Source organism: Salmo salar, chromosome ssa21 (genome assembly GCF_905237065.1).
Source record: "Salmo salar chromosome ssa21, Ssal_v3.1, whole genome shotgun sequence".
Taxonomy (NCBI): domain Eukaryota; kingdom Metazoa; phylum Chordata; class Actinopteri; order Salmoniformes; family Salmonidae; genus Salmo; species Salmo salar.
The window spans coordinates 49,924,467-50,212,824 of NC_059462.1; the positions used below are offsets into that span (position 1 = coordinate 49,924,467).

General features: G+C 43.6%; 8 protein-coding genes across 34 annotated transcripts in view; 5 read left to right on the forward strand and 3 right to left on the reverse strand.

Moving 5' to 3' along the window:
• LOC106582455 (dedicator of cytokinesis protein 9) overlaps positions 1-71,997 on the forward strand; it is a 268,403-nt gene extending 196,406 nt beyond the window's left edge. For 2 of the 10 annotated variants that reach the window (XM_014165579.2, XM_045704858.1), the window contains exons 15-55: positions 2,210-2,332; positions 2,694-2,773; positions 2,903-3,090; positions 3,572-3,637; positions 3,975-4,067; positions 4,236-4,359; positions 4,576-4,694; positions 5,654-5,737; positions 5,859-5,948; positions 6,851-6,966; positions 7,146-7,215; positions 11,067-11,192; positions 11,298-11,369; positions 13,650-13,796; positions 13,886-13,969; positions 14,075-14,186; positions 30,720-30,898; positions 30,999-31,115; positions 31,602-31,716; positions 31,832-31,965; positions 43,224-43,338; positions 43,579-43,645; positions 43,789-43,836; positions 45,570-45,709; positions 46,609-46,724; positions 47,026-47,163; positions 47,269-47,451; positions 48,949-49,062; positions 49,165-49,380; positions 50,551-50,608; positions 51,381-51,487; positions 55,390-55,512; positions 62,866-62,979; positions 63,322-63,327; positions 64,497-64,526; positions 65,169-65,315; positions 65,406-65,616; positions 66,704-66,894; positions 67,963-68,063; positions 68,554-68,692; positions 69,091-71,997. In XM_014165579.2, coding sequence (XP_014021054.2) covers positions 2,210-2,332; positions 2,694-2,773; positions 2,903-3,090; positions 3,572-3,637; positions 3,975-4,067; positions 4,236-4,359; positions 4,576-4,694; positions 5,654-5,737; positions 5,859-5,948; positions 6,851-6,966; positions 7,146-7,215; positions 11,067-11,192; positions 11,298-11,369; positions 13,650-13,796; positions 13,886-13,969; positions 14,075-14,186; positions 30,720-30,898; positions 30,999-31,115; positions 31,602-31,716; positions 31,832-31,965; positions 43,224-43,338; positions 43,579-43,645; positions 43,789-43,836; positions 45,570-45,709; positions 46,609-46,724; positions 47,026-47,163; positions 47,269-47,451; positions 48,949-49,062; positions 49,165-49,380; positions 50,551-50,608; positions 51,381-51,487; positions 55,390-55,512; positions 62,866-62,979; positions 63,322-63,327; positions 64,497-64,526; positions 65,169-65,315; positions 65,406-65,616; positions 66,704-66,894; positions 67,963-68,063; positions 68,554-68,692; positions 69,091-69,216 — 4,729 coding nt within the window. In that variant the 3' untranslated portion in view covers positions 69,217-71,997. Of the gene's footprint in view, positions 1-2,209; positions 2,333-2,693; positions 2,774-2,902; positions 3,091-3,571; positions 3,638-3,974; positions 4,068-4,235; positions 4,360-4,575; positions 4,695-5,653; positions 5,738-5,858; positions 5,949-6,850; positions 6,967-7,145; positions 7,216-11,066; positions 11,193-11,297; positions 11,370-13,649; positions 13,797-13,885; positions 13,970-14,074; positions 14,187-30,719; positions 30,899-30,998; positions 31,116-31,601; positions 31,717-31,831; positions 31,966-43,223; positions 43,339-43,578; positions 43,646-43,788; positions 43,837-45,569; positions 45,710-46,068; positions 46,113-46,608; positions 46,725-47,025; positions 47,164-47,268; positions 47,452-48,948; positions 49,063-49,164; positions 49,381-50,550; positions 50,609-51,380; positions 51,488-55,389; positions 55,513-62,865; positions 62,980-63,321; positions 63,328-64,496; positions 64,527-65,168; positions 65,316-65,405; positions 65,617-66,703; positions 66,895-67,962; positions 68,064-68,553; positions 68,693-68,967; positions 68,976-69,090 lie in introns of those variants that run through there. The other 8 variants (XM_014165586.2, XM_014165583.2, XM_014165584.2 and 5 more) reach the window with 8 other exon arrangements.
• Positions 71,998-73,549: 1,552 nt separating this feature from the next.
• LOC106582457 (serine/threonine-protein kinase 24) lies at positions 73,550-106,852 on the forward strand. Its single transcript, XM_014165588.2, has 11 exons — positions 73,550-74,105; positions 82,394-82,624; positions 93,093-93,149; positions 93,284-93,392; positions 93,814-93,971; positions 94,684-94,869; positions 95,154-95,299; positions 95,486-95,618; positions 105,847-105,915; positions 106,367-106,506; positions 106,666-106,852. The coding sequence occupies exons 1-11, from the start codon at positions 74,064-74,066 to the stop codon at positions 106,697-106,699; spliced, it is 1,305 nt and encodes a 434-aa protein (XP_014021063.1). The 5' UTR covers positions 73,550-74,063; the 3' UTR covers positions 106,700-106,852.
• Positions 106,853-111,225: 4,373 nt separating this feature from the next.
• LOC106582458 (INO80 complex subunit D) lies at positions 111,226-158,691 on the reverse strand. 7 transcript variants are annotated; one of them, XM_045704861.1, is made up of 22 exons: positions 158,400-158,649; positions 149,606-149,707; positions 149,390-149,480; positions 147,437-147,550; positions 147,124-147,304; positions 139,385-139,524; positions 139,020-139,288; positions 138,099-138,916; positions 137,807-137,958; positions 137,553-137,709; positions 137,067-137,238; positions 136,609-136,681; positions 123,070-123,316; positions 122,455-122,954; positions 121,867-122,340; positions 121,616-121,721; positions 121,309-121,530; positions 120,530-120,627; positions 120,209-120,342; positions 119,891-120,117; positions 116,880-117,037; positions 111,226-116,546 (listed from the first exon to the last, which is right to left on the reverse strand). In XM_045704861.1, the coding sequence occupies exons 12-22, from the start codon at positions 136,613-136,615 to the stop codon at positions 115,582-115,584; spliced, it is 3,138 nt and encodes a 1,045-aa protein (XP_045560817.1). In that variant the 5' UTR covers positions 136,616-136,681; positions 137,067-137,238; positions 137,553-137,709; positions 137,807-137,958; positions 138,099-138,916; positions 139,020-139,288; positions 139,385-139,524; positions 147,124-147,304; positions 147,437-147,550; positions 149,390-149,480; positions 149,606-149,707; positions 158,400-158,649; the 3' UTR covers positions 111,226-115,581. The 7 variants fall into 7 exon arrangements, with proteins under 7 accessions (XP_045560817.1, XP_014021068.1, XP_014021064.1 ...); XM_014165593.2 differs by having other exon boundaries at positions 121,867-122,954; positions 137,807-137,936; XM_014165589.2 differs by having other exon boundaries at positions 121,867-122,954.
• Positions 158,692-163,869: 5,178 nt separating this feature from the next.
• LOC106582459 (chemerin-like receptor 2) lies at positions 163,870-167,665 on the reverse strand. The gene is made up of 3 exons (XM_014165596.2): positions 167,203-167,665; positions 166,332-166,443; positions 163,870-166,089 (listed from the first exon to the last, which is right to left on the reverse strand). Exon 3 carries the CDS (start codon positions 166,072-166,074, stop codon positions 164,965-164,967), a length of 1,110 nt encoding a protein of 369 aa, XP_014021071.1. The 5' UTR covers positions 166,075-166,089; positions 166,332-166,443; positions 167,203-167,665; the 3' UTR covers positions 163,870-164,964.
• A 1,504-nt stretch (positions 167,666-169,169) lies between these two features.
• On the forward strand, positions 169,170-218,409 carry LOC106582460 (disintegrin and metalloproteinase domain-containing protein 23). 4 transcript variants are annotated; one of them, XR_006761236.1, is made up of 27 exons: positions 169,170-169,543; positions 170,963-171,180; positions 171,715-171,791; positions 186,199-186,262; positions 188,844-188,926; positions 189,298-189,361; positions 191,886-191,958; positions 192,349-192,416; positions 194,172-194,237; positions 194,656-194,724; positions 195,882-196,048; positions 196,363-196,447; positions 196,525-196,612; positions 196,783-196,834; positions 199,070-199,169; positions 199,282-199,353; positions 199,442-199,528; positions 201,160-201,240; positions 201,330-201,380; positions 201,617-201,680; positions 201,853-201,958; positions 202,113-202,232; positions 202,337-202,505; positions 203,413-203,524; positions 206,236-206,326; positions 208,264-208,444; positions 218,089-218,407. XR_006761236.1 is itself a non-coding variant. In XM_014165597.2 (26 exons), the coding sequence occupies exons 1-26, from the start codon at positions 169,468-169,470 to the stop codon at positions 218,132-218,134; spliced, it is 2,349 nt and encodes a 782-aa protein (XP_014021072.2). In that variant the 5' UTR covers positions 169,170-169,467; the 3' UTR covers positions 218,135-218,409. The 4 variants fall into 4 exon arrangements, 2 of the variants coding, with proteins under 2 accessions (XP_014021072.2, XP_014021075.2); XR_006761235.1 differs by having other exon boundaries at positions 208,264-208,525; positions 218,089-218,217; XM_014165597.2 differs by lacking the exon at positions 208,264-208,444 and having other exon boundaries at positions 218,089-218,409.
• A 21,348-nt stretch (positions 218,410-239,757) lies between these two features.
• Positions 239,758-255,097, forward strand: LOC106582462 (caspase-8). Of its 5 annotated transcripts, none has more exons than XR_006761237.1 (13): positions 239,758-240,662; positions 242,492-242,775; positions 245,588-245,693; positions 245,837-245,972; positions 246,134-246,207; positions 246,325-246,370; positions 246,507-246,583; positions 248,250-248,283; positions 248,394-248,489; positions 249,399-249,487; positions 249,670-249,790; positions 251,523-254,113; positions 254,420-255,097. XR_006761237.1 is itself a non-coding variant. In XM_045704864.1 (13 exons), exons 1-13 carry the CDS (start codon positions 240,660-240,662, stop codon positions 254,584-254,586), a joined length of 1,449 nt encoding a protein of 482 aa, XP_045560820.1. In that variant the 5' UTR covers positions 239,758-240,659; the 3' UTR covers positions 254,587-255,089. The 5 variants fall into 5 exon arrangements, 4 of the variants coding, with proteins under 4 accessions (XP_045560820.1, XP_045560818.1, XP_014021077.2 ...); XM_045704864.1 differs by having other exon boundaries at positions 251,523-251,896; positions 254,578-255,089; XM_045704862.1 differs by having other exon boundaries at positions 242,495-242,775; positions 251,523-252,039; positions 254,578-255,085.
• A 10,708-nt stretch (positions 255,098-265,805) lies between these two features.
• Positions 265,806-270,242, forward strand: LOC106582463 (interferon-inducible double-stranded RNA-dependent protein kinase activator A homolog). The gene is made up of 8 exons (XM_014165605.2): positions 265,806-265,970; positions 266,189-266,364; positions 266,523-266,604; positions 266,701-266,776; positions 266,932-267,049; positions 267,220-267,314; positions 267,431-267,593; positions 267,725-270,242. The coding sequence occupies exons 1-8, from the start codon at positions 265,912-265,914 to the stop codon at positions 267,880-267,882; spliced, it is 927 nt and encodes a 308-aa protein (XP_014021080.1). The 5' UTR covers positions 265,806-265,911; the 3' UTR covers positions 267,883-270,242.
• Positions 270,243-276,556: 6,314 nt separating this feature from the next.
• LOC106582464 (oxysterol-binding protein-related protein 6) overlaps positions 276,557-288,358 on the reverse strand; it is a 90,968-nt gene continuing 79,166 nt past the window's right edge. For 4 of the 5 annotated variants that reach the window (XM_045704867.1, XM_045704866.1, XM_045704869.1 and 1 more), the window contains 8 exons: positions 285,434-285,571; positions 284,538-284,601; positions 284,344-284,422; positions 283,686-283,830; positions 283,314-283,458; positions 280,620-280,746; positions 279,864-279,986; positions 276,557-277,981 (listed from right to left, as the gene is read on the reverse strand). In XM_045704867.1, the coding sequence (XP_045560823.1) occupies positions 277,873-277,981; positions 279,864-279,986; positions 280,620-280,746; positions 283,314-283,458; positions 283,686-283,830; positions 284,344-284,422; positions 284,538-284,601; positions 285,434-285,571 (930 nt within the window). In that variant the 3' untranslated portion in view covers positions 276,557-277,872. The remainder of the gene's footprint in view (positions 277,982-279,863; positions 279,987-280,619; positions 280,747-283,313; positions 283,459-283,685; positions 283,831-284,343; positions 284,423-284,537; positions 284,602-285,433; positions 285,572-288,358) is intronic. The other variant, XM_045704868.1, reaches the window with a different exon arrangement.

Below are 288,358 nucleotides of genomic sequence, written 5' to 3' on the forward strand. Positions count from 1 at the left end.
GCCCCTGTTCCTGTTCCTGCCCCTGTTCCTGTTCCTGCCCCTGTTCCTGCCCCTGTTCCTGTTCCTGCCCCTGCCCCTGTTCCTGTTCCTGCCCCTGTCCCTGTTCCTGCCCCTGCCCCTGCCCCTGTCCCTGTTCCTGTTCCTGCCCCTGCCCCTGTTCCTGCCGCTGCCCCTGTTCCTGCCCCTGCCCCTGTTCCTGTTCCTGCCCCTGTTCTTGTTCCTGCCCCTGGTCCTGCCCCTGCCCTTGTTCCTGTTCCTGCCCCTGTTCCTGCCGCTGCCCCTGTTCCTGCCCCTGTTGCCCCTGTTCCTGCCGCTGCCCCTGTTCCTGCCCCTGCCCCTGTTCCTGCCCCTGCCCCTGCCCCTGTTCCTGTTCCTGCCCCTGTTCTTGCCCTGTTCCTGCCCCTGCCCCTGTTCCTGCCCCTGCCCCTGTTCCTGTTCCTGCCCCTGTTCTTGTTCCTGCCCCTGTTCCTGCCCCTGCCCCTGCCCCTGTTCCTGCCCCTGTTCTTGTTCCTGTTCCTGCCCATTTGATAATGGGCCATTCTAAATCAAAACTAATTTGACGTATTAGTAAAGACAAGATTGAGAAAATTGAGAATAGTCTGATGGGTGAAAATAGGATCACTTGATGAGAGAACAGCTGTGCAGCCTGAGGCAAGGGACAGAGCACAAACTTTTTTTTTGTGACTCATCAATAGTCTATAGTCGTATCATGCAGCCCATATATGTTTTGATTTCTAAGGCATTCTAAGATTTGTATCATTCACAACTAAAGTTGCCAAATAACTCTAAATAACCCCCTCTGAGATCAAGCCCAGACCAGTGAAACCCCCTCTGAGATCAAGCCCAGACCAGTGAAACCCCCTCTGAGATCTAGCCCAGACCAGTGGAAACCCCCTCTGAGATCTAGCCCAGACCAGTGGAAACCCCCTCTGAGATCTAGCCCAGACCAGTGAAAACCCCCTCTGAGATCAAGCCCAGACCAGTGAAACCCCCCTCTGAGATCTAGCCCAGACCAGTGGAAAACCCCTCTGAGATCTAGCCCAGACCAGTGAAAACCCACTCTGAGATCTAGCCCAGACCAGTGGAAACCCCCTCTGAGATCTAGCCCAGACCAGTGGAAACCCCCTCTGAGATCTAGCCCAGACCAGTGGAAAACCCCTCTGAGATCTAGCCCAGACCAGTGGAAACCCCCTCTGAGATCAAGCCCAGACCAGTGGAAACCCCCTCTGAGATCAAGCCCAGACCAGTGAAACCCCCCTCTGAGATCAAGCCCAGACCAGTGAAACCCCCCTCTGAGATCAAGCCCAGACCAGTGAAACCCCCCTCTGAGATCAAGCCCAGACCAGTGAAACCCCCTCTGAGATCAAGCCCAGACCAGTGAAAACCCCCTCTGAGATCTAGCCCAGACCAGTGGAAACCCCCTCTGAGATCTAGCCCAGACCAGTGGAAACCCCCTCTGAGATCAAGCCCAGACCAGTGAAAACCCCCTCTGAGATCTAGCCCAGACCAGTGGAAACCCCCTCTGAGATCTAGCCCAGACCAGTGGAAAACCCCTCTGAGATCTAGCCCAGACCAGTGAAAACCCACTCTGAGATCTAGCCCAGACCAGTGGAAACCCCCTCTGAGATCTAGCCCAGACACCAGTGAAACCCCCCTCTGAGATCTAGCCCAGACCAGTGGAAACCCCCTCTGAGATCTAGCCCAGACCAGTGGAAACCCCCTCTGAGATCTAGCCCAGACCAGTGGAAACCCCCTCTGAGATCAAGCCCAGACCAGTGGAAACCCCCTCTGAGATCAAGCCCAGACCAGTGGAAACCCCCTCTGAGATCTAGCCCAGACCAGTGGAAACCCCCTCTGAGATCTAGCCCAGACCAGTGGAAACCACCTCTGAGATCTAGCCCAGACCAGTGAAAACCCCCTCTGAGATCTAGCCCAGACCAGTGGAAACCCCCTCTGAGATCTAGCCCAGACCAGTGAAAACCCCCTCTGAGATCTAGCCCAGACCAGTGGAAACCCCCTCTGAGATCTAGCCCAGACCAGTGGAAACCCCCTCTGAGATCTAGCCCAGACCAGGGGAAACCCCCTCTGAGATCTAGCCCAGACCAGTGGAAACCCCCTCTGAGATCTAGCCCAGACCAGCAGAGCTTTGTCCAGAGAACTACTGGAAACAGACCTGTCATTTTTGATTCTCATTTCTCCTTCCCTGCAGGCCTCTGTTCAAAGATGCATCGGGGACGTTGGACAAAAGTGGTCGTTTCTCTGCCATCTACAGACAGGACAGTAACAAGTTGTCCAACGACGACATGTTTAAACTGCTGGCTGACTTCAGAAAGTTAGTAACCTCCTACTGTCTGCATTCTTTGCTGACTTTGGTTCATCGTACAAGTACATCGCATCACATTGAGAATATAGAATTTATTCTTGTTTAGTCTGAATGATTAAAGTGTTATAACAGTGGGTATTTCGTAAGCTGATTCCCATAGGCAGGTTTTTTTTGGCTGAAGAGATTCTCTTTCACAATGAAAGCCTGTACCGCAGATGTTTTCTCACCTTTACAAACGTTTGGTTTCTCCTCTTGGGCTCTGTCTGTTCACAGGGTAGTTTCCAGGCAGTTTGCCTGTTTTCCATCAGATCCTCCTAGGTAGATGATAACAAAGGCATTAACCAGTACTTATTATGCTTCTTCTCCCTAGGCCAGAGAAGATGGCCAAGCTCCCTGTAATCTTAGGAAACCTAGATGTTACCATTGATGATGTTGCCCCTGACTTGACAAGTAAGCCCTCCAAATTCAACATACACTGGGAACGTGAAAGATGGAAGCTGTTTCTCTTCAACTCAGATTGGTCTGATTGTCTGTCGGCTATTTATTTGTCTCCCCCCCCGTCTCTGTCGCTGTGTGTAGATTGTATTAGCTCATCCTATATTCCTGTGAAGACTTTTGATAGCAGTGAGAAGACGAACATCTACTTTGAGGTGGAGGAGTTTGTTCCCTACATAGCCAAGTGCTCCCAGCCGTTCACCATCTACAACAATCACCTCTATGTCTACCCCAAGCACCTGAAGTACGACAGCCAAAAATCCTTCGCGAAGGTATAGTCACAAAGGCACAAACTGCTCAGTTTGATCAGGATACACAGATCTCATGTGGCTAGATGTTTTTTTTGTTTTTTTATTAAAATTTAACCTTTACTTAACTAGGCAAGTCAGTTAATAACAAATTCTTATTTACAATGGCGGCCTACCTCGGCCAAACCCGGACGACGCTGGGCCAATTGTGAGGCACCCTATGGTGACTCCCAATTACGGCCGGATGTGATACAGCCAGGATTCAAACCAGTGTGTCTGTAGTGACGCCTCTTGCACTGACATTCAGTGCCTTAAACCACTGCTCCACTTGGGAGCCTAAAAAGATACTTGATTACATGTAACAATCTGTCACGAGAGACTACTAAATATCATGATATTACTTTTCCAACTTTACTATAAATGTGTCCAGCAGAAATGTGTTTCCCTCCAGCATCTCCACGTGGGTCAGCTTTTATTCTGTTTATTCTGTCTGCGCTCTCCTCAGGCTAGAAACATAGCTGTCTGCATTGAGTTCAAGGACTCTGATGAAGAGGAGGCTGTTTCGCTCAAGGTAAGCTACTACTCATATGACTCCTTCTCAGCAGAGTTCATCGGACGCCACAGTGTCGTTTGGTACAAGAGGAACAGTATACCACTTAGGGGAATAACATGTTATTTTTCCTTTATTTAACTAGGCAAGTCAGTTAAGAATAAATTCTTATTTTCAATGACGACCTAGGAACAGTGGGTTAACTGCCTTGTTCAGGGGCAGAATGACAGATCTTTACCTTGTCAGCTCGGGGATTCAATCTTTCAACCTTTCGGTTACTGGTCCAACGCTCTAACCACTAGGCTACCTGCCACCCCAGGTAGCCTAATAACAAAATGATTGTTATTATTACCCACAGTGCATCTATGGTCGACCAGGAGGACCCCTGTTTACAGAGAATGCCTCTGCTGCAGTATTACATCACCAGCACAGCCCAGAGTTTTATGATGAGGTACTGATGGGATTTTCTATTTGATTTAATTCACGCTCTCAGTCGACCAGGCTGAATCATGCAGAATGCACAGTTCCATTTGAAACAATACTTTAGAGTAAGTAGTGAGTAGACGAAGCAGTGGCAGCGTGTATTCTAACCCTGAGCGTTCCTCTTCCTGTTCCTCAGTTTAAGATTGAGCTACCCACTCAGCTCAATGAGAAGCACCATCTGCTGTTCACCTTCTTCCACGTCAGCTGTGACAGCAACAGCAAGGCCAGCACCAAGAAGAGAGACGTGGTGGAGACACAAGGTAGACACCAGACCCAGGATACAGACCCATGTAACTCAGGCCCACATCCAGTCTTAAGCCATCCAAATGAATTCTCCCCAGTATAATGATGGATGATTTGTGCCTGTGCCAGTTTCCATTCTTCCCTATTCTCCCAGTGCTGGGTCACTGTTATGTATGACACTGTCTGTAAGCTGACTGCCAGTCCTGTCTCTCATTGTCCTTGTCTGTCCTCAGTGGGTTACGCCTGGCTCCCTCTGCTGAAGGATGGCAGGGTGATCATGAATGAGAGTCACGTCCCCGTGGCTGCCAACCTGCCCACTGGCTACCTCAGCTGTCAAGAGGTTGTCAGCAAGGTAGCTCTCCCTTCAGACACACACACAAGACACACACACACACACACAAGACACACATACACACACACAGTCTTGCACAGCTAACCTTGTGGGGACATACAATTCAGTCCCATTCAAAATCCTATTTTTCCTAACCCCTAAACCTAACCTTAACCCTAACCTTAACCTTAACCCAAAAACCTAACCTTAACCCTAAACCTAACCCTAGCTCCTAACCCTAAACCTAATTCTAACACTAATTCTAACCTTAACCCTAAACCCCCTAGAAAGAGTATTTGACCTCGGGGGGACTAACAAAATGTCCCCAGTTGGTCAAATTTTTTGTTCTGGTTCCCACAAGTATAGTTAAACACGCCCACACAAGACACACACACACACACACACACACACACACACACACACACACACACACACACACACACACACACACACACACACACACACTATTGCTTCCTTTCCCTTTTCCGTGGCTCCTTTACTTTATCACCACACATCTGAAAGAACATAAGTTTTAAAGAAAACGGATTTAAACCAATCCAGTCATTTTCTATCACTAAAATGTAACCTGTAAGTGTCTGTGAAAGAAAGTTCTGGAGGAAAGAGAGAGCCACAGAACCTTTCTGAGTGGTACGCTGCCTTACAAGGGGCTTGTTGTCTGCCTCAAGGTTGTGTGAGATATCATTATCTCAGCCAATCAGGGGAAGTGAAAGCACACAGCAGTGAGACTTAACAATGTTCAGCTAATTGCGTGAGAATACATGGCTGAGTTAATGACTGGTGTTTAGTTGTTTCAACTTGAGCTTTAATTCTCTTCTTTGTATTGTATTGTATCCACCTAGAGTACACTAAATGCCTTTACTTTACTATACTGTAGGTTGATCCAAAACACCACCTTTGTAGTATGATAACCAGTGACTTTGTTTTTAGTATTGATAAAATATGTCCTATGTCACATGCAGCAGCATCCTGAAATCAAATGGGTGGATGGAGGCAAGCCTTTGTTCAAGGTGTCCACTCACCTCGTCTCCACTGTGTACACTCAGGTTAGTTTCATTTCTCAGATTAGTTGTGACGTAGCTGATACAGGGTTTTTAAATGCATGATCTCCACCGTCTCTTCTGGACATCTTGTTTTCTCTAACTTCTATACTTCTCCTCTCTGTAGGATCAACATTTGCACAATTTCTTTGGTCACTGTCAGAGCACAGAGTCTGCAGCCCAGGTGGCAGGAGGAGAGCTGGTCAAGTATCTGAAGGTAAAGCATTGTCAGTGACGGTGGCACCTCCGTGGGCATGACCAGGATGTGTGGAGACATGTCTGACTGGGGTCTGAAAGACATGACACCTGTTGTTGTACGCTGAATAGGGTGGCTTGAGAGAAAACACGTTAATATATCCATTCTGTCTCTCAATCTCTCTCGATCTCCCTCCCTCCCTCACCTGTCACCCATCACTCTCTCTCTCTGCCATCCAGGCTGTCTGATTTACCCAGGATGTTTATATATCAGTGCTTGTTTACTCAGACCTGGGTGGGACAATGCTAGCATTACCCTCGGCTCCAGTCCACAGGTGCTCTCTCCATTTCCCCCCCCTGAACACTGACATGAGCAGAGACACATATTCAGATGAATCTCTGGGGTGCTCGTGGAAACACACTATTCCACACAAACAATGGTCACCCAAGGCCAGGTCTAGCAGAGAGAGTTTCCCTGGCAGGTTGTCAGATAACTTGGCAGGCCTTGGCCCGTACGGAGTGATGCACCAATGGGCCGCTCAGGAACTAACTCGTAGGTGTGTGTGATTAACATGCTTGTTCTCAGGTGTGTCCTGTTATTCTTTGCTGTTTCCGTTTCCTCTTACGCAACTGTGTGTTTGGTTTCCGCCCCTCTTGGTGAGACGTAACTTTCACCTCCTCATCAGAGACTGATTAGAGCCGGCTTTGGAGTGCATGTTTACTGTACGCCACCAAGCACTTAGATTGAAGCTGTTTCTAATTTCATCTCTCTTTGCGAATAATTTTAACATAAGTCAGTTCTGTTAATGCAGTTAAGCCTGTCTTTGATGTGCTTCTGGATGACATTCTGCAGGATCAGCATTTTGACTCAGGGAAATACAAGGCCTTCAGCGTGTTAGTAACCCTATTCTCTTCCCTCCTCAGAGTCTACACGCTATGGAGAGTTCTGTGATGATACACTTCCTGCCCACCACTCTCAACCAGCTCTTCCGTGTGTTGACCAGTGCCACCCATGAGGAGGTGGCTGTCAACGTCACCAAGTCAGTAGTGTTAGTCTGTGTCCCAAAATGGCACCCTATTCCTCCACAGGCCTCTGGTCAAAAGTAGTGCACTATATAGGGAATAGAGTGCCACTTGGGAGACTCCCATAGACATATGTTCTAATTGGATTCTCTGTGAGTATTGACCTGCTCTTACATATGCTTTCTGGCCCTTTCAGAGTCATGATTCACATTGTTTCCCAGTGCCACGAAGAGGGGCTGGAACACTACCTGCGATCATATGTCAAGGTAAGCATGGTACTGGTCCATTTATAGTATGTCAAGGTAAGCTTGGTACTGGTCCATTTGTAATATCTATTTTGGTATTTGGTATTTTATTAGGATCCCCATTAGCTCTTGCAAAAGCAGCAGACAAGAAGATAAGAACAGCTCAAGGACAGAACTACATATTTTTTTAAAGGCACATGTAGCCTACATATCAAAGCATACACACAAACTATATAGGTCAAGTAGGGGAGAGGCATTGTGCCGCGAGGTGTTGCTTTATCTGTTTTTTTTTAACCAGGTTTGCTGTTTATTTGAGCATGAGATGGAAGGAAGTTCCATGCAATAAGGGCTCGATATAATAATATACGCTTTCTTGAATTTGTTCTGGATCTGGGGACTATGAAAAGACCCCTGGTGGCATGTCTGGTGGGATAAGTGTGTGTGTCAGAGCTGTGTGTAAATTGACTATGCAAACAATTTGGGATTTTCAACACATTAATGTTTCTTATAAAAAGAAGAAGTGATGCAGTCAGTCTCTCCTCAACTCTTAGCCAAGAGAGACTGGCATGCATAGTATTTATATCAGCCCTCTGATTACATTTAAGAGCAAAACGTGCCACTCTGTTCTGGGCTAGCTGCAGCTTAACTACAGTGGCTTGCGAAAGTATTCACCCCCCTTGGCATTTTGGGGTATGTCTCTATAAACATCTAGCCACTGGGATTTTTGCCCATTCTTCAAGACAAAACTGCTCCAGCTCCTTCAAGTTGGACGGGTTCTGCTGGTGTACAGTAATCTTTAAGTCATACCACAGATTCTCAATTGGATTGAGGTCTGGGCTTTGTCTAGGCCATTCCAAGACTTTTAAATGTTTCCCCTTAAACCACTCGAGTGTTGCTTTAGCAGTACGCTTCGGGTCATTGTCCTGCTGTTTGTCTTATCTGGAAGAGACTGACTGCATCACTTCTTCTTTTTATAAGAAACATTAATGTGTTGAAAATCCCAAATTGTTTGCATAGTCAACTTACACACACACGCTCTGACAGACACACTTATTATGCTTCACTGTGGGGATGGTGTTCTCGGGGTGATGAGAGGTGTTGGGTTTGCGCCAGACATAGCGTTTTCCTTGATGGCCAAAAAGCTACATTTTAGTCTCATCTGACCAGAGCACCTTCTTCCATATGTTTGGGGAGTCTCCGACATGCCTTTTGGCGAACACCAAACGTGTTTGCTTATTTTTTTCTTTAAGGAATGGCTTTTTTTCTGGCCACTCTTCCGTAAAGCCCAGCTCTGTGGAGTGTACGGCTTAAAATGGTCCTATGGACAGATACTCCAAGGTCCGCTGTGGAGCTTTGCAGCTCCTTCAGGGTTATCTTTGGTCTCTTTGTTGCATCTCTGATTAATACCCTCCTTGCCTGGTCCGTGAGTTTTGGTGGGCGGCCCTCTCTTGGCAGGTTTGTTGTGGTGCCATATTCTTTCCATTTTTTAATAATGGATTTAATGGTGCTCCGTGGGATGTTCAAAGTTTCGGATATTTTTTTACAACCCAATCCTGATCTGTACTTCTCCACAACTTTGTCCCTGACCTGTTTGGAGAGCACCTTGATCTTCATGGTGCCACTTGCTTGGTGGTGCCCCTTGCTTAGTGGTGTTGTAGACTCTGGGGCTTTTCAGAACAGGTGTATATATACTGAGATCATGTGACAGATCATGTGACACTTAGGTGGACTTTATTTAACTAACTGTGTGACTTCTGAGGGTAATTGGTTGCACTAGATCTTATTTAGGGGCTTCATAGCAAAGGGGGTGAATACATATGCACGCACCACTTTTCAGTTACATTTTTTTTTGTTGCATTTTTTGAAACAAGGAATTTTTTTTTTTCACTTCACCAATTTGGACTATTTTGTGTATGTCCCTTACATGAAATCCAAATAAAAATCAATTTAAATTACAGGTTGTAATGCAGCAAATAGGAAAAACGCCGAGGGGGATGAATACTTTTTCAAGGCCCTGTAGGTCTTTCCTTGCCGCACTGGACCACACGACTAGACAATAATCAAGATTAGACAAAACTGGAGCCTACAGAACTTGCTTTTTGGAGTGTGGTGTCAAAAAAGCAGAGCATCTCTTTATTACGGCCAGACCTCTCCCCATCTTTACAACCATTGAATCTAAATGTTTTGACCATGACAGTTTGCAATCTAAGGTAACACCAAGTCATTTAGTCTCCTCAACTTTTTCAACAGCCACACCATTCATTACCAGATTCAGCTGAGGTCTAGAACTATGGGAGTGATTGGTACCAAATACAATGCTGTTAGTTTTAGAGATGTTCAGGACCAGTTTATTACTGGCCACCCATTCCAAAACAGACTGCAACTCTTTGTTAAGGGTTTCAGTGACTCCATTAGCTGTGGTTGCTGATGCGTATATGGTTGAATCATAAGCATACATGGACACACATGCTTTGTTTAATGCCAGTGGCAGGTCATTGATAAAAATAGAAAAGAGTAGAGGGCCTAGAGAGCTGCCCTGCGGTACACCACACTTTACATGTTTGACATTAGAGAAGCTTCCATTAAACATAACCCTCTGAGTTCTACATTTACATTACATTTTACATTTTAGTCATTTAGCAGACACTCTTATCCAGAGCGACTTACAGTAGTGAATGCATACATTTCATCCCGTACTGGTCCCCCGTGGGAATCAAACCCACAACCCTGGCATTGCAAACACCATGCTCTACCAACTGAGAGATAAGAGATAGCTCTGAATCCACGATATGGCAGAGGTTGAAAAGCCATAACACCATTTTTTTTTAACAACAGGTTATGGTCAATAATATCAAAGGCTGCACTGAAATCTAACAGTACAGCTCCCACAATCTTATTATTATGAATTTCTTTCAACCAATCATCAGTCATTTGTGTCAGTGCAGTACATGTTGAGTGCCCTTCTCTATAAGCATGCTGAAAGTCTGTTGTTCATTTGTTTACAGAGAAACAGCATTGTATTTGGTCAAACACCATTTTTTCCAACCGTTTGCTAAGAGCTGGCAGCAAGCTTATAGGTCTGCTGTTAGAGCCAGTAAAGGCCGCTTTACCACTCTTGGCTTCCCTCCAGGCCTGATGACAAAGACTTTCCTCTAGGCTCAGATTAAAAATATGACAGATAGGCGTGGCTATAGAGTCAGCTACCATCCTCAGTAGCTTTCGATGGAAAGCTGTCAATGTTAGGAGTTTTGTCATTATTGATCGATAACAATAATCTTTCCACCTCTCCCACACTAACTTTACAAAATTCTGGCTTGCAATGCTTTTCTTTAATTATTAGTTTTTTTTATGCATGAATACAATTGCTCACTGTTCGTTGTTGGCATTTCCTGCCTAAGTTTGCCCACTTTGCCAATTAAATAATCATTATAATAATTGGCAACATCAAATGGTTTTGTGATGAATAAGCCATCTGATTTGAATAAAGATGGAGTTGAATTTGTCTTTCTGCCCAAAGTCTTTTTCCATCATTCTTTTGTTTTGCATTTTAGTCATTTAGCAGACGCTCTTATCCAGAGCAACTTACAGTAGTGAATGCATACATTTCATACATTTTTTTCCGTACTGGTCCCCCGTGGGAATCGAACCAACAACCCTGGTGTTGCAAACACCATGCTCTACCAACTGAGCCACATTGATCTTGGCTTCATAATACAGTTTCTTCTTCTTTTTGTTGAGTTTAGTCACATAATTTCTCAATTTGCAGTAAGTAAGCCAGGTAAGCATGGTACTGGTCCATTTATCATAGGGCACAATTACCTACTGTGTAGTTGTAGAACATGATGTTGTTTTTTTCTCCCTCCCTGGTTCAGTATGTGTTTAAGACCGAGCCATACACATCCTCTACCACGAGAACAGTTCACGAGGAGCTGGCCAAAGCCATGACTGCAATTCTAAAGCCTTCCACAGACTTCCTCACCAGCAACAAATTGCTCAAGGTAATGAACAGCACAGCAATAGAGTGAAGAAGGGTTTTCTGGACATTTACATCAAGTTTCATGTTTGCATTGATTTGTATTTGTTTCTGTATCTCTGTTTCGTAGTACTCGTGGTATTTCTTCGAAGCCTTAGTGAAGTCCATGGCACAGTACTTGATTGAGAGCAGTAAAGTGAGGGTAAGTCTGTTGTGACACTTGACTAAGCCAAGTCTTCATTTTTACTATGATATAAATGTCAGCTTATCAGTCTGAGCTCCGAACATGCGCAGCAATGTGGGCTGCCACAGTCCTCACACAGAATAAAGCACAGCCATGTCTCATAACTAACCATCACTTCAATGCTATCCACAGCAGTCTCCCCTAACCAAGCATAGCCCTGAGTTTCCTCCCTGGCATGGCCATGTATAATCAGGAACCATTACTCTCCCTCAGGAGTTTGCCACACTGAACAGAGGAAACAGGACATTTCCATTAAGGGTTGCTCCCTCTACTGTGGTTCTGTGGTGGCTCACTGGGATGGCCTCTCTCTAGGAATAGCTGTGGTGGGGTCAGAAACACAACCTGGGATGGCCTCTCTCTAGGAATAGCTGTGGTGGGGTCAGAAACACAACCTGGGATGGCCTCTCTCTAGGAATAGCTGTGGTGGGGTCAGAAACACAACCTGGGATGGCCTCTCTCTAGGAATAGCTGTGGTGGGGTCAGAAACACAACCTGGGATGGCCTCTCTCTAGGAATAGCTGTGGTGGGGTCAGAAACACAACCTGGGATGGCCTCTCTCTAGGAATAGCTGTGGTGGGGTCAGAAACACAACCTGGGATGGCCTCTCTCTAGGAATAGCTGTGGTGGGGTCAGAAACACAACCTGGGATGGCCTCTCTCTAGGAATAGCTGTGGTGGGGTCAGAAACACAACCTGGGATGGCCTCTCTCTAGGAATAGCTGTGGTGGGGTCAGAAACACAACCTGGGATGGCCTCTCTCTAGGAATAGCTGTGGTGGGGTCAGAAACACAACCTGGGATGGCCTCTCTCTGGGAATAGCTGTGGTGGGGTCAGAAACACAACCTGGGATGGCCTCTCTCTAGGAATAGCTGTGGTGGGGTCAGAAACACAACATCAATGTGTTGTTGGAAGTGTGTAGCTCCTCGAGGACCAAATTGAAGTGTTGCATAGTACTTTCGTATGTTACCTTCTGGGCACTTCTGGAATCCTAACGCAAAATCAATATCACAGTAACAGCTGTGACAGTAACAACAGTAACAGCTGTGACAGTAACAACTCTGATAGTAACAGCTGTGACAGTAACAGGTGACAGTAACAGCTGTGACAGTAACAACTCTGATAGTAACAACTGTGACAGTAACAACTCTGATAGTAACTTCTGTGACAGTAACAGCTGTGACAGTAACAACAGTAACAACTCTGACAGTAACAGCTGTGACAGTAACAGCACTGACAGTACAACTCTGATAGTAACAGCTGTGACAGTAACAACTCTGATAGTAACAGCTGTGACAATGACAGCTGTGACAGTAACAACAGTAACAACTCTGATAGTAACAACTGTGACAGTAACAGCTGTGACAGTAACAACTGTGATAGTAACAGCTGTGACAGTAACAACTGTGACAGTAACAGCTGTGACAGTAACAGCGCTGACAGTAACAGCTCTGACAGTAACAGCTGTGACAGTAACAACTGTGATAGTAACAGCTGTGACAGTAACAACTGTGACAGTAACAGCTGTGACAGTAACAGCTGTGACAGTAACAGCTCTGATAGTACCAGTGCTGACAGTAACAACTCTGACAGTAACAGCTGTGACTGTAACAGCTGTGATAGTAACAACTGTGACAGTAACAGCTGTGATAGTAACAACTGTGACAGTAACAGCTGTGACAGTAACAGCTGTGACAGTAACAGCTCTGATAGTAACAGTGCTGACAGTCACAACTCTGACAGTAACAGCGCTGACAGTAACAGCTCTGATAGTAACAGTGCTGACAGTAACAACTCTGACAGTAACAGCGCTGACAGTAACAGCTGTGATAGTAACAACTGTGACAGTAACAGCTGTGACAGTAACAGCGCTGACAGTAACAGCTCTGATAGTACCAGTGCTGACAGTAACAGCTCTGACAGTAACAGCGCTGACAGTAACAGCTGTGATAGTAACAACTGCTGACAGTAACAGCTGTGACAGTAACAGCGCTGACAGTAACAGCTCTGATAGTAACAGTGCTAACAGTAACAGCTCTGACAGTAACAGCTCTGATAGTAACAGTGCTGACAGTAACAACTCTGACAGTAACAGCGCTGACAGTAACAGCTGTGACAGTAACAGCTGTGACAGTAACAGTGCTGACAGTAACAACTCTGACAGTAACAGCTGTGACAGTAACAGCTGTGACAGTAACAGCTGTGACAGTAACAGCGCTGACAGTAACAACTCGTTTCTCAGCTGTCCAGGAACCAGCGTTTCTCGGCCGGTTTCCACTACACGGTGGAGACCCTGGTCAACATGATGATGCCCCACATCACCCAGAAGTACAAGGACAACTTGGACGCAGCCCGCAACGCCAACCACAGCCTGGCTGTCTTCATCAAGGTCAGCTGGCTCCATCTGATTGGCTAGACGGGCACACTTGGTCATCCTTGTACTCTACTGAAATAATCATTTTCTTCCTGTGTCCACAGCGCTGTTTGACCCTCATGGACAGAGGCTTTGTCTTCAAGCAGATCAACCACTACATCCACTGCTTTGTGCCTGGAGACCCCAGGGTAGTTCTCATGATGATATGATTATGTTGAGTTATTACAATACCATTCATATTTCCACCACTATACTTTAGGAGTAACACTTATGTACATGTATCTTGTTTTCAGACTCTGTTTGAGTTCAAGTTTGAGTTCCTGCGTGTCATATGTAACCACGAGCACTACATCCCCTTGAATCTGCCCATGCCTTTTGGAAATGGGAGGATACAGAGATTTCAAGGTGAGCAAAATAAAATATACAGTATGAAGGTATACCAGGGATGTATGAGATACTTCTATTGTACTAACCTAAAACCACAATGCTTTTATACAGTAATATGATGTTGGGAAAGCTGTCTGCCATGTGTTGTCTGCCATCCTGTCCATTTTAGTGTTCAAACAATCAAATGTATTTATAAAGCCCCTTTTACATCAGCCGATGTCACAGAGTGTTATACAGAAACCCAGCCTAAAACCCCAAACAGCAGGCAGTGCAGGTGTAGAAGCACGGTGGCTAGGATAAACTCCCTAGAAAGGCACGAACCTAGGAAGAAACCTAGAGAGGAACCAGGCTCTGAGGGGTGGCCAGTCCTCTTCTGGCTGTGCCCCGTGGAGATTATAACAGAACATGGCCAAGATGTTCAAATGTCCATAAATGACCAGCAGGATCAAATAATATAAATCACAGTGGTTGTAGTGTTCCGAGTGTTTTAAATTGCTTTTCCATCTCATCAAACTCAAGTACACTACCTACAGTGCATTCAGGAAGTATTCAGACCCAGCTTGTCATAATGGGGTATTGTGTGTAGATTGCTGAGGAAATGTTTAATTTGATCCATTTCAGAATAAGACTGTAACGTAACAAAATGTGGAAAAAGTGAAGGGGTGTGAATTCATTCCTATTGCACTATATGCTGTCAAAGTTCTGATAGACCACTACCTATACTGTCCTGATAGACCCCTACCTATACTGTCCTGATAGACCCCTACCTATACTGTCCTGATAGACCTATACTGTCCTGATAGACCCCTACCTATACTGTCCTGATAGACCCCTACCTATACTGTCCTGATAGACCTATACTGTCCTGATAGACCCCTACCTATACTGTCCTGATAGACCCCTACCTATACTGTCCTGATAGACCACTACCTATACTGTCCTGATAGACCTATACTGTCCTGATAGACCCCTACCTATACTGTCCTGATAGACCCCTACCTATACTGTCCTGATAGACCTATACTGTCCTGATAGACCCCTACCTATACTGTCCTGATAGACCCCTACCTATACTGTCCTGATAGACCTATACTGTCCTGATAGACCCCTACCTATACTGTCCTGATAGACCCCTACCTATACTGTCCTGATAGACCTATACTGTCCTGATAGACCACTACCTATACTGTCCTGATAGACCTATACTGTCCTGATAGACCCCTACCTATGCTGTCCTGATAGACCCCTACCTATACTGTCCTGATAGACCCCTACCTATACTGTCCTGATAGACCTATACTGTCCTGATAGACCCCTACCTATACTGTCCTGATAGACCCCTACCTATGCTGTCCTGATAGACCACTACCTATGCTGTCCTGATAGACCTATACTGTCCTGATAGACCCCTACCTATACTGTCCTGATAGACCTATACTGTCCTGATAGACCCCTACCTATACTGTCCTGATAGACCCCTACCTATACTGTCCTGATAGACCCCTACCTATACTGTCCTGATAGACCCCTACCTATACTGTCCTGATATACCTATACTGTCCTGATAGACCCCTACCTATACTGTCCTGATAGACCACTACCTATACTGTCCTGATAGACCTATACTGTCCTGATAGACCCCTACCTATACTGTCCTGATAGACCCCTACCTATACTGTCCTGATAGACCTATACTGTCCTGATAGACCCCTACCTATACTGTCCTGATAGACCCTACCTATACTGTCCTAATAGACCCCTACCTATACTGTCCTGATAGACCCATACCTGTACTGTCCTGATAGACCTATACTGTCCTGATAGACCTATACTGTCCTGATAGACCTATACTGTCCTGATAGACCCCTACCTATACTGTCCTGATAGACCCCTACCTATACTGTCCTGATAGACCCCTACCTATACTGTCCTGATAGACCTATACTGTCCTGATAGACCTATACTGTCCTGATAGACCACTACCAATACTGTCCTAATGGACCTATACTGTCCTGATAGACCACTACCTATACTGTCCTGATAGACCCCTACCTATACTGTCCTGATAGACCTATACTGTCCTGATAGACCTATACTGTCCTGATAGACCTATACTGTCCTGATAGACCCCTACCTATACTGTCCTGATAGACCCCTACCTATACTGTCCTGATAGACCCCTACCTATACTGTCCTAATGGACCTATACTGTCCTGATAGACCCCTACCTATACTGTCCTGATAGACCTATACTGTCCTGAAAGACCTATACTGTCCTGATAGACCCCTACCTATACCGTCCTGATAGACCACTACCTATACTGTCCTGATAGACCTATACTGTCCTGATAGACCCCTACCTATACTGTCCTGATAGACCCCTACCTATACTGTCCTGATAGACCTATACTGTCCTGATAGACCACTACCTATACTGTCCTGATAGACCCCTACCTATACTGTCCTGATAGACCTATACTGTCCTGATAGACCCCTACCTATACTGTCCTGATAGACCCCTACCTATACTGTCCTGATAGACCCCTACCTATACTGTCCTGATAGACCTATACTGTCCTGATAGACCCCTACCTATACTGTCCTGATAGACCTATACTGTCCTGATAGACCCCTACCTATACTGTCCTGATAGACCTATACTGTCCTGATAGACCCCTACCTATACTGTCCTGATAGACCCCTACCTATACTGTCCTGATAGACCTATACTGTCCTGATAGACCACTACCTATACTGTCCTGATAGACCTATACTGTCCTGATAGACCCCTACCTATACTGTCCTGATAGACCTATACTGTCCTGATAGACCTATACTGTCCTGATAGACCTATACTGTCCTGATAGACCCCTACCTATGCTGTCCTGATAGACCCCTACCTATACTGTCCTGATAGACCCCTACCTATACTGTCCTGATAGACCTATACTGTCCTGATAGACCCCTACCTATACTGTCCTGATAGACCCCTACCTATGCTGTCCTGATAGACCACTACCTATACTGTCCTGATACTACCTATACTGTCCTGATAGACCCCTACCTATACTGTCCTGATAGACCCTATACTGTCCTGATAGACCCCTACCTATACTGTCCTGATAGACCCCTACCTATACTGTCCTGATAGACCCCTACCTATACTGTCCTGATAGACCCCTACCTATACTGTCCTGATAGACCTATACTGTCCTGATAGACCCCTACCAATACTGTCCTGATAGACCCCTACCTATACTGTCCTGATAGACCCCTACCTATACTGTCCTGATAGACCACTACCTATACTGTCCTGATAGACCCATACTGTCCTGATAGACCCCTACCTATACTGTCCTGATAGACCCCTACCTATACTGTCCTGATAGACCTATACTGTCCTGATAGACCCCTACCTATACTGTCCTGATAGACCCCTACCTATACTGTCCTGATAGACCCCTACCTATACTGTCCTGATAGACCCATACCTATACTGTCCTGATAGACCTATACTGTCCTGATAGACCCTATACTGTCCTGATAGACCCCTACCTATACTGTCCTGATAGACCCCTACCTATACTGTCCTGATAGACCACTACCTATACTGTCCTGATAGACCTATACTGTCCTGATAGACCCCTACCTATACTGTCCTGATAGACCTATACTGTCCTGATAGACCCCTACCTATACTGTCCTGATAGACCCCTACCTATACTGTCCTGATAGACCCCTACCTATACTGTCCTGATAGACCCCTACCTATACTGTCCTGATATACCTATACTGTCCTGATAGACCCCTACCTATACTGTCCTGATAGACCACTACCTATACTGTCCTGATAGACCCATACTGTCCTGATAGACCCCTACCTATACTGTCCTGATAGACCCCTACCTATACTGTCCTGATAGACCTATACTGTCCTGATAGACCCCTACCTATACTGTCCTGATAGACCCTACCTATACTGTCCTAATAGACCCCTACCTATACTGTCCTGATAGACCCATACCTGTACTGTCCTGATAGACCTATACTGTCCTGATAGACCCTATACTGTCCTGATAGACCTATACTGTCCTGATAGACCCCTACCTATACTGTCCTGATAGACCCCTACCTATACTGTCCTGATAGACCCCTACCTATACTGTCCTGATAGACCCTATACTGTCCTGATAGACCCCTACCTATACTGTCCTGATAGACCCATACTGTCCTGATAGACCCCTACCTATACTGTCCTGATAGACCTATACTGTCCTGATAGACCCTATACTGTCCTGATAGACCCCTACCTATACTGTCCTGATAGACCCTATACTGTCCTGATAGACCCCTACCTATACTGTCCTGATAGACCCCTACCTATACTGTCCTGATAGACCTATACTGTCCTGATAGACCCCTACCTATACTGTCCTGATAGACCCCTACCTATACTGTCCTGATAGACCTATACTGTCCTGATAGACCCCTACCTATACTGTCCTGATAGACCCCTACCTAGACTGTCCTGATAGACCCCTACCTATACTGTCCTGATAGACCCATACTGTCCTGATAGACCCCTACCTATACTGTCCTGATAGACCTATACTGTCCTGATAGACCCCTACCTATACTGTCCTGATAGACCCATACTGTCCTGATAGACCCCTACCTATACTGTCCTGATAGACCCCTACCTATACTGTCCTGATAGACCTATACTGTCCTGATAGACCCCTACCTATACTGTCCTGATAGACCTATACTGTCCTGATAGACCCCTACCTATACTGTCCTGATAGACCCCTACCTATACTGTCCTGATAGACCCCTACCTATACTGTCCTGATAGACCCCTACCTATACTGTCCTGATAGACCTATACTGTCCTGATAGACCCCTACCTATACTGTCCTGATAGACCTCATACTGTCCTGATAGACCCCTACCTATACTGTCCTGATAGACCCCTACCTATACTGTCCTGATAGACCCCTACCTATACTGTCCTGATAGACCTATACTGTCCTGATAGACCCCTACCTATACTGTCCTGATAGACCCTATACTGTCCTGATAGACCCCTACCTATACTGTCCTGATAGACCCCTACCTATACTGTCCTGATAGACCCCTACCTATACTGTCCTGATAGACCACTACCTATACTGTCCTGATAGACCTATACTGTCCTGATAGACCCCTACCTATACTGTCCTGATAGACCCCTACCTATACTGTCCTGATAGACCCTATACTGTCCTGATAGACCCCTACCTATACTGTCCTGATAGACCCCTACCTATACTGTCCTGATAGACCCCTACCTATACTGTCCTGATAGACCCCTACCTATACTGTCCTGATAGACCTATACTGTCCTGATAGACCCTATACTGTCCTGATAGACCCCTACCTATACTGTCCTGATAGACCCCTACCTATACTGTCCTGATAGACCCCTACCTATACTGTCCTGATAGACCCCTATACTGTCCTGATAGACCCCTACCTATACTGTCCTGATAGACCCCCATACTGTCCTGATAGACCCCTACCTATACTGTCCTGATAGACCCTATACTGTCCTGATAGACCCTATACTGTCCTGATAGACCCCTACCTATACTGTCCTGATAGACCCTACCTATACTGTCCTGATAGACCCCTACCTATACTGTCCTGATAGACCCCTACCTATACTGTCCTGATAGACCTATACTGTCCTGATAGACCCCTACCTACTGTCCTGATAGACCTATACTGTCCTGATAGACCCCTACCTATACTGTCCTGATAGACCCCTACCTATACTGTCCTGATAGACCCCTACCTATACTGTCCTGATAGACCCATACTGTCCTGATAGACCCCTACCTATACTGTCCTGATAGACCCCATACTGTCCTGATAGACCCCTACCTACTGTCCTGATAGACCCTATACTGTCCTGATAGACCCCTACCTATACTGTCCTGATAGACCCCTACCTATACTGTCCTGATAGACCCCTACCTATACTGTCCTGATAGACCTATACTGTCCTGATAGACCCCTACCATACTGTCCTGATAGACCCTATACTGTCCTGATAGACCCCTACCTATACTGTCCTGATAGACCCACCTATACTGTCCTGATAGACCCCTACCTATACTGTCCTGATAGACCTATACTGTCCTGATAGACCCCTACCTATACTGTCCTGATAGACCCCTACCTATCTGTCCTGATAGACCCATACTGTCCTGATAGACCCCTACCTATACTGTCCTGATAGACCCATACTGTCCTGATAGACCCCTACCTATACTGTCCTGATAGACCCTACCTATACTGTCCTGATAGACCCCATACTGTCCTGATAGACCTATACTGTCCTGATAGACCCCTACCTATACTGTCCTGATAGACCCCTATACTGTCCTGATAGACCCCTACCTATACTGTCCTGATAGACCCCTACCTATACTGTCCTGATAGACCTATACTGTCCTGATAGACCTATACTGTCCTGATAGACCCATACTGTCCTGATAGACCCCTACCTATACTGTCCTGATAGACCCCTACCTATACTGTCCTGATAGACCTATACTGTCCTGATAGACCCCTACCTATACTGTCCTGATAGACCCCTACCTATACTGTCCTGATAGACCCTATACTGTCCTGATAGACCCCTACCTATACTGTCCTGATAGACCCATACTGTCCTGATAGACCCCTACCAATACTGTCCTGATAGACCCCTACCTATACTGTCCTGATAGACCCCTACCTATACTGTCCTGATAGACCCTATACTGTCCTGATAGACCCCTACCTATACTGTCCTGATAGACCCCTACCTATACTGTCCTGATAGACCTATACTGTCCTGATAGACCCCTACCTATACTGTCCTGATAGACCCTATACTGTCCTGATAGACCCCTACCAATACTGTCCTGATAGACCCCTACCTATACTGTCCTGATAGACCCCTACCTATACTGTCCTGATAGACCCCTACCTATACTGTCCTGATAGACCACTACCTATACTGTCCTGATAGACCCCTATACTGTCCTGATAGACCCCTACCTATACTGTCCTGATAGACCCCTACCTATACTGTCCTGATAGACCCCTACCTATACTGTCCTGATAGACCTATACTGTCCTGATAGACCCCTACCTATACTGTCCTGATAGACCCCTACCTATACTGTCCTGATAGACCCTATACTGTCCTGATAGACCCCTACCTATACTGTCCTGATAGACCCCTACCTATACTGTCCTGATAGACCCTATATACTGTCCTGATAGACCCCTACCTATACTGTCCTGATAGACCCCTACCTATACTGTCCTGATAGACCCATACTGTCCTGATAGACCCCTACCTATACTGTCCTGATAGACCTCATACTGTCCTGATAGACCCCTACCTATACTGTCCTGATAGACCCCTACCTATACTGTCCTGATAGACCCCTACCTATACTGTCCTGATAGACCCATACTGTCCTGATAGACCCCTACCTATACTGTCCTGATAGACCCCTACCTATACTGTCCTGATAGACCCCTACCTATACTGTCCTGATAGACCCCTACCTATACTGTCCTGATAGACCCATACTGTCCTGATAGACCCCTACCTATACTGTCCTGATAGACCCCTACCTATACTGTCCTGATAGACCACTACCTATACTGTCCTGATAGACCCATACTGTCCTGATAGACCCCTACCTATACTGTCCTGATAGACCCTATACTGTCCTGATAGACCCCTACCTATACTGTCCTGATAGACCCCTACCTATACTGTCCTGATAGACCCCTACCTATACTGTCCTGATAGACCCCTACCTATACTGTCCTGATAGACCTATACTGTCCTGATAGACCCCTACCTATACTGTCCTGATAGACCACTACCTATACTGTCCTGATAGACCCCTATACTGTCCTGATAGACCCCTACCTATACTGTCCTGATAGACCCCTACCTATACTGTCCTGATAGACCTATACTGTCCTGATAGACCCCTACCTATACTGTCCTGATAGACCCTACCTATACTGTCCTGATAGACCCCTACCTATACTGTCCTGATAGACCCCTACCTATACTGTCCTGATAGACCTATACTGTCCTGATAGACCCCTATACTGTCCTGATAGACCCTATACTGTCCTGATAGACCCCTACCTATACTGTCCTGATAGACCCCTACCTATACTGTCCTGATAGACCCCTACCTATACTGTCCTGATAGACCTATACTGTCCTGATAGACCCCTACCTATACTGTCCTGATAGACCCCATACTGTCCTGATAGACCCCTACCTATACTGTCCTGATAGACCCTATACTGTCCTGATAGACCCTATACTGTCCTGATAGACCCCTACCTATACCGTCCTGATAGACCACTACCTATACTGTCCTGATAGACCTATACTGTCCTGATAGACCCCTACCTATACTGTCCTGATAGACCCCTACCTATACTGTCCTGATAGACCTATACTGTCCTGATAGACCACTACCTATACTGTCCTGATAGACCCCTACCTATACTGTCCTGATAGACCTATACTGTCCTGATAGACCCCTACCTATACTGTCCTGATAGACCCCTACCTATACTGTCCTGATAGACCCCTACCTATACTGTCCTGATAGACCTATACTGTCCTGATAGACCCCTACCTATACTGTCCTGATAGACCTATACTGTCCTGATAGACCCCTACCTATACTGTCCTGATAGACCCCTACCTATACTGTCCTGATAGACCTATACTGTCCTGATAGACCCCTACCTATACTGTCCTGATAGACCCCTACCTATACTGTCCTGATAGACCTATACTGTCCTGATAGACCACTACCTATACTGTCCTGATAGACCTATACTGTCCTGATAGACCCCTACCTATGCTGTCCTGATAGACCCCTACCTATACTGTCCTGATAGACCCCTACCTATACTGTCCTGATAGACCTATACTGTCCTGATAGACCCCTACCTATACTGTCCTGATAGACCCCTACCTATGCTGTCCTGATAGACCACTACCTATGCTGTCCTGATATACCTATACTGTCCTGATAGACCCCTACCTATACTGTCCTGATAGACCTATACTGTCCTGATAGACCCCTACCTATACTGTCCTGATAGACCCCTACCTATACTGTCCTGATAGACCCCTACCTATACTGTCCTGATAGACCTATACTGTCCTGATAGACCCCTACCTATACTGTCCTGATAGACCTATGCTGTCCTGATAGACCCCTACCAATACTGTCCTGATAGACCCCTACCTATACTGTCCTGATAGACCCCTACCTATACTGTCCTGATAGACCACTACCTATACTGTCCTGATAGACCTATACTGTCCTGATAGACCCCTACCTATACTGTCCTGATAGACCCCTACCTATACTGTCCTGATAGACCTATACTGTCCTGATAGACCCCTACCTATACTGTCCTGATAGACCCCTACCTATACTGTCCTGATAGACCCCTACCTATACTGTCCTGATAGACCCATACCTATACTGTCCTGATAGACCTATACTGTCCTGATAGACCTATACTGTCCTGATAGACCCCTACCTATACTGTCCTGATAGACCCCTACCTATACTGTCCTGATAGACCTATACTGTCCTGATAGACCCCTACCTATACTGTCCTGATAGACCTATACTGTCCTGATAGACCCCTACCTATACTGTCCTGATAGACCTATACTGTCCTGATAGACCTATACTGTCCTGATAGACCTATACTGTCCTGATAGACCACTACCTATACTGTCCTAATGGACCTATACTGTCCTGATAGACCCCTACCTATACTGTCCTGATAGACCCCTACCTATACTGTCCTGATAGACCTATACTGTCCTGATAGACCTATACTGTCCTGATAGACCCCTACCTATACTGTCCTGATAGACCCCTACCTATACTGTCCTGATAGACCCCTACCTATACTGTCCTAATGGACCTATACTGTCCTGATAGACCCCTACCTATACTGTCCTGATAGACCTATACTGTCCTGATAGACCTATACTGTCCTGATAGACCCCTACCTATACTGTCCTGATAGACCTATGCTGTCCTGATAGACCCCTACCAATACTGTCCTGATAGACCCCTACCTATACTGTCCTGATAGACCCCTACCTATACTGTCCTGATAGACCTATACTGTCCTGATAGACCTATACTGTCCTGATAGACCCCTACCTATACTGTCCTGATAGACCTATGCTGTCCTGATAGACCCCTACCTATACTGTCCTGATAGACCTATACTGTCCTGATAGACCCCTACCTATACTGTCCTGATAGACCCCTACCTATACTGTCCTGATAGACCCCTACCTATACTGTCCTGATAGACCTATACTGTCCTGATAGACCCCTACCTATACTGTCCTGATAGACCTATGCTGTCCTGATAGACCCCTACCAATACTGTCCTGATAGACCCCTACCTATACTGTCCTGATAGACCCCTACCTATACTGTCCTGATAGACCACTACCTATACTGTCCTGATAGACCTATACTGTCCTGATAGACCCCTACCTATACTGTCCTGATAGACCCCTACCTATACTGTCCTGATAGACCTATACTGTCCTGATAGACCCCTACCTATACTGTCCTGATAGACCCCTACCTATACTGTCCTGATAGACCCCTACCTATACTGTCCTGATAGACCCATACCTATACTGTCCTGATAGACCTATACTGTCCTGATAGACCTATACTGTCCTGATAGACCCCTACCTATACTGTCCTGATAGACCCCTACCTATACTGTCCTGATAGACCCCTACCTATACTGTCCTGATAGACCTATACTGTCCTGATAGACCCCTACCTATACTGTCCTGATAGACCCTATACTGTCCTGATAGACCTATACTGTCCTGATAGACCCTATACTGTCCTGATAGACCACTACCTATACTGTCCTAATGGACCTATACTGTCCTGATAGACCCCTACCTATACTGTCCTGATAGACCCCTACCTATACTGTCCTGATAGACCTATACTGTCCTGATAGACCCTATACTGTCCTGATAGACCCCTACCTATACTGTCCTGATAGACCCCTACCTATACTGTCCTGATAGACCCCTACCTATACTGTCCTGATGGACGTATACTGTCCTGATAGACCCCTACCTATACTGTCCTGATAGACCTATACTGTCCTGATAGACCCCTATACTGTCCTGATAGACCCCTACCTATACTGTCCTGATAGACCTATGCTGTCCTGATAGACCCCTACCAATACTGTCCTGATAGACCCCTACCTATACTGTCCTGATAGACCCCTACCTATACTGTCCTGATAGACCTATACTGTCCTGATAGACCTATACTGTCCTGATAGACCCCTACCTATACTGTCCTGATAGACCTATACTGTCCTGATAGACCCCTACCTATACTGTCCTGATAGACCCCTACCTATACTGTCCTGATAGACCCCTACCTATACTGTCCTGATAGACCCCTACCTATACTGTCCTGATAGACCACTACCTATACTGTCCTGATAGACCTATACTGTCCTGATAGACCCCTACCTATACTGTCCTGATAGACCCCTACCTATACTGTCCTGATAGACCCCTACCTATACTGTCCTGATAGACCTATACTGTCCTGATAGACCCCTACCTATACTGTCCTGATAGACCCCTACCTATACTGTCCTGATAGACCCTATACTGTCCTGATAGACCCCTACCTATACTGTCCTGATAGACCCCTACCTATACTGTCCTGATAGACCTATACTGTCCTGATAGACCCCTACCTATACTGTCCTGATAGACCCCTACCTATACTGTCCTGATAGACCTATACTGTCCTGATAGACCCCTACCTATACTGTCCTGATAGACCTATACTGTCCTGATAGACCCCTACCTATACTGTCCTGATAGACCCCTACCTATACTGTCCTGATAGACCCCTACCTATACTGTCCTGATAGACCTATACTGTCCTGATAGACCCCTACCTATACTGTCCTGATAGACCCCTACCTATGCTGTCCTGATAGACCACTACCTATACTGTCCTGATATACCTATACTGTCCTGATTTACCCCTACCTATACTGTCCTGATAGACCCTATACTGTCCTGATAGACCCCTACCTATACTGTCCTGATAGACCCCTACCTATACTGTCCTGATAGACCCCTACCTATACTGTCCTGATAGACCCCTACCTATACTGTCCTGATATACCTATACTGTCCTGATAGACCCCTACCTATACTGTCCTGATAGACCCCTACCTATACTGTCCTGATAGACCTATACTGTCCTGATAGACCCCTACCTATACTGTCCTGATAGACCCCTACCTATACTGTCCTGATAGACCTATACTGTCCTGATAGACCCCTACCTATACTGTCCTGATAGACCCTACCTATACTGTCCTAATAGACCCCTACCTATACTGTCCTGATAGACCCATACCTGTACTGTCCTGATAGACCTATACTGTCCTGGTAGACCTATACTGTCCTGATAGACCTATACTGTCCTGATAGACCCCTACCTATACTGTCCTGATAGACCCCTACCTATACTGTCCTGATAGACCCCTACCTATACTGTCCTGATAGACCTATACTGTCCTGATAGACCCCTACCTATACTGTCCTGATAGACCTATACTGTCCTGATAGACCCCTACCTATACTGTCCTGATAGACCTATACTGTCCTGATAGACCTATACTGTCCTGATAGACCACTACCTATACTGTCCTAATGGACCTATACTGTCCTGATAGACCACTACCTATACTGTCCTGATAGACCCCTACCTATACTGTCCTGATAGACCTATACTGTCCTGATAGACCTATACTGTCCTGATAGACCTATACTGTCCTGATAGACCCCTACCTATACTGTCCTGATAGACCCCTACCTATACTGTCCTGATAGACCCCTACCTATACTGTCCTAATGGACCTATACTGTCCTGATAGACCCCTACCTATACTGTCCTTATAGACCTATACTGTCCTGATAGACCTATACTGTCCTGATAGACCCCTACCTATACCGTCCTGATAGACCACTACCTATACTGTCCTGATAGACCTATACTGTCCTGATAGACCCCTACCTATACTGTCCTGATAGACCCCTACCTATACTGTCCTGATAGACCCCTACCTATACTGTCCTGATAGACCTATACTGTCCTGATAGACCCCTACCTATACTGTCCTGATAGACCTATACTGTCCTGATAGACCCCTACCTATACTGTCCTGATAGACCCCTACCTATACTGTCCTTATAGACCCCTACCTATACTGTCCTGATAGACCCCTACCTATACTGTCCTGATAGACCTATACTGTCCTGATAGACCCCTACCTATACTGTCCTGATAGACCTATGCTGTCCTGATAGACCCCTACCAATACTGTCCTGATAGACCCCTACCTATACTGTCCTGATAGACCCCTACCTATACTGTCCTGATAGACCCCTACCTTTACTGTCCTGATAGACCACTACCTATACTGTCCTGATAGACCTATACTGTCCTGATAGACCCCTACCTATACTGTCCTGATAGACCCCTACCTATACTGTCCTAACAGACCTATACTGTCCTGATAGACCCCTACCTATACTGTCCTGATAGACCCCTACCTATACTGTCCTGATAGACCCCTACCTATACTGTCCTGATAGACCCATACCTATACTGTCCTGATAGACCTATACTGTCCTGATAGACCTATACTGTCCTGATAGACCCCTACCTATACTGTCCTGATAGACCCCTACCTATACTGTCCTGATAGACCTATACTGTCCTGATAGACCCCTACCTATACTGTCCTGATAGACCTATACTGTCCTGATAGACCCCTACCTATACTGTCCTGATAGACCTATACTGTCCTGATAGACCTATACTGTCCTGATAGACCACTACCTATACTGTCCTAATGGACCTATACTGTCCTGATAGACCCCTACCTATACTGTCCTGATAGACCCCTACCTATACTGTCCTGATAGACCTATACTGTCCTGATAGACCTATACTGTCCTGATAGACCCCTACCTATACTGTCCTGATAGACCCCTACCTATACTGTCCTGATAGACCCCTACCTATACTGTCCTAATGGACCTATACTGTCCTGATAGACCCCTACCTATACTGTCCTGATAGACCTATACTGTCCTGATAGACCTATACTGTCCTGATAGACCCCTACCTATACTGTCCTGATAGACCTATGCTGTCCTGATAGACCCCTACCAATACTGTCCTGATAGACCCCTACCTATACTGTCCTGATAGACCCCTACCTATTCTGTCCTGATAGATCTATACTGTCCTGATAGACCCCTACCTATACTGTCCTGATAGACCCCTACCTATACTGTCCTGATAGACCTATGCTGTCCTGATAGACCCCTACCAATACTGTCCTGATAGACCCCTACCTATACTGTCCTGATAGACCCCTACCTATACTTTCCTGATAGACCCCTACCTATACTGTCCTGATAGACCACTACCTATACTGTCCTGATAGACCTATACTGTCCTGATAGACCCCTACCTATACTGTCCTGATATACCCCTACCTATACTGTCCTGATAGACCTATACTGTCCTGATAGACCCCTACCTATACTGTCCTGATAGACCCCTACCTATACTGTCCTGATAGACCCCTACCTATACTGTCCTGATAGACCCATACCTGTACTATCCTGATAGACCTATACTGTCCTGATAGACCTATACTGTCCTGATAGACCTATACTGTCCTGATATACCCCTACCTATACTGTCCTGATAGACCCCTACCTATACTGTCCTGATAGACCCCTACCTATACTGTCCTGATAGACCTATACTGTCCTGATAGACCCCTACCTATACTGTCCTGATAGACCTATACTGTCCTGATAGACCTATACTGTCCTGATAGACCACTACCTATACTGTCCTGATAGACCCCTACCTATACTGTCCTGATAGACCTATACTGTCCTGATAGACCTATACTGTCCTGATAGACCCCTACCTATACTGTCCTGATAGACCCCTACCTATACTGTCCTGATAGACCCCTACCTATACTGTCCTGATAGACCTATACTGTCCTGATAGACCCCTACCTATACTGTCCTGATAGACCCCTACCTATACTGTCCTGATAGACCTATACTGTCCTGATAGACCACTACCTATACTGTCCTGATAGACCCCTACCTATACTGTCCTGATAGACCTATACTGTCCTGATAGACCCCTACCTATACTGTCCTGATAGACCCCTACCTATACTGTCCTAATGGACCTATACTGTCCTGATAGACCACTACCTATACTGTCCTGATAGAACCCTACCTATACTGTTCTGATAGACCTATACTGTCCTGATAGACCCCTACCTATACTGTCCTGATAGACCCCTACCTATACTGTCCTGATAGACCCCTACCTATACTGTCCTGATAGACCCCTACCCATACTGTCCTGATAGACCTATGCTGTCCTGATAGACCCCTACCTATACTGTCCTGATAGACCTATACTGTCCTAATAGACCCCTACCTATACTGTCCTGATAGACCCCTACCTATACTGTCCTGATAGACCTATACTGTCCTGATAGACCCCTACCGATACTGTCCTGATAGACCTATACTGTCCTGATAGACCTATACTGTCCTGATAGACCCCTACCTATACTGTCCTGATAGACCTATGCTGTCCTGATAGACCCCTACCTATACTGTCCTGATAGACCTATACTGTCCTAATAGACCCCTACCTATACTGTCCTAATAGACCCCTACCTATACTGTCCTGATAGACCCCTACCTATACTGTCCTGATAGACCTATACTGTCCTGATAGACCCCTACCTATACTGTCATGATAGACCTATACTGTCCTGATAGACCTATACTGTCCTGATAGACCCCTACCTATACTGTCCTGATAGACCTATACTGTCCTGATAGACCCCTACCTATACTGTCCTGATAGACCTATACTGTCCTGATAGACCACTACCTATCAGGGAGGGAGGGAGGGAGAGGGAGAGAGAATTATTTGGGCCTCAAATAGTTCTTATTTCTTAGGAATGCGTCACTATAGCAATAGGATTGTCCCTGAGGCAATGGAACCAGTCTATTTAAGGTCAAACGTTGGCTCTGGCAAACATCAACTCAGTGCTGCGGTTCAAACATCAACTCAGTGCTGCAGTTCAAACATCAACTCAGTGCTGCAGTTCAAACATCAACTCAGTGCTGCAGTTCAAACATCAACTCAGTGCTGCAGTTCAAACATCAACTCAGTGCTGCAGTTCAAACATCAACTCAGTGCTGCTGTTGTGTTGTTGTTTACATCATAGCATATAGTTCACATTTGGGACGTTCTCCTAACGTCTGTCTCCTGTTTGTCCACCTCCCAGACCTCCAGTTGGACTACTCGCTGACAGACGACTTCTGTAAGAACCACTTCCTGGTTGGGCTGCTCCTGCGGGAGGTTGGCGGGGCCTTGCAGGAGTTCCGGGAGATCCGTCAGATATCCATCCACGTGCTCAAGAACCTGATGGTCAAGCACACTTTTGACGAGCGCTACACCTCCAAGGTAAGCAGCCCAGTCATCCCTGTCTCTTTCCTCTCTAGTCATTTAGAAATTCCTCATAAGGGAAAAGGAAGTTGATTTAATCAGATTATCTTTATTTCAGAGCCAGCAGGCTAGGTTGGCCACCCTTTACCTGCCCCTGTTTGGTCTGCTCCAGGAGAACGTCCACAGGCTCAACGTGAAGGAAGTTTCCCCATTCACCATCAACTACTCCAACAACGTAAGGCTTCTATCTAGTGGCTGGCTTCGACAACAACTCAAATCAACAGCGTAAGGGTTCTATCTAGTGGCTGGCTTCGACAACAACTCAAATCAACAGCGTAAGGGTTCTATCTAGTGGCTGGCTTCGACAACAACTCAAATCAACAACGTAAGGGTTCTATCTAGTGGCTGGCTACGACCACAACTCAAATCATCAACGTAAGGGTTCTATCTAGTGGCTGCCTACGACAACAACTCAAATCAACAACGTAAGGGTTCTATCTAGTGGCTGGCTACGACCACAACTCAAATCAACAACGTAAGGGTTCTATCTAGTGGCTGGCTATGACCACAACTCAAATCATCAACGTAAGGGTTCTATCTAGTGGCTGCCTACGACAACAACTCAAATCAACAGCGTAAGGCTTCTATCTAGTGGCTGGCTATGACCACAACTCAAATCCCTAACTGCATAGACTTGACTAATGGTTCATTTTCCTTTCAGAATGGAAGAGATGATTCACTCTTGGGCAACACCGTGATGATGACGCCTCCAAGGTCCAGTACTTTTTTCGACAACAGTTTGCACAAGGATTTGTTTGGAGTCATCTCTGGCACCGGTGAGATTCAGTCTCCTTTTGGCACCGACGTGAGATTTAACTCATGTTGTCCAGTGGTGATTGAGGGACATGAGGGTCATATATTTAACCGTGCTGACGTTTCTATGTTCTTCAGCCTCCCCTCATGCATCCTCTACCCCCAACGTTAACTCTGTCCGCCACGCTGACTCCCGAGGCTCCCTAATCAGCACTGACTCTGGAAACAGCCTTCATGAGAAGAGCAACGATAAGAACAACTCTCTGGACAAGGTACCATTACTTAAAGATGATCATGTTACTTATTATTGGTCAAATCACTGCAGGCTGAGATCTGCTTGACATCAGTTACTGAGGGTGTAGCCAATGCCTGAGGACTGTAGCACATGGCTACTGCTGTGATGTTAGTCTGTTAGTGTTAGTCTGTTAGTCTGTTAGTGTTAGTCTGTTAGTGTTAGTCTGTTAGTGTTAGTCTGTTAGTCTGTTAGTGTTAGTGTTAGTCTGTTAGTGTTAGTCTGTTAGTCTGTTAGTGTTAGTCTGTTAGTGTTAGTCTGTTAGTGTTAGTCTGTTAGTCTGTTAGTGTTAGTGTTTGTCTGTTAGTGTTAGTCTGTTAGTCTGTTAGTGTTAGTGTTAGTCTGTTAGTCTGTTAGTGTTAGTGTTAGTCTGTTAGTGTTAGTCTGTTAGTGTTAGTCTGTTAGTCTGTTAGTGTTAGTCTGTTAGTGTTAGTCTGTTAGTGTTAGTGTTAGTCTGTTTGTGTTAGTGTTAGTCTGTTAGTCTGTTAGTGTTAGTCTACTTAGTGTTAGTCGGTTAGTGTTAGTCTGTTAGTCTGTTAGTGTTGGTCTGTTAGTGTTAGTGTGTTAGTGTTAGTCTGTTAGTGTTAGTGTGTTAGTCTGTTAGTGTTAGTCTGTTAGTGTTAGTGTGTTAGTCTGTTAGTGTTGGTCTGTTAGTCTGTTAGTGTTAGTCTGTTAGTGTTAGTGTGTTAGTCTGTTAGTGTTAGTGTGTTAGTGTTAGTCTGTTAGTGTTAGTCTGTTAGTCTGTTAGTGTTAGTCTGTTAGTGTGTTAGTGTTAGTCTGTTAGTCTGTTAGTGTTAGTCTGTTAGTGTTAGTCTGTTAGTGTTAGTCTGTTTGCCTGTTAGTGTTAGTCTGTTAGTGTTAGTCTGTTAGTGTTAGTCTGTTGGTCTGTTAGTGTTAGTCTGTTAGTGTTAGTGTTAGTCGGTTAGTGTTAGTCTGTTAGTGTTGGTCTGTTGGTCTGTTAGTGTTAGTCTGTTAGTGTTAGTCTGTTGGTCTGTTAGTGTTAGTCTGTTAGTGTTAGTCTGTTAGTGTTAGTCTGTTAGTGTTAGTCTGTTAGTGTTAGTCTGTTGGTCTGTTAGTGTTAGTCTGTTAGTGTTAGTGTTAGTCGGTTAGTGTTAGTCTGTTGGTCTGTTAGTGTTAGTCTGTTAGTGTTAGTCTGTTGGTCTGTTAGTGTTAGTCTGTTAGTGTTAGTCTGTTGGTCTGTTAGTGTTAGTCTGTTAGTGTTAGTCTGTTAGTGTTAGTCTGTTAGTGTTAGTGTTAGTCTGTTAGTGTTAGTCTGTTAGTGTTAGTCTGTTAGTGTTAGTGTTAGTCTGTTAGTGTTAGTCTGTTAGTGTTAGTCTGTTAGTGTTAGTCTGTTAGTGTTAGTGTTAGTCTGTTAGTCTGTTAGTGTTAGTGTGTTAGTCTGTTAGTGTTAGTCTGTTAGTGTTAGTCTGTTGGTCTGTTAGTGTTAGTCTGTTAGTGTAAGTCTGTTGGTCTGTTAGTGTTAGTCTGTTAGTGTTAGTCTGTTTGCCTGTTAGTGTTAGTCTGTTTGCCTGTTAGTGTTAGTCTGTTAGTGTTAGTCTGTTAGTGTTAGTCTGTTGGTCTGTTAGTGTTAGTCTGTTAGTGTTAGTGTTAGTCGGTTAGTGTTAGTCTGTTAGTGTTGGTCTGTTGGTCTGTTAGTGTTAGTCTGTTAGTGTTAGTCTGTTGGTCTGTTAGTGTTAGTCTGTTAGTGTTAGTGTTAGTCTGTTAGTCTGTTAGTGTTAGTCTGTTAGTGTTAGTCTGTTAGTGTTAGTCTGTTGGTCTGTTAGTGTTAGTCTGTTAGTGTTAGTCTGTTGGTCTGTTAGTGTTAGTCTGTTAGTGTTAGTCTGTTAGTCTGTTAGTGTTAGTGTGTTAGTCTGTTAGTGTTAGTCTGTTAGTGTTAGTCTGTTAGTGTTAGTCTGTTGGTCTGTTAGTGTTAGTCTGTTAGTGTTAGTCTGTTGGTCTGTTAGTGTTAGTCTGTTAGTGTTAGTCTGTTAGTGTTAGTCTGTTAGTGTTAGTGTTAGTCTGTTAGTGTTAGTCTGTTAGTGTTAGTCTGTTAGTGTTAGTGTTAGTCTGTTAGTCTGTTAGTGTTAGTGTGTTAGTCTGTTAGTGTTAGTCTGTTAGTGTTAGTCTGTTGGTCTGTTAGTGTTAGTCTGTTAGTGTTAGTCTGTTGGTCTGTTAGTGTTAGTCTGTTAGTGTTAGTCTGTTAGTCTGTTAGTCTGTTAGGTTAGTGTGTTAGTGTTAGTCTGTTAGTCTGTTAGTGTTAGTCTGTTGGTCTGTTAGTGTTAGTGTGTTAGTGTTAGTCTGTTAGTGTTGGTCTGTTAGTGTTAGTCTGTTAGTCTGTTAGTGTTAGTCTGTTAGTCTGTTAGTGTTAGTGTGTTAGTGTTAGTCTGTTAGTGTTGGTCTGTTAGTGTTAGTCTGTTAGTCTGTTAGTGTTAGTCTGTTAGTGTTAGTGTGTTAGTGTTAGTCTGTTAGTGTTAGTCGGTTAGTGTTAGTCTGTTAGTCTGTTAGTGTTAGTCTGTTAGTATTAGTCTGTTAGTATTAGTCTGTTAGTGTTAGTCTGTTAGTCTGTTGGTGTTAGTGTTAGTCTGTTAGTGTTAGTCTGTTAGTGTTAGTGTTAGTCTGTTAGTGTTAGTGTTAGTCTGTTAGTGTTAGTCGGTTAGTCTTGTTAGTGTTAGTCTGTTGGTATGTTTGTGTTTGTGTTAGTCTATTAGTGTTAGTCTGTTGGTCTGTTAGTGTTAGTCTGTTAGTGTTAGTCTGTTGGTCTGTTAGTGTTTGTCTGTTAGTGTTAGTCTGTTAGTGTTAGTCTGTTAGTGTTAGTCTGTTGGTCTGTTAGTGTTAGTGTGTTAGTCTGTTAGTGTTAGTCTGTTAGTGTTAGTCTGTTAGTGTTAGTCTGTTAGTGTTAGTGTGTTAGTCTGTTAGTGTTGGTCTGTTAGTGTTAGTGTGTTAGTGTTAGTCTGTTAGTCTGTTAGTGTTAGTCTGTTAGTCTGTTAGTGTTTGTCTGTTAGTGTGTTAGTGTTAGTCTGTTAGTGTTAGTCTGTTAGTGTTAGTCTGTTAGTGTTAGTCTGTTGGTCTGTTAGTGTTAGTCTGTTAGTGTTAGTCTGTTGGTCTGTTAGTGTTAGTCTGTTAGTGTTAGTCTGTTAGTGTTGGTCTGTTAGTGTTGGTCTGTTAGTGTTTGTCTGTTAGTCTGTTAGTGTTAGTCTGTTAGTGTGTGTGTTAGTCTGTTAGTGTTAGTCTGTTAGTGTTAGTCTGTTAGTCTGTTAGTGTTAGTCTGTTAGTGTTAGTGTTAGTCTGTTAGTGTTAGTCTGTTAGTGTTAGTGTTAGTGTTAGTCTGTTAGTGTGTTAGTGTTAGTCTGTTAGTGTTAGTCTGTTAGTGTTAGTCTGTTAGTCTGTTAGTGTTAGTCTGTTAGTGTGTTAGTGTTAGTCTGTTAGTCTGTTAGTGTTAGTCTGTTAGTGTTAGTCTGTTAGTGTTAGTCTGTTTGTCTGTTAGTGTTAGTCTGTTAGTGTTAGTCTGTTAGTGTTAGTCTGTTGGTCTGTTAGTGTTAGTCTGTTAGTGTTAGTGTTAGTCTGTTAGTGTTAGTCTGTTAGTGTTGGTCTGTTGGTCTGTTAGTGTTAGTCTGTTAGTGTTAGTGTTAGTCTGTTAGTGTTAGTCTGTTAGTGTTAGTGTTAGTCTGTTAGTGTTAGTCTGTTAGTCTGTTAGTGTTAGTCTGTTAGTGTTAGTCTGTTAGTGTTAGTCTGTTTGCCTGTTAGTGTTAGTCTGTTAGTGTTAGTCTGTTAGTGTTAGTCTGTTGGTCTGTTAGTGTTAGTCTGTTAGTGTTAGTCTGTTAGTGTTGGTCTGTTGGTCTGTTAGTGTTAGTCTGTTAGTGTTAGTGTTAGTCTGTTAGTGTTAGTCTGTTAGTGTTAGTCTGTTAGTGTTAGTGTTAGTCTGTTAGTGTTAGTCCTTTAGTGTTAGTCTGTTAGTGTTAGTCTGTTAGTGTTGGTCTGTTAGTGTTAGTCTGTTAGTGTTAGTCTGTTAGTGTTGGTCTGTTAGTGTTAGTGTTAGTCTGTTAGTGTTAGTCTGTTAGTGTTAGTCTGTTAGTGTTAGTGTTAGTCTGTTAGTCTGTTAGTGTTAGTGTGTTAGTCTGTTAGTGTTAGTCTGTTAGTGTTAGTCTGTTGGTCTGTTAGTGTTAGTCTGTTAGTGTTAGTCTGTTGGTCTGTTAGTGTTAGTCTGTTAGTGTTAGTCTGTTAGTGTTGGTCTGTTAGTGTTAGTCTGTTAGTGTTAGTCTGTTAGTCTGTTAGTCTGTTAGTGTTAGTGTGTTAGTGTTAGTCTGTTAGTCTGTTAGTGTTAGTCTGTTAGTCTGTTAGTGTTAGTGTGTTAGTGTTAGTCTGTTAGTGTTGGTCTGTTAGTGTTAGTCTGTTAGTCTGTTAGTGTTAGTCTGTTAGTATTAGTCTGTTAGTGTTAGTCTGTTAGTCTGTTGGTGTTAGTGTTAGTCTGTTAGTGTTAGTCTGTTAGTGTTAGTGTTAGTCTGTTAGTGTTAGTGTTAGTCTGTTAGTGTTAGTCGGTTAGTCTTGTTAGTGTTAGTCTGTTGGTATGTTTGTGTTAGTGTTAGTCTATTAGTGTTAGTCTGTTGGTCTGTTAGTGTTAGTCTGTTAGTGTTAGTCTGTTGGTCTGTTAGTGTTTGTCTGTTAGTGTTAGTCTGTTAGTGTTAGTCTGTTAGTGTTAGTCTGTTAGTGTTAGTCTGTTGGTCTGTTAGTGTTAGTGTGTTAGTCTGTTAGTGTTAGTCTGTTAGTGTTAGTCTGTTAGTGTTAGTGTGTTAGTCTGTTAGTGTTGGTCTCTTAGTGTTAGTGTGTTAGTGTTAGTCTGTTAGTCTGTTAGTGTTAGTCTGTTAGTCTGTTAGTGTTCGTCTGTTAGTGTGTTAGTGTTAGTCTGTTAGTCTGTTAGTGTTAGTCTGTTAGTGTTAGTCTGTTAGTGTTAGTCTGTTGGTCTGTTAGTGTTAGTCTGTTAGTGTTAGTCTGTTGGTCTGTTAGTGTTAGTCTGTTAGTGTTAGTCTGTTAGTGTTGGTCTGTTAGTGTTAGTCTGTTAGTCTGTTAGTGTTAGTCTGTTAGTGTGTGTGTTAGTCTGTTAGTGTTAGTCTGTTAGTGTTAGTGTGTTAGTGTTAGTCTGTTAGTGTTAGTGTTAGTCTGTTAGTGTTAGTCTGTTAGTGTTAGTGTTAGTGTTAGTCTGTTAGTGTGTTAGTGTTAGTCTGTTAGTGTTAGTCTGTTAGTGTTAGTCTGTTAGTCTGTTAGTGTTAGTCGGTTAGTGTTAGTCTGTTAGTGTTAGTCTGTTAGTCTGTTAGTGTTAGTCTGTTAGTGTTAGTGTGTTAGTCTGTTAGTGTTAGTCTGTTGGTCTGTTAGTGTTAGTCTGTTAGTGTTAGTCTGTTAGTCTGTTAGTGTTAGTCTGTTAGTGTTAGTGTGTTAGTGTTAGTCTGTTAGTCTGTAAGTGTTAGTCGGTTAGTGTTAGTCTGTTAGTCTGTTAGTGTTAGTCTGTTAGTGTTAGTGTGTTAGTGTTAGTCTGTTAGTCTGTTAGTGTTAGTCTGTTGGTCTGTTAGTGTTAGTCTGTTAGTGTTAGTCTGTTAGTGTTAGTCTGTTGGTCTGTTAGTGTTAGTCTGTTAGTCTGTTAGTGTTAGTGTGTGTGTTAGTCTGTTAGTGTTAGTCTGTTAGTGTTAGTCTGTTAGTCTGTTAGTGTTAGTCGGTTAGTGTTAGTCTGTTGGTCTGTTAGTGTTAGTCTGTTAGTGTTCGTCTGTTGGTCTGTTAGTTTTAGTCTGTTAGTGTTAGTGTTAGTCGGTTAGTGTTAGTCTGTTAGTGTTGGTCTGTTAGTGTTAGTCTGTTAGTGTTAGTGTTAGTGTTCGTCTGTTAGTGTGTTAGTGTTAGTCTGTTAGTGTTAGTCTGTTAGTGTTAGTCTGTTAGTCTGTTAGTGTTAGTCTGTTAGTGTTAGTCTGTTAGTCTGTTAGTGTTAGTCTGTTAGTGTTAGTGTGTTAGTGTTAGTCTGTTAGTCTGTTAGTGTTAGTCTGTTAGTGTTAGTGTGTTAGTGTTAGTCTGTTAGTCTGTTGGTGTTAGTGTTAGTCTGTTAGTCTGTTAGTGTTAGTCTGTTAGTATTAGTCTGTTAGTATTAGTCTGTTAGTGTTAGTCTGTTAGTCTGTTGGTGTTAGTGTTAGTCTGTTAGTGTTAGTCTGTTGTGTTAGTTGTTAGTGTTAGTCGTTAGTGTTAGTCTGTTAGTGTTAGTCTGTTGGTCTGTTAGTGTTAGTCTGTTGGTTGTTTGTGTGTTTGTGTTAGTCTGTTAGTGTTAGTCTGTTGGTCTGTTAGTGTTAGTCTGTTAGTGTTAGTCTGTTAGTGTTTGTCTGTTAGTGTTAGTCTGTTAGTGTTAGTCTGTTGGTCTGTTAGTGTTAGTGTGTTAGTTGTTAGTCTGTTAGTCTGTTAGTGTTAGTCTGTTGGTCTGTTAGTGTTAGTCTGTTAGTGTTAGTCTGTTAGTCTGTTAGTGTTAGTCTGTTAGTGTTAGTCTGTTAGTGTTAGTCTGTTAGTCTGTTAGTGTTAGTCGGTTAGTGTTAGTCTGTTAGTCTGTTAGTGTTAGTCTGTTAGTGTTAGTCTGTTAGTGTTAGTCTGTTAGTCTGTTAGTGTTAGTCTGTTGGTCTGTTAGTGTTAGTCTGTTAGTGTTAGTCTGTTAGTGTTAGTCTGTTGGTCTGTTAGTGTTAGTCTGTTAGTCTGTTAGTGTTAGTGTGTGTGTTAGTCTGTTAGTGTTAGTCTGTTAGTGTTAGTCTGTTAGTCTGTTAGTGTTAGTCTGTTAGTGTTCGTCTGTTGGTCTGTTAGTTTTAGTCTGTTAGTGTTAGTGTTAGTCGGTTAGTGTTAGTCTGTTAGTGTTGGTCTGTTAGTGTTAGTCTGTTAGTGTTAGTGTGTTAGTGTTCGTCTGTTAGTCTGTTAGTGTTAGTCTGTTAGTGTTAGTCTGTTAGTTTTAGTCTGTTAGTCTGTTAGTGTTAGTCTGTTAGTGTTAGTCTGTTAGTCTGTTAGTGTTAGTCTGTTAGTGTTAGTCTGTTAGTGTTAGTCTGTTAGTCTGTTAGTGTTAGTCTGTTAGTGTTAGTGTTAGTCTGTTAGTCGGTTACTGTTAGTCTGTTAGTCTGTTAGTGTTAGTCTGTTAGTGTTAGTGTCTGTTAGTGTTGTCTGTTAGTGTTAGTCTGTTAGTCTGTTAGTGTTAGTCTGTTAGTGTTAGTCTGTTAGTGTTAGTCTGTTAGTGTTGGTCTGTTAGTGTTAGTGTTAGTCTGTTGGTCTGTTAGTGTTAGTCTGTTAGTGTTAGTGTGTGTGTTAGTCTGTTAGTGTTAGTCTGTTAGTGTTAGTCTGTTAGTGTAAGTCTGTTAGTGTTAGTCGGTTAGTCTGTTAGTGTTAGTCTGTTAGTGTTAGTCTGTTAGTGTTAGTCGGTTAGTCTGTTAGTGTTAGTCTGTTAGTGTTAGTGTTAGTCTGTTAGTGTTAGTCTGTTAGTTTTAGTCTGTTAGTGTTAGTCTGTTAGTGTTAGTCGGTTAGTCTGTTAGTGTTAATCTGTTAGTTTTAGTCTGTTAGTGTTAGTCTGTTAGTCTGTTAGTCTGTTAGTCGGTTAGTCTGTTAGTGTTAGTCTGTTAGTGTTAGTCTGTTAGTCTGTTAGTGTTAGTCGGTTAGTGTTAGTCTGTTAGTGTTAGTCTGTTAGTCTGTTAGTGTTAGTCTGTTAGTGTTAGTCTGTTAGTGTTAGTCTGTTAGTCTGTTAGTGTTAGTCTGTTAGTGTTAGTCGGTTAGTGTTAGTCGGTTAGTCTGTTAGTGTTAGTCTGTTAGTGTTAGTCGGTTAGTGTTAGTCGGTTAGTCTGTTAGTGTTAGTCTGTTAGTGTTAGTCGGTTAGTGTTAGTCGGTTAGTCTGTTAGTGTTAGTCTGTTAGTGTTAGTCGGTTAGTGTTAGTCGGTTAGTCTGTTAGTGTTAGTCTGTTAGTCTAGTTAGGCTAGAATTAAATCTGGGTATGATCAATGTGAGTTTCAGCAGCTATTTAGTTGGTCAGATTTAGGCCATAGATTTAGTTGAGGATGTTCCATGCATCGTTTTCAGTATTTTCTCAGACAGACACATGAGAGGTCCACCTGTTATACCAATGACAGTTATGAGGTTAGTGCCTGTTAACTTGTCATTGTACTATTGACTCCTCCATCCACCTACCCACTACTGCTGCTGGCAGAGGGAGAATTTCAGGCGGAGACACTGCTAATATGCTACGCTTATTTTCCGAACCCGAGGACTCCATTCGCTCCAAACGCGCCACCATGGACTTTATCCTGCTCACTGTCCACAGTGTTTCAGAGAATCATGATCCCCACCACTCCAAGTACAGAATTAGAATAAACATCCCTCACCCTTACCTTCTCCCCTTCCTCCCAAGAGTGTCCTGTGTGTGAGTGGTGTGTTTTAGTCTTTGCCGAGGTCCTTTCTTTGCCAGGAGGATGATACACAGTTTAATCTCTGGTGCCATGAAGCACAGCTACTGCTTTCTGGTTTTCTGTAGGAGTGACACTGAAGCATGCAACCCGGCTGGAGTCTCTTCATTTCTGATCTCCCTCGTGTGTGCCGTGTGACTCTTTTAGCTGTAAGAGTTTTAGAGGATTGTTCTCAGAACTCTAGAACTTAGGGCTGGCACAGTTACCGTTTATGGATTCTCAACAACACAATGAAACTTTGTTGCTCCTTGCTGAAACAAGACAGGTGTTGTAGCGAACGAGTATTCGGTTGCCTAGGCAACGCCCTCCTCCTCCCTGCGGAAGCACACATCGACATATGCCGTCAGGAGCTGTGGAAAAGGAGAACATTTGATTGGTTATAACGGTGACCACGGTCATTTTGGCTGACCAATAACCGTCATCCAAAATTTCATGACCGTCACAAGCCCTCTACAGTATGTACTGATGAGGAGGTCCTCTTTCTTTGTGTTATGTTTCTGTCTGTTCTTTTCACAGTTTTCTTTATGAATGATAGTCTGAGGAGACAGTCAGTCAGAAAGGGAAAGAAAGACAATGTAATATTTGCTTCATTTTTAAGCCATGAATGACATCCATCTACGATATATAGTCTCTCTTTGATAAAGAATTCATGAAAATGATCGCCTACTGTGTTTAGTCAAGTTTTCAGACTGAGTGTACAAAACATTAAGGACACATGCAATTTCATGGCATAGACTGACCAGGTGAATCCAGGGGAAAGCTATGATCTCTTATTGATGTCACTTATTAAATCCTCTTCAATCAATGTAGATGAAGGGGAGGAGGCAGGTTGAAGGTGGATTTTTAAGCCTCAAGACAATTGTAGACATGGATTGTGTATGTGTGCCATTCAGGGGATGAATGGGCAAGACAAAATATTTAAGTGCATTTGAATGGGATATGGTAGTAGGTGCCAGGCGCATGACTTTATGTCAAGAATTGCAACGCTGCTGGGTTTTTCATGCTCAAAAGTTTCCTGTGTGTATCAAGAATGGTCCACCACCCAAAGGACATCCAACCAACTTGACACAACTGTGGGAAGCATTGGAGTCAACATGGGCCAGTGTCCCTGTGGAAATATTTTGACACATTGTAAAGTCCATGCGCCAACGAATTAAGGCTGTTCTGAGGGCAAAAGGGTGGAGGTATAACTCAATATTTGGAAGGTGTTCCTAATGTTTGGTATAATCTGTGTATATGGCAGCTACGTTTAGCCGCTAACTATCTCTGTCAACAAGATATGGCTTCAGTCTGTTAGCTCTGATCTACACTAACTCACCACTGGTAAAGGAAGACGCTGTATTTTCCTACGCTATGGTAGATCTGCTACTCCACTGCTTTGTCGGTTCCTGCTTCCTGCTCTCTGTCCCGGCTTGGAGAGTGTTTTGTTGATTCCTGCTTCCTGCTCTCTGTCCTGGCTTGGAGAGTGTTTTGTTGATTCCTGCTTCCTGCTCTCTGTCCTGGCTTGGAGAGTGTTTTGTTGATTCCTGCTTCCTGCTCTCTGTCCCGGCTTGTAGAGTGCTTTGTTGATTCCTGCTTCCTGCTCTCTGTCCCGGCTTGGAGAGTGTTTTGTTGATTCCTGCTTCCTGCTCTCTGTCCTGGCTTGTAGAGTGCTTTGTTGATTCCTGCTTCCTGCTCTCTGTCCTGGCTTGTAGAGTGTTTCCCGGCTTTTGTTGATTCCTGCTTCCTGCTCTCTGTCCTGGCTTGGAGAGTGTTTTGTTGATTCCTGCTTCCTGCTCTCTGTCCTGGCTTGTAGAGTGCTTTGTTGATTCCTGCTTCCCGCTCTCTGTCCTGGCTTGTAGAGTGTTTTGTTGATTCCTGCTTCCTGCTCTCTGTCCTGGCTTGGAGAGTGTTTTGTTGATTCCTGCTTCCTGCTCTCTGTCCTGGCTTGGAGAGTGTTTTGATGATTCCTGCTTCCTGCTCTCTGTCCCGGCTTGGAGAGTGTTTTGTTGATTCCTGCTTCCTGCTCTCTGTCCTGGCTTGGAGAGTGTTTTGTTGATTCCTGCTTCCTGCTCTCTGTCCTGGCTTGGAGAGTGTTTTGTTGATTCCTGCTTCCTGCTCTCTGTCCTGGCTTGTAGAGTGTTTTGTTGATTCCTGCTTCCTGCTCTCTGTCCTGGCTTGGAGAGTGTTTTGTTGATTCCTGCTTCCTGCTCTCTGTCCTGGCTTGGAGAGTGTTTTGATGATTCCTGCTTCCTGCTCTCTGTCCTGGCTTGGAGATTTCTAGTGATTAAGCCCTGCACGTACAACTGATCTGGCAGTCTCCCCCGCATCTAGACCCCAAAGGGGCCTGAGTGACTGACTCCATTAGTGTAGTCATACGGCACCAAGAGTACCCTGTGCTTGCTGCCAGCCATTACAGTAGGCTTACCTGCTAATGAGTGCATCATATGCATGTAAATGTATAGGAGATAGATGTACTGAAAGATACTTTAGTATTATATCATCAGAAATCAGAAACAGATGTACTGAAAGGTACTTGAGTCTATCATTGAACTGATGATGTAATACTAACGTTTAAAATACAGAAATCAGCATTCAATATTCTTCAGTATCTTATTTTTCCTACCCTTTTTGCCTTATAAAACATGTACAGATTACCATACATTAAGAACAACAACATGGCAAATAGAACAACGAGCACAAATCTCCCAATAGCATTACTGTGTGAATAGAGCAGTGCAACAGGGTGTCAGTAGCGTGTGTTGTAGTGTATTTTAGCTGATCTCTGACCAGCGTGACTGTCCCTCAGAGCCAGCCAGCGTCAACTCTGAGCGGCAGCCTGCTGCGTTGTGACAAGCTGGACCAGGCTGAGATCAAGAGCCTGCTCATGTGCTTCCTCCACATCCTCAAGAGCATGTCTGAGGGTAAGACTTTACCGCTCTCTACTCAAGCACATCATTTGATTTTGATTTTGGGGGGGGCTGGGTATCCTTAGTGAACTGTGTATTCCTACAGCCAGTAGTTTTCCTCAGGACTACGTCCTAAATGACACCCTATTCCCTATTTCGTGCACTACTTTTTTTTAACAAGGGCCCATAGAGTACTATAGGATACAGGGTACCATGTAGGACACACATATAACCCTTCACCTCTCCTTCATTCAGATGCTCTGTTTACCTACTGGAATAAGGCCTCGTCTACTGAGCTCATGGACTTCTTCACTCTAGTAGAGTAAGCATCGGCCTGTCAGCTTAACCTTGTTATTGTCCCCATGCTACTTTATACCATTTTACTGTATAGATTGAGTATGTTTAAGCATCTTTTTATTAGTCCCAATGAGTAACAATGAGTCTAATGCTTTTTTTTGTCTCCAGAGTGTGTCTCCATCAATTCAGATATATAGGAAAGAGATGCATCGCAAGGTAATGCTGTTCTCCAAATGGTTCAATTGAACCTTTTATGGTAAAACCTGTAGATGAGACTAAATTACTTAATGTGTTACACCTTTTGTTGATAGTATCGTGTTGAAAATGTTGCTGTTTTAATGTCAACGTGAATATTGTCCAAGCCATTTTAAGGTGATAGTACACCACAAGCTGTTCCATATCTACTGACGATGCTATGAATGTTTTCTAGTAGCATCTGAGATCGTTTGAATGACACAACCATTGCCTGATGTCGCTAGCGATAGTTCTAAAACAGTGCTCATGTGTGGCTTGGTTTGTTGAGTTGTATTACCGTTGTGTGTAAAGTAAAGGCCCTCGAACGCTACAGAACACACACTATAACCACACATCACCCAGTACGCTCATATTTACCTTTGGACTGGACTCTGGCACACACTTTCTCTGTGAGAGCTCTGTCCGTGTGGCTCTCCTATCTCTCTGACCACCACCACTGTCTGTTTATCTGTTCACTTTAATGCTGGCAAGTTTAATATAGTAAATAAAACAAACATGGCTCCTGCCCCCTCCTGCTTGGGTAAGACTACAAATGGAATTAACTCTCCTATACTAAAAGCATGTTTTCTTCTCTCTTTTCTGATTGGCCATCTTATAACGCCACACCACTTTGATTGGCCATGTAATTGCACCACACAACAATAACCTGCCATGAGCTTCACCGTCTACTGTGTCTCTTTCATAGTCACATGCATGCGTTGGCTTCTGCTGTTACTAACTGCTATAGTGCTGCTCTAGCAATGTCTGCTTCTCTGAATCGCCTCACAACCTGACTTATCAACACTGAATCAAGATTGTATAGATGATCACAAATACACTGAGTGCACAAAACATTATGAACACCTGCTCTTTCCATGACAGACTGACCAGGTGAATCCAGGTGAAAGCTATGATCCCTTATTGATGTCTCTTGTTAAATCCACTTCAATCAGTGTAGATGAAAGGGAGGAGACAGGTTAAAGGAGGATTTTTAAGGCTTCTGACAATTGTAGATATGGATTCTGTATGTGTGCCATTCAGAGGGTGAATTGGCAAGACAAAAGTTTTAACTGCCTTTGAACGGGGTATGGTAGTAGGTGCCAGCCACACCAGTTTGTGTCAAGAACGGCAACGCTGCTGGGTTTTTCACGCTCAACAGTTTCCCGTGTCTATCAAGAAAGGTCCACCACCTAAAGGACATCAAGACAACTTGACAACTGTGGGAAGCATTGGAGTCAACATGGGCCAGCATCCCTGTGGAACACTTTCTAAACCTTGTAGATTCCGTGTCCCAACGAATTGAGGCTGTTCTGAGGGCAAAAGGGGGTGCAACTCAATATTAAGAAGGTGTTCCTAATGTTTTGTACACTCAGTGTAGAAAGAATAGTCGTGTGTCATATTAGCCTCAAAATGCTCCTAACATACATAAAGCAGACATTCCTATGGATTTTATTTTCTCTTTGGCCCTATTTCTAGCCTGGGAGCCAGTTTATGATTTAGACAACCTTAAACAGGAACTGATCTGGCTACCAGGCTATACAGTATTTCCTTCTATTTTGTGATCAATAGAATAGTTAGGTATGTGTAATATCTATTTTAACCTGCTTGACTAACCCTGGCCCTGGTATGTGTGATATCCATTCTAACCTGCTTGACTAACCCTGGTCCTGCTGGTAGTGGGCCAGTTGTCTAACAGTTTCCTGTTTCCTCATCAGGAGCCAGGAAGGGGTGGGACTCATAGCAGCACATGAGCGGAAGTCTCAGACTCTGCCTGTGTCCCGTAACAGGGCAGGAATGATGCATGCCCGCTTACAGCAACTCAGCAGCCTGGATAACTCATACACATTTAACCACAGTAAGTGTCCCCAATCACCCGCCTCTTAACCATAGGCCCCTCCCTCTGTAGTCAGTCACCTCATCATCATCATCATCATCATCATTATGTGTGCCACACCCAAGTCCAAAGTCAGCCGTTCCTGAGCCATTCCTCCATGGATGTGGTGGTTTTGAGTGAACAAAAGTGAAGGGTTTTATCCTAGAGAGTATATGACCCCTTGGGGGTCAACACATATCCAGTGGCGACTGAAGGGATGGTTTTAATCAGGACCAAGTTCACTGTTGTAACCGTTGTATTGACTTCACCAAAAGCAAAAGAGATTCAGCTCTATAGTAAGTTGATTCCCTTTAATGAAGTGAATTTCTTTGTGTTTTCAGTGTAAGAAAGATTTCAAGTGTTCTTGGAATATCTGTAGACAATGGTAAGAATGTATCAGGTCAACGACAGGCAGCTTACAGACTATTAGCTCTGTTCATCTGGTTGAAGTAAGAGCATGCCATTTTAGCTGAGAATGAGCCCTTTTAAACCCTCTGTTCCCTCTGACCTGTTCATTTCTGTTCCCTTCGTAACTCATTTCATTGTATTCAAACCTCTGAAGTTGAATGCATTTGTTTTCAACTCAACATTATTACCTCCTCTCAAGCAATGTTTTTTTTTTTGCCTTGATACTAATAATAGCTATTCTTTCAGACTGTATTGTAATGATGACTTTACAAGAGGGTATCTAGTCATCCCAAATGGCACCCTATTCCCTATATGGTGGACTACTTTTGACCAAAGCCCTATGTGCCCTGGTAAAAAAGTAGTGCACTAAACAGAGATGATGGTGCCATTTGAGATGCAACCAGAGCAGTACAGGAGTGTATTGTAGGGCTGATGTGAGAGAGCTCCAGCAGTGTGGTGTGTGTCCTCTGCAGCCTATAGCCACTCTGATGCTGACGTGCTGAACCAATCGGTTCTGGAGGCTAACATCGCCACGGAGGTCTGCCTCACCGTGCTGGACACTCTCAGCATCTTCATCATGGGATTCAAGGTACACTCCTAACTGCTGGTTCTGTGGCTTATAATAAGTGATCCTCAACATGTAAAACACATCACCTTCCTTGCTTGTTATGTGATTATGTTATCTAAGAAACTTGAAACTCCCTCTTCAGCTTTGCCTTACCAATCACTGACAAGAACCCCCTCCTGCTTGTCTACATACATGCACATCTATGTTGATGCTGATGTTATTTGATATTTCACCCTTTTTCTACTTCTTACTTGATGTTGTCTGTTAGTGTCAATCCCTGGCTTTTTGAAGTTGCTAACTGTCTGTCCTTGTATGTGGTCAGACCCAGCTCTGTTCGGACCATGGCCACAACCCGCTCATGAAGAAGGTGTTTGAGGTGCACCTCTGCTTCCTACAAATCAACCAATCAGAGACGGCCCTGAAGCAGGTCTTCACCTCGCTGCGCACCTTCATCTACAAGGTGACGAGGTCATCGGTTCTTAACAGTTCACAGTTAGTCAAGTGTTTTTCTCTCCCTGTCCTAAACTTGCCGACTATCTAATCATCGCTGTGCGTCTGTTTCCAGTTCCCCTGCACCTTCTTCGAGGGTCGTGCTGACATGTGTGCTTCGTTCTGCTACGAGATCCTGAAGTGCTGCAACTCCAAACTGAGCTCCATCCGCAGCGACGCCGCCCGCCTCCTCTACTTCCTCATGAAGAGTAACTTTGACTACACAGGACGCAAGTCCTTCGTCCGCACTCACCTACAGGTGAGAGAGAGGGAGAGAGAGAGAGCGAGAGAGAGATGGTGGGGGGAGGTTACCCTCTACATGCCGATCCATTTGTCTCCTCAGAACGTCTCTATGTAGAAGAACAGTCTAGGGAACTCTCCTAAAGAGTGGTTTGTCTGATGGTTATGGGAGTAGTGTGTTATCGACGTGATGGTTATGGGAGTAGTGTGTTATCGATGTGATGGTTATGGGAGTAGTGTGTTATTGACGTGATGGTTATGGGAGTAGTTTGTTATTGACGTGATTGTTATGGGAGTAGTGTGTTATCGATGTGATGGTTATGGGAGTAGTTTGTTATCGATGTGATTGTTATGGGAGTAGTTTGTTATCGACGTGATTGTTATGGGAGTAGTTTGTTATCGATGTGATGGTTATGGGAGTAGTTTGTTATCGACGTGATTGTTATGGGAGTAGTTTGTTATCGATGTGATGGTTATGGGAGTAGTTTGTTATCGATGTGATGGTTATGGGAGTAGTTTGTTATCGATGTGATGGTTATGGGAGTAGTGTGTTATCGACGTGATGGTTATGGGAGTAGTTTGTTATTGACGTGATGGTTATGGGAGTAGTTTGTTATCGATGTGATGGTTATGGGAGTAGTTTGTTATCGATGTGATGGTTATGGGAGTAGTTTGTTATCGACGTGATGGTTATGGGAGTCGTTTGTTATTGGCGTGATGGTTATGGGAGTAGTTTGTTATTGACGTGATGGTTATGGGAGTAGTTTGTTATCGATGTGATGGTTATGGGAGTAGTTTGTTATCGATGTGATGGTTATGGGAGTAGTTTGTTATCGATGTGATGGTTATGGGAGTCGTTTGTTATCGATGTGATGGTTATGGGAGTAGTGTGTTATCGATGTGATGGTTATGGGAGTAGTTTGTTATCGATGTGATGGTTATGGGAGTCGTTTGTTATCGATGTGATGGTTATGGGAGTAGTGTGTTATCGATGTGATGGTTATGGGAGTAGTTTGTTATTGACGTGATGGTTATGGGAGTAGTTTGTTATCGATGTGATGGTTATGGGAGTAGTGTGTTATCGATGTGATGGTTATGGGAGTAGTTTGTTATCGATGTGATGGTTATGGGAGTAGTTTGTTATCGATGTGATGGTTATGGGAGTAGTTTGTTATCGATGTGATGGTTATGGGAGTAGTTTGTTATCGATGTGATGGTTATGGGAGTAGTTTGTTATCGATGTGATGGTTATGGGAGTAGTTTGTTATCGATGTGATGGTTATGGGAGTAGTTTGTTATCGATGTGATGGTTATGGGAGTAGTTTGTTATCGATGTGATGGTTATGGGAGTCGTTTGTTATCGATGTGATGGTTATGGGAGTAGTTTGTTATCGATGTGATGGTTATGGGAGTAGTTTGTTATCGATGTGATGGTTATGGGAGTAGTGTGTTATCGATGTGATGGTTATGGGAGTAGTTTGTTATTGACGTGTGCAACTTCTGCCATCTCGCTCAGGTGGTGATCGCCGTCAGTCAGCTGATCGCTGACGTCATCGGTATCGGAGGAACCCGCTTCCAGCAGTCCCTGTCCATCATCAACAACTGTGCCAACAGTGATAAGACAATCAAGGTCAGAACCCGATGGATGCTCTATTCTCATTCAAACTCTATGTTACCATTGGACCACATGAATAATCTGGTCTTTACTCTTCCTGTTTATTGTCCTGTACAGAACACAGCCTTCCCATCAGATGTGAAGGACCTGACCAAGCGGATCCGGACGGTCCTGATGGCCACGGCTCAGATGAAGGAGCATGAGAGGGACCCGGAGATGCTGGTGGATCTGCAGTACAGCCTAGCAAAGTCCTACGCCAGCACGCCTGAGCTCCGCAAGACCTGGCTGGACAGCATGGCCCGCATCCATGTGAAGAATGGAGACCTGTCCGAGGTCTGTACCAGGCTAGGGGTCAGAGTTTGAAGAATGGAGAACTGTCTGAGATCTGTACCAGACTAGGGGTCAGAGTGTGAAGAATGGAGACCTGTCCGAGGTCTGTACCAGGCTAGGTTCAGGCTAGGGGTCAGAGTGTGAAGAATGGAGACCTGTCCGAGGTCTGTACCAGGCTAGGGGTCAGAGTGTGAAGAATGGAGACCTGTCCGAGGTCGGGAACAAGGCTAGGATTCGGGCTAGGGGTCAGAGTGTGAAGAATGGAGACCTGTCCGAGGTCGGTACCAGGCTAGGGGTCAGAGTGTGAAGAATGGAGACCTGTCCGAGGTCGGTACCAGGCTAGGGGTCAGAGTGTGAAGAATGGAGACCTGTCCGAGGTCGGGAACAAGGCTAGGGTTCAGGCTAGGGGTCAGAGTGTGAAGAATGGAGCCCTGTCAGAGGGCGATACCAGGCTAGGATTCGGGCTAGGGATCAGAGTGTGAAGAATGGAGACCTGTCCGAGGTCTGTACCAGGCTAGGATTCGGGCTAGGGGTCAGAGTGTGAAGAATGGAGACCTGTCCGAGGTCGGTACCAGGCTAGGGGTCAGAGTGGGAAGAATGGAGACCTGTCCGAGGTCTGTACCAGGCTAGGTTCAGGCTAGGGGTCAGAGTGTGAAGAATGGAGACCTGTCCGAGGTCTGTACCAGGCTAGGGGTCAGGCTAGGGGTCAGAGTGGGAAGAATGGAGACCTGTCCGAGGTCTGTACCAGGCTAGGGGTCAGGCTAGGGGTCAGAGTGGGAAGAATGGAGACCTGTCCGAGGTCTGTACCAGGCTAGGTTCAGGCTAGGGGTCAGAGTGTGAAGAATGGAGACCTGTCCGAGGTCTGTACCAGGCTAGGGGTCAGAGTGTGAAGAATGGAGACCTGTCCGAGGTCGGTACCAGGCTAGGGGTCAGAGTGTGAAGAATGGAGACCTGTCCCGAGATCAGAACCAGGGGTCAGGCTAGGGGTCACAGTGTATAAGTATAAGAGGATGGGCCAGAGGGATAGATGTTATTTTGAGGTGTAGTTATTTAAGGAGTGGATTATGGTAGAATCTCTATATGGAATATGACTATGGGATATGATGAATTCAAGTCATGTGGCTGGCTAGTAAAACATGCTGATGTATCTGTGATGTTCTCTGTTGTTCACAGGCAGCCATGTGTTATGTGCACGTGGCAGCACTGGTGGCCGAGTATCTCCGGAGGAAAGGTGCAGTATGTTGCTCATTATTGCCACTTGATGGTGCCATTTTCGCTTTTTTTTACAGACTTCACAAGGGGTTAATTAAATGGTCAGCGCGATGTGATTTTAATGAAATGATTGGTAGTTATTAGTTTGTTATTAATAAGTAGTCCAATACTATACTGTGCATATTGTACATATTTCTATGTAATCTGTCGTTCTGGCGTCTCAGAGTAGGAGTGCTGATCTAGGATCAGGTTCTCCCAGTCCATTTGATCTTATTCAATGTGATCTAAAAAGGCAAAACTATCAGTACTCTAACATTTTACATTTTAGTCATTTAGCAGACACTCTTATCTAGAGCAACTTACAGTGTTGAATACAGACATTCCCTACATTTTTCCCCCGTTCTGGTCCCCCGTGGGAATCGAACCCACAACCCTGGCGTTGCAAACACCATGCTCTACCAACTGAGCCACACGGGACCCTAATGCTTGATTCAGGCAATCCCAGATTTGTGATTTGGTTATGTAATCTGTGTTTCAGTGTTAGTTCACACGTGTTCTTTACTTCTTAACACCAGAGGGTTAATCACCTCAGCAGGTCCAATCATAGCACACTATATGAGAAAGCAATTCTCAAACGTTGACCTTTTGCATGTTTGTACATGACTGCATGTTCTGAGTGAAATCATATTTTCCCCTTTAATGTAGAACCTGTCTAATAGGCCACAGAAATAAGAAAACATCTGTCTTTTTTGGTTTATTGATGATGTTCCCATCTCCTTAACGGTCCGTAGGCATGTTCAAGCAGGGCTGCTCAGCCTTCCGAGTGGTCACCCCCAACATTGATGAGGAGGTATCCATGATGGAGGATGTGGGCATGCAGGATGTCCACTTCAACGAGGTGAAAGACTAAAAGCCAGCTGCCCTCTGTTGCTAGGCCAACTAATGAGTTCTGGTGCTTGTTCCTTTCTGGGCAGGCATTCACAAGTCTTATATCCATTTCACACTAAGACGTTTTTCCGCCAACTTTATCATACCGCCAACTTTTATCATACCGCCAACTTTATCATACCGCCAACTTTTATCATACCGCCAACTTTATCATACCGCCAACTTTATCATACCGCCAACTTTATCATACCACCAACTTTATCATACCGCCAACTTTATTCTGCCTTTTCTTTATATCTGAACGGTATTGCCGGTATCAAAGCCAAAACTTTTATTTCCACCTAACGACCAGACTTGGAACACACACCGACTCCACTCAATAGCAGGCTAGTGATTGCTTTGCAACACTTGCAGTTAGTCACTGATTCCTTCCAAACCCCTCATTGTTGAATTTGCAATTTCCGACTTGTTGTGTAATGTTTATGTCCAATGGCCGATGAGCACCGATACATTTAATCTATAATTTCTCTTCATATGACAAGGAATGAAAAGGATTTTCCAGTAGATTATCGACTTGATTCATGATTACTGCTTGTCTAGCTTGCTAGCTAAAATGTTGACATGATCAGTCCAATCAAAGCTACGGTAGATATAACGTGATTTGACGTCATTTTATCTGTGGCCAATGACCTTGAGCTTTCTTGGATGGGCACTTCTAATGTAAATGTATGGCAGCAGCCAGGGGGCTTGAACTGACTAACTTTCCCTGTAGATTCTGCGATGACATAGTGTCCCCATAAGTGACAGAACACTGAGCCAATCACGGCGCAACTAAAGAGTATTTTCCGCTGGCTGCCCCTCCACCACAGAAAGCACTGAGCTAGGCTGAAACACCTGCATTTTGGAGCTGCAATACTCAAGAAAGCAAGAAAGAGATAATGCTTGTATGCAGCTTTATTCACTCAATACATTTGTTTTTACATTGTTTGAAAACTGATATGTAACACAAATAAATGCCAAAATAACATTCAAAACAGGCAACAAACCCTAAACAGGTGGGTTCTGCCCCACCTGCCCTGAATGACAGGTCGCCACTGTGTCTAGTTGACTCATTTATTAAAACATTTTGCCATGTTATGTAGTTTAACAAGTGGATTATTTAGCTTTTCACTTGCAGTCCCTACAAAGCCTGTGACTTCACTGACTTGGCTGATAACCAATCAAAGTAGTTTTGTTTCACTGAATCTCCGTCTTTATAGGCTATTTGGTTCAATTGGTTTCTGTCTGGGCAAATAAGTGAAGATGGTATCTCATCTATTCATTTTTTCATCTATCACTGATTAGAAACATTTAGTATGCTATAATGTAGTCTAAATCACTGATCAGAAACATTTAGCGTGCTATAATGTAGTCTAAATCACTGATCAGAAACATTTAGCGTGCTATAATGTAGTCTAAATCACTGATCAGAAACATTTAGCGTGCTATAATGTAGTCTAAATCACTGATCAGAAACATTTAGCGTGCTATAATGTAGTCTAAATCACTGATCAGAAACATTTAGCGTGCTATAATGTAGTCTAAATCACTGATCAGAAACATTTAGCATGCTATAATGTAGTCTAAATCACTGGTCAGGAACATTTAGCGTGCTATAATGTAGTCTAAATCACTGGTCAGAAACATTTAGCGTGCTATAATGTAGTCTAAATCACTGATCAGAAACATTTAGCGTGCTATAATGTAGTCTAAATCACTGATCAGAAACATTTAGCATGCTATAATGTAGTCTAAATCACTGGTCAGAAACATTTAGCGTGCTATAATGTAGTCTAAATCACTGATCAGAAACATTTAGCGTGCTATAATGTAGTCTAAATCACTGATCAGAAACATTTAGCGTGCTATAATGTAGTCTAAATCACTGATCAGAAACATTTAGCATGCTATAATGTAGTCTAAATCACTGATCAGAAACATTTAGCGTGCTATAGTGTAGTCTAAATCACTGATCAGAAACATTTAGCGTGCTATAATGTAGTCTAAATCACTGATCAGAAACATTTAGCGTGCTATAATGTAGTCTAAATCACTGATCAGAAACATTTAGCGTGCTATAATGTAGTCTAAATCACTGATCAGAAACATTTAGCATGCTATAATGTAGTCTAAATCACTGATCAGAAACATTTAGCGTGCTATAATGTAGTCTAAATCAAGTGCAGGCCTATTATTTTGCTCGATCGTATATAGACAACTCCAAATGCCCGCGGAGGTTGTGAAATATGAACAGGAGACTCACATGCTTCTGAAAATAGGATTGCTATTATTTTCTATCAGTATCATGATGAATGTAAGACCCAAAGCCTGCTCTCTAATGAAGCGGAGTCAGGGTAGGACAGAGATGAAAGGTGGCTTGCCTTGGTTTCAAAATATCACTTTTTTTATAGATTATATGACAGCCGTTCCACACGTTGCCTTGAAACAAATTGTGTGAGAAAAATAGTGTTATTAATACTGTTATTTTTCATTATATTCTTACTATAAAATATATGTGTGTTGACTGTGATCGGGTAGATGTGTCTTATCTGTTTTAATGAACAAAACATCTAACTAGTGATTTCATTTGCACACAGACCTGTAACATAGGCCTAATTAAACTCAAAATATGCTATTCCGTTCTTTTGAAAATGAATTATATTTGTCTTATAATGCTTCTTAGGACCTGCCTAAACAAATAAATAATGGATTTATTTTTGATGGCGTATATTCCCAATGGATTTATTCAAATGGACGCCCACCCATATCTGCACACCACTACTACCGCTCTTCTTCGGCATGGGAGGTATAAAAGGTGTACGCAGGCAAGAATGTGGTGAAAATGGTTCTGTTTGTAAAGGGGTCATTTAAACATTGCCCAATTGTTTTTTTTTACAGGCAAAATACTGTAAATCCTTAGCAGGATTAGCTTCTTTTATGCTCCGTTTATCTCCTTGGCTTCTCTCCAGCACTGCTGAACCGCTAATCAAAGGGCTACCCAGACTATTTATATTGCCCCCCCCCCTCTCCCCGTCTTTAGCGCTGCTGCTACTCTCTGTTTATTATCTACGCATAGTCGCTTTAACTCTACCTACATGTACATATTACCTCGACTGGCTGGTGCCTCCGCACATTGACTCTGTACCGGTACCTCCTGTATATAGCCTCGCTATTGTTATTTTACTGTTGCTCTTTAATTATTTATTAATTATTAATTATTTGGTACTTTTATTTCTTTTTTGGGGGTATTTTTCATAAAACTGCATTGTTGGTTAAGGGCTTGTAAGTAAGCATTTCAGGTCTTGTAAGTAAGGTCTACACCTGTTGTATTGGATGCATGTGACAAATACAATTTGATTTGATTTGAAATAGTGGAGTTTTCAGTCTCTTCGAGATTACTAGGCGTCTACCTTGTAGAGATGTTATCAGTGAATCAGCTCTGCTCCACACTATCCAACAACGTGTAAAGCAAAAAACGCTCACAGAACAACATGTAACCAATTCCACGTCTAATTATATGCTTGAATTTAGTACAAAGAAATGGCACAGCATAGCTCAATAGCTTTTAAGAGGCCATGTGGAACACATTTGCTTTTAAATCCCATTTTCATCTCTTGTTCACCCATATCCTCATTTTACACAATGTCAGTGGAGTTATACAACTCTTCATGTTGTGTTGCATCAAGGACACTAGCTTGTGTTGCATCAAGGACAATTAGGTCTTTAGTATTCATAACTCTTCTAGTACTTTTGCACTAACCTTCATAAAAGCTTTGAAATGAAGCCCTGGTGTGTGTGTCATCCATAGCCAGATCATCTTCGTGTGGACACGGTACGACAGCAGTGTTTTATCTGTCCCTCTCTCCCATACAGGATGTCCTGATGGAGCTGTTGGAAGAGTGTGCTGATGGCCTGTGGAAGGCTGAGCGCTATGAGCTCATCTCAGACGTCTACAAGCTCATCATCCCCATCTACGAACAGGGGAGGGATTTTGAGGTACAGCAGCAGACCTGCAGCCTCTGATGTCACTCTCTATGTCATGGGGCTCAACTCTATCTGATGTCACTGTCTATATCATCGGGCTCAACTCCCTCTGATGTCACTCTCTATGTCATTTAAAAAATATATATATATTTTTTATTTCATCTTTATTTAACCAGGTAGGCTTGGTGAGAACAAGTTCTCATTTACAACTGCGACCTGGCCAAGATAAAGCGAAGCAGTGCAACAAACAACAACACAGAGTTACACATGGAATACAGTCATTAACAAAATAGAAAAAAATAAAATCTATACACAGTGTGTGCAAATGGTGTGAGGAGGTAAGGCAATAAATAGTAGAAAATAAAGGAAAGCCGCACACTCTAAGAGCTCAGATGCAAAAATGTAATAACCAACGTTTCGACAGCGAAGCTGTCTTCATCAGGGTATCATCAAACACTGCGAGATGAGTCATTTATATAGTGTCAAGAGACACACAGGTGTTTGTAATCATGGCCAAGTATGGCCTAATATCATTGGTTAACTCAAATATTTAAAAAAATGGCATACAAAGAACATACAAAAAGACAAACAAATGGATAGCATACAATCATAGCATTTGTAGTCTAAAATGTATCTAACAAACAATTACAATGGCAAAATCACAATTATCACAAGAATGGCTTCAGATCAAAGTCTATGTTGAGACCGAAGGGAGCAAGGGTCTTTAAATTAAAGATCCAGGCAGCCTCTCGTTTCAACAATAAATTATCAAGGTCACCCCCTCTCCTAGGGAGGGTGACATGTTCGATACCAATATAACGCAGAGACGAAATCGGATGGTTTGCTTCCAAAAAGTGGGCCGCAACTGGGTAAGTTAAGTTTTTGCACCTAATGGTGCTACGATGCTCTGAGATACGTACTTTTAATTCACGCTTTGTTTTACCCACATAATTTTTACCACAAGGACAAGTTATAAGATAAATAACTGCCTTAGTGGAACACGTAATAACACCTTTAATTGGGATAGATTTCCCTGTTTGGGGGTGTTTGAAGGATCTACATTTATAAGTGCCATTGCATTGAGCACAGCCATTACACTTGTAATTTCCATCCAGTATGGGCGCAAATAGACGTTGTTCAGGAATATCTTGGGGTGGTAAATCAGAGTGTACCAATTGGTCTCTGAGATTTCTTCCCGCTAGAATACGACCAGGGGAAGATCAGAAAACACATTAACGAGACTATCATCATATTTCAGAATGTGCCAATGTTTGTGAACGATTCCTTTAATTTGTTCAGAGCACTTTGAATAGCGGGTAGTGAGAACGCAAGAATGCGTCTTTTTGCGAGACTGACCTTGAAAAAGGTCATGTCTCGTTTTGTTTTGAATTTTCTCAATGGCAATATTAATCTGATCATTGTTGTACCCCCTCTCCTTGAATTTATCCTGAGTCTCAGCCATATTTCTGTCGAAATCTGATTGTTTAATACAAATTCTTTTGATTCGACAGAATTGGCTGTAGGGCAAACTATTTTTCAAGGAAAGTGGGTGACAACTATCAGCCCTCAACAAACTGTTACGATCAGTAGGTTTCCTGTAAAGATCAGTGTATAAAACATTATTTTCACACAAGATCAGAAGATCAAGAAAACTGATTTGACGTGTATCAGATTGCATAGTAAATCTCAAATGTTCAGAACAGGAGTTAAGAAAAGCATGGAATGCCTGGAGCAGTTCTGCATCACCCCTCCATAGAACAAAAATATCATCAATATACCGTTTCCAAATAATGATGTTAGGCAAGAAAACATTTTTGAGAGGGTTGAAAATGGATTGTTTCTCCATGTAACCCACATACAAATTAGCATAGTTAGGAGCCATGGGGGATCCCATAGCAGTACCCTTCGTCTGAATAAAGAAATCATTTAGAAACATGAAATAGTTATGTGTGAGTACTATTTCAGCCAATGTTACAATGCAGGCACTGGAAGGTAGCTCATTAGGGTCACGTTGCAGAAGAAAATGTTCCATGGCTTCAATACCGCCCTCATGTGGAATATTTGTGTATAACGACTCAACATCAAAAGTAACTAACAAGGTGTTCTCAGGCAGAGGATCAAGAGATTCAATGATAGAGATCATACTGCTGGTGTCCTTTACAAAGGAGGGGAGCTGTTCTGCGAATGGTCTAATAAAAAAGTCAACAAAAGTAGATAGAGGGGCCGTTACTGCATCAATGCCCGCTACAATAGGGCGCCCTGGAGGGTTTGTAACATTCTTGTGTAATTTCGGCAAAGTATAGAAAGTGGCAATTTTAGGGTGTTGAATGGCCAGAAAGTCATATTCTTTTTTAGTTATCTGACCAGAATTTAAATAACCATCTAGGACAGTAAAGATAGTATTCTGAAATTGGGAAGTAGGGTCACTTCTGAGTTTCTTGTAAAAGGTGTTGTCAAGCAGTTGTCTATGACACTCATTTACATAAGCTGTCCTATCCATGAGTACAACCGACCCACCCTTATCAGCAGGACGAATAAGGACTGACGTATCGGATTGTAAATCAAGCAAAGCTTGTTTTTCATCCTTAGATAAATTATGGAAAGATTTGAAGTCCTGTTTATTCTTAAGGAGATGAGCAACATCTTTTTCAACAAGTCTGCAATATGTCTCGATAGAGTGATTGCGATTGGCTGGAGGTACAAAATAACTCTTGCTTCTAAAAGAAGTCGGAGTATGTACAGGTAAGTAACCTACTGGTTCAATAGAAGTGTCAGGATTGGGGGAGCTAAAGTATTCCCTTAAACGGATGTTTCTAAAAAACTTGAACATGTCTACCTTAACGTCAAAATCGTTACACTGGGTTGTAGGCACAAAAGTTAACCCTTTATTAAGCAAAGAGACATGGGCAGGGCTCAATATCTTGCTTGATAAATTAAAGACACTCAGTCCCGTGGGTTCTGGGACCGTGTGAACGGTCTCCTCTGCCTCTGATAGTCGTTTCTTCTTACCCCGTCGGATGCGGCATCTCGTCGATGCGCGTGCCTGCGGCCACCTGCGCCCTTCCGTTGGCCCAGTCTCTCGTTGAATAAAAAACTGCCACTGGAAGCCGATGAGGCGCTGGTTGTAGAGTGTTGGTCAGACGGGTGTGGATCAAAGTAAGTGTCATCCCTCCTGCGTCTGCCATGGAGAGGAGCAGGACCTCCTTTGTCAGGGTTTCTCCAAAAGTAGACTTTATCCTCGGCCTTATCTTTTTTGTCTTGGTTGAATTTCTTGATTTTAAGTTCCTTTATTTCTGTAGACAACTTGTCCTGGAGCGCTTGGTTAGTTTTCATCAGTTCATTGAATATGCCATCATCATTAACAGCTATTTGTAGAGCTGTGCGTTTGTCTTTAATCGTATTATCCATTTCACTAAAATCATTTTTCAACTGGTCAACAATTAATGTCATTAAATCAATAGAGCACTTGTTCAGGATGGCACACCAGCGCTCCCAGAAATCATCTGTGCGCTGTCCCAATGATGGCTCTTTTTGCCACCTGAGTCCCCGTGGAATAATGCCTTGACGCACGGAATCACTAAGAGTGACTATATGTAGATGCGTTCTCGTCTGGCGCTTAGATAAATATAACAGTTCTTTCGAGAGGTCAGAATTACCTCCCGGCATGTCAAAAAGGGACTCCGAAACAATGATTTTATCACGCTCTTTTAGGCTATATTCAAAGTAATCTTGTTTGGGTCTGTGACCAGTGTCAGGAAAAGAATTATCATTCGGCATCGTATTAGAGCTTTTTAGTCGATAGGGTGCTGTTAACTGGGTAACAGAACAATCTAGAAAAAAGAAACGCACACCTTTAAAGGCGAGGTGCTGGCTAGCGGAGTAGAACAGGGATTTTGAGGTACAGCAGCAGACCTGCAGCCTCTGATGTCACTCTCTATGTCATGGGGCTCAACTCTATCTGATGTCACTGGCTATATCATCGGGCTCAACTCCCTCTGATGTCACTCTCTATGTCATTTAAAAAATATATATATATATTTTTATTTCATCTTTATTTAACCAGGTAGGCTTGGTGAGAACAAGTTCTCATTTACAACTGCGACCTGGCCAAGATAAAGCGAAGCAGTGCAACAAACAACAACACAGAGTTACACATGGAATACAGTCATTAACAAAATAGAAAAAAATTAAATCTATACACAGTGTGTGCAAATGGTGTGAGGAGGTAAGGCAATAAATAGGCCATAGTAGCGAAGTAATTACAATTTAGCAAATTAACACTGGAGTGATAGATGAGCAGATGGAGATGTGCAAGTAGAAATACTGGTGTGCAAAAGAGCAGAAAAGTAAATAAAAACAATATGGGGATGAGGTAGGTAGATTGGGTGGGCTATTTACAGATGGGCTATGTACAGGTGCAGCGATCGGTTAGCTGCTCAGATAGCTGATGTTTAAAGTTAGTGAGGGAAATATAGGTCTCCAGCTTCAGCGATTTTTGCAGTTCGTTCCAGTCATTGGCAGCAGAGAACTGGAAGGAATGGCGGCCAAAAGAGGTGTTGGCTTTGGGGATGACCAGTGAGATATACCTGCTGGAGCGCGTGCTGCGGGTGGGTGTTGTTATCGTGACCAGTGAGCTGAGATAAGGTGGAGCTTTACCTAGCAGAGACTTATAGATGACCTGGAGCCAGTGGGTCTGGCGACGAATATGTAGCGATGGCCAGCTGACTAGAGCATACAGGTCGCAGTGGTGGGTGGTATATGGGGCTTTGGTGACAAAATGGATGGCACTGTGATAGACTGCATCCAGTTTGCTGAGTAGAGTATTGGAGGCTATTTTGTAAATGACATCGCCAAAGTCAAGGATTGGTAGGATAGTCAGTTTTACGAGGGTATGTTTGGCGGCGTGAGGGAAGGAGGCTTTGTTGCGAAATAGGAAGCCAATTCTAGATTTAATTTTGGATTGGAGATGTTTAATATGAGTCTGGAAGGAGAGTTTACAGTCTAACCAGACACCAAGGTATTTGTAGTTGTCCACATATTCTAAGTCAGAACCGTCCAGAGTAGTGATGCTAGTCGGGTTGGGCGGGTGCGGGCAGCGAACGGTTGAAAAGCATGCATTTGGTTTTACTAGTGTTTAAGAGCAGTTGGAGGCCACGGAAGGAGTGTTGCATGGCATTGAAGCTCGTTTGGAGGTTTGTTAACACAGTGTCCAAAGAAGGGCCAGATGTATACAGAATGGTGTTGTCTACGTAGAGGTGGATCAGGGAATCACCCGCAGCAAGAGCGACATCGTTGATATATACAGAGAAAAGAGTCAGCCTGAGAATTTAACCCTGTGGTACCCCCATAGAGACTGCCAGAGGTCTGATTTGACACACTGAACTCTGTCTGAGAAGTAGTTGGTGAACCAGGCGAGGCAGTAATTTGAGAAACCAAGGCTGTTGAGTCTGCCAGATTGACAGAGTCGAAAGCCTTGGCCAGGTCGATGAAGACGGCTGCACAGTACTGTCTTTTATCGATGACGGTTATGATATCGTTTAGTACCTTGAGCGTGGCTGAGGTGCACCCGTGACCAGCTCGGAAACCGGATTTCACAGTGGAGAAGGTACGGTGGGATTTGAAATGGTCAGTGATCTGTTTATTAACTTGGCTTTCGAAGACTTTAGAAAGGCAGGGCAGGATGGATATTGGTCTATAACAGTTTGGGTCTAGAGTGTCACCCCCTTTGAAGAGGGGGATGACCGTGGCAGCTTTCCAATCTTTAGGGATCTCGGACGATACTAAAGTAAGGTTGAACAGACTGGTAATAGGGGTTGCAACAATGGCAGCGGATAATTTTAGAAAGAGAGGGTCCAGATTGTCTAGCCCAGCTGATTTGTACGGGTCCAGGTTTTGCAGCTCTTTCAGAACATCTTCTAACTGGATTTGGGTGAAAGAGAAGCTGGGGAGGCTTGGGCAAGTAGCTGCAGGGGGATGCGGGGCTGTTGGCCGGGGTTGGAGTAGCCAGGAGGAAAGCATGGCCAGCCGTAGAGAAATGCTTATTGAAATTCTCGATTATCGTGGATTTATCGGTGGTGACAGTGTTACCTTGCCTCAGTGCAGTTGGCAACTGGGAGGAGGTGCTCTTATTCTCCATGGACTTTACAGTGTCCCAACATTTTTTGGAGTTAGAGCTACAGGATGCAAATTTCTGTTTGAAAAAGCTAGCCTTTGCTTTCCTGACTGACTGCGTGTATTGGTTCCTGACTTCCCTGAAAAGTTGCAAAATCGCGGGGACTATTCGATGCTATTGCAGTCCGCCACAGGATGTTTTTGTGCTGGTCGAGGGCAGTCAGGTCTGGAGTGAACCAAGGGCTATATCTGTTCTTAGTTCTACATTTTTTGAAAGGGGGCTCAACTCCCGCAGATGTCACTGTCTATGTCATGGGGCCCAACTCCCTCTGATGTCACTCTCTATGTCATGGGGCCCAACTCCTGCTGATGTCTCTGTCTATGTCATGGGGCCCAACTCCCTCTGATGTCACTGTCTATATCATCAGGCTCAAGTCCCTCTGATGTCACTGTCTATGTCATGGGGCCCAACTCCCTCTGATGTCACTGTCTATGTCATGGGGCCCAACTCCCGCTGATGTCACTGTCTATGTCATGGGGCCCAACTCCCTCTGATGTCACTGTCTATGTCATGGTGCTCAACTCCCGCTGATGTCACTGTCTATGTCATGGGGCTCAACTCCCTCTGATGTCACTGTCTATGTCATGGTGCTCAACTCCCTCTGATGTCACTGTCTATGTCATGGGGCTCAACTCCTTCTGATGTCACTGTCTATGTCATGGGGCTCAACTCCCTCTGATGTCACTCTCTATGTCATGGGGCTCAACTCCTTCTGATGTCACTGTCTATGTCATGGGGCCCAACTCCCTCTGATGTCACTGTCTATATCATCAGGCTCAAGTCCCTCTGATGTCACTGTCTATGTCATGGGGCCCAACTCCCTCTGATGTCACTGTCTATGTCATGGGGCTCAACTCCTTCTGATGTCACCGTCTATGTCATGGGGCTCAACTCCCTCTGATGTCACTGTCTATGTCATGGGGCTCAACTCCTTCTGATGTCACTGTCTATGTCATGGGGCTCAACTCCCTCTGATGTCACTGTCTATGTCATGGGGCTCAACTCCCTCTGATGTCACTGTCTATGTCATGGGGCTCAACTCCCTCTGATGTCACTGTCTATGTCATGGGGCTCAACTCCCTCTGATGTCACTGTCTATGTCATGGGGCTCATCAATAATGTCTCAAGGCCCCCAAACATGGATAAAGACACAGATTCTTATCAATGTATTTGTGTGTTTCTCAATTCCATAGAAACTGTCTCACCTGTATGACACACTGCATCGTGCCTACATCAAAGTGACAGAGGTCATGCACACGGGCAAGAGGCTGCTGGGAACCTACTTCAGAGTGGCTTTCTTTGGCCAGGTAAGATAATGATTGAAATCTGATGGTAGGCTGTCGTACAACAAAAAACAATGCAATGGAGATCAAACAAGTTGTTTCCCTTTCCCACTATACTATTGCTTTGCTCTTTCCAGTATGTTATACAGGTATTAGATATTGTAGATATTATATTTTTTGTTTTATTTAAAGATTAATTCAGACATTTAGAATACGTCTCCCAGTGCCCTATATCAAAACGGTGATCATCTTGATGGGAGCATGGGAGCTGCTGGAAGCGTTTTGATTGATAAAAGCATGACCACATCACGTGGTCTTTTGTTACTCATTCTAATGCTTTTTTTCTGCTTTTCATCCTCTTTAAAGGCAGCGGTAAGTTCTGCCGTAGGCTCTGCTCACTTTCCTGAGCAGCCTAAATCTATGTGGTGTGCTGCTGCTGTAATCCATGACATGTTTCAGCCACTAGTGTGCTGCTGCTGTAATCCATGACATGTTTCAGCCACTAGTGTGATGCTGCTGTAATCCATGACATGTTTCAGCCACTAGTGTGATGCTGCTGTAATCCATTACATGTTTCAGCCACTAGTGTGATGCTGCTGTAATCCATGACATGTTTCAGCCACTAGTGTGCTGCTGCTGTAATCCATGACATGTTTCAGCCACTAGTGTGCAGCTGCTGTAATCCATGACATGTTTCAGCCACTAGTGTGCTGCTGCTGTAATCCATGACATGTTTCAGTCACAAGTGTGCTGCTGCTGTAATCCATGACATGTTTCTGCCACTAGTGTGCTGCTGCTGTAATCCATGACATGTTTCAGCCACTAGTGTGCTGCTGCTGTAATCCATGACATGTTTCAGCCACTAGTGTGATGCTGCTGTAATCCATGACATGTTTCAGCCACTAGTGTGCTGCTGCTGTAATCCATGACATGTTTCAGCCACTAGTGTGATGCTGCTGTAATCCATGACATGTTTCAGCCACTAGTGTGATGCTGCTGTAATCCATGACATGTTTCAGCCACTAGTGTGCTGCTGCTGTAATCCATGACATGTTTCAGCCACTAGTGTGCTGCTGCTGTAATCCATGACATGTTTCAGCCACTAGTGTGCTGCTGCTGTAATCCATGACATGTTTCAACCACTTGTGTGCTGCTTAAAGCTCTTAGCGGTTACATTAACTCACCACTACCTTCCACCTACTTGCTTTACTCTTTTTTACAACAGTAATGCATGTTGCTGATCCAATGGAATAATCCACTGAATTTGGCTTTTTATGCTTCCATTTTTAGATGTCATTTTCACCTAAATCTTCTTACACCTGGTTTTTCCTCGTCTTTCAGTGTGTTAACTAGTTGCTTTTGACAGTTTGCTTTGTTGGAGTGGATAAGCTTCCCAGAGCCTTGTTCCTTCTGACTTGTTCCTTCTGTTATTTCTGTATGTGGTGTTATGGTGTGAATGCTTATCTGCTATAGTTGTAGTCTGGGTAGTGTTGGAATAACTATGATTTTGTTTTCTGTTGCTCTACCTTACAACTCCGTAGCAGTACCAGTTTACTGACTCTGAGACTGAGGTAAATGAATGAGAAAGTGATGAATCTGGTGAATGCACTGCGTTGAAGCTTAAGGCGTATGATTGTGGTCTGGGTTAGTACAGTCAGTGGTATTACTGGTATGTGTCCATCACCGCTTCATTACCTCCTCCTAGCTTATCTTATCCATCTCAGCACTCTCTACTACTGCCTGGCTCAGTGTTGCCCTGACAACAGGAGGCTATATTAGTCAAGGTTTAATGGTAGGATTTCATGTCTTACTGGGTAAATGTATCCTCATCTAGTTGGTGGCTACTACCCCATTAATCTACAGTGTTAAGGTACTTTTTATTGTTGTTTGTTGGGGTATAAATACTGTAGACCCTTTGATAAAGTGAAATTCAATCCTCTGCATTCATCATTTTTATTGGTCCCATAGCACTGTTCCTAGACCAGTTTTGTTGTTTGTTTCTGTGCTTTTGGGAATATTTCTTGCTCTTAGGTTCAGGATTATAGTGCCTTAGCTCCTCGCTTGTGTTGTTGTGCTCATTGTTTTAGGTGTTCATACTACTTTTGATGTCTTTGTTACCTAAATACCTTCACATTTGTGTTTTCATGTTGTTTTCCTATTCTCTAGTACTGTATGTACTATAACCATAGTGTGTAATGTTGGCTTCCTCCTAGGGATTCTTTGAGGATGAAGATGGTAAGGAGTACATCTACAAAGAACCCAAATTCACCCCACTGTCAGAGATATCTCAGAGGCTACTCAAGCTCTACTCTGACAAGTTCGGCCCAGAGAATGTCAAGATGATTCAGGACTCTGGGAGGGTAAGAGTCAAACTTTACTCTTAGTATTTTACCATTTATTTTGGGTTTCCATGGTTCTGATTGGTCCTTCATGTTATGCGTCCCATCCAGATCAACCCTAAAGATCTGGACTCTAGGTACGCCTACATCCAGGTGACCCACGTTACTCCGTTCCTGGAAGAGAAGGAGCTGATGGACAGGAAGACAGACTTTGAGAAGAGCCACAACATCCGGCGCTTCGTCTTCGAGATGCCCTTCACCGTGTCGGGGAAGAAGCAGGGAGGGGTGGAGGAGCAGTACAAACGCAGGACCATCCTGACCAGTAGGTTCTACAGTACTTCATGTGAATCATAGGGTCAACATGTTCACAGTAGAGACCCATAGCTAGACCTCTCCTTCCGATGTGCTGGTCATGGATGTAGAGAAGTTCTGACAAAATCTGTGAATTTAAGATATGATTTCCGCTTTAGAGACACAGATTGGGACACACCTCTAGATGACTCGTCTCACTGAAAACAACGAGACACAAATATCAGACAGGTTCCTTATCACTCAAACTAACATGATCCTCACATACTGCTTAGAACATTCCCTACGAGTAGCTGGAAAAAGGGGGAGGGACTCCAGACAATCTACAGATATGTGTAGTCCATGGGACCCAGCAGACAACCGTATCAAAACCCATCAGTCCACACAGATCCACTCACATGGGAATACTGATGTTAAACATGTCATAGTATCTATAGTATTTACTCAGGCAAGCACCTCATTACCATAGAATACCTTAGCTAGTGCCGGCATACCTGTATCTTTCTCGCTGTCATATTAGGAAGGGTCGTGTGTAATTATGGAAATATTGGATTAGGTTCTGAGTATGTCAGCTCTTTGTTTAGAATCCTTCTTCATCCTAATTGGTTGTGTTTTATTTAGTTTAACAGTGTGAAAGATCCCGTAGTGCAACCTTTATCTTCATTAACTGATAGGGCTGCCTTACCTCAAAGGTCTTTAGTGAGTGAATGAGTCTCACACTATAATGCTGCTTGGAACACACATCTGTCTGATCACCTAAGAAATGCACGTGTTGGTAAGGAGTTGTTGTGGGCCAAATAGGGTGACGTAAGCGAAACCACGTTAATCTATCTATCTATCTATCTATCTATCTATCTATCTATCTATCTATCTATCTATCTATCTATCTATCTATCTATCTATCTATCTATCTATCTATCTATCTATCTATCTATCTATCTATCTATCTATCTATCTATCTATCTATCTATCTATCTATCTCTCTCTCTCTCTCTCTCTCTCTCTCTCTCTCTCTCTCTCTCTCTCTCTCTCTCTCTCTCTCTCTCTCTCTCTCTCTCTCTCTCTCTCTCTCTCTCTCTCTCTCTCTCTCTCTCTCTCAGCAACCCACTGTTTCCCCTATGTGAAGAAGCGAATTGCGGTGATGTACCAACACCACACAGACCTGAACCCCATAGAGGTGGCTATAGACGAGATGAGCAAGAGGTTGACCGAGCTAAGACAGCTAGTTGCCACCAGCGAGGTGGACATGATCCGCCTGCAGCTGAAACTACAGGGCAGCATCAGTGTCCAGGTACAGACATCCGTCCTCACAAACCACATCCTCTGTCCTCACAAACCACATCCTCTGTCCTCACAAACCACATCCTCTGTCCTCACAAACCACATCCTCTGTCCTCACAAACCACATCCGCTGTCCTCACAAACCACATCCGCTGTCCTCACAAACCACATCCGCTGTCCTCACAAACCACATCTTCCGTCCTCACAAACCACATCCGCTGTCCTCACAAACCACATCTTCCGTCCTCACAAACCACATCCGCTGTCCTCACAAACCACAGACACTTTCTCATTTTACCCATTCAACTATTTTATTCAATAGATGTTCTGTATGGTAAAGATATCCCTCAACTTGTTCTGTATGGTAAAGATATCCCTCAACTTGTTCTACATGGTAAAGATATCCCTCAACTTGTTCTGTATGGTAAAGATATCCCTCAACTTGTTCTACATGGTAAAGATATCCCTCAACTTGTTCTGTATGGTAAAGATATCCCTCAACTTGTTCTACATGGTAAAGATATCCCTCAACTTGTTCTACATGGTAAAGATATCCCTCTACTTGTTCTATATGGTAAAGATATCCCTCAACTTGTTCTGTATGGTAAAGATATCCCTCAACTTGTTCTGTATGGTAAAGACATCCCTCAACTTGTTCTACATGGTAAAGATATCCCTCAACTTGTTCTATATGGTAAAGATATCCCTCAACTTGTTCTGCATGGTAAAGATATCCCTCAACTTGTTCTGTATGGTAAAGATATCCCTCAACTTGTTCTATGTGGTAAAGATATCCCTCAACTTGTTCTATGTGGTAAAGATATCCCTCAACTTGTTCTATATGGTAAAGACATCCCTCAACTTGTTCTGTATGGTAAAGATATCCCTCAACTTGTTCTACATGGTAAAGATATCCCTCAACTTGTTCTATATGGTAAAGATATCCCTCAACTTGTTCTATATGGTAAAGATATCCCTCAACTTGTTCTACATGGTAAAGATATCCCTCAACTTGTTCTATATGGTAAAGATATCCCTCAACTTGTGAATCTAAAATACATTTTCCTTTAATCTATAGGTAAATGCTGGTCCCCTCGCATATGCCCGAGCTTTCCTGGATGATGCCAGCACCAAGAAGTACCCTGACAACAGTGTCAAACAACTTAAAGAGGTCTTCAGGTGAGTTGTTAAAGTACACATTGTAAAATAGGATAGGTCTTGACAGGAATATACATATGAAGTGGGTAAAACAGTATGTAATCATTATTAAAGTGACAGGTGTTCAATGACTAGAATACAGTATATACATATGAAGTGGGTAAAACACTATGTAAACATTATTAAAGGGGCCAGTGATCCATTTTTAAAGTGACCAGTGTTCCATGACTATGTACAGTACATAGGGCAGCAGGCTCTAAGGTGCAAGGTAGGGTAACCTGGTAGTTGCCGTCTAGTGACCGTGACTAAAGTTCAGGGCAGGGTACTGGGCAGGGGCCGGCTAATGGTGACTATTTAACAGTCTGATGGCCGTGAGATAGAAGCTGTTTTTCAGTCTCTCGGTCCCAACTTTGATGCACCTGTACTGACCTCGCCTTCTGGAATGTAGCGGGGTGAACAGGCCGTGGCTCAGGTGGCTGACTATGTATGACACTGGTCTTTTGTGGAGCAGGCAGTTTGTGGAGGCGTGTGGCCATGGCCTGGGCATCAACGAGCGGCTGATTAAAGAGGACCAGCAGGAGTACCATGACGAGATGAAGGCCAACTACAGAGACCTGGCCAGAGAGCTGTCCGCCATCATGCACGAGCCAGTAAGCATGAGTTATCTACTAGCGTAACAAACATTGGGATCCATCATTGTTTGTTCATCAGCCGTTTTTGATTATTTGTACATTTTGGAAGAATCTGTTGTGTTTGTTTTGATTGCAATACTGGTAAAACAGTTTAATTGGAGTATTATTATGAAAGTAACAGTTATTATTAGTAGGGCATTGGGATTTCATAGTAATTTTATAATATTTCATGCTATTGTGATATTTGATAACCCCCTTTTCCCTCTGTTTTTCCTTTGTGCTGACATGAGCAGATTGGATGGTAAAACATCTTTGGCATGGGCTTTATTACATGTGATTTATTCTTACTAAGTTGTCTGAAAGAATAATTTGTACCTTTAACATAATCTTGAACACCCTCCATCGCTCCCTTCCAGATCATTCCAGTGGAGGATGGCATGAAGAGCGTTCTTCCAGACTCACTGCACATCTTCAACGTCATCAGTGGTACCCCCAGCGGTGCCACCATCGTGGGCATGCCCAACTCCTCCTCTGTGGTGTGAGACCCACAGGGATTGGCTGACTCCTGACCTCAATGCTCTGTGCCAGCGCTGCCATGAGTGGCCATTCCTGCTTTTCTGTTCTCCTTATCATCAAGTTTGCTTCTGGCTAAACTTAGACAATATTGATGTTCTGTTAATTTTCTCTCACACCTTCTCTGGCTTGTCCGATGGGCCAGGTCAAAGGACCGTGTTACACTGTTGTATAGAGTACAGTCACTCTGTTGAGGATGGGACCAGGGGCATTCATCCATGAGGTTGGATGAACTAAAAGAATGCCACATGAACAGAGAGAAGGGGGGGGGGTGACTTGAGGCATGGTGGGCTTATTCATCATGTCTTTATTGAACACACCGTGTAAACATTCACAGTGCAGGTTGGAAAAAGTATGTGAACCCTTGGATTTAATAACAGGTTAACCCTTCTTTGGCAGCAATAACCTCAACCAAACGTTTTCTGTAGTTGTGGATCAGACCTGCACAACGGTCAGGAGGAATTTTGGACCATTCCTCTTTATAAAACTGTTTCAGTTCCACAATATTCTTGGGATGTCTGGTGCGAACCACTCTCTTGAGGTCATGCCACAGCATCAGGACTGACTGGGCCACTCCAGAAGGCATATTTTCTTCTGTTCAAGCCATTCTGTTCATGATTTACTTCTGTCTATTGGGTTGTTGTCCTGTTGCATCACCTAACTTCTGTTGAGCTTCAATTGGCGGACAGCTAGCCTTACATTCTCCTGCAAAATGTCTTGATAAACTTGGGAATTCATTTTTCCTTCGATGATAGCAGGCTGTCCAGGCCATGAGGCAACAAAGCAGCCCCAAACTATGATGCTCCCTTCACCATAGTTTACAGTTGGGATGAGGTTTTGGTGTTGGTGTGCTGTGCCTTTTTTTCTCCACACATAGTGCTGTGTGTTCCTTCCTTCCAAACAACACAACTTTATTTTCATCTGTCCACAGAATATTTTGCCAGTAGTGCTGTGGAACATCCAGGTGCTCTTTTGCGAACTTCAGACGTGCAGCAATGTTTTTTTTTTGGACAGCAGTGGCTTCTTCCATGGTGTCCTCCCATGAACACCATTCTTGTTTAGTGGTTTACGTATTGTAGACTCGTCAACAGAGATGTTAGCATCTTTCAGAGATTTCTGTAAGTCTTTCGCTGACACTCTAGGATTCTTCTTAACCTCATTGAGCATTCTGCACTGTGCTCTTGCCGTCATCTTTGTAGGACGGCCACTCCCAGGGAGAGTAGCAACAGTGCTGAACTTTCTCCATTTATAGACAATTCATGAACATCAAGGCCTTTAGAGATACTTTTGTAACCCTTTCCAGCTTTATGCAAGTTGACAAATCTTAATCTTAGGTCTTCTGCGATCTCTTTTGTTCAAGGCATGGGACATATCAGGCAATGCTTCTTGTGAATAGAAAATGCAAATTTTGTGAGTGTTTTTTATAGGGCAAGGCAGCTCTAGTCAACATCTCCAATCTCGTCTCATTGATTGGACTCCAGGTTAGCTGACTCCTGACTCTAATTAGCTTTTGGAGAAGTCATTAGCTTAGGGGTTCACATACTTTTTCCAACCTACACTGTGAATGTTTAAATTATGTATTCAATATAGACAAGAAAAATACAATAATTTGGGGGTTATTAGTTTAAGCACACTGTGTTTGTGTATTGTTGTGACTTAGATGAAAATCAGATCAAATTTGATGTCAAATTTATGCAGAAATCCAGGTAATTCCAAAGGGTTCACATACTTTTTCTTGCCACTGTATATGACATCACTGGTAGTGTTTCCTGTGGAGCTGTCCCCATAGGGATCCTTAAAGCGACAGAAATGTGCATGTGATGTCACTAGCCCTCATCAGCTTTCTGTCGTCTCATTTTGATCTCTGTTTGTTTCGATCATTTGTCTTCTGCTCTGAACTCTTCAAGTGATTTTCTATGTATTGATGTCTTGACGAACATTATAAACCAGGTGGTTTGAGCCCTGAATGCTGATTGGCTGAAAGCTGTGGTATATCAGACCATTTACCACGGGTATGACAAAAACACATATTTTTACTTTTTTAATTACGTTAGTAACCAGTTTATAATAGCAATAAGCCACCTCAGGGGTTCGTGGTATATGGCCAATATAGCACGGCTAATGGCTGTATCCAGGCACTCCGTGTTGCGTCGTACATAAGAACAGCCCTTAGCCGAGGGAATATTGGCCATATACTAGACCCCTGAGGTGCCTTATTGCTTAAATATATGCTGCATACATTGGCATTCATCTCTCTGTACATGTACACGAAGACTTGTTATATTTCTACAAAGCTGCAATTTATTGGAAAAAGAGCCTCCTATGAAAAAGTTAGCATTCAACCTTAATCACTTAAATGTCTTAGAATGGGATTTAAAAAAAATTATTTAAAGCCATTGCATATAAGTATATTCCAAGCTGTTTATTCATGTATATAAAAAAAGGAGTGCAATATTTGTATTTTGCCAGGTACAGTGTCTTGCTGTGTTGGGTTCAATTATACATTGTAAAGATTATGTTCATCCTTCTTTTCAAAGCACTTCTAGTGTTTATTCAGAGACCTACTGTGGAAGTTATATGAAGCTTTTACCATTTGAGTGTTTATTCAAATGTTAAAGAAATCATTTTATATTTGGGAAGCAATGGGTTTTTAATTTTTATTTAACAGAAAGTCACTTTTCTGCTGTAAACAGAAATGTTCTCTAATGCTTTTCTTTTCAATAAAATTCACTCATTCCTCTTCACTTCTACTTGGGATTTCCTAATAAACTTTGTTTGTTTATTGTCCAATAATTGTACAACCGCCCTAGATATGGAATGTTTGGTTCTAAACCATATTGATGGGTGTATAGGTCAAACACATAAATGTAATCCTAATCTTATTTTATCTGCAGGACGTGGAACCAGCACAGAAGACTTCCTTTATGTCCCCCACCTCCTTCAATCATGAGGCCCTAAATGGAACAATAAGACAGAAGAGGTATAACATGTTACATTGCGAGTTTACAGCTGTTTGCCCTGGTGTCATGTGGCTGCCGTGTTGACTTTCCTCTGGCCTTGTGTCGTTCACAACTTTTGCAGACATTATGACCAACCCATCAAGGTCACGCATGTAGCTTTCGATGAACTCCTCAGCCTCAACCACCTCTACCTCTGCCCCACGACTTCTTTTGATAGTGCTCTCTCTTAATTAATTTTAAAAGATACTTGTCAAGAATTCCATTCTGGAAGAATATAACAAATACAGCATATCATTTCACTCCTCTACCTTTACCTCACCCATGTCCTTTACCTTATAAACCGCCTCTACCTCCCCCACAATCATATTTTTCTTCTTGTTAGTGGGGCCCCTCAACAGTCTTTGTTTGAAACGGGCCACCAAATCGCTAAGTCCCCTCCAGTAGGCCTATCGAGAGCACTCTCTCTGAGGTGAATTAACTCAGACTGCTGAAGTGATGTATAGCAAGCGCTCTCAGACTTGTCTGTCAACCAAAAGCTTTTGTAATGTTTTACAATACATACAAGTCCATTGTAATGTTTTACAATACATACAAGTCCATTGTAATGACGGGTCATAAATCCTAGACAAATATATATATATTTTTTTACTTTTTTCATCAGTCACTGGGACTTAACCTAGCTCTCTCTCTCTCTCTCTCTCTCTCTCCAATATGTTTCTTCTCACAACAAGTGTATTTCTGAGGGGAAGACACAGGGGCAGCTGATTGGCAGATAATTAAGGTATTCATATATTCAAAACCCATACCAGGAAGTTTAGTAATAAGAGACAACTCAAGTCATATCAATCAACAATTCAGCATTTATTAAACATAGATAGACATATTTATTAAAGTTTTATTAAACATAGTACATCATTGTTGTCAACCCCTTGCCTTGTGGGACATCATGGTAACGGGACACAATGCAACTATACAGACTGAAAGTTGGGAGTGAGAGAGAGATGCAATCCATTACCAGCATAACTGTAGTTTGTGTATCTAAAAACCTGAAATTCTACAAGTAATCCTTTCTAATTCGTTAGCTACTTGGCTCAGTTTACATAGCATGGTATATACGTCAATGTTTGTCAGTCATATCGGAGTTGGCTGAATTTCTACAGGGTCTCACATCAGTACCTAGCTCGCTACTTTTGCCGCTTTGGTACGCGGTATGCAGTCTTTTCGGACGCGGTATGCAGTCTTTTCAGACGCGGCGGTGGAAGTGTTGCTGAGGGCCCATTGGCTATCGAACGGCCAATGGCGTGGGTGTTGATTTGCTTGGGAGCTTCCCTGTAGGAGTATTCCGGTTCGCTGCGCACGGCTGTAGTTTTTCTGAAGGGTTCCCCCTAATGTGAGAATGACAGCTATCAAAATGGCGGAGGGCAATAGAGAAAAGTGATGAGGACAGCGCAACAAATGAGACAACTATCCTAAATTTATTATATTATTCTCACTGTTCATCGGATATTCTCGAAAACATTTAAGGTTTTGGTGAGACTTGTGTAGAGCCTAGTTTGTTCTTCTGTTGAAGATTTAGCTAGCTAACGTTAGCTAGTTTGCTATCTGCGGAAGAGGCACAACTTCCAAGACATTGCAGCTAAAAAAAAAAAGCAATGTTTTTGAGCTGATTCCATGATAGCTAGAGACTTTGAGTAAATCCGGCATTATAATTCCTATAACGCAAGGTATCATTAGCTGGACATAAACAGCTTTGCACTCTCCTCCGATTTGGGCTAGCTACAGTAACTCATTTAGCTAGCAAACGAAAGTGGCGTCAACTGAGTACGAATTTTGCTGATTGTTTATTTTATGACGACATGGCTCATTCCCCGGTTCAGAGTGGCATTCCAGGGATGCAGGTAAGATTTTTGTCTTAGTTCATCAAGTAGTCGGTCTCCCTCAATTTCTTTGCAATACTTTAGCAAACTTGTTAGCCAGCTAACCTTACTAACGATACTGACTCGATTACGTGATCAGTAACTCGACTTTATTTATGATCACATCCTCACTAGCTGTGTTAGTTTATTAGTTAACGTTAACTAGCCACTTAGCTAGCCAGCTATGGAAAGACACAAAGTATTGGATTCTTTGCACCATAAAAAGGCCCACTGATGAGGCCAATCTATTGAGCCATATTTATGTTGAGCAGAGATGTGGCCAGATTGGCCCCATGTGGTGCAGTCTGTTTCTGACAGTCCTGTAGACTGGATGTCAAAGTTAAGCATCTGTTTTACAATATATAAACTATTGAGCATGTTGCTAGAACAATAAGTGTTTGCCATTTAAGCCAAATCCTGAGCTACAACTGAAATGCTTTCCCTGTAGTGGTACACTAATGCACATTAATTGTTTATCAAATCAAATGTATTTGTCACATACACATGGTTAGCAGGTTTTAATGCAAGTGTAGCGAAATGCTTGTGCTTCTAGTTCCGACCATGCAGTAATATCTAACAAGTAATATAACCTAACAATTTCACAACAACTACCTTATACACACAAGTGTAAAGGAATGAATACGAAAATGTACATACAAATATATAAATGACTGATGGCCGAACGACATGGGCAAGATGCAGTAGATGGTATAGAGTACAGTATATACATATGAGATGAGTAATGTAGAGTATGAAAACATCATATGAAGTGACATTGTTTAAAGTGGCTAGTGATACATTACATCAAGATGGCAAGATCTGGTAGATGGTATAGCGTACAGTATATACATATGAGATGAGCAATGTAGGGTATGAGAACATTATATAAAGTGGCATTGTTTAAAGTGGCTAGTGATACATTTAATTACATCAGATGGCAAGATGCAGTAGATGGTATAGCGTACAGTATATACATAAGAGATGAGTAATGTAGGGTAAGTAAACATTATATAATATAAAGTGGCTAGTGATAAATTGTGATTACTCAGAAAGGCAATACATTTTAAGCACGACTCAATGGCGCAACCACTAAACACCTTTTATTCAACAAGGAAACATGAAAGCAAAACAGCAACATGTGACTGAGGTGCCTGCCAGTTTTGAGGCAGTGGAAAGTAAATCTTTCCTCTTAAACATTCTTGACATTTTTCAGTGCAGGCAGTCAACAAGAAAGCTGCCAGGACATGGCTTATCTTGTAAGACAACTAGGTCTCTAGGTCATTCCCCATTCCGACAATGGACATATGACTGTCATTCTCATGGGGCACCACCGCGAGATAGCCTTGAGCTGCATGAATAGAGCCATGTTTCACTACTGTACTGTCCTCTCCTGAATGGTGGTAACCTGGTTCATTCAGGCTTGGCCTGGGTAGAGCTGACCCAGAGGGAGAAGTGGAGTGTGTGTATATGGGGCGGGGGGGGGGATGAGCCTCAGGGTGCAGACTGACTGCAGTGGACCACGCAATCTGGTGTTGCAGCTGGGAGAGGATCAAACTCATGCTTTTTATAGGGATGTTTTAGCAGTGGTGATAAACCTGACTGTGGAGGTTCCCAGCATGTGGAGCCTGTAGTCACAGTGCCCAGTGTTGTTTTTCCCATCGAGGTCAGACTCAATAGGATGATTTTTCACCTAGATGACCGCTCTGCGGTTGTGACAGGCTTTATTCTTCTACATCCCTCTTTCAACTCATGTCAAGATATTAGTAGTCTCTTTGCCTCTTTTTTTTTTTTTTATGGAGCAGATTTACAACGTTCTCCAGGGGTTGTTATGAGAACAATAGGCTAGCTGTTCAGCATTGTTTTTATGGTAAATTAAACTATAATTCTAGTGCAAGCAAATCAAGTTATGCTCTCTTTCCAGAATGTCAAATAATGGGTATCAAATTGCGATTAGTGTATAGGGATATGATGTCTTTATGCCTGTAGTGAAATTAATTGGGCGTCGTTCGCCTATAAAACAAAGTATTGTCACTGGGAAATGTTCTTTCGCACTATTTCTGTCATGCAGCATAATATGCCGTTCCATAATTTGCAACAAAGGTGCTTCAGGCAGTTAATCGTTGCAGTGCAGGAAGTGAATTGTAATGTCAAGCGTGAAGAGGACCATCCCCTCCTTTGTAGACCACAGGGGGGGAAAAGAGGGCTTGTCTGAGGGGAGGGGGTGTTGTGTTCCTGCTCCAAGCTATTCACCATCTTTATGGAGGAAGCCTTGGTTCTATTCTTTCACTGTCCGTATTGATATTTAGATTTTTTTTACTCCAAGAGATTTTCTCACTATTTATCATATTGGGATTTTCTTGTTAGGTTGAGCTGCTTCACAATTTCCCACTTCACTGGCCTTGGAGCGTTGGGCCAGTAACCGAAAGGTTGCTGGATCCAATCCTTGAGCTGACAAGGTAAAAATATGTTGTTCTGCACCTAAGCAAGGCAGTTAACCCAGTGTTCCCCTGGCGCCGATGACGTGGATGTATATTAAGGCAACCCCCCGCACCTCTTTGATTGATGGTTGGGTTAAATGTGGAAGACTCTTTTCAGTTGAATGCATTCAGGTGTAAAACTGACTAGGTATCCCCCTTTCCCTAGATAGTAGGTACAGTGAGGGCAGAAAGTATTTGATCCCCTGCTGATTTTGTACGTTTGCCCACTGACAAAGAAATGATCAGCCTATAATTTTAATTGTAGGTTTATTTGAACAGTGAGAGACAGAATAACAACAAAAAAATCCAGAAAAATGCATGTCAAAAATTTTATAAAATGATTTGCATTTTAATGCGGGAAATAAGTATTTGACCCCTCTGCAAAACATGACTTAGTACTTGGTGGAAAAACCCTTGTTGGCAATCACAGAGGTCAGACGTTTCTTGTAGTTGGCCACCAGGTTTGCACACATCTCAGGAGGGATTTTGTCCCACTCCTCTTTGCAGATCTTCTCCAAGTCATTAAGGTTTCAAGGCTGACGTTTGGCAACTCGAACCTTCAGCTCCCTCCACAGATTTTCTATGGGATTAAGGTCTGGAGACTGGCTAGGCCACTCCAGGACCTTAATGTGCTTCTTCTTGAGCCCCTCCTTTGTTGCCTTGGCCGTGTGTTTTGGGTCATTGTCATGCTGGAATACCCATCCATGACCCATTTTCAATGCTCTGGCTGAGGGAAGGAGGTTCTCACGCAAGATTTGACGGTACATGGCCCCGTCCATCGTCCCTTTGATGCGGTGAAGTTGTCCTGTCCCCTTAGCAGAAAAACACCCCCAAAGCATAATGTTTCCACCTCCATGTTTGACGGTGGAGATGGTGTTCTTGGGGTCATAGGCAGCATTCCTCCTCCTCCAAACACGGCGAGTTGAGTTGATGCCAAAGAGCTCCATTTTGGTCTCATCTGACCACAACACTTTCACCCAGTTGTCCTCTGAATCATTCCGATGTTCATTGGCAAACTTCAGACAGGCATGTATATGTGCTTTCTTGAGCAGGGGGACCTTGTGGGTGCTGCAGGATTTCAGTCCTTCACGGCGTAGTGTGTTACCAATTGTTTTCTTGGTGACTATGGTCCCAGCTGCCTTGATCATTGACAAGATCCTCCCGTGTAGTTCTGGGCTGATTCCTCACCGTTCTCATGATCATTGCAACTCCACGAGGTGAGATCTTGCATGGAGCACCAGGCCGAGGGAGATTGACAGTTCTTTTGTGTTTCTTCCATTTGCAAATAATCGCTCCAACTGTTGCCACCTTCTCACCAAGCTGCTTGGCGATGGTCTTGTAGCCCATTCCAGCCTTGTATAGGTCTACAATCTTGTCCCTGACATTCTTGGAGAGCTCTTTGGTCTTGGCCATGGTGGAGAGTTTGGAATCTGATTGATTGATTGCTTCTGTGGACAGGTGTCTTTTATACAGGTAACAAACTGAGATTAGGAGCACTCCCTTTAAGAGTGTGCTCCTAATCTCAGCTCATTACGTGTATAAAAGACACCTGGGAGCCAGAAATATTTCTGATTGAGAGGGGCTCAAATACTTATTTCCCTCATTAAAATGCAAATCAATTTATAACATTTTTGACATGCGTTTTTCAGGATTTTTTTGTTGTTGTTCTATTCTGTCTAAAATTATAGACTGATCATTTCTTTGTCAGTGGGCAAACGTACAAAATCAGCAGGGGATCAAATACTTTTTTCCCCTCACTGTATCCCCTCCAGCCCGCCACCACTGCTGAAAAACATCCTAAGGGAAACACTGATAGGCTTATGTTTCTGTAAGTTAGGCTATTTGACAAAAATGGATAAAGGCAAGTGACCAAAGAGTCACTATTGCAGGGCAGAAAGTGTGAAAGACTGCTTTGTTTTTCAAGGCCAAACTAAAGCCATAGGATTAGTGGTGCTGTTCACCTATTGGTTGTTACGGGTGTTTAGAATGAATTCCTCAAGCTGCTTGAGTTTCTCAGGGGTATAATGATGATATTATTGGTTCCGCCCCCCCAGAATCCTTTGTATTATAGCTCTCTGTGATTGGCCCAGTGAAGCATTAGTAACTGAACAGAGCCTTAATAGTCTTATCATGTAGCAGAGTATGTAACCCTTCATCCATTGAGAATTTACAATAGTTCCTCAATGTTTTTGAAAAATCTTTCCAGCTCACTTCCTTTTGATAACCACTCAGCGTGAAAGCGAAAAATGTCATGCTCTGATCCAGTGGAAACGTCATAAAATAGGCCTACCTGATAACTTCTTATCAGTGCTTGACTTGGGCTGAAATAGGTTCCGGTACTCGTTTTGGGTGCTGGTACTGTTTACAGTGCATTCTGAAAGTATTCAGACCCCTTGAGTTTTTCCACATTTTGTTACATTACAGCCTTATTCTAAAATGGATTTTTTTAAAAATCCCCCTCAATCTACAAACAATACCCCATAATGACATAGCCAAAACTGTTTTCTTTATACAAAATAAAAAAATCGGAAATATCACATTTACATAAGTATTCAGACCCTTTACTCAGTACTTTGTTGAAGCACCTTTGGCAGCAATTACAGCCTCGAGTTTTCTTGTGTATGACGCTACAAGCTTGGCACACCTGTATTTGGGGAGTTTCTCCCATTCTTCTCTGCAGATCCTCTCAAGCTCTGTCAGATTGGTGGGAGAAACAACACTGGACACTGTGACTACAGGCTCCACATGCTGGGAACCTCCACAGTCAGGTTTATCACCACTGCTAAAACATCCCTATAAAAAGCATGAGTTTGATCCTCTCCCAGCTGCAACACCAGATTGCGTGGTCCACTGCAGTCAGTCTACACCCTGAGGCTCATCGCTCCCTGAACACATGTGGAAGACTCATTTCAGTTGAATGCATTCAGTTGTACAACTGACGAGGTATCCCCCTTTCCCTAGATAGTAGGTATCCCCCCCAGCCCGCCACCACAGCTGAAAAATGGGGAGCGTGGCTGCACAGCTATTTTCAGGTCTCTCGAGATATTAGATCAGGTTCAAGTCTGGGCTCTGACTGGGCCACTCAAGGACATTTGGAAACTTGTCCTGAAGCCACTCCTGCATTGTCTTGGCTGTGTGCTTAAGGTAGTTGTCCTGTTGGAAGGTGAACCGTCGCCCCAGTCTGAGGTCCTGAGCGCTCTGGAGCAGGTTTTCATCAAGGATCTCTGTACTTTGCTCTGTTCATCTTTCCCTCGATCCTGACTAGTCTCCCTGCAGCTGAAAAACATCCCCACAGCATGATGCTGCCACCACCATGCTTCACCGTAGGGATGGTGGCAGGTTTCCTCCCGACATGACGCTTGGCATTCTGGCCAAAGAGTTCAATCTTGGTTTCATCAGACCAGATAATCTTGGTTCTCATGGTCTGAGAGTCTTTAGGTGCCTTTTGACAAACTCCAAGCGGGCTGTCATGTGCCTTTTACTGAGGAGTGGCTTGCGTGCCACTACCATAAAGGCCTGATTGGTGGAGTCCTACAGAAATGGTTGTCCTTCTGGAAGTTTCTTCACAGAGGAACTCTGGAGCTCTGTCAAAGTGACCATCGGGTTCTTGGTCACCTCCCTGACCAAGGCCCTTCTCCGCCGATTGCTCAGTTTGACCGGGCAGCCAGCTCTAGGAAGAGTCTTGTTGGTTCCAAACGTCTTCCACTTAAGAATGATGGAGGCCACTGTGTTCTTAGGGACCTTCAATGCTGCAGAACATTTCTGTTACCCTTCCCCAGATCTGTGCCGCGACACAATCCTGTCTCTGAGCTCTACAGACAATTCCTTCGACCTCATGGCTTAGTTTTTGATCTGACATGTACTGTCAACTGTGGGACCTTGTATAGACAGGTGTGTGCCTTTCCAAATCATGTCCAATCAATTGAATTGACCACGGGTGGACTCCAAGTTGTAGAAACATCTCAAGGATGATCAATGGAAACAGGATGCACCTGACCTCAATTTTGAGTCTCATAGCAAAGGTTCTGAATACTTATGTAAATAAGGTATTTCTGTTTTTTTATTTTTAGTAAATATGCAAACATTTCTAAAAACCTGTTTTCTCTTTGGCATTGTGTGTAGATTGATGGGGGAAAAATAGTTGAAACCATTTTAGAATAAGGCTGTAAAGTCCCCAATTTCGTGATATCCAATTGGTAGTTAGTCTTGTCCTGTGGGAGAGGCGTAAATCGAGAGTCATGCGTCCTTCGAAACACGACCCTGCCAAGCCACACTGCTTTTTGACACACTGCTCGCTTAACCCGGATGCCAGCCGCACCAATGTCAGAGGAAACCCACAACTGCCGACCATGTTAGTGTGCATGCGCTCAGCCTGCAACAGGAGTCACTAGAGCGCGATGGGACAAGGACATCCCGGCCGGCCAAACCTTCCCCTAACCCGGATGATGCTGGGCCAATTGTACGCCGCCTCATGGGTCACCAGACTACAATGTTTTGTTATTGTTGTTTTTGCTTTATGTAGCCTGTTTTTACATAGTTGGCAATAAAGTTACTTTTTAGGTTTGTCATTTTGATTTAGCTTTGGATCAAATTTTGATTAACCACATGACAATGATTTTAAGATATGAAGACGTTATTATACATTTAAATGAAACGGTTTCACGAAAATGTACATATGAAAACCATAACTGGCATGCATATCAGTAAAAACGGTAAGATAAATTGGCATTCGACATGAGTGGTTGCCGACTCCTCGTGTAGGCTATTACCGGCAACTTCAGGAGGGTAATGGCAGAATCTGCGAAAGCCAGCAGGAGTGGGAGGAGAATAGTTGGGTCAGGTTAAGGTTTTTTTCTTCTAGATCTCAGGCGCCCTCTTGAGGCATATTTCATCAAACCGTATGTTTTTAAAGTATCAAACTCTGCCTATAGTAGATGTTATTAAAACACATAAGGTGTGTCTATATATGGAAAAATACACCCCCCAAAAATTCTACCAATAGACTAGTCGAAAGTACAGATGACTTTCGGTTGACCAAGATTTTTGTTGTTGTTGGGGACAGCCCTAGTCTGAACACTTTTACATTTTTTTTTTTTTATTGTGGATTTGGTAGTCTGGATTTTGTACTGAGGAAGGTGAGCTGTTGTGTGAACATTATATCTAGCACAAGGGGAAGTTCATTTGGTTATACAGGAAGCAGATGTTCATAGGATATATAAAACAAATATCAGTCTACAAAGCCACTGGCCCAGATAACATCAGCAACCATGTTCTGAAATCCTGTCACAAGGAATTGCTGGCTGTTCAATCGCTCACTGAGGGAACACACAGTACCAGCTCTGTGGAAATCATCCTTCGTATGCCCAGCCTGTTAAGTTTCATTTTTAAATTTCTCACCGCCCTAATAACTATGACACACCTCTCACTATTGTCATTGGTTGCACTAATTGCGCTGTTTGTCTACATAACCTGGTTCAAAGCATTCATGACATCACCCTGAAGAATGCACAGTGATGCTGCAACATTGGTGGTTTACCAAATAAAACTGGGTGCTTGTATATAAAGGGTTCAACTGTCTTTTCTAGCGTACAGTTTACGCACCGTTAGTCAGCACCTTTAACTTTTTATGCCAGCTCATGCTTTTTATTAGACTATTATTTAAACCCAGACATGGGCTACAATCTTAAAATAAAAACCTATGCTTAATCTCTTGATTGCACGGTCCTTCTTTACCTGTGATATGAATGTTGCTCTGCTGTCCTTACCACAGCCCTGTTTCTCTCCTTCCCTCAGAACTTTAAAGCTGATCCAGAGGAGCTGTTCACCAAGCTGGAGAGGATAGGGAAAGGCTCTTTTGGAGAGGTGTTCAAAGGCGTTGACAATCGGACTCAGAAAGTAGTGGCCATTAAGATAATTGACCTGGAGGAGGCTGAGGATGAAATCGAAGACATTCAACAGGAAATAACAGTCCTCAGCCAGTGTGACAGTCCCTTTGTAACCAAGTATTATGGATCATATCTGAAGGTAAGTTGACCAAACCTCGTGTTATTTCAACATGCTGTGAAAAAAAGGATTTTGGCTGAATAGTCCATCCACAAATTGTGGCGAAGCGTTGTTCTCTCTCTTTTCTACATTTTTTTCTTTTTTTTTTCTGTATTTGTGTGACCATTGTGGTGTTGCTGCCAGTGGTGGTATGTGTGACAATTGCAGGCAACTGTATGTGGGTCAATAAATCATTCATATGGGTAAAGGTTCCCATGAATTGTGCCTGAGCATTAGGCCTATGGCATGGATTGGCACTGGTGATGGTGAGCAGAACACACAGGTGTGCATTACTTCATTATCCTATATGTCCTACAATGAACTGCATGTCATGTGAGGGCAGTAATACTATGAAAAACCAATTAAGCATTCATGAGGATCCCGTGTTGACTTGAACGTGAGGGATTTCATCATTTCCTGGCCCTTGGTTGCTGTCAACTGTAAGTTTGAAATGAATCTGGAGTAGGCAGAGTACTCCAGGTCTACACGTGATAGGGCTTAAGTGGCTCTTAGAGAGCATGTAGTCTGTTAGTGGCAGTACTTAAGTAAAAATACTTTAAAGTACTACTTAAGTCCTTTTTTGGGGTATCTGTACTTTACTATTTATATTTTTGCCTGCTTTTGGTTCACTATATTCATAAAGAAAATAATGTACTTTTTACTCCATACATTTTCCCTGACACCCAAAAGTACTTGTTATATTTTGAATGCTTAGCAGGACAGGACAATGGTTCAATTCACACATTTATCAAGAGAACATGCCTGATCAGCCCTACTGCCTCTGATCTGGTGGGCTCACTAAACACATGCTTCGTTTGTAAATGATGTCTGAGTGTTGGAGCGTGCCCCTGGCTATCCATAAATAAATACAACTTCTGTCTGGTTTGATTAATATAAGCATATATGAAATTAATTTATACTTTTAATACTTAAATATATTTTTGCAATTACATTTAATTTTGATACTTAAGTATATTAATACTTTTAGACTTTTACTCAAGTACTATTTTACTGGGTGACTTGCACTTTTACTCAAGTCATTTTCTATTAAGGTATCATTACTTTTACTCAAGTATGAGAATTGGGTACTTTTTCAATTACTGGTTAAGGGTTTACCTGAAGCCAGTGGGGAGAGTGCCAGCTAGCTGTTGGCCTCAGTTGTACTGCAATTTTTTTTACGCTCTCTGTGTGTGGAGTAAAGGTGGTCTAGAGTGTTTTATTTATTTATTTTATTTTTTTAAATAAATAAAAAAAATAATTGTAAAATAAATTCTCTGGTTGCACATTTTAACATGCTGGTAGAAATGCGGTAAACTGGATTTAAGTTTCCCTGCATTAAAGTCCCCGGCCACTAGGAGTGCCGCCTCTGGATAAATGTTTTCCTGTTTGCTTATGGCAGTATACAGCTCATTGAATGCGGTCTTCGTGCCAGCATCGGTTAACACCTTTATTTAACTAGGCAAGTCAGTTAAGAACACATTCTTATTTTCAATGAGGGCCTAGGAACGGTGGGTTAACTGCCTTGTTCAGGGGCAGAACGACAGATTTTTACCTTGTCAGCTCGGCGATTCAATCTTGCAACCTTACGGTTAACTAGTCCAACGCTCTAACCACCTGCTTTACATTGCACTCCACGAGGAGCCAGCCTGTTACGCGAATGCAGTAAGAAGCCAAGGTAAGTTGCTAGCTAGCATTAAACTTATCTTATAAAAAACAATCAATCAATCAATCAATCATAATCACTAGTTAACTACACATGGTTGATGATATTACTAGTTTATCTAGCCTGTCCTGCGTTGCATATAATCGCTTAGGTACACGTTGCTCCAACGTGTACCTAACCATAAACATCATCACCTTTCTTAAAATCAATACACAAGTATATATTTTTAACCTGCATATTTAGTTAATATTGCCTGCTAACATGAATTTATTTTAACTAGGGAATAAGTGTCATTTCTCTTGCAACAGAGTCAGGGTATATGCAGCAGTTTGGGCCGCCTGGCTCGTTGCGAACTGTGAAGACTATTTCTTCCTAACAAAGACAGCCGACTTCGCCAAACGGGGGATGATTTAACAAAAGCGCATTTGCGAAAAAAGCACAATCGTTACACGACTGTACCTAACCATAAACATCAATGCCTTTCTTAAAATCAATACACAGAAGTATATATTTTTAAACCTGCATATTTAGCTAAAAGAAATCCAGGTTAGCAGGCAATATTAAGCAGGTGAATTGTGTCACTTCTCTTGCGTTCATTGCACGCAGAGTTAGGGTATATGCAACAGTTTGGGCCGCCTGGCTCGTTGCCAACTAATTTGCCAGAATTTTACGTAATTATGACATAACATTGAAGGTTGTGCAATGTAACAGGAATATTTAGACTTAGGGATGCCACCCGTTAGATAAAATATGGAACGGTTCCGTATTTCACTGAAAGGAAAAATGTTTTGTTTTCGAGATGATAGTTTCCGGATTCGACCATATTAATGACCTAAGGCTCATATTTCTGTGTGTTTTTATTATATTATAATTAAGTCTATGATTTGATAGAGCAGTCTGACTGAGCGGTGGTAGGCAGCAGCACGCTCGTAAGCATTCATTCAAACAGCACTTTTGTGCGTTTTGCCAGCAGCTCTTCGCTGTGCTTCAAGCATTGCACTGTTTATGACTTCAAGCCTATCAACTCCCAAGATTAGGCTGGTGTAACCGATGTGAAATGGCTAGCTAGTTAGCGGGGTGCGCGCTAATAGCGTTTCAAACGCCACTCGCTCTGAGACTTGGAGTAGTTGTTCCCCTTGCTCTGCATGGGTAACGCTGCTTCGAGGGTGGCTGTTGTCGATGTGTTCCTGGTTCGAGCCCAGGTAGGAGCGAGGAGAGGGACGGAAGCTATACTGTTACACTGGCAATACTAAAGTGCCTATAAGAACATCCAATAGTCAAAGGTATATGAAATACAAATCGTATCGAGAGAAATAGTCCTATAATTCCTATAATAACTACAACCTAAAACTTCTTACCTGGGAATATTGAAGACTCATGTTAAAAGGAACCACCAGCTTTCATATGTTCTCATGTTCTGAGCAAGGAACTTAAACGTTAGCTTTCTTACATGGCACATATTGCACTTTTACTTTCTTCTCCAACACTTTGTTTTTGCATTATTTAAACCAAATTGAACATGTTTCATTATTTATTTCAGGCTAAATTGATAGTATTTATGTATTATATTAAGTTAAAATATGTGTTCATTCAGTATTGTTTTAATTGTTTTTATTTATTTGTAATAATGACAATCGGCCCATTAATCGGTATCGGCTTTTTTTGGTCCTCCGATAATCCGTATCGGAGTTGAAAAATCATCGGTCGACCTCTAATAGACAACTACGAAAAATACGGATAAACTCTCTTGGTAAATAGTGTGGTCAATATACCACACTATTTACCAAGAGAGTTTAGACCGCCACCCCCTGACTTACCAGAGGCCATTGTTCTATCCTGCCGAAAAAGCTTAAAACCCCCAAGATCTATGTTATTCATGTCGTCGTTCAGCCATGACTCAGTTTCAACAAAAGATAATTACAGTTTAATGTCCCGTTGGTAGGATATTCGTGATCGTAGTTCATCTATTTTATTATCGATTGATTGTATGTTGGCTAATAGGACCGATGGTAAAGGTTGATTAGCCTCTCGGCGACTTATCCTTACAAGGCACCTGGACCTTCATCCCGATACCTCCGTCTCTTTCTCCTGCGAATGACGGGGATGAGGGCCTTGTCGGGTGTCTGAAGTAAATCCTTCCCATCCACCTCGTTAAAGAAAAAAGTATTCCTCCAGTACGGGGTGAGTAATCTCTGTCCTGATATCAAGAAGCTCTTTTCGATCATAGGACACGGTAGCAGAAACATTATGTACAAAATAAGTTATAAATAACGCAACGAAAAACACACGATAGCACAATTGGTTACGTGATCGTAAAACGGCAGCCATCTCCTTCGGTGCCATCGGCAGCCACTCGATCATCATCCAGTTTGCTTTCCGCACAGCGAGAGATGCAGTTTAGAAGAAAGCAAAGGAAAGCGCCTTTCTGAAAGAGAGACAATGTAGATCCGGTCAGGACCGGCAAAGTTGTGGCCTCACGTCCAACAGGCCCGTAATCAAGGAAAGGGTGGATTCTACAGGGGAATCTGAGCCTTTTTCGCCAACAGAAAATACATTTGACCGGGGTGATTTGCTCCCTCGGGTAGGCTTACAAGGTAGTCCCTTCCCCACAACAAACTGAACATTCTAGTTTTGAATTGCGGTGTTATGGTTTAAAAGTTAAGACTTTTGTTAATACATGTATGATGCACCTTTTTATAGAGATTGTAGAGTTGAGATTCCGTAGGATTTTCCTTTCTATATTGTATATATGGACTTGTATATATGGAAGTTTGTCAATCAATGCCAGGGGGATATGAAACCTGTTGAAGAGGAAAGCTTTTTTATGTTTTCTAAGGACTGCAACGCAGATCTTCTATTCGTTCAAGAAACGCATTCATGTGAAGAGGACTGTAATTTTTTGGTAAAATCAGTGGGGCAGTGACATTTTCTTGGCCTACGGGACTGATCATTCAGCTGGGGTTGCAATTTTAGAACACAATTTCAAAGGGAAATGTTTGTTTACTCAAATGGACACCAATTGACATTGCTTAGTAGCAGTCATCAACCACATGGACAGATTATTTGTGTAATGTATATGGATACTGTTCTAGTCCTCCAAATGACTTACTTATTGAGGAAATTCTTAAGTCTTCTGAGAATATCCTTCCAGTCAGATTATAGTTGGTGGGGATTTAAAATATGGTTTATTATAATGAGACTGATAGATTGCCCCATAGGCCTAACATTGGTGTGAACAAATTGGTGAATTTCTGCCAAAGCCTGGACTTAATTGACATATGGAGAGTTAATTACCCTGGGGTAATAGAGATCTTGATCTTAATGAGAGCTAAATTGAATGATTTACAGAATCAACTAGATATATTTTATCAGGAAAAGGCTAGAGGAGCCTTCATAAGATTCAGAAAACAACGGCTTGAAAAAAGGTAAAAAGAACAGTGGATACTTTTTAATTTGGAAAGAGGAGAGGGGAACTCGACACACTTCGGAAACTTAAGATTCATGGGGAAACCTCTGAGGATAGAGTTATCAGATTTTACCTCTTTTAAGTTTTATGAGAATCTTTACTCCTTAGATAACAGTTTGAGTGACTCTAAGGGTCTCCTTGATTCTATAGATAATGTGGTTGGTGAAGAATTCAATTGGTCTTGTTAAGATTTATCCATTATGGACAGCAAATATGGGGTTGCTCAATAAAAGGCCATCCTCCAAAAGTCTTCGCCTCACTGTGCGTGCAGATGCACTCACACCTGCCTGCTGCCATTCCTGAGCAAGCTCTGTACTGGTGGTTCCCCGATCCCGCAGCTGAATCAACTTTAGGAGACGGTCCTGGCGCTTGCTGGACTTTCTTGGGCGCCCTGAAGCCGCCTTCACAACAATTCAACCGCTCTCCTTAAAGTTCTTGATGATCCGATAAATGGTTGATTTAGGTGCAATCTTACTGGCAGCAATATCCTTGCCTGTGAAGCCCTTTTTGTGCAAAGCAATGATGGCACGTGTTTCCTTACAGGTAACCATGGTTGTCAGAGGAAGAACAATGATTCGAAGCACCACCCTCCTTTTGAAGCTTCCAGTCTGTTATTCGAACTCAATCAGCATGACAGAGTGATCTCCAGCCTTGTCCTCGTCAACACTCACACCTGTGTTAACGAGAGAATCACTGACATGATGTCAGCTGGTCTTTTGTGGCAGGGCTGAAATGCAGTGGAAATGTTTTTGGGGGGATTCAGTTCATTTGCATGGCAAAGAGGGACTTTGCAATTAATTGCAATTCATCTGATCACTTTTCATAACATTCTGGAGTATATGCAAATTACCATCATACAAACTGAGGCAGCAGACTTTGTGAAAATTAATATTTGTGTCATTCTCAACTTTTGGCCACGACTGTATGTATTCCATTCTCTGCTTCATTGGTTCATGTTCTATAATCTGCATCCCACTGCTGGCTTGCTTCTGAAGCTAAGCAGGGTTGGTCCCAGGGTGGGAGACCAGATGCTGCTGGAAGTGGTGTTAGAGGGCCAGAAGGAGGCACCTTTTCATCTGATCTAAAAAAAAATATCCCAATGCCCCAGGGCAGTGATTGGGGACATTGCCCTGTGTAGGGTGCCGTCTTTCGGATGGGACCTTAAATGGGTGTCCTGACTCTCTGTGGTCACTAAAGATTCCATGGCACTTATTGTAAGAGTAGGGGTGTTAACACTGATGTCCTGGCTAAATTCGATCACGGTCACCTAATCATCCCCAGCTTACAATTGGCTCATTCATCCCCCTACTGTCCCTTGTAATTATTCCCCAGGTCGTTGCTGTAAATGAGAATGTGTTCTCAGTCAACTTACTTGGTAAAATAAAAATAAATGATAGACTCGCTATTGTCGCATGTTTTTTAAGCTCTCTGTTGGTCACATCATTTTACCGTTTGAAACGAATTTAACCTTTTTGTTAACCAGTGAATTTGCTAAATTGCAATTTGTGGGAAAACACTAAAGTTAGAAGCACAGTCGATAACACAATTTACTGAAATTTACATCCCAAGTCAAGGCCATATCAAAATTGGTTGCACAGACTGATTTTAAATCTATCAATGATTCCTGGTAAAACCGTTATACAATAAGAACCATTAGAGAGAGGAGAAGATATTAGTGTCAGTCAGTCTGATGAATTAGGAAGTTGTATTCGGTTGGGCAAGTTCTATGTAATTACTCAGTCATAGGCCTAGTCTTTCTAAAAAAAATAAAAGGGAAAAAAAGGGTGAAATGTGCTCTTTTACACATGACACCGGCACCTCAGGCAGGTTTATCTAGTCTGTCTGGCCACAGGCCTCAGTCTGCAGCTCATACTTACTCATCCACACACCACTGGCCTACATGATTACCTGTCTACAAGGGGAAATCCACAGCCGCAGCAGACAGTCATGCACAACCATTAAGAACAGAAAATGCTCACTCAGGCAGATTTGCCTTGTGTTGCAGTCAACAGAGGTTGCAATTTGGTTCATTTGATATATCTTTGATACACTACATGATCAAATGTACAGTGAGGGGGAAAAGTATTTGATCCCCTGCTGATTTTGTAAGTTTGCCCACTGACAAAGAAATGATCAGTCTATAATTTTAATGGTAGGTTTATTTGAACAGTCAGAGACAGAATAACAACAACAAAAAATCCAGAAAAACGCTATAAAATGATTTGCATTTTAATGAGGGAAATAAGTATTTGACCCCTCTGCAAAACATGACTTAGTACTTGGTGGCTCAGTTGTGGCTCAGTTGGTAGAGCATGGTGTTTGCAATGCCAGGGTTGTGGGTTTGATTCCCACGGGGGACCGGTACGGAGAAAAAAATGTATGAAATGTATGCATTCACTACTGTAAGTCGCTCTGGATAAGAGCGTCTGCTAAATGACTAAAATGTTTTTTTTAAAAACATAAAATGTTGTTGGCAATCACAGAGGTCAGACGTTTCTTGTAGTTGGCCACCAGGTTTGCACACATCTCAGGAGGGATTTTGTCCCACTCCTCTTTGCAGATCTTCTCCAAGTCATTAAGGCTTCGAGGCTGACGTTTGGCAACTCGAACCTTCAGCTCCCTCCACAGATTTTCTATGGGATTAAGGTCAGGAGACTGGCTAGGCCACTCCAGGACCTTAATGTGCTTCTTCTTGAGCCACTCCTTTGTTGCCTTGGCCGCGTGTGTTTTGGGTCATTGTCATGCTGGAATACCCATCCACGACCCATTTTCAATGCCCTGGCTGAGGGAAGGAGGTTCTCACCCAAGATTTGACGGTACATGGCCCCGTCCATCGTCCCTTTGATGCGGTGAAGTTGTCCTGTCCCCTTAGCAGAAAAACACCCTCAAAGCCTAATGTTTCCACCTCCATGTTTGACGGTGTGGACGGTGTGGATGGTGTTCTTGGGGTCATAGGCAGCATTCCTCCTCCAAACACGGCGAGTTGATGCCAAGGAACTCCATTTTGGTCTCATCTGACCACAACACTTTCACCCAGTTGTCCTCTGAATCATTCAGATGTTCATTGTTGTTATTCTGTCTCTCACTGTTCAAATAAACCTACCATTAAAGTTATAGACTGATCATTTCTTTGTCAGTGGGCAAACGTACAAAATCAGCAGGGGATCAAATACTTTTTTCCCTGACTGTATTTGGACACCTGCTTATCGAACATCTCATTCCAAAATCATGGGAATTAATTTGGAGTTCGTCCCCTCCTTTGCTGCTAGAACAGCCCCTACTCTTCTGTGAAGGCTTTCCACGAGATGTTGAAACATTGCTGAGGGAACTTGCTTCCATTCAGCCACAAGAGCATTAGTGAGGTCGGGCAATGATGTTGGGCGATTAGATCTGGTTTGCAGTTGGCGTTCCAATTCATCCCATAGGTATTCGATGGGATTGAGGTCATGCCTCTGTGCAGGCCAGTCAAGTTCTTCCACACCGATCTTGGAAAACCATTTCTGTATGGACCTCAATTTGTGCGTGGGGGCATTGTCATTCTGAAACTGGTGGGGAAGGCCCTTTCCTAACTTTACAGTTGGCACTATGCATTCGGGCAGGTAGCGTTTACCTGGCATCCACCAAACCCAGATTCGGCCGTCGGGACTGCCAGATGTTTAAGCGTGATTCATCACTCCAGAGAACACGTTTCCACTGCTCCAGAGTCCAATGGCGGCGTGCTTTACACCACTCGAGCCGACACTTGGCATTGCGCATGGTGATCTTAGGCTTGTCTGTGGCAGCTCGGCCATGGAAACCCATTTCATTTAGCTCCAAACAGTTATTGTGCTGACTTTGCTTCCAGAGTCAGTTTGGAACTCTGTAGTGAGTGTTGCAACTGAGGACAGACGATTTTTACACGCTATGTGCTTCAGCACTCGGCGGTCCCGTTCTGTGAGCTTATGTGGCCTACCACTTCGCGGCTGAGCCGTTGTTGCTCCTAGACCATTTCCACTTCATAATAACAGCACTTACAGTTAACCGGGGGCTGCTCCAGCAGGGCAGAGCTGACTTATTGGACAGGTGGAATTCTATGACTGTGCCACATTGAAAGTCACTGAGCTCTTCAGTAAGGCCATTCTACTGCCAATGTTTGTCTATGGAGATTGCATGGCTATGTGGTCGATTTTTGTACTCCTGTCAGCAACGGGTGTGGCTGAAATGACCAAATCCACAAATTTGAAGGCGTTTCCACATACTTTTCTATATATAGTGTATTTCCCCCCCTGACTTCCAAGTTTCCTTTTGCGGAGTTGGTCATGTAGTATTTGTATTTGTTCCTGATCATAGCTGTTCCTTATAACCCTTATTTGACTGCATAGGCTACTTTATAAACTCTTGGGTATTGTTCGCCACATTGCCTAGTGTAAGTCTACACGCCTTGCACAGTCTTCACATTTTTCTGCCTTAAAATGAAATTTAAAAAGGGAGTAAATTTAGATTTGTTTTACTGATCTACACAATCTACTCCACGTTATAAAAGTGAGGAAAAAAGTATGTAACATTTTCCAAATCAATGAAAATGAAAGATTAAGATGTATTGATTGTGAATGTCTTCACACCTTAGTTAATACACATTTGGCAGCCATCACAGCTGTGAATCATTTTTAATAAGTGTCTACCACCAACCTTGCACAACACATATCCATTGATTTTTGTCAAATTTGCTCAAGTTCAGTCAATTTGGTTGGGCAGAAATATTCAAAACTTGTCTCTGATTTTCAAGCAGATTTAAGTCAGAACTGAGACTGAATCATTCAGAAACACTCAGCATCTCTTGAAAAGCCTTTCTTTGGCATTAAAATGTGTGTAATTACCCCAGGGTGAAAAGAGGAGTTTTCTCCCATGTTAACAGTACCGTGCAGGGCCCATTACTTCTGCTCCACATACTGTTGAATTATGGTTTACATATGAAATGCTCTGTCTGATCCCATACTGAGGATAAGAGCTGGTTAGTAGGCTATGGCAAGCTGCTGAAGAGATTCAGGCCAGGGAGGCTGGGAAGGAGAGATTCAGGCCAGGGAGGCTGGGAAGGAAACCAACTGGTTTATGGATCATAACGAGGAAGAAAGTCTGGCCTTTTTTTGTATTTAGTGTGTGCTACATAACACACTAGACTCTTATAGCTAAACATCCTAGTTGTATTTCTTTAACCTGAGGCTATTCTGCTTTACAAAGTGTTGTATTATGCCATCTCTCTCTCTCTCAAGATAACAGTACATGTTGATCTGTTTTAATAAAGACCATGATTTATGATTAAAACATTCTCTCTTTAATTTCAGGATGCAAAATTATGGATTATTATGGAATATTTAGGAGGAGGATCAGCTCTGGATTTAGTAAGTTTCTCTACAGTATAGTAAACTCCTCAGTAAGATTGCATTGATGTAACACAGGCCTAACCCAAAAGGCGCCTTCACATTTCCGTCAAGGTTCAGTAGGACGCTTTATTCCAGCCTGCTTTCTCTTTTAGTTGGAGCCCGGTGCCTTGGACGAAACCCAGATTGCCACAATTCTCAGAGAGATCCTGAGGGGACTTGAGTACCTGCACTCTGAAAAGAAAATCCACCGAGATATTAAAGGTACTGTTCAGAACACACTATGGCCACACAGTGCAACATGAATATCCAACTGACTGGCCACCATGGTAAATCTGTTCAGTAAATCTGTTCAGAACACACTATGGCCACACAGTGCAACATGAATATCCAACTGACTGGCCACCATGGTAAATCTGTTCAGTAAATCTGTTCAGAACACACTATGGCCACACAGTGCAACATGAATATCCAACTGACTGGCCACCATGGTAAATCTGTTCAGTAAATCTGTTCAGAACACACTATGGCCACACAGTGCAACATGAATATCCAACTGACTGGCCACCATGGTAAATCTGTTCAGTAAATCTGTTCAGAACACACTATGGCCACACAGTGCAACATGAATATCCAACTGACTGGCCACCATGGTAAATCTTATCATTCGTGTTATTGCCCCCAGCCGCTAACGTGTTGCTATCGGAGCAAGGAGACGTGAAGCTGGCAGACTTTGGAGTGGCGGGTCAGTTAACGGACACCCAGATCAAGAGGAACACGTTCGTGGGCACTCCCTTCTGGATGGCTCCTGAAGTCATAAAACAGTCTGCGTATGACTCCAAGGTCAGAAATACCACAAGCTCTCTTTCAGGTTCTAGGTTAAGATGACATATCTGTTCATAGGTTCGTGCAAGTGTTATAATGTGTCATAGGCAATGTGTGGGATTGTCAACAAAATGTTTAATGCAAACTTTGTTTTCATAGTGGGGATCCTAAAAAATCTAATCATAGTGTCCAGTAACCCCTTTTTTTCTTCTGGCTGAATTCCACTGTTCTGTTGAGTAGAGGCATTGCAGAGGGAGCTTCAGCTCTGTAACCTGCTGTGATCACACTACAGCCAGTGCACAGCACTGCACACAGATAGAAAATATCACCAGACACATTAGGAACGACCACAACATATGAATCACCATGCGGCAAACCAGAGCCACCACAGTCTCACCCTGGGTTGACGGTAGTTCCTTTAAATGGCTATCTCACACCCACTAGAAAGGCCCCACTTAGTAGGCATATATATATTCTAGCGGGTGTGAAGTTTGTTACTAGCTAATATGTGAAATATAAAATGGCTCCCTGCATCTTTTGAATAGAAATCTCTAATGAAGTCTCAAGTGTTATCACTTTCATTCTGTGAATCATGCTGTCTGGATATATTTTGCATCACAAACCATCCCTATTGATATTTGCTATGAGGTTTTGAAGTCCCTTGTGGAAGTGTGATGAATTTGTTCTAAAAATCTTTCTCAAAAGTATTTTTTTTATCGTTGTGTCGCAGGCGGATATATGGTCGCTAGGTATAACAGCCATAGAGCTAGCCAAAGGAGAGCCACCCTACTCAGAGCTTCACCCTATGAAGGTCTTATTCGTCATCCCAAAGAACAACCCGCCCACCCTGGAAGGAAACTACTGCAAACCCCTCAAAGAATTCATAGAAGCATGTTTGAACAAAGAGCCCAGCTTTGTAAGTGGTGTTTGGGGAGCAATTGAGCTCAAATGAGCATTTTGTTAATTAGTGGTTAAGAGCGTTTGGGCCAGTAACCGAAAGGTCGCTGGTTCGAATCCGCAAACCCGACTAGGTGAAAAATCTGTCTGTGCCCTTGAGCAAGGCACCTAACCCTTATTTCTCCTGTATGTTGCTCTGGATAAGAGCATCTGCTAAATGACAAAAATGTAGAAAGTCAACCCTCTGTACATTAGGAAACACATCCAATATTTACACTTGTTTGACTCTGTGCTCCTCCTCAGAGGCCAACTGCCAAGGAGCTGCTAAAACACAAGCTGATCATCCGGCACGCCAAGAAGACGTCCTACCTTTCAGAGCTGGTGGAGAAGTACAAGAAGTGGAAAGCAGAGCAGTCTCGGGACGACTCCAGCGACGACGAGTCGGACTCGTAAGTCATTATCATTTGATCCATTAAAGTCCTTTAATGTTATTTAGCCGATCGTGGTCATTCGTTCCTCGGCAATTCACACACAAGTGGTTGTTAACCAGATTGTTTATTGGGACAGTTTACTAATATACTTCAGACTGTGTTTCCATGTGAGGTTGTCTAAAGGTTGTCTTTATGTCTTGTCAGTGAGCAGGATGGCCAGGCATCTGGAGTGAACGACTCTGGGAACGATGACTGGATCTTCAACACCATCAGGGAGAAGGACCCCAAGAAGTTCCTGAATGGTGCCGCCCAGTTTGATGAGCTGGAGAGGAACAAGGTAAGATGGCAGAGAAACATGCAACTTAGTTTATCATGGTTATCCTCACCCCAAATTCTAATTTAAGCTGAGTGTATATTCATACCATTGTGTATGTTTATACCATTGTGTATATTTATACCATATTATAAACTGGGTGGTTTGAGCCCTGAATGATGATTGGCTGAAAGCTGTGTTATATCAGACCGTATACCATGGGTATGACAATTTGTGTTTTACTGTTCTAATTACGTTGGTAACCATTTTATAATTGCAATAAGGCGCCTCCGGGGTTTGTGGTATATGGCCAATATACCACGGCTATGGGCTGTGTCCAGGCACTCTGCATTGCGTCTTGCCTAAGAACATCATGGGTGCACCTCAGCCACGCTCAAGGTCCTAAACGATATCTTAACCGCCATCGATAAGAAACAATACTGTGCAGCCGTATTCATTGACCTGGCCAAGGCTTTCGCCTCAATCACCACATCCTCATCAGCAGACTCAATAGTCTTGGTTTCTCAAATGATTGCCTCGCCTGGTTCACCAACTACTTCTCTGATAGAGTTCAGTGTGTCAAATCGGAGGGCCTGTTGTCCGGGCCTCTGGCAGTCTCTATGGGGGTGCCACAGGGTTAAATTCTTGGGCCAACTCTTTTCTCTGTATACATTAATGATGTCGCTCTTGCTGCTGGTGAGTCTCTGATCCACCTCTACGCAGACGACACCATTCTGTATACTTCTGGCCCTTCTTTGGACACTGTGTTAACAACCCTCCAGGCCAGCTTCAATGCCATACAACTCTCCTTCCGTGGCCTCCAACTGCTCTTAAATACAAGTAAAACTAAATGCATGCTCTTCAACCGATCGCTGCCTGCTCCTGCCCACCCATCCAGCATCACTACTCTGGACGGTTCTGACTTAGAATATGTGGACAACTACAAATACCTAGGTGTCTGGTTAGACTGTAAACTCTCCTTCCAGACTCACATCAAACATCTCCAATCCAAAGTTAAATCGAGAATTGGCTTCCTATTTCGCAACAAAGCATCCTTCACTCATGCTGCCAAACATACCCTCGTAAAACTGACCATCCTACCGATCCTCGACTTCGGCGATGTCATTTACAAACTAGCCTCCAACACTCTACTCAGCAAATTGGATGCAGTCTATCACAGTGCCTTCCGTTTTGTCACCAAAGCCCCATATACTACCCACCACTGCGACCTGTACGCTCTCGTTGGCTGGCCCTCGCTTCATACTCGTCGCCAAACACACTGGCTCCAGGTCATCTACAAGACCCTGCTAGGTAAAGTCCCCCCTCATCTCAGCTCGCTGGTCACCATAGCAGCACCCACCTGTAGCACGCGCTCCAGCAGGTATATCTCACTGGTCACCCCCAAAGCCAATTCCTCCTTCGGCCGCCTCTCCTTCAGTTCTCTGCTGCCAATGACTGGAACGAACTACAAAAATCTGAAACTGGAAACACTTATCTCCCTCACTAGCTTTAAGCACCAGCTGTCAGAGCAGCTCACAGATTATTGCACCTGTACATAGCCCATCTATAATTTAGCCCAAACAACTACCTCTTCCCCTACTGTATTTATTTATTTATTTATTTATTTTGCTCCTTTGCACCCCATTATTTATATTTCTACTTTGCCCTTTCTTCCACTGCAAATCTACCATTCCAGTGTTTTACTTGCTATATTTTATGTACTTCGCCACCATGGCCTTTTTTGCCTTTACCTCACTTATCTCACCTCATTTGCTCACATTGTATATAGACTTATTTTTCTACTGTATTATTGACTGTATGTTTGTTTTACTCCATGTGTAACTCTGTGTTGTTGTATGTGTCAAACTACTTTGCTTTATCTTGGCCAGGTCGCAATTGTAAATGAGAACTTGTTCTCAACTTGCCTACCTGGTTAAATAAAGGTGAAATAAAAAGTAAAAACAGCCCTTAGCCGTGGTATATTGGCCATAAACCACACCTCCTCTGGCCTTAGTGCGTAAGTATACCAGGGCATTCTAGAGCACTCATTATTTCCCTATAACGCACGGTAGAATTCAATGGCTATAGTTAATTTTTACATGTTTTGTTTGAGCTGCTTTTGAAAGCAAAAGTCAAATTTAAAACATTGGCATTGTTGGAATTTTATTTTCATAATGGCAAGCTAGGACTGATGGGTTTGGTTAGCTCAACTAGCAAGTCTGTTTGTTTGGTTACCACGGCAACTAATCTAGCTATCTAGTAAAACTTGCTAGCTACTTCAGTGGATGTTGAACACATTTCTACCGGCAAATATGTTAAATTATTGCCATGGTATAAAAGGGATAATCAACTTGGGGCTCTATGCGTTATCTGGAAAATAATGCAACTCCATGGAAGGAACACACCACGTCGTTCATTATTTTCCTCCTTGATTATCCCTTACGTATTTTCTATTTATTATGGAACCCCATTCAGCAGCTACTCTACCTGGGTTCCAGCAAAATTAAGGCAGTTTATACAATTCTAGAAACATTACAATAGATTCACAGATTTCACAACATGCTGTGTGCCCTCAGGCCCCTATTCCACCACTACCACATATCTACAGTACTAAATCCATGTGTATTTGTGTGTATGGTGTGTGTGTATGTATGCATGTGCCTTTGTTTGTGTTGCTTCACAGTCCCCGCTGTTCCATAAGGTGTTTTTATTCATCTGTTTTTTTAAATCTAGTTTTACTGCTTGCATCAGTTACTTCAAATTAAATCACATTTATTTATAAAGCCCTTCTTACATCAGCTGATATCTCAAAGTGCTGTACAGAAACCTGGCCTAAAACAGCAAGCAATGCAGGTGTAGAAGCATGGTGGCTAGGAAGAACAGAACCTAGGAAGAAACCTGGAGAGGAACCAGGCTATGAGGGGTGGCCAGTCCTCTTCTGGCTGTGCCGGGTGGAGATTATAACAGAACATGGCCAAGATGTTCAAATGTTCATAGGTGACCAGCAGGGTCAAATAATAAATAATCACAGTGGATGTCGAGGGTGCAACAGGTCAGCACCTCAGGAGTAAATGTCAGTTGGCTTTTCATAGCCGATCATTGAGAGTATCTCTACCGCTCCTGCTGTCTCTAGAGAGTTGAAAACAGCAGATCTGGGACAGGTAGCACGTCCGGTGAACAGGTCAGGATTCCATAGCCGCATGCAGAACAGTTGAAACTGGAGCAGCAGCACGGCCAGGTGGACTGGGGACAGCAAGGAGTCATCAGGCCAGATAGTCCTGAGGCATGGTCCTCTAAGAGAGAGAGAGAGATTTAGAGAGAGCATACTTAAATTCACACAGGACACCAGATAAGACAGGAGAAATACTCCAGATATAACAGACTGGCCCTAGCCCCCCGACGCATAAACTATTGCAGCATAAATACTGGAGGCTGAGACAGGAGTGTTCAGGAGACACTGTGGCCCCATCCGACGATACCCCCGGACAGGGCCAAACAGGCAGGCTATAACCCCACCCACTTTGCCAAACCACAGCCCCCGCACCATTAGCGGGATATCTTCAACCACCAACTTACCATCCTGAGACAAGGCCGAGTATAACCCACAAAGATCTCCGCCACGGCACAACCCAAGGGGGGGCGTCAACCCAGACAGGAAGATCACGTCAATGACTCAACCCACTCAAGTGACGCACCCCTCCCAGGGACGGCATGGAAGAGCACCAGTAAGCCAGTGACTCAGCCCCTGTAACAGGGTTAGAGGCAGAGAATCCCAGTGGAGAGAGGGGAACCGGCCAGGCAGAGACAGCAAGGGCGGTTCGTTGCTCCAGTGCCTTTCCGTTCACCTTCACACTCCTGGGCCAGACTACACTCAATCATAGGACCTACTGAAGAGATGAGTCTTCAATAAAGACTTAAATGTTGAGACCGAGTCTGCGTCTCTCACATGGGTAGGCAGACCATTCCATAAAAATGGAGCTCTATAGGAGAAAGCCCTGCCTCTAGCTGTTTGTTTAGACATTCTAGGGACAGTAAGGAGGCCTGCGTCTTGTGACCATAGTGTACGTGTAGGTATGTACGGCAAGACCAAATCGGAAAGATGCGTAGGAGCAAGCCCATGTAATGCTTTGTAGGTTAGCAGTAAAACCTTGAAATCAGCACTTGCCTTAACAGGAAGCCAGTGTAGAGAGGCTAGCACTGGAGTAATATGATCACATTTTTTGGTTCTAGTCAAGATTCTAGCAGCCGTGTTTAGCACTAACTGAAGTTTATTTAGTGCTTTATCCGGGTAGCCGGAAAGTAGAGCATTGCAGTAGTCTAACCTAGAAGTGACAAAAGCATGGATACATTTTTCTGCATTTTTGGACAGAAAGTTTCTGATTTTTGCAATGTTACGTAGATGGAAAAAAAAGCTGTCCTTGAAACAGTCTTGATATGTTTGTCAAAAGAGAAATCAGGCTCCAGAGTAACACCAAGGTCCTTCACAGTTTTATTTGAGATGACTGTACAACTATCAAGATTAATTGTCAGATTCAACAGAAGATCTCTTTGTTTCTTGGGACCTAGAACTAGCATCTCTGTTTTGTCCGAGTTTAAAAGTAGAACATTTGCAGCCATCCACTTCCTTATGTCTGAAACACAGGCTTCCAGCAAGGGCAATTTTGGGACTTCACCATGTTTCATCGAAATGTACAGCTGTGTGTCATCCGCATAGCAGTGAAAGTTAACATTATGTTTCCGAATTACATCACCAAGAGGTAAAATATATAGTGAAAACAATAGTGGTCCTAAAACGGAACCTTCAGGAACACTGAAATTTACAGTTGATTTGTCAGAGGACAAACCATCCACGGAGACAAACTGATATCTTTCCGACAGATAAGATCTAAACCAGGCCAGAAGTTGTCCGTGTAGACCAATTTGGGTTTCAAATCTCTCCAAAAGAATGTGATGATCGATGGTATCAAAGCGGGACTAAGGCTAGGAGCACGAGGACAGATGCAGAGCCTTGGTCTGACGCCATTAAAAGGTCATTTACCACCTTCACAAGTGCAGTCTCAGTGCTATGATGGGGTCTAAAACCAGACTGAAGCGTTTCGTATACATTGTTTGTTTTCAGGAAGGGATTGAGTTGCTGCGCAACAGCTTTTTCAAAAAGTTTTGAGAGGAATGGGAGATTCGATATAGGCCGATAGTTCTTTATATTTTCTGGGTCAAGGTTCGGCTTTTTCAAGAGAGGCTTTATTACTGCCACTTTTAGTGAGTTTGGTACACATCCGGTGGATAGACAGCCGTTTATTATGTTCAACATAGGAGGGCCAAGCACAGGAAGCAGCTCTTTCAGTAGTTTAGTTGGAATAGGGTCCAGTATGCAGCTTGAATGTTTAGAGGCCATGATTATTTTCATCATTGTGTAAAGAGAGATAGTACTAAAACACTTTAGTGTCTCCCTTGATCCTAGGTCCTGGCAGAGTTGTGCAGACTCAGGACAACGGAGCTTTGGAGGAATACGCAGATTTAAAGAGGAGTCCGTAATTTGCTTTCTAATGATCATGATCTTTTCCTCAAAGAAGTTCATGAATTTATTACTGCTGAAGTGAAAGCCATCCTCTCTTGGGGAATGCTGCTTTTTAGTTAGCTTTGCGACAGTATCAAAAACAAATTTGGGATTGTTCTTATTTTCCTCAATTAAGTTGGAAAAATAGGATGATCGAGCAGCAGTGAGGGCTCTTCGGTACTGTCTTTCCAAGCTAGTCAGAAGACGCCATTTCTGTTCCAATTTTCTGGAAGCTAGCTTCAGAGCTCGGGTATTTTCTGTATACCAGGGAGCTAGTTATGACAAATGTTTTTAGGGGTGCGAATGCATCTAGGGTATTGCGCAAGGTTAAATTGAGTTCCTCAGTTAGGTGGTTAACTGATTTTTGTACTTTGACGTCCTTGGGTAGGCGGAGGGAGTCTGGAAGGGCATCTAGGAATCTTTGGGTTGTCCGAGAATTTAAAGCACGACTTTTGATGATCCTTGGTTTGAGTAAGAGCAGATTATTTGTTGCGATTGCAAAGGTAATAAAATGGTGGTCCGATAGTCCAGGATTATGAGGAAAAACATTAAGCTCCACAACATTTATTCCACGGGACAAAACTAGGTCCAGAGTATGACTGTGGCAGTGAGTAGGTCTGGAGACATGTTGGACAAAACCCACTGAGTCGACGATGGCTCCGAAAGCCTTTTGGAGTGGGTCTGGACTTTTCCATGTGAATATTAAAGTCACCAAAAATTAGAATATTATCTGCCGTGACTACAAGGTCCGATAGGAATTCTGGGAACTCCGTGAGAAAAGCTGTATATGGCCCAGGAGGCCAGTAAACAGTAGCTATAAAAAGTGATTGAGTAGGCTGCATAGATTTCATGACTAGAAGCTCAAAAGACAAAAACGTCATTTTCTTTTTTGGAAAATTGAAATTTGCTATCATAAATGTTAGCAACACCTATGCCTTTGCGGGATGCGCGGGGGATATGGTCACTAGTGTAACCAGGAGGTGAGGCTTCATTTAACACAGTAAATTCATCAGGCTTAAGCCATGTTTCAGTCAGGCCAATCACATCAAGATTATGATCAGTGATTAGTTCATTGACCATACCTGCCTTGGAAGTGAGGGATCTAACATTCAGTAGCCCTATTTTGAGATGTGAGGTATCACAATCTCTTTCAATAATGACAGGAATGGAGGAGGTCTTTATTCCAGTGAGATTGCTAAAACGAACACCGTCATGTTTAGTTTTGCCCAACCTAGGTCGAGGCACAGACACGGTCTCAATGGGGATAGCTGAGCTGACTACACTGACTGTGCTAATGGCAGACTCCACTGAGCTGGCAGGCTGGCTAATAGCCTGCTGCCTGGCCTGCACCCTATTTCATTGTGGAGCTAGGGGAGTTAAAGCCCTGTCTTTGTTCGTAGATAAGATGAGAGCACCCCTCTAGCTAGGATGGAGTCCGTCACTCCTCAACAGGCCAGGCTTGGTCCTGTTTATGGGTGAGTCCCAGAAAGAGGGCCAATTGTCTACAAATTCTATCTTTTGGGAGGGGCAGAAAACAGTTTTCAACCAGCGATTGAGTTGTGAAACTCTGCTGTAGAGCTCATCACTCCCCCTAACTGGGAGGGGGCCAGAGACAATTACTCGATGCCGACACATCTTTCTAGCTGATTTACACGCTGAAGCTATGTTGCGCTTGGTGACGTCTGACTGTTTCGTCCTAACATCGTTGATGCCGACGGATAACAATATCCCTATACTCTCTACACTCGCCAGTTTTAGCTTTAGCCAGCACCATCTTCAGATTAGCCTTAATGTCGGTAGCCCTGCCCCTGGTAAACATTGTATGATCGCTGGATGATTCGTTTTAAGTCTAATACTACGGGTAATGGAGTTGCCAATGACTAGGGTTTTCAATTTGTCAGAGCTAATGATGGGAGGCTTCGGCGTCTCAGACCCCATAACGGGAGGAGTAGAGACCAGAGAAGGCTCGGATTCTGACTCCGACTCGCTGCTTAATGGGGAGAACCGGTTGAAAGTTTCTGTCGGCTGAATGAGCGACAACGGTTGAGCATTCCTACAGCGTTTCCCTCCAGAAGCCATGAGGAAGTTGTCCGGCTGCGTGGACTGTGCGAGGGGATTTATACTGCTATCTGTACTTACTGGTGGCACAGACACTGTTTCATCCTTTCCTACACTGAAATTACCCTTGCCTAACGATTGCGTCTGAAGCTGGGCTTGCAGCACAGCTATCCTCGCATTAAGGCGATCGTTCTCCTGTATATTATGAGTACAGCGACTACAATTAGAAGGCATCGTGTTAATGTTACTACTTAGCTTCGGCTGGTGGAGGTCCTGACGAACCACGTCCAGAGTGAAAAGTTGAATGAAAAAAAAGTTGAGCGAGGGAAAAACTAAAAATATAAACGGTAATTTAAAAGTAAAAACCGTCAAGTTGTCAGGTAGCAACAAAATACACAGCAGCACCTAAACAAGTCTGCAAGTTGTGACCGGAAGTTGTCACTAGCACTATCAGGTTTGGTCACTTGATGTGGAATAGAGTTTCATTTAGTCATGGCTCTATGTAGTATTGTGCGCCACCCATAGTCTGTTCTGGACTTGAGCACTGTGAAGAGACCTCTTGTGGCATGTCTTGTGGGGTATGCATGGGTGTCCGAGCTGTGTGCCAGTAGTTTAGAGTAGACATACAGCTCGGTGCATTCAACATGTCAATATCTCTCATAAATAAAAGTAGTGATGAAGTCAATCTCTCCTCCACTTTGAACCAGGAGAGATTGACATGCATATTATTAATATTAGCTCTCTGTGTACATTAAGTCCTTTTTTGTGGCACCTGACCACATGACTGAACAGTAGTCAAAGTGTGACAAAACTAGAGCCTTCAGGACCTGCTTTGTTGATAGTTTTGTTAAGGCAGAGCATCGCTTTATTATGGACAGACTTCTCCACATCTTAGCTACTACTGCATCAATATGTTTTGACCATGACAGTTTACAATCTAGGGTTACTCCAAGCAGTTTAATCATTTCAACTTGCTCAATTTCCACATTATGTATTACAAGATTTAGTTGAGGTTTAGTGAATGTTTTGTCCCAAATACAATGCTTTTAGTTTTAGAAATATTTAGGGCTAACCTAGTCCTTGCCACCCACTCTGAAATGAACTGCAGCTCTTTAAGTGTTGCAGTCATTTCAGTTGCTGTACTAGCTGACTTGTATAGTGTTGAGTCATCCGCATACATAGACACTCTGGCTTTACTCAAAGTCAGTGGTATGTTGTTAGTAAAAATTGAAAAAAGCAAGGGGCCTAAACAGCTACCCTGAGGAATTCCTGATTCTAACTGGATTATGTTTGAGAGGCTTCCATTAAAGAACACCCGTGTTCTGTTAGACAAGTAACTCTTTATCCACATTATAGCAGGGGACGTGAAGCCATAACACACATTTTTCCAGCAGCAGACAATGATCGATAATGTCAAGCTGCACGTATACAGTACCAGTCAAAAGTTTGGACACTGGGGAAGTGTACCAAAACATTTCTGCAGCATTGAAGGACCCCAAGAACACAGTGGCATCATTCTTGGTTTTAAAAAATACAATTTTATTTAGTAAATGTGTTTATTTGTTTCTTTTCATTTTGATAACAGATGAAAATGTCATGAATTCAATGTTATTTGTTAATGTAAAAAATCTAAATGTATTGATTTTCAGGTTGTCATTGGATTTGGGGTGAAAATAATGGGGTCCCCAGAAATTCTGCGGGGAAAAATGGCTACCACGCGGGAAAGTTTGAATACCACTGCCATAGTGTATTTATACCATAGTGTATATTCGTACCATGGTGTATGTTCGTACCATGGTGTATGTTCGTACCATGGTGTATACTCGTACCATGGTGTATATTCGTACCATGGTGTATACTCGTACCATGGTGTATACTCGTACCATGGTGTATACCGTAGTGTACACTGAGTGTACAAAACACCTTCCTAATACTGAGTTTGCCCTCAGACTAGCCTTAATTCGTCGGGCATGGACTCTACAAGGTGTCAAAAGCATTCCACAGGGATGCTTGCCCATGTTGACTCCAATGCTTCCCACAGTTGTCAAGTTGTCTGGATGTCCTTTGGGTGGTGGCCCATTCTTGATACGCACGAGGAAACTGTTGAGTGTGAAAAACCAAGCAGCATTGCAGTTTTTGACACAAACCGGTGCACCTGGCACCTACTACCATACCCAGGTCAAATGCACTTAAATCTTTTGTCTTGCCCATTCATCCTCTGAATCCTTCTCTCAAGCCTTAAAAATCCTTATTTAAGCTGTCTCCGCTTCATCTACACTGATTTGAAGTGTATTTAACAAGTCACATCAATAAGGGATTATAGCTTTCACCTGGTCAGTCTGTCATGGAAGAGCAGGTGTTTTTTTGTTTTGTATATACTTAGTATATTTTTATACCATAGTCTATATATTTATACCATAGTCTATATATTCGTGCCGCCATAGTGTGTATATTCATACCACATGCTTTCTCCCGTCAGTTTTCATATACATCATGATCTAACCAAACACAGAGTTGTTCAGGAGGTGGTTTCTGGGCATTCTCTGTTTTAATAAGCTGACTTTCACTCTTCAGCTGTTTTTCAGCTCTTGCACAGAGCCATCAGTATGATTTTTAATTTTATACTTTCTTCATCAGGTGCAAGACAATCCAAAAAGGCCTCTGTCACAGAGCTGGTACACTATCATTTCACCTTTGTTTGCTGAGGTAAGAATGTATTTGGGCTCATTTTAACTATATCTTCTGACATCTTGTGATGTTACTATTTCTCTTTTTATCTAAAGATAATAACGGTGAATCTCAGTCAAGTTAAATGATTCCGGGTCAAACTGTTCTGATATATCTGTTTACCTTATTGAAGTTACAGCTGCACACTTTAAGATTTTATTTATTTATTTATTTAACCATTATTTAACTATGCAAGTCAGTTTAGAAGAAATTCTTATTTACAATGACGGCCTACACCGGCCAAACCCGGATGACGTTGGGCCAATTGTGCACCGCCCTATGGGACTCCCAATCACGGCCGGTTGTGATACAGCCTGGATTCGAACTATGGTATCTGTAGTGATGCCTCTAGCACTGAGATGCAGTGCCTTAAACCACAGCGCCACTTGGGAGCCAAAATGATCCAGTAAACTCTCTCTCCTTCCCTTAGTTAAAAGAGAACCAGGTTGAGGCAACCAATGGCAAGCCAGAGGCTGTGGACGAGCTGAGGGAGGCCGTTTTCCGGTCAGAGGAGTCCTATCCTGGTATCTCTGACGCCCTGGTGTCTGAACTAGTGCACAGACTACGGAGGTAATGGCAATAGCATCAACACCTCCCATGATTTGATTTACAGCTCATAGTATTTTCATTTTATTCCAACATTAGGGTGCAGACCTATAAGTCTAGTGTTGTTTCTCACACCTCCATCCCAACCTAAATCTTCCCATTGTTCATCCTCTGCTCCTGCAGGTTTTCTCTACCCAGGGCCTCATCCTCCCAGTGACACCCCCACCCACCCCCCTCCCACCCCTACAGTAGCAGCAGTCCGTCAGTCCATGGCCTCTGACATCAACAGCCAAGATGAAGTCTCCCAGGAAGTTCTCCATCACTCATTCATTCATTCACCTAAAGAAAAGCCTCAGCCCTGTTTTTTTTATCTCTACTTAACATAGATTGTCACTTTGCGGCCAGTCACTGGCCTGTTGGTCAGCTGCCACCTTGACTGACAACTGCTGTAAGACCTTTTTGGGCTCAATACCTCCAATATGAATGCAGGACCATTGATTCAAATATTTGGTGTGGCTTATTCCTAAAAGGTTCTGTAGCCTTTCAGGGAGGATCTAACTTTCGTGTGTGTGTGTGTGTGTGTGTGTGTGTGTGTGTGTGTGTGTGTGTGTGTGTGTGTGTGTGTGTGTGTGTGTGTGTGTGTGTGTGTGTGTGTGCGCGTGCATGCGAGCATCTCCCTTGAGATCCTGTGAAATGTGCGGTGGAGATTGAAGCATTCTTTTCAAAACTCAGGTATCCTGCTTTTAAGTGGATGGGGTCCTCTGGGAGATTTAGAGATCTGTTGGGTGGCTGTACAAACTTGTAAATAGGCACATTTTTACAAATATTGAGAAATAATGGAGTGTACGCAAAGGAATCTCTGTGTACAAATGGCCAAATGCTTCTGTAGATATATTCTGTTAGAAAGGGTCAATGTTTAAAGAGACCTGTAAATGGTCATAACTGAGATTTCCTTGCCTTTATTACTTGTTCTTTTGTATTTGTCTTGGATTTCCACTTGTTTTAATACATTATCTTGGATTCCCTCTTGTTTTAATAATACATTTTCAAGGACACATCCATTCAATGACAATTGCTTCCCTCTGTTGTGTTTTTATGTTAATAGATACTTTGGCCACCTTTTTTTTGTTTCTTTAAATGCTCTTTGACCTTTTTGATGTCACACTCCATGACATGGCTGTAGTTGCCATGCAGACCACAGAAACAGAATCTTTCCAGCTGGACCACTTCTAACCCTCTCTAGTCTTGACACTGGGTTCTATGTTGCCAGAGCATGGAACTTCATGAGACCACATGGTTTCATGACAAGATGTCTGTTGGATTGTTCCTCAGTCCCATCACCTGTGTAAGATGAGTGCTTTAGTTCTATTGATGGTTCACCTTTCCTCTTCTTCTTTTACATAGCAGTAAATTCAACTACATCATCCCACTACAGACACATCTTCTTTGGAACTGCAGTGGTACAATCTATTACCAACAGCTTGAATTGCACTTTGAAAATAAAAGCCTATTTTTCTTTTATTTTTGTAGCCGTAAGCATGATCATTATTATACAGGAATGTGTCAATGCTACATAAGACAACTGTCCACCCGAAGCAACACAGCTTGGTGCACAGTATAACAGAACACTGTAAATGTGAATTCCACACTAAGTTTAGTTGAAAAGGATTGCAGAAGTGCATTATGGAGTATTAATTGATGTAAAGTAGCAGAAAGCCAGCAGCCATTAGGAAGCATACCCCCCCCCCATGTAGTTTTAAATGAATGTGCGTTAATGTACAAGCATTTCGCTACACCCACAATAACATCTGCTAAACACGTGTTTCCATAAAGTTTAATTTGATGAAAAATAACTCCTGTGACTTGGCCTGCACAGTATTTATTTAACTAGGCAAATCAGTTAAAAACAAATTCTTATTTACAATGTTGGTCTAGGAACAGTGGGTTAACTGCCTTGTTCAGGGGAAGAGCGACAGATTTTTTTTAACCTTGTCAGCTCGTGGATTCAACCTAGCAACCTTTCAGTTACTGGCCCAACGCTCTAACTACTAGGCTACCTGCCGCCCCTAATATGCATTGTAGCATGCATGCTACAGGACTCTTAACCTGATGTCCTGGACCTTGAGTGTTAAAATCAGCCTTAGTAACTTTGTCGTAAGTGGGGTGCAGCTTTAAAAAATCATTTGAGCCAAGTGTTACATTTTTGGGGGGCCAGGTCGACTTTTTTGTAATTGGTAGAAATCCTGCCGCTATCAAGACATATATGCAGTAATAATGTTTCAAATAAATGAATCTTGGCAAGGTGATTAACTTTTAATCCCACGCTATGGCAGCATGGACAAATTTAACAGTTGATTTCCATCAGCTTTTCTTATTTTTTAAGTTAATGGTTTTTGCTCTTTACATGGGGTTAGATACTATAGCTTCATAAAGCACACAGAAGTATGAACACTGGGTCTCCTATGGGATTTCAACAGCTACTGGAAACCTTTGTATTAGCTGTGTTCAGACCAATGTGAGATGTCCAGTATTGAACTGTTTTTCTTCTGAGTTTTGTGCATTTGGTACCCCCTGTTTGGTCCCTTGTTTGATTCCACTTCTGTTGACCTGTTTGCCAACATTTGAGTGGACCCCTTTTAATCTAGTTCCATTATCCCCCTTATGTCACACATGAAAGTGCCATGTATGTACGCCCATCTTTTTTTTGGTTTTGTAATTTGCACCTTGTGGAGACAACTGTCCGGTTTTATTCTTTCAGTGTTGCACTTTTGTAAGCGTTTTCTTCAGGATTCAAGTAAGAAAAATGGTACTTGAGGCCATAGTTTTTTCGTTGTCATATCTTACATGATTACTAGTAAAACTTTTGAGTTTGGCAATAAAGCAGTGGGGTTGTCAGGACACATTTGTCAGCACAGGTATATTCTACGGAACACGGATATTTTTATAACTCAAACGAGCAGTATGTATAGAATAAAAAAGATTGTCATCTGTTTGATTTTTTTTTAATGTGATGATCATTAATAACAATGGTGTTTTCTCTAACATTGCAGACAGTTTATAGTCCTGTATATAATCATTGCTTATGTCACTCAAATTCCAAGGTATTGGGAGTCTTTGTAAGCTTTCAAGTGATTAAAATCGAATGCAAATTTAAATGGATATTTCTTTGTGTGGAGCAATATTGTTTTTACCAGCATTACAATGCAATACCAGAGGGCATTTTTAATCTCTACAGGATCGGTGTCTCCCCCCCCTTGTTCATGCGGAAGAGCATGATGTAGGCTAATGTGATTAGCATGAGGTTGTAAGTGGGCAGAATGCTTAAATTCTTCTTAATCTAACTGCACTGTCCAATTTACAGTAGCTATTACAGTGAAAGAATATCATGTTATTGTTTGAGGAGAGTGCACAGTTATGAACTTGAAAATGTGTCAATAAACCAATTAGGCACATTTGGTCAACATTTTGAACAGAAATTAAATGGTTCATTGGATCAGTCTAAAACGTTGCACACACACTGCTGCCATCTGGCCAAAATCGAAATTGCGCCTAACCTGGAATAATACCTTGTGACATTTCTCTTGCATTTAAAAAAGATGGAACAAAAAAATGCATGTTTTTCTTATTTGGATTATCTTTTACCATATCTAATGTGTTATATACACCTAGGGATAAATGAAAGGAAGCTGGTAGATTTCAAATAGTCAGATTTTATGCATTATTTTTGGCAAATTTCAGGGTTAGGAAATTGTGTGAATCACAAAGGTATGGGGGGAAATAATGGGAGGAAACGTGTACAATGGGGGTGCCCTAATTCTCACTAATCATGCTCCAGATTTAACCGGAGTGCCATAATGATTAGATGGTGGATTTATAGGACATGTCCCGAAGTTTTTACACGTTAGCCTAACATGATCCACTAACACTAACGAGCCTCAGGAACAATTTACACGGACGTGATAGAGGAAAGAAAGGTAAACGGAATGGAATGAAATTAGCTACAAATTGAACAAAACTAACACTAAAGTGACAGTTATAAATGTATGTGAGTATTACTGACGGTGGCTAATATTTATCATGATACACATTGTAAAATAAAACGTAGAAAAGCCTAGAATATTGAACATTTTAAAGCGCATACACCAACTCGGCAGGTTCAGACCTACAGAAACCTATAGTTTGGTTGTCAAAATGTCATGAACGGAAATCGAGGGCATAGCTCTGTATATTGTATTTCACTATGGAAATGGGGTCCCAATACAAGTCATATATGATTTTCAGTTTGATTCTATATGGCTGGCTTCACTTTCATCTCCAGGGATCACAACGTAAAATAATGCTATGTGTATTTACAATCCCCTTCTCCAAACGGATTACTAATTTACATAGTTCTTATCCATTTCTAAATTACAGTGCCTGGAGAATGCTGTTATTTCTATTGGGGGGAAAATATAACTTTTTTCCACTTGTACTGGCAGGTTTGCTAGACCTTTATCCTCTTGCGTCAAGGTGGTGGAATTATTCGCTTTTTATGCACTTTTCTCTATTCTGACCTTGAATTTCAGCACGAGAATAGCATGCTATTTTTTTTCCGGGGTGGAGATGTAAGAAATTAAGGTGTGGAGGGTGTGTCTACGGATACGGTGTATTCTGACTTGATTTGTTCCCTCAAAACGTACCATTTACGTACGTACGGCTGTTATTGTCAGAACTGTGGATCTATAAATAAAAACCGACAATCCATGACAGCAAATACCTCACAGCAAGTTTTATTTATACATCCAAAAACAAAAGATCACATTTATCACACTATATACACATTCCATACAGTGTTTATACACATATTACATAATTTGTACACAAGAAAAATATACATAAAAATGTAAACCTTTGTATACAAAAAAATACCTTAGACAAATTATACAAGGACCGATAACAAAAGGTGACTAGATTATTATTAGCTCATCCTATCATCTTTAAAAACAGTAATACAGTACATTCAATGAGTATAGGAATTTGTCAGCCATCTCTCAGATTTCAAGCAGTTACAAGTGCCTACAGAGCCCTGCTTAATTTGTTCTATATGGTTGGTGAGGAGTCTAACTGCAATGAATCTAATCTCATGCTTTGTGAATACAGCAGTATCGCCTTGCTTGCGCAAATTCAAGAAAACATTCCAGCCCACCTAATTCCTAGGGGCTGTACATCTAGGAACAATGCTGTGGTCAAGCAAAAAAATAAACTGAAACTTGAAGCATCTGCTCTGGTAATGTCTGTTTCTTTGAAATAACTAGGCCTTCTCACAGTTGGAAGTGGGGCCTGCTCGATTCTAAGCAGTGTGTGTGCAGTTAATGGCAGCTGTTAGTTTTTCGTATCATGACAAAAGGCAAGATGCTTACTGAGAGCATCTGGCCTCCCACAGTGCTGTTTAGAGCAGGTCAGCTGTGTGTTCCAAATCCAAAATGAATACGGGTGCTGTTATGTGCACTATATCCTTAGTACTTGCAAAAAAAAAAAAAAAAGTACGCTATGGCTGGATTTACTGCTACCAAGAGATCTGCTAATCACAATAAGGGAGAAATGTTGTGGCCTTGCACACAGCTGTAAAGTTGTCTCTCCATGCAACACCAGTCTTTCAGCAGCAACTACTTGCCGGAGTTTAATAGCTATCAAAAATACTGTCTTACATTAGACATTTTGCCAGTTTGGTTAGCTAAATGACAATGTACACAAACATCGATCATTTCATTTTGAAGAGAAATTACAAGTGTTTTGATAGCCTTTAAAACAAGGGGTGTTCCACAAAAAGTTCCCATCAAGCACATCGCAAAAGACTATTTGACTTCATTTTTCAATCCATTGCCACTCATTAACTCACAATAAAACCTCAACTGTAGAGACCTCTACCCTATAAATATATCTAATACTTAACAATGAGTAATCTTTCCGTTTCTAAAAAAATAAATAAAAAAAATACCGAACCCATGGTTTACTACTGTAGAGTTTAAAACCAGACAGGGCAGAGTTGTCCGGTTAATTCCATCCTCATTCCTTAACAGTTAACATTGAGATCCATGCTTCATTAACCTTAATGCACCTGAGAATATGTATTTATTTAGTACAACAGACAGTGCTATCTATACCTCAGAAATGCTCATTGCACCAGTTTACACCAATGGTGTCACACAAACAGATAAGATACTAAAACAAGGGGGCATCATTTCACATGTCCATATACACTGATAGACTAGTGAAAGATGACTTTCTGGTCCTTTACTGGGAGTTACACAGCGTGGACAAAACATTAAGAACACCGGCTCTTTCCATGACAGACTGACCAGGGGAAAGCTATGATCCCTTTAATGATGTCACTTGTTAAATCCACTTCAAAATCAGTGTAGATGAAGGGGTGGAGACAGGTTACGGGATTTTTAAGCCTCAAACAATTGCGACATTGAATGGCACACGTACACAATCCGAGGGTGAATGGGCAAGACAAAAGATGTAAGTGCATTTGAACGGGGTTATGGTAGTAGGTACCAGGCGCACCGGTTTGAGTCAATTGAAACACTGCTGGGTTCACGCTCAGTTTCTCATGTATCAAGAATGGTCCACCATCGAAAGGACATCCAGTCAACTATGGGAGGCATCAAACAAGGGCCAGCATCCCTGTGGAACGCTTGACACCTTGTAGAGTCCACGCCCCGACGAATTGAGGCCATTCTGAGGGTAAAGGGGGGGTGCAACTCAATATTAGGAAGGTGTCCTAATGTTTTGTATACTCACTGTAGTTATATCATCACCCCCATCATAGAAGGGACCATATGCATGAATGTCCTTTTAAAATGCCATTATATAGCAAGACCAGAGAGCACCATGGAGAGTTGTGGACACCCGAGCCCATGGATTTGGCCATTACCCTTTGCAATAACTACTCAGTATGACCTAAGAGAAGCTTCCTGTTCAATGGTCAGTTACAGTCTCTCTCTACTCAAAACAGTTAAGACTTGATTTAGAACAAACGGTTTATGTCAGAGTTACACAGGCCCAAACATATCTGGTCCACATCGGTTTGGATTACATAGTGAAGATACATAAAGTGGAGACCAATACAATACTGTGACAAGAGTGTGTGCCAATGTGTTTATTGCTTAAAGTAACACAATTTACCTTCAAGTGGCTAATAGGTCACCCATAAGGAGTCCCACAATGGTGAGGTCAAAAGATATTTTATGTTTATGAGTGACCCGATAATAGAGCAAATATATACACAATATATTTTTTTTAAAAACACTGTTTAAAAGTGGTTTGGCCAAATTCTCTGTTAAGTGGTGGACAGGACTCTACATCAAGGTAAGATGACGGAACAATTTCCTCTGTTGCTTCACAATGGTTCACCCGCATACAAGGACCTACCTTAGAATCTCTTTCAAAAGGTGAATGGAACAGGGAATAAGGAACAGATGAACCCATGCAATGACCATAGCAAGGCAGGATATACTACCCTACATATTTATTTGGACAGTGAAGCGAAAACGTTTCATTTAGCTCTATACTCCAGAATTTTGGATTTGAGATCAACTGTTTCATATGAGGCAACAGAAAGTCACCTTTAATTTGAGGATATTTTCATACACATCCGTTTTACTGTTTAGAAATGAAAACACTTCATGTATCTAGTGCCTCTCATAAGTATATGGAAAAATTCCCTTGTGTATTAAAGTAGTCAAAAGGTGTAACCTAGCACGCAATGATTACATCAAGCTTGTCACTCTACAAACTTGTTGGATGCATTTTCAGTTTGCGTTTCAGATTATTTTGTGCCCCATTAAAATTAAATGGTAAATAATGTAGTGTCATTTTGGAGTCACTTGTGTTTCTGAACACTTCTACTACATTAAATGTGGAGGCTACCATGATTACAGTTAATCATGAATAATGAGTGAGAAAGTTAGAGGCATAAATATCATACCCCCCCCAAAAATGCTACCATCCCGTTATTGGTAATGGAGAGGGGTTATCATGTCTTGGGAGTATGAACTTTGTGCCTCGAACTTTCTCACCCACGACTCATTCATGATTATCCGTAATCATGGTAGCATCCACATTATTGTAGAAGTGTTTAGAAACATTCTATTTTTATTTCAAATAAGTGATTTACCTTTCATTTCTATGGGGGCACAACATAATCTGAAACATCAACAAAACAAACTAAATGCAGCCAATAAGTTTCAAGAGCCACAAGCTTGATGTGTGCTAGGAAACTGGGACCAAATACTAAACTTGACTACTTTAATACACAAGTGAATTTGTCCAAATACTTATGACACATTCAAATGGGGGTCTAGATACATAAAGTACTTTTGTTTCTAAACAGTAAAACTGATATGAATGAAAATACCCTCAAATAAGAAGGTAACATTATGAAATATTTCATCTCAAACCCAAAATGCTGGAATATAGAGCCAAATTAAAAGGTCTAGCTTCACTGTCCAAATAATACACAGGGGAGTGTTGTTGATGGATGTTAGACACGACTAAACTGGCAATATTTAAAAAAAAATGTTTAATTGACCACTGATTGACGCTTTGTCACTGTACTCTCTAGCACTGTTGTCACTATGATATAAATAATCTCTCCTTAAGGTCCGTCCTCCAATGTTCCTCCACATCAATCCATGTATTCCTCGTGTCACTATTTCTATTGTATCTTGAACTCTGCATTGTTGGATAAGGACTCGTAAGCAAGCATTTCACTGTTAATCTACACCTGTTGTTTACCAAGCATGTGACAAATAACATTTGATGTTTCTACTGAACCACCTCCCTCCACACACTCTGCCCCCTGCTGGCGAAACTCTGGAGCTGCGTTTACGTCAAACCACTGGACCCTTTCAGGTGGCCAACTGGCTATATCACCACCAAATCATTACAGTTAAGGAATATCTGAGGTTGTGCAAATTCCAATAGAATAGTGAAGCGTTAGGTCCGTTACCACATTGCACACTTGAAGCAGAAGGGAAATGAATGGACACTGGGTGAATATATTTCTTGAGTCCACGGTTTGACCTACAGCCATTGTACTGTGCACGGCTTGCTCTAGTTACTGTGTGGAAAGGGGGGCGTTGCACTGTTGGCACTTGCAGCGGTGGCACTAGCTATGGAGAAGCCAGTGGGAGGCGCTGTGGAGCTGTGACTGGGCTGCACATCCTTGGGGATGCCACTGTGGGAGGCCAGCTGGTGGCCGAAGGCAGCGCTGAACTGAGGAAGCTGCTGCTTGGGAAGGGTGGAAATCAAGAGGTCGTGTGGTGGCGAGGGGGCGGGGAGCGCAGTCAAGCCTGTCAAGCCGCTCTGGGGCAACGCTGAGAGGGCAGCCATGGGCTGTAGGGTCACAGAGTGGGAGGAGGGGGGAGTGGACAGAGAGGTGGATACGAGGTGGCCCTCTGGTCTGATGAGGTTGCCGAACTGTGTGGGGTCAGTGAGGGGCAGGGGGAGGTTGTTCCAGGAGGAGCGTGGGGTACTTGGTACCTCCAGCAGGAGAGGAGAGTCAGTCTGGAAGGAGGTGGCGTGGGGAGATGACATGTGGTCGTTGTAGGGGGATGGTACATGCTCGCTGCAGTAATGGCTTCCCTGCGGAGACGATGTGGGCGCCTCCGGCTTGGCCAAGATGTGGGGCGGGTGTGTCCGGGGGACTGTGCGGGTGGAGGTGGTGAGGCTAGGTCCCGAGGGAGGAGTCTGGCCCTGGGCAGGGGGCTGCTGAGGTGACACCGAGGGGGAGAAGTGGCCACCAGCAGAGTGCAGCAGGTTGTCCTCCAGCTCCAGATTGGAGAAGTTCTCTACGGGGATGCGGCCGTTGAGCAGGTCCCCCATCCCCCCCGGCTGGACCCCTGGCCCAGGGAACACTGCTGCCATGGCCCGGTGGTCCACTCCATCTGCCTGCGCCAGCTCCGCCATGGAGGTCAGGCACACCAGGGAGTCTGGGTAGGAGCCCATCAGCCCAGCCTGCAGTGCTCGCACCAGCTCCTCAGCCTCCTCTGTGGTGGGAAGCAGCTCCCCATTCTTACCTGAGGATATATACAATATCTCTTACCTACACCGTAGGAATCTACCAACCATCCCCCTTTCTCAGAGAGCAGGAAGAAATGTTTGAATAAATACTTGAGCCTTCAGCTTATTCAATAATATTCAGACAAATTTGTTCAAATAAAACCATTTTTTGTAAAGATAAAAATAGCTGATGTCACACACACACACACAGCTAAAAATGACCCCCTTTTGGAAAGTCTTGCTGTGAGAGCTTATCTGGAAAGTTTCAACGAGAAAAATAAAAAAAACATGAATAGGCGCTAGTGGTGAAATTCATGACAACAACGAACAAATTAATAAAAAAAATGTACCTTCAAACAAGTCAAAGTCCTGAAGGTCATCGGGGAGCCTGGGTAACACGTCCGAGAAATCCTCCTGGTTCAGCTCGAGGTCGTTTGGAATGTCTGACATGTCATTGGTGATGTCATCGGGAAGTTCATCGGTGCTCAGTTCAGGCGTCGAGGGACTCCTGCCATCAAGGGAGAAAGAAAATTCAGCAAGTACATAAGGACTGTTCATACACAACACACTCCTAGTGTCTGGAACAATATGTTCATAGCAGTGGAGGCTCCTCAGAGGAAGGGGAGGACCATCCTTCAGAAAAATAAGTGAAATGTTAAAAAGTTATCCTTTTTAGATGAAACTATAATAAATATAATCACGTCACCAAATCATTTATTAAAACACTGTTTTGCAAAGGTTTACAGTAGCCCAACACCCTCAAGGGTAGCACCATGGTGTAGCCGGAGGACAGCTAGTTTCCGTCCTCCTCTGGGTACATAGACTTCAATACAAAACCTAGGAGGCTCATGGTTCTCACCCCCTTCCATAACCTTACACAGTAATTATGATAACTTCCGGAGGATGTCCTCCAGTCTGAGCTCTTGCAGCCTGAACTGACAAGTACACCCAATCTGAAAGAATAAGCTACAGCTAGCTAGCACTGCAGTGTATAACATGTGGTGAGTAGTTGACTCAAAAGAGAAAGATAATAGTTTAACAGTTTTGAAAAAATGTATTTTTCAAAATGAAGGAGAAGCGAGAGAGCTATATTTCATTTTTTTTCCACTTTCACAGCTGGCTAGTTTAGCCAACTCAAACAGAGAGGGATGTTATGTTAGCTAGCTGGCCATGGCTATCCAACACTGGAACTCTTTCAAGTCAAGGTAAGCTTTTGGTTTTATAAAATGTATTGCCACCGGGGCCCGCCGGTGTAATTTCTAAACTGCTTGCTGTACACTGTACTGCATGATTGTAGCGGGTTAACTAACACGTTAGCTACTAGAACTATGTTAATGGCGCTGGAGGAGATGGCTGATGTTTTACAGGCTCCTTACCAATTGTGCTATTTTGTGTTTTTTCGCTTTATTTGTAACTTATTTATTTGTAACTTACTTTTCATGACCGAAAAGAGCATCTGGATATCAGAGCAGCGATTACGCACCTCGAATTGGACAAATATTTTTTCTTTAACGAGTCGGACGCAAATTATTTACTCCAGATACCTGACCAGGCCCAAATCCCCGTCATTCGCGTGAAGAGAAGACGCAGATACGGGGGGGCAGGTCTGGATGCCTCATGAGAATTAGTTGGCGAGTGGGTAACCCGCCTCTACCATCAGTCTTATTGGCCAACGTGCAATCATTGGAGAATAAACTGGATGAGCTCCGTTCAAAACTATCCTACCAACAGGACATTAAAAACAGTATTAGCTTATGTTTCACAGAGTCGTGGCTGAACAACATAAACAGCTGGCTGGTTTTTCGTGCGTCGGCAAGACAGAACAGCTGCCTCTGGTAAGACAAGGGGTAAAGGTCTGTGTCTATTTGTCAATAACAGCTGGTCTCAAGGTTTTGCTCGCCTGAGGTAGAGTATTTCATAAGCTGTAGACAACACTATTTCCCAAGAGAGTTTATCTATATTTTTCGTAGCTGTCTATTTACCACCACAAACCGATGCACTAAGACCGCACTCAATGAGCTGTATAAGGCCATAAGCAAACAGGAAAATGCTCATCCAGAGGCGGCACTCCTAGTGGCCAGTGTCTTAATTGCAGGGAAACTTAAATCTGTTTTACCTAATTTCTACATGTGCAACAAGAGGGAGAAAAAAATAAAAAACTCTAGACCAAAAGCCTTCTGAACAGCTTTTACCCCCAAGCCATAAGACTGCTGAACAGGTAATCAAATGGCTACCCGGACTATTTGCATTGACCCCCCTCCCTTTTTTTTGTTTTTACATTGCTGCTACTCTCTGTTTATTATCTATGCATGTCACTTTACCCCTTCCTACATGTACATATTATCTCAATTACCTTGACTAACCTGTACCCCCGCACATTGACTCGGTACCGGTACCCCCTGTATATAGCCTCGTTATTGTCATTTTATTTTTCACTTTATTTAGTCATTTTCTTAACTGCATTGTTCATTAAGGGCTTTTAAGTAAGCATTTCACGGTTGTACACCTGTTGTATTTGACGCATGTGACAAATAACATTTCATTTGATTTGACTATGACGTTAGCTAATATGGTGAAAACGATGTAGGCTGTGTGTAGCAGTTAATGGTATGAAGGTTTGGCTTGGAAAGGTTTTTCTCCATCTGGTCACAGACAGCTGTGCTCTTAAGTCCACAAGCGAAGGGAAAAGGTGAGATGAGGAGAGCGCGTAGAAGCGAGGAGGAGTATACAATGAGCAAAGTGATCATGCTGTTTGTATGTGGCTGCTATGAATGTGAACTGTGATTCTGTTGAAAAACGTTTCAGAAACAGAATGGGGATAAACATACCTGAATTTGTCTAATAGAAACACTTGTTTAGAATTGTTGGACTAACGATTACAACATAGATCAGCTAGAGGCAGGCAAGCGCGTGCAAGGCGGTATTGAATGTGTGTCACCGTCACCTTGATTACTCAAATCTGTCTCTCCGTCCTGTGCACACCTACGTTGTAAACTTGAATTCATAGGTTAGATTGTAGCAACCTCGTGATGGGTACAGGGAAAATTCTAGTATCATTGTAGTAGCCTAAACCTATATAGTGCACTACCTTATAATCAAAAGTAGTGCATTATATAGGGACTAGGGTGCCATAGGCCTCTGGTCTAAAGTAGTGCACTATATAGTGCACTACTTTAGACCAGAGCCCTATGGAACCCTAGTCCCTATATATAGTGCACTACTTTAGACCAGAGCCCTATGGAACCCTAGTTCCTATATAGTGCACTACTTTAGACCAGAGCCCTATGGCACCCTAGTCCCGATATAGGGACTAGGGTGCCATTTCAGACCCAATGAGAGACCAGATGGTTCTGGGACAGACCTGATGTTGGCCTGGTTGGGCATGGTCAGGCTGGAGGAGGAAGGCATTCCCAGGTTCCCCTGGGGCAGCGCCGGCGGGATGGGCTTCTGGGGCCGCCACGGCCCTCTCCTCCTCTTCTTCTTGTGTTTCTTGGTGAGTGCAGGCGGTTTGGTCTTCTTACGCGGCTTTCGCTGCTGCTGCTGGTGGTGCTGCACTCTTCGGTTACCGTCTCCACGCAGGAAATTGTCCTATAGGAAAAAAAACACATGTCCGTAAGTATAGTGTTACAGAGCAGATACTGTGGCATATGTATAACAATGGTACTCCCAATGTACTGACCATCTTTTTGGCATGCTCCTCACAGAGCGGTGTCTGATGCGTGATGTCAAACACAGGAATGGAGCACTGTTGTCCATCGGCAAATTTGGCTGTGCAACTGGAGAAGAGCTGCTGGGAGCGATTCAACAGAATGTCTGCAGAAAAACCGTGAAGGAAGCACTCCAGTGGAAAAGAGGACAACTGTCATGTCTCAAAAACAGAAGCCATACTTTTGAGTCTGTTAAGTTCTATTAGGACAAGTTGTAAAGCCATATTTTGCAATAATGACAGTTTTGTCCCAACAGTCCAGTGTGCCATGTAAGAGGTTGGTGAAAAGGATACGCTGGAAGCAGTGTCGGGTGAAGGGTAGAGCTCGGCTGCTACATGCCTGGCCCTTGGTGCTTCCAGTGCAGATTCCCATCTCCTGCTGCCCTGGCTCACTGAGCAGAGAGACAGATAGACCCACGCTCAGGACACAGCCATATCTCAGGACACAACCATACCAACACACTCTCAGCTCTTCACAACACAACTATCATTACTGACCACATGCCCATGTGTGAGAGGGCTGGCCGATGCCCGTCACATAAAAAAAGGGTTTTACTAAAAGAACTGGAACGGTTTCTTCCAAATTTTAATAAATATATAAAATACAAAAAAAATACAAAAAAGGCTTAAAAATGGCAAAGAGTTAAAATTGTAAAAACAAGGACTAAAAAGATTAAGACCAAGAATAAAATAATAATCTTAGCTGGTCTATCCCTGCTTACCTCTCAAATTCAGACACTCAATTTACAAGACACTTTTAAAAATGGTTCTGGTGAAATGAGATCTCAACTATGGCATGATATGAATAATGTAAGTTAAGCAGGAACCTGCAATACAATACACATAGAAATAAATTTAAAAAACGCACAAATACAATTTAAATAAGGAACTGTGCTGATATGAGGATGTACTCACATCACAACCAGGAAAAGCTTTAGTATCTAAGTCATTTAAAAAAATCAAATAAAAATTACATTTTCCCATTGACATGGTATTGGAGGAGACTAATAAGGTTAGTCAGGCTCAATTGCATAAATGGGAGTGTTGCGCACAGTGTTGAGTATTTAGTTTACCTTGAGGTCTGGGAGACCTTGCGCAACTTCTGAATCAACTGGCCAGCACAGTCGGGGTCTTTACTGGCAGCGTGCAGCAGGGCTTTGCGGAAGGCATAGTGGTATTTCTTCTGGCGCATGGTAGCCCTCTCCTGCCTGCACAGGTGCTTGTATTTCTCCTGGAGGTATGAGCACAGCCGAACTAGCCGCGTTCTCCGCGAGCTGCCAGCATCTTCATCTGAGCTGGAATAAAGAAATAAATAAATAAGTCAAAAACAAATCCATGTTTGATTTCATGATAGTCTAACTATGTACGTAAGAAACTTACACATCCTGCAGGTGTCCTTCCTGTAGTCTCCAGGCATTGTGATAGGGTGGAACTCTCTCTGCCTCTACTTCATCATCCTCTGAACTGTCTTCAGACCAGTCCAACCCTGAAAGAAGATAACCTGTTAGTACAGCTGGTCTCAGCAGTATAATGTAAAATGATCTTTATTTATCTCGTCTTACACAGACCCAATACGACATTGAACTAATAAGCCCAATACAGTATGTCATGTGAATAGGGAGGAGAGGTACCTAGATGATGGAAGAGGTCTCCGTGCTCCTGATGTCTTTGGGTGCAGAGCTGCACCAGATGCTGTAACCTTGCCATGCAGGCAAGGGGAGGTGAGAAGGCAGCCGGGCGCATGGCCACCAAATGGCGCTGAGTGCTGTCCCAGCTACTGGATGGCAAGTGCGTGGCAGTGAACAGAGCTTTCCTGCTGAGGGGGGGACAGGAGGACTGCAGCGGACTGGGAGCTGTGTTGGGGGGCAGTCCGACAGGCAGAAAGGCGGGAATCTGAGGTGGAGCTAGCTTACATAATAAACCCTGCAGCTGTCCTGGGAGGACAAACGAGGGCATGGTGGAGGGCTGGAGGAGTCCTGTCTGCTGCTGTCCTGGGAGGACAAACGAGGGCATGGTGGAAGGCTGGAGGAGTCCTGTCTGCTGCTGTCCTGGGAGGACAAACGAGGGCATGGTGGAAGGCTGGAGGAGTCCTGTCTGCTGCTGTCCTGGAAGGACAAACGAGGGCATGGTGGAGGGCTGGAGGAGTCCTGTCTGCTGCTGTCCTGGGAGGACAAACGAGGGCATGGTGGAAGGCTGGAGGAGTCCTGTCTGCTGCTGTCCTGGGAGGACAAACGAGGGCATGGTAGAGGGCTGGAGGAGTCCTGTCTGCTGCTGACGGGGAAGATGAGGATGGAGGGGCGAAGAGCGGTGCACACAGGTAAGAGGAGAGGGGCTAAAGTGCTCTGGAGGTGGTTGGAGGAGGGAATTGTCGTGATGGGGGAGCTGGAGTTTCTGGCTGAGCACCAGTCGACTGTGTTGTTTCTTCCTGACGGTGGAGCCCTTCCGAGGAGGGCCCTCTTCCCCATCAGTGTCCTCCTCGTAGAAGGCAAAAGGGTCCAGGAGCTCCCCGTCTGGGAGGGGTAGCAGACGGGAGCAGGGTGGAGAGGGTGACAGCTCGTCCAGGCCATTGGATGCCTTCAGAGCGAGCGAGGGCACAGTTATGTTAAGAGCCACTGACTCCAGGTGAGGTCTTGAGCGCATCTCCTCCAATGCATCGTGTTTCTTCTTCCGCTCCTTCTTGGGGATAAACCCAAGGACTTGGAGGTGGCTGTTACAGTATCTGTGGAACAAACACACCTTTAACATGCTGTTTCACAACTATGACAGATAAATCAATCACAAAGACCTGACGTCTTCTGTGGCGAGGACAGCTTCTACTGGAACGCCACACCCACCTGCGGTCCTCAGACTTGGGGATGGGGTTGGTGCATCGTTGGCTGTTGTACTTGGCCACATATTCACATTGCTTGAAGGGAGCGGTCTTATCCTCCAGGACATGACGGATACAGAAGGCATAGCCATTGAGTCTGCGCTGCTTGCAGAGCTTTGGGCTGTATGAGCACAATGGCTTATTGTCCACCTCCGAGAAGTGGATGTGTTTGCCCTCATACATCACGTGACTCTGGTCCTTGAGAACATCAGCTGATGGGAGAGGGAGAAAGCAAGGAAAACCATGAGTCTTACATTATGCACAGTAATCACTGAGACTGCCCTGAATATGCAAACAAGACAAACACAGACCAAGGGTACGGATTGAAATAAGCATTTACAGCTCCTCTGACTCTATAGTTTGACTGTTGCAAGCAAGAACATTAACATGCACAATTCAGGCAACTAATTAAGAATGTGTTCATGTGGTAAAGAAAATAGTCTACTAGTGTAAAACAAAAAACATCTAACAAACATGCATACATGACCAAAATATTAGGAAGATGTTCTAAGAAATCAAGGGTGAGATTGGAAATGTCAAGATACACCTCTGTGGCATATGACTTAATCTTAAATGTGTTTTTGAACCAATGATGTAAGGGACATTTTTGGCAGGGCGCAGGCAGGTTTAGAATTTATACTGTATGCTTTCCCATACCTGTGGCTACTGTCAATTCAAGCGCACGGGATGAAGCGTCAGACCGAAGTTTTCCTTTACATGCAAATGCAGGATATGGACTGTACTGTATTGTCACAATGTCATTTGCGCGACAGAAACGTCACCAGTTCCAAACTGAGGGTAATACAGTACAATGTGTCTACATAACATTGAATTAAATGTGTCTATTAGCTAGCTATATTGCTAACGTTATGATTAAATCTGGAGGAATTGCATAGCAAGCTAGCTAAACTACATGCATGAAAACGTGCACACTTGAGCAAATTTAGATTACGAGTTAGCTGTGCAAGTTAGTATTTGTTTAGCAAATAATTAGCTAACTACACAGAACAATGAACTTTGCATAACTAGGTACCTACTAGTTATCAAAACAAATAGTTAGCTAACGTTAGGATATTTTCCTACTTGCTACCTAACGTTAGCTAGCATAGCTAACAACCTAGTTCGGTAAAGTTAACAAACCGAGCTAGTTAACGTTAGCTACCTAGATTTTGTGTGGTAGTTCGCTAACTAACTAGCTACATTCTGGCAAATTTGCAATAATCCGAAAACAGAGTATAGGCATTGGACAACAAGTACACATGTAGATATGTGGTTAACGTATACATTATCATACAATAAAACGACCTTATACAATTGCAATTTTAGCCTGCTACGGTCTTGTGATAGGTAGCTAACTAGCTAGCACATTAGGCAGCTAACTAGCTAGCACATTAGCTAGCTACGCTAAAAACACAAGTAGCGGTAGCCAGGAAACGGAAACATCAATACATAGAAGACTTCTATGAAATATGATGGGGAATTTACAATACATTGAAGTGCATTTGGAAATAGTTTAAAATATAAAAAGTACTTAAGATTAGGATTTCACGACAATCAAACCGCCTAATTTGTGGCAAATAGAAAACAAAGGCAAGGGGAGGCACAGAGGCTCGTTCAAAAAGGCCTTAAACTAAATATTGCCCGCAAGTCATCTGGACATTTTCTGTTTAAGAAAATTAATACATTTAGGTGAATAACGAAACGTTGTGAATATATGTATATAATAAAACAACTCCGTAACTATCATAATCATATGTTGTGTGATACAGATAACGATCAAAAGTTAAACATTTAACATGAAACGATAAGGCCTATCAGACCTAGTAACCCTAGGGCCTCGAGTAGACAAGTCGTCCCGACTACTCCTGCGCCATAAGCGGCCTCTCCAGAAATCGAAGTCGAGGCTTCACTTACCTTCAATTTGTATAGGCTGTGTAAGGTATTCGCTCCTGATAGAGTAGAAGTGCCTATTACAACCAGCTCGCCTATTTGTGCATCGATATTCGATATTTTAGGTAACTAATAATGCTCCTATCTGAATACAATATCATTGAAAATACTGATGCATGTAAATGTAGATTATCCACAGCAAACATTAGCAGGTGGGAGCTGCTGAGGATTTTAGATTAGTCCACAGCAGACTCCTCACAGCACCACTACAGGCACTGCGGGGACATGACAACAGTCCACAGTCCAACAACAACCTCTCTACCATATTGGAAATTCAACTTTGTATAAGCTACAGCAGGGAAGAAATGCAATGTTATGTCTTGCCGACTGCATGCATGGCAATGCTAATTGAAGGGTAGAGTAGCTATAGTTATGTGCTTTTAAATAAATTACATTTCCCTGCTTATATCAACATGGTTTAGAAACTCTGTTATATAACACATGTCAAATTCCTATCTGGCAACGGGCTGATGTCACATTCTTTATGAATGCGTTCTCTACTCTGGCTGCAACACTGTTGCCCAATGCTGATGCAGCACGTGCCCATCATCTACTAAACACTTGGAACGCTAAAATATTATAGGATCACAGTTTAAGGCCCTATACTCCTAAGGCCCTACAGCCCACATGTGTCGTCTTCTTTCCCCAGGAAAGTATTTAAAAGTTATTGTTTTTTTTAACTTTCTTGCCTGATTGATTTGAAAGGCACATGTTACCAGCTCAATTTGACCATACTACATGCATTTGTGGGGGTGTGATTGTAAAGAAGTATTTAATGAAGGTATTACAATTTTGTAAATTTGATCGATTTCAACAGTGTAATACAAATATTTGTGATCACTGGTATAAACTGCTATAATAATAGTGGCACATAAGATATTCCACTGTGATAGATTGTGCTGACCAATGGCTCTATACAGGCTTTATCTAAAGATTATGTTGTGCTTTACCATTGATTACTACTGAAGAAAAATAGATTTCTTAAATAGTTTCTTGTATACATTATCTACAAAGCAGCATATTCTCAATAGTAATTGGGGAAAATACAATCTTTACACAATTCACAGCTGTAATATACATACAGGAAATAAACTATGTATGCAGCTGGAAGACTAAAAAGGTGCTTGTACTGCATTTGGTCAATAAGGGTATGAGGAAGTTGGTTCTCAAACCTCCTCAGGGACCCCCAGACGTTTTACAATTTTGTTGTAGCTCTGAACTAGCTCACCTGATTCAACTAGTCAAGGGCTTGATGATTAGTTGACAAGTTATATCAGGTGTACTAGCTCTGGAATAGATAAAATGGATGGAACAGCTGTGGGTCCGGAGGCTAGGTTTGAGAACCACTGCTGTAAAGGGTTGGAAGTTGTGCGTATAGCGTACAGGAAGTTGTGCGTAGAGGAAGTTGTGCATATAAAGTGAGAGAGGAATAGGCATCTATTAGAATGACTACTGAATAATAAATATGTGTCTATGGATGTTTAACGGCTATTTTAATAAGTGAGGATTGGATAGGTACTGTATCTATCGCATTGACTTTACAGAATACATAAAAAAGTAACTGTCCAGTGAAATTCTCACTTTTAAAAGTTCATATTTTGTTAACTCATACCCAAATAATGTTGTTGAATCATGTGGCCAAAGCATAAATTGGATTTAAAAAAAACACATAGAAACCCCCACCTCAAACTTGTATTTTATTGAACGTTTAACTAGGCAAGTCAAACCGACCGTTTCAAAAATGCTTGTTATTTCCTGATAGAGCATGATGTTATCCTCCTGAAGAGGATGAGCTGGCCAATCAGCGGTCTACTCTAATGAATATTTGTATGACTGGTATACGACCAGACCCTTCTGTTGTTGGGGTATGTCCACACCATTCCAACACAGAAACACTGCTTTTTAACATAATTAATTACACTTTTTTGGAAGGTAAACTATTTCACTTATATGGTACAGAAAAGGGAGGACCCCCCTATCCACATCGATGGGACAGCAGTGAGAAGGTGGAACGATTTATGTTCCTCGGTGTACATATGACCGACAAACTGAAACGGTCCACGCACACAGACAGTGTGGTGAAGAACTTCAACCTCAGGAGGCTGAAAAAATGTGGCTTGTCTCCAAAAACCCTCACTAACTTCTACAGGTGCACAACTGAGAGCATCCTGTCGGGCTGTATCACCATCTGGTACGGCAACTGCACCGCCCTCAACCGCAGGGCTCTCCAGAGGGTGGTGCAGGCTGCGCAGCGCAATACCGGGGGCAAACTACCTGCCCTCCAGGACACCTACACCACCCGATGTCACAGGAAGGCAAAAAAGATCATCAAGGACAATAACCACCCGAGCAACTACCTGTTCACCCCGCTTCCATTCAGAAGGCAAGGTCAGTACAGGTGCATCAAAGCTGGGACATAGAAGCAGTTTTTCAATCTCTATCTCAAGGCCATCAGATTGTTAAAACAGCCACCACTAGCACAGAGAGGCGGCTGCCTACCTACAGACTTGATATCATTGGCCACTTTAATAAATGGAACACTAGTCACTTTAATAATGGCACTTTAAGAATGTTTACATATCTCGCATTACTCATCTCATATGTTTATACTGTATACTGTATCCTACACTAGCTATTCTTTACTATCTAGTGCATATTAGCCACTCTGTCACTGCTCATCCATATATTTTTTACTTACAGTTGGAGTCGGAAGTTTACATACTGTGGCAGACCAGGGGGTTTGGTCAAGACGTTTACCCCTATCAGACACGGACAGAGAAGGATTAGCTCAGTTTCAAGGGTGTTTATTTAAATAATAGATCAAATAGAAAATAATAGGTCTCCTCCATGGGACCCTCTCCGGGACACCGTCTTCTGGGTTCCGGGTCTGGCTGTATCCTGTCGGGCACAAATCTCCCTCTTCTTACCTCTGCTATTGTCAACAATAACACGGGAGTCCTTTCTTCCCCCCCACTCTCTCTGTGTGCTGTCTTTCTGGCAGCTTTATGGGCCTTGCACAGCTGGTGAGCAAGCCGCCCTTGATTACACACCAGCTCCCAATCAGCCCCAATTAGTCCTGGCTGGAGAGCAGATGGAGCCATCGCCTCGTGATGTATACTTCATCTGTTACCAGGCCTCGACGAGTCTCCCCCTGGTGGCTGACCTGCTGTACGCCCCCCCCCCTTAGCTCTGTCGGGAGGGGACTGTCATCAGTGCAACGTAGGTCTCCCTTCTCGATAGGGCATCCGCGTTTCTATGCTTCGCTCCTGACCTGTGCACAACAGAAAAAGAGAAGCGTTGAAGGGACAAGAACCACCTGGTGACCCGATCGTTCGTGTCCTTTCCCCTGGCCATCCAGACCTGGGGAGCATGGTCCATGACCAGGGTGAAGTGGGTACCTAGCAGGTAATACTTGAATGTCTAGCACCCACTTCACCGCTAGACACTCTTTCTCAACAATAGAGTATTTTTTCTCTCTGGGTATCAGCTTACGGCTGATGTACATGATGGGGTGCTCCTCTCCCTCGTGTACCTGAGACAGAACGGCCCCTAGTCCCATATCACATGCGTCCGTCTGGACCATCATCGGCACCTGGAAATCGGGCGTTACGAGAATCAGATGGGAGCACAGCGCTTCCTTCAGACTGTTGAATGCCGCTTCTGTCTCGTCCGTCCATTTCACTGTTTTCGGGAGGCGGGCCCTGGTTAGATCGGTGAGGGGGGAAGCTATAGCCGCAAAGTTGGGGATAAACCGGCTATAGTATCCTGCCAGTCCCAGGAAGGACTTGACCTGTGTTTGGTGCGTGGAACGGGCCAGTCACGCACCGCGTGAACCTTCCTCTCCTGGGGCTTGACGTTCCCCCGTCCGATCAAATACCTCAGGTACTCCACCTCCTCGAACACTAGCTTGCACTTCTTGGGGTTTGCGATCAACCCGGCTTGTCTGAGCGCGTCCAGCACCGCCTGGAGGCGCGTCAGGTGCTCTTCCCAACCTTGGCTGTGGATGATGATATCATCCAGATATGCCGCTGCGTACTGCTGGTGGGGTCGAAGCACTCTGTTCATCAGCCGTTGGAATGTGGGCGGGGCACCGTGGAGACCGAAGGGGAGCACCCGGTACTGATACAACCCGTCTGGTGTCGAAAACGCCGTGTTCTCCCGGGAGGAGGCTGCCAATGGTACCTGCCAATATCCTTTGGTCAGGTCAAGGGTGCTGATGTACCGGGCCTTTCCCAATTGGTCGATGAGCTTGTCCACCCTCGGCATGGGGTAGGCGTCGAATACGCTTATGTCGTTCACACCCCGGAAATCATTACAGAAACGGAGGCTACCGTCCGGTTTGGGCACCAACACGATGGGGCTGCACCATGCGCTGTGGGACTCTTCAATGACCCCCATCCTCAGCATAGCCTCCACTTCTTGTTTCACGGCCTTCCGTCGGGCCTCCGGAATCCGATACGGCCTCTTTCTTACCGTTTCCCCGGGCCGGGTACGGATGTGGTGTTCAATAAGGGTCGTGCGGCCCGGCTTCTCGGAGAACACCGCCATGTTCTGATCGACAAGCTCCCTGAGCTCGTGCTTCTGGGCCAGGTCGAGGTCCTCATTGCTCTGGACCACCACTGGTACCGTTGGCGTCCTGGGTCCCGACCATAACACGGCCAAGGCTGTCCGCTCGTGCCACTTCTTCAACAGGTTCACGTGGTAAATCTGTTGAGGTTTCCGTCTCCCCGGTTGTCGTACGTGGTAATTGACAGGTCCCAGCTTCTCGACCACCTCGTATGGTCCGTGCCATGTTGCCAGGAACTTACTTTCGGCCGTGGGGATCAATACCAACACCCTGTCCCCCACCTGGAATTCTCGGGGCTGGGCTCCCTGATTGTAGACCTGGGCTTGGGCGCGTTGGGCCTTCTCCATATGTTCCCTCACTACTGGCCATGTGGCTGTCATCCACTCCCGCATCGTCTCCACGTGCTCTACCACGCTGCGTAAGGGGGTCGGTTGGGCTTCCCACACCTCCGTGGCGAGGTCCAGTAGGCTACGTGGCCTCCTCCCGTAGAGGAGTTCGAACGGGGAAAACCCAGTGGAGGATTGGGGTACTTCTCGGATTGAGAACGTTAGGTGGGGTAGTAGCTGGTCCCAGTTCTTCCCGTCCTGCTCGATGACCTACCGCAGCATCTGTTTCAACGTTTTGTTAAAGCGCTCGACGAGCCCATCCCTCTGCGGGTGAAAAACAGAAGTCCGGATCTGCTTGATCTGCAGGAGGGCACAAGACTCTTTCATGAGGTGGGACATAAACTCTGTACCTTGGTCTGTCAGGATCTCGTTCGGGATGCCCACCCGGCTAAAGAGGTGGACCAACTCCCGGGCGATTCCCTTGGATACCGCCGCCCGTAGGGGAATGGCCTCGGGATACCAGGTGGCATAGTCTACTATTACCAAGATGTACCTGTGTCCTCATGCAGTCTTTACCAGGGGTCCAACTATGTTCATGGCGATGCGTTCAAAGGGCACCCCGATGATAGGCAGGGGGACCAGAGGGTTTCGGAAGTGTGCTTCGGGGCAGTGAGTTGACACTCCTGGCAGCTGCGACAGTCGTCTTCCACGGCCCTCCTCATCCCGGGCGGCGATCCGTTCCCGGGTCTTCTCCATTCCCAGGTGCGCCCCCAACAGGTGGGTGTGGGCCAGCTGAAGAACGGTTCCTACTTACCGTCGGGGCAGCAACAATACCTCTTGAAGAACTCGACTGTTGGCGCGACACCTGTCTTCTGGGTTCCGGGTCTGGCTGTATCCTGTCGGGCACAAAACTCCCTCTTCTTACCACTGCAATTGTCAACAATAACACGGGAGTCCTTTCTTCCCCCCCACTCTCTCTGTGTGCTGTCTTTCTGGCAGCTTTATGGGCCTTGCACAGCAATCCGCCCTTGATTACTCACCAGCTCCCAATCAGCCCCAAATAGTCCTGGCTGGAGAGCCCGTCGAGACCTGGCACGTCCAGCAGATGGAGCCATCGCCTCGTGATGTATACTCCATCTGTTACCAGGCCTCGACGAGTCTCCCCCTGGTGGCTGACCTGCTGTACGCCACAATACACTTAGGTTGGAGTCATTAAAACTAATTTTTCAACCACTCCACAAATTTCTTGTTAACAAACTATAGTTTTGGCAAGTCGGTTAGGACATCTACTTTGTGCATGACACAAGTCATTTTTCAAACAATTGTTTACAGACAGATTATTTCACTTATATTCACTGTATCACAATTCCAGTGGGTCAGAAGTTTACATACACTAAGTTGACTGTGCCTTTAAACAGAAAATTATGTCATGGCTTTAGAAGCTTCTGATAGGCTAATTGACATCATTTGAGTCAATTGGAGGTGTACCTATGTATGTATTTCAAGGCCTAACTTCAAACTCAGTGCCTCTTTGCTTGACATCATGCAAAAATCAAAAGAAATCAGCCAAGACCTCAGAAAAAAAAATTGTAGACCACAAGTCTGGTTCATCCTTGGGAGCAATTTCCAAATGCCTGAAGGTACCGCGTTCATCTGTACAAACAATAGTACGCATGTATAAACACCATGGGACCACACAGCTGTCATGCCGCTCAGGAAGGAGACGCATTTTGTCTCCTAGAGATGAATGTACTTTGGTGCGAAAACTGCAAATCAATCCCAGAACAACAGCAAAGGACCTTGTGAAGATGCTGGAGGAAACAGGTACAAAAGTATCTATATCCACAGTAAAACGAGTACTATATCAACATAACCTGAAAGGCCACTCAGCAAGGAAGAAGCCACTGCTCCAAAACCACCATAAAAAATCCAGACTACGGTTTGCAACTGCACATGGGGACAACGATCGTACTTTGATCACGGGGGTGGCAGCATCATGTTGTGGGGGTGCTTTGCTGCAGGAGGGACTGGTGCACTTCACAAAATAGATGGCATCACGAGGAAGTTAAATTGTGTGGATATATTGAAGCAACATCTGAAGACATAAGTCAGAAAGTTAAAGCTTGGTCGCAAATGGGTCTTCCAAATGAACAATGACCCCAAGCATACTTCCAAAGTTGTGGCAAAATGGCTTAAGGACAAGAAAGTCAAGGTATTGGAGTGGCCATCACAAAGCCCTGACCTCAATCCTATAGACATTTTGTGGGGAAAACTGGAAAAAAAGCATGTGCAAGCAAGGAGGCCTACAAACCTGACTCAGTTACACCAGCTCTGTCAGGAGGAATGGGCCAAAATTCACCCAACTTATTGTGGGAAGCTTGTGGAAGGCTATCCGAAACGTTTAACCCAAGTTAAACAATTTAAAGGCAATGCTACCAAATACTAATTGAGTGTATGTAAACTTCTGACCCACTGGGAATGTGATGAAAGAAATAAAAGCTGAAATAAATCACTCTCTCTACTATTATTCTAACATTTCACATTCTTAAAATAAAGTGGTGATCCTAACTGACCTAGGACAGGGATTAAATGTCAGGAGTTGTGAAAACTGAGTTTAAATGTATTTGGCTAAGGTGTATGTAAACTTCCGACTTCAACTGTATTCTCATCCCATTCCTTTACTAGATTGTGTGTATTAGGTTTTGTTGTGGAATGTGTTAGATATTACCTATTAGATACTGCTGCACCGTCAGATCTAGAAGCATAAGCATTTCACTACACTCGCAATAACATCTGCTAACCATGTGTATGTGACCAATAAAATGTTATTTGATGGTAATTAATTATCAGTCCTATTTTATAGAAATCTGGAAACACTGGACAGTTACTTTAATATATTTCTGTAGATGTGCAGGTTATTTCTAAATCAAATCAAATTTAAATCAATTTAAATAAATTTTATTTGTCACATACACATGGTTAGCAGACGTAAATGCAAGCGTAGCGAAATGCTTGTGCTTCTAGTTCCGACAGTGCAGTAATATCTAACAAGTAATTTAACAATTCCCCAACAACTACCTAATACACACAATCTAAAAGCGGTGAATGAGAATATGTACATATAAATATATGGATGAGCGATGGCCGAGCGGCATAGGCAAGGTGCAGTAGATGGTACAAAATACAGTATTATACATGTGATATGAGTAATGTAAGATATGTAAACACTAATAAAGTGGCAGTGTTTAAAGTCGCCAGTGATTGGGTCTCAATGTAGGCAGCAGCCTCTCTGAGTTAGTGATTGCTGTTTAGCAGTCTGATGGCCTTGAGGTTGAAAAACAGCTTCTATCTCTCGGTCGCAGCTTTGATGCACCTGTACTGACCTCGCCTTCTGGATAATAGCGAGGTGAACAGGCAGTGGCTCGGGTGGTTGTTGTCCTTGACTTTCTTTTTGGCCTTCCTGTGACATCGGGTGCTGTAGGTGTCAGGGAGGTCAGGTAGTTTGCCCCCAGTGATGCGTTGTGCAGACTGCACCACCCTCTGGAGAGCTTTGCGGTTGAGGGCGGTGCTGTTGCGCCTTCTTCACCACACTGTCTGTGTGGGTGGACCATTTCAGTTTGTCTGTGATGTGTACTCCCAGGAACTTAAAACTGTCCACCTTCTCCACTGCTGTCACTTCGATGTGGATAGGGGGCTGCTCCCTCTGCTGTTTCCTGAAGTCCACGATCATCTCCTGTGTTTTGTTGACATTGAGTGGCAGTTGAACAGGCTGGGATCTATTACAATGACACTGTACGGCATATTAATAACATTTCTAAGGATGTATGTAGGCCTAAGAGTTATTTCTGTCTTGTGTGAGAGTTGGATAGACAGCTTGTACATGTAGAGAGGAATGACCTGGAAAACAGATCTTTACCATATGGATGGCTCATCTATAGCTTGGGCTACTTCGGTCACAGCCTACACACACTTAGCCATAGTCTGCCTGATTGGATCTGTAGACAAGAGGGATATTTTAACACAACCAGTGCTTGACTTGGGCAGGAGCTCACCGGAGCCGAGTACCAGTACCTGAAATGTTCTACCGCTTGAGCTCCTGTTCTTCTTATAGAGTATTATCTCAAAAGTATTGTGGATCTCCTATACCTAAATGTAAACAGTACCGGCACCCAAAATGAGTACCGGCGCTTATTTCAGTCCAAGTCAAGCAATGAACACAACATTCACATACAGTAGTAAAGACACAGAGTCAGATGATGTTGGTTCAATTATAAGAATTCACCAACGCACAGCTTCTCTAAAGATAAATTAGGTCCAGACTGAACTGTGCAATGTAGTAAGGAGTTGTAGTTTCCAACATGCCAATATTCTACGTAGTATTGTGCATAAAACGTGGTAATTAACTACAATGACTAGGGTTGCACATTTTGGGCAATATTCAGAGGTGGAAACTTTCCGTGGGAATTAGCGGGAATATATGCAAATTAATATTAATACCATTTAAATGTAGATGTTTTTTGCGTTGGATATATTTACCATATCATATGGAGACAGAAACATAAACCTTTTACCTTATCATAAGTAGACATAATTGCAAATGATTAAATCCTTCCAATAGAAGAAAAACTAAAAAACATTTAGTTACAAATGTAACTTTAATTAAATGAGTTGACTCTTCACATGGGATGATTTCACTGAACAACAAAAGAAAGGGAATATTGAATGATCCCCAATGATCCATTGCATCTCCCAAAATTGTTTTTAACATACATCTGTAAAATGATAGTCTTGAAACTAAAGCTTTGGTTGTCTTCCTGTCAGGCTTCCATGTCTTTTCCCTGGACCTCCTCAATGTCACCTCTTGAACATCAGACTCTGAGGCCTCATCTTCACTGTCACTTTCCAACCTTGTTGAGGATGGCTCTTGTCAGGCTCAAAAAGCCTCACATTTTCCCAGAATGCCACCAATTTTTCAACCCTTGTATTGGTCAGCGAGTTGAGTGCTTTGGTGTGTGTTCCCAAACAAGGACCAGTTGCGCTCTGAGGTGACTGATGTTGGTGGGATTTGGAGGATGATGGAGGCAACAGGGGAAAGAGTCTCAAATCCACAAAGTCCCTTCCACCAGGTGGCTGATGAGATATGTTGACACGGCTGCCATATTGCATCTCGGCTCCGAGAACGTAGGAGAGAGAAGAGGTCTGATTGCCGTCCCCATTGCTCACTCAAGGATCCCACCGTGCATCTGATGAACTCCGGAAGTCCCTAGGCGTCTTCGTCCCCAAGAGGATCCGGGTTTACCCGAGTTCCTCCAAGACCCTCCGAAGACTGCCGATTTGCCTTTTCCCGAGCCGATGCAGCTCGGCAGGGCTAGGCTGTCTCCAGCTGAACGCGGATGCAGACTTAACACCCAGAGTTGTCTGTATTGCGGTACTGCCAGTCATTATGTGTCTACCTGTCCCTTCAAGAAACCTAGCTCATTGGTAGGAATGAGTACTCTGGTGAGTCTTAAGGATAATGTTGCTTCTCCCCCTACTCGCCCCCCTCTCCATGCCACCCTGCTGTGGGGTGACCAGTCCAAGTCTCTCCAGATACTCATCGACTCGTGGGTCGATATGAGTCTTATGGACGTTGCCCTGGCATCCGAGCTGGGCATCCCCACTCAACCCCTCTCCATTCCCATGGATGTTAGAGCGCTGCACGGGCGCTCTATAGGCCGGGTTACCCACCATACCACTCCCATCAACCGATGAGTGTCGGGGAACCACAGCAAGACGATCCAATTCCTGCTAATTGAGTCTCCGCAGGTACCTGTGGTATTGGGATTCTCTTGGCTCCAGCGACACAATCCCTCGATTGACTGGTCTACTGATGCCATCGTGGGCTGGAACCCGTTCTGCCACGCCCACTGCCTGAAATCATCTCTGCCTGCCCCGGGATGGCTTCCTGGGGGCTTGGAAATTGACCCGAACCTCTCCGCCATTCCCGCGGAGTACCAGGACCTCCGGGAGGGGTTCAGTAAGGCCCGGGCCACTTCGCTTCCAGAACACCGACTGGTACCCAAGGAGGTTAAGCCAGATGCGATGGCACGCCGCTATAGCCCCGCGCCTACACCCCCAGAAGCCGAGACCTTTTCCCCCTGCTCCAAAATCAATAGCCCCTCTGCTGTTCGTCCTCTGTTGCCCCGTGCCCTCCGTATACTTCCTACTTTTCATGTGTCTAGATGTAAACCCATATCTCACAGCCCTTTGTCTCCTGTTTCCAGGCCCACCTCTCTCCCCCGTCTCATCGACGTCCAACAGGCATACAGGGTGTTTGTTTTATTCTGTGTTACAGCATTCAATTTTGGGGTGGCAGGTAGCCTAGTGGTTAGAGCGTTGGACTAGTAACCGAAAGGTTGCTGGATCGAATCCCCTGAGCTGAGGTATAAATCTGTCGTTCTGCCCCTGAACAAGGAAGTTAACCCACTGTTCCTCGGTAGGCCGTCAGTGTAAATAAGAATTAGTTCTTAACTGACTTGCCTAGTTAAATTAAGAAAATTCAAGCCACATAATGCATAGTTAATTTAATGTTTAAAAATACATAATCGAAATCCGTGATTATCTTTTAATAATCAAACTGAAACCGACCTCAAAAAAGCACTAATCGCTCAGCACTACTCACCTGTCATGTAAAAGTTTCGAACAGTGAGCTGTGGAGGGACCAGAGGCTCTGTGAGGACAGTCTGATTCACATCCTGCGGTAGAAGACAGACATTATTAGTTAACAACCTCACTAACCATAGGCATGAGAGAATAAATGTCAAAATAACAGTAACATGTTTATAGGAGGGCTTTTCCTTAGGCCAACTATGTCCATCATTAGAGGACCCCTAACTATATTCTTTATGGAGCTCCAGGGAGGAGAGAGGGGTTTGTGTGGGTGTACTATCATCATAGCGCACCAGGTTGGGTGAAACCTCCGCCAATCTGTCACGCACCTCATCCATGGTGTCGTACAGCAATGTCACTCCAGCAAGCTTTAGGGTAACCCCCCCCCCACCACACCCACAACAATGATACTAACTCATGAAATTACTACTGAACACATTCACTGATTAGTGTTGTGAAACATTAGTTTACCTCAGATATGGCAGAATGATCTTCCAATCCTGCCTGGCCATGCCTGGAGCAGTCACAGCCAGCCTGGTCTGCTGGTCGCGCCCCTCAGTGTTCACATAGATGCTACATTCCTCTGTATGCTGCTCCAGGGAGGATGATGTCAGCCATCGCCGCCCCAGCGCCTCCATGGTGCCTTGTGTAGAGTTATGAAACTAAAAATACATTCAGTCTGACACAAGACTCACTTAAAGATCATGGATATTATTCTAAGTGCTGCACATCTGAAAATGTATTTTTTGTGTATCTGTTGTGGAAGAGCGTTGCAGCCAGCATCTGTCCCAAGGAGGAACAGGAAATGGGGTAAATGACAGATAAACAAAGAGGGAGTTGGCTGTGAAAACTGATCAATAGTATTTAATAGCGGTTTAATATAGGTAGTATTTAATAGCATTTAAAAAAATTCACCATCAATCTAAATGTGAGATCAGGTACAGTAGTAGATATTACCTGTGAAGCACATTGAGAACCTTCCAGCATTCTCCTACTCCACTGCTGGCATTCTGAGCAATGGTGGACATGGCTGCGTTTATAGCGGCTTCATTCCTCTCTCTGCAGGAAACCACTGCCCACCACCACTACAGGATGCTTTGACCTCGGCAAAAACCTAGGAACAAGATTTTTTATAATTGTTGACATAGTGAATTCTCTATGACTACACTTAGTGACCAACCATCAGAGATCTGTAAATAATACATGATTACCTTAGAGAAGGGCTGGGTCCCAGGAACTATTTCCTGCAGGACCTTAGCAGACTCCTCCAGCTGATCGTACGTGTAGGTCAGGTCCACCTCCCGCCCCACCAAGGCCATCTACAGCTCGTTGTGAAGCCAACTACCAGGGGTACATGAAGTATCTATAAAATACCACCAGTCACGTTTCAGATTTATAGTTTCCACTTAAAGAGAGAGTGCTGGAAGCAGTTATTTACATGCAAATTGAGATGCCAGTGATTTTTGACAGCACTTAAATCCCATCCCGACCTCCCAGCTATACCTCTTTCTGATGCGTGCGTTAAAAAGTGGTGCCTCAGTGTGGGTTGGTGCCAACTAGGAGCAGCAAATCAGCCTCTTCAATGCCAGCGATGCAGGAATTCAGAAGGTAGTTTGAGCGCAGGTCAAATCTATAGGAAATAGAACCCAGATCAGGAATGTTCCACTGTTCCCCTCAGGCTCAGCCAGTGTTTCCCCTATATTCATTTAGCAATTGCGCTAGCATGCTAGTTGTTCCTGTAGACTTCCAGTCATTGCGCTAACGCTAGTTGGCAATGGCTTGCGAAACTACCTTCAACATCCTTCAAACTGCAGACAGAGATATAAAATGGTATCCATGAGTTCATCTGACTCTGGGGAAGTAAAAAATGGGCTTAATTGCCAAAATCTCGCATTATCCATTTAAGATCAGAGTGACAAGTTACAACATATATTTGTAGCAAACAGAGCAAGCAGTGGCGTGAATGAGAGCCAGGAGCCCACAGCCACTGCTTGCTCAATACAGTGCAGTTTCCCATGGTGTCAACATCATTGAATTTTCATGCATTTTTGAGTAGAATGTCTTTTTGAAACGTCACCAGAAGTGACCTTGTCACAGGCGTTCTACCAACAAAAATATCCTGGGAGGCAAGCAGGCATTGCAACCGCTGCTGAAGCACTGGCAGCTCTGCTTTGGCCAGCCCCTGCCATGGGGAGGATCTCCTCAGTACATAGGCTGTCACTACACAAGCGGTTCAGCATATCTTTCAGGGCGATCAGAGCCTCTGCTTCCATCATCCCTCCTACAACGGCCTTGACATTGGTGCCTTGAGCTCTTTGCAACTGCAAACGAAAACACTGATGTCATAGACTACTGGTGTCTACAGAGAGTTTATAAAGGACAACAGACAAACACAAAATCAACAAGGAACATGCTACAACTCACTGTGGATTGACTGTTCTCTTTGTTGATACACATAATATATGGGGGAGGGAGGTCTGAAAATAAAACAGAAGCACTCAAGGCTGTATCACAACCGGCCGTGATTGGGAGTTCCATAGGTCGGCGCACAATTGGCGTTCGCCTTCCGGGTTTGGCCGGTATGGGCCGTCATTGTCAACACGTCCTCCCAGGAAGTGGCCACCAGCTGGCCAGATGCATCCTTCACATTGGGCTGATTGAGGCGCTGTCGCTTCAACACACCATACGCAGACCTGCCATCAGGGGAGAGAATGAGTTCAGTGTGAATTTCAGACCGATAAGGTCAGTCAAGACCGTATGGACGTGAAATGAGCTGGACCTCAGTTTACCTGGTCTAATCTGAGATCCACTCCTCATTGATGACCTTGTGGAGATGGGGGGGCAAACTCCTCATGACCTCACCACCCCCTGGGTGCTCACCACAATATTGCTAACCACCGCATCCAGCACGTCAATGGATTCAGTCTTCCTGTGAGGAGAGAAAGATTAGTTGATAACCACCAAGGTCATTTATTTTATTTTTATTTCACCTTTATTTAACCAGGTAGGCTAGTTGAGAACAAGTTGTCATTTACAACTGCAACCTGGCCAAGATAAAGCAAAGCAGTGTGACACATACAACAACACAGAGTTACACATGAGATAAACAAACATACAGTCAATAATACAGTAGGAAAAAGAAATCTATATACAGTGAGCGCAAATGAGGTAAGATAAGGGAGGTAAGGCAATAAATAGGCCATGGTGGCGAAGTAATTACAATATAGCAATTAGACACTGGATTGGTAGATGTGCAGAAGATGAATGTGCAAGTTGAGATACTGGGGTGCAAAGGAGCAAGATAAATAAATAAATACAGTATGGGGATGAGGTAGTTGGATGGGCTGTTTACAGATGGGCTATGTACAGACGCAGTGATCTGTGAGCTGCTCTGACAGCTGGTGCTTAAAGCTAGTGAGGGAGATATGGGTCTCCAGCTTCAGTGATTTTTGCAGTTCGTTCCAGTCATTGGCAATAGAGAACTGGAAGGAAAGGCCAAAGGAGGAATTGGCTTTGGGGGTGACCAGTGAGATATAACTGCTGGAGCGCGTGCTGCGAGTGGGTGCTGCTATGGTGACCAGTGAGGTGAGATAAGGCCGGGCTTTACCTAGCATAGACTTGTAGATGACCTGGAGCCAGTGGGTTTGGCGACGAGTATGAAGCGATGGCCAGCCAACGAGAGCATACAGGTCGCAGTGATGGGTGATATATGGGCCTTAGGTGACAAAACGGATGGCACTGTGATAGACTGCATCCAATTTGTTGAGTAGAGTTTTGGAGGCTATTTTATAGAGGACATCGCCAAAGTCGAGGATCGGTAGTATGGTCAGTTTTACGAGGGTATGTTTGGCAGCATGAGTGAAGGATGTTTTGTTGCGAAATAGGAAGCCGATTCTAGATTTAAATTTGGATTGGAGATGCTTAATGTGAGTCTGGAAGGAGAGTTTACAGTCTAGCCAGACACCTAGGTATTTGTAGTTGTCCACATATTCTAAGTCAGTGCCGTCCAGAGTAGTGATGCTGGACAGGCGGGCAGGTGCTGGCAGTGGTGATTTCATTTTACTTGCATTTAAGAGCAGTTGGAGGCCACGGAAGGAGAGTTGTATGGCATTGAAGCTCGTCTGGAGGTTAGTTAACACAGTGTCCAAAGAAGGGACAGAAGTATACAGAATGGTGTCATCTGCGTAGAGGTGTATCAGAGAATCACCAGCAGCGAGAGCGACATCATTGATGTATACAGAGAAGAGAGTCGGCCCAAGAATTGAACCCTGTGACACCCCCATAGAGACTACAAGAGGTTCGGACAACAGGCCCTCCGATTTGACACACTGAACTCTATCAGAGAAGTAGTTGGTGAACCAGGCGAGGCAATCATTTGAGAAACTAAGGCTGTTGAGTCTGCCAATAAGAATGTGGTGATTGACAGAGTCGAAAGCCTTGGCCAGGTCGATGAATATGGCTGCACAGTAATGTCTCTTATCGATGGCGGTTATGATATCGTTTAGGACCTTGAGCGTGGCTGAGGTGCACTCATGACCAGCTCTGAAACCAGATTGCATAGCGGATAAGGTACGGTGGGATTCGAAATGGTCGGTAATCTGTTTGTTAGCTTGGCTTTCGAAGACCTTAGAAAGGCAGGGTAGGATGGATATAGGTCTATAACAGTTTGGGTCTAGAGTGTCTCCCCCTTTGAAGAGGGGGATGACCGCGGCAGCTTTCCAATCTTTGGGAATCTCAGACGATACGAAAGAGAGGTTGAACAGGCTAGTAATAGGGGTTGCAACAATTTCGGCAGATCATTTTAAAAAGAGAGGATCCAGATTGTCTAACCCGGCTCATTTGTTGGGGTCCAGGTTTTGCAGTTCATTAAGAACATCAGCTATCTGGATTTGGGTGAAGGAGAAATGGGGGAGGCTTGGGCAAGTTGCTGTGGGGAGTGAAGGGCTGTTGACTGGGGTAGGGGTAGCCAGGTGGAAAGCATGGCCAGCCGTAGAAAAATGCTTATTGAAATTCTCAATTATAGTGGGTTTATCGGTGGTGACAGTGTTTCCTAGCCTCAGTGCAGTGGGCAGCTGGGAGGAGGTGCTCTTATTCCCTATGGACTTTACAGTGTCCCAGAAATTTTGGGAGTTTGTGCTACAGGATGCAAATTTCTTCTTGAAAAAGCTAGCCTTAGCTTTCCTAACTGCCTGTGTATATTTGTTCCTAACGTCCCTGAAAAGTTGCATATCACGGGGGCTATTCGATGCTAATGCAGAACGCCACAGGATGTTTTTGTGCTAGTCAAGGGCAGTCAGGTCTGGAGAGAACCAAGGGCTATATCTGTTCCTGGTTCTACATTTTTTGAAAGGGGCATGCTTATTTAAGATGGTGAGGAAGGCACTTTTAAAGAATGACCAGGCATCCTCTACTGACGGGATGAGGTCAATATCCTTCCAGGATACCCGGGCCAGGTCGTTTAGGAAGGCCTGCTCGCTGAAGTGTTTTAGGGTGTATTTGATAGTGATGAGGGGTGGTCGTTTGACCGCAGACCCGTTACGGATGCAGGCAATGAGGCAGTGATCGCTGAGATCTTGGTTGAAAACAGCAGAGTTATATTTGGAGGGCAAGTTGGTTAGGATGATATCTATGAGGGTGCCCGTGTTTACAGATTTGGGGTTGTACCTGGTGTGTTCATTGATAATTTGTGAGAGATTGAGGGCATCAAGCTTAGATTGTAGGATGGCTGGGGTGTCAAGCATGTTCCAGTTTAGGTCACCTAGCAGCACGAGCTCTGAATTCCATGCTCCTTCCAATTCCATGCTCCTTTGAATTCCATGCTGTCACAGTTACCAGCCCTTTCAAGCTTAATTAACATCCTTATCATTTATCGCCCTCCAGGTTCCCTTGGAGAGTTCATCAATGAGCTTGACGCCTTGATAAGTTCCTTTCCTGAGGATGGCTCACCTCTCACAGTTCTGGGTGACTTTAACCTCCCCACGTCTACCTTTGACTCATTCCTCTCTGCCTCCTTCTTTCCACTCCTCTCCTCTTTTGACCTCACCCTCTCACCTTCCCCCCCTACTCACAAGGCAGGCAATACGCTTGACCTCATCTTTACTAGATGCTGTTCTTCCACTAATCTCATTGCAACTCCCCTCCAAGTCTCCGACCACTACCTTGTATCCTTTTCCCTCTCGCTCTCCTCCAACACTTCTCACTCTGCCCCCACTCGAATGGTATTGCGCCGTCGCAACCTTCGCTCTCTCTCTCCCGCTACTCTCTCCTCTTCCATCCTATCATCTCTTCCCTCTGCTCAAACCTTCTCCAACCTATCTCCTGATTCTGCCTCCTCAACCCTCCTCTCCTCCCTTTCTGCATCCTTTGACTCTCTATGTCCCCTATCCTCTAGGCCGGCTCGGTCCTCCCCTCCTCATTGCGAGCTCACAGAACAGGGCTCCGGGCAGCCGAGCGGAAATGGAGGAAAACTCGCCTCCCTGCGGACCTGGCATCCTTTCACTCCCTCTTCTCTACATTTTCCTCTTCTGTTTCTGCTGCCTCTAACCCTAGGAAGCTCTTTGCCACCTTCTCCTCCCTCCTGAATCCTCTTCCCCCCCCCTCCCTCTCTGCGGATGACTTCGTCAACCATTTTGAAAAGAAGGTCGACGACATCCGATCCTCGTTTGTTAAGTCAAACGACACCGCTGGTCCTGCTCACACTGCCCTACCCTGTGCTTTGACCTCTTTCTCCCCTCTCTCTCCAGATGAAATCTCGCGTCTTGTGACGGCCAGCCACCCAACAACCTGCCCGCTTGACCCTATCCCCTCCTCTCTTCTCCAGACCATTTCCAGAGACCTTCTCCCTTACCTCACCTCGCTCATCCTTGACCGCTGGCTACATCCCTTCCGTCTTCAAGAGAGCGAGAGTTGCACCCCTTGTGAAAAAACCTACACTCGATCCCTCCGATGTCAACAACTACAGACCAGTATCCCTTCTTTCTTTTCTCTCCAAAACTCTTGAACGTGCCGTCCTTGGCCAGCTCTCTTGCTATCTCTCTCAGAATGACCTTCTTGATCCAAATCAGTCAGGTTTCAAGACTGGTCATTCAACTGAGACTGCTCTTCTCTGTGTCACGGAGGCTCTCCGCACTGCTAAAGCTAACTCTCTCTCCTCTGCTCTCATCCTTCTAGACCTATCTGCTGCCTTTGATATTGTGAACCACCAGATCCTCCTCTCTACCCTCTCTGAGTTGGGCATCTCCGGCGCGGCCCACGCTTGGATTGCGTCCTACCTGACAGGTCGCTCCTACCAGGTGGCGTGGCGAGAATCTGTCTCCGCACCACGTGCTCTCACCACTGGTGTCCCCCAGGGCTCTGTTCTAGGCCCTCTCCTATTCTCGCTATACACCAAGTCACTTGGCTCTGTCATATCCTCACATGGTCTCTCCTATCATTGCTATGCAGACGACACACAATTAATCTTCTCCTTTCCCCCTTCTGATAACCAGGTGGCGAATCGCATCTCTGCATGTCTGGCAGACATATCAGTGTGGATGACGGATCACCACCTCAAGCTGAACCTCAGCAAGACGGAGCTGCTTTTCCTCCCGGGGAAGGACTGTCCGTTCCATGATCTCGCCATCACGGTTGACAACTCCATTGTGTCCTCCTCCCAGAGTGCTAAGAACCTTGGCGTGACCTTGGACAACACCCTGTCGTTCTCCACTAACATCAAGGGGGTGACCCGATCCTGTAGGTTCATGTTCTACAACATTCGCAGAGTACGACCCTGCCTCACACAGGAAGCGGCGCAGGTCCTAATCCAGGCACTTGTCATCTCCCGTCTGGATTACTGCAACTCGCTGTTGGCTGGGCTCCCTGCCTGTGCCATTAAACCCCTACAACTCATCCAGAACGCCGCAGCCCGTCTGGTGTTCAACCTTCCCAAGTTCTCTCACGTCACCCCGCTCCTCCGCTCTCTCCACTGGCTTCCAGTTGAAGCTCGCATCCGCTACAAGACCATGGTGCTTGCCTACGGAGCCGTGAGGGGAATGGCACCTCCGTACCTTCAGGCTCTGATCAGTCCCTACACCCAAACGAGGGCACTGCGCTCATCCACCTCTGGCCTGCTGGCCCCCCTACCTCTGAGGAAGCACAGTTCCCGCTCAGCCCAGTCAAAACTGTTCGCTGCTCTGGCACCCCTATGGTGGAACAAGCTCCCTCACGACGCCAGGACAGCGGAGTCAATCACCACCTTCCGGAGACACCTGAAACCCCACCTCTTTAAGGAATACCTAGGATAGGATAAAGTAATCCTTCTAACCCCCCCCTAAAAGATTTAGATGCACTATTGTAAAGTGGTTGTTCCACTGGATATCATAAGGTGAATGCACCAATTTGTAAGTCGCTCTGGATAAAAGCGTCTGCTAAATGACTTAAATGTAAATGTAAATGAAGCTGGATGGGGGGCAATCCGTTCACATATGGTGTCCAGGGCACAGCTGGGGGCAGAGGGTGGTCTATAGCAAGCGGCAACTGTGAGAGAATTGTTTCTGGAAAGGTGGATTTTTTAAAGTAGAAGCTCAAACTGTTTGGGTACAGACCTGGATAGTAAGACAGAACTCTGCAGGCTATCTGTGCAGTAGATTGCAACACCGCCCCCTTTGGCAGTTCTATCTTGGCGGAAAATGTTATAGTTAGAGATGGAAATTTCAGGGTTTTTGGTGGTCTTCCTGAGCCAGGATTCAGACACGGCTAGGACATTCGGGTTGGCAGAGTGTGCTAGGGCAGTGAATAAAACAAACTTAGGGAGGAGGCTTCTAATGTTAACATGCATGAAACCAAGGCTTTTACGGTTACAGAAGTCAACAAATGATAGCGCCTGGGGAATGGGAGTGGAGCTAGGCACTGCAGGGCCTGGATTAACCTCCACATCACCAGAGGAACAGAGGAGGAGTAGGATAAGGGTACGGCTAAAGGCTAAAATAACTGGTCGTCTAGTACGTTCTGAATAGAGAGTAAAAGAAGCAGATTTCTGGGCACGGTAGAATAGATTCAAGGCATAACGTATCGACAACAGTATGGTAGGATGTGGATACAGTGAGGGTAAACCTCTGCATAGAGTGACGATGAAAGAGATATTGTCCCTTGAAATATTATTTAAACCAGGTGATGTCACCGCATGTGTGGTAGGTGGAACTAAAGTGTTAAATAAGGCGTATTGAGCAGGGCTAGAGGCTCTACAGTGAAATAAGGCAATAAATATTAACCAAAACAGCAATGGACAAGGCATATTGACGTTAGCGAGAGGCATGTGTAGCCGAGTGATCATAGGAGTCCAGTGAGTGGCTTCAGGCAGCTTGCGGGTCGGGGCTAGCAAGCTAACAGAAGGGCCATGGAGGGACGTCGCGACGGAAGAAAGTCTGTTGTGCTTCTACACCGGCATTGCTCGCTGTTTGGGGTTTTAGGTTGGGTTTCTGTACAGCACTTTGAGATATCAGCTGATGTAAGAAGGGCTATATAAATAAATGTGATTTGATTTGGCCCCCTCGTGCTGTTACATCGGCAGATGGATCAGCAGGGCTCCGTGTGGTAAACCAGGCCAATTGGCAGAATAGGTATAGCGGCCAGAGAATTTGTCCGGTGTGCTAACAGCCCGATGTGCTCTGGACATGGTAGCGGATGGGATTTCAGGGGATGAAGCGATAGCGGAGCCAGTTGAGAAAAACCCCATCGGGCGAATCATCACATCGGTGGTCCAGTCATGATGAGTCGTCGTGGGTCCAAGCCAGTTGGCAAAAAGAGGTATTGTAGCCCAAGTAGTGGCTGATGGACCTCTTTGGCTAGCCGGGAGATGGGCCTAGCAAGGCTAGCTCCAGGCTAAACGGTTATTGCTTTGGGACAGTGACGTTAGCCAGGAGTGGCCACTCGAATAGCAGCTAGCGATGATCCAGGTGAAGGAAAAAAAAAAAAAAAAAAAGGTTCAGAGTTTGCGGTAGGAGTCCGGAGATATGGGGAAAAATAAGTCCGATTTGCTCTGGTTTGAGTCGCACAGTGCAGGCATGCGAGAGTTGTCCGTGCTAGTTAGCTGGCTAGCTTCTGTTGGGGTTCCGGTTCAGGCGACGGTTCAGACGACGGATCAGCAGGGCTCCATATGGTGGGTATAGTGGCCAAAGAATTTGTTCGATGGGCCTCTTAAGCTAACAGTCCGTTGTACTTTAGACAGCTAGCGGGCCGTGGCTCACTAGTAGCCAGTTAGGTGGCAAGCTTTTGATGAGTTGATGAGTTCTTAAGTATAAAAATAGCAGATCCGTACCACATTGGGTGAGGCGGATTGCAGGAGAGTATATTCAGTCCGTATATAGAACGTGATATTAAAATATTAAATATATATATGAAAAAAAAACAAGCAAAAACATTGTTTACAAGGGACAAGACAAAAACACACATCCGACTGCTATGCCATCTTGGAGAAAGTCTATATACTACTACTTGGACTCTATTCCAAGAGCCGGCTTGTACTGTATACACAACAGTGTAAAGCACATACCTGGTCTCCCAGGGACAGGAAGTGAGGGCATACGGCTTGGAAGTCAATGCTCCCACAGGGCATACGTCAATCACATTCCCAGACAGCGCCGACATGAACAACTTCTCCACATGAATGCCAATCTGCAGGTCCCCTGACAGTGGTCCCCAGATCCTCCACACCTGTAATCTCACTGGCAAAGCTACAAAGGGGGAAAACCTTATTTGGCACATAGGTGTCTGTCCCCTTTGAAATTCTTGGTAATAATAAGGTGTTGCCCTCTATAATGAATGCTTCCAAGGTGGACCATACTATGATTACTAGCCTGACTCACCGGACACAGTGGGTGGACTGGATACAGCAGGTCATGACGGTCTTGATGAAGGGACCAATGTTCTTGTCCTCCACAGCTCTCTTGCTCTCTAAGAAGCGGCTCTGGTCACTGGTCCTGCACAGTCAGCACACAATGGCAACATGTTCCTTTAAGAAGTCCAATGCCAAAAACCTTGTTACCAGTCCCCCCCCCCACAGGCTGAACCATCATCATGACTAACCAGTCCCTCCCCACAGGCTGAACCATCATCATGACTAACCAGTCCCCCCCCACAGGCTGAACCATCATCATGACTAACCAGTCCCCCCCCCACAGGCTGAACCATCATCATGACTAACCAGTCCCCCCCCCACAGGCTGAACCATCATCATGACTAACCAGTCCCTCCCCACAGGCTGAACCATCATCATGACTAACCAGTCCCCCCCACAGGCTGAACCATCATCATGACTAACCAGTCCCCCCCACAGGCTGAACCATCATCATGACTAACCAGTCCCTCCCCACAGGCTGAACCATCATCATGACTAACCAGTCCCCCCCCACAGGCTGAACCATCATCATGACTAACCAGTCCCCCCCCACAGGCTGAACCATCATCATGACTAACCAGTCCCTCCCCACAGGCTGAACCATCATCATGACTAACCAGTCCCCCCCCACAGGCTGAACCATCATCATGACTAACCAGTCCCTCCCCACAGGCTGAACCATCATCATGACTAACCAGTCCCTCCCCACAGGCTGAACCATCATCATGACTAACCAGTCCCTCCCCCACAGGCTGAACCATCATCATGACTAACCAGTCCCTCCCCACAGGCTGAACCATCATCATGACTAACCAGTCCCTCCCCACAGGCTGAACCATCATCATGACTAACCAGTCCCCCCCCACAGGCTGAACCATCATCATGACTAACCAGTCCCCCCCCACAGGCTGAACCATCATCATGACTAACCAGTCCCTCCCCACAGGCTGAACCATCATCATGACTAACCAGTCCCTCCCCACAGGCTGAACCATCATCATGACTAACCAGTCCCTCCCCACAGGCTGAACCATCATCATGACTAACCAGTCCCTCCCCACAGGCTGAACCATCATCATGACTAACCAGTCCTCCCCACAGGCTGAACCATCATCATGACTAACCAGTCCTCCCCACAGGCTGAACCATCATCATGACTAACCAGTCCTCCCCACAGGCTGAACCATCATCATGACTAACCAGTCCCCCCCCACAGGCTGAACCATCATCATGACTAACCAGTCCCTCCCCACAGGCTGAACCATCATCATGACTAACCTCTAAATGAGGCTTAGAAGCTTTAGGAAACAATGATGTTATGATTTTACATGAAGGTCACATTTTCCCCCCAGGTCACAGTTTGGGCAGTCTAAAGGGTGATTGGCCAACAGAAACTCCATCACACCCTGGCTACCGGAAGACATAGGTAAAAGTAATAAAAAAAACACTATAATACTGGTGATTATCACCAAATAAAAAGGTAATGCAAACATCACTATAGAGAAACAGACTATGAAAGGGATTTGCGTTTGCAGTTGATTCTACCTGCCTAGCTTTCCTTGTCTTGTCAGAGTCGGTTCAAATGTTCCAACCCTTCAGGGCTATCGAGTGGTGCAACGGTCTAAGGCACTGCATCTCAGTGATAGAGGCGTCACTACAGACCCTGGTTCGATCACGGGCTGTATCACAACCGGCCGTGATTGAGAGTCCCATAGGGCGGTGCGCAATTGGCCCAGCATCGTTAGGGTTTAGCCAGGGGGTAGACCGTCATTGTAAATAAGAATTTGTTCTTAACTGACTTGCCTAGTTAAATAAAGGTTAAATAAAATAAAGACTGGCATGGTGCATGCTGCCACTGGTACCAGAACATGCCAGACATTTAGAAACCTTTAATAAGAGAACACATAAACACATACCATACCTTTGGAGATTACTCAATCTCCTTGCGACACAACTGACAGGCGCTCATGGTAACAGAAGCGAGGAATATGCACTCCCACCTTTTCACATGCCTAAAAAACAAAATACCAACAAACTTTAAGAAGCCCGATTTCATTGCCGAAGCAGTTACTATCTACAAAAATGAGACAAGATGTTCTATTCTACAGTCAGATACAGTGAGTAGAGCCCCTGCTACCTGCAGCACTGTCGTTTCTGATTCCACTATGAGTGGCTTCCCATCCGCACACACCTCCGCCAGGTTACTTCCTGCTTGCTGCTGCTGTAGCTGTGGTGCGGACTGCAAGCACAGATGACAAACCCCACATCGTCTACAACCTTGTATCAGAAATCCCACTGTTGGGGCTACAGGTTAGCAATGAACCCCGAGTCGGGATTGCTAACAAGGCTGGAAATTCAAAACATCAAAAATCTAATAATTTCAATTTCTCAAACAATCAACTATTTTACACAATTTAAAAGATAAACATCACCTTAATCTAACCACATTGTTCGATTTTCAAAGAGGCTTTACGGCAAAAGCATAAAGTTAGATTATGTTAGGACAGTACATAGCCACAAAAGTACAAACATCCATTTTCAATTCAAGGTCAGGCGTCACCAAAAGCAGAAACCAGCTAGAATTATGCACTAACCTTTGTCAATCTCCATCAGATGACACTCCTAGGACATTATGTTATACAATACATGCATTTTTTGTTCCATCAAGTTCATATTTATATCCAAAAACAGCATTTTACAGTAGCGTGAAATTCAGATTTTTTTCTTCTCTGAAATGCTTCCGGTGAACATAACAAAATTACTATTCGAAAACATTGGTAAATTATAATATTGTCATTCAAAGAATAATATATTATCATCTCGTAGTTGCTACCGAATGGCCAGATCTCAAAATAACTTTACTGGGAAATCACATTTTGCAATAAACGGGGTGCTAAGAACAATAAGCTATGCTATACAGTTAGCATCATCTAATATCGATAATAACATTGTAAATATCCCCTTACCTTTGATTATCTCCATCAGAAGGCACTGCCAGGAATCCCAGGTCCGGAACAAATGTGGTTTCTTTTGACAAAGTTCATAATTTATGTCCAAATAACACCAAGTAGTTAGCGTTCATTATGCTCCCACAAAACGTGGTGGGGGGGTTGTAAAATCACGCCGAAAAGCTAAAAAAACCTAGTAAATAATCTATTTACGTTCGTTCAAACATGTCAAACGTTGTTTAGCATTAATCTTTTGGTCCATTTTTAACGTTAAACATCAGTAATATTTTCACACAACCTATCCTATGTCTAGATAAACAATAATGACAAACTCACACTTCTCAGATTTATGCGCAGGCGCAAAAAAATGAAGTGACGACATGTCAACTTCCTTGCATTCTAATTTGCTCTCTGTTTATCATAGACGCTTCAAACAACTTTATAAAGATCGTTGACATCTAGTGGAAGCCGTAGGTGTTGCGAAATGAATCCTTTCTCACTATGGTATCTATAAAACAATGACACTAAATAGTACAGTCACAAAATTCACATTTTTTTTAAATCTATTTTTCACAGGTTTTTGCCTGCAATATGAGTTTTGTTATACTTACAGACACCATTCAAACTGTTTTAGAAAATTCAGAGTTTTCTATCCGAATGTGTTAATAATATGCATATCCTAGCTTCTGAGTTGGTGTAGGAGGCAGTTAAAAATGGACACATATTTTTTTCAAAATTTCTCAATACTGCCCCCGAGCCCCAACAGGTTAAGTCACAGTTTATTGAGATGCATGAATACACCACACCAGGCTTACATTAGGTTAAAAGCCTACAAATAGCTATAGTTGAAGTCGGAAGTTTACATACACGTTAGCCGAATACATTTAAACTCTGTTTTTCACAATTCCTGACATTTAATCCTAGTAAAAATTCCCTCTCTTAGGTCAGTTAGGATCACCACTTTATTTTAAGAATGTGAAATGTCAGAATAATAGTAGAGAGAATTATTTATTTCAGCTATTATTTCTTTCATCACATTCCCAGTGGGTCAGAAGTTTACATACACTCAATTAATATATTTGGTAGCATTGCCTTTAAATTGTTTAACTTGGGTCAAACGTTTCGGGTAGCCTTCCACAAGCTTCCCACAATAAATTGGGTGAATTTTGGTCCATTCCTCCTGACAGAGCTGGTGTAACTGAGTCAGGTTTGTAGGCCTCCTTGCTCACACACACTTTTCAATTCTGCCCACAAATGTTCTATGGGATTGAGGTCAGGGCTTTGTGATGGCCACTCCAATACCTCGACTTTGTTGTCCTTAAGCCATTTTGCCACAACTTTGGAAGTATGCTTGGGGTCATTGTCCATTTGGAAGACCCATTTGCGACCAAGCTTTAACTTCCCGATTGTTGTCTTATGATATTTCTTCAATACATCCACATAATTTTCCATCCTCATGATGCCATCTATTTTGTGAAGTGCACCAGTCCCTCCTGTTGCAAAGCACCCCCACAACATCATGCTGCAACCCCCGTACTTCATGGTTGAGATGGTGTTCTTCGGCTTGCAAGCCTCCTGCTTTTTCCTCCAAACATAATGATGGTCATTATGGCCAATGAGTTCTTTTGACATTTCAGATGACATTTCTCCAGAAAGTACGATCTTTGTCCCCATCTGCAGTTGCAAACCGTAGTCTGGCTTTTTTATGGCGGTTTTGGAGCAGTGGCTTCTTCCTTGCTAAGTGGCCTTTCAGGTTATGTCGATATAGTACTCGTTTTACTGTGGATATAGATACTTTTGTACCGTTTCCTCCAGCATCTTCACAGGGTCCTTTGCTGTTGTTCTGGGATTGATTTGCACTTTTCGCACCAAAGTACACTCATCTTTAGGAGACAGAACGCGTCTCCTTCCTGAGCGGTATGATGGCTGCATGGTCCCATGGTGTTTATACTTCGTACTATTGCTTGTACAGATGAATGTGGTACCTTCAGACTCCCAAGGATGAACCAGACTTGTGGAGGTCTACAAGTTCTTGGCTGATTTCTTCTGATTTTCTCATGATGTCAAGCAAGGAGGCATTGAGTTTGAAGGTAGGCATTGAAATACATCTACAGGTACACCTCCAATTGACTAAATTTATGTCAATTAGCCTATCAGAAGCATCTAAATCCATGACATCATTTTCTGGAATTTTCCAAGCTGTTTAAAGGCGCAGTCAACTTAGTGTATGTAAACTTCTGACCCACTGGAATTGTGATACAGTGAATTATAAGTGAAATAATCTGTCTGTAAACAATTGTTGGAAAAATGACTTGTGTCATGCACAAAGTAGATGTCCTAACCGACTTGCCAAAACTATAGTTTGTTAACAAGATATTTGTGGAAGGGTTGAAAAACAAGTTTTAATGACTCCAATCTAAGTGTATGTAAACTTCCGACTTCAACTGTTTGCTATGTAGTTGTAGGCCTATTAGGCTAAAGCCTACTGCAAATTATTGTTGTTTCTTCCTGAAATGGCCGAATGCACAGAGCTATCCTTCAGCACCAAAAGCTGGGTCAACTTCATTGTGTGATCCTGACGCTGTCCTTTCAGAACCACGAAGAGTGCATCTGTCGCTTAAAATGACACTCATCAAGATATGTTGCCTAATAGTCCTACTCATCACTTATTATTATTAGAATTACAGATAGAAGATGATCACTTCTCACAATGGTGCTCTTTAGTAAAGTTAGATCAAAGATCAATGTCTCGCAAGATCATATAAAGATGTATTTCTATTTTACATAACGAACAGCATAGCAGGTCTATAACATTACCGTAACCTCAAAAACACCTCATTTATAATGAGATTTTAGGATGGTTAGCTGAAGCTGAATAGTAAAAAACCTATATCATTATGCACCAAAACTCAGAGCCACTGTGCAGGTTATGCTTTGATTGAAACAAAATACAAGGCTAATAGTTTATTAACATCATCTGCTCTAATTCACTCAGGAAACAGTCATTCAAGAAGAGTGAAATGCTGATTCCCATGAAACTGATTGACATCAAATGATTGGAAGGGAGATGCAGTTTGGACTTTCACAGGTAAAACGTGAAGAATTATTATTCATGATTAACAGGGATGATGGATTATTGTAAATTGGTAGCATATGCCTAACTTGGTGTTTGAGGGTATTAAAAATATAACATTTTCTTGAGAAAACCTTTATTTAACTAGGAAGTCAGTTAAGAACACATTCTTATTTTCAATGACAGCCTAGGAACGGTGGGTTAACTGCCTTGTTCAGGGGCAGAACAAAATATTTTATACCTTGTCAGCTCGGGGATTCGATCTTGGAACCTTTCGGTTACTAGTCCTACGCTCTAACCACTAGTCTACCCTGCCGCCCCAGCGTAGCCTAGTTTGCATAGGCAAACGTTGCAATTGGAGGATGCATTTTATGCATATTCTATAATGATAGGCTATTCAGTTGGCTATGTCTGTCGGTAAAAAACTTTGATTGAAGAAATGTTCATAAAAAATAAAAAAAAGTGCACTCCCTCATCTAAAATAAATTACACTACATCACTGTACACTAGTGTATACACATTTATGTTATTCTAGGGAAATTGGGAGATGACGACAATGGGCAAAGAGATTTATTTGTAGACTAATACAAAAATCAGTGGTGGATTTAGGTACGTGCGACATGTGTAGGGCGGCATCTTGCTGGTGGCAGCACGGGGGGAGATGTGCCGAAAATAGGGGGAGATTTTCAAGCCCCTGCCAGAATTCCCCCCCCCCCCCCTTCTTCATTGCTGCCACTTGCTTGCTAGTTGAGATTTCTGTTCTTCACTCCTTTGTCAGTTTAGCCTACATTTCACTGATCTTAGTAGCAGAAAGCATTTTTGTCTGCAGTTTTCAGTTTGGCTATTTGTTTCAAGTGTATGTGGCAGTTCTAGCTTGTATGGCGCCCTAGGCGAACCCCCCTCTTCAGTGCCCTAAATCCGCTACTGATTTTGTATTAGTCTATAAATAAATCTCTTTGCCAAAATTCATCATCTCTCCAATGTCTTATTCGACTAGTATTTTTATTTTTTGTGTAATGATAATAATTCAGCCATAATTGTTCTAAAATGTTGATTGCTTGCCAACATTTTACTCCCTCCTCTATGTTTAAATAACACACATACATTAATTATTAATTTTGGTTGCCTATCCTGACGTGAAGTTTGTTCTACAGAAAGTATTTGACTAGCCACAAAATGAAGGAAATTAGAAGGGGGGGATTATGGCAGGGGGAGATTTTCGGCAAGACACTGGCTTGAGTAGATGGAAACACTCAAGTAAATCCTGCATGGATTGGTAAATTGGTAAATGCACTAACTTTGTTGGACCGAGGTAAAGACAGTTTGAAGTTGGATATTCAACGGATATTCGCGCTTTCAAACCTCAATAGCTTTCAAACCACTTGAGCCACAGACTACAAATAAGTGTCATGATGTTGGAAAAATTTCACAGGTCTTATTTTCACGATTTGGACATTCATTCGCTTTCCAATGCTAATAAACATGTGGAAATCTGAGCAGCATTTTGTATTCCTAGTTGAATTAGTTAGGGAGCATAAACAATGAACAAACTTTTTTTTACATTAGAAATTCGATAGATCCTTGGTCATGTGACCTACTTGACTCAAACAAGGTTCAGAATGTCCACTGACTACTCTTCTATATTGCACACCCTTTGGTTTGTCCATTTTCATCTCACATGTTTTTACATACATTTTTCTAACTTTCTCATTTCAAAAGCTCCTTGGTCATGTGATCTACTGGACTCAAACAAGGTTCAGAATGTACACTCAGTGGCCCTACACATTGCACACCCTTCAGTTTGTCCATTTTCATCTCACACGTTTTGATATGAATTTCTTTCAATTTATAATTTCAATAGCTCTTTGGTCATGTGACCTACTGACTTCAAACAAGGTTCAGAATGTCCACGGACTAGTGGAGACAGGTGCCACAAGGCATCCAGTGCGGTAACGCGATCGATCACGGAGAAGCTGGCGGGAGCCCCGGGGAACTCTGGACGCACGCCAGGCCCTTCTCGCGGATCTCCCCAGCTACGGCGTTCGCCGGCCCCACACATTGTAGGTGGGGAGGTCTCCTCTACACTCACTAGACTCGAGGCGGAGACTAAACCCATTGGCCCCGCAGTGATAGGGCGTTGCATGGATCTGGCTCATGCCCTAAGAAGTGGGGAGAAGTATCTCCAGCTTGTCTGGGGAGGGAGGCCTACATCTGATGTGGGTAGTACCATCCACACCCATTGATTTGCTGCTGAACCATAAAACGGACGGAAGACGCCTAGGTTCCCACTGGGCACAGATCACTGAATGTCAACTTCATGAAATTCAAAGGAGTGTACCCACCTGTCGCGGTCACACTCAAATCACCCGTAGGGTGACTGTGACCCCTCATGTCAAAGTGAGGAATATCGATTGAAGCGCTGGTAAAGGTGGTTCCTATGGTTCTGTCCCGGAGGGCTGACTGGGCACGCAAATGATTGAAAGGGGATGATTATTTTCTGTTGCTTCTTCCGACACCCGGTTGATGGTGCCGCTAGATACTGCGAGGGGTAATTGGTTCTCAAGGCTATAAGTATTGCGCTGGCACTTGATGTGGATTGGGTGTAAAAAAAAAAAAAACAGTTAAAGTCCGCAGAAGGTTAGTAGAGGCATTTGATGTCCAGTTTGTAAGACAGAAAAGCCTCTGATGATACCACCGGGCGTGACTCAGGGGCTGGGGCAGCACTCAGGCTGTGGAGGTTGGGTTGGGGACTTAGTCTCTGGGCGGGTCACCAGGTGCACAGAGCTTGTTTCAGGTTACCAGGTGCACAATGATGCCTCCATCAAGGCGGGGGGCACTCCGAGTCCGAGCAGGGCGGCCGGACTCGGGGGCAGCACTCAAGCCATGGAGGTTGGAGTGGGGACTTAGTCTGTGAGCAGAAAGAAGCGGGCGGGTCACCAGGAGCACAGAGCCTGTTTCGAATTACCACATGCACAGAGCCTGTTACGGGTTACCAGGTGCACGTGGTTCCTGACAGCGGGACTATAGATGTTTTAGTAATTCCAGGGAGTAAGCTATATTCTAAGGCCAAGGAAGAGGGGTGTTGACCGGGTAGGAAGAGTAGGTGTGGAGGCCTGGAGGTCTGTAGTTCCAGGGAGTAAGCTTTACACTCTCAGGCCCAGGGAGAGGGCAGGCAGGCAGGCAGGCAGGCAGGGAGTGTAGGCTTAGAGGCCAGGATTCAGAGGTTACCAGGTCAATGGAGGCCTGCCTTGCGATCATGAAGGCCCCAGGGAGAAGGCCCAAGTGAATAGGTGTGTGAGTGACACTGTCCTTCAGGAGGGCAGAGCAGGCAAATTAATGTAAAAACGTGTGAGATGAAAATGGACAAACTAAAGGGTGTGCAATATAGAAGGCTAGTCAGTGGACATTCTGAACCTTGTTTGAGGTCAGTAGGTCACATGACCAAGGAACTGTTGAAATTAGAACGTTTACAAAAAATGAATGTAAAATCAAGTTAGATGAAAATGGACAAACTAAAGGGTGTGCAATATGTAAGGGTAGTCAGTGGACATTCTGAACCTTGTTTGAGGTCAGTAGGTCACATGACAAACGAGCTATTCAAATTATAAACATTGAAAAACAGAAAATTCATGTAAAATTGTGTGAGATGAAAATGGACAAACTAAAAGGCTGTGCAATATGTAGGCACGCTGAGTGGACATTCTGAACCTTGTTTGAAGTCCGAGGTCACATGACCAAGGAGCTATTGAAATTTTGAAAAATTCATGTAAAAACATGTGAGATGAAAATGGACAAACTGAAGGGTGTGCAATGTGTAGGGCCACTGAGTGTACATTCAGAACCTTGTTTGAGTCCAGTAGATCACATGACCAAGGAGCTTTTGAAATGAGAAAGTTAGAAAAATGTATGTAAAAACACGTGAGATGAAAATGGACAGGGTGTGCAATGTGTAGGGGCACTGAGTGGACATTCTGAATCTTGTTTGGAGTCAGTAGGTCACATGACAAAAGAGCTATTGAAATTTAAAAATGTAAATAAATCATTTAAAATAGTGTGAGATGTAAATCGACAAAAACAAGTGTGTGCAATGTGTGTCTATGCCATCGGGTTAGCTAGAACCAGTTTTGAAAGTTTTAGGAGTAATGGTTAAAGAGCTATTGAAATTTGAACAATTAGATTTGTCACTATGTTGATGGTCCCTAACTTCTGTTGGTTGACGTAAGGAAAACTACAGGCGAATATCGTCGAATATCCAGTCTGAAACTCTCTTTACCTCGGTCATTGTTGGTGACTGCCACGCCCCCTGTAGAGTGAGCCACTCCTGAGAGACGCAAAACGATATTATAATGCACAGCTAGCTAGCTAAGCGAATAAGTAAAAAGCTGGTTTCATCAACAAAGTTGTCACTTAGAAAATGCAATCACTCCCATGTTGGCAAGCAGCATCACCTGACATTACTGTATAAAGATAGCTAGCTGGCTAGCTTTAGTTTCCTTTATAGGATAACGCCTTACCCCTAACTAGCAAGCATCTGTCTTTGGTATCTAACGTTAGCTGTCTCCCTAGTTTAGGCAGGCATAAAAATATTGTGTAAACAGTTAGCTAAAACACATGAATCACTTGCCTACGGAAGCCACGTAGTTGCATATACATTATACAAAAATAACAAGAGCTTGCAATGCATCATTTTTAGCCCCGACCACCCTGACCATTCCCATGACCACCTTGGCTAGACTACGCGAACGAGTTAGCTAACGTAGCCAGCCAATACATCTTTTTACACCCATCAAACTTTATGGTGCCCGTACTATATACAATTCTGATGGTTTTAAAACATCTTCAAATATCACATTCCCCTTATACGTTTGAGATGCAATGTACACACGAGAGCTGTCATAGCGAGTCCTTACCTTGCCCCTATGTCACTCCAGCCTTGGTAGTGGCACCTCAACGATCACCACTGACTGCGCACTTTCTCTATTCAGCTGCGTCACTATTTGGTAATCCCCATATAATGTACCCTAATGTAGCACATAATGTTGCTATCTAACAGTGTTAGGGAAGCTACTCTGAAAATATAGTTTACCAAGATACCAATTACTTTTCACTGGAAGAAGTTACTAAAGTTACTTTGAAAAAGTAGTTCACTGCATCCAAACTACTTCCTGAAAAATTGCATATGTAAATCTGAAATGTCGGACTACAAATCGCAAGAATAGTGCTCTTTACAGGGGCGGTTGGGGGGGGGGGCAGAGGGGGTCAGTGCCCCGTGACAACAATTTTGGACCCCCTTGTGCCCCCCCTAAATGTGGAGTATGAAATCATTTTTACATAACACATTTTTGCTCTCTTATTAGACAGTGGCAACGCGGAACACTAATGATTATGAACATGGTATTTTGCCTGCTAATGCCTGCAATGCAGTGAAGAAAACGATATGACAACAATAACGTCTAATGTAACTGGCCCCTCTAACAGTACAACTGGCCCCAGCTTGGGGGGGGGGGGGGTTGATCATTAGAAAACCCTTTTGCAAATATGTTAGCACAGCTGAAAACTGTTGTTTTGATTAAAGAAGCAATAAAACTGGCCTTCTTTGGACAAGTTGAGTATCTGGAGCATCAGCATTTGTGAGTTCGATTACAAGCTCAAAATGGCCAGAAACAAAGAACTTTCTTCTGAAACTCGTCAGTCTATTCTTGTTCTGAGAAATGAAGGCTATTCCATGCGAGAAATTGCCAAGAAACTGAAGATCTCGTACAACGCTGTGTACTACTCCCTTCGCACAAACTGTCTCTAACCAGAATAGAAAGAGGAGTGGGAGGCCCCGGTGCACAACTGAGCAAGAGGACAAGTACATTAGATTGTCTAGTTTGAGAAACAGACACCTCACAAGTCCTCAACTGGCAGCTTCATTAAATAGTATCTGCAAAGCACCAGTCTCAGCAACAGTGAAGAGGCGACTTCGGGATACTGGCCTTCTAGGCAGAGTTGCAAAGAAAAAGCCATATCTCAGACTGGCCAATAAAAAGAAAAGATTAAGATGGGCAAAAGAACACAGACACTGGACAGAGGAAGATTGGAATGAGGTGTTATGGACAGACGAATCTAAGTTTCATCTGTCCTGTACATTTTTTTTTTTTTAAGTTTGAGGTGTTCGGACCACAAAGAAGAACATTCGTGAGATGAATGAAAAGGGAAAAGTGACTGTATGGTAAGAAGCTCCCATCAAACCAATCCAACTTGTGGGAGGTGCTTCAGGAACCATGGGGTGAAATCTCTTCAGATTACCTCAACAAATTGACAACTGGAATGCCAAAGGTCTACAAGGCTGTAATTGCTGCAAATGTAGGATTCTTTGACGAAAGAAAAGTTTGAAGGACACAATTGTTATTTCAATTAAAAATCATTATTTACAGTTGAAGTCGGAAGTTTAAATACACTTAGGTTGGAGTCATTAAAACTAGTTTTTCAACCACTCCACAAATGTCTTGTTAACAAACTATAGTTTTGGCAAGTCGGTTAGGACATCTACTTTGTGCATGACACAAGTCATTTTTCCAACAATTGTTTACAGACAGATTATTTCACTTATAATTCACTGTATCACAATTCCAGTGGGTCAGAAGTTTACATACACTAAATTGACTGTGCATTTAAACAGCTTGGAAAATTCCAGAAAAGGATGTCATGGCTTTAGAAGCTTCTGATAGGCTAATTGACATAATTTGAGTCAATTGGAGGTGTTTCTGTGGATGCATTTCAAGGCCTACCTTCAGGGCCTCTTTGCTTGACATCATGGAAAAATCTAAATAAATCAGCCAAGACCTCCACAAGTCTGGTTCATCCTTGGGAGCAATTTCCAAACACCTGAAGGTACCACGTTCATATGTACAAACAAAAGTATAAACACCATGGGACCACGCAGCCGCCATACCGCTCAGGAAGGAGGCGCGTTCTGTCTCCTAGAGATTTTTGCTGTGTGGTGCAAAAGTGCAAATCAATCCCAGAACAACAGCAAAGGACCTTGTGAAGATGCTGGAGGAAACAGGTACAAAGGTATCTATGTCCACAGTAAAATGAGTCCTATATCGACATAGCCTTCCCTGTAGCTCAGTTGGTAGAGCATGGTGTTTGCAACACCAGGGTTGTGGGTTCGATTCCCACGGGGGGCCAGCACAGAAAGAAATGTATGAAATTGTATGAAATGTATGCATTCACTACTGTAAGTCGCTCTGGATAAGAGCGTCTGCTAAATGACTAAAATGCAAATGCAAATGCAAAGGACCTTGTGAAGATGCTGGAGGAAACAGGTACAAAGGTATCTATGTCCACAGTAAAATGAGTCCTATATCGACATAACCTGAAAGTCCGCTCAGCAAGGAAGATGCCACTGCTCCAAAACCGCCATAAAAAAGCCAGACTACGATTTGCAACTGCAGATGGGGACAAAGATTTTACTTTTTGAAGAAATGTCCTCTGGTCTGATGAAACAAAAATAGAACTGTTTGGCCATAATGACCATCGTTATGTTTGGAGGAAAAAGGGGGAGGCTTGCAAGCCAAAAGAAAACCATCGCAACCGTGAAGCACGGGGGTGGCAGCATCATGTTGTGGCGGTGCTTTGCTTCAGGAGAGACTGGTGCACTTCACAAAATAGATGGCATCATGAGGTAGGAAAACTATGTGGATATATTGAAGCAACATCTCAAGACATCAGTCAGGAAGTTAAAGCTTGGTCGCAAATGGGTCTTCCAAATGGATAATGACCCCAAGCATACTTCCAAAGTTGTGGCAAAATGGCTTAAGGACAAAGTCAAGGTATTGGAGTGGCCATCACAAAGCCCTGACCTCAATCCCATAGAAAATTTGTGAGCAGAACTGAAAAAGCGTGTGTGAGCAAGGAGGCCTACAAACCTGACTCAGTTACACCAGCTCTGTAAGGAGGAATGGGCCAAAATTCACCCAACTTATTGTGGAAAGCTTGTGGAAGGCTACCTAAAACGTTTGACCCAAGTTAAATCATTTAAAGGCAATGCTACCAAATACTAATTGAGTGTATGTAAACTTCTGACCCACTGGGAATGTGATGAAAGAAATAATAGCTGAAATAAATAATTCTCTCTACTATTATTCTGACATTTCACATTCTTAAAATAAAGTGGTGATCCTAACTGACCTAAGAGAGGGAATTTTTACTAGGATGAAAGGTCAGGAATTGTGATAAACAGAGTTTAAATGTATTTGGCTAAGGTGTATGTAAACTTCCCACTTCAACTGTATAACCTTGTCAACGGCTTGACCCTATTTCCTATTCATTTTGCAACTCATTTCATGTATGTTTTCATGGAAAACAATGACATTTCTAACTGAGCCCAAACTTTTGAACGGTAGTGTACATGTAGTTTACTACTCCTCAACACTGCTATCTAATCAATAAATTGCCATATCTCTATGAATGCATTATCTACCAATAGTGAATATAGCTAGTCAACAATAAACATGTTAGTATTTTTAATTAAACACAACTACTCAACAATAAATATTTGTGTATTTTTAATTAAACACAACTACTCAACAATAAACATGTTAGTATTTTTAATTAAACACAACTACTCAACAATCGTTTTTTTAATCTGTAAATTAGTCTACTGGTAATTTCTTTGCATGTCATGTGAGAGAATTTCAGATATTCTCACTGGCTGAGCAATTCATTTCCATCAATGACATGCAGAATGTTTTTGCTTTCCCTGAGATGCAATTGATTTTCATTCCTATCTCTATTCAATTCAAGTTGTGCCGAAATCTCAGATTAAATGTCCAAAAACACTAATCTGGTTTCATTCATTCCAAATTATTTTTAAACAACCCCATCCATTTGCCAGTTAAATTAATCTGAATCAAATGTCAATAGCTGTCACGTCCTGACCATAGAAAGATGTTATTTTCTATGGTAGAGTAGGTCAGGGTGTGACAGGTTTTTTTCCTATGTCTTCTATTTCTATGTATTCAGGTTCTAGTTTTGTATTTCTATGTTGGGGTTTTGATTGGGATGATCTCCAATTAGAGGCAGCCGGTCCTCGTTGTCTCTAATTGGAGATCATACTTAAGTAGGGTTTTTTTCCACCTGGGTTTGTGGGAGATTGTTTTTGAGTAGTGTATGTTTCACCTCTGCGTCACGGTTTGTTGTTTTGTTCTTTAGTTTATGTTTATGTATCGCATAGTTTCACAGTGTAAATAAAATGTGGAACGACACACATGCTGCACTTTGGTCCGCTTCTCCTTACGACAACCGTGACAATAGCCCACTTTTCCAAGCGTTGTATCAATATATTTGTGAGGACAGACACTTGGAGACGAGAAGCAAGTACAGGGAGTGAATATTTTATAAATAACCGACATGACACTAATCAAGGACAGCGTCTGGACAGTGGTAACAAAACAACATTAATGCTGACACGGGGATGAAACTGAGGAATAGACAGATATAGGGGAGGCAATCAATAAGTGATGGAGTCCAGGTGAGTCCAATGAAGCGCTGATGCGCATAACGATGGTGACAGGTGTGCGTAATGATGGGCCGCCTGGCACTCTTGAGCGCAGAGATTGGGAGCAGGGGGCAGGCGTGACAATATTGACGGAAGAAATGGGGTTAATTAATACAACAATGATACAGTTGATGTTCTTTGAGGCCATGGTCCCAGATGTGGACTTCACTCAACCAAACTCAACTCATCTGGGTTTGTTTGCTAAGGGGGTTTTGGCAATAACAGGAAATAGCTGCATTTACATTGTAAACAACTGGACTGAACTTCAGGAAGCCAGCAGTTAGGACTAAGTGAGGTACTGTTCCAAGTTTTATTGTCACGTGCACAAGTACAGTGAAACACCTTTATTGGAAATGCACATGTGGAGAGCGGCAACACTCTCTCTAGCTACACGTGAATAGGTGTTAGGTACTCAGGTCTTGTGTTTCCTGCTTTCATCAACTATGCGTGTAGTATTTTTATTCCATCTACAGGGTATTGTAACCATAATTGAGGTTACAGGCAATATACCGTTGGTCCTGTTAGATTGAGAACCACACCATATAGCGACACTTCTGGCACTGCGTCTGTATAACACAGAAGGAATACATATTAAAACCCACTACCAATACAGAGAAGGAATACATATTAAAACCCACTACCAATACACAGAAGGAATACATATTAAAACCCACTACCAATACACAGAAGGAATACATATTAAAACCCACTACCAATACACAGAAGGAATACATATTAAAACCCACTACCAATACACAGAAGGAATACATATTAAAACCCACTACCAATACACAGAAGGAATACATATTAAAACCCACTACCAATACACAGAAGGGACTGGATTCATTGTTTATTCCTTTGACTCAAGTATATTATAATTAACAAATCAATTGCATGCCAAATTTCCCTCATATATTTCAAATTCCCACAAAAGAAATCCCACACAGTGATTGACAATGTGAACACTATTGGAAAATGTAATGTAAACATTGAGATTAATTTATACGCTTAATATAATTAGAAAATAAAAATAACGGCCTAATAGAATTTGTCTCATGTGTACAGCAGCCATATAATAACAGAGTACACTACAACAACAAATCAACTTGTAATGGAAAACTTTTCAACGTAAAGAGAAGGACTAAATTCCCATCAGGGTTAAACTTGGATTTGTTTGATGACCGAAATCTAAATACAAAGTGTTTATGAAAATGGTAGATCTGCTTCTAATCATTCCTATTCCAGAGACAGCCTGTTCCAGAGACAGCCTGTTCCAGAGACAGCCTGTTCCAGAGACAGCCTGTTCCAGAGACAGAGACAGCCTGTTCCAGAGACAGAGACAGCCTGTTCCAGAGACAGCCTGTTCCAGAGACAGAGACAGCCTGTTCCAGAGACAGCCTGTTCCAGAGACAGCCTGTTCCAGAGACAGAGACAGCCTGTTCCAGAGACAGCCTGTTCCAGAGACAGCCTGTTCCAGAGACAGCCTGTTCCAGAGACAGAGACAGCCTGTTCCAGAGACAGCCTGTTCCAGATCCAGCCTGTTCCAGAGACAGTCTGTTCCAGAGACAGCCTGTTCCAGAGACAGTGGGGAAGGGTGGCCCCCTTTCCTATTTGTCTTCGGGGTAAATAGGATCAGATACTTATTTTTTAAATCATTAAAGTTGCCTCTTTTCTCCTGTGCAAGTTATTCTTTCAGCGCACGTCTTTACTCAAGTTTTCCTATGAGGGCACTCAAACAGATGTTGGCACTCAAAGTAATTGCTACTTGGAAGTATCCAACTCAAACAACTAGCACAAATGTTACACTAAAGTAAAATATAAAATAAGTCACATTTGGACTAAAATAATGGTCAGGCTGGTTCTTTTAGGTCAAATAACAGTTTCTGCTGGTTTCTGCTATAGGTAACTGTGGGATTAGGTCAGTATAATCAAACAGTTGATGATTCTGTGGGATCCTGTGGTGAACTGATGTATGGAGGTCTTATGTCTGCTACAGTCACTGATTCAGTTACAGAGATGGACTGGTTGAGCTCCCGCAGAGAACTCTTTGTGATGTCCAGACACGAGCGTTTCAGGAGCTGGCGAACCTTCTTACCCACCAGCATGTAGATGAAGGGGTTGACGCAGCTGTTGAAATAGGCTAAGCTAGTAGCAAGAGGAAAGCCTGTCTTCAGAACAGCATGTAGGTACAGTGATGAGTGGAAGGAAAGCTCCATTAAACTAAAGGTATGGAATGGTGCCCAGCACAAAAAGAAGGCCAGAATGACAGCTGAAACTGTCTTAGAAAAGCTAGACAGGGACACAGAATTGTCAGACTGGTGGACTTTGATTGCCAGGAGAATTCCAGTCACACAGACGGCACTGAAGGGCAGTAGGAATCCCACTGCAGTACGGACGACCACCAATGTAATGTGTCTCACAGCAGCTATATGTCTGTCCTGGACATTGAAGTTGTTGAAGCACATCACCCGGTCACGATAACTCACAGTGTCACGGAATATCAGGGTAGGGAGGCTCAGTAGAACAGACACCCCCCACACACAGCCACATACGATCCAGGCTCGCCATACACTGCGACACCTCTGACACCAGCTAAGGTGGATCAATGAGACATACCTGTCTAGACTGAGCATTGTGAGAAAGAGCACACTGGCATACATGTTCATCACAGACACAAACGAGTTTATCTTACACATGACCAGCCCAAAGGACCAGTGGAAGTCTCGAAGAACGTAGTCGATAGAGAACGGTAAAAAGAGCACAAACACAAAATCTGCGATGGCCATGTTCAGCAACCATACACTGTTCACTGTCCGTTTGCTTTGAAATGCCATCACCCATATGACTATTCCATTTCCCATGACACCGAGCACGAAGGAAATACTATACATGACTACTGATATGATGTGCATAGCCTCCTTTTGGGAGTATCCATCTTGGACTTTTTCTTCTTCGAAGTCTCCATAGTCCAGGTAATCGTAGGTGTAATTGCCATAGTCCTCCATGGATTCTTCCATTGCTGCAACACTACCTACCATTTGTAAGCCGAGGTCCTGCAAGAATGAGAAAGCAATGATAAGATACATCCTTTAAATATGTGGATTTTTCAGTAAAAGTTGCTCTGGTACCGGTGTAGTTTAGAAACAATAATTACTTATTTTAACACAATGTTGTTAATTACTGTGTAACCGCACGAGTATAAGAACTTAATATATGTTACCAGACTTTCTGTCAACACATAGCCTACTGTTATGTCATAATAGCCCATAATGTTTTGATATCATAGATTCTTCACCTGAATGCCCTTGCACTTCTTTGACACAAATGTCCTTGTAATTATCCAGGTCACAGTTCCTCCAGATGTTTTAAAGCAGAGATTGTAAAATACAGCTGGGTTGGTCCTTTTCCTGGAAGAGTGTCATCATTAGTAAGCCAACTAGAAAAAGAGGGGATGTGGAGTGCCCACACCCTTCACACACACACACACACACACACACACACACACACACACACACACACACACACACACACACACACACACACACACACACGCACGCACACACACCCTTCACACACACACACACACACACACGCACGCACACACACCCTTCACACACACACACACACACACACACACCCTTCACACACACACACACACACACACACACACACTAAATCAGGAAATCACCCTGCTTGTCTGTTTCTTCTGGGAATTAACATAAACTTGGGACCTTTAAAACACAGGAAACCTCCAACCTACACAAATGTGGAAAACACAGTCTCTTCAGTCTCAGTTCCTCTAACTTGGGCCTTGAAGGTCTATAGTCAGATATAAACTGACGGCAACAGTAGAAACCCTTCAAAACCCGTACCACATAATCTTCCATTTAACTGCAGGCCTAATAAACATGTATTTTGTTTTAAAATAATTTGCCACATGATACAAGTATGTGAGCTATGAAACTATTACTAACATAGACATGCGTGAGCTGGGCGTATTCTATGAAATACAGATAACACTGATTGATCAGAAAAAAACTAAATCTGATATTTTGCAGATGCTGTCCATTTTCCTATGCGTTATCCAACAGCCACGAGAGCCTAGTCTACTTATACAGTAGCCTATATATATATATATATGTATATGTATATATATACATACATACCTTCCAGTCGCTAAAAGTTACTATGTCCTGCCAATCCTCTCAGAGTCGGAATCAGTCAAAATAAAAACGTTCAGAAGTTCAACGGCGTTAACGTAGTTAGGCTATAGCAACTGCCAATACTTTACAATTTGTCTCATTCAGTGATATATTTCATTGAAATTCCAAACTCCATCCCTATTTTATCACTGGAGTTGGGGTATTGTTCCTGTTCGGGTATCTTCGTTAGTCTGTGCTGTGCATAAACCCGTTACGCCGTAATACATATTGGAGGAGTTGTGTTGTCGTCCAGTAGGCGCGTCCACTGACGCGTCACTTGCGCTGTATAAGAATGAGGAGTACTGGGGTAAAGGAAGGAATGCCTTGTGTAAGATTGTATAATCGTTATACTTGTAGTCTGTCAAAAAAAGATCGCATGATTTATAGAACAGTCCAGGACGGATCTCCCGACTGGTTGACCACTGGCAATCAAATCTCAGAAGTTCTAAGCACCAGCCTACAATATAACATTTATACAGTCTAACCAACCAATATGATTTACTGTAGTGTAGCACATCATACAGAAGCTCAATATACCGAGTCTAAATCATTCTAGAGTCCGGTAAGTAACCCTGGTCATCACGAACACAGAAATTGCATTATTTGGTTGTTTTACAATCACTCCTTATCATCTTGTTCAGATTTTCGATTTGATGTCAAGTATAAGTTACCAAATTAAAATCCTCAGCATTCCAAAGTTGTTGTTTGATTGATTGATGAAGCTAAAAAAAAAATCCGTTGGTGCAAATTAAATCTCCAAGTGATGTCCTTTAGTTGGAGCACTGCTCACGTATTACCCCGTCTTGGCGTCGTGAGATAACAAAACAGGCTTTTCTCTTATCTCTGCCAAGCGACCATCTCACTGCAGACCCATTTAGCCCTGAGTGAGGAGCTGTCATATCCTGCAGGACTATTTACATTTTAGTAATTTAGCAGACACTCTTATCCAGAGCAACTAGGGTTAAGTGCCTTGCTCAAGGGCACATCGACGGGTTAGGATTCAAACCAGCGACCTTTCGGTTACTGGTCTAAAAAATCTCTTACCCGCTAGACTACCTGCCGCCTCATGATAGGATGTGTGTGTGTGTGTGTGTGTGTGTGTGTGTGTGTGTGTGTGTGTGTGTGTGTGTGTGTGTGTGTGTGTGTGTGTGTGTGTGTGTGTGTGTGTGTGTGTGTGTGAAATTGTTGGACCCATACATTATTTGAACTGGACTTGCTGGGCGCTGTCTTAAAAACATGATTGAAATACTGCCTCCTGTGAGCATTTCCTTGACTGTTTAAAAGCGCTGTGGACATGAAATCTGACGGTGCCACGTGTTTTATGCAAAGCTTTATCAAATATTTAAAACATAGACATGCAGGCAATCATCGACATTGATTGTGTCCTTTGAACTATAGCATTAGCGCAACAGATATACTCTCCTACTAGCTCTGATCGTATAGGATCTGTCTGTGTGGGAATCTGTATCACACAATTTCCCAAGACAGATCGTAGACCATTTAGTCTAGACTTTGATCAGTTAACAAAATCCCACACATTTTGTTGCATTTTAATGAACACCCTTACCATGTTTAAGGGAAGGCCACGATGATCGACAAAACAATACAAATAATTCCCATCAAAATAGCTATTCAGCTGTTATGATGTTTATCACTGTGAGATTAGACAGAGATGGGCACTGTGGAGCAGAATACAGTAAAATATTAATAATCCGTCTGTAAAATACGTAGGCCATACACATTAGCCTACCCACCATAACACAAAACTGCTCACTATTTATTTTGTCTATGTAAAATACAGTGGATAGACAGAGTAGACATGACATTAAACACTACAATACATGAATGCAGTAGGGATGGGAAGCAGTTCAAGCAGATGATCTCTGGGATGCGGGGATATCTTCCCTGTGAAAAAAGCACTTGCTTGTACTTTTAAAGCTTGTGCACGAGCCTGTGCTATGTGCGCGCGGGCAAAGCGTGGATTTATATTGAATTGTTAAAAACACCGCACTTGCGCGGATGCAGCATAGAGTCTGCTGGTTGATTTCAAGTGGCTGGCCATCGCCTTCCATTCGCCCCGCGCCCGATGCTGCAGGAGTCCTCTCCCCCGGTGACTGGATACATGAAGAATTTCCCGTAAACGACATCTCCCCCGCTATAACGGGCCGGAAGATAATTACTGCGTTGACGTGTTGATATACATATATTTTAAAATATCAAATATGAATCATGCATTTGATATTTCTAGCAAATTTGCTCGTGAGCATCCTTGCATCCGGGCTCCATTCATCCATAGCATCAATCGGTATGTAGTCTACTTGCATGTTCTTAGCCCAGTCAGAACGGTATCAGGAACATCTAGTAACTTGCATGCTCCTTTGTGTCATTATCTGATAGATATGTTCGTTTTTCTCGCTGTGCTGTTTCTAATTTGTGACGGAAGTGTCTGGTCCGGAGGACAAGTCTTTTTAAGTGACGTGGAGAGAGTGGGCTAAGTATCTTTTTTGTTCAGGTTATGAACATGAAATATATCTAAATTAACTTGTGAGGAATGTTTGACATTAACTCCTTTTAACTCTAGGCCTACCATTTTGTCCAGTTATTATTGGGTATTTTCCAGAACGTGTGTGCTCATTTCAGAGGAGCCAGCAAGAATAGTGCACTCTATATGTGCTCTGGGTCATTAGACACCATTAGACATGTACCTGTCTGGGGAGTGAACATTACTTTTTATTTCTGTACCAGTGCTATGGCCTAATATCTAAATGTTCCTATGGTTACGCCCATTGGGACTTTTCCAGAACATGAGTGTTCATTTGGGAGGAGTTAGCAGGATGACATGTCTGTTTATTTTTGAACTATTGCTATGGTTCTAATGATTCCATGCCCTAATATGAAACCAAACTCAAATCAGTGCAAGGCAATAAGATAATGGGGACTAAATGCCAGAGGGGATGAGTCATGAAGAGAAGTTACTATGAGTGTGATGTAAAGAGGACAAATGATTGTGTGCCGAGGTTGAATAGGCAGTTGTTTTCATGAACCAGCTTGGCTTTTATTATATTGTAATAAAGTCTATTTGAACTCACAGGCTCCGGTATTTGAGAAATATTATTGACTGAATATTTCCCACGACATTATTAGTACCTCAACGAAGATCAGAACACCTTTATAAACTGCTGATCTTTGAGACATTATTTCCCAGCATTGACCTTATCAAGGCGCTTATATTATGAATTGAACTGTGCTATTTCCAATAGTAGAATAATATTCAACAAAACATAAAGTAGTCTACCCAGTCTGTCATATTCAATTGATCTGTTTCTTTTTGTTGAAGTCAACTAGAGTTTTATGTAATTGAATTGCACATTATTTTGAGTTTTTATAATTGTGTATTTCATTGTAAGCATAGCATTTTTATGGGAATCCCCGGGTATAATTGTTAGGTAGATTTTGAAAATGTTATGTCATAGTTTACTGCCATAACCTGCTATACTCAAATGGTCTGAATACACAACATTATACAGCAATATGTACTTTAGTCTCTCTCCTCTGTATCCAGGAGGAATGGGGAAGTCATGAGCAATTCCTGCAGTAGCAGCAATGTTTAACATTATTAGATTATGATTGACAGGCTTCCATATGTGGGGGCTATGCAGAGTGCCAACTGACTGTCACATGCTCGTGTGGTGGTGGGGTATTTCCTCTTCTGCACTTTCTCAAGGAGGAGAGAATGAGGTGGTGGAGAGGGACGCAGAACCATTATTGTTGGAGCGAGAGGCAACTGCAGCAGCGGCCACAGACAACACAAGTCACCGTGCGGCTGAGCATGTGATCACCTACCCTTCTCGGCTCATCTATTACCTGAAGGAGGACTCAGAGAGCACTTACCATGACCTGGACACCCGGACTAGGAACCAGGTCACAGAGGGTCATGACCAGGTATGACAACATACCAGACTAATATGCATATGGGATGGTCATCCTATTACAGCCTCAGAGTTGCAGTGAGATTATACTTGTCAATGGACGTACACTTGTCCATGTTGGCACACTGGATAAAGTAAACGGATGAATGGGTATACTTTGATTGAAATGATAGTCTAGACGGAATCATCAATGAGAGCATTGTGAGGGTGATTAACTATTTTACTTGATATGCAAGGGACTTACTTAACTTGGATTGGCAGTGAAGTTGGCATGCCATTCCTTACAGTCATTATTACAGTTGCAATTTCTCAATGTAATACCCATGGCTATAAGATTCTAATTGTATGGTTATTAACTAATAATAATAATAATAATAATAATACATTTAATTTGTATAGCGCTATATCTACTCTTACCATTACCATTATCAAGGGTGATCATTCTTCCAGTATAGCTACACGTAGAAAGGAAAACAGCCTGATAAGAAGTGAACACAGTGACCTGTGTTTTCACAGGGATGTGTTTAACATTCTGTCTGTTCCACAGGCAGTCCATCTTGCCCAAGCCAGTTTCCAGTTAGAGGCCTTTGGCTCCAGATTTGTATTGGACCTAACGTTAAACAAGTAAGAGCTTTTTATCTACCTTAAACCTCACTGTTCTTACTCAATACAGTTTGGACAGCAGGCGGATATGTTAGCTTATGAAATAGGCATGGGGATTTACTAACAGTGATGAATATGGGAATTTGGGTGTTGCCCTGCTCTTGGTTTTTCATGTTTTACAGCAGAGAGGTCTTTTTATATGAACTTAAGGAGTCATTTTCTGAGCAGTCTTCCATTTTGAACCAGTGTGTGGAACACATCCAACTACAGCTTCTGTTGTCCAGGTCATGGTTACAACAGTAGACACATTATGGCTGACAGGCTAGCTGACAGCTTCTGTTGTCCAGGTCATGGTTACAACAGTAGACACATTATGCATGGCTGACAGGCTATACTCATTGATACGGAGAACACCATATTGGGCTGAGTGGGACATCTTTAAATCAAAAGTGACAGGCCCCATGATTCCTGGGAGTTCTATGTGATTTTTTCACTTGTAATTAGGTGTATTAAAGGAAGATACCTAATCAGTTGTACAACTGAATGTATTCAACTGAAATGTGTCTTCCACATTTAACCCAACCCCTCTGAATCAGAGAGATGCGGAGGGCTGCCTTAATCAACATCCACCACGCCCAAGGAACAGTGGGTTAACTGCCTTGCACAGGGGCAGAACGACAGATTTTTACCTTGTCAGCTCGGGGATTCGATCAAGCAACCTTTCAGTTACTGGCCCAACTCTCCTTATCCGCCAGGCTACCTGCCGCCTCATGTGAATGATTCATGCAGGGCCTCACGTAGATAATGGGGTATGCTATGGCAATTGAACAGGTCATCTTGAGAGAGAGAGACTGCCTGTTTGTCTCATCACTGGTAGACTCCATATTGTGACCACCATCAGCCTTCTCAGCACTGTCACATGATCAACATTAGCTACTATGACCGTGAACATACATTATGGTGTGGGCTGACTATAACAAGCTAAATGAACACTTATAGAATGAGCATGGCAAATGCATTGTCTTTTCAAGTGAATAGAGGAATGGGGAAGCATGGAGACTCATGGTAGACATCGACTACTGAAGGTGGCGTGGTCTGATGACCATGTGAAGGTGGTGTGGTCTGATGACCATGTGAAGGTGGTGTGGTCTGATGACCATGTGAAGGATGGCAGTAGAGATGGGGGAAGTGGTCATATGGACCAATGCTGTCAGAGGAAGAGGGTTGATGTTCCTGATTGCCAGGGGCCAGATGTTGGCACTCTGTTTGGGGACGTTTGACCATGGGTCCACTATGCCTTAATCACTGTCAGAGGGAGTAGGGATTGTGGTAGTTTATAGCCATGTAATCTAGAACCATGTAGCTTGGTGTATAGATTAGCACCTGGCCCTCACACACACACACACACACACACACACACACACACACACACACACACACACACACACACACACACACACACACACACACACACACAGTAAACTACAGCATGAAGCATGTTGCGACATGAGGGGTTGGTGTCCTGTCCCTGACCTGAGAACTTAACCATCTCCGGTCCTCACAACACAAACTAGTTTTGCTGTTACTCTCAGTCCCAACACTCACAATTGCACAACAGGCTTTGAATAATAGGGTTTATGCAAGAACACAAGTTGTTTTTTTAATCAGATGATAATTAGACAACGACCTGGGCGGCGGGGCAGCAGGTAGCCTAGCTGTTAAGAGCGTTGGGCCAGTAACCAAAAGGTCGCTGGTTCGGATCCCTGAGCCGACTAGTTAAAAAAAAATCTGTTGATGTGCCCTTGAGCAAGGCACTTAACTCTAATTGCTCCTGTAAGTCGCTCTGGATAAGAACGTCTGCTAAATGACTACCTACGTCGATCTGCAGAAGTGAAGAGAAGCTGTGCTTTGTGACCAGATTCTATGTTGTTCTTCATTGTTTGTGAGTGAGCTTACTTTGGCGCATGTTTTTTGTTGTCTGTGTCTATGGGTAGGATGAATTGTGTTCACTGTTGTAGCTGCGACAGTGCTGATCTAAATATAGATAGGTCTGCAACCCTCCAATGGGCACAACTTCTACCCCCTGCTCACTGCTACCTGTCACTATTGCACCTGGAGAACATATTTTCAGCATAATGGAGTTTGTTATTCTTAAAGGGATAGTGGTTTCTTTCCCTGTAAGCATTTGTCGCACAAATCCCATTCAAGTCATGCTACTGATATATTAGCATTTTTGGTGCATGACGTTGAGCTTCACAGTCAATTTTAGATACTTTCGGATGATGTGGACATGATCCATGAAAAATGTCTTTCTGCACATAATTTCATTTAAAGTACTCCAAAGTATTTTTCCATCATTCTTTATGTCATTGATCTTGGCTTCATAATACAGTTTATTCTTCATTTTGTTGAGTTTAATCACATCATTTCTCAATTTGAAGTAAGATGTGCAGCCAGACTTATTAGGCACCTCTTTTCCTCCAACTCTTTCAACCATACAGTTTTTCAATTCCTCATCAATCCATGGAGCCTCAACAGTTCTAATAGTCAGTTTCATAACAGGTGCATGTTTATCAATAATTGGAAGAAGGAATTTCATAAATTCATAAAGTGCAGCATCTGGATGATCCTCATTAATCACATCAGACCAACAAATATTTTTTACATCATCCACTTAACAGTCACAGCAAAATATTTTGTATGATCTCTTATACACTATTTTAGTCCCAGCTGTTTGAACTTTGGCTTTCCCGGATATAGCCACTATATTGTGATCCAGCTTTAGAACAAAGTTCTACAGTATTAGTAAAAATGTGATCGATACATGTGGATGATCTTGTTCCTGTAGTGATTGTAAACACCCTGGTAGATTGATTAATAACCTGAACCAGATTACAGGCACTGGTTACAGTGAGAAGCTTCCTCTTGAGCAGACAGCTTGATGAAAACCAGTCAACATTCAACTCCCCAAGAAAGTAGACCTCTCTGTTAACATAGCATACATTTTCAAGCATTTCACAAATATAATTTAGAGACTGACTGTTCGCACTTGGTGGCCTATAGAAACATCCCCAAAAAAAGGCTTTAGATGTGCCAAATGAACCTGCAACCACAACACTTCAATAACACTTGACATAAGATCTTCTCTAAGCATTACAGGGATATGGCTCTGAATATATATAGCAACACTTCCCCCATAAGCATTTCTGTCTCTTCTATAGATGTTATATCCTTTTTTTGCTACTGCTGTATCATCAAATTAATTATTTAAGTGAGTCTCAGAAATTGCTAATATATTAATGTTATCTGATGCTAGCAAGTAATTGATTTCATGAACCTTATTTCTAAGGCTACATATATTAATATGGGCTATTTTCAGCCCTTTCCTGGGGGGCTTATCAGAGATAGACATAACACTAAAAAGAGCAAACAAAGCAAGAGACAAAAATATACATTCAGCAGTCCATTAATCAATGTGTGTGTGTGTGTGTGTGTGTGTGTGTGTGTGTGTGTGTGTGTGTGTATGTGTGTGTGTGTGTGTTCGCTGCGGGGTTGAAGATACGAACCCATAGGCTTGGCTCTCTCATCCCCTCCAGGCTTCTAGGAGGGAGGGTGGACAATGAGCCTGTCATATCGGATGTAAGCCATGTCCCCACACGCTCTGGCAGCTTTCATGGCTGGGATCAGTTCTTTCCTCTTCTGACGCACAGCTTCAGGATAGTCCTCGTTAAGGAAGTTATACAGTGCCTTGCAAAAGTATTCACCCCCTTGGTGTTTTTCATATTTTGTTGCATTACAACTTGTAATTTAAATGGATTTGTATTTTGATTTCATGTAATGGACATACACAAAATAGTCCAAATTGGTGAAGTGAAAGGACATTTTTTTTTACTTGTTTCAAGAAATTCCCCAAAATAAAAAACAGAAATGTGGTGCATGCATATGTATTCACCCCCTTTGCTATGAATCCCCTAAATAAGATCTGGTGTAACCAATTACCTTCAGAAGTCACATAATTAGTTAAATAAAGTCCACCTGTGTGCAATCTAAGTGTCACATGATCTGTCACATGATCTCAGTATATATACACATGTTCTGAAAGGCTCCAGAGTCTGCAACACCACTAAGCAAGGGGCACCACCAAGCAAGCGGCACCATGAAGACCAAGGAGCTCTCCAAACAGGTCACAGGTCACCACTAAGCAAGTTGTGGAGTAGTACATATCAGGGTTGGGTTATAAAAAATATCAGAGACTTAGAACATCCCACGGAGCACCATTAAATCCATTATAATTTTTTTTTAAGAATATGGCACCACAACAAACCTGCCAAGAGAGGGCCACCCACCAAAACTCACGGACCAGGCAAGGAGGGCATTAATCAGAGAAGCAACAAAGAGACCAAAGATAACCCTGAAGGAGCTGCAAAGCTCCACAGCGGAGATTGGAGTATCTGTCCATATTACTACTTTAAGCCGTACACTCCACAGACCTGGGCTTTATGGAAGAGTGGCCAGAAAAAAGCCAGTGCTTAGAGAAAAAAATAAGCAAACACGTTTAGTGTTTACATTTACATTTAAGTCATTTAGCAGACGCTCTTATCCAGAGCGACTTACAAATTGGTGCATTCACCTTATAATATCCAGTGGAACAACCACTTTACAATGGTGCATCTAAATCTTTTAAGGGGGGGTTAGAAGTATTACTTTATCCTATCCCAGGTATTCCTTAAAGAGGTGGGGTTTCAGGTGTCTCCGGAAGGTGGTGATTGACTCCGCTGTCTTGGCGTCGTGAGGGAGCTTGTTCCACCATTGGGGTGCCAGAGCAGCGAACAGTTTTGACTGGGCTGAGCGGGAACTGTGCTTCCTCAGAGGTAGTGAGGCGAGCAGGCCAGAGGTGGATGAACGCAGTGCCCTTGTTTGGGTGTAGGGCCTGATCAGAGCCTGAAGGTACGGTGGTGCCGTTCCCCTCACAGCTCCATAGGCAAGCACCATGGTCTTGTAGCGGATGCGAGCTTCGACTGGAAGCCAGTGGAGAGAGCGGAGGAGCGGGGTGACGTGAGAGAACTTGGGAAGGTTGAACACCAGATGGGCTGCGGCGTTCTGTATGAGTTGTAGGGGTTTAATGGCACAAGCAGGGAGCCCAGCCAACAACGAGTTGCAGTAATCCAGACGGGAGATGACAAGTGCCTGGATTAGGACCTGCGCCGCTTCCTGTGTGAGGCAGGGTCGTACTCTGCGAATGTTGTAGAGCATGAACCTACAGGATCGGGTCACCGCCTTGATGTTAGTGGAGAACGACAGGGTGTTGTCCAGGGTCACGCCGAGGCTCTTAGCACTCTGGGAGGAGGACACAAGGGAGTTGTCAACCGTGATGGCGAGATCATGGAACGGGCAGTCCTTCCCCGGGAGGAAGAGCAGCTCCGTCTTGCCGAGGTTCAGCTTGAGGTGGTGATCCGTCATCCACACTGATATGTCTGCCAGACATGCAGAGATGCGATTCGCCACCTGGTTGTCAGAAGGGGGAAAGGAGAAGATTAATTGTGTGTGTGTCATCTGCATAGCAATGATATGAGAGACCATGTGAGGATATGACAGAGCCAAGTGACTTGGTGTATAGCGAGAATAGGAGAGGGCCTAGAACAGAGCCCTGGGGGACACCAGTGGTGAGAGCACGTGGTGCGGAGACAGATTCTCGCCACGCCACCTGGTAGGAGCGACCTGTCAGGTAGGACGCAATCCAAGTGTGGGCCGCGCCGGAGATGCCCAGGTCGGAGAGGGTGGAGAGGAGGATCTGATGGTTCACAGTATCAAAGGCAGCAGATAGGTCTAGGAGGATGAGAGCAGAGGAGAGAGAGTTAGCTTTAGCAGTGCGGAGAGCCTCCGTGACACAGAGAAGAGCAGTCTCAGTTGAATGCCCAGTCTTGAAACCTGACTGATTAGGATCAAGAAGGTCATTCTGAGAGAGATAGCAAGAGAGCTGGCCAAGGACGGCACGTTCAAGAGTTTTGGAGAGAAAGGAAAGAAGGGATACTGGTCTGTAGTTGTTGACATCGGAGGGATCGAGTGTAGGTTTTTTCAGAAGGGGTGCAACTCTCGCTCTCTTGAAGACGGAAGGGACGTAGCCAGCGGTCAAGGATGAGTTGACGAGCGAGGTGAGGTAGGGGAGAAGGTCTCCGGAAATGGTCTGGAGAAGAGAGGAGGGGATAGGGTCAAGTGGGCAGGTTGTTGGGCGGCCGGCCGTCACAAGACACGAGATTTCATCTGGAGAGAGAGGGGAGAAAGAGGTCAAATCACAGGGTAGGGCAGTGTGAGCAGGACCAGCGGTGTCGTTTGACTTAGCAAACGAGGATCGGATGTCGTCAACCTTCTTTTCAAAATGGTTGACGAAGTCATCCGCAGAGAGGGAGGAGGGGGGAGGGGGAGGAGGATTCAGGAGGGAGGAGAAGGTAGCAAAGAGCTTCCTAGGGTTAGAGGCAGATGCTTGGAGTTTAGAGTGGTAGAAAGTGGCTTTAGCAGCAGAGACAGAAGAGGAAAATGTAGAGAGGAGGGAGTGAAAGGATGCCAGGTCCGCAGGGGAGGCGAGTTTTCCTCCATTTCCGCTCGGCTGCCCGGAGCCCTGTTCTGTGAGCTCGCAGTGAGTCGTCGAGCCACGGAGCAGGAGGGGAGGACCGAGCCGGCCTGGAGGATAGGGGACAGAGGAAATCAAAGGATGCAGAGAGGGAGGAGAGGAGGGTTGAGGAGGCAGAATCAGGAGATATGTTGGAGAAGGTTTGAGCAGAGGGAAGAGATGATAGGATGGAAGAGGAGAGAGTAGCGGGAGAGAGAGAGCGAAGGTTGGGACGGCGCAATACCATCCGAGTAGGGGCAGAGTGAGAAGTGTTGGATGAGAGCGAGAGGGAAAAGGATACAAGGTAGTGGTCAGAGACATGGAGGGGAGTTGCAATGAGATTAGTGGAAGAACAGCATCTAGTAAAGATGAGGTCAAGCGTATTGCCTGCCTTGTGAGTAGGGGGGGAAGGTGAGAGGGTGAGGTCAAAAGAGGAGAGGAGTGGAAAGAAGGAGGCAGAGAGGAATGAGTCAAAGGTAGACGTGGGGAGGTTAAAGTCACCCAGAACTGTGAGAGGTGAGCCATCCTCAGGAAAGGAACTTATCAAGGCGTCAAGCTCATTGATGAACTCTCCCAGGGAACCTGGAGGGCGATAAATGATAAGGATGTTAAGCTTGAAAGGGCTGGTAACTGTGACAGCATGGAATTCAAATGAGGAGATAGACAGATGGGTCAGGGGAGAAAGAGAGAATGTCCACTTGGGAGCGGCTACGCGGTGTGGAGCGTTTGTATGGCCTGTGCAGAGGGGAGAGAACAGGGATAGACAGACACATAGTAGACAAGCTACAGAAGAGGCTACGCTAATGCAAAGGAGATTGGAATGACAAGTGGACTACACGTCTCGAATGTTCAGAAAGTTAAGCTTACGTTGCAAAAATCTTATTGACTAAAATGACGAAAATGATACAGTACTGCTGGCTGGTGGAGTAGGCTAGCTAGCAGTGGCTGCGTTGTTGACTTTGAACGTGTAGCTGGCTAGGTAACCTCGATAGTTTCAGTACTACCCCTTGTCATGATACAAAGCAACTTTGTAGCTAGCTAGCTAACATAACACTAATCAAGACGTCCTTGTAATGTATTTAGTTTCTACAATGCTGCTCGTCGGTAATAGTTGGCTGGGTTAGGAAAAATGGCGTCGCAGGGGACGGAAATAGCTGGCTAGCTGACCTCAATGGCTGGCTAGCTAACCTCGGTAATTACTAGACTACACAATTATCAAGCTATGACAAAGACAACTAAGTAGCTAGCTAGCTAACACTGTTCGCCAAAAGGCGTGTGGGAGACTCCCCAAACATATGGAAGAAGGGACTCTGGTCAGATATGACTAAAATTGAGCTTTTTGGCCATCAAGGAAAACACTATGTCTGGTGCAAACCCAACACCTCCCATCACCCCGAGAACACCATCTCCACAGTGAAGCATGGTGGTGGCAGCATCATGCTGTGGGGATGTTTTTAATCGGCAGGGACTGGGAAACTGGTCAGAATTGAAGAAACGATGTATGGCGCTAAATACAGGGAAATTCCTGGAACGAAACCTGTTTCAGTCTTCTAGAGATTTGAGACTGGGACGGAGGTTTACCTTCCAGCAGGACAATGACCCTAAGAATACTGCTAAAGCAATAGTCGAGTGGTTTAAGGGGAAACATTTAAGTGTCTTGGAATGGCCTAGTCAAAGCCCAGACCTCAATCCAATTGAGAATCTGTGGAATGACTTAGAGATTGCTATACACCAGTGGAACCCATCCAACTTGAAGGAGCTGGAGCAGTTTTGCCTTGAAGAATGGGCTAAAATCCCAGTGGCTAGATGTGCCAAGCTTATAGAGACATACCCCAAAATACTTGCAGCTGTAATTGCTGCAAAAGGTGGCTCTACAAAGTATTGACTTTGGGGGGGGTGAATAGTTATGCACGCTCAAGATTTCTGTTTTTTGTCTTATTTCTTGTTTGTTTCACAGTAAAAAATATTTTGCATCTTCAAAGTGGTAGGCACGTTGTGTAATAGCTTGATATGGAGCTAGCTAGCAGCTAGGCTAGCTGCAACCCTAAATAGCTCCTCAGACCAACCCTTGATCAGCAGGAGTCACTAGAACACAATGAGCCAAGTAAAGCCCCCCCAGCTTTACGACACTGGGCCAATTGTGCGCCGCCCTATGGGACTCCCAGTCACAGCCCATTGTGACACAGCCTGGAATCAAACCTGGCTACTGTAGTGAGACCTCAAGCACTGTGATGCAGTGCCTTAGACCACTGCACCACTTGGGAGGCTTTCAATACTGTGATTTTATTGCGATTCGATGTTCAATACATATTGCTGACTATGTCTGCTGCAGAGGGACAAGAGAGAGCCATGAGAAAAACAAATTTTGTCCAGACAAGGAAATAAAAGTGCTGAAAACAAATTGGCTCCCTATTTGCACTGAACAAAAATATAAACACAACATTAAACAATTTCAAAGATTTTACTGAGTTACAGTTCATATAAGGAAATCAGTCAATTGAAATAAATTCATTAGGCCCTAATCTATGGATTTCACATGACTGGGAATACAGATATGCATCTGCTGGTCACATATACCTTAAAAAATGTAGGGGTGTGAATCAGAAAACCAGTCAGTATCTGGTGTGACCACTATTTGCCTCATGCAGCGCGACACATCTCCTTCACTTAGAGTTGATCAGGCTGTTGATTGTGGCCTGTAGAATGTTGTCCCACTCCTCTTCAATGGCTGTGCGAAGTTGATGGATATTGGCGGGAACTGGAACATGCTGAGCATCCAAAACTTGCTCAATGGGTGACATGTTCAATGGGTGACATTTTCAGCTTCCAGGAATTGTGTACAGATCCTTGCGACATGGGGCTGTGCATTATCATGCTGAAACATGAGGTGATGGTGGCGGATGAATGGCACGACAATAGGCCTCAGGATCTCATCATAGTATCTCTGTGCATTCAAATTGCCATTGATAAAATGCAATCGTGTTCGTTGTCCATAGCTTATGCCTGCCCATACCATAACCCCACCGTCACCATGGGACACTCTGTTCACAACGTTGACATCAGAAAACCGTTCGCCCACACAACGCCATCTGCCCGGTACAGTTGAAACCGGGATTCATCCGTGAAGAGCACACTTCTCCAGGGTGCCAGTGGCCATCGAAGGTGAGCATTTTCCCAATTAAGTTGGTTACGACGGCGAACTGAAGTCAGGTCAAGACCCTGGTGAGGACGACGAGCACACGGATGAGCTTCCCTGAGACGGTTTCTGACAGTTTGTGCAGAAATTCTTCGGTTGTGCAAAAACACAGTTTCATCAGCTGTCCATGTGGCTGGTCTCAGACGATCCTGCAAGTTAAGAAGCCAGATGTTGAGGTCATAGGCTGGCATGGTTACATGTGGTTGAGGCCGGTTGGGCGTACTGCCAAATTTTCTAAAATGACGTTGGAGGCAGCTTATGGTAAAGAAATAAGCATTACATTCTCTGGCAACAGCTCTGGTGGACTTTCCTGCAGTCAGCATGTCATTTGCACGCTCCCTCAAAATTTGAGACATCTGTGGCATTGTGTTCTGTGACAAAACTGCGCATTTTCTAGTGGCCTTTTATTGTCCCCAGTACAAACTATGAAGGAAAAATTCAGTGTGGTTCCAGCCTACTAGCACAAAAATAATGTTGCGATATTGTCAAAACTATACAACATATCGTCAAAAATACTATCCCGATATGTAACTTTATCGATGTTTCCTTCCATCACTTGAAAACATTTATAGAAAGTTTGGTTTAAATCAAAAGGGATGCTGTTAAAAAGTAATTGAATTCAAATGGATTTATCCAATATAGTTTTCATAGAACCCCTATATGCAGATGGTTTAATGTATTGTAGATTGAGTATTTATTGGGCTCATAATACCTCTGTTTTAATAAGCATTGATCTGGGACTGCTTCACTCATTCAGTGTGTCTGGATCTTGGATACAGAACAGTATGTCTTGTCCTCCCTCTCCCATAGCATCACTATTCAATTCTGAGCAGAGCTGATTATTTCCATGTGTCAGAGACATAGCAATGACAGCATCGCGTGTCAGTGAATTTGGGCTGGAACTGGTCCGGCGCCAGGCCCCAGAACCTCCTGCAGTTGCTGGTCTCCCCCTCTCTTCTAACACTGCATTGTCAGTCTCCTGTGGACTCAAAGACCTCAGGGAAGGACTCCCTCCTCTTTAGCCACACACACATAAACACTCGTGCACACTGACTGCACATTGCATTGCACTGCGACATGTACTTCCTCCGGCCTCCCTTCTCCACAAACTCCACTCACTCACTTACACACACACACACACACACACACACACACACACACACACACACACACACACACACACACACACACACACACACACACACACATCTTTGCATTCCACTGATCCAGCCCACCAGACTCTGCAATGCTGCACTCCCCCCCCCCCTCTTTCTCTCTCTCTCTCTCTCACTTTCTCTCCATCTCTCTCTCTCTCCCTCTCTCTCTCTCTCTCACTTTCTCTCCATCTCTCTCTCTCGTTCTCTCTCTCTCTCTCACTTTCTCTCCATCTCTCTCTCTCTTTCTCTCTCTCGCTCTCTCTCTTTCTCTTTCTCTCTCTCTCGCTCTCTCTCTCTCTCCCTGTCTCATCCATCAAGCTAAAAATAGCCCTTCACTGGTGCTTTGACACTCTCTCTCTCCATCCCTTTCTCTCTCTCTCTCTCTCTCTCTCTCCCTTTCCCTCTGCTCTCTCTCTCTCTCCCTTTCCCTCTGCTCTCTCTCGCTCTCTCTCCCTTTCCCTCTGCTCTCTCTCTCTCTCTCTCTCTCTTTCTCTCTCTCTCTCTCTACACCTAACTGTGTACAGGACTTCCTGCCCACTCGCTGAGCATCACTCAAAACATGTCAGACACACACACATTTTGAAAGACATTGCTTAATCTTTTGTTTCTTACTTATCTGCAGCAAAAGGTGCTGTATGTCCGGGGGTGGGAGGGAGTGTTCAATTAGATCTACAAGGTTACCTTGAAAAGTGCCGTTGTGGCAGAAATGGCAGTCTCTTGAAGTCAGTGGTCAGCTAACATATTGACTGTGTGTAACTGTGTGGTGTGGCATGGCTTGCTGAGTCAGACGGTGGGAACAGCCTGGAGGACAGTGGGGCTCAAGGTGAACCAAAGGCCTCAAACAATCATGTATCATGTCATGCTTCATTGACACCATGTTGAAAGGGGATATGTTTTGCTGGGTTACTTATATCAATATCATGCCAGTCGCTGATGTTCTTTCTATGTTTTTTTGCTTGTCATGGATTTTATTTCTGATCAATGCATTTGTGAAATAGTGAAGCATTGTTTTAGATATTTTCTTGCTTTAAATGTTTTTCAAAGGTTAGAATAGATTTGACATTGTTTTGAACTCCAACGAGCACTTCACTTGTTGGCTCTGTACATGACAGCTTTGTGATGGATTCTGGATCCCATTTTGTACGCTGGCTGTCACCACTGGATCCCATTTTGTACGCTGGCTGTCACCACTGGATCCCATTTTGTACGCTGGCTGTCACCACTGTGTGTTGACTGACTTTCAAACGGTTTCAGAGCATGTACCTTACTGTGTTATACCTACAGTATCATTCTTATAAGGTATTATTGGTACAGTCTTTACCACCTGCAGCTCCACAAAAAGGATCTGATGCATCTAACCTGCTGATGCAGCATCTTACCTGCTGATGCAGCATCTAACCCGCTGATGCAACATCTAACCTGCTGATGCAGCATCTAACCCGCTGATGCAACATCTAACCCGCTGATGCAGCATCTCTTCCGCTGATGCAGCATCTAACCCGCTGATGCAGCATCTTACCTGCTGATGCAACATCTAACCCGCTGATGCAACATCTTACCTGCTGATGCAGCATCTAACCCGCTGATGCAACATCTAACCCGCTGATGCAGCATCTCTTCTGCTGATGCAGCATCTAACCCGCTGATGCAGCATCTTACCTGCTGATGCAACATCTAACCCGCTGATGCAGCATCTTACCTGCTGATGCAACATCTAACCTGCTGATGCAGCATCTAACCCGCTGATGCAACATCTAACCCGCTGATGCAGCATCTCTTCCGCTGATGCAGCATCTAACCCGCTGATGCAGCATCTTACCTGCTGATGCAACATCTAACCCGCTGATGCAGCATCTTACCTGCTGATGCAACATCTAACCCGCTGATGCAGCATCTTACCCGCTGATGCAACATCTAACCTGCTGATGCAGCATCTTACCTGCTGATGCAACATCTAACCCGCTGATGCAGCATCTAACCTGCTGATGCAGCATCTAACCTGCTGATGCAACATCTAACCCGCTGATGCAGCATCTAACCCGCTGATGCAGCATCTAACCCGCTGATGCAGCATCTAACCCGCTGATGCAGCATCTTACCTGCTGATGCAACATCTAACCCGCTGATGCAGCATCTAACCTGCTGATGCAGCATCTTACCTGCTGATGCAACATCTTACCTGCTGATGCAGCATCTAATCCGCTGATGCAGCATCTTACCTGCTGATGCAGCATCTTACCCGTTGATGCAGCATCTAACCCGCTGATGCAGCATCTAACCCGCTGATGCAGCATCTTACCTACTGATGCAGCATCTTACCTGCTGATGCAGCATCTTACCTGCTGATGCAGCATTTTACCTGCTGATGCAGCATTTTACCCGCTGATGCAGCATCTTACATACTGATGCAGCATCTTACATACTGATGCAGCATCTTACCTACTGATGCAGCATCTTGCATACTGATGCAGCATCTTACCCACTGATGCAGCATCTTACCCACTGATGCAGCATCTTACCCGCTGGTGCAGCATCTTGCCTGCAGATGCAGCATCTTACCTGCTGATGCAGCATCTTGCATACTGATGCAGCATCTTACCTGCTATGCAGCATCTTACCTGCTGATGCAGCATCTTACATACTGATGCAGCATCTTGCATACTGATGCAGCATCTTACCTGCTGATGCAGCATCTTACCTGCTGATGCAGCATCTTGCATACTGATGCAGCATCTTACCCGCTGATGCAGCATCTTACCTGCTGATGCAGCATCTTACCTGCTGATGCAGCATCTTGCATACTGATGCAGCATCTTACCTGCTGATGCAGCATCTTACCTGCTGATGCAGCATCTTGCATACTGATGCAGCATCTTACCCACTGATGCAGCATCTTACCCGCTGATGCAGCATCTTACCTGCAGATGCAGCATCTTACCTGCTGATGCAGCATCTTGCATACTGATGCAGCATCTTACCTGCTATGCAGCATCTTTCCTGCTGATGCAGCATCTTACATACTGATGCAGCATCTTGCATACTGATGCAGCATCTTACCCGCTGATGCAGCATCTTACCTGCTGATGCAGCATCTTGCTTACTGATGCAGCATCTTACCCGCTGATGCAGCATCTTACCCGCTGATGCAGCATCTTACCTGCTGATGCAGCATATTACATTCTGATGCAGAATCTTACCTAGTCTTCCTATAGCTGCACAGAATGCAACGTTTATGCTACCTTTAACTGTGAGATGATGTGGGTGGGTGTATTTAGGTTGACTTGGGTGTATTTGACTGTTGGGTTTGAATAAGATTACCTAAGGTTTGTGATGATTGTTGAATGTTGTTCATGAAAGCCACAAGGAAAACTGAGTCACGGTTCTAGATCAGACCACAGCCAGACGGTTAGGGCTGCAGGTCATCACAACAGATACTAACCCATGTACCCTTCTCTTTCTACTTCCCAGTGACTTGTTGTCGTCGGATTATGTGGAGATCCACTATGAGGAGGGTAAACCTGTTCTATCAAAGGTAACATCTCCAGGCAGAAAACACTCTGTTTGGGTACCTGTTTTCATTTACCTTTTTTCAGGCGGAGCCTAATTGGTTCCCAGTGGAAGATACAGGGCCTACAGCTGGTAAAGGATGGATTGGTTTGTTTTACGGTGGCTGATTAGGGCCAATCAAAGTACAAGTGGATAGTTAAAGTAATATGTAGCAAAACGCTTAAAGACTTGTCAGTTGTACCATGTCGACAGGACCTCTGCAGTTCACAGACATTCAAATAAATAATATGGCCGTTGGCCACGTATAGTACAGAGAGGTACTTTTATATTTCTACTGTGATATTATTTATCCACTTGGTCTTGATCTGTCCTAATACAGCTCTTATTGATTACCATTACCTAACTTCATCAAATACAGTATGTGGTGCCAGTTTGCATCATCAGTTCAAATCTGATTCGTCCTGATGTTCAAATCTGATTCATCCTGATGTTCAAATCTGATTCATCCTGATGTTCAAATCTGATTCATCCTGATGTTCAAATCTGATTCATCCTGATGTTCAAATCTGATTCGTCCTGATGTTCAAATATGATTCATCCTGATGTTCAAATATGATTCATCCTGATGTTCAAATCTGATTCGTCCTGATGTTCAAATATGATTCATCCTGATGTTCAAATATGATTCATCCTGATGTTCAAATCTGATTCATCCTGATGTTCAAAATCTGATTCATCCTGATGTTCAAATCTGATTCATTCTGATGTTCAAATCTGATTCATCCTGATGTTCAAATATGATTCATCCTGATGTTCAAATATGATTCATCCTGATGTTCAAAATCTGATTCATCCTGATGTTCAAATCTGATTCATCCTGATGTTCAAATCTGATTCATCCTGATGTTCAAATCTGATTCATCCTGATGTTCAAAATCTGATTCATCCTGATGTTCAAATATGATTCATCCTGATGTTCAAATCTGATTCATCCTGATGTTCAAAATCTGATTCATCCTGATGTTCAAATCTGATTCATCCTGATGTTCAAATATGATTCATCCTGATGTTCAAATCTGATTCATCCTGATGTTCAAATGTGATTCATCCTGATGTTCAAATCTGATTCATCCTGATGTTCAAATCTGATTCATCCTGATGTTCAAATCTGATTCATCCTGATGTTCAAATCTGATTCATCCTGATGTTCATATCTGATTCATCCTGATGTTCATATCTGATTCATCCTGATGTTCAAATGTGATTCATCCTGATGTTCAAATCTGATTCATCCTGATGTTCAAATCTGATTCATCCTGATGTTCAAATCTGATTCATCCTGATGTTCATATCTGATTCATCCTGATGTTCAAATATGATTCATCCTGATGTTCAAATATGATTCATCCTGATGTTCAAATATGATTCATCCTGATGTTCATATCTGATTCATCCTGATGTTCATATCTGATTCATCCTGATGTTCATATCTGATTCGTCCTGATGTTCATATCTGATTCATCCTGATGTTGTGTAAGTGTTGTTTCTGTTTTAATGATGAAGAAAGAGAGTGAGGGAGAGCTAGGGGAGAGAGAGACGGGAGAAAGAGAGAGGGAGGGAGGGATAGATGGGGGAGAGGAAGGATGGATGGTCGAGAAAGAGAGAGAGAGAGGGATGGTGGAGAGAGAGCGAGAGCCAGAGAGAGAGAAAGGGAGAGAGAAAAATAACTGCTGATGGGCTGAGGGGCTGAGGGGCTGATGTCTAAGGGCTGAGGGACTGAGGAGCTGATGTCTGAGGGACTGAAGGGCTGATGAGCTGACGGGCTGAGGGGCAGATGGGCTGATGGGTTTAGGGGCTGAGGGCTAGGCTGAGGGGCTGTGGGCTGGGCTGAGGGGCTCAGGGGCTGAGGGCTGGGCACAGTGGAGCTAGCTGACTCAGCATGGCTCCACTCCGCTCCCCTGCAGCCTCCTGCCTCTCCTGCAACCCAGATCACGTGACAGGGAAGGGAGAGACTGGCGCTCTGCAGTAGCTATGCAGCGTGGGATGGTGGGAGAGAGAGAGAGAGAGAGAAGAGAGAGTGAGAGAGAGAGAGACAGAGAGAGAGACAGAGAGAGAGAGACAGAGAGAAAGAGAGAGAGAGAGAGAGAGAGAGAGTGAGAGAGAAAGACAGAGAGAGAGAGAGAGAGAGAGAGAGACAGAGAGAGAGACAGAGAGAGAGAGAGAGAGAGAGAGAGAGAGAGAATGAACCATTGAGGTATGAAGAGAACAGTCTAGTTTGAGGCCCACAAACACAACCCACACTCCAGAAATGTATTATTTCTAAATGTGGGCTGATTGCGTAAACCAGGCTGCAGAAGATGTACTGTATTGGAGAAAAGTATAGTCCTCCCAACTGAATTAACAGTATTACAACACAGTTGCAATATTGCAGCAAATACACAAAGGTACTTAATCTGAAGTATATTCCAGATTGTATAGATGGATTAGTATGTGTAGGTGTTCTAATCATCATGCCCCCCTGTTCTCCACAGTAGGTTGCTGTGATGTGAAGTGTTGTTTAAGTGTTGTTTCAGTGTTGTTTCAGTGTTGTTTCTGTGTTCCCTCAGGGTGGTGAGCACTGTTACTACCACGGCCAGGTGAGGGGGAAAGATGATTCCCACGTGGCCTTGTCTACCTGCAATGGGCTGCAGTAAGTGAAGGAACAGCAGCAGTTTTATATATGATAATCCGTGCCTGGAATATGTGTGGAGATTCATCTGTGCTCTCTACAGCTGCTATTGACTCAGTATTGACTGTCTTCTCTCTTCTCTTTGCCTCTCGTTCCCCCTGTCTTCTCTCTTCACTTTGCCTCTCGTTCCCCCTGTCTTCTCTCTTCACTTTGCCTCTCGTTCCCCCTGTCTTCTCTCTTCACTTTGCCTCTCGTTCCCCCTGTCCTCTCTCTTCACTTTGCCTCTCGTTCCCCCTGTCTTCTCTTTGCCTCTCGTTCCACCTGTCTTCTCTTTGCCTCTCGTTCCACCTGTCTTCTCTTTGCCTCTCGTTCCACCTGCCTTTGCCTGACAGCGGAATGTTTGACGATGGACTCTATCTCTATATAATGGAGCCTTTGCAACAGACTCACACAATTGTAAGTTCTTCCTTCCATTTATGTTTTTAACAATCTTTGCTACACAAATAACATTGTTCTACATCTACTTGTGCTACTGCTAGGATCGCTTTTGCCACTTTTAACCTTACTAAAGCCTCCTTTTACCGTTACTAAAGCCTCCTTTTACCGTTACTAAAGCCTCCTTTTACTGTTACTAAAGCCTCCTTTTAACATTACTAAAGCCTCCTTTTACCATTACTAAAGCCTCCTTTTAACATTACTAAAGCCTCCTTTTAACCTTACTAAAGCCTCCTTTTACCATTACTAAAGCCTCCTTTTAACATTACTAAAGCCTCCTTTTAACCTTACTAAAGCCTCCTTTTACCGTTACTAAAGCCTCCTTTTACCGTTACTAAAGCCTCGTTTTAACATTACTAAAGCCTCCTTTTACCATTACTAAAGCCTCCTTTTACCGTTACTAAAGCCTCCTTTTACCGTTACTAAAGCCTCCTTTTACCATTACTAAAGCCTCCTTTTACCATTACTAAAGCCTCCTTTTACTGTTACTAAAGCCTCCTTTTACCGTTACTAAAGCCTCCTTTTACTGTTACTAAAGCCTCCTTTTACTGTTACTAAAGCCTCCTTTTACTGTTACTAAAGCCTCCTTTTACCATTACTAAAGCCTCCTTTTACTGTTACTAAATGCCTACTTTTAACCTTACTAAAGCCTCCTTTTACTGTTACTAAAGCCTCCTTTTACCATTACTAAAGCCTCCTTTTACTGTTACTAAAGCCTCCTTTTACCGTTACTAAAGCCTCCTTTTACCATTACTAAAGCCTCCTTTTACCGTTACTAAAGCCTCCTTTTACCATTACTAAAGCCTCCTTTTACTGTTACTAAATGCCTACTTTTAACATTACTAAAGCCTCCTTTTACTGTTACTAAAGCCTCCTTTTACCATTACTAAAGCCTCCTTTTAACCTTACTAAAGCCTCCTTTTACCGTTACTAAAGCCTCCTTTTACCATTACTAAAGCCTCCTTTTACTGTTACTAAAGCCTCCTTTTAACCTTACTAAAGCCTCCTTTTAACCTTACTAAAGCCTCCTTTTACCGTTACTAAAGCCTCCTTTTACCATTACTAAAGCCTCCTTTTAACCTTACTAAAGCCTCCTTTTACCGTTACTAAATGCCTACTTTTACCATTACTAAAGCCTCCTTTTAACCTTACTAAAGCCTCCTTTTACCGTTACTAAAGCCTCCTTTTACCGTTACTAAAGCCTCCTTTTACCGTTACTAAAGCCTCCTTTTAACATTACTAAAGCCTCCTTTTACCATTACTAAAGCCTCCTTTTACCATTACTAAAGCCTCCTTTTACCATTACTAAAGCCTCCTTTTACTGTTACTAAAGCCTCCTTTTACTGTTACTAAAGCCTCCTTTTACCATTACTAAAGCCTCCTTTTACCGTTACTAAAGCCTCCTTTTAACCTTACTAAAGCCTCCTTTTACCGTTACTAAAGCCTCCTTTTACCATTACTAAAGCCTCCTTTTACCGTTACTAAAGCCTCCTTTTACCGTTACTAAAGCCTCCTTTTACCATTACTAAAGCCTCCTTTTACTGTTACTAAAGCCTCCTTTTACCGTTACTAAAGCCTCCTTTTAACATTACTAAAGCCTCCTTTTACCGTTACTAAAGCCTCCTTTTAACCTTACTAAAGCCTCCTTTTACCATTACTAAAGCCTCCTTTTACCATTACTAAAGCCTCCTTTTACCATTATTAAAGCCTCCTTTTTACTGTAAAGGCACATTAGGTTATCTAGTGAAAGTTGACATACTTCATTGTCAAGGGCAATCTTGTTTTTGAAGGAAGTCCATGGTGTACTATAATGAAGGACATATGATAATATCAATCAATCAAATGTATTTATAAAGCCCTTCTTACATCAGCTGATGTCACAAAGTGCTGTACAGAAACCCAGCCTAAAACCACCAAACAGCAAGCAGTGGAGATGTAGAAAGCACAGTGGCTAGAAAACAAAAGTGCTGTATGTATAGAAACGGTTTTACCACACTAATCTCTCATTGATCTTTTTCTAAAGTCACATAAGCCCAGAACACTATATCCCATTCATGATGATAATGGAAAGGACAGTGATAATGGAAATGATCATTATAATGGAATTATAATGATAATGGAAAGGATAATGATGGTGGAAATTATAACGATAATGGAATGATAATGACACTGGAAAGGATAATAATAATGGCAAGGACAGTGATAATGGAAATTATCATTATAATGGGAATATTAATGATAATGGAATGATCATGGAAAGGATCATGGTAATGGGAAGGATAATAATAATGTAATGATAATGTTTTTAGCGTAGTCACGTATTCCATTTTTAAATATTGATTGATGTTGACTCTGTAGTTGTGAAAACCTGATCGTGTCCCTTGTTATGCAGTTGAATGGGAATACCCTCCGATACCCTCTTCCCTGTTCCCTCCACCCTCATCACACCCCTGTTGACGGCCTGTTGATGGTTTCTCCCTCACAGGATACAGCCGCACGGCCCCACTCACTGCGCAGGACGCCCAGCCTCCAGTGGAACAGTGACTCAGAGGAACTGGGTAAGGTGTTCTGCATCTGACTGCCATCTTGGATCTTGCATAACCTCCACCCACCCTCCACCACTTTACATCAACACTCTCATGGCCTGTCTACCTGGCCTTCCGGAACCTCTCCTACTACCGCTGACATTAGATTCCCCTCACCTGGGTCAAGTACATAATGTCAAATACTTTCAAATACCTGTGTTGCGCTTGATTTGGTTTGCCCAGTAGAGTGGAAGGTAAATGAACTTAATGCATACCTCAACTTAATACTTTAGTGTATTTGACGCAGGTTGGGACTGTTGACACATAACCACAGAACCCAGCATGGCATCGGTATCCTGCCATAGACCTCAGTGTGTTTCTCTACCTTTATTATTGTGTTTCTGTGTTCCCCTGTTTCTCTAGTGAAGGACGAGCGGCTGCTTTCGGAGCTGGACGACATGGCCTGGCTGAAGCGTAGGAAAAAGCGGGCTGTAAGTCTGTGACCTCATCAGTCCCTTAAAGGGATTTTGTAAAACACTCCACCTACTCTGTCCCTAACCCTACTGTGACCCTACTGTAACCCTGCTGTAACCCTAACCCTACTGTAACCATACCCTAACTCTAACCCTACCTTAACCCTACCCTAACCCTACCCTGACTCTACTGTAAACCTACTGTAACCCTACTGTAACCCTAACCCTACTGTACCCCTACTGTAACCCTAACCCTACTGTAACCCTACTGTAACCCTAAGCCTACTGTAACACTAACCTTACTGTAACCCTACTGTAACCCTACGGTAACCCTACTGTAACACTAATCCTACTGTAACCCTACTGTATCCCTAACCCTACGGTAACCCTACTGTAACACTAATCCTACTGTAACCCTAACCCTACTGTAACACTAACCTTACTGTAACCCTACTGTAACCCTACGGTAACCCTAACCCTACTGTAAACCTACGGTAACCCTAACCCTACTGTAAACCTACTGCAACCCTAACCCTACTGTAAACCTACTGTAACCCTACTGTGACCCTACTATAATCATAACCCTACTGTAACCCTAACCCTACGGTAACCCTACTGTGACCCTACTATAATCATAACCCTACTGTAACCCTAACCCTACTGTAACCATACTGTAACCCTAACCCTACTGTAACACTAATCCTACTGTAACCCTAACTCTACTGTAACCCTACTGTATCCCTAACCCTACTGTAACACTAACCTTACTGTAACCCTACTGTAACCCTAACCCTACTGTAACCCAACTGTAACACTACTGTAAACCTACTGTAAACCTGCTGTAACCCTAACCCTACTGTAAACCTACTGTAACCGTACTGTAACACTAACCCTACTATAACCCTACTGTAACCCTAACCCTACTGTAATCCTAACCCTACTGTAAACCTACTGTAACCCTACTGTGACCCTACTATAATCATAACCCTACTGTAACCCTAACCATACTGTAACCATACTGTAACCCTAACCCTACTGTAACCCTAACCCTACTGTAAACCTACTGTAACCCTACTGTGACCCTACTATAATCATAACCCTACTGTAACCCTAACCATACTGTAACCATACTGTAACCCTAAACATACTGTAACACTAATCCTACTGTAACCCTAACCCTACTGTAACCCTACTGTATCCCTAACCTTACTGTAACACTAACCTTACTGTAACCCTACTGTAACCCTACGGTAACCCTAACCTTACTGTAAACCTACGGTAACCCTAACTCTACTGTAAACCTACTGTAACCCTAACCCTACTGTAACCCAACTGTAACACTACTGTAAACCTACTGTAACCCTAACCCTACTGTAAACCTACTGTAACCCTACTGTGACCCTACTATAATCATAATCATGTTATAACCTAGTGTGCTATGTAGCCTCTTGTTCTAACCTAGTGTGCTATGTAGCCTCTTGTTATAACCTAGTGTGCTATGTAACCTCATGTTATAACCTAGTGTGCTATGTAGCCTCTTGTTCTAACCTAGTGTGCTATGTAGCCTCTTGTTATAACCTAGTGTGCTATGTAACCTCATGTTATAACCTAGTGTGCTATGTCGCCTCTTGTTATAACCTAGTGTGCTATGTAACCTCTTGTTATAACCTAGTGTGCTATGTAGCCTCATATAATTCTCTATTTTCTTCTCATCCTCTATAAATCTGCCATTGCCGTGTCTTATGAAAGTTAACTAATCTGTGGCTTTTTCAGATGCCTAGGAATGTATTTGAGGAGATGAAGTATTTGGAGATTATGATCGTCAGTGACCATAATATGGTATGTGCCCTCAAAAACCAAGCAACACTATCTAAACAAAACACAGGAAACATGAATGCATATTTCAGCAATGTTTCATTCTTTTACTGTTAAGAGTCTCCACAACATTCCAGCAACACCAAGGAGACCTGATTTTCCTTTCTTGTCCTATGCTTAGCCAGCTACACCCACAAGAGGTTGCAACACTGTTGAATGTGGTGGTGGATGTATGATTCATATCCTAGCTAACGTAACCGTCGTCCAGATTTGAAAACACCAGGCTTATTCTATTGTTGGTGTGGACCATCAAAAATCAACATGTATATTTTGTGTATTTTCTAAAAAGGGTGTTGTAGAAGCTTGTATAAGTATTTATTCATATTCCCCTTAATAATAGTTTTGAATAACATTTGTGTCATTGTTTTTGTGTGGTCTGCAGTATAAGCGACTCAAGACCAAGCAGCACACCAGGAACTCTGCCAAGTCAGTGGTGAACCTTGTTGATGCTGTGAGTAACATCTTCAGTTGGCTCTGAGAACTGATTCTTTTATTCAACTGCAGATATTCAGACCTTCACCTCCTCTTTCTGGTGTATGTTTCAGGGTGTCCATCAGAACAATCTAGAATTATGTTGAACTGATTCTAATTCCCTGGCTCTTGTGTGACTAAACAATATTTTCAATGCAATCACAGTTTAATCAATCATAGTTGAATCAATCATACGTAGTTGAATCAATCATAGTTTAGTCAATTATTGTGTTTGCAAAACACAAGTATATCTAAACGTTTAATTGATCAAATGTATATGTATTTTTTGTTGAGAACAGCTGTTTACCATTTATATTAAAGTTCCCCTTGAGGTAGAACACAGAATTGACCACTTCCTCATGTGTCATACACTGTTTATCTCATGTACCCTGAGTCTCATGTTCCCTCAGTTTCCTGTACCTCAAGTCTCCTGTAATCTGAGTCTCCTGTAATCTGAGTCTCCTGTAATCTGAGTCTCCTGTACCCTCAGTCTCCTGTACCCTCAGTCTCCTGTACCCTCAGTCTCCTGTAATCTGAGTCTCTTGTACCCTCAGTCTCCTGTACTCTCAGTCTCCTGTACCGTCACTCTCCTGTAATCTGAGTCTCCTGTACCCTCAGACTCCTGTAAACTGAGTCTCCTGTAATCTGAGTCTCTTGTAACCTGAGTCTCCTGTAACCTGAGTCTCCTGTAACCTGAGTCTTTTGTAACCTGAGTCTCCTGTAACCTGAGTCTCCTGTAACCTGAGTCTCCTGTAACCTGAGTCTCCTGTAAACTGAGTCTCCTGTAAGCTGAGTCTCCTGTAACCTGAGTCTTTTGTAACCTGAGTCTCCTGTAACCTGAGTCTCCTGTACTTCAGTCTCCTGTACCCTCAGTCGGCCCCATACATGTGTCTGTTATGTTCAGATTATACACTGTATCACTGTGCTTGTTGTTGCTCTGTGTAGCTGGGATGTGGAATAACAGTATTGTGTCTCTCCTTGCTCTCAGTGTGCTGTTTTCCCTGTCCTGTCCTGTCCTGTCCTCAGACAGTACATATGATCATTCACACCCAGTATTCTTCTCCTGTTCCTGTGCTGTGATCTCTCCATCTCTCTCTCTCTGTGTTCTCCCACTACCCCAACATGCTCCGATGACAGATCTTTAAGGAACACCTGCACACACGGGTGGTTCTGGTTGCCGCGGAGATCTGGACGGACAAGGACCAGATTCCCATCAGTGTGAAGCCTCTGGACATGCTGAAAGATTTCTCTAAGTACCGGGCGCAGAGCATCAAGCAGCACGCTGACGCTGTGCACCTCTTCTCGTAAGTGCTCTCTCCTCCCTGTTCCTCAGGGCCACCCCATACTGATGCTGTAGTAAGTATCTCTTGCACACAGAGCCCTTATGGCTTCCCAGATCAGTAGATCATGTTAAAGGACTAGGCCCTAATGCTTTGGCATTTTTCCATACACTTTTATTTTTCCTCCAAGGGTGGCTGAATACCACTCACATGTCCAGCATATGTCTGTCTGCCTGTCCACCTGTCTGTCAGCCTGTCTGTCTGTCTGTGTATCTGACTGCCTGTCTGTCTGCCTGTCTGTCTGTCTGATAGTTACTCTGTCTCTCTTCGATGCACAGCAATGTGACCTTCCACTATCGCCGAAGCAGTGTAGCGTACTTCGGGGGCATGTGCTCTGTGAGCCGTGGAGTAGGGGTCAACGAGGTGAGACTAATGTCCAGGATCATACTGTTTTATTATGGCAGAACAGACGAGTAACTGCTAATGTTTTGTACCTGCAGTATGGCACCACATGGACTATGGCTTCATCACTCTCCCAGAGCTTGGCACAGAATCTCGGCATCCAGTGGGATCCAGCCGCCAAGAGAAGTACGCAGACCAGCTCACATTCATCACTGCACATTAATTTCTGTCTCACAGATTTACAAAGCAGTCCTTTTTAGAAATATCTAATTTTACAATCTATGTTTTAAATTTGGAATAATTTTAGGCACATATGTTTCTTTGATGGACATGTTTTGTGTTGTTCTCTCTCACAGAGGAATGTGGCTGCTCTGACTCCTGGGTGGGCTGCATCATGGAGGATACTGGGTAATGGGCTGCTGAACTACTGTTATTCTCACTCTCTATTTCTGTCTATGTCTCTCCCTGTCATATGTGCCCCCTCACACACACATACACACAGACAGATATACTACCGTTCAAAAGTTTGGGGTCACTTAGACATTTCCTTGTTTTGAAAGAAGACACCAGTCTCAACGTCAGCAGTGAAGAGGCGAGTCTGGGATGCTGGCATTCTAGGCAGAGTTGCAAAGAAAAAGCCATATCTCAAACTAGACAATCTAATGTACTTGTCCTCTTATTCAGTTGTGCACCGGGGCCTCCCACTCCTCTTTCTATTCTGGTTAGATCCAATTTGCGCTGTTCTGTGAAGGGAGTAGTACACAGCGTTGTACGAGATCTTCAGTTTCTTGGCAATTTCTCGCATGGAATAGCCTTCATTTCTCAGAACAAGAATAGACTGATGAGTTTCAGAAGAAAGTTCTTTGTTTCTGGCCATTTTGAGCCTGTAATCGAACCCACAAATGTCAAAGGAAGTTTTATTGCTTCTTTAATCAGGACAACAGTTTTCAGCTGTGCTAACATATTTGCAAAATGGTTTTCTAAAGATCAATTAGCCTTTTAAAATGATAAACTTGGATTAGCTAACACAGCGTGCCATTGGAACACAGGAGTGATGATTGCTGATAAACATCAGCCGTTTCCAGTTACGATAGTCATTTACAACATTAACAATGTCTACACTGTATTTCTGATCAATTTGATGTTATTGTAATGGACAAAAAATCTGCTTTTCTTTCAAAAACAAGGACATTTCTAAGTGACCACAAATTTTTTAACAGTAGTATATATATATATATATAGAGAGAGAGAGAGAGAGAGAGAGAGAGAGAGAGAGAGCGAGAGAGCGAGAGAGAGAGAGCGAGAGAGAGCGAGAGAGAGAGCGCGAGAGAGAGAGAGCGAGAGAGAGAGAGAGCGAGAGAGAGAGAGAGCGAGAGAGAGAGAGAGAGAGAGAGAGAGAGAGGAGGGGGCCGAGAGAGAGGAAGTGAAAAGGAGAGAGGGAGAGATGATATAACACTATTATTAGAGCTCCTATTAGAAGAGAGAATAGATTCCGCGGATTTCTGTTGAGGGAAATGTGTAATGATGAGCTGCTAACCACCTAGCGCCCCAGCCTCTCTCTATGAGCTGTTAACCACCTAGCCCCCCTCTCTATGAGCTGCTAACCACCTAGCGCCCCAGCCTCTCTCTATGAGCTGGTAACCACCTAGCCCCCCTCTCTATGAGCTGCTAACCACCTAGCTCCCCAGCCTCTCTCTATGAGCTGGTAACCACCTAGCCCCCCTCTCTATGAGCTGCTAACCACCTAGCGCCACAGCCTCTCTCTATGAGCTGCTAACCACCTAGCACCCCAGCCTCTCTTTATGAGCTGCTAACCACCTAGCTCCCCTGCCTCTCTCTATGAGCTGCTAACCACCTAGCCCCCCTCTCTATGAGCTGCTAACCACCTAGCGCCCCTCTCTATGAGCTGCTAACCACCTAGCACCCTAGCCTCTATGAGCTGCTAACCACCAAGCACCCCAGCCTCTCTCTATGAGCTGCTAACCACCTAGCCCCCCTCTCTATGAGCTGCTAACCACCTAGCACCCTAGCCTCTATGAGCTGCTAACCACCAAGCACCCCAGCCTCTCTCTATGAGCTGCTAACCACCTAGCTCCCTGCCTCTCTATGAGCTGCTAACCACCTAGCCCCCCCTCTCAATGAGCTGCTAACCACCTAGCTCCCCTGCCTCTCTCTATGAGCTGCTAACCACCTAGCCCCCCTCTCTATGAGCTGCTAACCACCTAGCGCCCCAGCCTCTCTCTAAGAGCTGCTAACCACCTAGCCCCCTCTCTATGAGCTGCTAACCACCTACCGCCCTAGCCTCTCTCTATGAGCTGGTAACCACCTAGCCCCCCTCTCTATGAGCCGCTAACCACCTAGCCCCCATCTCTATGAGCTGCTAACCACCTAGCACCCCAGCCTCTCTCTATGATAGTAGGCCAATGACAGGATGTATAGAGCTGTAGCTGCAGCCACCAGAGGCTGTGCAGGGTCATGACCTGCGTTAGCATGTGAAAGTTGCCTTGACTTCATGCTTGTGTTGTTGACAGTGGCTCTTGTTGCACACTGGTCCAGAGTCACTGCCACACCTTTCACTCTCAATCTAGCACATGGTCAATTAACAGTTGGATGTTAAAGGTGGATGTATTCCTTTCCCCCCAGGGTCCAGCATCCCCGGAAGTTCTCCAAGTGCAGCATCTCAGACTACAAGGAGTTCCTGCTGAAGGGCGGTGGATCATGTCTTTATAACAAGCCAACCAAGGTGAGTAGTTTACGTTGCGGTCGCCATACAGCTGAACATCAAAAGAGCGATACTGTATTTAACCAGTAATTCAGATACCGTTATAACCCTCTGATTGTGTTTGTTTGGGCAGCTGTTTGAATCTACAGAGTGTGGGAATGGATACATTGAGGTGGGAGAGGAGTGTGACTGCGGAGATAGAACAGTAAGTTACTATTAAATACTAGTTTATTTACATCTCATTAATATGGTTCAAATACAGTGTCAGACTGGTGCTGCCGTCTATGTTGTAGGAGTGCTACAAGGACTGCTGTAAGAAGTGTTCCCTAGCTAATGGTGCACATTGTGCTGATGGACCTTGCTGCAACAACACTTGTCTGGTAAGAGCTGTTTAATCACTGTCAGGTTGCTCAATAAGAACCAATATGGCTGTTTAATCACTGTCAGGTTGCTCACTAAGAACCAATATGGCTTTTTAATCACCAGTATGTTTTTTTTTGTTAGTGTTGCTTAAAACCTGTTGGGGCTAGGGGGCAGTATTTGCACGGCCGGATAAAAAACATACCTGATTTAAACTGGTTACTACTCTTGCCCAGAAACGAGAATATGCATATAATTAGTCGATTTGGATAGAAAACACTCTACAGTTTCTAAAACTGTTTGAATGGTGTCTGTGAGTATAACAGAACTCATATCGCAGGCCAAAACCTGAGAAGATTCCATACAGGAAGTGCCCTGACTGACAATTTGTTGTCCTTCTGTTGCATCTCTATCGAAAATACAGCATCTGTGCTGTAACGTGACATTTTCTAAGGCTTCCATTGGCTCTCTAAAGCCGCCAGAAAGTGGAATGGGGTGTCTGCTGTCTCTGGGAAAAGAACAGCAGCAGAATTTGTAAGTGGTCAGCCTGGGGACAGTGAGACTGAGATGCGCATTCACGAGACTACTCCATTTTTTTCTTTCAGCCTTTGAATGAATACAATGTTGCCCGGTTGGAATATTATCGCTATTTTACGAGAAAAATAGCATAAACATTTATTTTAAACAGCGTTTGACATGCTTCTAAGTACGGTAATGGAATATTTTGATTTATTTTGTCACGAAATGCGCTCGCGCGTCACCCTTCGGATAGTGACCTGAACGCACGAACAAAACGGAGCTATTTGAATATAACTATGGATTATTTGGAACCAAACCAACATTTGTTATTGAAGTAGAAGTCCTGGGAGTGCATTCTGACGAAGAACAGCAAAGGTAATCCAATTTTTCTAATAGTAATTCTGAGTTTAGTGAGCCCCAAACTTGGTGGGTCTCAAAATAGCTAGCCGTGATGGCCGAGCTATGTACTCAGAATATTGCAAAGTGTGCTTTCGCCGAAAAGCTATTTTAAAATCTGACACCGCGATTGCATAAAGGAGTTCTGTATCTATAATTCTTAAAATAATTGTTATGTATTTTGTGAACGTTAATCGTGAGTAATTTAGTAAATTCACCGGAAGTTTTCGGTGGGTATGCTAGTTCTGAACATCACATGCTAATGTAAAAAGCTGTTTTTTGATATAAATATGAACTTGATTGAACAAAACATGCATGTATTGTATAACATAATGTCCTAGGAGTGTCATCTGATGAAGATCAAAGGTTAGTGCTGCATTTAGCTGTGGTTTTGGTTTTTGTGACATATATGCTTGCTTTGAAAATGGCTGTGTGATTATTTTTGGCAGGGTACTCTCCTGACATAATCTAATGTTTTGCTTTCGCTGTACAGCCTTTTTGAAATCGGACAATGTGGTTAGATTAACGAGTCTTGTCTTTCAAATGGTGTAAAATAGTCATATGTTTGAGAAATTGAAGTTATAGCATTTTTTAGGTATTTGTATTTCGCGCCACGTGATTCCACTGGCTGTTGACTAGGGTGGGACGCAAACGTCCCACCTAGCCCAGACTTAAGAGACCTGATAAGATTGGTACAGGAAATCCCAGTCTCTTGTTCTCTCTCTCTCTATGTTAGTTCTACCCACGTGGTTACAGTTGTCGCTATGCGGTGAATGACTGTGACATCTCAGAGACATGCTCAGGAGACTCTGGCCAGGTGAGTTGGGCTTTAACCATTCATTTCTGAAAAAGGATGAAACGTTCAGCTGTCTCAAAAGGAAATATTTTTTATGTTGTTCATTGTAGTGCCCTCCCAACCTCCACAAACAAGATGGCTACCAATGTCAAGTCGACCAGGTGGGCAGCATGATCACTAAGCCACAAGGACATGTACCTATTCAGATGATGTGATTTTAGAAAAGGATTGTCATTGTGAACTTGCTTGAACAGATATTGAATGAATAAGTATACTCCGTGATTCTACACATGCATTGCTTACTGTTTTATGCTGGGTTTCTGTAGAAGCACTTTGTGACATCTGCTGATGTAAAAAGGGCTTTATAAATACATTTGATATGATTTTGTCTCTTTAGGGACGCTGCTACAGTGGAGAGTGCAAGACCAGAGGAAACCAGTGCAAATACCTCTGGGGCCCAAGTGAGTTCAGAATCCCTCTTGCTTAAGCTTGCAGACTCAATGCCAGTACAGTGGCAAGATATGTCATATAAAATGCAGAGAATCTGAGACTTGTACTTTAGTGATATTAGCTTGTTGTGAGGTGTGGTCACCCTCCTCCCTTTCTCCTCTCCTGTGTTACCTCCTTGTGCAGAGGCGGGAGGCTCTGAGAAGTTCTGCTACGAGAAGCTAAACACAGAAGGAACCGAGAAGGGAAACTGTGGAAAGGATGGAGATAAGTGGCTCCAGTGTAGCAAGCAGTGAGTTTACAGCTGATACCAAATATACACTGCTGTACACTGTAGTCATGCACTATAGCAGAACAAATAGTCAAGTACTGCTGTCTCTGTTCTACATCAATGTAGTATTCACAAATTGTCAATGTTCCCTTAGTCTCTGATTCTCCCTCTGCAGCGATGTGTTCTGTGGGTTCCTGCTGTGCAGTAACATCGGACACAACCCCCGCATCGGCATGATGAAGGGAGACATCACTCGTACCTCCTTCAACCATCAGGGCAGGCCGGTGAACTGCAGGTGGACACAACCTCCTCACCTCACCTGTCAACGCACAGAGACAATATAAGGATACTAACTCACCTCTCTCTTTCTATGGTCTCTCTCTCTCTCTCTCTTTCCAGTGGTGGCCATGTTCTTTTGGACGATGAGACTGACTTAGGCTACGTGGAGGACGGAACGCCCTGTGGGCCGTCCATGATGTGCCTTGACCACAAGTGTCTGCCCATCCAGTCCCTCAACATGAGCACATGTCCCAGCGGGCCCAACAGCCAGGTGTGCTCATCCCACGGGGTGAGTCCAGGGGAGCTGGTCAGGGTTCCCCAACTGGCGACCGGCGGGCCGAATTTGGCCTGTGGTTGGTTTAACTTTTCTGGGGGGGGTTTCATTGTTGGACATAAAAGAAAAGACTGTATAAAAACCCCAGCTCCAAGTGATTTTAATTGAAGAAATCTGTTCCCAAGTATTTCTCACACATAATATATAGACACAACGTGATCGGATACAAATGTAAGGTTTGAAATTATTATGTTTTAGTCAAACATTATATCTGTTTGGGCTTCTTGTGGTCAATTTGCAGTCCACAAATGATTTGTAATTATGTCGTCCCCCCACCTCCCGAAAATGATCCCCCAGCTGAATCTAGTTGATGATCCCTGCTCCAGGTGTACCCATATGAAGCTGAATCTAGTTGATGATCCCTGCTCTAGGTGTACCCATATGAAGCTGAATCTAGTTGATGATCCCTGCTCTAGGTGTACCCATATGAAGCTGAATCTAGTTGATGATCCCTGCTCTAGGTGTACCCATATGAAGCTGAATCTAGTTGATGATCCCTGCTCTAGGTGTACCCATATGAAGCTGAATCTAGTTGATGATCCCTGCTCTAGGTGTACCCATATGAAGCTGAATCTAGTTGATGATCCCTTCTCTAGGTGTACCCATATGACCCCAGCCCAGAACTACAACCTTGAAGGCTTTGTTATTAGCCATAATGGTCCACAATGGTGTCTCCAATGACACAGTGTCAGCAAGTGAATTATTCACTACAATTTCACCAATCGTGTAAAATCCTCAGCATGCAGTAGTAATTGAGCCTGGCGACGAGTTTAACAAGGGTGACGTATTAATTTGTCATGGAGCATAGATTAATGAATTCCTCCCTGCCGCCTCTCTTCCTCCCTTTGTCCTACCTGGCCAGGTGTGTAACAACGAGGCGACGTGCACCTGTGACACCACCTGGGCTGGGACAGACTGCAGCATGCCCGACCCTCCCAAGGTGCCTGCACCCACAGAAGACGAAGAACCAAAAGGTTTGTTTCCATCTCGTTTTCAGAACCTCTCCATGGTAGACTAAAGTAACATGCTTCCCTGACTAGAATCATTCCATTGACTTTTAGATCATCTTTACGTCAGTTGGTTTTCAAATACTTTCTTCTGTCTAAAGATCATAGCTACAGTTGAAGTCGGACGTTTACATACACCTTAGCCGAATACATTTAAACTCAGTTTTTCACAATTCCTGACATTTAATCCTAGTAAAAATTCCCTGTCTTAGGTCAGTTAGGATCACCACTTTATTTTAAGAATGGGAAATGTCAGAATAATAGTAGAGAATGATTTATTTCAGCTTTTATTTCTTTCATCACATTCCCAGTGGGTCAGAAGTTTACATACACTCAATTAGTATTTGGTAGCATTGCCTTTAAATTGTTTAACTTGGGTCAAACGTTTTAGGTAGCCTTCCACAAGCTTTCCACAATAAGTTGGGTGAATTTTGGCCCATTCCTCCTGACAGAGCTGGTGTAACAGAGTCAGGTTTGTAGGCCTCCTTGCTCGCACACGCCTTCAATTCTGCCCACAAATGTTCTATGGGATTGAGGTCAGGGCTTTGTGATGGCCACTCCAATACCTTGACTTTGTTGTCCTTAAGCCATTTTGCCACAACTTTGGAAGTATGCTTGGGGTCATTATCCATTTGGAAGACCCATTTGCGACCAAGCTTTAATTTCCAGACTGATGTCTTGAGAGGTTGATTCAATATATCCACATCATTTTCCATCCTCATGATGCCATTTATTTTGTGAAGTGCGCCAGTCCCTCCTGCAGCAAAGCACCCCCACAACATGATGCTGCCACCCCCGTGCTTCACGGTTGGGATGGTGTTCTTTGGCTTGTAAGCCTCCCGCTTTTTCCTCCAAACATAACGATGGTCATTATGGCCAAACAGTTCTATTTTTGTTTCATCAGACCAGAGGACATTTCTCCAAAAAGTACGATCTTTGTCCCCATCTGCAGTTGTAAACCGTAGTCTGGCCTTTTTATGGCGGTTTTGGAGCAGTGGCTTCTTCCTTGCTGGGCGGCCTTTCAGGTTATGTCATATAGGACTCGTTTTACTGTGGATATAGATACTTTTGTACCCGTTTCCTCCAGCATCTTCATAAGGTACTTTGCTGTTGTTCTGGGATTGATTTGCACCTTTCGCACCAAAGTACGTTCATCTCTAGGAGACAGAACGCGTCTCCTTCCTGAGCGGTATGATGGCTGCGTCGTCCCATGGTGTTTATACTTGCATACTATTGTTTGTACAGATGAATGTGGTACCTTCAGGCGTTTGGAAATTGCTCTCAAGGATGAACCAGACTTGTGGAGGTCTACAATTATTATTATTAAAGGTCTTGGCTGATTTCTTTTGATTTTCCCATGATGTCAAGCAAGGAGTCACTAAGTTTGAAGGTAGGCCTTGAAATACATCCACAGGTACACCTCCAATTGACTCAAGTAATGTCAATTAGCCTATCAGAAGCTTCTCAAGCCATGACATAATTTTCTGGAATTTTCCAAGCTGTTTAAAGGTACAGTCAACTTAGTGTAAGTAAACTTCTGACCCACTGAACTTGTGATACAGTGAATTATAAGTGAAATAATCTGTCTGTAAACAATTGTTGGAAAAATTACCTTTGTCATGCACAAAGTAGATGTCCTAACCGACTTGCCGAAACTATAGTTTGTTAACAAAAAATTTGTGGAGTGGTTGAAAAACAAGTTAATGACTCCAACATAAGTGTATGTAAACTTCTGACTTCAACTGTACATGTCACAGAACATTTGTACATGTCAAAGTGAATGGAAGGTCCTTCAAGATGGCTATGGCATTTAACTAGTGTGCCTTTTAATTCTCGTTTGACTGTTTTTAATTTATAAATGTTTTTAATCCTTTTTAACTTGTATTGCTATTTTTTAAATATATATATATATTTTATATCTGCTTTTGTTGCTCTTATTGTTTTACTGTGCTATTTTACTGTGCTATCGTTTTTTTTAAGTGCTAATTTTAACAGCACTTTAAGCTGCTGATGCTCGTATGAAAGGTGCTAAACAAATCAATTTGATTATAATCATTAAAGTTATTATTCTGGAATAGGCACACAGATACATCTAATGATTCCCAGGAGAATAGGTGCTGTAGCTGTGGCCTCTAATACCATTACAGATATAGACATCATGATATCACCATCATCACAGATATAGACATCAATCCCTTCTAGACAACTTCCTAGACAAAACGTTTCACTGTCATAGTAGAAAACCTAAACAGTATATTTGACCTCTTAACTTCCCTGTCAAATCAAAACATTTCAAGCAGGCAACAACAAAAAATTAACAACAAGGGCAAATGGTTTGATGAAGAATGCAAAAACCTAAGAAAGAAATTGCAAAACATAGAGACCCAGAAAACCTGAGCCTACGCCTTCACTATGGTGACTCACTAAAACAATACAGAAATACACTACGGGAAAAGAATGAACAGCACTTCAGAAATCAGCTCAATGTAATTGAAGAATCTATAGACTCTAACCACTTCTGGGAAAATTGGAAAACTCTAAAAAAATAACACGAAGAGTTATCTATCCAAAATGGAGATGGATAATGTATGGATAAACCACTTCTCCAATATGTTTGGCTCTGTAACAAAGAACAAACAACAGGCATTCATGTCTTTCTCCCCCATAACCCTTTGCAGGTCCTAGTGCCACGAATCTTATAATAGGCTCCATCGCTGGCGCCATCCTGGTGGCTGCCATAGTGCTGGGGGGGACCGGATGGGGCTTTAAGTAAGCAACACACCACATGCCTCTTCTCCATGACTCTGGCATCCCCTGCTGTTGCATATAGACACCAGTGTTTGAGCTCCTGCTACAGAATACGGACATGGACTCAGGGACAAACGCGCGCACACACACACACACACCTGATAAAGAATGGGACACACACACATACCTGATACACGTTTGTCCGATGTACCATCACTTACACAGTAAGCAGTAAACACACACTGACATGTTTAAAGTCATCTTGCATCTGTTCATGATACCTTTACTTGTCTTAAAGGTCCACAATCAGTCATATAGGGTGAATAAATACCATAGAGATTATGTTGGTGGGAGAGGTTGGGCATCTGTGAGTCTGTGGCAGAACCTCAAACTGATAAGATGGGCACAGTTCAAAGTTTGACGTGCATGTTCAGTACAGTTACTAAACCTGCTAGCTAAACAGAATAATCATTAAATCAGCTCTATAGGATCACTTGGAGACCAAACTGTTCTTACTACTAATCTAGTAAATGCATTAAGATTATACTGTAGTTTCTCGATACATTCAGATTATAGCTCCTCGACACATTCAGATTATAACTCCTCGACACATTCAGATTATAACTCCTCGACACATTCAGATTATAACTCCTCGACACATTCAGATTATAACTCCGACACATTCAGATTATAGCTCCTCGACACATTCAGATTATAACTCCTCGACACATTCAGATTATAGCTCCTCGACACATTCAGATTATAACTCCTCGACACATTCAGATTATAACTCCGACACATTCAGATTATAGCTCCTCGACACATTCAGATTATAACTCCTCGACACATTCAGATTATAGCTCCTCGACACATTCAGATTATAACTCCTCGACACATTCAGATTATAGCTCCTCGACACATTCAGATCATAGCTCCTCGACACATTCAGATCATAGCGCCTCGACACATTCAGGTCATAGCTCCTCGACACATTCAGATTATAGCTCCTCGACACATTCAGATTACAGCTCCTCGACACATTCAGATTATAGCTCCTCGACACATTCAGATTATAGCTCCTCGACACATTCAGATTATAACTCCTCGACACATTCAGGTCATAGCTCCTCGACACATTCAGATTATAGCTCCTCGACACATTCAGATTACAGCTCCTCGACACATTCAGATTATAGCTCCTCGACACATTCAGATTATAGCTCCTCGACACATTCAGATTATAACTCCTCGACACATTCAGATCATAGCTCCTCGACACATTCAGATCATAGCTCCTCGACACATTCAGATCATAGCTCCTCGACACATTCAGATTACAGCTCCTCGACACATTCAGATTACAGCTCCTCGACACATTCAGATTATAACTCCTTGACACATTCAGATTATAACTCCTTGACACATTCAGATTATAGCTCCTCGACACATTCAGATTATAACTCCGACACATTCAGATTACAGCTCCTCGACACATTCAGATTATAGCTTCTTGACACATTCAGATTATAGCTCCTCGACACATTCAGATTATAACTCCACTACACATTCAGATTATAACTCCTCGACACATTCAGATTATAGCTCCTTGACACATTCAGATTATAGCTTCTTGACACATTCAGATTATAGGTCCTCGACACATTATGTTATGTTCACTAATCTGAGGTATCAAGTGCCAGTCGCTCACTGGTAAACCTGTTGTGTTGAACGACAGGGGTGTTACACACCATTAATCTAAAGAAAGAAAAGGAGTTGTTCAACCAACAAAGCATGCCAGTTAGCAAAGCATCATGTTTGTCACCAAAACATTTATTTCTGCATGTTGACTTGGATAAGGTCAGTTCATTGCACAAAGGCTGAGCCTAACCCAGGATGACATGCTCCTGGGTTACCATACTCTTATCACTACCATCATCTTTTTCTCACTCCGGTACGAGGGTTCGAGGGTGAGAGTTTAAGCGGAAGTGGTGAGAGAGAAGCCAGGGCCATATTGTTGGCCGCAGCCTTTGTGCCATGGCTGGCCACACCCACCTGGATGGCCAGGCTCCGCCCTAGAGCAGAGCAGGACTCCCGGACCCGCCCACACCAGCTGCCATTGCTGCCTGCTTCACAGACCTGGTACACACACGGCGCATTGTACTGCATGACCCACCACGCACATCAATAGAGCCATCTCCAACTGGCCTACTATTGAAACAGGTGCATGACAGACTGCTAGAAGCCCTACATCAAGCCACTTACAGAGAGGTTATGCACAACTCATGTTGTTGGTGTTATCTTGTCGTTGTTGTTGTTGTGGTTGTTGATGTGTTGTTGTCTCCTCTTTCCCTCCTTTTATAGAGTACATTTTTGTTTGGTTCTCTCTCTCACCCCAGATGCTAATGTTTTGAATGGAACAAATGTGTTTTTTCCCTGTCAGAGATGGTAATGAGCGATACATGTCCTCTCCTTGTCCTTGTGTTTTGGAAAGCTAACTGTATGTCACATGGACTAGCACAGCCTTTTCTCATTGCCTCCAGCACCATGCTGTGGTTGCTAATGTGAAACACAAAATCAGTGTCATTGCAATGCAGAAGAATTTACTCACTGTCTTTCTGAAAAATAAACAACCATAAAAGCACTGCACATGCCAATAGTTAATGTACCAATAGTTAACGTACCAATAGTTAACGTACCAATAGTTAACGTGCCAATAGTTAACATGCCAATAGTTAACGTACCAATAGTTAACGTACCAATAGTTAACGTACCAATAGTTAACGTACCAATAGTTAACATGCCAATAGTTAATGTACCAATAGTTAACGTACCAATAGTTAATGTACCAATAGTTAACGTACCAATAGTTAACGTACCAATAGTTAATGTACCAATAGTTAATGTACCAATAGTTAACGTACCAATAGTTAACGTGCCAATAGTTAACGTGCCAATAGTTAACGTGCCAATAGTTAACGTGCCAATAGTTAACGTGCCAATAGTTAACGTGCCAATAGTTAACGTGCCAATAGTTAACGTGCCAATACTTAACGTGCCAATACTTAACGTGCCAATAGTTAACGTACCAATAGTTAACGTGCCAATAGTTAACGTGCCAATAGTTAACGTGCCAATAGTTAACGTACCAATAGTTAACGTACCAATAGTGAACGTACCAATAGTGAACGTACCAATAGTTAACGTACCAATAGTTAACGTACCAATAGTTAACGTGCCAATAGTTAACGTGCCAATAGTTAACGTGCCAATAGTTAATGTACCAATAGTTAAAGTACCAATAGTTAACGTGCCAATAGTGAACGTGCCAATAGTTAATGTACCAATAGTTAACGTACCAATAGTGAACGTGCCAATAGTTAATGTACCCATAGTTAATGTACCAATAGTGAACGTGCCAATAGTTAATGTACCAATAGTGAACGTGCCAATAGTTAATGTACCAATAGTTAACGTACCAATAGTGAACGTGCCAATAGTTAATGTACCCATAGTTAATGTACCAATAGTGAACGTGCCAATAGTTAATGTACCAATAGTGAACGTGCCAATAGTGAACGTGCCAATAGTGAACGTGCCAATAGTTAGTTAACGTGCCAATGGTTAACGTGCCAATAGTGAACGTACCAATAGTGAACGTACCAATAGTGAACGTACCAATAGTGAACGTGCCAATAGTTAGTTAACGTGCCAATGGTTAACGTGCCAATAGTGAACGTACCAATAGTGAACGTACCAATAGTGAACGTGCCAATAGTTAGTTAACGTACCAGTAGTTAACGTACCAATGGTTAACGTACCAATGGTTAACGTACCAATGGTTAACGTGCCAATAGTTAACGTGCCAATAGTTAACGTGCCAATAGTGAACGTACCAAGAGTTAGTCAACGTACCAATAGTTAGTAAACGTACCAATAGTTAGTTAACGTGCCAATAGTTAGTTAACGTGCCAATAGTTAGTTAACGTGCCAATAGTTAACGTACCAATAGTTAACGTACCAATAGTAAACGTGCCAATAGTTAACGTACCAAGAGTTAACGTACCAAGAGTTAGTCAACGTACCAATAGTTAACATGCCAGTAGTTAATGTACCAATAGTTGATGTGCCAATAGTTAACCTGCCAATAGTTAGTTAACGTGCCAATAGTTAACGTGCCAATAGTTAGTTAACGTGCCAATATTTAACGTGCCAATAGTTAGTTAACGTGCCAATAGTTAACGTGCCAATAGTTAACGTGCCAATAGTTAACCTGCCAATAGTTAACATGCCAGTAGTTAACGTGCCAATAGTTAGTTAACGTGCCAATAGTTAGTTAACATGCCATTAGTTAACGTGCCAATAGTTAGTTAACGTGCCATTAGTTAACGTGCCAATAGTTAGTTAACGTGCCAATAGTTAGTTAACATGCCATTAGTTAACGTGTCAATAGTTAGTTAACATGCCAGTAGTTAACGTGCCAATAGTTAGTTAACATGCCAGTAGTTAACGTGCCAATAGTTAGTTAACGTGCCAATAGTTAACGTACCAATAGTTAACGTGCCAATAGTGAATGTACCAATAGTTAACGTGCCAATAGTGAACGTGACAATAGTTAATGTACCAATAGTTAATGTACCAATAGTTCATGTACCAATAGTGAACGTGCCAATAGTTAACGTACCAATAGTTAACGTGCCAATAGTTAATGTGCCAATAGTTAATGTACCAATAGTTAACGTACCAATAGTGAACGTGCCAATAGTGAACGTACCAATAGTGAACGTGCCAATAGTGAACGTGCCAATAGTGAACGTGCCAATAGTTAGTTAACGTGCCAATGGTTAACGTGCCAATAGTGAACGTACCAATAGTGAACGTGCCAATAGTTAGTTAACGTACCAGTAGTTAACGTACCAATGGTTAACGTACCAATGGTTAACGTACCAATAGTTAACGTGCCAATAGTTAACGTGCCAATAGTGAACGTACCAAGAGTTAGTCAACGTACCAATAGTTAGTCAACGTACCAATAGTTAGTTAATGTGCCAATAGTTAGTTAACGTGCCAATAGTTAGTTAACGTGCCAATAGTTAACGTACCAATAGTTAACGTGCCAATAGTAAACGTGCCAATAGTTAACGTACCAAGAGTTAGTCAACGTACCAATAGTTAACATGCCAGTAGTTAATGTACCAATAGTTGATGTGCCAATAGTTAACCTGCCAATAGTTAACATGCCAATAGTTAGTTAACGTGCCAATAGTTAACGTGCCAATAGTTAACGTGCCAATAGTTAGTTAACGTGCCAATAGTTAGTTAACGTGCCAATATTTAACTTGCCAATAGTTAGTTAACGTGCCAATAGTTAGTTAACGTGCCAATAGTTAGTTAACGTACCAATAGTTAACGTACCAATAGTTAACGTGACAATAGTTAACCTGCCAATAGTTAACATGCCAGTAGTTAACATGCCAGTAGTTAACGTGCCAATAGTTAGTTAACGTACCAATAGTTAACATGCCAATAGTTAGTTAACGTGCCAATAGTTAGTTAACATGCCATTAGTTAACGTGCCAATAGTTAGTTAACGTGCCAATAGTTAGTTAACATGCCATTAGTTAACGTGCCAATAGTTAGTTAACGTGCCAATAGTTAACGTGCCAATAGTTAGTTAACATGCCAGTAGTTAACGTGCCAATAGTTAGTTAACATGCCAGTAGTTAACGTGCCAATAGTTAGTTAACATGCCAGTAGTTAACGTGCCAATAGTTAGTTAACGTGCCAATAGTTAACGTGCCAATAGTTAACCTGCCAATAGTTAACATGCCAGTAGTTAACGTGCCAATAGTTAGTTAACGTGCCAATAGTTAGTTAACGTGCCAATAGTTAGTTAACATGCCATTAGTTAACGTGCCAATAGTTAGTTAACGTGCCATTAGTTAACGTGCCAATAGGTAGTTAACGTGCCAATAGTTAGTTAACATGCCATTAGTTAACGTGCCAATAGTTAGTTAACGTGCCAATAGTTAGTTAACGTGCCAATAGTTAGTCAACGTGCCAATAGTTAGTCAACGTGCCAATAGTTAGTCAACGTGCCAATAGTTAGTTAACGTGCCAATAGTTAGTTAACGTGCCAATAGTTAGTTAACGTGCCATTAGTTAGTTAACGTGCCATTAGTTAACGTGCCAATAGTTAGTTAACATGCCAGTAGTTAACGTGCCAATAGTTAGTTAACATGCCAATAGTTAGCTAACGTGCCAATAGTTAGTTAACATGCCAATAGTTAGTTAACGTGCCAATAGTTAGTTAACGTGCCAATAGTTAACGTGCCAATAGTTAACGTGCCAATAGTTAACGTGCCAATAGTTAACGTGCCAATAGTTAATGTGCCAATACTTAATGTGCCAGTAGTTAATGTGCCAGTAGTTAACGTGCCAATAGTTAACGTGCCAATAGTTAGCTAACGTGCCAATAGTTAGTTAACGTGCCAATAGTTACTTAACGTGCCAATAGTTAGTTAACGTGCCAATAGTTAACGTACCAATAGTGAACGTGCCAGTAGTTAACGTGCCAGTAGTTAACGTGCCAATAGTTAACGTGCCAATAGTTAGCTAACGTGCCAATAGTTAGTTAACGTGCCAATAGTTACTTAACGTGCCAATAGTTAGTTAACGTGCCAATAGTTAACGTACCAATAGTGAACGTGCCAGTAGTTAACGTGCCAGTAGTTAACGTGCCAATAGTTAACGTGCCAATAGTTAACGTGCCAATAGTTAACGTACCAATAGCTAACGTGCCAATAGTTAGTTAACGTGCCAATAGTTAGCTAACATGCCAATAGTTAGTTAATGTGCCAGTAGTTAACGTGCCAATACTTAACGTGCCGTAGTTAACGTGCCAGTAGTTAACGTGCCAGTAGTTAACGTGCCAATAGTTAACGTGCCAATAGTTAGCTAACGTGCCAATAGTTAGCTAACGTGCCAATAGTTAGCTAACGTGCCAATAGTTAGCTAACGTGCCAATAGTTAGCTAACGTGCCAATAGTTAGTTAACGTGCCAATAGTTAGTTAACGTGCCAATAGTTAGTTAACGTACCAATAGTGAACGTACCAATAGTTAACGTGCCAATAGTTAACGTGCCAGTAGTTAACGTGCCAGTAGTTAACGTCCCAATAGTTAGTTAACGTACCAATAGTTAACGTGCCAGTAGTTAACGTACCAATAGTTAGTTAACGTGCCAATAGTTAACGTGCCAATAGTTAACGTACCAATAGTTAACGTACCAATAGTTAACGTGCCAATAGTTAGTTAACGTACCAATAGTTAGTTAACGTGCCAATAGTTAGTTAACGTGCCAATAGTTAGTTAACGTGCCAATAGTTAGTTAACGTACCAATAGTTAGTTAACGTACCAATAGTTAACGTACCAATAGTTAGTTAACATGCCAGTAGTTAACGTGTCAATAGTTAATAATGTACCAATAGTGAACGTGCCAATAGTTAACGTGCCAATAGTTAACGTGTCAATAGTTAATGTACCAATAGTTAAAATGCCAGTAGTTAACGTGCCAATAGTTAGTTCACGTACCAATAGTTAACGTGCCAATAGTTAGTTAACGTGCCAATAGTTAACGTGCCAATATTTAACGTGCCAATAGTTAACCTGCCAATAGTTAACGTGCCAATAGTTAACGTGCCAATAGTTAGTTAACGTGCCAATAGTTAACGTGCCAATACTTAATGTGCCAGTAGTTAACGTGCCAATAGTTAACGTGCCAATAGTTAGCTAACGTGCCAATAGTTAGTTAACGTGCCAATAGTTAGTTAACGTGCCAATAGTTAGTTAACGTGCCAATAGTTAGTTAACGTGCCAATAGTTAGTTAACGTGCCAATAGTTAACGTGCCAATAGTTAGTTAACGTGCCATTAGTTAACGTACCAATAGTTAGTTAACGTACCAATAGTGAACATACCAATAGTTAGTTAACGTGCCAATAGTTAACGTGCCAATAGTTAGTTAACGTGCCAATAATTAGTTAACATGCCAGTAGTTAACGTGCCAATAGTTAGTTAACATGCCAGTAGCTAACGTGCCAATAGTTAGTTAACGTGCCAATAGTTAACGTGCCAATAGTTAGTTAACGTACCAATAGTTAACGTACCAATAGTTAACGTACCAATAGTTAACGTGCCAATAGTAAACGTGCCAATAGTTAACGTACCAAGAGTTAGTCAACGTACCAATAGTTAACATGCCAGTAGTTAATGTACCAATAGTTAATGTACCAATTGTTGATGTGCCAATAGTTAACGTGCCAATAGTTAGTTAACGTGCCAATAGTTAGTTAACGTGCCAATATTTAACTTGCCAATAGTTAGTTAACGTGCCAATAGTTAACGTGCCAATAGTTAGTTAACGTACCAATAGTTAACGTACCAATAGTTAACCTGCCAATAGTTAACATGCCAGTAGTTAACGTGCCAATAGTTAGTTAACGTACCAATAGTTAACATGCCAATAGTTAGCTAACGTGCCAATAGTTAGCTAACGTGCCAATAGTTAGCTAACGTGCCAATAGTTAGTTAACATGCCAATAGTTAGTTAACATGCCAATAGTTAGTTAACGTGCCAATAGTTAGTTAACGTACCAATAGTGAACGTACCAATAGTTAACGTGCCAATAGTTAACGTGCCAATAGTTAGTTAACGTACCAATAGTTAACGTGCCAATAGTTAGTTAACGTGCCAATAGTTAACGTACCAATAGTTAACGTGCCAATAGTTAGTTAACGTACCAATAGTTAGTTAACGTACCAATAGTTAGTTAACGTGCCAATAGTTAGTTAACGTGCCAATAGTTAGTTAACGTGCCAATAGTTAGTTAACGTACCAATAGTTAACGTACCAATAGTTAGTTAACATGCCAGTAGTTAACGTGTCAATAGTTAATAATGTACCAATAGTGAACGTGCCAATAGTTAACGTGCCAATAGTTAACGTGTCAATAGTTAATGTACCAATAGTTAAAATGCCAGTAGTTAACGTACCAATAGTTAACGTGCCAATAGTTAACGTGCCAATATTTAACGTGCCAATATTTAACCTGCCAATAGTTAACCTGCCAATAGTTAACCTGCCAATAGTTAGTTAACGTGCCAGTAGTTAACGTGCCAATAGTTAACGTGCCAATAGTTAGCTAACGTGCCAATAGTTAGTTAACGTGCCAATAGTTAGTTAACGTGCCAATAGTTAGTTAACGTGCCAATAGTTAACGTGCCAATAGTTAGTTAACGTGCCATTAGTTAACGTACCAATAGTTAGTTAACGTACCAATAGTGAACATACCAATAGTTAGTTAACGTGCCAATAGTTAACGTGCCAATAGTTAGTTAACGTGCCAATAATTAGTTAACATGCCAGTAGTTAACGTGCCAATAGTTAGTTAACATGCCAGTAGCTAACGTGCCAATAGTTAGTTAACGTGCCAATAGTTAACGTGCCAATAGTTAGTTAACGTACCAATAGTTAACGTACCAATAGTTAACGTGCCAATAGTAAACGTGCCAATAGTTAACGTACCAAGAGTTAGTCAACGTACCAATAGTTAACATGCCAGTAGTTAATGTACCAATAGTTGATGTGCCAATAGTTAACGTGCCAATAGTTAGTTAACGTGCCAATAGTTAGTAAACGTGCCAATATTTAACGTGCCAATAGTTAGTTAACGTGCCAATAGTTAACGTGCCAATAGTTAGTTAACGTACCAATAGTTAACGTACCAATAGTTAACGTGCCAATAGTTAACGTGCCAATAGTTAGTTAACGTGCCAATAGTTAACATACCAATAGTTAACATACCAATAGTTAACGTTCCAATAGTTAGTTAACGTGCCAATAGTTAACGTGCCAATAGTTAATGTACCAATAGTGAACGTGCCAATAGTTAACGTACCAATAGTTAGTTAATGTGCCAATAGTTAACGTTCCAATAGTTAGTTAACGTGCCAATAGTTAACGTGCCAATAGTTAACGTACCAATAGTTAACGTGCCAATAGTTAACGTGCCAATAGTTAACGTGCCAATAGTTAACGTGCCAATAGTTAACGTGCCAATAGTTAGCTAACGTGCCAATAGTTAGCTAACGTGCCAATAGTTAGGTAACGTGCCAATAGTTAGTTAACGTGCCAATAGTTAGTTAACGTGCCAATAGTTAACGTGCCAATAGTTAATGTACCAATAGTTAGTTAACGTGCCAATAGTTAGTTAACGTGCCAATAGTTAACCTGCCAATAGTTAACGTGCCAATAGTTAACGTATCAATAGTTAACGTATCAATAGTTAACGTACCAATAGTTAACGTGCCAGTAGTTAACGTGCCAATAGTTAGTTAACGTGACAATAGTTAGTTAACGTGCCAATAGTTAGTTAACGTGCCAATAGTTAGTTAACGTGCCAATAGTTAGCTAACGTGCCAATAGTTAGCTAACGTGCCAATAGTTAGCTAACGTGCCAATAGTTAGCTAACGTGCCAATAGTTAGTTAACGTGCCAATAGTTAGTTAACGTGCCAATAGTTAACGTACCAATAGTTAACGTGCCAGTAGTTAACGTGCCAGTAGTTAACGTGCCAATAGTTAACGTGCCAATAGTTAACGTGCCAATAGTTAACGTGCCAGTAGTTAACGTGCCAATAGCTAACGTGCCAATAGTTAGTTAACGTGCCAATAGTTAGCTAACGTGCCAATAGTTAGCTAACGTGCCAATAGTTAGCTAACGTGCCAATAGTTAGCTAACGTGCCAATAGTTAGTTAACGTGCCAATAGTTAGTTAACGTGCCAATAGTTAACGTACCAATAGTTAACGTGCCAGTAGTTAACGTGCCAGTAGTTAACGTGCCAATAGTTAACGTGCCAATAGTTAACGTGCCAATAGTTAACGTGCCAGTAGTTAACGTGCCAATAGCTAACGTGCCAATAGTTAGTTAACGTGCCAATAGTTAGTTAACGTGCCAATAGTTAACGTGCCAATAGTTAACATGCCAATAGCTAACGTGCCAATAGTTAACGTGCCAATAGTTAGCTAACATGCCAATAGTTAGTTAATGTGCCAGTAGTTAACGTGTCAATAGTTAACGTGCCAATAGTTAACGTGCCAATAGTTAGTTAACGTGCCAATAGTTAACGTGCCAATAGTTAACATACCAATAGTTAACGTTCCAATAGTTAGTTAACGTGCCAATAGTTAACGTGCCAATAGTTAATGTACCAATAGTGAACGTGCCAATAGTTAACGTACCAATAGTGAACGTGCCAATAGTTAACGTACCAATAGTTAGTTAATGTGCCAATAGTTAACGTTCCAATAGTTAGTTAACGTGCCAATAGTTAGTTAACGTGCCAATAGTTAACGTGCCAATAGTTAACGTGCCAATAGTTAACGTGCCAATAGTTAGTTAACGTGCCAATAGTTAACGTGCCAATAGTTATCGTGCCAATAGTTAACGTGCCAATAGTTAACGTGCCAATAGTTAGTTAACGTGCCAATAGTTAACATGCCAATAGTTAACGTACCAAATCAATACCAGGAATCTACTGTCCGGTGACGTCATTGAAGACATTAGCTGCAGTGAGCAGTCCATTATGAAACCACCAGATATGACTGCTGTTGTCTAAGAGATGAGTGTGGCTGCTTCTCCAATGTGCACTTACTGTACCACCATCATCAATAATATACCAGACATTGACCCCTGTCTTCTTTCCCGACTCTCCCCTGAACGTGAAGAAATGTGAAGAAGCGAAAGTACGACCCCAACGCCAGCGCCATATAAGGTTGGAGGAGAGGCCAGCGGGCACAGAGGGAACCTTCTGGACTTCCTTAGTACTCTACAGCTGGACTGCACTTACTGCGGAGAATTTGTTTGGCATTAGAGATTTACTTGAAAAATACATAGAGGACAATTTAACATTATCCATCTTAGTCATGTAGAGATGTAGCCTTTTTCAACCCTAAAAACCCACCTAACAACCTCACCCACCTACCTAACAACCCACCTAACAACCCCACCCCCCTACCTAACAACCCACCTAACAGCCCCACCCACCTACCTAACAACCCACCTAACAGCCCCACCCCCCTACCTAACAACCCACTTAACAGCCCCACCCCCCTACCTAACAACCCACCTAACAACCCCACCCACCTACCTAACAACCCACCTAACAACCTCACCCACCTACCTAACAACCCACCTAACAACCTCACCCACCTACCTAACAACCCACCTAACAACCCCACCCCCCTACCTAACAACCCACTTAACAGCCCCACCCCCCTACCTAACAACCCACGTAACAGCCCCACCCCCCTACCTAACAACCCACCTAACAACCTCACCCCCCTACCTAACAACCCACCTAACAGCCCCACCCCCCTACCTAACAACCCACCTAACAACCTCACCCCCCTACCTAACAACCCACCTAACAGCCCCACCCCCTACCTAACAACCCACCTAACAGCCTCACCCCCTACCTAACAACCTACCTAACAGCCCCACCCCCCTACCTAACAACCCACCTAACAACCCCACCCCCCTACCTAACAACCCACCTAACAACCTCACCCCCCTACCTAACAACCCACCTAACAGCCCCACCCCCCCTACCTAACAACCCCATCCCCCACCTAACAACCCACCTAACAGCCCCACCCCCCTACCTAACAACCCCATCCCCCTACCTAACAACCCACCTAACAACCCCACCCACCTACCTAACAACCCAGGTAACAACCTCACCCACCTACCTAACAACCCCACCCACTTACCTAACAACCCAGCTAACAACCTCACCCACCTACCTAACAACCCACCTAACAACCCCACCCACCTACCTGACAACCCCACCCACCTCCCTAACAACCCACCTAACAACCCCACTCACCTACCTGACAACCCCACCCACCCACCCACCTGACAACCCCACCCACCCACCTAACAACCCCACCCACCCACCTAACAACCCCACCCACCTACCTAACAACCCCACCCACCTACCTAACAACCCCACCCACTCACCTAACAACCCCACTCACCTACCTAACAACCCCACCCACATACTAACAACCCCACCCACCTACCTAACAACCCCACCCACCTACCTAACAACCCCACCCACCTACCTAACAACCCCACCCACCTACCTAACAACCCCACCCACATACCTAACAACCCCACCCACCTACCTAACAACCCCACCCACCCACCTACCTAACAACACCACCCACCTACCTAACAACACCACCCACCTACCTACCTAACAACACCACCCACCTACCTAACAACACCACTCACCTAACAACCCCACCAATGGCGGACTGGCCGTCGGGAGCACCAGGACATTTCCCGGTGGCCTGAGGGTCGTTTTGGCCTGCCGTGAATAGTCAACTTGACCAGCGATAATATAGCAAGCAGGAATAAGTTGACGGAGAGTCCATAAATCAGGCGCGACACTCACACTCTCGCTGCAGTGTCCCCGTGCCAAAAATGACCTCAGGTCTCTCCACGACGCACATAGCAACCTTCTACCTGCTTCTCTACCGATAACATTTTAGACAAGTCGCACGGCGAAATGGACGGTGAGAAAAGGAAAAGTGGAGCAGAGAGGGAGAGAATAAAAAAGAGAAAGGCCCTTGCCACAGATGCAGCTAAATGCTGCAAAATAAGCGACATGTTCGCCAGTAAGGGACCAGGTCAGTCAAAAACACACACACACTGACACACACACGACACCCAGCATGGCTAGCTAAACCACACACACTGACACACACACGACACCCAGCATGGCTAGCTAAACCACACACACTGACACACACACGTCACCCAGCATGGCTAGCTAAACCACACACACTGACACACACACGACACCCAGCATGGCTAGCTAAACCACACACACTGACACACACACGACACCCAGCATGGCTAGCTAAACCACACACACTGACACACACACGTCACCCAGCATGGCTAGCTAAACCACACACACTGACACACACACGTCACCCAGCATGGCTAGCTAAACCACACACACTGACACACACACGACACCCAGCATGGCTAGCTAAACCACACACACTGACACACACACGTCACCCAGCATGGCTAGCTAAACCACACACACTGACACACACACGTCACCCAGCATGGCTAGCTAAACCACACACACTGACACACACACGTCACCCAGCATGGCTAGCTAAAACACACACACACGTCACCCAGCATGGCTAGCTAAGTAGCCTAGCTAATAATAGCGACACAACGGCAGGTAGGCTAAACAGTTTGCACGTCTTACGTCTTCTTGAAGGAATTATATCATAGCAATGAGTGCAACATAGTGATCATAATATGACATTGAAGACAATATGTTTCAACTAGTAAAAATAGTAAACCTAGACTATGGACTTGCCAGCATTCGATCATGACTCATACCACATAAGCTGGGGAAAGTGCACATACACTGTACAGCGAAACAGGCTACAGTAACATAACCATAATACATCCATGAACGGAACACAGTAGTCTGTGTGTCACAGCACAGGCAATGACTAAGATCATTAGCGCCATTAGTACAAGCATTACAAGTTACTACATTAATATACAGCTCTGGGAAAGATTAACAGACCACTCCAAATTAAGAGACCACTCTTCATTTTTTCCCAGAGCTGTATTAATGTAGCCTACTGATACACTAATGATAGTGAGTATGATAATAAGAGTATTTTCTTTGTAGGTGGAGAAGGAAGCAGCAGCATCACTAGAGCTTCAGGTGCTCCTGTAGAACCAGAGATGGTGGTCAGTACAGAGTCAGACTCAGAGCAGGAACCTTCAGGTACAACTTCAGAGCACAAACCTAAACATGTAGGCTATGATTTTACATTAATATGTGCTTTATTTATGAGATTATCAGTAGGACTGTAATCAGGGGGCCATACCTTGTACATTTGTATGTGCTATGATTGGTGTATTCCTAGTGAGTTTTTGAGGGTCCACCCATAGCCATAGCATACCTTAAACTCAGTGTTCAGATAGGCTATTTGTTGGTCAGTCCCAAATGTTTGCATTTTGTAATGTGGATGACTTTCTTCCCAGATGAACATAGTGGCCAAATGTATAACTAGTTTGGTACCCGTTACATCAACAAATAGGGTTAGCCTACAAATTAGTGGTCTGGTGGTTTCCGTGAACAGGGTGGCCTGGGATGGAGTCAAATTCCCGGCCTGAATTATTGTTTCAGTCCGCCCCTGAACCCCACCCACCTAAAAACCCCACCTATCTAACAACCCCACCACACCCACCTACCTAACAACCCCACCTATCTAACAACCCCACCCAACAACCCTACCACTTAACAACCCCACCCACCTACCTAACAACCCCACCACTTAACAACCCCACCCACCTACCTAACAACCCACCTAACAACCCCACCCACCTACCTAACAACCCAGCTAACAACCCCACCCACCTACCTAACAACCCCACCACTTAACAACCCCACCCACCTACCTAACAACCCCACCCACATACCTAACAACCCCACCCACATACCTAACAACCCCACCACTTAACATCCCCACCCACCTACCTAACAACCCAGCTAACATCCTCACCCACCTACCTAACAACCCCACCCACCTAACCCCACCCACCCACCTAACCCCACCCACCTAACCCCACCCACCTACCTACCTAACAACCCCACCCACTTACCTAACATCCCACCTAACAACCTCACCCACCCACCTAACAACCCTCCCACCTAACAACCCCACCCACTTACCTAACATCCCATCTAACATCCCCACCCACTTACCTAACATCCCACCTAACAACCCCCCCACCTAACAACCCCACCCACCTACCTAACAACCCACCTACCTAACAACCCAACTACCTAAAAACCCAACCACCTAACAACACCACCCTGATATCTATAGCCACAGAACTCCTCTCTTCTGATCGCCAGTCCACAGTGGTTCAGGCGGAAAACACACCATTCTATTGTCTCAGCAGGCATGATTTCCCTCACAGAGCGTGCAGCTCGCTTGCCCTGGCATGCGGAGCCCTCGCAAAGAACTGCATGGCTACCAAAGCTATGAACAGCACACAGCAAAAAAAGAGAAATCTACTGAATCATCAAATGGAGGAAATAGCCTCATAAAAATGGGAAATGCAGACCACATTCAATAAATGGACATATATACATTGGGCAAGATTGTACATAAAAGAGGAGCAAGAGTCCAGCTTCTGAATTATAACATATCATTTCTGCTTTGGGTTTACTTTAAGCATGTTGTATAGCGGGTGTTTATGGTAATGTTAATGTAAAACAGTAACGGAATTATGATTTGGTCCAAAATGCTATAGATAACCAGAGAATGTAATGATCTACCTATTAGGTGTTCAGCAAAGTTATCACTCGTTACACACTGTATTTATCCAATATAGAGGTCAAGGGTCAGGGTCAGTATACATGGGATAGAGCAGAGTTCGGATTTAGGGGTGTCTCCTCTAGAGGTCAGATTTAGGGGTGTCTTCTCCAGAGGACAGATTTAGGGGTGTCTACACTAGAGGTCAGATTTAGGGGTGTCTTCTTCAGAGGTCAGATTTAGGGGTGTCTTCTCCAGAGGTCAGATTTAGGGGTGCTTCTCTAAAGGTCAGATTGAGGGGTATACAGTACATGTGTCTTCTCTAAAGGTCAGGGCATAGTAATAATGACAAAAAGATAGATCACACATGATACAGTCTATGAATGACGTCATCGGGTTCCTTAAGCACTTCCAGTAGTAACTCAAAATCCAAAGAATCAATCACGTGGAATGTTTGGATGTTGTCGCACACAGAGCACTTTCCCCATAGTCTGTGTGCCTCTCTCTCCCAGTGCTGCAGACAGACACACAGTGTGTCCCTGCAGACTAGTTCCACCTGTCTGATCAGGTGGCATCACTATTTAACAGTCCTCATCAACACCCACTATTCTGGCTGGCTTGTGCTCTCATAAACTCTTACTAGAAATCAAGTTCAGCTCTGCTGGTACGCTGCATGTATTCACACTATAGTGGGCTTATAATTCTATAAGGGAGTCCCAAAATCCGCAAGATAAAATATGCTGCTAAAGATAGGTGCATGTCAACAAACAAAATATTTATCTTTTATTTCTATGCAAAGAAAGATATTGCACAAACGTATGGGGTTATTACATGTAATAATGATATCAGTATAAACATGGAATAAAAACCTGTGCGAATCAGACAACCTTTTGTATTCAGCTATTCCCACATCTCATTTCATTTCGCTTCAAAGCACTGAAATAAAGAATGACAATGCATAATTAAACCAACATGTCCAAGTGAAAAGCGGAAGAGCATCCTTTTACATTTGTTAAATCGAAGAAAATATATATTTTGTGTGTTTTTCAACCTATCTAAAATGACTATTCTAAATCTGACATACTGTATGTGCCGAAGCCTCAACAGGTTACTTTTCCAGGACTTTAGTTTCCAGCTGACAGACAGACAGCTGGTGTGTTCCAGGTGCTGCCATAGCACTGGCATTGTGTAAACCTCCATGTTAGTCATCATCTCGTGTCCCTATCAACACTGCATCACGTACAGTTGGACTGACGAATAAACGACTGAAATATTTTATCCAAGAACCTCTGTCTTTCTTATGAGAGTACTAGTAGTACACATCTGGCCTAAATTATACAGGCAATGTACACCATAAACGAGTTTAGAGCAGCTGTTGTTTTGCACTTGATTCTGTATATAAATCCATCATGTGATACTGTCCATATCTTGGTCTCAGACGTGTTGAATAGGAACATGAATGTGAGTGTATTATAAATATGTAGGCCCCATGTCATGAAAAGAAAACGGCATCATCAGCCAGGAAGTGCAGCTCAAACTCCTGTAAGTGAAGTCTTCCAAAGTGAAGATGCTTCTGTCACACATGTACAGTATAACAACCGCTTTCCTCATGTTTATACCATCTAAATGAATAGAGAGCCCTGAACTTCCTTCTTATAATCAGTCTATCATTTTAATTTGAACTTTACTATTCCTAATTTGTACCCTGACGCGATTGCTTTCCTTTATTTGAAAGACAATTCTTGTGTCTTCTTATCCAACCTGGTCTCAGAGCATTTTGTATTATTCTGTACGTAAATCCGAGACGTTCCATTTAGTATGATATGATACGTTTCGTATGGTATGTATTAATTTGTGGACGTCCGTCACTCATTTCGTATGATATGTTACGAATTACAATTTGGATTACACCAAATACAACGGGTGTAGACTTTACCGTGAAATGCTTGCTTACGAGCCCTTCCCAACGATGAAGAGTTAAACATTTATAATTAAAATAGAAAACACAAAGAGCCTCCCGAGTGGTGCAGCGGTCCAAGGTACTGCATTGCAGTGTTGCGGCGTCAATACAGCTTGGGGTTTGATCACAACCAGTTGTGACCGGGAGTCCCATAGGGCGGCGCACAATAGGTCCAGCGTTGTCCAGGTTAGGGGAGGGTTTGGCCGGGGGGGTTTACTTGGCTTATTGCGCTCTAGTGACTCCTTGTGGCGGGCCGGGCGCCTGCATGCTGACTTAAGGTCATCAGTTGAAAGGTGTTTCCTCCAACACATTGCTGCAGCTGGCTTCCGGGTTAAGCGAGCGGATGTTATGAAGCGCGGTTTGGAGAAGGAGGCCTGACTCGACCTTGGCCCCTCCCGAGGCCGTTGGGGAGTTCGCAGCGATGAGACAAGATCGTAATATCCCGAAATTGGGGAGAAAAAGGGGGTAACATTACAAAAAAAAAAAAAAAAAAGATTTAATAACACAAGAGGTACACAAGAATGGAGCTACATACAGGGAGTACCAGTACCAGATCAATGTGGAGCTATATACAGGGAGTACCAGTACCAGATCAATGTGGAGCTATATACAGGGAGTACCAGTACCAGATCAATGTGGAGCTATATACAGGGAGTACCAGTACCAGATCAATGTGGAGCTATATACAGGGAGTACCAGATCAATGTGGAGCTATATACAGGGAGTACCAGTACCAGATCAATGTGGAGCTATATACAGGGAGTACCAGTACCAGATCAATGTGGAGCTATATACAGGAAGTACCAGTACCAGATCAATGTGGAGCTATATACAGGGAGTACCAGTACCAGATCAATGTGGAGCTATATACAGGGAGTACCAGATCAATGTGGAGCTATATACAGGGAGTACCAGTACCAGATCAATGTAGAGCTATATACAGGGAGTACCAGGTCAATGTGGAGCTATATACAGGGAGTACCAGTACCAGATCAATGTGGAGCTATATACAGGGAGTACCAGTACCAGATCAATGTGGAGCTATATACAGGAAGTACCAGTACCAGATCAATGTGGAGCTATAGACAGGGAGTACCAGGGTTACGAGATATATGAGGTAGATATGTACATGAAGGCAGGGTAAAGATAATAGACATCAGGATAGATAATAATAAGAGTAAAATAAAGAACAGAGTAGCAGCAGCAAATTAAGAGTGTAAAAGTGTGTGTGTATGTGTGAGTGTATATATAGTGTGTATATACAGTATAGTCTTGTGAGTGTGCATAGAGTCAGTGCAAGATAGTCTGGGTAACCATCAACTATTGAGCAGTCTTATGGCTTGGGGGTAGAAGCTGTCTCGGAGCCTGTTGGTCTGAGAGCCAATGCTCTGGTACCGTTTGCCGGACGGTAGCAGAGTGAACAGTCTATGGTTTGGGTGGCTGGAGTCTGGCAATTTTTGGGGCCTTCCTCTGACACCACCTGGTATAGAAGACCTGGATGGCAGGGAGCTCGGCACCCGTGATGTACTGGGCTGTCCACATTACCCTCTGTAGCGCTTTTTGGCCGGGTGTAGTGGATTTGCCATACCAGGTGATGCTGCAGCCAGTCAAGATGCGTTCTATGGTGCAGCTGTAGAATTTTTTGAGGGCCCTTGCCAAATAATTTCAGCCTCCTGAAGGGCAAGAGGTGCTGTCGTTACCCTCTTCACGACTCTGTGGGTTTGTGTGGACCATGTTAATTCCTTAGTGATGTGGAAAATGAGGAACTTGAAGCTCTCGACCCCCTCCACTACAGCCCCGTCGATGTGAATGGGGGCGTGCTCGCCCCTCTTTCTCCTGTAGTCCATGTTCAGCTGCTTGACAAAGATAAGTTTTTATTATTTCACAGACAACCTTTAGACTGAATATTGATTAATTGTCCCCATGGGGCATAAAATGTGGTTTAACCCATTTATGTTGCGTAACATACTGTCTTGTCAACAATTCAATCATGTTTTTCACCAAAGTAAGTATTTTGAATAAAAACTACATGTACCCTATTCTTAGTCCACTGTACTTTTTACTGACATATCAATCACCTGGTTAAGCACATTTTTACAAGATTCTTGCTTTTTAGTCTTTTTACATTTTGACTACTTATTTTCATATTCCTACTATTCAAGGACTCTACTAACAGGAATGGTGCTATATTAATCCCTCACCAATTGAATTCCTGCCTTTTATCCAACATCTCATTACAGCCCTCTGAATGTGCAAAGTTAGAGTCTCACAACACTGAACTGCAGCAACCCAAAACAAAACAAATGATGTTAATTGATGCTGGAGGGCTGGGGGAGTTGACCAATCAGGTGCATGTGAAGATTTTGTTCATATCCAGTTCTAAATCCACTGTCAAAATATGCTCTACCAGCCAGTTGAGGACAGGGTTAAAGGGCAACTCCACCACTTTTCAACATCATTTTCATTATCTCCAGCACAATACCACTGTATACATGTGTGAAAACGATGCATTTCTACTTTTTGTAGAAAGAAAATATATAAAAGTTCAAAAGTTCTACCGGATGACGTCATCAAAAGTTAGAACATATTAAAAACAGTGATTTTCAAAAAAAACGATGAGATTTGTGGGGACGTGGCTAACAAGAAAATAACCCTCCCTCTGGCTTGAAACTCTGTGTGGGTTTTGAAAAACCCCGTGTTTTCTTTTTATCCAACCCTGTGATGTCACAGAGATCTTCCTTCTCATCTTTCTAACCACAGATCATAGAAACATAAATGTGTAGACAATGGTTTGCTGCTGGAGAAAATGAATATGAGGTTGAAAAGTGGTGGAATTTCCCCTTTTTAATGCTTTAACTGATTGAATCTAGGCCTTTTCTCTCCATTTTACAGTTTGGGCATGGATACTTTTTAATAGGAGGCATCCTCGGCTCTGTCTGTGTGTACAGGACACACGCTGATCTGGTGCCTCCTTAGACAGTGTGCTGTGAGATGCTAACCACTATGTTGTGTGTTGATGTACACTGAACAAAAACATAAACACAACATGCAACAATTTCAAAGATTTTACTGAGTTACAGGTCATATAAGGAAATCGGTCAATTGAAATAAATAAATTAGGCCCTAATCTATGGATTTCACATAGCTGGGAATACAGATATGCATCTGTTGGTGACAAATACTTTTAAAAACAAAGTAGGGGCGTGGATCAGAAAACCAGTCAGTATCTGGTGTGACCACCATTTTCTTCATGCAGCGCAACACATCCCCTTCACATAGAGTTGATCAGGCTGTTGATTGTGGCCTGTAGAATGTTGTCCCACTACTCTTCAATGGCTGTGCGAAGTTGATGGATATTGGCGGGAACTGGAACATGCTGTCATACACGTCGATCCAGAACATCCCAAACATGCTCAATTGGTGACATGTCTGGTGAGGCCATGGAAGAACTGAGACATTTTAAGTTTCCAGGAATTGTGTACAGATCCTTGCGACATGTGGGCGTGAATTATCATGCTGAAACATGAGGTGATGGTGGCGGATGAATGGCACGACAATGGGCCTCAGGATCTCGTCACAGTATCTCTGTACATTCAAATTGCCATCAATAAAATGCAACTGTGTTCATTGTCCATAGCTTATGCCTGCCAATACCATAACCCAACCATGGGGCAATCTGTTCACAATGTTGACATCAGCAAACCACTCGCCCACACAACGCCATGCATGCTGTCTGCCATCTGCACGGTTTAGTTCAAACCCGGGATTCATCCGTGAAGAGCACACTTCTCCAGGGTGCCAGTGGCCATCGAAGGTAAGCATTTGCCCAATTAAGTTGGTTACGACGCCAAACTGCAGTCAAAATGATCCACCAACAGTAACTCTTGAACTGTTCAATCTAGAGACACCAAACTAACATTCATATGTTAAAGGCCCAATGATCTAGAGACACCAAACTAACATTCATATGTTAAAGGCCCAATGATCTAGAGACACCAAACTAACATTCATATGTTAAAGGCCCAATGATCTAGAGACACCAAACTAACATTCATATGTTAAAGGCCCAATGATCTAGAGACACCAAACTAACATTCATATGTTAAAGGCCCAATGATCTAGAGACACCAAACTAACATTCATATGTTAAAGGCCCAATGCAGATGTTTTTATATCAATATCAAATCATTTCTGGGTAACAAAACAGTACCTTTTGTAATAGATATCCATAAAAATGGGCTAAAATTGTTTTTAGCAAAATACTTTTTCTCAAGCAAGAATTTTGCTAGGACTGTCTGGGAATGGTCTGAGTGGGGAGGGAAAAACTAAAACTAGTTTGGAACGCTCTTTGTTATTTATCTATCAACCAATTTACTGCATGGTGATATCATAGCATATAGCATAGCATATAACCTGCATAGCATATAACCTGCTGATTATAAGGTCCTGTGTAGATTGTATTTTCAACCAGCAACTATCAGGAAATAAACACTGATCAAATGTTTTCACACTTTTACAGTGTTAGTTTAATCAGCTGTTGTAAAATATGATATAGAAACACAGGAAAACGGAGTTTTGACTGCACTGGGCCTTTGTAAGGCTTTCCTAACCTTCAAGACAAGGGTTGCATTCCAAACACTTAACAGACACTCCACTCAGCCCTCAAATTAAGTGGACACTTCTAATGACGTATCGTTACGTCTGACAAGTATACACTTGCAGGGTAAGGGAGGAAGAATTGATTTTTAAATGGACCACCCTTGCCCGGAAATTTGTCATCCCACGACGATTGTGTTTTCTAGTGATTGGCATTCCAGCTCTTTTCAGTGAGCCGGCTCGTTCGGCTCAGCTCACCATAAAGAGACGGCTCTTTTGGCTCCCAAACGGCTCTTTAAAAAATATATATGTTTTGTATTTTTTCAAGTCAAACAGTTTGCGATAGTTTGACTATGATTGGTGTTAAAACAATTGTAATTAAATTATTACATTAAATCATACTCTGCCTTCAGCACAATGTATTTAAAAATGAATTGGTTTGTTATGAAAAAGAATGCTATAGAACATTTGCATTTAAAGTATAACTTTTTAATGTATATAAACAAAGTGCATATAAATGTAACAATTCAAAACTGCTCATATACATATATAATACTGGATTAAATAATGATGTAGTAATAACTGCTTACTGTACCTCTCTCCACTGATCTCCACAGTGACCTGCTCAAAGGGTTCCAGGACTCTGCACACCTCCTCCACCACCTCCCATTCCTCTTGGGTCAGAGCATCAACAGGTGCATTGACAATGGCCAGGGTAGAGATGATGGCATCCTTTGACTCAAGAAACCGCTTCAACGTATAAAATGTTGAATTCCACTTTGTAGTGCAGTCTTGTTTAGGCCTCAGCTCAGGCATCACCATCTGGCGTTGTGTAGACTTTAGTTTTTCAGCACCTACTGTGCTCCTGTGGAAGTATTCCACAGCTGCTTTCACTTTGGCTCCCAAACAGTGGGCTTCATCACCTTCAGAGCATCTCTTACAATCAGGTTGATTGTGTGGCCAAGAAGTGGATGAAGGGTCCATTTAAAAAACATTAATGGCTTTGGTTATGTTAGCTGCATTGTTTAGTTCAGTTTAGTTTATTCATTTGACCATTTTAAAAAACAAGCACACATAAAACCTGAAAAAGCCATTCATGCACATGAATAAAACCATGGAGGATAACACAATACAGTCTGGGACTTATTTCCATTGTGGTCCTCTTGAGACAAGATGGAACACAGTACGGCAGTGAAATAATAAAACAAAAACATAGAAGAAGAACATCCATCTCATCATTCCAGTTACATCATAGGGGTTATTCATATGGGCACAGAGGACATCAATCATATTTTTACCTTATTTTTAAAGCTGTCCAGAGAGGACGTTGTTTTTATAGCAGAGGCTCCACTATACAAGACAGTACCTTTCCCAGCATTTCTCCTGAACCTGTAGAAGAACACATCAGCAACACCTGATCTGTGTGCATCCCTAACACGAGGAAAGTAATCACTTAGATATCTGGGCGCAGAACCATAAATATCATAAATGTCAACCAAACCCAGTCTAATCTGGGACACCCTAGCCTCAACAGGTAGCCAGTTGAGTTTCTGAAAGCAGCTCCTGCCTATGTGAGTACGTGGACTCACCTTTAATACTACCCTGATCAGCTTATTCTGGGCTATCTGGAGCTTCCCCTTCATAAGTTTAGATAAGCCCCCAAACCAGGAAGTACTAGCGTAGTCAAAATGGCATTGAATGAGGGCAGTAGCTAGCACTTTCATGGAGTCCTTATCAAGCAGCTTGGACTTTCTAGCCAAAAACTTAGTCCTGGCGTTAACCTTCACCTAGCACCTTAGTGGCCATGCTCACACCTCCCAAGCTTCCATCAAGGATACATCCCAAGTAGCTAACAGAGGTTTTAGTAGTCAGCACCTCACCCCCTAACTCCACTCTGATTTCAGACGACCTACACAATTTAGGTCTGGATCCAAAAATAATTGCTTCAGTTTTCCCTAAGTGCAGAGATAGCTTATTATCTCCAAGCCATTTGCTAATGTTAGTAAGCTCTGTGCTAAGTATGCTTTCCAACATAGTTTTACTTTTATGAGACACCAGAAGTGTAGTCATCCACATAAAGAAAAATACGGCAAGAACAAGGATCTTTCATATCATTAATACACAATAAAAACAGCAGGGGCCCAAGCACGCTCCCCTGCGGAACGCCACAACTCATTGGTTTTGCCTGAGACAGTGAACCATTAACCTCTACTACTTGCTCCCTTCCTGATCAATAGGACTTTACCCAGCCTAGAGGGATACTGTTTAACCCCAGTGCCTCCAGTTTGGAGATTAGGAGACAGTGGTTAACTGTATCAAAGACCTTCTGTAGGTCAAGCAGTACCACTCCACACAGATTTCCCTCATCAATCTCTTTCCTGATGAAGTCAGTCAAGTAAAGTACACATGAATCAGTGGAGTATGTTTTTCTAAAACCCGACTGAAAATCATACATTAGACCCTGTTTTTCAACATATTCATACATTTGCTCATGTACAATTCTCTCTAGGATCTTTGATGTTACACAGAGGATAGATACAAGCCTATAATTCCAGGGTCAGACTTTATCCCCTTCTTATACAGAGGTATAACTTTAGCTTGTTTCATGTCCCTGGGAAAGGTGCCTTGTTCAAGAGAGAGATTAACGATATGTGTAATACAAGGGTCAATTTGCTCAGCACAGTCTATTAGAAACCTTGCAGGAACATTATCCAGGCCTGTGGCTTTGGAGCATTTAAGCTCTGCCAGCATACTGACTATTTTGGCTGTTGCTACTTTTGCAAAAGAAAAAGAGTTTGGCTGAACCCCTAACTTTACATAATACTTCTTGACTTGGTTGCTTCCATACAAACCAGAAGTGGTGGGCAGCTTGCTAACCAGCTCATTGGCAACCTCTGCTTTTTCATATACCATCTCACCCCTGATGTTCAGTCCAATACTGTTTCATTTGTTTTTGGTAGTACTACTACAGCCTAGTTCCTTAAATGATTTCCAAAGCTTTTTAGGGTCATTGTTGTTTTCAATTATTTTCTCAGCAAAGTAACCCCTCTTAGCTTCATCCATCCTGCTCTGTGCTTCATTTCTGTGACGTTTATATAGGACAAAAATCATGCTGCTCTTGAGAGTTCTTAAATTTCTTAAAGGCCTTATTCCTTGCTTGGATAGATTCTAGAAGCTCATGATTAAACCAAGGGCTAGATCTCTGCTTTACCCTGACCTGTCTAATGTGAGCCATCACATTCACCACATCAAGGAATCTACATTTAAAGACTTCCCAGGCACTGTCTACCCCTACACTACCTAGCACAGGTGATCAGTAAATTTTACCCACTTCCTCCCTAAACTTTTCTACACAGTATTTTTTGAGTCCTCTGGTTCTAACGGTTTTGTGTCACTTAAATATATCTTTAAAAATCCTCCTTGTGCAAGATGTAATAAAATGATCACTGATTCCATAGACTATTACTCCACTCTGCGATATTTTAGATTTATCAGACACCAATATTAAGTCAATTGTACTTTGCACTGTTTCACATATCCTGGTGGGATTTTTTATCATTTGGGTCAGAGCAAGTGATCTACAAAAGTGCATAAATACATTGTGGGTTGGGCTATTCTTTTTGCAGATATCAGTATTGAAATCCCCTAACAAAATGATTTCCTTCAACAGGGTATCATTACAGTTTGACAACACAATTTCAAGACCATAGAATGCATTATGCTTGGGCGGCCTATAACACACCCCCAACAAAATCGGCTTGGTTTTGGGAAGGCAGATATTCAGCCAGACAATCTCCAGATCAGCGTTTAAATCCGATCTGACGTTAAAAGCAATGTCTGATCTTACAAACGCACATATTCCCCCACCATTCCGATTCCGATCCTTCCTGACAACAGAGTAATTACCTCTCAATTTCTGAGTCACAAACAGATGAATCCAACCATGTCTCAGTAAAACATAAAACACCCACCTCTGATTTGCAAACCAACAGGCGTATCTCATCGATCTTCGGTAGTAGGCTTCGGACGTTTAAGTGCACAAAATGTAAGCCCTTCTTCCCAAAGGCCTCATTGAATTCCCAATCTACTTGTAGCTCGCCTCCCACTGCGCTGCCATCTTCCCCCTGCCCTGCCTCCGGTGGCCTCTCTGTCGCCATGGAGCACCCCTCCCCAGGTGCCACTCCATCGTCCTCACCACCGTGTCCCCCGTCACTCGCCTCTGGTTGCCTCCGCTCCGCTGTGGACCCCCCCTCCTCCGGTGCACTCTCCACTCTCGGTAAGTCCTCTGGTCCCACTACACCTTCAATGCTCACACACCCCGCGGGTACAGCACACCGACAGCAACGGTAAGCTTCATTGACCCCTTGCCCAAAGCTAGAATCGCTGCATTTTAGATGAATCCACTGTGCACATTTCAAACATACCAAAGCTTTGCTGTTACTCTTTATCCACCGTTCGCAAGAGGAGCATAGGCTGTTTGATGGGGTTCGAGATAAAGTGGGGTCCAGGGATTTGATGGATATCACCCGATAAGAGAAGGCATAGAGTTATTATAACATCTCCACCATTAATTTGCGATTTCAGACTGGATTTAGATGATCGTTTTGGTTTGTGCCAAGGTGCTATGAAAGTTCGGTACATAACATTCCTTCCAAATCCGAAGTGCTGGATGCCATCAAGCGTGTTTGCATGACTGAGAAGTTGCTGAGAATTTACTCTTCTTTCATCTAAATAGCAGATGCAATTATTTCCAGGTTGCTAACAGACCACTTTTCCCTCTACTTGCCATTCTCTGGCCACTCTCAACAGTTCCTCTGCCAAGTTCTCTGAGGTGTGTTTCTGTCACTGAACTCAAAGCAGTCCAGAAGACAGCTAGACATTGAAAAATCTTCAATGAAGTGACATGTGGTTACCCTTGATGTCAAGCAGTCAGTGGCAAACTGCAGTAGCTTTTTGGACTCTTTCCCACACTGAAGCCTGTGTACTCTCGTACAGATGTGGAATAAGGGATTTTGAAAGGGTTTTCCTGCTTGGAATTGTGTACATTGGATTTAGACTATTGCTACAATTTCTAAAACCTCTGTCCTCCACGATCGAAAATGGCTGGAAATCGGTGGCAATCATTTTAGCCAATGCAATATCCATTTGGCCTTGTTTTGCTACAGACAGACTTCGGCATAAACTGGTCCATGGAAGACTGCGTTGCTGTGGGTCGTGGAGTAGGGCTACTGGACTGAGTGGATACATCTCTCCACCACTATCACTAGCAGGTCCGCTAGTTTCTCGAAGCTCCGCTACAGCTCACAGTTGGGTGCACAGTTCGCATATGCTGGTGTAGGTTGTGCATAGAACCTGCTTTATATGAGATTTTATTTTGGGAAATTTTACACTATGCTCTAACATTGTCTACATTATTAAAATGCATCCAAATGCTACTGTGCTTCCGATTCATTTTCCAGCTGTTGTTTTCACAGCTGTCCTTCCTCTTTCTTCTCGGCTGCTAAGTGTGTGACTGAGTGAGTTGGCTTGGCCATCCCTCACGCATCTTTGGTTCATTGGTTGACAATGTTGTGTCTGATAGACGGGAACAACAGGTGAGACTGTTAGTCTGAGCAGACAGTCAGAATGAATGTGTGCGCTTGAGCATTTAGATGTAACGTCTCTCTACGAGAGATGGGTGTAGGAGTCAGGCGCAGGAGAGAAGATAATTCCAATAACAAGAGTTTAATAAAGTCCATCAAAAAACACAGGCACCGGACCAAAAATACAGTCCAAAAATGACCAGAAGAAGAAAATCCAAAGGATATAACCTGCATGAAAAAATGATGAACAAAATATCACCCAACATAAAACAGGGAAACGAAAATAAACCCCATGACACAAAGCGGGTGGAGAGAAAATAAATACCCACACTAATCAACCCAAACAAGGAACAGGTGCACAACCAAAACAGACCAGACTAAACGAAAAAAGGATCAGTGGCAGCTAGTAGACCGGCGACGATGACCGCCGAGCACCACCCGAACAGGGAGAGGAGCCACCGTCGGTGGAAGTCGTGACAGTACCCCCGACGCGCGGCTCCCGCAGCGCGCCGACACCGGCCTCGAGGACGACCCGGAGGACGAGGCGCAGGGCGATCCGGACGGCGGTTGTGGAACTCCCTCAGCAATGATGGGTCCAAGATGTCCCCCCCTCCTTACCCAGCACCTCTCCTCCGGGCTGTACCCCACCCAATCCCCGAGTTAGTGCAGGCCCCCGACCCGGCGCCTAGAGTCCAGGATGGACCGTACAGTGTATGCCGGTGCCCCCTCGATGTCCAGGGGGGGCGGCGGGACCAGCTACCACCGGCCTGAGGAGAGGGGTTAATACGATAGTGAGGGGGGAGTCTTAACAAAACCGTGGCCCCAGCTTCCGGCAGGGCAGGCGGAGGGACAGATTTCAGGTCGAGTGCCAGACCCGGTCCCCCGGCGCGAATACTGGAGCCTAACTGCAGTGGCGGTCAGCGCTCACCTTCTGCCGTCCACCAGCCCATTTAAGAGACTCCTGGATGTCTCTCCAGGTCTCCTTTGAGCGCTGCACCCAATCCTCCACCGCAGGAACCTCGGTCTGGCCCTGATGCCATGGTACCAGGACCGGCTGATAGCCCAACACGCACTGAAACGGTGACATGTTAGTGGAAGAGTGGCGGAGTGAATTCTGGGCCATCTCGGCCCATGGGACGAACCTCGCCCACTCTCCTGGCCGGTCCTGGCAATATGACCGCAAAAACCTGCCCACATCCTGATTAACTCTCCACCTGCCCAATACTCTTGGGGTGAAAACCAGAGGTCAGGCTGATCGAGACCCCCAGACGCTCCATAAACGCCCTCCACACCCGGGACGTAAACTGGGGAACCCGATCAGAAACTATGTCCTCAGGCACCCCATAGTGCCGGAAGACATGCGTAAACAGGGCCTCTGCGGTCTGTAGGGCCGTAAGCAGACCGGGCAAAGGGATGAGACGGCAGGACTTAGAAAACCTATCCACAACGACCAGGATCGTAGTGTTCCCCTGCGATGGAGGAAGATAGGTGAGGAAATCCACCGACAGGTGGGACCAAGGCCGCTGTGGAACAGGAAGGGGCTGTAACTCCCCTCTAGGCAGGTGTCTAGGACACCGAACAGGAGACGTACAGCCTCACGTCCTTAGCTAAAGTGGGCCACCAGTACCTAAGACCACGCACCGTCCGATTAATACCTGGATGACCAGAGGGTAACGTGTGAGCCCATCTGATCAATCTATCGCGAACAAGCGGAACGTACTTCCAACAAGCTGGACAACCTGGTGGAGGGGGATCTCATCGTGATGCCCGCTCGATGTCAGTGTCCACCTCCCACACCACCGGTGCCACCAGGCAAGAGGCCGGAAGTATGGGAGTGGGATCGATCGACCGACCGCTCCTCAGTATCATAGAGACGGGACAGTGCGTCAGCCTTAGTGTTTTTGGGAACCTGGTCTATGCGAGATGGTGAAGCGGAATCTAGTGAAAAACATTGCCCACCTAGCCTGACGGGGATTCAGTCTCATCGCCGCCTGAATGTACTCCAGATTACGGTGGTCAGTCAAGATAAGAAAAGAGTGTTTAGCTCCCTCAAGCCAATGTCTCCACACCTTCAGGGCTCTGACCACAGCCAGCAACTCCCGGTCCCCCACATCATAGTTTCGCTCCGCCTGACTGAGCTTCCTAGAAAAGAAAGCGCAGGGGCGAAGCTTGGGGGGTGTGCCCGAGCGCTGGGAGAGCACAGCTCCAACCCCAGCCTCAGACGCATCCACCTCCACTATGAATGGCAAAGAGGGGTAGGGATGCGCCAAGACAGGAGCGTCGGTGAACAGAGCATTCAGACGACCAAAAGCTTTGTCCACCTCCGCCGACCACCTCAAATGCACCGGGTCCCCCTTCAGCAGTTAGGTAATGGGAGCAGCCACCTGTCCAAAACCCTGGATAAACCTCCGGTAGTAATTGGCAAACCCTAAAAACCGCTGCACTTCTTTTACCGTGGTCGGAGTCAGCCGATTACGCACGGCCGCAATGCGGTCACATTCCATCTTGACCCCAGATGTGGAAATGCGATACCCCAGAAACCCCAGGAGCATTCGTCAACCCATACCGCATGACGAGGTACATAGTGGCACGATGTGGTACTAAACGCGGTTTTCCACTCATCTCCATCTCGGATACGCACCAAGTTATACGCGCTCCTGAGATCCAGTTTTGTGAAGAAGCGTGCTCCGTGAAATTACTCCACCGCCGTGGCAATGAGAGGTAGTGGGTAACTGAAGCCCACTGTAAAAGAATTTAGACCTCGATAGTCAATACACGGACGCAGACCTCAATCCTTCTTCTTCACAAAAAAAGAAACTCGAGGAGACGGGTGACATGGATGGCCGAATGTATCCCTGTCTCAGAGATTCAGTGATATATGTCTCTATAGCCACTGTCTCTTCCTGTGACATGGAATACACGTGACTCTTAGGAAGTGCAGCATTAACCTGGAGGTCTATCGCACAATCCCCTCGTCGATGTGGTGGTAATTGGGTCGCCTTCTTTTTACTGAAAGCGATAGCCAAATCGGCATATTCGGAGGGAATGCGCACGGTGGAGACTTGGTCTGGACTCTCCACCGTCATCGCACCGATGGAAACACCTAAACGGGCACACCTCTGACCACCCCTCTAGAGCCCCGTCTCCAGGAAATTTTAGGATTGTCCAGGAAATTTTAGGATAGTGATCAGCCAACTAGGAAACCCCAGCACCACTGGAAACGCAGGAGAATCAATGAGGACGAGACTAATCCGCTCCTCATGGCCCCCTAGCGTCACCATGTCCAGTGGAACCGTGGCCTCCCTGACCAGCCCTGACCCTAATGGTTGACTATCTAAGGCGTGCACGGAGAAGGGTTGGTCCAACTGAACCAAGGGAATCCTTAACCTATTAGCGAACCCACGATCAATAAAACTCCCTGCTGCACCTGAATCTACTAGCGCCTTATGCTGGGAGTGAGGGGAAAATTCAGGAAAGGAAACATACACATACATATTACCAACAAGGAGCTCTGGGTGAGTCTGGTGCGGACTCACCTGGGGTGTTCGAGCAGCGCTCTGCCTGCCCTCTCGACTCCCTGACGAGCTCCTCCAGCACCGGTCAGCAATGTGTCCTCTGCGACCACAACTGGTGCAGGAGAAAGCTCCTCCTCCGGTCAGCCTAGCAGCAGTACTTCCCAATTCCATGGGAATCGGAGCAGGTGGGCTGGGAGGTGAAACGAGCAGGACCCGATCAGGATGCCCACGGGCAGCCAGCAAGTTGTCCAGTCGAATGGACATGTCTATGAGCTGGTCCAACGTAAGGGAGGTGTCCCGACAGGCTAGCTCCCTGCGGACATCCTCTCGTAGGCTACACCTATAATGGTCTATCAGGGCCCTCTCATTCAACCCCGCGCCTGCAGCCAGGGTCCGGAACTCCAGCGCGAAGTCCTGTGCGCTCCTAGGCTCCTGCCTCAGATGAAACAGACGTTCACCCGCCGCTCTACCTTCAGGTGGATGGTCGAACACAGCCCGGAAGCGGCGGGTGAACTCTGGGTAATCCTGCCTCACTGAGTCTGGGCCCTCCCAAACGGCGTTGGCCCACTCCAGGGCTCTCCCTGAAAGGCAGGAGACAAGGGCGTTAACACTCTCCTCTCCCGAAGGAGTTGGACGAACAGTCGCCATGTAAAGTTCTACTCGGGAGCACGAGTCGAATCCCGCTGGAACTGGATACCGTTGGAGAGGGTGGTGGAGCAGGCTGAAGAGTGGCGGATGATGGTGTAGAGGTACCACTCCTCTCCCATCCTCTCCCATCCCTCCAGTCTCTCCAGTACCTGGTCCATAGCCGTTCCTAACTGGTGAAGAACGGCCGTATGTTGATTTACACGCTCCTCCATAGATGGGGAAGGCACGTCTGCTCCTGCTGACTCCATAATTGTGGTGCGGGTTTCTGTAACGTCTCTCTACGAGAGATGGGTGTAGGAGTCAGGCGCAGGAGAGAAGATAATTCCAATAACAAGAGTTTAATAAAGTCCATCAAAAAAACATACAGGCACCGGACCAAAAATACACAGTCCAAAAACGACCAGAAGAACAAAATCTAAAGTACATAACCTGAATGGAAAAAATGATGAACAAAATAACGTCACCCAACATAAAACAGGGAAACGAAAATAAACCCACACGACACAAAGCGGGTGTAGAGAAAATAAATACCCACACTAATCAACCCAAACAAGGAACAGGTGCACAACCAAAACAGACCAGACTAAACGAAAAAGAAAAAAAGGATCAGTGGCAGCTAGTAGACCGGCGACGCCGTGCACTACCCGAACAGGAGAGGAGCCACCTTCGGTGGAAGTCGTGACATTGGGCCTATAATTTTTTTTCGTTCTTTGAATTACTTAATTCTATTAATTTAAATCTTTTGATTATTCATATCTTAATGTTTTAAATATTTTTATAAATAGATTCCGCTCTTCTGATATGCGAGCCGGCTCGAAAGACCCATCACTAGTGTTTTCAGCCACTGGTAGATTGTGGGTGCTTTATATGCGCTACACTCAATTATGATTACATGTCTACTTATATTAACTATATAATTATTAATACACGCCTACTGTATGATAGCTAGCAAATTAATTAGCCTGCCTAGCTAGAACTTCTAAAGGAGGAACATTTTTTAGTTCTACATTTTTCCAAAAACTGACCAAACAACATCAGTAGCATAATTTGTAAATTATTTACATTCGTTTTGACTTACACTTGTATGTTGACTTCTCCATATTGACTTTGAGGTTTTAAGTTTTGGCGGCGTTTTAGGTCCCGAAGTGAACAAACTTGTACACATAATTACTCGCAAACTCCATTAAAAACTAGGCCTAAGGGGCTGACGGTGAAAACTTCCCTTGCTTAGCTAATCATTTGGACCGACGACAAATATTGCAGCGGGGATTCCCCCAAAGCATTAGGCCGAGGGTGGGTGGACAAGGGTGTCTTTTATGAGTTTGAAACACAGCAAGCTAGCAAGCGCACACATCTTCAAGAAATGTACCTTTCTAGTTGGAAAGCGCGCAGTACGACAGTGCTGTACTTGTGTTCTCGCCTACAGTACGTTAAATTCCAAAGGACTTCAAGCTGTTGATCAACTAAAATGACTTGTGGTTGTCATCGTGAAGAATACCGGATCTTTGGAAAACATTGATATTCCTGTAGCCTACTTTGTTACCCCTCCAAACCTATCGGCAGGCCTATGTGGATGTGAGATATCTGACGCACATTTAAAACATCGAACGCACAGGTTACCTAATGGTAGGACACTTTTCATTACTTTTTTTAGGGGGGCATTTGTTCGAATTAACAGTAGAAATGGTTTCTACACTGTATAGTCTATCTCTACAGTGAACACATTCTTATTGGACAGCCATGGATTCTCATACATAGTTTAGCCTAAAACTCCCTTTTTCCCAGGGAGTTTTTCCTAACCACCGTGCTTCTTTCACATGCATTGCTTGCTGTTTGGGGTTTTAGGCTGGGTTTCTGTACAGCACTTTTGAGATATCAGCTGATGTACGAAGGGCTATATAAATACATTTGATTTGATTTAATAATTATACATATGGATATTTAACAATAGATACATATATATTACAGTTCTATATAATTATGTGAGCCTAATCTTAGACAAAATGTCTTAAGCACCTGCTCTTCTATACAATGTGAGGTGATTATTGCCCCTATACCCAGCCCCCTGGTTGAAAGTGAGGTACCTTGGGGTCCCCAGCCCCCTGGTTTGGTCCCCAGCCCCCTAGTTGAAAGTGAGGTACCTAGGGGTCCCCAGCCCCCTGGTTTAGGTCACCAGCCCCCTGGTTGAAAGTGAGGTACCTAGGGGTCCCCAGCCCCCTGGTTGGGGTCCCCAGCCCCCTGGTTTATGTCCCCAGCCCCCTGGTTGAAAGTGAGGTACCTAGGGGTCCCCAGCCCCCTGGTTTAGGTCACCAGCCCCCTGGTTGAAAGTGAGGTACCTAGGGGTCCCCAGCCCCCTGGTTGGGGTCCCCAGCCCCCTGGTTTATGTCCCCAGCCCCCTGGTTGAAAGTGAGGTACCTAGGGGTCCCCAGCCCCCTGGTTGGGGTCCCCAGCCCCCTGGTTTATGTCCCCAGCCCCCTGGTTGAAAGTGAGATACCTAGGGGTCCCCAGCCCCCTGGTTTAGGTCACCAGCCCCCTGGTTGAAAGTGAGGTACCTAGGGGTCCCCAGCCCCCTGGTTGAAAGTGAGGTACCTAGGGGTCCCCAGCCCCCTGGTTTAGGTCACCAGCCCCTAGTTGAAAGTGAGGTACCTAGGGGTCCCCAGCCCCTGGTTTAGGTCACCAGCCCCCTGGTTGAAAGTGAGGTACCTAGGGGTCCCCAGCCCCTGGTTGAAAGTGAGGTACCTAGGGGTCCCCAGCCCCCTGGTTGAAAGTGAGGTACCTAGGGGTTCCCAGCCCCCTGGTTGAAAGTGAGGTACCTAGGGATTCCCAGCCCCCTGGTTGAAAGTGAGGTACCTAGGGGTCCCCAGCCCCCTGGTTGAAAGTGAGGTACCTAGGGGTCCCCAGCCCCCTGGTTGAAAGTGAGGTACCTAGGGGTCCCCAGCCCCCTGGTTTAGGTCACCAGCCCCCTAGTTGAAAGTGAGGTACCTAGGGGTCCCCAGCCCCCTGGTTTAGGTCACCAGCCCCCTGGTTGAAAGTGAGGTACCTAGGGGTCCCCAGCCCCCTGGTTGAAAGTGAGGTACCTAGGGGTCCCCAGCCCCCTGGTTGAAAGTGAGGTACCTAGGGGTTCCCAGCCCCCTGGTTGAAAGTGAGGTACCTAGGGATTCCCAGCCCCCTGGTTGAAAGTGAGGTACCTAGGGATTCCCAGCCCCCTGGTTAAAAGTGAGGTACCTAGGGGTTCCCAGCCCCCTGGTTTGGGTCCCCAGCCCCCTGGTTGAAAGTTGCTGCACTATTCAAGATGTCTATCCATAGGCCTATATTTATTACACACTTGATAGATATTTTCAACTGACAACATATTATTTACATGTGCTGAGATTGTAAATTAACAATATGTATTTATAGTATAAATATCAAACATAATGATCATGTTGGTTTTCATTATATTGGTTTTGCGACAGGAGATGGATTTCCAAAGGCTGCTATTGCAGGTGGAACAAGCCCTGAGCAGTGAAGAAGTACAAGCACTTGCATTTCTTTGCAAAGATCTGCTTGAGAAAGACTGTAGCTCAGTGCCCACAGCAAGTAAACTCTTCTCTCTTCTGATGGACCAAGAACTGTTAACCCCCGATCAGCCTTACTTGCTCGCTGATCTACTATGCACCATCCAGCGCCACAGCTTGATGCGAGAGCTTGGTCTCAACAACCAGCTTCCAACAACCAGTAGCCTCATCTCTCCTTATAGGTGAATATATAGGCCAGAGGTAGAAAAAGGTACTTCATTGTCACACTTGAGTAAAAGTAAAGATAACTTAATAAGTTAAAGTTAAAGTAATCCAGTAAAATACTACTTGAGTAAAAGTCTAAAATTATCTGGTTTTAAATGTACTTAAGTACAGTGGTGGGAAAAGTACTCAATCGTCATACTTAAGTAAAAGTAAATGCTATATATCAAATTCCTTATATTAAGCAAAGCAGACGGCACCATTTACTTATTTTTATTTATTTTTGACAGCCAGGGGGACCATCAAACATAATTTACAAACTAAGCATTTGTGTATAGTGAGTCCTCCAGATCAGAGGCAGTAGGCATGACCAGGGATGTTCTCTGTTTAGTGAGTCCTCCAGATCAGAGGCAGTAGGGATGACCATTGATGTTCTCTGTTTAGTGAGTCCTCCAGATCAGAGGCAGTAGGCATGACCAGGGATGTTCTCTGTTTAGTGAGTCCTCCAGATCAGAGGCAGTAGGGATGACCAGGGATGTTCTCTGTTTAGTGAGTCCTCCAGATCAGAGGCAGTAGGGATGACCAGGGATGTTCTCTGTTTAGTGAGTCCTCCAGATCAGAGGCAGTAGGGATGACCAGGGATGTTCTCTGTTTAGTGAGTCCTCCAGATCAGAGGCAGTAGGCATGACCAGGGATGTTCTCTGTTTAGTGAGTCCTCCAGATCAGAGGCAGTAGGGATGGACCATTGATGTTCTCTGTTTAGTGAGTCCTCCAGATCAGAGGCAGTAGGGATGACCAGGGATGTTCTCTGTTTAGTGAGTCCTCCAGATCAGAGGCAGTAGGGATGACCAGGGATGTTCTCTGTTTAGTGAGTCCACCAGATCAGAGGCAGTAGGGATGACCAGGGATGTTCTCTGTTTAGTGAGTCCACCAGATCAGAGGCAGTAGGGATGACCAGGGATGTTCTTTGTTTAGTGAGTCCTCCAGATCAGAGGCAGTAGGGATGACCAGGGATGTTCTCTGTTTAGTGAGTCCTCCAGATCAGAGGCAGTAGGGATGACCAGGGATGTTCTCTGTTTAGTGAGTCCTCCAGATCAGAGGCAGTAGGGATGACCAGGGATGTTCTCTGTTTAGTGAGTCCTCCAGATCAGAGGCAGTAGGGATGACCAGGGATGTTCTCTGTTTAGTGAGTCCTCCAGATCAGAGGCAGTAGGGATGACCAGGGATGTTCTCTGTTTAGTGAGTCCTCCAGATCAGAGGCAGTAGGGATGACCAGGGATGTTCTCTGTTTAGTGAGTCCTCCAGATCAGAGGCAGTAGGGATGACCAGGGATGTTCTCTGTTTAGTGAGTCCTCCAGATCAGAGGCAGTAGGGATGACCAGGGATGTTCTCTGTTTAGTGAGTCCTCCAGATCAGAGGCAGTAGGGATGACCAGGGATGTTCTCTGTTTAGTGAGTCCTCCAGATCAGAGGCAGTAGGGATGACCAGGGATGTTCTCTGTTTAGTGAGTCCTCCAGATCAGAGGCAGTAGGGATGACCAGGGATGTTCTCTGTTTAGTGAGTCCTCCAGATCAGAGGCAGTAGGGATGACCAGGGATGTTCTCTGTTTAGTGAGTCCTCCAGATCAGAGGCAGTAGGGATGACCAGGGATGTTCTCTGTTTAGTGAGTCCTCAGGTCAGAGGCAGTAGGGATGACCAGGGATGTTCTCTGTTTAGTGAGTCCTCCAGATCAGAGGCAGTAGGGATGACCAGGGATGTTCTCTGTTTAGTGAGTCTGCCAGATCAGAGGCAGTAGGGATGACCAGGGATGTTCTCTGTTTAGTGAGTCCTCCAGATCAGAGGCAGTAGGGATGACCAGGGATGTTCTGTGTTTAGTGAGTCCTCCAGATCAGAGGCAGTAGGGATGACCAGGGATGTTCTCTGTTTAGTGAGTCCTCCAGATCAGAGGCAGTAGGGATGACCAGGGATGTTCTCTGTTTAGTGAGTCCTCCAGATCAGAGGCAGTAGGGATGACCAGGGATGTTCTCTGTTTAGTGAGTCCTCAGGTCAGAGGCAGTAGGGATGACCAGGGATGTTCTCTGTTTAGTGAGTCCTCCAGATCAGAGGCAGTAGGGATGACCAGGGATGTTTTCTGTTTAGTGAGTCCTCCAGATCAAAGGCAGTAGGGATGACCAGGGATGTTCTCTGTTTAGTGAGTCCTCCAGATCAGAGGCAGTAGGGATGACCAGGGATGTTCTCTGTTTAGTGAGTCCTCCAGATCAGAGGCAGTAGGGATGACCAGGGATGTTCTCTGTTTAATGTGTCCACCAGATCAGAGGCAGTAGGGATGACCAGGGATGTTCTCTGTTTAATGTGTCCACCAGATCAGAGGCAGTAGGGATGACCAGGGATATTCTCTTGATAAGTGTGTGAATTAGACCATTTTCCTGTCCTGCTAATTATTCAAAATGTAACGAGTACGTTTGGGTGTCAGGGAAAATGTACGGCATAAAAAGTACATTATTTGTTTTAGGAATGTAGTGAAGTAAAAGTAAACGTTGTCAGAAATATAAATAGTAAAGTACAGATACCCCCCAAAATGACTTAAGTAGTACTTTAAAGTATTTTTTACTATAGTACTTTACACCACTGTATTGGCCTCATTTACGACATCTGAATGCATACAACAAACAGCTTACCCCACAAATTAATATCGATAAGTAGAACTTGCCATTTATAACACGAATATAAACACTCATGTTGTTGTCTTACTGTTTCCCACATACAGAATACTGTACTGTAATATGATGTTTTCTGAAAAGTGTATGAGTCATTGTATTCCACCATCTGCAGAAAGCTGCTGTATGACTTGTCAGAGAACACCACTGAAGACGATTTGAGAGAGATTAAGTTCCTATTGATTAACACACTCCCTCATAGGATACTGGAGGACAACGTGGTGAGTACGTCAAAACAGTCTGAAATTCACCATGTGTTGTCCAGAATAGGGTATAACTTATATTATTTAGTGAAATATGAGTAGAAAGAATGCTTAATCTTGATGGACCAACTGATGTTACACATTTTGCTCTATTCTTTAAGACTACCTTGCAATTATTCCTGGAAATGGAGAAAGTGGATATTTTGAGCGTCATAAAACTAAACATTGTTGAAAGTATGTTTGGAAGTGTCTGCCCCATGTTGAAAACAAGAATCAACCAGTTTAAGACACAGCAGGGTAAGTGTTTCACTTTCAGTTTCTGTGGGTGACTAACAAATTCATTTCCCTAGTAAAGTACTGACTGGCTGAACAATCTTATTCATTGCCTGTGTATGCCTGTCAATGATTTAGCACAGTAGTATGACTCAGATGTGTTATGCAATACTATATTCAATCAGGGCCAGTAACCCAAAAAACAGGGGTGGGATTGTTAAGATCAAGGTCTTCTTCTGCATGTCTTCCAGAAAACCAGGTAACAGAGAATGATTTATTTCTTACATTATCTTGATATCCACTAGTCCTTAAGGACATTTCTCAGTTTCCATCTTGATTATCATCACAGAATGTCATGACTATTATTTTCCATCAGGCTGTCTCTATGCTTCCAAGGAGACCTGTGTCATGTGGACTATCAGGTAGGAACTATGACTACAGTAGATGTCAAATCTTCTTCAATATGTTATAAAACCTTTTATTTCTTTTTTTTCTTTTTCATTTAACCTTTTATTTAATTTGCTAAAACGTGTCCATTTATATTCCTGTTTGTCTAAGTGGAACAACGTGGACATTCTGACACGATGTTCTTTCCCTCTTCGAACTTCTCTTCAGCTTCACAGCCTTCAACTGAGGTCAGTGACTAATGTTCAGCTTCACAGCCTTCAACTGAGGTCAGTGACTAATGTTCAGGTTCACAGCCTTCAACTGAGGTCAGTGTCTAATGTTCAGCTTCACAGCCTTCAACTGAGGTCAGTGACTAATGTTCAGGTTCACAGCCTTCAACTGAGCTCAGTGACTAATGTTCAGGTTCACAGCCTTCAACTGAGGTCAGTGACTAATGTTCAGCTTCACAGCCTTCAACTGAGCTCAGTGTCTAATGTTCAGCTTCACAGCCTTCAACTGAGCTCAGTGACTAATGTTCAGGTTCACAGCCTTCAACTGAGGTCAGTGACTAATGTTCAGCTTCACAGCCTTCAACTGAGCTCAGTGTCTAATGTTCAGGTTCACAGCCTTCAACTGAGGTCAGTGTCTAATGTTCAGCTTCACAGCCTTCAACTGAGGTCAGTGACTAATGTTCAGGTTCACAGCCTTCAACTGAGGTCAGTGTCTAATGTTCAGCTTCACAGCCTTCAACTGAGGTCAGTGTCTAATGTTCAGCTTCACAGCCTTCAACTGAGGTCAGTGACTAATGTTCAGGTTCACAGCCTTCAACTGAGGTCAGTGACTAATGTTCAGGTTCACAGCCTTCAACTGAGCTCAGTGACTAATGTTCAGCTTCACAGCCTTCAACTGAGGTCAGTGTCTAATGTTCAGCTTCACAGCCTTCAACTGAGCTCAGTGACTAATGTTCAGCTTCACAGCCTTCAACTGAGGTCAGTGACTAATGTTCAGGTTCACAGCCTTCAACTGAGGTCGGTGTCTAATGTTCAGGTTCACAGCCTTCAACTGAGGTCGGTGTCTAATGTTCAGGTTCACAGCCTTCAACTGAGGTCGGTGTCTAATGTTCAGCTTCACAGCCTTCAACTGAGGTCAGTGTCTAATGTTCAGCTTCACAGCCTTCAACTGAGGTCAGTGTCTAATGTTCAGCTTCACAGCCTTCAACTGAGGTCAGTGTCTAATGTTCAGCTTCACAGCCTTCAACTGAGGTCAGTGTCTAATGTTCAGCTTCACAGCCTTCAACTGAGGTCAGTGTCTAATGTTCAGCTTCACAGCCTTCAACTGAGGTCAGTGTCTAATGTTCAGCTTCACAGCCTTCAACTGAGAACAGTGACTAATGTTCAGCTTCACAGCCTTCAACTGAGGTCAGTGACTAATGTTCAGGTTCACAGCCTTCAACTGAGGTCAGTGTCTAATGTTCAGGTTCACAGCCTTCAACTGAGCTCAGTGACTAATGTTCAGGTTCACAGCCTTCAACTGAGGTCAGTGTCTAATGTTCAGGTTCACAGCCTTCAACTGAGGTCAGTGACTAATGTTCAGGTTCACAGCCTTCAACTGAGCTCAGTGTCTAATGTTCAGGTTCACAGCCTTCAACTGAGCTCAGTGACTAATGTTCAGGTTCACAGCCTTCAACTGAGCTCAGTGACTAATGTTCAGGTTCACAGCCTTCAACTGAGGTCAGTGTCTAATGTTCAGCTTCACAGCCTTCAACTGAGCGCAGTGTCTAATGTTCAGTCCAGGTTTTGAGACACTTATTTATGCTGCATTGGACCTACCGGAACACACCACGTTACATAAGAGACTACGGCCATCCCTCATGTCTGTGTAGTCACTAATTATTCCCTCTACTTCCTTCCACAGGTGTCCACTCTGAATCCAGCTGACACCTCTCTGGGTGAGTCCCACACTGAACAAGGTGTGGCTCAGCACATTTTCTCTGTATTGGAGTACAGTACAGAACTCACAAAACCTTTGTTGTGTCATCTCGGTCTGCTCACACACCAGATGTTCGGAGGGTCTCAGATACAGCGGATACAGTACTTTCACATAGGCTGGCTCTCCTAAGTACCAGTGGGGACAACAATGCTGCTCTCAGCCAAGGTCAGTTCATATCATTTAGAATGCCAATCTATACTGAAAAAATATATAAATGCAACATGTAAAGTATTGGTTTCATGAACTAAAATAAAAGATCCCAGAAATGTTCCATAGACACAAAAAGCTTATTTCTCTCAAATTTTGTGCAGAAATTTGTTGACATCCCTGTTCGTGAGCATTTCTCCTTTGCCAAAATAATCCATCCACCTGGCAGGTGTAGCATATCAAGAAGCTGATTAAACAGCAAGTACAGGTGCACCTTGTGTTGGGGACAATAAAAGGCCACTCTAAAATGTGCAGTTTTGTCACACAACACAATGCCACAGATGTCTCAAGTTTTTAGGGAATGTGCAATTGGCATGCTGACTGCAGGAATGTCCACTAGAGCTGTTGCCAGGGAACTGAATGTTCATTTCTCTACCATAAGCCGCCTCTAACGCCATCATAGAGAATTTAGTAGTACGTTCAACCAGCCTCAGAACTGCAGACCACATGTAACCACGCCAGCCCAGGACCTCCACATCCGGCTTCTTCACCTGCGGGATCATCTGAGACCAGCCACCCGGACAGCTGATGAAATGGAGGAGTATTTCTGCCTTTAATGAAGCCATTTTGTGGGGGAAAACGCATTCTGATTGGGTGGGTTTGGCTCCTGGCTGTGCCCCTGCCCAATCATGTGAAATCCATAGTTTAGGGCCTAATAAATGTATTTCAATTGACTTATATGAACTGTAACTCAGTAAAATCGTTTAAATTGTTGCATTTTTGCATTTCATATTTTTGTTCAGCATACAAAAGGAGCCTGTAGACTGTCCTCTCTCCTACTCTCTCTGTTGGCTCATCGGCATCACTGTTAACTGTTAGCCATATCATTGATTCATTCTTACCTGATCCATGTCTTCTCTCCCATAGAGAATCACCATGTTTCATCCATACCCTCACGTGGACACAATAAGAACTTTGACCCTGCAAATCGTCAGACAGGAAACACCACAAAAGAGGTCTCTCTGATACTGACCTTTTTTAAATGAGCATTGACAAAGTCTTGTCAGTCCATGCTTTTACTGAAAACTGACTGGGTATTGTATAGATTATTTGAGGTACAGTAGCAGTTTTGGGGATTATGGATGATGCTGTCCTTAACTGGATTTATGAATTATTTATGCATGTTTTCTTTCTGTAGGACGTGGGAGAATATGCTATGACAGGAAGAAAGAGAGGTTACTGTCTGATAATTAACAACTACAACTTCAGAAATTCTCCAAAACTCCTAAGCAATAGAGAGGGAACACAGGTTGATGAAAGTAAGATATTTGCTACAGTTGAAGTCAGAAGTTTACATACACTTAGGTTGGAGTCATTAAAACTCGTTTTTCAACCACTCCACAAATTTCTTGTTAACAAACTATAGTTTTGGCAAGTCGGTTAGGACATCTACTTTGTGCATGACACAAGTCATTTTTCCAACAATTGTTTACGGACAGATTATTTCACTTATAATTCACTGTATCACAATTCCAGCGGGTCAGAAGTTTACATACGCTAAGCTGACTGTGCCTTTAAACAGCTTGGAAAATTCCAGAAAATGATGTAATGGCTAATTGACATCATTTGAGTCAATTGGAGGTATACCTGTGGATGTATTTCAAGGCCTAACTTCAAACCCAGTGCCTCTTTGCTTGACATCATGCAAAAATCCAAATAAATCAGCCAAGACCTCACAAAAATAATTGTATACCTCCACAAGTCTGGTTCATCCTTAAGAGCAATTTCCAAACGCCTGAAGGTACCACGTTCATCTGTACAAACAATAGTACGCAACTATAAACACCACGGGACCATGCAGCTGTCATACCCCTCAGGAAGGAGACGCGTTCTGTCTCCTAGAGATGAACGTACTTTGGTGCGAAAGGTGAAAATCAATCCCAGAACAACAGCAAAGGACCTTGTGAAGATGCTGGAGGAAACAGGTACAAAGTATCTATATCCACAGTAAAATGAGTCATATATCAACATAACCTGAAAGGCCGCTCAGCAAGGAAGACGCCACTGCTCCAAAACCGCCATAAAAAACCCAGATTACGGTTTACAACTGCACATGGGGACAAAGATCATACTTTTTGGAGAAATGTCCTCCGGTCTGATGAAACAAAAATAGAACTGTTTGGCCATAATGACCATCGTTATGTTTGGAGGAAAAAGGGGGAGGCTTGCAAGCCAAAGAACACCATCCCAACCGTGAAGCACGGGGGTGGCAGCATCATGTTGTGGGGGTGCTTTGCTGCAGGAGGGACTGGTGCACTTCACAAAATAGATGGCATCATGAGGAGGAAAATGATGTGGATATATTGAAGCAACATCTCAAGACATCAGTCAGGAAGTTAAAGCTTGGTCGCAAATGTGTCTTCCAAATGGACAATGACCCCGAGCATACTTCCAAAGTTGTGTCAAAATGGCTTAAGGACAACAAAGTCAAGGTATTGGAGTGGCCATCGCAAAGCCCTGACCTCAATCCCTTAGAAAATTTGTGAGCAGAACTGAAAAAGCGTGTGCGAGCAAGGAGGCCTACAAACCTGACTCAGTTACACCAGCTCTGTCAGGAGGAATGGGCCAAAATTCACCCAACTTATTGTGGGAAGCTTGTGGAAGGCTACCCAACACGTTTGACCCAAGTTAAACAATTTAAAGGCAATGCCACCAAATACTAATTGAGTGCATGTACACTTCTGACCCACTGGGAATATGATGAAAGAAATAAAAGCTGAAATAAATCATTCTCTCTACTATTATTCTGACATTTCACATTCTTGAAATAAAGTGGTCCTAACTGACCTAAGACAGGGAATTTTTACTAGGATTAAATGTCAGAAATTGTGAAGAACTGAGTTTGAATGTATTTGGCTTAGGTGTATGTAAACGTCCTACTTCAACTGTACATGTTATTCTTGAAATAGTGAAATACTTTTAAGTCGTTTGCTTTTGTAGAACCAGGCCTAAATCACAATCCCCATGTACCTCTATGTGTTTGTGTCTCAGGGAGTTTGGTGAGCGTGTTTGAGTGGCTGGGCTTTGAGACGCAGATTGAGCCAGACTGCAGCCGGGAGCAGTTACTGTCTCTAGTTGCGGAGCTCCGCAGCCGTGACCACAGCCAGATGGACTGCCTGGTGTGCTGCGTTCTGAGCCACGGGCTAGAGGGAGGTGTTTATGGGGTGGACGGGCTGAAGGTCAGAGTCAGGGAGCTCACAGAGCCCTTCTCTGGACTGGAGTGCAGCTCACTGAGGGGAAAGCCCAAGCTGTTCTTTATCCAGGCCTGTCAGGGCATCAAGGAACAACAGCCAGTGTTCATCCAGTCTGATTGCCCAGGCGCTGATGGCTCTACTACCACCAGCTCTATCTGCACTGATGCAGTGGTACGCAGAGACTCCATTCCCTCTGATGCCGACTTCCTTCTGGGCATGGCCACTGTCCCTCACTTTGCCTCTTTCAGAGACATGAGTAAGGGCACTTGGTTCATCCAGTCGTTGTGCCAGAACCTCATCAACTTGGTTCCCAGGTTAGTTCCAGAACCTCATCAACATGGTCCCCAGGTTAGTTCCAGAACCTCATCAACATGGTTCCCAGGTTAGTTCCAGAACCTCATCAACATGGTTCCCAGGTTAGTTCCAGAACCTCATCAACATGGTCCCCAGGTTAGTGCCAGAACCTCATCAACATGGTTCCCAGGTTAGTGCCGGAACCTCATCAACATGGCTCCCAGGTTAGTGCCAGAACCTCATCAACATGGCTCCCAGGTTAGTGACAGAACCTCATCAACATGGCTCCCAGGTTAGTTCCAGAACCTCATCAACATGGCTCTCTGGTTAGTTCCAGAACCTCATCAACATGGTTCCCAGGTTAATGCCAGAACCTGATCAACATGGTTCCCAGGTTAATGCCAGAACCTCATCAACATGGTCCCCAGGTTAGTGCCAGAACCTCATCAACATGGTTCCCGGGTTTGTGCCAGAACCTCATCAACATGGTTCCCGGGTTAGTGCCAGAACCTCATCAACATGGCTCCCAGGTTAGTGCCAGAACCTCATCAACATGGCTCCCAGGTTAGTTCCAGAACCTCATCAACATGGTTCCCAGGTTAGTGCCAGAACCTCATCAACATGGTTCCCAGGTTAGTGCCAGAACCTCATCAACATGGCTCCCAGGTCAGTGCCAGAACCTCATCAACATGGTTTCCAGGTTAGTTACAGAACCTCATCAACATGGTTCCCAGGTTAGTGCCAGAACCTCATCAACATGGTTCCCAGGTTAGTGCCAGAACCTCATCAACATGGTTTCCAGGTTAGTTACAGAACCTCATCAACATGGTCCCCAGGTTAGTGCCAGAACCTCATCAACATGGTTCCCAGGTTAGTGTCAGAACCTCATCAACATGGTTCCCAGGTTAGTGCCAGAACCTCATCAACATGGTTCCCAGGTTAGTGCCGGAACCTCATCAACATGGCTCCCAGGTTAATTCCAGAACCTCATCAACATGGCTCCCGGGTTAATTCCAGAACCTCATCAACATGGTTCCCGGGTTAATTCCAGAACCTCATCAACATGGTTCCCAGGTTAGTGCCGGAACCTCATCAACATGGTTCCCAGGTTAGTGCCGGAACCTCATCAACATGGTCCCCAGGTTAGTGCCAGAACCTCATCAACATGGTTCCCAGGTTAGTGCCAGAACCTCATCAACATGGTTCCCAGGTTAGTGCCGGAACCTCATCAACATGGCTCCCAGGTTAGTGCCAGAACCTCATCAACATGGTTCCCAGGTTAGTGCCAGAACCTCATCAACATGGTTCCCAGGTTAGTGCCAGAACCTCATCAACATGGTCCCCAGGTTAGTGCCAGAACCTGATCAACATGGCTCCCAGGATAGTGCCAGAACTTCATCAACATGGTTCCCGGGTTTGTGCCAGAACCTCATCAACATGGCTCCCAGGTTAGTGCCAGAACCTCATCAACATGGTTCCCAGGTTAGTTCCAGAACCTCATCAACATGGTTTCCAGGTTAGTTACAGAACCTCATCAACATGGCTCTCTGGTTAGTTCCAGAACCTCATCAACATGGTTTCCAGGTTAGTTACAGAACCTCATCAACATGGCTCTCTGGTTAGTTCCAGAACCTCATCAACATGGTTCCCAGGTTAGTTCCAGAACCTCATCAACATGGCTCCCAGGTTAATGCCAGAACCTCATCAACATGGTTCCCAGGTTAATTCCAGAACCTCATCAACATGGTTCCCAGGTTAGTGCCGGAACCTCATCAACATGGTTCCCAGGTTAATGCCAGAACCTCATCAACATGGTTCCCAGGTTAGTGCCAGAACCTCATCAACATGGTTTCCAGGTTAGTTACAGAACCTCATCAACATGGTCCCCAGGTTAGTTCCAGAACCTCATCAACATGGTTCCCAGGTTAGTGCCAGAACCTCATCAACATGGTTCCCAGGTTAGTGCCGGAACCTCATCAACATGGCTCCCAGGTTAATTCCAGAACCTCATCAACATGGTTCCCAGGTTAGTGCCGGAACCTCATCAACATGGTTCCCAGGTTAGTGCCAGAACCTCATCAACATGGTTCCCAGGTTAGTGCCGGAACCTCATCAACATGGTTCCCAGGTTAGTTACAGAACCTCATCAACATGGTTTCCAGGTTAGTTACAGAACCTCATCAACATGGCTCTCTGGTTAGTTCCAGAACCTCATCAACATGGTTCCCAGGTTAGTTCCAGAACCTCATCAACATGGCTCCCAGGTTAATGCCGGAACCTCATCAACATGGTTCCCAGGTTAGTTCCAGAACCTCATCAACATGGCTCCCAGGTTAGTGCCAGAACCTCATCAACATGGTTCGCAGGTTAGTGCCAGAACCTCATCAACATGGTTCCCAGGTTAGTGCTCAGATGTGCTTGGTTTCTTTATATTGTGTCATTCTGACTTCCTCTTTGAAAACACCAATAAACACTGGACTATGACATACAGATGTCAGCGTATGGTTGGTAAATTATTATCAGATTGAATTTCCTCTCATTGTTCTTTCTCTGTCCAGTGGGTATGACTTGCTGTCCATCCTGACCAAGGTGAACGATGATGTCAGCAATAGGAGTGATAACCATGGCACCAGGAAGCAGATGCCCCAGCCTGCATACTCACTCAGGAAGAGGCTGGTCTTTCCCATCCCAAAATACCCTCCTCCCAGACTACACCTCCCAGACTACACCTCCCAGACTACGTGAGCCACAAATATTGTCTTGAGAGCACGAGAGCAGAGGGGTTTAAATCTGGTCCTTATACTTTCCCACCAAATCAGGGACTGATTCAGACACTACATGTGTAGACTCACCAACAATATATACACCCTCTGGGATCACTCAGGTAGAAGGTGCAGGTTTACATTTTTTTTAATATATATCTCGCTCTGTTTTATTTACAGTACCAGTCAAAGGTTTGGACACACCAACTCATTCCAGGGTTTTTCTTTATTTTTACTGTTTTCTACATTGTAGAATAATAGTGAAGACATCAAAACTATTAAAATAACATATATGGAATCATGTAGTAGCCAAAAATGTGTTAAACAAATCAAAATATATTTTATATTTGAGATTCTTCAAAGTAGCCACCCTTTTCCTTGATGACAGCTTTGCACACTCTTGGCATTCTCTCAACCAGCTTCATGAGGTTGTCACTTGGAATGCATTAAAATTAACAGGTGTGCCTTGTTAAAAGTTAATTTGTGAAATGTCTTTCCTTATTAATGCGTTTGAGCCAATCAGTTGTGTTGTGACAAGGTAGGGATGGTATACAGAAGATAGCCCTATTTGGTAAAAGACCAAGTCCATATTATGTCAAGAACAGCTCAAATAAGCAAAGAGAAACGTCAGTCCATTACTTTAAGACATGAATGTCAGTCAATATGGAACATTTCAAGAACTTTGAAAGTTTCTTCAAGTGCAGTCGCAAAAACCATCAAGCGCTATGATGAAACTGGGTTTCATGAGGACCGCTACAGGAAAGGAAGACCCAGAGTTACTTCTACTGCAGAGGATAAGTTCCTTAGAGTTAACTGCACCTCAGATTGCAGCCCAAATAAATGCTTCACAGAGTTCAAGTAACAGACACATCTCAACATCAACTGTTCAGAGGAGACTGCGTGAATCAGGCCTTCATGGTTGATTGCTGCAAAGAAACCACTACTAAAGAAACACAAGCAATGGACATTAGACCGGTGGAAATCTGTCCTTTGGTCTGATGAGTCCAAATGTAAAATGTTTGGTTTTATTTAGAATTCAAGGCACACTTAACCTGCATGGCTACCACAGCATTCTGCAGTGATACGCCATCCCATCTGGTTTGTGCTTAGTGGGACTATCATTTGTTTTTCAACAGGACAATGACCCAAAATAATTCCAGGTGAAGCTGGTTGAGAGAATGCCAAGTGTGTGCAAAGCTGTCATCAAGGCAAAGGGTGGCTACTTTGAAGAATATAAAATATATTTTGATTTGTTTAACACTTTTTTGGTTACTACATTTCATAGTTTTGATGTCTTTACTGTCATTCTATAATGTAGAAAACAGTAAAAATAACTGGTACTGTATATATCTAGATTGTGACTTGCTACTTGTTCTTGTACTGAGGCTTAATGTGATTTTTCACCTTTGTGGTGCAGATGGCAACAGAAGGGGCCATTAGAACATTAGGAGAGTTTTAAACCATGTTTCACAATCAGAAAAACAGGTTGCTCATCTAATTTTCAGGCAAGGAGAAGGAGAAATGGTAATTCTGCCTAATCTGACTGGCATGTCAAAACATGGCCCTGCTGTCAGAGTGGCAAGTCAAGACAAAATAACACACACAGTAGTCATTGCTCTACTCGGCTCTGCTATCAATTTAGGTAGTCTTGTTTGTGCAAAGTTTAAATCTCACAGAGACGCGTAAATATTGAGGAGCTGTTTAATTTAACATAACCTTTTTGGAATGTTGGAGCTGGGGTTAAATCCTACACAGAGCATTATTTTCACAAACCCTGGAAAATATGTTTGTTATCTCTCCTTTTATATTCTTTGTAGCCTACTGGTTACTACATGATTCCATATATGTTATTTCATAGTTTTGATGTCTTCACTATTATTCTACAATGTAGAAAATAGTAAAAATAAAGAAAAACCCTTGAATGAGTAGGTGTGTCCAAACTTTTGACAGGTACTGTATACAAAATGGAATTCGGTAGAAATATATCCAAAGAACTGTAAATAGAAAATTAAAGGAAATGTTTTTAATGCGGCAATATGAAACCTTTTGGCCAAATTCACATTACATTTGAGTTATAGATCTGTCATTCTCATTGAAAGCAAGTCTATGAAGCAGTAGATCAGTTCTATGTGGATTATTTCTATGCTTTAAAAAAAATGTTTACATCGGTTTTGTACACCAGTTTCAAACACCTGAAAATACAATATTTTTGGTTATGGAAAATATAATTCACAGCGGTTTAGATGGTACAATGATTCTCTACACTATACTTGGTGTTTTTTGTCCCAAACTGAAATTAGGCAAACTATTAGAATTTTAGCAACCAGGAAATGGTAGAGTGATTTCTGCATATTGCATCTTTAAAAGGTATTTTTAAATGTTGTAAAGGAGAAGCAATAACCAGTGAACTGAAAAGCACTTATTATGCAACTTGTTTACCAGTTTTTTTTCTTCTTCTATATTATAAAATTCTTATCCCCTTGTACGTTGACTTCCTAAATCAATAAATGCAATTTTCATTCAATGTTGATAAGTTTGTTGCTGTTACAACACATCGGTGTACTCCTTGGCACAACACGGCATGTCACACAACACATTTAAGACAAATTCTTTGACATATCAAGAATAAAACAAAGTGATGTTCAAACATTTATTGGTGCGGTCATGAGTTGCACTATGGCTCTCTTGCTTCTTGCGTGACATGCGTCTTGGCCCAAGCCGGTGTGCGTTTTTCTCAAAGTCAGAGATATGACAGGTCTGTCACAAGAAGAAGATTCCTCAAACCTGCTAGTGATGGCTGAGACTCCAGGTTTGAGCGGAGACTCCAATGACACTTGCTCTGCATGAAGAGGATATATAGAATAGCAGTATCGTAACAACTATGTCCAGTTCTTGTCGTGTCTGGTGAAAAGCTGTTCTCAACAAACTGAAGGTTACATCCTCTATCAGATCTTCAGGTAGTACCTAGAAAACCCCACACACTCAGTAACTTCAGAGGTAAACTATCCTATTGTCCAAACCACCTATAAGTCAAATTCAGGTTAACAATTGGTAGCAAGAACACTCCTCTGACCTGGATCTCCTCAAACCTGGCGAGGAGGTCTTCCATTTCTACATCAAAGGCCTTTCTTTGGTTATCCTTTTCCTGCATCTTGTTCAACTGCTCACATGCTGTCAGGGCTGAGAAACATACATTTTTTAAATTAAATGTCAACACTAAAACTCAGGAACTGTATAATAACTATACTTTCCCAACTGTGAATAACCTCAATGGTTTAATAGTTGAATAACCTTACAATGCATCATGGGATCCCTTTCCTGCTCCTTTTTTCTAGCTGTTCTCTACGCATCACCTCAAAGCTACTGTCCCAGAGCAGTAGGAAAAAAAACATGTTTTTATTACAACAAGTACATTTCACAGACAAAATGTGAAACACCAAGTTCTGACTGGTGCTATGTGCCAACAGGTGTGAAGGCTAATTCACCTTGTACGTGCGGAACGAGCTGTGGAGGAAGTCCTAATCCTTCCCCAGCACGGATGGGAGGGTTTGAAGGGTGAGACTGGTCAGTTTGAAGTATTAGTTAGGATGTCACCAGCTGTTTCTTGTTTCATACCACGTCTGTCCTCTGCACAGCCCTTCTCCCCCTCCAGAGCCTTGGCGTGGAGGGTCACCAAAGAGCTGATTTCAGATCTGAGGGGCTGCATCAGCTGCCTATTTTCAGATGGAAGTGGGCACTAGGAATCACCTCGATGTCAAAGGACCTTATTCCAATTTGACAGTCCCACATAAAAGTGATCTACAACAATGTAATAACAAAGTCGTCCAGGTAATGCTATCCATTTGTTTTGACCATTTGTAGTGTAACCTAGATGTGCTGTAAAACAAATAGACACTACTTCCCTTCCATCCAAAGTACACCTCTGCTAGCAGTGGGGCATAAAGTATCTAGTCCATCTCCAGTAGGTTGTTGATGCTGCCTGCTCAGCTCTGCCTCATCCAACAGCTGTGAAACAGAGACATGATGACCTAAGAAAGAGACAGAGGTTCCCGTCACCTGACCATGTTGGAGAAACTATCTAGGTATGGCACCGCACGACAGCTGTGCTGGTGGGGCCGCCATTCATCCATCAGGAGGGCAGTCAGCTTCCCCACCTGCCCCCATCTGCTCCGGCATGTCCTGCAAAACCCCCTGCCTAGAGAACACATAGGCATGTATAAGCCAATCATGTTGGCTCCCGAGTGGCTCAGTGGTCTAAAGCACTGCATCTCAGTCACTACAGACTTTGGTTTGATTCCAGGCTGTATCATAACCGGCTGTGATTGGGAGTCCCATAGGGCGGCGCGCAATTGGTCCAGCGTCTTCCGGGTTTGGCTGGGGTAGGCCGTCATCGTTAATAAGAATTTGTTCTTAACTGACTTGCCTAGTTAAATAAAGGTTACATAAAATGTATAAGCCAACAACAGATTTTATGCATAGAATGTTACTACCCACATAAACTACCCATTTTAACCATATCAATGGTATTTGAATGAGTTTTGTGCTTTGAGTGATATACTGACCAGGGCAAGGGAAATTAAAAACTCTCACATGTCCATAGTTTGGGAAACCCAGTTGCCTACAATGACACCCAAAATGTAAGGAGTACGTTTGCGTATCAGGGAAAATGTATGGAGTATAAAGTGTATTTTATCACTAGGAATGTAGTGAAGTAAAAGTAGTCAAAAATATAAATAGTAAGGTAAAGATACCCCCAAAAAACGACTTAAGTAGTACTTTAAAGTATTTTTACTTAAGTACTTTACACTACTGATTAAAACAATGATACTGTAGGAATAAAGCCGCAATCTCTTTCTAGAAAACGTAATGTCGTGCTCCTCATTACAACCAGTAGATGACAGTATTAACCTATTATCTGACCTACAACTGCGGAAGAAAAATATCTATTTGACCTGGTGAACCGGGTGTTGTTGATCAAGTTGTCAATTGACGAAATCGGCAATTCCCTCAGCTAAATTCGCCGGTTTCTGCAACAGACAAATACATTTAGACAATATACCATTAGCGTGACGCAACATTAACGTCCCGGTAGCAGACTTGCAGTTTTCCGATTTTGCTTCCAATATAAAAGTCTGCGGTAAAACGCTATTTGTATGTATAGTCATAGTCAATTATCTTACAAAAATTATAACTAAATCAGGGAAAAATCGATCCCAAAGATAATTACTACTTTATACAAGATAAAGAATATTATAAAGTGGATCACATTGAGAAATTACTACGTATTTAATATGTCATTGTATGTTAAGTACCTGACTGATGCTAAATTTAAAAGTGTTTCTTGGTTCTCACAGATCCTATCACGGTTTTAGTTCAATTCCAGTTTGCTCGAGATGTATTCCTGGATGATTATATGGCCTAGTGCATGGTGTAGGCAACTCCTGGTCCTGAAGTGCCACGGGCACTTACTGTTTTTGATATAACTGACCTGGAAGACCAGGTGTATTGAGTTTAATCACTGAACTGATCAATTAGCTCAGTTGGTCAGGTGTTTCACGTAGTTGGAACAAAATCCTTCAGTACCTCTGCGGCACTCCAGGAACAGGATTGGCTACCCCTGGCCTAGTAGCTTACAACCTCGTGTATCTTATCTTAGTAACACCCTCTAGTGTATCTTATCTTAGTAACACCGTCTAGTGTATCTTATCTTAGTCACACCCTCTAGTGGTTTACAGCCTCGGGTATCTTATCTTAGTCACACCCTCTAGTGTATCTTATCTTAGTAACACCCTCTAGTGTATCTTATCTTAGTAACACCCTCTAGTGTATCTTATCTTAAGATACACTAGACGGTGTTACTATCTTAGTCACACCCTCTAGTGTATCTTATCTTAGTAACACCCTCTAGTGTATCTTATCTTAGTAACACCGTCTAGTGTATCTTATCTTAGTAACACCTTCTAGTGTATCTTATCTTAGTAACACCGTCTAGTGTATCTTATCTTAGTCACACCCTCTAGTGTATCTTATCTTAGTCACACCCTCTAGTGTATCTTATCTTAGTAACACCTTCTAGTGTATCTTATCTTAGTAACACCTTCTAGTGTATCTTATCTTAGTAACACCGTCTAGTGTATCTTATCTTAGTCACACCCTCTAGTGTATCTTATCTTAGTAACACCCTCTAGTGTATCTTATCTTAGTCACACCCTCTAGTGTATCTTATCTTAGTCACACCCTCTAGTGTATCTTATCTTAGTAACACCGTCTAGTGTATCTTATCTTAGTCACACCCTCTAGTGTATCTTATCTTAGTCACACCCTCTAGTGTATCTTATCTTAGTAACACCCTCTAGTGTATCTTATCTTAGTAACACCTTCTAGTGTATCTTATCTTAGTAACACCTTCTAGTGTATCTTATCTTAGTAACACCTTCTAGTGTATCTTATCTTAGTAACACCTTCTAGTGTATCTTATCTTAGTAACACCTTCTAGTGTATCTTATCTTAGTAACACCTTCTAGTGTATCTTATCTTAGTAACACCGTCTAGTGTATCTTATCTTAGTAACACCGTCTAGTGTATCTTATCTTAGTCACACCCTCTAGTGTATCTTATCTTAGTAACACCCTCTAGTGGTTTCCAGCCTTGTGTATCTTATCTTAGTAACACCCTCTTGTGGTTTACAGCCTCGTGTATCTTATCTTAGTAACACTGTCTAGTGTATCTTATCTTAGTAACACCCTCGAGTGTATCTTATCTTAGTAACACCTTCTAGTGTATCTTATCTTAGTCACACCCTCTAGTGGTTTACAGCCTCGGGTATCTTATCTTAGTAACACCCTCTAGTGTATCTTATCTTAGTAACACCTTCTAGTGTATCTTATCTTAGTAACACCCTCTTGTGGTTTACAGCCTCGTGTATCTTATCTTAGTAACACCCTCTAGTGTATCTTATCTTAGTAACACCCTCTTGTGGTTTACAGCCTCGTGTATCTTATCTTAGTAACACCCTCTAGTGGCTTACAGCCTCGTGTATCTTATCTTAGTAACACCGTCTAGTGTATCTTATCTTAGTAACACCCTCTAGTGGTTTACAGCCTCGGATATCTTATCTTAGTAACACCCTCTAGTGTATCTTATCTTAGTAACACCCTCTAGTGGCTTACAGCCTCGGATATCTTATCTTAGTAACACCCTCTAGTGTATCTTATCTTAGTAACACCTTCTAGTGTATCTTATCTTAGTAACACCCTCTTGTGGTTTACAGCCTCGTGTATCTTATCTTAGTAACACCCTCTTGTGGTTTACAGCCTCGTGTATCTTATCTTAGTAACACCCTCTAGTGGCTTACAGCCTCGTGTATCTTATCTTAGTAACACCCTCTAGTGTATCTTATCTTAGTAACACCGTCTAGTGTATCTTATCTTAGTAACACCCTCTAGTGGTTTACAGCCTCGGATATCTTATCTTAGTAACACCCTCTAGTGTATCTTATCTTAGTAACACCCTCTAGTGGCTTACAGCCTCGGATATCTTATCTTAGTAACACCCTCTAGTGTATCTTATCTTAGTAACACCCTCTAGTGGTTTACAGCCTCGTGTATCTTATCCCAGGGTTTTCCTAAATCGGTCTTCTGTTCTACCTGATAATCAATTGTACACACCTGCTGTCCCTTGGTCTAAATCAGTCCCTCAACCAATTGTATTAGTTTGGGGACAGGTCGAAAGTCAAAACATTCCTGGACATTAGCTACCTTGCTGTTGCTAGATAATTTGTCTTGGGAGATCAACATTGGGTTGTTATTTTACCTGAAATATATATGGTCCTTTTTTCAAATAATGAACTAATTGATGGAAGCCACAATCTATCTGCAAATTAAAGCTTATATATCCCCTAAATTTAAAAAATAACTAAATAATAATGAACTCATCAAGTTTTGATTATTTGAATCAGCTGTGTAGTGCTAGGGCAAAAAACGAAACAGGCACCCTTTGGGGTCCACAGGACCAAGTTTGGAAAACACTGCCTAAGTTCCAGATCAACTAGCCCATGTCAGCTAACATTTTTTAGCTAGGTTTTTTTATCCCATAGATTTTGTTGTAATGTTTGAGTCACCCAAATATCACATGAATAAACAGACATGGCAAAATGTATAGAATTTCAAGAAAATGTGCTTTAAAATGGGAAACTTTTCTCTGCACCCCATGATGAAATGTGTAGAATTGCAGGAAATAAGCTAAATATAAGCTACATTTTATAAAAATGCAAGGTAGAGTAAAGCTTCTAAGTAATTTCATCCTAGCCATGTCCATTTTAACAAGCAAAGTCTGTGGGACATTGGTTACATAAAAGCCTGAATGTTGAGAGCTTTTTTGAATTCTTAAGATATGTTACATGTTCTGCTCTGTTGATCGGAACCAACAAGGTATTGGCCGATGCTTTCTGCAGAAATGTCCCTCATTTCTACTATCAGTTGTTTTGTAGTCTGGCCATGCACTGCTTGGGCATAACACATCCTGGAAAGGTTTACACTGTGAATGTAGAGCAGATCATTTGCTAAGCAACTTCCGGGTAGAATTTCCTGAACAAAATGTTCAACAATGTCCTTTTACACCACCGTAATGAAGTTGTTCTTGAACGATGGATTGTGAAAATGTAAATGATTTCAATGCTTAAAACTGAGAAATAGCCTTTGTGAAGTGAGAAGATGGTTTCCCTTGGTCAGCTGTAAGTATTATCTTATGGCTTTCAGAAAATATGTCAATACCCACGTAAACCATACAGTGAGGGAAAAAAGTATTTGATCCCCTGCTGATTTTATACGTTTGCCCACTGACAAAGAAATGATCAGTCTATAATTTTAATGGTAGGTTTATTTGAACAGTGAGAGACAGAATAACAACAAAAAAATCCAGAAAAACGCATGTCAAAAATGTTATAAATTGATTTGCATTTTAATGAGGGAAATAAGTATTTGACCCCTCTGCAAAACATGACTTAGTACTTGGTGGCTAAACCCTTGTTGGCAATCACAGAGGTCAGACGTTTCTTGTAGTTGGCCACCAGGTTTGCACACATCTCAGAAGGGATTTTGTCTCACTCCTCTTTGCAGATCTTCTCCAAGTCATTAAGGTTTCGAGGCTGACGTTTGGCAAGTCGAACCTTCAGCTCCCTCCACAGATTTTCTATGGGATTAAGGTCTGGATACTGGCTAGGCCACTCCAGGACCTTAATGTGCTTCTTCTTGAGCCACTCCTTTGTTGCCTTGGCCGTGTGGTTTGGGTCATTGTCATGCTGGAATACCCATCCACGACCCATTTTCAATGCCCTGGCTGAGGGAAGGAGGTTCTCACCCTAGATTTGACGTTACATGGCCCCGTCCATCGTCCCTTTGATGCGGTGAAGTTGTCCTGTCCCCTTAGCAGAAAAACACCCCCAAAGCATAATGTTTCCACCTCCATGTTTGACGGTGGGGATGGTGTTCTTGGGGTCATAGGCAGCATTCCTCCTCCTCCAAACACGGCGAGTTGAGTTGATGCCAAAGAGCTCCATTTTGGTCTCATCTGACCACAACACTTTCACCCAGTTGTCCTCTGAATCATTCAGATGTTCATTGGCAAACTTCAGACGGGCATGTATGTATCCTTTTTTTATTTTTTATTTCACCTTTATTTAACCAGGTAGGCAAGTTGAGAACAAGTTCTCATTTACAATTGCGACCTGGCCAAGATAAAGCTTTCTTGAGCAGGGGGACCTTGCGGGCGCTGCAGGATTTCAGTCCTTCACGGCGTAGAGTGTTACCAATTGTTTTCTTGGTGACTATGGTCCCAGCTGCCTTGAGATCATTGACAAGATCCTCCCGTGTAGTTCTGGGCTGATTCCTCACCATTCTCATGAACATTGCAACTCCACGAGGTGAGATCTTGCATGGAGCCCCAGGCCGAGGAAGATTGACAGTTCTTTTGTGTTTCTTCCATTTGCGAATAATCGCACTAACTGTTGTCACCTTCTCACCAAGCTGCTTGATGGTCTTGTAGCCCATTCCAGCCTTGTGTAGGTCTACAATCTTGTCCCTGACACCCTTGGAGAGCTCTTTGGTCTTGGCTATGGTGGAGAGTTTGGAATCTGATTGATTGAATGCTTCTGTGGACAGGTGTCTTTTATACAGGTAACAAGCTGAGATTAGGAGCACTCACTTTAAGAGTGTACTCCTAATCTCAGCTCGTTACCTGTATAAAAGACACATGGGAGCCAGAAATCTTTCTGATTGAGAGGGGGTTGAATACTTATTTCCCTCATTAAAATGCAAATCAATTTATAACATTTTTGACATGCGTTTTTCTGGATTTTTTAGTTGTTATTCTGTCTCTCACTGTTCAAATAAACCTACCATTAAAATGATAGACTGATCATTTCTTTGTCAGTGGGCAAACGTATAAAATCAGCAGGGGATCTATACTTTTTTCCCTCACTGTATACAGTGATTTGCATTCATTCAATCAATCAATCAATCAATCAATCAATCAATCAATCAATCAATCAAATGTATTTATAAAGCCCGTCTTACATCAGCTGATGTCACAAAGTGCTGTACAGAAACCCAGCCTAAAACCCCAAACAGCAAGCAGTGGAGATGTAGAAGCACGGAATTGTGCTTCTACATTGTGGCCAATGGAATGGGTTGAGTAAAAGGCCAGCAACACTTCGTATAATTCAGAGCCACATGAAATGACACCATATATACATTATACAGACCCTATTGAGTATTCACAACAACACTTTTACTTTGCACCTAAAATAGTTTTTACTCTTTAAACTAATATGTATTTCATATACAGTGATTTGCATTGGGGGAATTTATTTGACCTTTAAAGCATGTTTTAAAACCCACATTTAATTAAAATGTCACTGAAATATTAACAAATATTAATCATTGTTAATGTTCGGACAATTATTTTTCATATATCATGAATAAATACAAGTTATTGACACTTTTCTGCTATTACGTGGGGAACTTTTATTTTGAAGATGTATGATATTCCGTGACCCGGAAGTACTTTGTTAGGGTTGTCGATGAGATTTTGATCAATATACCCAACAGCTTTATTAATTAGATATTGTTAGCCATGTCTCAAGACGGATTTCAAACTACAGTTATAAGGACCACGCACAATAACAACACGAGGTCTGTCATGCTACTAGCTAGATACATCTATGTGATGCTCGACGCTAGCTAGTACGCTAACCCTAGATAGATTCCTGGTATAATTGTTAATAGCAATGCCATACTGTGCTTCTCGCAACGTGTACTGTCATTGGTTGCCAAATAATACAACAAACACAGCTATACCATTGAATCTAATGCAGTGACACTAATGACTGTTCATCATGGCTTTTACGCAGCTCGAGTATTCAACAACCACAGGCACCGTGTCCTGGTAAAACACCCATACAAGTTCTACATGAATATGGAACAAAAATTGGTAACCTTCCCGTGTACGTGATGGAAAAGGCCGAAGGGGAGGCGCACCAACCCAGCTTCATCTTCAACGTTACAATAGGAGATATGTCCTGCACAGGTGAGTCATCTTGCAACGTAGATCGCTAGCCATGTACGTTACACTACTTACAGTAGCTAGAGGATTAGGTCGGCTTGTATGAACAAGATGGGCTTCAGTTATATTGTCTGCCTCATTTTCAATACTTTGCATAATGTCATTCCGTTGTTGTATCCCAGGTCAAGGAGCCAGTAAAAAAGCCGCCAAACATCAGGCTGCTGAGTCTGCCCTGAACCTTCTGGAAATAGACCCTGGAACACCGTGAGTTAACATGGACGATATCTGACATGAGCATTTATGAAACCATTATGGCCACCAGTAACATTCACTTTTTACGTCTGATTTCCCCTACTGCAGCCTTCACATAAAGAAGGAGAGTAACGGCAACCCAGCGAAGCCTAACGACCAACCCAACTCAGTGGGCAAACTGCAGGTGATTGTGTTATTGCTCTTTTTGGAAGACAATAGGGCTGTGCACTGTTGTGTTGTCATCGAGTCCATTCAGGGTAACGGATGAAAAATAGTCCACATGATTATGAATAGATTGCTTGTTTTCACATCTTTGCTAATATGGATTCCTTCCCAAAGGAGCTGGCCCTGCAGCGGGGATGGCGCCTCCCTGAATACACTGTTTTCACAGAGGCAGGCCCACCTCACAAGAGAGAGTTCACTGTTACCTGCAGAATGGAGTCGCTCACAGAGACTGGTATAGTGATTCCACAGTTGTTCTTTATAATGGTTTATCATTGCATTGAAATAACATAGAGTTGTGTTTTTTTTTGGGGGGGGATTGGTGGATTATTTAAACACATTCTACCTTCGGGAAGTGTTCAATTGAGTCATTCATAGTGCTGCTGTATGTCATACCACTGATAGCAACGGGAAATTCCAAGAAGGTGGCTAAAAAGGCAGGTGCTGAGAAGATGTTGGCAAAACTTCAAAATGTGTCTGGTTGTCCTGAGATCACATGGGTATGAAGAATATTTCTTCTATTTGGCCTCTTCACAAAGAATGATGAAACATATATTTAGGACATTTTGTCATCTAGAATGTATGTAATGTGTATTGTTTGACCAACTCATTCCAGATCCCAAAGCCCGGTGTCCGATTGGAGAACTTGCGTAACTCCTCAGCAGAGAAGATGTCTCTCCTAAGAAGGAACCCACTCAGTATTCCCAACACAGACTACATCCAGATGATGCTGGAGCTGTCCCAAGAGCAGGGCTTTGAAGTCACATACTTTGACATTGGTGAGTAGAGTTCATCTCTTCATTTTACTGAAATCAACTCATAGATGTGAATTTTTGTCTGTTTATCAGAATGGCTAAACAGGGGCCTATTCCAGGTGTATTGTACAGTGTGTCTGTCGTTTGCTTGGCAGATGAGCTGACAGTGAACGGGCAGTACCAGTGCCTGGCAGAGCTGTCCACCTCACCCGTCACCGTATGCCACGGCACAGGCATCTCCTGCGGCAACGCACATAACGACGCCGCACACAACGCTCTCCAGTACATCAAGATCATGGCTTCCATCAAATGAGCGATCGTAGTTTAAGGAAAAACATATTTCATCTCAACTGAAAGGTGTCGCTATCCTCCATCTACCCCAGTGTTGTGTGGAATTGGTGAATATTGAAGGAAGTATCAATAGAAATCATGCCATTCAGACAAATCTACCTAGTTGATGTTTTTTTTTTTTTTACAGTGACAGGAAACACAGTTCATCACCTGTGGTGTCTGTCAGCCATTTTTAAATTACTTTAAGAAAAAGTGTTAAAGCTAATCCTGTGGAGTTTATGTTTTATGGAAAAACAAGGACAAGGGAATAGAATGGACACTAGTCTTGAAAGGCCTTGCTGCCAAAATGTTGACATGTTGAGAACAGTCTCCACCCTATCCCATTGTTGACATGTTGAGAACAGTCTCCACCCTATCCCATTGTTGACATGTTGAGAACAGTCTCCACCCTATCCCATTGTTGACATGCTGAGAACAGTCTCCATCCTATCCCATTGTTGACGTGTTGAGAACAGTCTCCACCCTATCCCATTGTTGACGTGTTGAGAACAGTCTCCACCCTATCCCATTGTTGACGTGTTGAGAACAGTCTCCACCCTATCCCATTGTTGACGTGTTGAGAACAGTCTCCACCCTATCCCATTGTTGACGTGTTGAGAACAGTCTCCACCCTATCCCATTGTTGAGAACAGTCTCCACCCTATCCCATTGTTGAGAACAGTCTCCACCCTATCCCATTGTTGACATGCTGAGAACAGTCTCCACCCTATCCCATTGTTGACATGTTGAGAACAGTCTCCACCCTATCCCATTGTTGACGTGTTGAGAACAGTCTCCACCCTATCCCATTGTTGAGAACAGTCTCCACCCTATCCCATTGTTGACGTGTTGAGAACAGTCTCCACCCTATCCCATTGTTGACGTGTTGAGAACAGTCTCCACCCTATCCCATTGTCGTTGTTTTTCTATACATGCAATAGTGTATTGAATGATAAATGTAAAACTATTTGCACTGAACAAAATTAGTGAGAGAACTTGTTTTGTCTCGTTTACTCATAAGCCTATGATAAAGGAATTTATCAATGAATTTGATGAAACACTAACGTAAATCTACCCCTCATTTTTCACATAGGGATATTTTCTAAATAATGAAGCAGATTGACAAAGGTCAGTTTGATAAATTAAGTAGGAACAAACTAAATATTCATTACACATTGGTATTTTGTTTGTACATTATATTTGGTTGATTTAATTGGTTATCATTCCTCTTTGCCAAGTCAAGATTCAATTACATTAGTGTGAAACACTTTTCCATAGTGTATATTAATGACATAGTCCATTATAACTTTTAGTTTGATTTTAGAGTGAAGTTTGAGCTTTGGTTAACACCATTATATTAGTTTCGTTTTTATTGCATTTGATTCCGTCAAACAGGACTTGTGTTTCATGTAACTACCACATGTCTTAACAGAGAACAAGACCAACAGCAGGTTTAGTTTAGTGTCAAAACAAAAACAACTGCTCAATTGGGCTCCAGAGTGGTGCAGCGGTCTAAGACACTGCATCTCAGTGCTAGAGGTGTCACTACAGACTCTGGTTCGATTCCAGGCTGTATCACAACCGGCCGTGATTGGGAGTCCCATAGAGCGGCGCGCTATTGGCCCAGCGTCGTCCGGGTTAGGCCATCATTGTAAATAAGAATGTGTTCTTAACTGACTTGCCTAGTTAAATAAAAATACAAATTTAATTAGAAAAAGTAACATTTGGCTTGTTTAGGTTGAATTGTGCTTACATCATATGAGATGATATAAATCTACGTCTAGACTATGAAAATATGTATTTCTTTTTGTGAAATAGATATTTAAGTTAAGGGTAGCAAGGTTGCATACTCGGAAACATGGGGACAACTCCTGTCTTAGACTTCAAGGCCGCCATTTTGTTGTCTTCTTCGCTCTACAAAGAGACAATAATTGGAATCTTGGCAGCTTTGGTGTTGATGACTAAGAAGGTAGTCACCCTGTTGTGATTGGTGACGTCATGCTTTTCAGTCTACCTGCAATGTAGCCTAGTTATGTCAGCTGTGTATGAAGTCATTTTGCTGTGTGTGTGTTTTGAAGGCTTTGAGTTTGTGCTGGTTGAAATGTTATGCTAATGACGGGATGATATTTGCTACCGGATTTCACCTTGTCCTGAGTTTCTGTCACAAAGCCTAGATTCGGTGGTTTAACCATATTTTGGTTTCCTTTATTAACAAGGTGTGTATTGTATGTAATGTTTTTGGTGGACTCATCCCAAACGTGTGCTGTGTACCTGACCACATTAATACACAACTATTACATGTGAAGTGGGACAGACATGTTAAATAAATCTACTTGACATTGATCTCATTCTAAATTTGACCCCTTTTTTTAAACAATCATGAAAAATATAAATATATTTAAAAAAAACATTTTTTTTTACCTCAGATTTGAACCAGTACTGTAGACTATATAGACTAGCCTGATTTGTAGGAGAGTGAACACTATTTTGGTTTCTGTGACTAATAATACAGTCTCTTGGTATGGGTCAACATGGCAGCAGCAGCACTGACGAAAAAACCCAAATAGCCCACAAAATATTCTTGCAATCCGGTGCAATAATTCCTTCACTTGTTGAGTCACTGGCAACCCAGTCCATTACTGCTATCTACTGTGCAGGAGACTCAGTGTGATGATATTACAATAACTACTCTAGTAGGTACTTAACATGAAACTACTATACCAGGGCTTTTCAACTCTTACCCTACGAGGTCTGGAGCCTGCTGGTTTTCTGTTCTACCTTATTAATTGCACACACCTGATGTCCCAGTTCTAAATCAGTCCCTGATTAGAGGGTACCAATGGGAAAAAAATGTAGTGGAACTGGCTTCGAGGTCCAGAGTTGAGTTTGAAGGTACTATACCAATCTTAGTAATGCTTGGCTGAAACTATTACACTAACCTTAGTAATGCTTGGCTCAAACTACTACACTAACCTCAGTAATGCTTGGCTCAAACTACTACACTAACCTCAGTAATGCTTGGCTGAAACTACTACACTAACCTCAGTAATGCTTGGCTGAAATTACTACACTAACCTCAGTAATGCTTGGCTGAAACTACTACACTAACCTCAGTAATGCTTGGCTCAAAGTACTACACTAACCTCAGTAATGCTTGGCTCAAACTACTACACTAACCTCAGTAATGCTTGGCTCAAACTACTACACTAACCTCAGTAATGCTTGGCTCAAACTACTACACCAACCTCAGTAATGCTTGGCTCAAACTACTACACCAACCTCAGTAATGCTTGGCTCAAACTACTACACCAACCTCAGTAATGCTTGGCTCAAACTACTACACCAACCTCAGTAATGCTTGGCTCAAACTACTACACTAACCTCAGTAATGCTTGGCTCAAACTACTACACTAACCTCAGTAATGCTTGGCTCAAACTACTACACTAACCTCAGTAATGCTTGGCTCAAACTACTACACTAACCTCAGTAATGCTAGGCTGAGTTTGGAAGATCAACACTCAAGGCAGCACAGTGTGTGACAGACTCCTCGGTTGTATTTATTTGTATTAGAACAAGCACTATGTAGCAGCAGTGTACAGTGGTCATGGAAAGATATGTACTTAGACAATTGCACTTAAGAAGGTACCCATTAGAAAATGGATTTAAAGAACTCTGCTGACACAGTGTGTAATGTTACATGTCAGTTCGAAACTCAAAAGAAAAAGCCCAAATAGAGGAAATAAAATCTTTCATAAGGCATTTGCAACATTCATTGGCAGGCTATGTCATTTAAACATGCAGATACATAAACATTGTAACCGATTAACTACTCAGGAAGTTTCATTGTTCAACTCTTCGTTATTTTCTACAAGGTCTCTCTCTCTCTCTCTGAAAACAATGTATTCATCTAGAACATCACAGAGTACATGATCCTCCTCAAATATCCTGATGAACTAAGTATTATGTTGAAGTTGATAGTAAAGTCTTTGCATCAGTCTAATCCAAAAGAGGAGACAGGAATATTCTGCTGTTTACATGTGTGAACTGGGCTGACAGTATGATACTGACAATAACAGTGATCACAAATGAGGGGTTGACTGCACAGAAAATTACAATTTCTAGACGATTTATGGGAAATGTCATTGTCCCCCGCCTACATCGTAACAAGATTTCAGACACATTCAGAACACTTCTATTCCCCAACATTATTTAGTACATAAGACAATGTGGGGAACAGTACTCAGTGGGGAAAGTGGTTGATTGGATTTGAAATGGTTTCCTTATCTGACTTGTATGGGGTTTCTTATCAATATTGTGTGCGAGGCGTTAATAAAATGTATTAAGGCACAGCGAGTGGAATTGACGCTGACAAACAAATCGATTTCTGAATACATGGCTACAATATGATACTGTAGTCATATCTATGGTTTTTCTGTCTAATCTGCAGTACTGGACAATACACACAAAATAGTTAGACTTTATAGTAGAATGTTTCCATTCTACATATTTCTAACGTAGAACCACTTTCCCTGTTTCAATCTCCGGCTTCACTAGACAAAACAATGAACAAATCAATATAATCCAAATGTACAATGTATTGTTACAGATTCTGTGGTAATCTAACACACTGAACCATTGTGTATGGACTGCTACATACAGTGACAAAGGGAAGGGGGACATCAAGTATACATTAAAGCTGTTTGGCAGTAATAATCTAAACCTTTTCAAATTGTATTGGTGCATGGTTAAGGACAACATCATAGCAGTAAATTCTAGGAACTGGACATTTGTTTAAAGGATAATCAAATATCATAATAGCTTTTTCTCTGTGTGGTAACTACATAATGAAAACACCATAACTAGAATGAGTTTATATTTTTCTATAATAAAAAAAACCCACTTGTCTTTGGCTTTAACATCAACATTCTGCCATGTTAAAGGATTTGCAAAAGCAAAAAAGTTCTGAAAGTTGTAAAATAACTTTGGCCCTTGGCCTCTTTACATAACATGGATTAATATGTACATGGGAATCAGTTAAGTATTTTCAAAGAACTGACAAGTAGGTATCCCTAGTGTTTCACAATACACTAGTTGTATAAGTGGGGGTATCCAGTCAGTCAGTCTGGTGTAGTTGTATAAGTGGGGGTATCCAGTCAGTCAGTCTGGTGTAGTTGTATAAGTGGGGGTATCCAGTCAGTCAGTCTGGTGTAGTTGTATAAGTGGGGGTATCCAGTCAGTCAGTCTGGTGTAGTTGTATAAGTGGGGGTATCCAGTCAGTCAGTCTGGTGTAGTTGTATAAGTGGGGGTATCCAGTCAGTCAGTCTGGTGTAGTTGTATAAGTGGGGTATCCAGTCAGTCAGTCTGGTGTAGTTCTATAAATAGGGGTAGCTAGTCAGTCTGGTATAGTTCTATAAATTGGGTAGGTAGTCAGTCTGGTGTAGATCTATAAATTGGGGTAGCTAGTCAGTCTGGTGTAGTTCTATAAATTGGGGTAGCTAGTCAGTCTGGTGCAGTTCTATAAATTGGGGTAGCTAGTCAGTCTGGTGTAGTTCTATAAATTGGGGTAGCTAGTCAGTCTGGTGCAGTTCTATAAATTGGGGTAGCTAGTCAGTCTGGTATAGTTCTATAAATTGGGGTAGCTAGTCAGTCTGGTGTAGTTCTATAAATTGGGGTAGCTAGTCAGTCTGGTATAGTTCTATAAATTGGGGTAGCTAGTCAGTCTGGTATAGTTCTATAAATTGGAGTAGCTAATCAGTCTGGTATAGTTGTGACACTAATGGTCATGTGGATCCCAGTAGAGGTCATGTGGTTCCCAGTAGAGGACACGTTGACCTCTATACTGCTACAGGACAGCAGGACTACTCCACTTTCACTACGCTTGTCATTACACTGAGGGGCTTTGTGGGAAAATAACGTGAGACCAGACTCACGTGAAAAGGAAACACACTAACGAGCCCACCAGCTCCCCCATTATACATAGAGACCGAATCAAAGATGAGTCGGTGTAACCATGTATCCAGACAAGTGACCCGGTTTTAAATAGATTCTTTAGAAGGGATGGGCACACGGCCAAACGTTCTGAGTAGGTATGTCTTCATATCACCATATCAGATGTCCTGGGTGTTGGCATGTCGATATAGTTCTACTGCAGGCAGGGATTCTCACTATAACACTCAGACAACAACACAGATCAATTGTATTACAGGAAATTAAAGAACATTAAAATTATATTAATACTTTTTTTTCTTTCTTCATCTATCAAAAATAGTTTGCGTGTGAGCTGAATAACAGAAAGCAGTATTGTCTATACATGTAAAAGTTAATTACAAGGAAGTATTGTCTGTAGCTTAAACAGTTGTGATGAGTGACGAGGGTGGTGTGCTGCATGAATGCTCGAAAAGGAAGTCGCTTCCCAGTGCTTATGTATCAGCTGTTGGGCCAGTCTCCCTCAACTAGCCAAACTGGAACTAAACGTCTCTGCTCAAGGGGTTTTGTCTTTGGGAGTTGCTGAGAAAACGTCTCGGCATACAGCAATGTCCTTCACCAATACCAGTGATTAAAACAAATGAAAGACATGTTCCGGAACTTTGGCGACTAATAAGTATTTTTTTAAACCTCTCGCTTTGGGCTGGATGTGTCAATAGCCACGTTTATACCTGTTAATAACATGCGCCCTTTGTCCTGCTCTTGTCCTCATTCTGATTGTGCCACATTTTTAGACAGGTGTAGATGAATAAAAGACGCATTGTGAACTGAGTTTGATCAGATCTTACAATTGTATACTGGCAAGATCAGGACCAGATCAGGACAAAGGACGCATGTAAGTGGCAGGTATAAACGGGGCTAATGTATTGTTCATACATGCATAATCTATGAGCAGAATTACGGTTTTACCTCAGACACAAAATCCCTAGTTTGAAAGTGACTGTTTTTCTGGAAGCTGAGCTGCACCATTTTCCCTACAATTCCCCCCTGTGGTCCAGCCCCCTAGAAATTCGAGTTCAACCAATGAGCTTCAACCATTTGAGTGACAGCTAACAAGAGGAACATCATGCACACACAGCAGAGAGAGAGACAGAGCAATGATGTGGTGCACAAATCTGCACATACAGTGGGGAGAACAAGTATTTGATACACTGCCGCTTTTGCAGGTTTTCCTACTTACAAAGCATGTAGAGGTCTGTAATTTGTATCATAGGTACACTTCAACTGTGAGAGACGGAATCTAAAACAAAAATCCAGAAAATCACATTTTATGATTTTTAAGTAATTAATTTGCATTTTATTGCATGACATAAGTATTTGATACATCAGAAAAGCAGAACTTAATATTTGGTACAGAAACCTTTGTTTGCAATTACAGAGATCATACGTTTCCTGTAGTTTTTGACCAGGTTTGCACACACAGCAGCAAGGATTTTGGCCCACTCCTCCTTACAGACCTTCTCCAGATCCTTCAGGTTTCGGGGCTGTCGCTGGGCAATACGGACTTTCAGCTCCCTCCAAAGATTTTCTATTGGGTTCAGGTCTGGAGATTGGCTAGGCCACTCCAGGACCTTGAGATGCTTCTTACGGAGCCACTCCTTAGTTGCGCTGGCTGTGTGTTTCGGGTCGTTGTCATGCTGGAAGACCCAGCCACGACCCATCTTCAATGCTCTTACTGAGGGAAGGAGGTTGTTGGCCAAGATCTCGCGATACATGGCCCCATCCATCCTCCCCTCAATACGGTGCAGTTGTCCTGTCCCCTTTGCAGAAAAGCATCCCCAAAGAATGATGTTTCCACCTCCATGCTTCATGGTTGGGATGGTGTTCTTGGGGTTGTACTCATCCTTCTTCCTCCAAACACGGTAAGTGGAGTTTAGACCAAAAATCTCTATTTTTGTCTCATCAGACCACATGACCTTCTCCCATTCCTCCCCTGGATCATCCAGATGGTCATTGACAAACTTCAGATGGGCCTGGACATGCGCTGGCTTGAGCAGGGGGACCTTGCGTGCGCTGCAGGATTTTAATCCATGACGGCGTAGTGTGTTACTAATGGTTTTCTTTGAGACTGTGGTCCCAGCTCTCTTCAGGTCATTGACCAGGTCCTGCCGTGTAGTTCTGGGCTGATCCCTCACCTTCTTCATGATCATTGATGCCCCACGAGGTGAGATCTTGCATGGAGCCCCAGACCGAGGGTGATTGACCGTCATCTTGAACTTCTTCCATTTTCTAATAATTGCGCCAACAGTTGTTGCCTTCTCACCAAGCTGCTTGCCTATTGTCCTGTAGCCCAACCCAGCCTTGTGCAGGTCTACAATTTTATCCCTGATGTCCTTACACAGCTCTCTGGTCTTGGCCATTGTGGAGAGGTTGGAGTCTGTTTGATTGAGTGTGTGGACAGGTGTCTTTTATACAGGTAACGAGTTCAAACAGGTGCAGTTAATACAGGTAATGAGTGGAGAACAGGAGGGCTTCTTAAAGAAAAACTAACAGGTCTGTGAGATCCGGAATTCTTACTGATTGGTAGGTGATCAAATACTTATGTCATGCAATAAAATGCAAATTAATTACTTAAAAATCATACAATGTGATTTTCTGGATTTTTGTTTTACATTCCGTCTCTCGCAGTTGAAGTGTACCTATGATACAAATTACAGACCTCTACATGCTTTGTAAGTAGGAAAACCTGCAATATCGGCAGTGTATCAAATACTTGTTCTCCCCACTGTATGTGATGTAGTACGCAATTTTCGGGGACCACTTTTTTGGCTCGTGAGTGCTACTTTCAGAACTACTAGCTAAAAACTATAGAAAAGTATCGGAGAATCTCTTTAACTTTCACAAACAATGTGTGACCCAATAGAGAATACAGCTATGATAGAGACTGAACTAATGCAAATGGCTAATTAAAAAAGAAATAAGAGCAATCTTCCAATATTGTATATTAGTTAAATCTTCACTCAATTCTATGACGTTGAAGATATTTTACAAAAACTTCAGACTTCTTTATCTTCTTTTTGTTTTTAAAACAAATAATGTTAGTCTATATAGGATATGCCAATGAAAGCTGCACTCTAAACATGCATGACACATACATTAGTAGGTAGTCAAAGGCCTAATCCAAACACTAGTCTAAATCAAACCGCTTTCAGAACAAACACTAGTCTAAATCAAACCGCTTTCAGAACAAACACTAGTCTAAATCAAACCGCTTTCAGAACAAACACTAGTCTAAATCAAACCGCTTTCAGAACAAACACTAGTCTAAATCAAACCGCTTTCAGAACAAACACTAGTCTAAATCAAACCGCTTTCAGAACAAACACTAGTCTAAATCAAACCGCTTTCAGAACAAACACTAGTCTAAATCAAACCGCTTTCAGAACAAACACTAGTCTAAATCAAACCGCTTTCAGAACAAACACTAGTCTAAATCAAACCGCTTTCAGAACAAACACTAGTCTAAATCAAACCGCTTTCAGAACAAACACTAGTCTAAATCAAACCGCTTTCAGAACAAACACTAGTCTAAATCAAACCGCTTTCAGAACAAACACTAGTCTAAATCAAACCGCTTTCAGAACAAACACTAGTCTAAATCAAACCGCTTTCAGAACAAACACTAGTCTAAATCAAACCGCTTTCAGAACTCAAGTGGGTTTCACTAAAAGCTTTAAAATGTGTGGTGTGGATAGATGACTTTAAGGCAAGGACAAACACAAAACGACTTAGGATAGATCTACGTGGTAAGATTGTTGCCCTGACAACCCAGCCTCCGCACCAAGCTCAATGAGGGGGATCCAAGAGGATGCTTGGATGGGTGACTGGCCGGCTGAATAGGGCGACGGTAAGTCATCAACTCATCTCAGCTCTTGTATCCTTCCACACTGTCATTTTGTCAATGAGATATTCATTTGAAAACCTCATTGTGCATAGTTAAAAGCCTTTGACAGCGATGATGACATGGTGTGCATAGCGACCCATATGCTACCATAGATTAGGGTTTTCCATGTTGATGAAGCCGGGGGATTTGCGAAGCTCCCAGTAGGTGTTGTTAGTGACCCAGCGCTCCCTTTGATTGGCATCAACCACTTTCCTGGGACGAAAGAGACGGGCAATCAATGGTAGGGAGTTGAATGGAATGGATAATCATTAGTGACACAACTCAGCCACACAAGTAACAGTCAGAGGTATTTCTATCTATCTTGGGGAGACCTTCCAAACCTACCCCGTTTCCCCCACTAAGCTGGCCTGGGGAGACCTTCCCAACCTACCCCCGTTTCCCCCACTAAGCTGGCCTGGTGGAGACTTTCCCAACCTACCCCGTTTCCCCCACTAAGCTGGCCTGGTGGAGACTTTCCCAACCTACCCCGTTTCCCCCACTAAGCTGGCCTGGTGGAGACTTTCCCAACCTACCCCGTTTCTCCCACTAAGCTGGCCTGGGGGAGACCTTCCCAACCTACCACCATTTCCCCCCACTAAGCTGGCCTGGGGAGACCTTCCCAACCTACCCCGTTTCCCCCACTAAGCTGGCCTGGGGAGACCTTCCCAACCTACCCCGTTTCTCCCACTAAGCTGGCCTGGGGGAGACCTTCCCAACCTACCAACCGTTTCCCCCACTAAGCTGGCCTGGGGAGACCTTCCCAACCTACCCCCGTTTCCCCCACTAAGCTGGCCTGGGGAGACCTTCCCAACCTACCCCGTTTCCCCCACTAAGCTGGCCTGGGGAGACCTTCCCAACCTACCCCCGTTTCCCCCCACTAAGCTGGCCTGGGGAGACCTTCCCAACCTACCCCGTTTCCCCCACTAAGCTGGCCTGGGGAAACCTTCCCAACCTACCCCGTTTCTCCCACTAAGCTGGCCTGGGGAGACCTTCCCAACCTACCCCGTTTCCCCCCACTAAGCTGGCCTGGGGAGACCTTCCCAACCTACCCCGTTTCCCCCACTAAGCTGGCCTGGGGAGACCTTCCCAACCTACCCCGTTTCCCCCCACTAAGCTGGCCTGGGGAAACCTTCCCAACCTACCCCGTTTCCCCCACTAAGCTGGCCTGGGGAAACCTTCCCAACCTACCCCGTTTCCCCCACTAAGCTGGCCTGGGGAAACCTTCCCAACCTACCCCGTTTCCCCCACTAAGCTGGCCTGGGGAGACCTTCCCAACCTACCCCGTTTCCCCCCACTAAGCTGGCCTGGGGAGACCTTCCCAACCTACCCCGTTTCCCCCACTAAGCTGGCCTGGGGAGACCTTCCCAACCTACCCCGTTTCCCCCCACTAAGCTGGCCTGGGGAAACCTTCCCAACCTTCCCCGTTTCCCCCCACTAAGCTGGCCTGGGGAGACCTTCCCAACCTACCCCGTTTCCCCCACTAAGCTGGCCTGGGGAGACCTTCCCAACCTACCCCCGTTTCCCCCACTAAGCTGGCCTGGGGAGACCTTCCCAACCTACCCCGTTTCCCCCACTAAGCTGGCCTGGGGAGACCTTCCCAACCTACCCCCGTTTCTCCCACTAAGCTGGCCTGGGGAGACCTTCCCAACCTACCCCGTTTCCCCCACTAAGCTGGCCTGGGGAGACCTTCCCAACCTACCCCGTTTCCCCCACTAAGCTGGCCTGGGGAGACCTTCCCAACCTACCCCGTTTCCCCCACTAAGCTGGCCTGGGGAGACCTTCCCAACCTACCCCGTTTCCCCCACTAAGCTGGCCTGGGGAGACCTTCCCAACCTACCCCGTTTCCCCCACTAAGCTGGCCTGGAAAAACCTTCCCAACCTACCCCGTTTCCCCCACTAAGCTGGCCTGGGGAGACCTTCCCAACCTACCCCGTTTCCCCCACTAAGCTGGCCTGGGGAGACCTTCCCAACCTACCCCGTTTCCCCCACTAAGCTGGCCTGGGGAGACCTTCCCAACCTACCCCGTTTCCCCCACTAAGCTGGCCTGGGGAATACAGTATGTCCTTGTAAATGACCATCTAGCCTCTTTACTCACTTGAAGAAGCGTGGTTCATGCTTAATGTCGTTCTCGTCTTGCCACTTCCTCCTGGTGCGCTGCATGTCCTCAATACGCTGCTTTTCTGAGGCTGCCATTTCCACATTCCCCTCCTCCAGGTGTCTAATGTAGAGAAACAACATCCCTATGAGTCAAATATACTGTCAAATGTTACTCATCAGGGAAATACACATAAAGCTTGTAAACATATTTAACCATTCAAATAATACCTCATCCTCTTATTTCAGATGTAAAACTAGCTTTTAGTCCTTTTTAGAGCTTCACTAATCAACCATTCTGTAAATCTATATCAGACCACAACAACAGCTGCATTGTGCTGGTTGGCATTTATTGTCATGAATCTTGTTCTGGAGGCAATTCCGCAGAGTGGTCACTAGCTGGCACAGCCACAAAGTCATAACATCTGATTTTAAACCTAACATTAACTACACCGCTAACCCTAATGCCTAACCCTTGCTTTAAATTTAGACCAAAATGCATATTTTTGTTTTCATACATTTTTACAATATAGTCAATTTTGATTTGGCAGCTGGTTTAACTAGCCTCCAGGGCAAGGTTCATGACAATAAAGGTGTGCTAGTTCAGTGGTTCATCCAGTCAGATCTGTATGATAATGGTACCGCTCCACCTTCTCTCAACAGGTGGCAGCAGTAGGTAGCACACAGTGCATTTCTCATACCGTTTTCTAGGCACAGTAGCTGAAAGTGTGATGGCGTAACGGTTGTATGTCTCTACCTTTGATCGGGTCTGAAGCGGGCATCTGTGGGTGGTAGCAGGTCTTGCATCTCAGGGCAAAGCTCATTGAGCTCAATGGCAAACCTGGTAAAGCCATAATACAGCTCGTAGTCTGTGGGCATGGACCCTGAGGAAGGAACACATGACATCACACAGATCAAGAATCAGTTCAAAGTTATTTTTATTTTATTTAAATGCAGACAATTACATTGATGGAAGCAACAATAAAGCTGATCCAACCCCTAAAGAAAGAAAAAAGAAAAGAATATTTAGTTCAAAGTCTTTTTTTCCATTGGAGTGGATTATTGACACCAGTGTCAACACTTTCTTTGATCCCGTATTATAATCTCATGTAGTAGTATTTTATGGTTTAATCTAATGCTGTTGTCTGCTTAACGATAGCGGATATCCAATTCAAATCGTCTTGCATAGCAACAGTATGATTGACGTAGTTACTTTCGTCAACATTAACTATGATGAAAAATACTCGTCAACTACCTATTTTTCCTGACTAAAACTATGACGAGACACCCTGGGGAAAAAAACGATAACTATTACAAATTACTTTTCATTTTAGTCGCCGAAAATGTGACGAGACGAGAATTCCACGTGAGACTAATGGACATTTAATTTGACATGAAGCTCCTTTTCATCTGTTTTGTCTTAATGCATATATGCTTGCAAAATATTTCATGCAATTATACAGGTTTTTCTCATTGAGATAACATCTATTTTTCAAGAGAGACCTGGCCTAACATCAACTAGAAACAATAATCTTTCTTACTTTCATGTAGGCTATTTTTGCTTTGATTAGGGACAGATCGAAATTTACTGGGGAATGGGAGGGGCTGGTCCAACTCAAGGTGTCATAAAGAAAATGCACCCCCCTCCCCAACGGAAAAAATATTTTTACACGACCCTCCCCATAGCCAGTCAAATACATGGAACACCCTCCCCCCTCATTGAATTAACTCAAAATAGTGTTTACGAACACAAATAACAATAACTGTAGTGACCTTGTGTTTATAAATGTGGATATCGACATAGCACAGTCGATGCCACACAGTGCTATGGGCCAGAAGGTTGAGGATTCTCCGTCCACCACAGACGAGCTCACTCTCCCTGCCTGTTTCATTACACTACGATCAGAGTCGGCTGCAGACAATGATCAGCTGGGAGGGAATCACATTTTCATTATTTTGATGCCATAGTTATAATTCTATAAAATATATGCAACACATTTATCACCAACAGGTTTCTGAGCCAATGCACCACACAACCAATAAACAATACCGACTTTGGACACTCCAATATCACGGTTTGTGTTTTCAACACCACAATAAATAGACTATGTCAATCTCGACAAACAGAAAATGTATTCTGCATGCCATTAAAATGTTTGTTGTTTTGTAATAGATGTCTCTTTCCATTCATCAAATGTCCACTGCATAGTTTGGATTGATTGATTAAACAATTTTATTTGTCAGCAAAAAACAATACATATACACTACTGTTCAAAAGTTTGGGGTCACTTAGAAATGTCCTTGTTTTTGAAAGAAAAGCAGATTTTTTGTCCATTAAAATAACATAACATTGATCAGAAATACAGTGTAGACATTGTTAATGTTGTAAATGACTATTGTAGCTGGAAACAACTGATTTTTTATGGAATATCTACATAGGTGTACAGAGGCCCATTATCAGCAACCATCACTCCTGTGTTCCAATGGCACGTTGTGTTAGCTAATCCAAGTTTATCATTTTAAAAGGCTAATTGATCTTTAGAAAACCCTTTTGCAATTATGTTAGCACAGCTGAAAACTGTTGTCCTGATTAAAGAAGCAATAAAACTGGCCTTCTTTAGACTAGTTGAGTATCTGGAGCATCAGTTTTTGTGGGTTCGATTACAGGCTCAAAATGGCCAGAAACAAAGACCTTTCTTCTGAAACTCGTCAGTCTATTCTTGTTCTGAGAAGTGAAGGCTATTCCATGCGAGAAATTGCCAAGAAAATGAAGATCTCGTACAACGCTGTGTACTACTCCCTTCACAGAACAGCGCAAACTGGCTCAAACCAGAATAGAAAGAGGAGTGGGAGGCCCCGGTGCACAACTGAGTAAGAGGACAAGTACATGAGAGTGCCTAGTTTAAGATATAGACGCCTCACAAGTCCTCATCAAGTTGCTGATGCTTTTTTCCTATGGGAAAAACGAATGCTATTTGTTGAATATAAGGAGTACAGTAATAGATTTTGGAAAGCTGAAATTCTCCCCTTTTCAAGGAAACCACTTTTATTTACCCTCCTTGACAGTTATGATGGGGAGAAAAATCAGCTGTAAATTGTTTAACCTGTAGCCAAGGCTTTATAGCCTATATGGTTCATTATGGCTGGCATTGGTTACAATCTGCCACAATATCAATATTGCCAGCTAAGGTATACGAGGGGATAGTAGGCCTAGTTGAACAAGGCTATCTGAATGTGTACATGATGGAAGTTAGAGGTAGCCTAAATATTCATTATTTCATATTTTAAAAAATGCACCGACTATTATGTGACTAAAATGTCTGTGACTAAAACTACACTAAAATAGTTTTAGTAGACTGATAATAACTAAAACTAACGAAGGATACAATGATGTGACTAAGACTAAAAGGTATTTTAAGATAAAATCTAAAATAGCTGCCAAAATTCACACCTGGCCTCCAGATGCATCTGGCAGAGGGCGGGACTCCACAGTAAAGGCCCTCGTGCCATTTTCCGAACAGCCGACGCACTACCTTTCCCTCTTGGTCCATCACAAACCCTTGAACCTCATTCACATTAGAACTCCAGTAATTTCCCTACAAGCAAAATGAGACAACAGTAATATTGTGATCATAAGATAAATAACATTCATCATCCACTGGCAAGGAAACAATATTGACAATAATTAAATGTCCAAATTGTAGTCAGCCAAGATAAGTGATACATGATTCACAGGGATGGTTATTTCTCAGCACATAATTGTCTTTGGACTTCATAGTAATTTTACGGGACATATCCACAGCTGAGTTCACCGATGTCTTACCTTGACGAAGGTAAGTTTGCAGATACAGGCACTGCTTTTGGTGTTCCTAATGGTGATCTCCCCGTAGTGTTCGATCCACCTTCTGCCGCTTAGGATGTTGTGCACGCAGGTGGTGACTTTGTTCCATTCATAGTGGTCACCAAAGCTGAACGACACAACAGCAGCAGTCAGGATATCTACAGTAATCACATAATAGCTTTGAAGTGCGACTGTGTCTTTAAGATGCTAACGTGGCCACATAATCACACAGAGCGTTAGAAGTCTCACAAGCTAAATAGCAGGGCCTGTGGAATCTCATTTTTCTGAGGCAGAGACACTTGTGATGTACTATAATCTATGTGCTTATTCAGCAGCCTTCACACATCCCTTCCTGCTCTTCTGTCTGAGTGATTCATTTCCCACAGCTCCCCCCTCCCAAACCTTGTCAAGGGCACTTTAATAGGGCGTACAGTAGCTCTGTAAAGCTTCCAGGGACCCAGAGTGGAATGATGGCTGTGGCAGGGGTAGGCTAGCAGGGACCTGAAGGCTTCAAGAAGGTAAGGCCACTTTTATGGATGTACCTCCTATAGTAAGTGACAGTGGGGATATGTCTTGAGGATGTCAGACTCTCTGTGTGTGTGTGTGTGTGTGTGTGTGTGTGTGTGTGTGTGTGGAATACCTTGGAAGGATAACATTAACGGTGCCAATCGGGAGGATTTCCATTGATTTCCCCCAGAATTTGTTTTTCCATCTGACGTCTGAGAAGAAAATCGGCAGAATTAGCCATTAATGTACCATCTTGATGCACAATGAAAAACCATGACCTCATTGAGGAAGTGTGTGTGTGACACTGTAATTCAACAGGTAACGTACCTTGCAAGAAGGTGAACTTGTTGGAATCAGCGTGACAAGCTGATATGGGTGGATGGTGGCTCACCTTCAAGAGATAATCAAACGTCATAACATCAGTGACAATACTGCTAGATTATTGCCTCTTAGAGGAATTCATTTTAGGTCCAGATACAAAAGTAGCCACTTCCTTCTAGAACCATTCTAAACGTATTGTGAGAAGGAGAGGGTGAGTCATTATATCGTGAATATCATGCGGACTGGGCAACCATTAACAGCTGACCCTGGACCTGACCCTGGACTTGGACCTGACCCTGACCCTGGAACCCTGACCCTGGAACCCTGACCCTGGAACCCTGACCCTGGACCTGACCCTGGACTCCCTGGACCTGACCCTGGATTTGAACCTGACCCTGGACCTGACCCTGGAACCCTGACCCTTACCCTGGACCTGACCCTTACCCTGGACCTGACCTTGGACTTGGACCTGACCCTGGACTTGGACCTGACCCTGGACTTGACCCTGGACTCGGACCTGACCCTGGACCTGACCCTGGACCTGACCCTGGACCTACACTAGCAGCAGACTGGGACAGTCTTTCTTTAAGCACACTGAAAGCCTACAGACCTGACAGGATCAGTCTGCAGCACAATGCAATACAATACTGCAACCTACAGCTCATGTTAGTTATAAATTGTGGGAGGCAACCAGTCTGTCTAGAGAGACTACATTTGACCTGGTTTTTTTTAGGGACATTTACAGTATTTATTCATTTCTTGATAACGTATACACACTGTATGAGGGTTAATAAGGTATTGGTAAATATGCCAGAGCCTGTATTCATAGAAGTGCTGATCTAGGATCAGGTTTCACCCTGTCCATTCATTACAATCTAAAATGCAGTACTGTGGGAACCTACCTGCTCAGCGATAAAACACATGCCCTTGTCCTCACGGATACATTCATATGTCTCTCCCAGTAAAGGGTTGAATGGCTTGCTTCCCGCTCTGTAGTACGTGGAGGAGTACCCTGAGATGACGAACGCTGCCATAATGGCCTGTAGCAGAGAAACAGCAACACAATCAAACAAAACGACACTAACTACATAAAACATACACAATGTCTTTAATGCCTTACGTTAATATGGCTGCTGCAGTTACACTGAAACACAAATTCTCCTTTTCTGAAAGTTATGCATGAATCATTTGTACATCAAATACTGCATGGTACCATAAAGTAACAGCAGTTAAACCCCTGGAACATACTGGTTTACAACATCCCAGTAATGAAATGTCATAGTCTCCAAAATGTTGTATTCACACACCGTCCTGTTATGATAACTAAGCCAGTAGAATGACAGATGTGAGACTGAACAAGGTGGACAGCTGCATCAGAGCATGATATTTCTGGTCTTTGTCTCTGGAAGACCAAGGCTATCTATCCTTCAGAATGGTCACTGTCAACGCCACAGCAGCGCACAGATATACACAAACTAACATGTCTGTCAGTACCAGGGACTGGGTCACGCTGTATGGGTTAGTGATGGGAGGCACTGGGTCACGCTGTATGGGTTAGTGATGGGAGACACTGGGTCACGCTGTATGGGTTAGTGATGGGAGACACTGGGTCACGCTGTATGGGTTAGTGATGGGAGACACTGGGTCACGCTGTATGGGTTAGTGATGGGAGGCACTGGGTCACGCTGTATGGGTTAGTGATGGGAGACACTGGGTCACGCTGTATGGGTTAGTGATGGGAGACACTGGGTCACGCTGTATGGGTTAGTGATGGGAGACACTGGGTCACGCTGTATGGGTTAGTGATGGGAGGCACTGGGTCACGCTGTATGGGTTAGTGATGGGAGACACTGGGTCACGCTGTATGGGTTAGTGATGGGAGGCACTGGGTCACGCTGTATGGGTTAGTGATGGGAGGCACTGGGTCACGCTGTATGGGTTAGTGATGGGAGGCACTGGGTCACGCTGTATGGGTTAGTGATGGGAGACACTGGGTCACGCTGTATGGGTTAGTGATGGGAGGCACTGGGTCACGCTGTATGGGTTAGTGATGGGAGGCACTGGGTCACGCTGTATGGGTTAGTGATGGGAGACACTGGGTCACGCTGTATGGGTTAGTGATGGGAGGCACTGGGTCACGCTGTATGGGTTAGTGATGGGAGACACTGGGTCACGCTGTATGGGTTAGTGATGGGAGGCACTGGGTCACGCTGTATGGGTTAGTGATGGGAGGCACTGGGTCACGCTGTATGGGTTAGTGATGGGAGACACTGGGTCACGCTGTATGGGTTAGTGATGGGAGGCACTGGGTCACGCTGTATGGGTTAGTGATGGGAGACACTGGGTCACGCTGTATGGGTTAGTGATGGGAGGCACTGGGTCACGCTGTATGGGTTAGTGATGGGAGACACTGGGTCACGCTGTATGGGTTAGTGATGGGAGGCACTGGGTCACGCTGTATGGGTTAGTGATGGGAGACACTGGGTCACGCTGTATGGGTTAGTGATGGGAGACACTGGGTCACGCTGTATGGGTTAGTGATGGGAGGCACTGGGTCACGCTGTATGGGTTAGTGATGGGAGGCACTGGGTCACGCTGTATGGGTTAGTGATGGGAGGCACTGGGTCACGCTGTATGGGTTAGTGATGGGAGGCACTGGGTCACGCTGTATGGGTTAGTGATGGGAGGCACTGGGTCACGCTGTATGGGTTAGTGATGGGAGACACTGGGTCACGCTGTATGGGTTAGTGATGGGAGGCACTGGGTCACGCTGTATGGGTTAGTGATGGGAGGCACTGGGTCACGCTGTATGGGTTAGTGATGGGAGACACTGGGTCACGCTGTATGGGTTAGTGATGGGAGACACTGGGTCACGCTGTATGGGTTAGTGATGGGAGGCACTGGGTCACGCTGTATGGGTTAGTGATGGGAGGCACTGGGTCACGCTGTATGGGTTAGTGATGGGAGACACTGGGTCACGCTGTATGGGTTAGTGATGGGAGGCACTGGGTCACGCTGTATGGGTTAGTGATGGGAGACACTGGGTCACGCTGTATGGGTTAGTGATGGGAGGCACTGGGTCACGCTGTATGGGTTAGTGATGGGAGGCACTGGGTCACGCTGTATGGGTTAGTGATGGGAGGCACTGGGTCACGCTGTATGGGTTAGTGATGGGAGGCACTGGGTCACGCTGTATGGGTTAGTGATGGGAGGCACTGGGTCACGCTGTATGGGTTAGTGATGGGAGGCACTGGGTCACGCTGTATGGGTTAGTGATGGGAGACACTGGGTCACGCTGTATGGGTTAGTGATGGGAGACACTGGGTCACGCTGTATGGGTTAGTGATGGGAGGCACTGGGTCACGCTGTATGGGTTAGTGATGGGAGGCACTGGGTCACGCTGTATGGGTTAGTGATGGGAGGCACTGGGTCACGCTGTATGGGTTAGTGATGGTAATGTCTATGGTTGCTAATGCATCCTAATATAAAGAGGTTTTACATCGTCTGATGAGTCTCTGTGGTATGTTTCCTCTGTGTTAGCTGGTTGACTGGGTCACATCATCACTAAGAGTTACAGTAATGTGCCATTTCGTCATACCTTGTGGTGGTAGAGAATGCAGAGTTATACTGGTGGCCTTTTCAGAACTGTAACCATGAAGCTTTATACGACTCAGAGGGGTGAGTCTTTGGGCCGTACCATGAGTTCATACTCAGAGGGGTGAGTGTTTGGGCCGTACCATGAGTTCATACTCAGAGGGGTTAGTCTTTGGGCCGTACCATGAGTTCATACTCAGAGGGGTGAGTCTTTGGGCCGTACCATGAGTTCA

Coding starts and splice junctions, on each gene's coding strand:
- LOC106582462 (XM_014165602.2), top strand. Junction 242,776..245,587: donor AGCCTCATCTCTCCTTATAG/GTGAATATATAG, acceptor CACCATCTGCAG/AAAGCTGCTGTATGACTTGT. Junction 246,371..246,506: donor TGTGTCATGTGGACTATCAG/GTAGGAACTATG, acceptor TGTTTGTCTAAG/TGGAACAACGTGGACATTCT.
- LOC106582457 (XM_014165588.2), top strand. CDS start 74,064: ATGGCTCATTCCCCGGTTCAGAGTGGCATTCCAGGGATGCAG. Junction 93,150..93,283: donor GAGGATCAGCTCTGGATTTA/GTAAGTTTCTCT, acceptor TTTCTCTTTTAG/TTGGAGCCCGGTGCCTTGGA. Junction 93,393..93,813: donor AATCCACCGAGATATTAAAG/GTACTGTTCAGA, acceptor TATTGCCCCCAG/CCGCTAACGTGTTGCTATCG.
- LOC106582458 (XM_014165592.2), bottom strand. Junction 120,628..121,308: donor AAGGTCTCCCAGACCTCAAG/GTAAACTAAATA, acceptor CTCTCTGCTCAG/TGAGCCAGGGCAGCAGGAGA. Junction 120,118..120,208: donor AGGAGCATGCCAAAAAGATG/GTCAGTACATTG, acceptor TTTTTCCTATAG/GACAATTTCCTGCGTGGAGA.
- LOC106582459 (XM_014165596.2), bottom strand. CDS start 166,074: ATGGTAGGTAGTGTTGCAGCAATGGAAGAATCCATGGAGGACTATGGC.
- LOC106582463 (XM_014165605.2), top strand. CDS start 265,912: ATGTCTCAAGACGGATTTCAAACTACAGTTATAAGGACCACGCACAAT. Junction 265,971..266,188: donor ACGCACAATAACAACACGAG/GTCTGTCATGCT, acceptor GCTTTTACGCAG/CTCGAGTATTCAACAACCAC. Junction 267,315..267,430: donor GTTGTCCTGAGATCACATGG/GTATGAAGAATA, acceptor AACTCATTCCAG/ATCCCAAAGCCCGGTGTCCG.
- LOC106582460 (XM_014165597.2), top strand. CDS start 169,468: ATGCATTTGATATTTCTAGCAAATTTGCTCGTGAGCATCCTTGCATCC. Junction 186,263..188,843: donor GTAAACCTGTTCTATCAAAG/GTAACATCTCCA, acceptor GTGTTCCCTCAG/GGTGGTGAGCACTGTTACTA. Junction 191,959..192,348: donor CAGTGACTCAGAGGAACTGG/GTAAGGTGTTCT, acceptor CTGTTTCTCTAG/TGAAGGACGAGCGGCTGCTT.